This window comes from Lissotriton helveticus, chromosome 1_1, assembly GCF_964261635.1.
Source record: "Lissotriton helveticus chromosome 1_1, aLisHel1.1, whole genome shotgun sequence".
NCBI classification, from domain to species: domain Eukaryota; kingdom Metazoa; phylum Chordata; class Amphibia; order Caudata; family Salamandridae; genus Lissotriton; species Lissotriton helveticus.
In genome coordinates, this window is record NC_136057.1 from 108313381 (window position 1) to 108601738 (window position 288358).

Here is a 288358-nt window from a genome sequence, read left to right on the forward strand (position 1 = left end):
AACTCGCGCCTGAGTCAAGCCAGAGTCCTGCCCGTCTGCGCCCGTCAGCGTCCCGGAGGCGGTTCGGGCGGCGGGCGGGGCTCTGCTCTCCTAGCATGTGTAAACCCGGCGCACTTTTTGTGCGGTATACATCTGAGGAGTTGTGCTCTCTGAATTATCGGGAGAGCCGTTGTTGCTCTGTCTTTCCGGCTCGCCATAGGGGTAAGTCTTGTTGCCCGGGCTGTGGCTGGCGCCCTAATCGGGCATTGTCATCTGTCCCTATTAGTAACAAAGTGGGCGCAGAGTATGCCTGTATGCTGCTAAATACCAGATCGGCGTGCTGTCATGCGCAAGACATCTTTGAGCTCCTCGAGACAGAGAAGCCTCTCTGTTTATTGTTGACCGAGACATGGTGGGGAGAATCCTCGAACCCCGATGTGGCGATGGCAATTCCGCCGGAGTACAACATCCTCAGGAAGGACAGGGTCAAGGGTAGGGGCGGAGGTGTCGCACTGGTGGTGAAGAAGGGTACGGTTTGCACCGTCTTGCAGACGGAGGATATCCGTGGCTCGGAATCGCTTGCTTTTTCAATCATGCTAGCGCCGCACCAATCAGTGAAGGGACTCCTGGTCTACCGACCACCAGGCCCGCCCGGAACGTTCTTTGCTGATCTCGATTCGGTGTTGCTGGGACTGGTCCTGAGAGCAGAACATTGTATAGTAGCGGGGGATTTTAACATCCGGATGGATGATCCGTCTGACCCCGCTGCTATAAAGCTTTCCGAGACCATGACTCCGCTGGGTTTTACCCCCTATTTGAAGGGGCCGACTCATGTTAAGGGGCATACGTTGGACCAGGTCTTTTCCACTTCACCTTTGGTGGTGAAAGAGATTCTCCCGGTCTTGTGGTCGGATCACTGCCTCGCCAAATAATTTATCAGTGGCACTGTCAGGCCGTCCATCCCTGTCCCTCAGCAACGGGTATGTGCTGCTAGAGCTTTTAATAGAGTGACCCCTGAGATGTTGGCTCAGGCCGCTTTGGACCACCCCTGTCCTCTTGCCGGTGAGCTGGAGAGAGACTTGGAGTCCCTGCAGGAATGGCTTGTGGATAGGCTTAATGACCTGGCCCTGGTGCTGCCTCCCCGCTTAACATCAAAGCGGGCCTCGGCCCCTTGGTTTACTGCTGCACTGTGGGCTACGCGGCAGCAGTGCAAGGTAGCCGAAAGGGCCTGGCGGGCACACTATGACAGCGTGGACAGGTCTGCCTACAAGGCTGTGGTGAACGCCTACCATTGGGATATCCGCCTCGCAAAGAAAACCTACCTCGCGGGTAGAATTGAAGCAGCCTCTAACTCTAGTAAGGAGATCTTTACTATTGTTAGAGAATTCATTTCTCCTCGGACCTTTACGTCGGACGAGGTGCCCTTAGAGTCCTGGGCGGCGGATCTTGCCTGTTTTTTTACGGGCAAGATAAAACTTATACAGGACTCTTTTCCATCGGGAGCACCTGAGGAAACATCGCTTACTTCCGAGGCTGCCTGTCCCCTCCCGTCTGGCAGGGCGCCATCTTGGCCGATTTTCCATCCTTGCCTGCCTCTGCCTCCCTAGCGCTTATGGGCAATTTAAAATCTGGGTCTCCACTTGACCCCTGCCCAGCTAAGCTTTTGGGCAAGTTGGCGGAGGTGGTCAACCCACTGGCGAACCCTCTTCTCAATCTTTCGTTGAGTCAGGGAGTGGTTCCGCCAGTGTGGAAGCAGGCAATGGTTATCCCGCTGCTTAAAAAACCGGGGCTTGACCCGAAGGTCCCAGCCAATCATAGACCGATTTCGCTGTTGCCGGCCCTCGTTAAAATCTTGGAGAAGCACGTTCAGTCGGTGCTCTCCAATTTCCTGGAGTCTCATGAGATCTTACACGACTCCCAGTCTGGCTTCCGTACAAATCGTAGCACCGAAACAGCGCTCCTTGAGGTTTCTGAAACCATCAAAGGAGTGTTGGATACCGGGGGTAAAGTCATGCTGGTGTTGTTGGACTTGTCGGCGGCTTTTGACACCGTCCCCCATGATGGCCTTCTCGCAAGACTCTATGAGATTGGCCTGCGGGGGACGGTGCTCAAATGGTTTTCATCTTTTCTTGCCGGCCGCCGGCAAACGATCTGGACTCCGCCTGACACCGCTGTGATGCCGCCATTGGGAGTCGGGGTCCCTCAGGGCTCTATTTTGAGCCCGACCCTCTTTAACATCTTTATGACCCCCTTGGCGGCGGTCGCGGAGTCTTTCGGTGTCCGGATCGTGTCGTATGCCGACGACACCCAGCTCCTCTTCTCTTGCGAGAGAGGGGCTGACTTTGACGGGGAGAGTATCCGGAATTGCCTTGGGGCGGTGTTCTCATGGTTCCAACTGAACAGCCTCAAGTGCAATTCCGACAAGTCCGAGGTACTCTTCTTCGGGTGCGATACGGAGCCTAGCTGGCAGGCCTGGTGGCCCATCGATATGTTCCCTCCGTCCGGCTCTTCCCCTATGGCTAAGAACTTGGGGGTTAAGATGGACAGGGGACTGTCGATGAAAGCCCAGATCTTTGGGGTGACCGGCACCTGCTTCAGTCTTTTAAAAATGCTGCGGAGGTTCCTGCCTCTTTTGTCGGAGGTATCAAAACAACAGTGGTCCTAGACTTATTAATTATACAGGTTAACTTAAATCAATAATTTCAACAATTTTTGGTAGAGCAACCACAGTCCATCTGCTCTATCGTACTAGAAAAAACTTTTTTTGTACCACACAAAAAACCTAAACCACCAATCAGAGATTACTTTTAATTTATTAACTCATTCATCATATTTCTGAATATTTTTTGAGTTTTTTCAGTTCATATTATACACAATTACTTCATTTCATTTCAAAAATTGATAAAAACACATAGAGGTTGCCCGAGAAAAAGGTTAGTGCGAAAGAGGTGCTCAAGAGTGTGGACGCAAGTGAACGGAAAAGAAAACAAAATTAAAGAGTGTAGAAACAACTATTCACATTATTTACAAAGCAATAACAAACTTTCTGCTCAGTCATATTTGAACCCTGGCCAACTGGTTTGAAGTTTTTTTAGAGGGTTTTTTTAAATTAGACGTATGTCTGAAAATTATTTGGCACTATATACAATTCTTAAGTTGGTCCAAGGGTAATGAGGGGTAATGTCGACGTTTCGACTCGTCTTATGCCCAACCGGTGATTTGAACCTTGGGATTGCGAGTCTTCATCAGGACTGGAGAATGTACGTGGGCAACCAAGGGATAATAGTGACCCCTTCAATAGGATGAAAGACAAAGGACGTGGTCCTGAATTCCAACTTTCCTATCAATACTTCTTATTATGTGGATTCCATTGTTACCACATCTCGATGAGGTTTCAAAGTTTCATGCAGGCACCATGGTAAAAATTACCTTAGAAAATTGGGGTAATTCGCACTTTCTAGAAAGCTCCAGTCGTTAAGTCAGGTAGCTTATCAGCGCATAGGCGTGCCTATTCCTCGGTTCGAGATTCTGTCTGCCAGTGATTGCAGCCGGTCAAACCTCGCCTGCTCCGTGGCCCATCCTATTGAAGGTTCAAATCACCGGTTGGGCATAAGACGAGTCGAAACGTCGACATTACCCCTCATTACCCTTGGACCAACTTAAGAATTGTATATAGTGCCAAATAATTTTCAGACATACGTCTAATTTAAAAAAACCCTCTAAAAAAACTTCAAACCAGTTGGCCAGGGTTCAAATATGACTGAGCAGAAAGTTTGTTATTGCTTTGTAAATAATGTGAATAGTTGTATCTACACTCTTTAATTTTGTTTTCTTTTCCGTTCACTTGCGTCCACACTCTTGAGCACCTCTTTCGCACTAACCTTTTTCTCGGGCAACCTCTATGTGTTTTTATCAATTTTTGAAATGAAATGAAGTAATTGTGTATAATATGAACTGAAAAAACTCAAAAAATATTCAGAAATATGATGAATGAGTTAATAAATTAAAAGTAATCTCTGATTGGTGGTTTAGGTTTTTTGTGTGGTACAAAAAAAGTTTTTTCTAGTACGATAGAGCAGATGGACTGTGGTTGCTCTACCAAAAATTGTTGAAATTATTGATTTAAGTTAACCTGTATAATTAATAGGTCTAGGACCACTGTTGTTTTGATACCGGTAAATGCCCAGGTCCATACCTTATGGGTTACCCCATTTTCTTAATGGTTTTCTTTTGTCGGAGGAGCATAGGAGGCTGACAGTGCAGGCCCTGATAGGCTCCAGGTTGGATTACGCCAACATTCTCTACCTGGGCCTACCAGAGTACCTGCTGCAGCGGCTTCAAGTTGCGCAGAACGCGGCGGCCAGGGCCATTTTTGGTCTGAACAGACGCACCAGCGCCTCCGGGCTAATGCGGACTTTGCACTGGTTACCGATCCGTAAACGGATCGCTTTTAAGGCCATGATATTGGCCTATAAGCCACTCCACGCAGTGGGAGCAAAGCATCTCCAAAAGAGATTGGTCTTTTACCAGCCGGGCCGCTCTCTGCGGTCTGAATCTTTGCTTCTGGCGGCTGTCCCTCGTATCAAGAGAGCCCGTTTGGGCGGCCGCTCTTTCAGTCTGCTGGCCCCACAGATGTGGAATTCGCTTCCACTTCTACTTCGGGGAGCTACCACTCTTCTGGATTTTAGGAGAGGTCTTAAAACTTGGTTGTTTACCCAGTAGGCCTCCCTAGCAGTCCCTCTTTGTCTCTGTGTGTGTTGTGTTTTCTTTTTAACTGTGTTATGTTACTCTGAATTAGTTCCCCTTACCCAAAGTGCCGGGACACTCTTTTTGAGTATCCGTTGCGCTATACAAAAGTATAAATAACATAACATAACATAACATAACATAACATAACATTTATACCTGTGTTGATATTCTTTGTTCCTATTAGATACCAAGTACTGGGACCACTCTATCTATGTACTAAATCCCTTGTGTGGCACACTGCTTTCAAGTACTCAACATTCTGTGGTATTTGTATGGATTATTAACAAGAGTAGTGCCAGGATACAGACATATTTTTAGGTTTCCTAAACAAATCGGGTATGGATTGGGTAGAAACAACTGAATTATATTCCCAAAACAGGAGTGAAGCCCAGATCTCAGTATTATAGGTAGCACTTCTCTCTTCATTAAAACAGAAGGAGAGGTAGTACAATCTCAAGCATAGTGGCGAGAATAGTCCCCTATGATTACACCTGCGCCAGACTCCCTGCTGAAAGCAGTCATGCTATTGAGATTTGACCACTCTATTGCCAAATAAACTAGGCTCCTTGCTGACATCACAAATTATCTTTATAGTTTAGGGAAAGAATCACATTTAAGATCTCCTATACAATCAGCAGTCAAATACAATGAATTCAAATACATATGTTGTTTTATTACATATCTAAAAACATACATTTCGTATTCATATGTAAAATCTAGTCATCATTGTGTACAATTCATAGCCTCATGATTGTTCTTAATGTATCATAATTTAGTTCATGTTAATGTTAAAGTAAATTGAGTTTGATCCTGGTACACACCACTGTAGTGTGGTTTTTAAAGGCTCTTGGATGTCCATACATGGGTGGTGTTTGGATGTTTGGTTATGTATCATTAATACAGATTTATAAAGTATTGGGTTTCAAATTTCTTATTCCACTAATGACCATAGAAACCACTTGTTCCTAAATATAATTTGTTCAGCTTAGAACTTGTTGCTGATAACGTGTAAGGAAAGTGAGTTTGACCCTGGAGCAAACCCCTGTAATGTGTTGTGTATAAGGATGGGTGTGCTGAAAAAGCAGTCTTGTTCCTGTTCCTGACTGGCAGTGTGGTGGTGTGGTGATGATGATGATGATGATGATGGTCGGCAGCAGGTAGAACATCATGGACTCAGTACTTTGTTAAAATGAACTTGGTGGAAAGCATTAGTTTCTACTATCTTTGGCTACTGAAGATGTATCCTTTCTTCTGCTGTGATTATTATATCGGTGAACTCCTTCCTCTAGGCAAGGCTGGGCTATGAGAACACTGTTTACTTGGCAGCTCCAGCAACACAAAAGCACATTACAGATGATTCAGAATGCTACGGTCTATCTTATTTGTGGTCGGAGGACGTCCCAACAGCATCACAAAGTTTCACTGCTTGCTCACGAGGCAGCACATACTTTCTATGTCCATTCATTCCCTGGCAGTTTATAAAACAAGAGTTTCTTTTTACTTGTAAAACAAACCTGAATATCATTTGTGTCAAAAATCTGTATCTTTTGTGTTCCTTTACTTCTGAATCCGGATTTTTTTTCCAGGGCCAAGGTTCAAGAAATGTAAAGCAGGGAGTCGATAGTTCTGGACTCTAAGAGTTGGAATTCTTTACTGCTCAAGATTCTTTACTTAACTGTCAAGCTTTCGGAAACGTATTAAGAACTAAACTTTTCGTCAGTTCTCTCCGATCAATACTTTCGCCATCATGAAAGGATTTTGTCCTTTCACTAGTTAGGAGTTGGTTGCTTGATTTTCTGTAAATAAGAAACGTCTAAAATATATTTATATACAATTAATAAGACCGTGAATCATTTACATAGTCAGTGGTGATCCAGCTTGATATTGGACACCTCTGGGGAAGTGCTACTATGGTGGGTGCATTAACAGATGCATCTGAAGAGTGAATTAGCATAATTCCTCCTGCATCTGGGCTTCAGAGGTAAATGTTGTGCGCTGCAAGCATTAACTCTCAGAGTTACAGACCACAATTTCCTACTTTGACTTTTTGTGCCATTGGACGTTGTTCTCTAGCAGCTGTCATTGAACCAGTTATTGCACAAAATGACCAAACACCATAATCAGCTAGAAATATTGTCCAGTCTGTGCTTGTTAAACTTATTTAAGTGTGTTGTGTTTATAGGTTTTATCACTAATCCCTGTAGTTAGCTTAAAATCCTTCCCACAACACTTCCAAATCAACTACAATGGTATGGTGTCTCTCGTTTGTGTTTATGTAGTGCACTTGAAAGGCCTTTCCCCAAGTGGGTTCACTGAAGCTTTCTTAATGTTGAAGGGGCATTAAAAGTACTTCCTCATTTACTGTAGTGGTAGGGTTTTCACCTGTGTGTGTACGCTGATGGTTCCTTAATGCTGAGTAACAACTAAAACTACTTCCACATTCACTGCAGTGGTAGGGGTTTATCACCTGTGTTGTGTGTTCGTTGATGTCTTTGAATTTCTGATTATTGACTAAAGCACTTAACACACTGCACTTCAACATTTTTTCCCCTGTGTGTGTTCGCTGAGTATTCCTTAATTTTGAGGAACAACTAAAACTATTTCCACATTCATTGCAATCCTATGTTTTTTCTCCAGTGTGTGTTCGAACATGTTTTTGTAGGTCTGATGACCCACTAAAGTTATTTACACATTCACTGCACTGGAATGGCTTTTTCCCTGTGTGTGTTCGTTGACTCCTGAATTTAAGGAATCACTAAAACTACTTCCACAATCATTGCAATAGTATGGTTTATCCCCAGTGTGTGTTTCTTTATGTTTTTGTAGGTCCAATAACCGACTGAAGCTCTTCACACATTCACTTCAATGCTATGGTTTTTCTCCTGTGTGTGTTCGCTGATGTCTTTGAAGACATGATAACACACTGAATCTCTTCACACATTTGTTGCAATGGTATGGTTTTTCTCCAGTGTGTGTTCGCTGATGTGTTTGGAGGTGTGATAACCGACTGAAGCTCTTCACACATTCACTGCACTGTAATGGCTTTTCCCCTGTGTGTGTTTGCTGATGACTCCTGAGATTTGAGGAATCAGTAAAACTACTTCCACAAATATTACAATAATATGGTTTTTCCCCAGTATGTGTTCGCTGATGTCGTTGTAGATGTGATAACTGACTGAAGCTCTTCCCACATTCAGTGCAATGGTATGGTTTTACCCCAGTGTGTGTTCGCTGATGAATTCTGAGAGTTGAGGAATCACTAAAACTACTTCCACAATCATTGCAACAGTATGGTTTTTCCCCAGTATGTGTTCGCTGATGTACTTGTAGGTGTGATAACTGACTGAAGCTCTTCACACATTCAGTGCAATTGTATAGTTTTTCCCCAGTATGTGTTCGTTGATGTGCTTGGAGTTGTGATAACACTCTAAAGCTCTTCACACATTCATTGCAGTGGTATGGTTTTTCCCCAGTATGTGTTCGCTGATGTGTTTTTAGACTTGATAACTGACTGAAGCTCTTCACACATTCACTGCAATGGTATGGTTTTTCTCCTGTGTGTGTTCGCTGATGAACTTGGAGTTGTGATAACTGACTGAAGCTCTTCACACATTCACTGCAATGGTATGGTTTTTCTCCTGTGTGTGTTCGCTGATGTATTTTGAGGTGTGGTAACAGACTGAAGCTCTTCACACATTCACTGCAATGGTATGGTTTTTCTCCTGTATGTGTTCGCTGGTGCCTTTTAAGAATTGATAACTGACTGAAGCTCTTCACACATTCATTGCAATGGTGTTGTTTTACCTCCATGTGTGTTCGCTGATGATCTTTTAGGAGTACTAACGGACTAAAGTGCTTCACACAATCATGGCAACTGCACGTTGCTTCTCCTGTGTGTGTTTGCTGATGGCTCTTTAGTACTGATGACAAACTAAAGCTCTTGCTGCTTGTGTATGAGTTCTCTTTCTTGGTTAGTGTCTCTGGGTCTGGTTTATAATTATCTGCATCCCATGACTGCGTTTCCTGAGGAGCTAACATGGTTGATAAAGCACTTGTGTTATTCTCACATTCCCTGTATGTGTGTGGTATTTTGGATGGTTGATTTCAGATTTGAAATGAAATACAAGACTCACCAACTACATATATTACAATTGTGGGAAGTAAAGCTTCTTTGTAGGTGGTAATGTCTTTAGATTGCGGAATGGTTTTGCATGTTTATGAGTGAAGATTAGTCTTCCTTCTGGTTGAAGCAAATTGGGAAAGTCTGTTGTAGATCAGAGACCCTCTCTTTCCTTTACCCTTCAGTTGTATGGCTCCACTCCCTTGTGATTTTCTCTTGCTCCTGTGGTTTGGCAGAAAGCGTTTACAATACACCTAGCATGCTGAATGGTGGTCTGCCATCATTACATGAAGACGAGCAATGCTGTATCCACCTCATACCGAACACATGATCAGAGCTTGTGTTGGACGACTGTTTATACAGGAAGTGGTTTGTCAGTGTTGTTGCCTTCATTTTCCAGAGGTCATTTCTTATCCTGTTGCAAGGAGGTGCACAGCTCAGACTCTTGCATCCATTGAAATGCTCTGGACTGCCTCTTCCAGGATCTATCAGTTTATCTTCAGGTTCCTCAGTCTTTGACTATGCAAATCTTTTCCTGAATATTGGAGCTCATTTTTTCTAACCGCTTTTTTTAGATTTGCACGATAACTGTCATTATTCACGCTCATATGTGCATTCAAGGCTGGTTTCCTATTGGATGTAAAGAGATTTAAAATCACTAAATGGAAATGTAAGATAATGTTAATACACAATATTTAACTAGTTGTAAAATACATCTCGTCATGACCATTTATGAACGTTACCAAGAGATATTTCACCATACACAGATATTTAACTAAATGTTCTATTGAACATGTTACATTCTACTTAATTCAGAAAAGGAGGTGATTTTCCAGTGTTCACAGAGTAACTTAGTAAAGAAAGAGCACACAAGGAGTGCCCACTTGCTAGAGGTACAGCTTAACGAAGACGCACATGGCTAAGATTTCATTTAAACAAGAACGGATTGTGTAAATAGAGATGGATCAGGTTGTGCTGCTGTCACTTCAGTTTCAGTAACCCTTTCAAGACTACATGACAAAGAAAACTCTTCAGGAAGTATATAATTAATGTAACGCTCTGTTAGGAATCAACAGCCTTGACTTGTGTGATTGATGTGGTCTGACACTTTATTGTGGCCCCTTATCTTCTGAGCCTGTACTTTATAGACCTTCCCTAATGGGAATAAGGAGGAGCAGCGAACTACCGTCGTTGCTTGGCTTACTCCTTCGTGACCACGCCCCCTCTCCACTTCCTGGTTCCTGCTCGTGTGCTTTGCTGGCGTCTTGAGGACTCTCTGTTGGGGTTCTTGAGGATTGACGCTATTATTTTGGTTGCTGCCCCTTGTCCCCTTGATTTCCTGCTCTTGGAGTGGTGTGTGTTTGCCTGCCGGTCCTCGGCATTTCTTCGCCGCTTCAAGAACCGGTGAACGCGACGCCCCTACCAACGCTCACGCATTTTGCGGGCGTCGGCAGTTCACTGCGTTCATTCTCTTCTGTCTTGGTGGCTGCATTACCTCCTTTTCTTGTACCATTCTTTTGGGTCATTCCTATTGAGAGTGAGCGCTCCGCCCTGTCATACTAGGGGCCGGGTGTCTCACCTCCTGAGTGGGTACTGCTCCGCGGTACTTGCCCCCTGTGCAGCCGGTCGGTGCCCCTCACTCCTTTTCAGTATTTGTTTGGTTGTGTTTGGTGTATGGTTGTACTGCTCCGCTGCACTTGCCCCCCCTTCATGCAGCCGGTCGGTTCACCTCACCTTCCTTTATGATATTTGTTTGCGTCTGAGGTGTGTTGAGTTCTTCGTGAGTTCTTTTGGCCCCCTCCCTGTTACCTGAACTCATCGATGAAGCTCGCCCGACCTACAGTTGGGGTAAGATCCATCATTAATCACACATGTCAATGTTTCTCTATGTTTAGACAGAATAACAGTTGGGAGTGTTACTGTTTATAACTTGCTTTTGTTTCCTAGCCTGGACCATCCCCTGAGACGCCTTCTGTTATTCGTTACCCCTCGTATGAGGAGAGTGGTGGACACTCCTTGGGTAAATTCCCTCATACTTTTAGGAGACAGTAGACAGGAGTGTTTTATTATCTTATATCGCATTCTTGCTTCTGTGTCCTGGAGGTGGAGGGATTCCTCTTCGCTCCTGTGGAAGTTGGCCCTTCTCCTAACACGCTCTAGGACGTATATAATAAAGGTAACGCTCCAGGAAGTATATAATAAAGGTAACGCTCCAGGAAGTATATAATAAAGGTAACGCTCCAGGAAGTATATAATAAAGGTAACGCTCCAGGAAGTATATAAGAATGGTAAAGCTCCAGGAAGTATATAATAAAGGTAATGCTTCAGGAAGTATATAAGTAAGGTAACGCTTAGGCCCCATAGGGCGTGTGGCCCTAGCGAAAATGATTATGGTTCCCAGACTGCACCTTTGTTTATCTCCTGGTGATATCGCCTCGCTCCTTCTTTCGAGAATTAGATGCACTGCTCACTACTTTGATATGGGCAGGCAGGCACAGAGTAGCCTTACTAACCCTCTACTTACCCATAACACAAAGGGGTTTGGGGGCCCACTCCTTTGAGGCATATTTCCTGGCAGCGCAACTTCAATGGTTGTCCCATTGGACAGCAGAACGACACGTGGAGGAAACATACACTAATGAGGGTCGGATGCCACTCCCGGCCACCCAGAGACTGTTGATGCAAGGTACCAAGCCTTCACGTACGCACCCCCTACATGTGTCGATAGCCCGCAAATGCATGATGCGCATACACCGTATGTCAAAAGGTCAACCCCTCTACTCCCCGCTGCTCCCATTAGTAGGATTCCTGCTACGGGAGAACTATGATACCTCAGAAGCCCTCCGGATATGGACAGAACGAGAGGTGACTGAGATGGACTCCCTGTTTGAAGATGGGCAGCTGAAAACATATGTCCAAATGATGGACAACTACCATCTCCCTCCGGGACAATTCCTGGTACATAGGCGACTAGTAGACAGCGCCCGTCAATGTTGGGACCTCACGGAGGGAGAACTGCCGACACACCAGGTAATACATACAATCCTACGTTTGGGGGTGGGCAGACACTTGGTCACGTGGCATTACAAGGCGATAAGGGAACTGATCACAACCCCTTTGCAAGCCTTGCGTCAGAAATGGGAGTATGAGATAGGGTGAGTGCTTAATGATAACAGAATGGGAAAAAGCTCTAGAATACCAGAAAAAGGTTTCAAGAAACGCACGCTTCAAAAACATTCAATTCAACATTTTACATCGCGCATACTTAACACTGCATCGACTTCACCAATTTTACCCGTATACACATTTCACCTGCCCCAGATGCCAAACACCCGAGGTGAACCTCAAACACATGTTCTGAGACTGTCCCATAATTCAATCATTTTGGGGTAGGGTCCATCAGGTGTTGGGGGCGATGGTCCACCTCACGAATGTTGACACATGGGAGGCATGTGCCCTGGGGGTCTTCCGCAGGCGGAGACAGAAAAGGTGCAGTGCAGGTTTACGTCAGTCTTGCTCCTGGCAAAACGGGTCATAGCCATGCATTGGAGGGCACCGGCAGGACCCCCGGAAGCAGCCTGGATAGGTGTCGCTTACAAATGGGGGGCAGCGGAAGAAGAAACGCTAAGAGATGAGGAAGTGAGGGGGATTTGCAAACATCCCATCTCCACGGAATGGGCACAACTCATGTTCAAATTTACACAAGAAACAATGCTAGACACCTCCCCCGGAGCTACACGATCTCAATCTCAAACCCCACTCCTGTCCCGATAGCGAAAGAAATGCCAGCATACTATAACCTTGGGAGATGAAGGGCCGACCGTATACTAAAATTTCACCAGCCTGGAACCCTGACCCGTGGTGAAAGAAGTAGCTTCCTTAGGACGTCACGCTCCCTGATCTACTGATGCCACAGATACTTTATAAACGAAATGCAACCAACCACGTGATAGATGATTACCACAATACAGAGTGTAGGTTCCCCGACCCACTTCCATTCCCCTCTCCCTTTAGTTAACTGTTCTAAATTTACCCCCCGACACCCCAAGCATTGGTTCATAAGTATTGGGAACACACGCAGGGGCATTTACTGCAGAGGTGTACAGGGATAGAGTGGGGGACTAATTCGTCTTTCGCGCCCTCGCGAAAACCCACACATACAGGCACTAGACATTGGTCATCCTATTATCACACATACTAGTCCACTGGAGATGTAATAACCATGTAATTATGTTGTCTCCTGCTAGAGCTATATGTTATAAGATAGAATGGATGTTCTGCAATACATTCATATAGACTTGCAGCCTGTTTACTCCTGTCATCATGTATTAATGCAAATGTATAACAATGTACCATGAAAAGAAAACTCCCAAAGAAAGAAATCTTAACAAAAAAAAGGTAACGCTTCAGGAAGTATATAACAAATGTAGCTTCATTCATACTCTTCTTGACAGTACTTTCCAGTTTACACTGGAGCAGCTGAAGTTCCAACTCCTGTCTTTACTTTCCTGTTTGTTAAGTTATCTTTGCCACATTCCTAGGGATAGTTCAAGCATTTGTTGGAAGATTGCACCATTTATTATAGAGATTTCATTACAACCAGTAATATACCTGCAATATCTCTTCTGCCAATACGTGTCTGCTTTTTGTCTTTTTCGACATTACCAGGGTATCTGACTTGATGTCTTCCGTTTGATGCCAGTATGCTTCTCAGTCGGTGGATGGAGCATTGGCAGAGTGGGACAAGAGTGGGACAAGATGACCATTGCTTTCATGTGAGTGAAGCATTTACACTGTTGGGAATTTCTTAAAATCAGCTTTACCTTACTCTCTGTTCATCACCTTCCATCTCCCTTATGTCTGCGTACTTGCTCAGCAGGGTTCATTGACAGCTAAAGCAGAGGAGTGACTCGATGACCACAGCAGACATCAGGTAATGATTTGATAGAAAATCGCCATGGTTGGCAGAAGAATCAAAAGAAGCTCGCCCGGGACATAAACACAGAGGAAGGCGAACATGTAGGTACATACTTCATTTTGAGTCATTTTCAGGCTTTTAATGGGCTGGGAATTGGTGTGCAATGTATCTTAATCCTGCGGCTGTTCAAGGCACTGGCTGCAAGGGTGTTACCACTTTGACCCTTTACAAGAGGGGAGCAGAGCCTTCCAAAGCACAACACCTGAAGGCTGCCTGCCCTGAGGGGAAGGTGAGGGTCCACATGTCAGACAATATCATCAAGGGACATAAAAGGATCCTAAGAAACACAGTGGCAGAAAGGCAAAATCGTCAGCCCAGATGGAGAAGAGCTGGGTCCTCCACTGTTTCCGGAAAAGTAAGTGATATTGAATCTTTCTAAGATTAGGAGGCATCGAATTCCATCGGGTCGGAGCTAAGACATGGATGGAGAAACCACCCATTCTGGCTCTGCTGTAACGAAGGATTTGGGCCAGGTTTAGATTGGTGGAGCGTAGTGTTCTGGAGGGCATGTAAAATTGCATCCAGACAGCTAGGCTGGGTACTCCTTGGATCTCTGTTTTTTTTAGTTACGTTTTAAACAGTTGTCATGCATCCATTTGGTCAACGCCGATACACAGTTTTTAGATTTGACACAAAAGCCAGTCAACTCTGCCAACAGGGAAATAATTAGCTGAGTGTCATCAGCATACGACACTAGTGAGATATTCCAAAATATTTCACTACCTCCTCCAGAAGCCTGATGTGACTATTAAAAAGGGTAGGACTGAGCTCTGAACCATGAATGATGCCAGGAGCTAGTCCTCTTTGTGATAAGGCGAAAGGGGGACGGGGGTATAACTTTAAAAGACCACTACTTTAAAAAGAAGGTAAATCAGGCCAGACCTTTGCCCTGTACCCCTAGGTCAGCGAGGCGAGTTAATATTATTGCATGTGAGACAGTGTCGAAGGCTGCACTTAAATCTAGGCGTATCAGAGCCCTGGATTTGCCAGCATCTGCAGTACTGCAAAGGGATTCAGTAACTGTTAAAAGAGCAATTTTGATGCTGTATGATCTAAATCCATTTTGGGAACTATCTAATATTTTATATTGTTCAAATATTTTGGTTAGCAGATTGTTTACATGTTTCTCCCTATCACTGGACAGAAACGACAGAAGAGAAATGTGTTGATAGTTTTCTGTCTGAGTGGCATTTAGCGAAGGCTTTTTTAGAAGATGGATAACCTTGGTATGTTTTCATGATATTGATACTTCTTCAGTGCTCAGCAAGAGTTTGGCTAATTCTAGAAATATGGGTGTGAGGCTTTTTAAATATAAGCAGGTTTAAATGGGTCATCGGGAGATCCAGATTTCACTTGAAGCATTAAGGTGGAAATAGAATCTGTGTCAAGTAGAGCCAATTGGTCCTAGGGAGCCCATTGTGAGTAGTAGGTCCCTGTGTCAAGAGAGACAGGTTTGACTGTTTTCTCACCCCTGTTAAAGTAAAGATAAAGATCATTGACCAAGCTTGCTGCAGTGACTGTTAGAAGCTTCCACTAATCCAGGAGTGACGGTGGGTTTAATCAGGTTGTTCACAATAGAGAAGATTTCCTTTGAAAGCTTGCTGCTGTTTTTGCTGCAAATAATTCAACACAGGCTGTTTTAACAAGTTTCTAGTAGCATTTAATCGCTCTCAAGTATTGCATTCATGCTGCAGCATCATAGGATTTGTGCCAAGCGCAATCTAGTTCTTTGATTTGTTTCTTTTATGGGCAATGCCTCATTGAACCAAGGAACTGGAGGGCCGTTTCTTACTTTTATAGAGCTTGGCAGGAATAAAATGATCCAAGGCAGAATTGAGCCATGCTTTTGTGGAAGTCTCCGCCCGTTCTACATTAGAGTCTAATAGAGGCACACTCCTTTCGATAAACCTTGAAAAGGCAGATGGGTCCACTTTATGGCACTACTTTCTCAGTGTGGGGTCATCGGTAATGCTTTTTTCAACGCTAGGTGTATCAATAGTCATGGGCATCAAATAATGGTTTGACCAGGTAAATGGAATAGAGGGAGCAGTTTGAAGGGTGGCCAGGTTAGAAAAAACAGGGTCCAGCAAATGGACGGCCTCATAGCTGAATGTTTTACTAACTGAGCTAATTGGAAAGTGGCCAGGTAATTAGTAAAGTCCTGGATTTATTTATTATTGATTAGATCAAGATGAGGTTTAAGGTTTAAGGTTTAAGGTTTGTTTATTGTACAGTTAATAAAAACTCACAATTTTAAAACGTACAAATATTAAAAGTCAGTATCTTCATTAAAACAAGTAAGGTGCAATAGTTCAAGTATTTAATAGTGTAAAAGTCTCAGCTTAGGTTGCATAAGAATCAATGGGGTTTTCGTGGCCTTGATGCTTCCAAATTTCAAAACCATGATAGCCAGGGGTGTTTACTTTGTTATTGTTTATCTTTTGTTTGAGTTAGCCCTCTGGATTTTTCGTTTAGTCTTGTGGCCACTATATCAACGTATTTTGTTGTTCTGCAGTTTAGCTGAGTTTCTTCGGGATTAAAACAGAGCATCACGGCCTGCCTGCAGCTCGTTATGCCCTTCTGGTTCCATAGAGCCCGAAACAAAGAGTGCCTTATGTCCCAGAGATTTGTGCAGATGCAGATAATGTGTGTAAGGTCCTCTTTCCCAGAAAGACAGAGGCGGCATTGATTTGCGGGGTTTTCTCTTATCCATGGTGCCAAGTGCGGGGCTATAGGAATTTTGCCCATGCGCATGTTGAAGAACTTATTTTTTGTCTTCTGTTTGAGGCCTGTCGTTAGGTACTCTTGTGGTTTTAGTGCACTGTAACCATTCAACACGACCCATCCGTGAGCTCTCATGGCAAGGGTGGCTTTGTCCTCAATTGATGAGATCATCTTGGTGACTTTCGACACCACTTTTTTGAAGGTGCCAGGGTCAGTTGCCGACTCCCATAGGTCTGCAAGTCCTAAGACCTTCAATGATTCCATTAAGTAGGTCTCCAATGGTTAGTTCGGTCCAGAGGTGGGCGTTTAAGGATCCGTGGTCGGCATCTCTAATTTTCCGCCAGCTTTTTAGGTATGCGCCTCTTCTCTCCACCGCTTGTTTCTGCAGGCCGAATTCGAGACGGATTTGTGCAGGTGATGAGTTGGTGGGCAGATGAAATATTGCCCTATATGCTCGACTGATGGTTTTGTCTAGTGTTATTGCATCTTTGCCTCGCATGGACTCGCTTCCGTAGGTAAGCATGGGCTGTAAGCGAGCTCTTAATACCTGTAGAAGAGGGCCCAGTGACCGGTCGGGGAGTGCTTTCTGCAGAGGCTTTATCTATAGGTGGAATGTCGTGCCCTTTCGACAGATGACCTCTAGTTGTTGTTTGAAGGAACCATTACCGTCTATTGTGACGCCTAGATATTTGTAAGAGGCTACCTGGTCTAGCCTCTGTCCGTCCAGGAACCATGTGGGTTTCCGTTTTTTATGATAGTTTATTGTCATTACTTTTGTTTATTTAAGTTAATTGTTAGTGAGTTGGTGTTTGAAAATGCATTGGTTTTGTCAAGGAGATGTTGGAGACCGACGGGGGACCGACTGATGAGGACTAGGTCGTCTGCATAGAGGAGGTTTGAGAGCGTGATGTTACCTAGTCTTGGGGCATGAGATTTAACTGTCTCCAGTTCGCCAGGGAGGTCTGCGAGAAAGAGGTTGAACATCATGGGGGCTAGGACGCAGCCCTGTTTCAGACCTTTACTGGTCTTGATTTGCCTCGAGAGGTGCGTGCCAGAGCCCAGTTTGATCCTGACCCAGGTGTCGGTGTATAGCATTACCAGCTGCTGTAAGAGTGGGCCTGGTATTCCCCATCTGTCCAACTTCCGCCAGAGTGTGTGCCGATCTACGTGATCGAACGCAGCGCTGTAGTCAATGAAGCACGTAAAGAGGGAGCTCTTGGAAGCTTTTGCTGCGTCGGACAAAAGAGTTAGCGCCATATTTGTCGAAGTGCCCTGGCCTCTGCGGAATCCGGTTTGGGTTGCTGGGATGATGTTATTTGCTGTTGCCCAGGATGTTAATTCCTCCAAGATGAGGCCTGCGTAATATTTTGCCTCTGTATCGATTAAGGCTATAAGTTGGTAGCTACTTGGGTCGTTCCTGGCTCCCTTTTTGTAAATCGGGCTTATTATCGAGCCTCTCCAGGATGTTGGTGTATTTACTGTTTCTCTTATTGCGTGGAATACTGGTGTTAGGATGTTACTCCAGAAGGCAGGGTCTTGCTTATATAGTATCGGCGGTATCACGTTAGGACCGGGAGCCCCCTCAAGTTTGCCCTTTAGGATTAGTTTTCTTAACCTTTCTGGTGTGTTCAGGAATGAATTTTCTTCACGAGATACGGTTCGGTCGAATGTTGGTAATAGACATTTAGCCTCAGTTGAGGTTCGGTCCTCGGTTGGTTCCCACCTGCGGGCTTGGTTCTCTTCGTGGTTAAATGTGCCGAAATTGTCGGAGCTTTGGCACGCTGCGTCTGACCTGTCTCCCCCTTTTGACTCGACCGTTGCTGGGTCAGCTGTATTGAAGTGAGCTGATAAATAGGTAGCCCAGTCAGATTCGGATATGTTGGAGTTGATGCCTTTGTGACCTGGTTGTTGGAGGCTGTGAATGATCTTCCAAAAGCCGGAGCTGTTCTTCTGTTAGGAGTTGTGAAGGATTTTTATCCAGAGATCCTCGTTCAGTTGCCTTTTTCTTTCCCAGGTCTTCTTTTTTAGCAATGCTTTTAACTTGCGGAGATTCTTTTGGGTGTCCTCGATGTTAGGGTGTTTTCGGAGTTGTTTAAGAGTCTTTTTTATCTCTCGCTTTATGTTTTTTGTCTCTGCAGTTGTTATTTTGCCGTGTGAGATCCTGGTGGTGTTGTTGCCTTTTTGAATTTTTATCTCTGTTGCGTGTTTGGCTCCTAATTTTGCTACGAAGTCTACCCAGGCGTCGAGTGGGTTGTTGTTTGAGCTGGATGTCTGGTGTATAATTATTTTAGCGCTATTTAAACGTTTCTCAGGCTCGGTGGGCTTACATCTTATTCTTCTGTAGTTGGTAGTGTGTTCTGTGGCGATGTATCTTCTTGCAGCTGCTTCGTTCACACGGGTCAGTCCAAGATTGGTTTCTAGCGGCAGATGGTCACTTTGGGTGCTTTCTCCTATCTTGAACGAGCTTATTTTCTCATACAGTGGAAGTGACACAAGCATGAAGTCAAGGTGTGAGGAAGTACTTGATGAGAAATGTGTCGGTACTGGAGGGATGTCCTCTATGAGTCGTCCGTTAAGCACTCTTAGGTTTAGTTGCTCAAGTTCTTTTACTAACTGGATTGAGGTTTTGGTGTGTTTGTTTCGGGGGGGATAGATTGGCTTGGGATTTTCCAGATGGTATCCATTTCCTTTGTCATTTCATCCGTGGTTTTATCTCCAAAGAGGTTGAGGTTGAAATCTCCTGCCACAAGTATGTTCTCCATATCCCCATCGACCATGAGCCTCGTCAATTCTTTGACAAGTTCCCTTGACCCAGATTTCTTGTGCTTCGGATGAATATATGTGTTTATGACATGTAGCTGTTGAGTGACCTGTTCGTTTTTGACTGTAAATGATATGAACTGTATTTCGTTTGGTGGGGCGATGTGTACTCTTTTTACTTCTGTTGTGCCAATGGTAGTTATTGAGGTAAGTATTGCCAGTCCGCCTGAGCTTCGCCCATATTGAGAACCTCTGGTTGCCGGATGAGTCAGAGTTGTGTAACCTTGTAAAGGAATGTCGTTTAGTTCCCATGTTTCCTGGAGGAGGATCAGGTCGAAACTATTTAAGTAAATTAATGTGTCTGGGTCCTCCAGTTTGTCTGAAAGGCCATTAATGTTCCAACTTAGATCAAGATGAAGATTCAAGTCTCCAGTTATGCTCAAGTTGGACAATTGACGTGAGTGCAAGGTAGAGCACTCTATTAGAGATTCCCTGAGGATGCATCGGAGCAGGGTCGGGTCACTGACTACAGTCCCCAGGCTCCACTGCACGTCGCATCCCTCTTCCTGCTCCCAGCGGTCCTTAAAGGCAGCAGCAAGGTCCCGGTGTGGGGGAAGCATCGGAGCAGAGCCGGGGCACAGACTACAGCCCCCAGGCTCTACCGCACGAAGCATCACTCTACCGGCACCCACAGATGGTTAAAGGCAGCAGTGTGGCACCTCTGCTCGGGACTTGCCCGGTTCAAGGGCCGGCCCATCCATGCCCTTCTACACTCCCCCGTTACAGGCCCACCATGGGCAAGAAAAGGCTGAGCGCAACAGAGGAGGTTACCTCTTTAGATACCTTTCTGGCCAAGGCAACATTGGCATTAGAAAAATAAATCGTACTTACAGAAAAAAGACTTTCGTTAGGGGCAGGGCAGTCATCTAATCTAGTTGTTTCTCCAACTAAGAGGGGTGTAACAAAACTATATGGTGGGGTTTCTCTTTCAGAATTGCCGGCAGTCTCTGTACCAACCCCAGAACATTCATAGCCTGCCTCTACATTTAGTGGGAAACCAAATGACGCTACCTCCGTAAATGGGAAATGAAAAAGAGGTTATGAGATACTGCCCATCAAGTGTCCAGCCAAGAAGATCAGAAAGGTCGCATTGCCAGCGAGTTCCACATGTATGAATGGCCAGCAACATTGAGAGACTACATTTCCCTTATATTGGAGTGAACTTCTGATAACTTTAGACAACTTTTGCAACTGATCTGTGCCCGTTAAGATTCTATAGATCGCACCTAAGGTGATCCCCTCTAATGTCTGTAAAACTCTTAAAAACTATAATTGTGGAAGTTATAATTTGTGTTTTAATTGAGAAAACATGATCCTTTGTCATGAGTTAGCTAAATTGCCCTCTACTTATATTGGTCATCCTTGTGCTGAAAATCAGTTGGCCCCCAGCAAGGATCCTTTAAGTCCAGACCATGTAGATTTGGTCCCTAGGTGTTGCCCACCACAGGTGACCATACAAGATTCTATGGGTAAGGGGCAATCACACGACTTATCAAGACCACAGGTTAACCTGTTCAGTGCTCATGACGGCCTGGAGCCGTCATGATGCACAGTGGGCCTGTGCTCATGATGGCTCCAGGTCGTCATGGCACCCACCCATGGGGGAAGCGCTGGTGCTCCCTCGTGGGATGCCGATCTGGGTATTTTCACTGGGGAAGGCAGGGGAAGCCCTTCCACTGCCTCCCCCTGCCCCCCCCCCCTTCACATCATCAATGACGTCAGCGCGCGAGGGGCGCTGATGTCATTGGAGGTTTCCCTTTCTACCCAACGCGCTGGAAGCCATTTGCTTCCAGCACGTCGGGGAACAAAGAGATACGTTTTTCCTCTGGGGAGGGGGGATTTTAGCAAAAGAAGAATCGAGGAAAGGAAAGGGTTTTCCTTTCCCCTGATGCCTCTTTTTTGCATTCCTGCTGCACCATCGTGCGATCGATGCAGCAGGAATGCCCACTAGGCCCCAGAGATTTTTGTTTTTAAAGGGACAAGTCTTTACTGTTTGGGGGAGTTTGGGGTCGCTCCCCTTTTTGGGGTAATGTTGTATGGCTTTTTTGCCATGTGTTTGAAATAAATGGCCCACTGGATCACCAGGGAATATTTGTGGGGAGTGGCCCCTTGGGCAAGGGTCACTCCCCTTTGGGGGCATTGTTTGCGGCTGTGTCTGCCCCCCAGGGGGGCAGATTTTCTTTTTTTAATTGGGCCCACTAGACCACCAGGGATTTATTTGTGGGGAGTGGACCCTTGGGCAAGGGTCGCTCCCCTTTGGGGGCATTGTTTGTGGCTGTGTTTGGTGGGCAGATCTCAACATTTTTTTTTAAACTGGGCCCATTAGACCACCAGGGATTTGTTTGTGGAGAGCGGCGCCTTGGGCAAGGGTTGCTCCCCTTTGGAGAGCATTTATTTGGCCGTTTCTGCCACCCTGAGGGACAGATCGGCTGATTTGTTTTTTTGTAGGGCCACCAGGGTTATTTTTTAATGTCGGGGAGCGGCCCCTTGGACAAGGGTCGCTCCACTTTATGGGAGGATGATTGTGGCCATTTCTGCCCTCCTTTTGGTGAGAAAAACATTTTTGACGTATTTACTCCAAATGAGTATAATTTTTTTATTTTTAAATTATTTTTATTATTTTTTATTGCATTTAAATTCGCATCCATATGAACAATAAATATCTACATCAGACGTTAGGTTGTACATATCACCTATTACGGCATACACAACAGAAGTATCACAACTTAGAAATTTTATAATACAGCAATTGACGTTACTCTCATATCTCCCCTCCCACTGCCAACTTCCTTTAGTCATATTTACAATCCATCCCATGCCGCCCTTTCTATATTTACGGGCTTGCTTCGGGAGTTGAGTCAGTTTGTGGAGGCTCACAGATATTCCCCCGGAATTCATTCCACGGTCCCCATATTCTAGACCATTTTTTTGGGACATCCTCTATGGGAGTAAACCGCCCTTTCAGACACCATTGCGACATCCATGTGTCTTTCCCATTGTTGTTGCGTAGGTACCACCCCAGAGCCCTAGTTCCTGGCTATATTCCGTTTTGCGATCGTTATCCCCGGCGTGGCTCAGTTCTGTAGTGCCAAACTTAAATCCGTAGGTTGCCAGACATTTAGGAGGCACCCTCTGGGATCTAGCGGGGCCACTGCCCCCCTACCTCCGAGATTTCATACATCACCTGTTCCCAGTAGATTTGTAAATATGGACATTCCCATATTATATGATAAAATGTTCCAGTATGTCCACACCCTTCCAAGCATAGTGGATCAGGTGCGTGCCCAAGTTTGTGTAATGTAGTGCGTGGATAATATACCCTGTGTAGCACTTTAAGTTGTATGAGTTTTAACTTAGATGGAATCGCTGCCTCTGGGGCCGACGCTAGCGCGTCCACCCAGTCTGACTCCTCCATGTCTTCTAATTCTGCCTGCCACCTCTCCCTCAGCACTGTCAAGGGGTCTGGTTGATTATTAACCAGTTTACGGTAGGTCAGGGAGATGGCCTTTTTGTCCATATAGTCCGTGAGGAGTCTATCTTCTAAGGGCGACGTCTCTGCTATTTGGGCATCTGGGTGGATAGCGCTCTTGAGCGCGTGTCTAATTTGGACATATCAATAGAATTCCGTATCCGCTATCCCGTATTTTTCCCTTAGTGTTGCAAAGGGAAGGACCTCCCCCTTTACACACAGATCTCCTATTGTAGTGATACCAATGAGGTCCCATTGCTTGAATTCCGTAGTGTTAGTCAAGGTGCCCAAACGTCAGGTCTCCCAGAGGGGGGTGGCCTGTGTTAGTACCCCCTCCCAACCCAGTGCCTTTTGCGCTGTGTGCCATATTTTGATCGTGTGTGCAGTCGGTCCAGTCAGTATGTTTCGTCTCTTATTGGTGTAGAGGGCTTTCATTAGATGATCTGCGGGTAGTAGGCACCTATCCATTCTGAATGCCGGTTCATCCTGCGCGACGTGCAGCCATTGGCTTATCACCACTAGTTGTGAGGTCCAATAGTATAATTTAACATTTGGTAATGCTATTCCACCATCGTACCAGCTACGTACTAATTTGTGTTGTGCTATGCAGGCCGGTTTTCCGTCCCACAGCAGTGTGGAGACCTCTGCTTCGATTGCTTTAAAATATGAGGGGGGGACTGGGAATGGGGTATTCTGAAGGGCGTAGAGGAACCGAGCCAGCGCTAGCATTTTGAAGAGTGCTGCCCTCCCCAGTAAGGTCAACGGAAGAGATCTCCAATGTTTGACATCCACCCTGAATTTTGCCAGTGGCCTCATTAGGTTTTCCTCTATAAAGATTGTTTCCCGCGGTGAAGCATATATTCCTAAATATTTGAATTCTCTGGTCGTGATTTGTAACTGACATCCTTGTGGGAGCCAGGGACTGGGGCCATGCAGCACGTAGAGGAGTGATTTTATCCAGTTGATAGTATACCCGGACACTTTCCCGTATGCTGTACAAATGCCATTGTGGCGTCTAATGAGAGGATGGCCGCATCTTCATGGATCTCTGGTGTACGAGCCAGTACTTCATGCAAGAGTCTTAAATTAAGAGAGGTATTACGTCTCAGCATGAATCTTGACTGATCAGGGTGAATCAACTTCTTTAGGTGTGGCTGCAGTCAGAGTGCCAATGCTTTGGCCAGTATCTTGGCTTCCGCGTTTATTAGGGATATTGGGCGGCAGGAGGAGCTCGTCATTGCAGGTTTACCTGGTTTGTGTATCGCCACAATCGTGGCCAGGCTTTGGTCTCTGGGCAAGATCCCCTGCTCTTGGCTCTCATTATACATATTAAGTAGATGGGGTGCGACCATTCCCGCTACTTTTTTGTATAGTTCTACCAGCAAACCATTAAGCCCCATTGCTTTCCCGGTGTGAAGCGCTGCCAGCGCCACCCCTAATTCCTCGGCCGTAAAGCCTGCTTCTAGATCCTGCATGGCCTCTGGTGGTAGGGTAGGCATTTTTATATCACCGAGGAACTGTACGTTTTCTTCCACTGTGGCTGTAGCGTGTGGTGTATAAATCTATTCATAATATGTTGCCAGCCCCTCCACTATGAGCTGGAGATCTGTCGTTATAGTGCTGTCTTCTAACGTCAGTTGGGCAATCCATCTGCTCTCCTTCTCCCTCCTTTCCAACCATGCAAGCATTCTCCCAGTCTTATTCCCCAATTCATACAGCCTATGTAGGGTATCAGAGTGTCTTGTTTTTGCAATTTTCCAAGCATAGGCCCTAAACTCTTGGGTTGTTAACATCAGGGTTTGTGTTGTGGTATCGTTAGGATTTGCGGCATGTGCCACCTCAGCCTTCTGTACTTCTTCTAAGGTGTCTAGATTCTTCCTGTATTCTCGTTTGTGTTTGGTAATAACCGATATGGCTTGACCCCTAATTACTGACTTGTACGCCTCCCATAAAATGCTGGGCGATTCTACTGACTGTGTTCTCTGTAAAGTATTGTTCAGTGGATTTCACAAGGGCCTTTGCAATTTTAGGGTTCTTAAAGTAGCCCGAGTAGAGTGGGAAAAGTCTTTTCCTGCCGGGGTTTTGTGCGGTGTATGTGAATTGTACTGGTGAGTGATCCGAGATGCCTCTTGGTAAGTGTCGAAAAACAAAAATAGAATGCCAGTGCTGATATAAGCAATTTAGACAAACGATGTGCTAACCTGAACCTGAACAGAAAATTCAAGGACGGGAATTGCTAATTAATAGCTTTTTATTTGCAATATTTTTTAGAAAGATAAGTTTATATTTTTTTCAAATGATATAAGAAAGGCCTATTTACAAAGAAAGGACAAGTACAATTTAGAAAAAACAAAATATTTGTCTTCAATCATTCGCTATTACACCCATATCACAGGCATTCAACACACTTTCACACCATTCAGGAGAATGCGAATGATTGAAGACAAATATTTTGTTTTTTCTAAATTGTACTTGTCCTTTCTTTGTAAATAGGCCTTTCTTATATCATTTGAAAAAAATATAAACTTATCTTTCTAAAAAATATTGCAAATAAAAAGCTATTAATTAGCAATTCCCGTCCTTGAATTTTCTGTTCAGGTTCAGGTTAGCACATCGTTTGTCTAAATTGCTTATATCAGCACTGGCATTCTATTTTTGTTTTTCGATAATTTGGCTCAGCCTTGCTGATCAGAGCCCACCCGTAGTTGTTTCCTAGTCTTGGTAAGTGTATTACCCAAATGAGTATTATTGTCATGCATGAATGAATTTTTTTGTAAGTGGTGTCATAATGGCAGCATATTTAGTTAGTGTTTTGAACATGAAATTCTTTGCGATGTGTTTTGCATTGTCTTATGTGTAATTTTCTTTTCTCTTTCTTTTTTAGTGGGATATTGTTGATCCATACTGTGTCTGTGCAGAATAGGTGGTGGTGAGTTTAGCTACTTCTGGCAAGTGAGTGGTATCGTTTTGCAGTATATAGGTCTTTCTGATAGACACATTGTATTACTTATTTTACAAAGTGTTTGTTGTTGTTGACTTGTTTGACAAGTTACCTTTATTAGTAAGCATTATGACTAGCCGTACAATGACTGCTCAGCAGGTGGTTGGTATGCTTCTCGAATCTTCCTCTGAGCAGGATTATAAGACTGACAGTACGTCTGAAGGAGAGGAGGGAGGGGAAGATTCAGGCAGTGGGTTTTCTCTCCACATGGAATCATCGGATGATGAAGGTACTCTCAGTGTGGATGAAGCTACTCTTGGGTGTGGATGAAGCTACTCCCGGTGCGGATAAGGCACCTATTTTAGAGGAGGATACTGCTGTGCCGATGGTGCAAGAGGCATCTGGATTGCAGCCTGCGGCTGCTAGGCTTCCTACTGGAAGGGCTGGACTCTGGGCTGATCCAAACATGGTGCAGCCGGTGTTGCCTGCCTTTAGTGGTGATGCAGGGTGTAGAGTGGATTGTGAACATTTTTTGCCTATTCAGTTTTTTCAGTTGTTTATAAATGATGTATTTTTTGGGTGAGATTGTTGAGCAGACTAATTTGTATGCTGAACAGTTTTTGAGGGGGAACAGTGACAAACTGAGGCTCCACTCTAGAGCTACCCGGCGGACTCTCACAAATCTGTAAGAGATGAAGAAGTTTTTGGGTTTGACTTTATTGATGGGTTTGACAAGGAAGCCGTCCATGGCTTCATATTGGTCAACCAGTCCCTGGATGGCAAAGGCCATATTTCCTGAAGTTATGACTTGTGATCAGTATTTACTTTTGCTTCAGATGCTGCATTTTGTTGATATTGCTTTGGCGTTGCCACTGATCACCATGACTGTGGCCGTCTTTTTAAGATTCAGCCTGTTCTTGTTCACTTTGTAGATAGACGTTCAGTGATCTATACTCAAGGGAAAGAAATATCTATTGATGAGTCTTTTGTCCTGTTCAAGGGCTGTTTGGTTTTAAGGCAGTACATTCCTAGCAAGAGGGCACGCTATGGAATTAAGCTGCATATGTTGTCTGAAAGTAGGACAGGATATTTTTTTAATTTCCGTGTGTACACTGGTAGGGATTCCACTATTGACCCCTCTAGATGTCTGTCCACTTTTGGAGTTTCAGAGAAAATTATGTGGGATCTTGCTAGAGGACTGTTTAACAGAGGCCACCATTTGTACCTTGATAACGTCTACACTGCTGTGCAATAGTTTAAGGAATTGTTCAACGTGGACACTGTTGCTTGTGGCACAATCCGCTCTAAGCATAAAGGTTACCCAAAAGAGCTTGTTTGCAAAAAACTTCAGAGGGGACAGTGCAGTTCCTTGCGTAGTGATGAACTACTAGCTGTGAAATTTGTGGACAGGAGGGATGTGTACATGCTGACTACCATCCACGATGAGAGTACTTCACCTGTGCCTCTTTGGGGTCAGATTGCTGAAGTGTGCAAACCTGTATGCATTTTAGACTACAATAAGCACATGGGTGGTGTTGATAGAGTAGATCAGAGGTTGGAACCTTACACTGCTATTCATAAGGCTTACGTTTAGTCTAAGAAGTTGGCCATTCATCTCTTCAATTTAGCAACTTTCAATGCATTTGTTATGTTCAACGAGTGTTCTCCTGCGTCAAAGTCGACTTTTGTACTGTTTCAGCAGTCTGTGATAGGCAGCCTTGTTGTTGTGGAACAGGCAAGTATTCTAGAGTTGGAGTGGTGGAGGATGTGGCTCGATCTTCTCATCTTGATCGTGAACACAGCTAAAAGACTAGCTGACGAACTACTGGTACGCATCCGAGCTGCAGAGAGTGCACTGAAAAGCTCAATCCCTAATCCTGGTTTCAAAAATAAGCTAGCCGAACTGAACAAGGAGTTAGCTGAACATAAGGATTATCTTATGAAACAAAAAATAACCAAGTTGCAGAAGGATATCCAACGTTTCTCGAAGGAGAAGGTGTATCCTTACCTAAAATCAGATTATGTCCCACCAGGAACGGGCTATCTCTCAGACTCTAGTACTACTTCCTCAAGAAGAGGCTCCAACAGTGATAGTAATTCGAGTGGGGAAGATTGGCAGCCTAACCGAAACAGAGGGAGAAGAGCAAATAGGCGTGGACAATACAATTTTCCACAAGCTCCCTACCAGGGACCGCCTTTTTGGCAGTACCCTCCATTCCCACAACCAATGCCACAGTTTGGCCCCCAATACCAGCCGCAGTTTGTCCCACAAGAAAACAACAAGCCTTTTTTAGACAGAGGTTGGGGCAGAGGGCGCGGACGAAAAAGAGGCTACGGGCCAGACAAGAGAGTGCAATGGGAGGACACTCCAGCACAAGGGATGGATACCAGGAGCAAAACGAGCAGGAAGTACGTTTGGTAGTTAATATGTCCACACGCCAACTTACAACTGGGTCTCGGATTTGTTCCGACACCGAAAATTTACAATTTCCAACAGATCTGTGAAGTACAACAGTTCTTCAGGAAAATCAGACTCAAGGCATTCTTTGATGGCAAACCCAGAGAAACTTCAGATGACTCTGGCCTCCATAATGCATCAACATTTACACCACATAGTGGGATGGTGCCTAACGAGGTTCTGACCTACGAACAAGCAGTACTAAAAGACATCTGAGCACTTAGTGGGCTCCACAACCACACCAACATCTCCAAAGCGGACATGGGGATCTTGAAATCCCTGGCCGGTGACACCTCTATCACTATAAAACAGGCTGACAAAGGGGGAGCAACAGTCCTCATGAATACAACGGACTATGACACTGAGTGTCTAAGACAACTGGGTGATAGACGATATTACACACCCCTCCCCGCCAACCCGACCACATGTCTAAAATGTACAATCAGTGGATTGGTTGAATCCACTGAATGCCACGGATGGATCAGCAAGAAAGAAGCTGACTTTCTGGTGAAAAAAGACCCGAGGGTACCTTATTTCTATATTTCACCCAAAATCCACAAGGGAGTAACACCTGTCCCTGGACGACCCATAGTATCGGGCATTGACTCTGTCCTTGAACCCCTTTCGCAGTTTTGCGATCATTTTCTCCAACCCTTGGTGAGAAAAATCCCCTCGTGCATTCAGGACACGACCGACATGTTACGCCTGCTACATGATTTTGATGACAGCGCCAAAATGTACTTCCTCATTACCCTAGATGTGGAGTCCCTCTACACAAACATCCCACAGAGGGCCACACTAGAGGTCATTGAGGAAGTTCTGAACACAGGTCCTTGGGAATCACCAACGCCTTCCGCATTCATCATGGAATGTGCAACCCAAGCCCTAACTGAGAACTACTTTGAATTCAAAGGGCAATACTACCACCAAACACAGGTGACATCGATGGGCAGCACATTTGCCCCTAGTGTAGCCTGTTTGTATATCGCTGACTTCGAGGCAAGACACATCACCGGGCAGACCAACCCATACTATTCTAACATTAAATTATGGAAACGTTTCATAGATGACATCCTGATCTTTTGGGTTGGCAACAGGGAATCCTATAATGAATTCTTTGGTTGGATCAACACTCTTAACCCTTACCTTAAATTCACCATGACGGCATCAGCCTCCCAGATTGCGTTTCTAGACCTGACAATCTTGGCTGTAGGAGGCAAACTAAGCACTACCATGTTCAGAAAGAACACAGACCGTAACAGTCTCCTACACTTCACCAGCCACCACCCCAAAGCACTCCAAGTTAACTTGCCTTTTGGGCAATTTCTTAGGAACAGGAGAAATTGTAGCGAGACACAGCTGTAAGTCAGAATCCAAGATACTCTCTAGGAACTTAGCAGACAGGGGCTACCCCACCAGGGTAATTGCCCAGGCTAGGAAACGTGCCATGAACAACCACAGAGATAGCCTTATGGAATGCAGAGCCAAAGATCCAGTTGATAACCAACCTATGACTTGTGTTAGTACATTCACACCAGCTTCAAATGAAGTGAAAAAAATCTTGAAACGACATTGGCAAATATTGAACACAGGAATGCTTGAATTAGGACCTCCCCGGTTTGCGTTCAAAAGATCTAAGAACGTTAAAGACATCCTTGTCAAAACTAGACCTAAAATAAAACCTGCCCTTTGTCAAATCACTTTTTGGCAACTACCTGCAGTTGTGGGACACTACCCTTGCGTCTCATGTAGTGAGTGTCCTTACACAAGTGTATATAAAACCATTGCACTAACCGATTCCTTCAGCTGGGAGCTCAGGTGCCACAAGAATTGCAACAGCACTAACTGCATCTACCTGCTAATCTGCCCATGTGCATTATACTATGTGGGAATGACGACACGCACCAAAAAGACACGCATTTCTGAACACCGCAGTAATTTCCGGTGTAAAAATACCAAGATGTGTAAACATTACTTTGAGAAAAACCACACTGCTGATTCCCTCAAGTGGTTAGTCTTGGAAGCAAACCCTAAGGCGTCCAAACAGAGTCTGTTCTACAAAGAGCAAAGGTGGATACATCGCTTATCAACAGACAGCATGGGCCTCAACGAGGACATACCGTGGAGTAACCTCTAAACTCTACTAGGACTCTACTAGCTAAATACTACATGCAAAATATCAATTTTTGCTACAGACAGGTACGTAGTTTGCAATACGCTTGTACCCTGCCATGTAGCCCAGTTACTGTACACTACCCTTCATTGAGGGTTCTAGTGCATGTTACTGAACTATACATAGACCACTAATTAATGGGCTTCTAGTGTGTTCTACACAAAGTATACCCGGAGCAATCTAACCTACTTGAATTATGTCCCTGTTTGGGTATTAATTTGACTAAGCGCCACACACTGTCATGGCCGCCGTATAATACAGAACAGTTACTACGGACCCCGAAATTTTAGGAGGGGTCGCTAAGTTTTCCAATAGCATATACCTCCATTGGCAACCTCTGACTTATTAGCTCAAGTAGGGCTCTCATTACTGACATGTAGGAGATAATCTGAACACCTACTTGCAGCGTAATGAGTACTGTTGTGGACTGACAACACCACTCTGTAATGGCCGCTGTGGTTTCCATTACTGTCATATGACTTTTTTAGCATTGGTCCCATAATCACCTGACCAATCTACCACACCTTAAAAACATGGCCGCCAGGTTAGCATTCACCTACCGGACCTGGCAGCGCGGAGTAGGTGCTGAAGGCTTGTTACACTGACGACTAACTGTGAGTACTAAGCGCGAGAAAAACCCCTGGGTTCACCCTTACCTGTTTTAACCTAAGCTCCAACCAGCACCACCTTTTTAAAGTCCTGATTATGTAGCACGCTGATTAACTCATGGATTCTTACCAACCTATTCAACGGGTGGAATTTTAGTACCTAACCCGCGACACTCCTGAAGCACACAGGGACTAAAAGCGGATCCATGAGTATACATGAATTTAGTCAACACGCGCCCTCCGCAAACAGTTGAGGGGTAAATTTGACATTGAGCATAAGTAAAAGGGGTGCATACTAGCGCTTATAACCTGCGCAACACCGGATAACCCACAGGGCTTAGTAGCCTACGAACATATCTACCATTAAATAAACATAGGGGAGCAGGGATGGTCCTTATGACATAGCAACATTCCTAGTTAAGTACATCTTATATACTTAGCCTTTAAATTGTTTACGCGCAATTCTCCAACAAAGTAAACTGAGTGCTACTTCAATCTATTGTGCATTAACCTAGACTACACCTTAAGAGTACTACTTAGTGGGGAACCTTCAACACTATACTCATCTATTGAATAAACTAAGTAGTTTTAACTTGTTATGCACACTGATACATGCATGTTATACTAGCAAAGATCCTTAGACAATCTACCCAACGTAATACCACAGCTAGCATGATTTCCCATGTTCCTTCTTATACTCAGCCAAGAGACTGGAAGTCTATATCCGATGTAAAGATTGCCAGGTACTGTTGTTGCCTAGATTCTCTAACCATTAGGTGAGTGTTCGAGCTACAGCCACCTTTGAATAACTGCTGCTACTGCTTTTTAATTGAGGTTTTATAGAATGTGAGCTTGACTGAACCACCACACAGGCACGCTCACTGCGCTGTTTCATATTGGTTTTAGTTCACATGCGATTAGCGCTACACTTGGAATGTACAAGGTCACCCTGGTCAAGAGTTTCATACCTGTTGCATTGCTTTTTTTTCTCCCCATCCAGGTAGATGATGCGCAACACAGGTATAGACATTGTACTACACTCACTTTAGTTGTTTAAATAGTCACGGAACATTAGATCCTAGAACAGATCTCACCAACGTAGACAGTAATTCAAAAGAAAATATTTTTCTTGATATTCTGGGTCCTGAAGAATTGCCAGTCAATAGACACAGGCAAGAAACATGTCGACCAACCAGAGCACATACTAACCCTAGACTCGAGACAGGAAACATAATATTCCAACGAGTACTGGTTAGTTTTTCTTTTTTAATTAGAGCAGGGTACCCCCAGAATAAACCTGATCCTGGTACTCCTAGCCCTATTTTAAACTCACAGACCAAGTCTACGTTATTCTGGCCCCACACCCCCACTTCATCATACGGCAGTTGGATAAAAGATCTCCGCCAAAGTGCCCCTATTTGAGGTGTCGCCCGTTGGGTATTGCACCGCCGACCCAACGAGGAGCAAGCCCAGATGATGAAGCATGACACCCGCAAGGGTGTGTGAGGGCATTGCATCCAACACTATGGATGCCCAACTGTAGTTCCCATTGAGATTCTACAACATCCTCACATACCTGCATGACTAGTACATTTATTTTTGTTCTGAGGAACAGCTCAGCCTTTTTGTATCACATCGATTGAAAGATCTCCATTTTCCTGATCACATTCCTCCCACACCCTCAAAAGACTTTCCCACTAGGAGATGTAGAGTCTGTTGTTGAAGAGGTACGCGGAAGGAGACTCGTATGTACTGCCCGAGTGCCCTTCTTGTTTTAGAACGTACCACACGCAAAATATTTATTGGGAGCATCCATGAGTGGTAAAGTGAAGTGCCTGGTCTGTATTGCTTAAAAATGTTTGTTCTGTTTCAAGGGTGGCATTAGTGCAATGTATTTAGTTTCAGATTTTGTGTTAGTAGATTTGTATCTATTTGCGATGTTTTTTTTCTTTCATTTTTGTATAAATGTGATGGCTGTGTGTGTAGGCTGGCGCTTGGCTGGTGGTGAGCGTGGACTGGCGCTTGGCTGGCGGTGTGCGTGGACTGGCGCTTGGCTGGCGGTGTGCGTGGTCTGGTGCTTGGCTGGTGGTGTGCATGGATTGGCGCTTTGCTGACGTGCGTGGATTGGCGCTTGGCTGGCGTTGTCCTTGGACTGGCGCTTGGCTGGCGATGTGCGTGGACTGGCGCTTGGCTGGCGGTGTGCGTGCACTGGCGCTTGGCTGGTGGTGTGCATGGACAGGCGCTTGGCTAACTGGGTGCGTGGCCTGGTGCTTGGCTGGCGGTGTGCATGGACTGGTGCTTGGCTGGCGGTGTGCGTGGACTGGCACTCGGCTGGCGATGTGCAAGTAGTGACTTGCTGCTGGTCACTACACACACTGCTAGCCGAGCGCCACTCCAAGCAATACATCAGCTTGTGTGTGTCAGGAATGTGGGCGTGTGAAAGTGATGGGCCTTTGGATGGCGCTGTCTGCTGGTGTGAGTGTTGTAATGTGATGGGCCCCAGGCTGGCGGGGTGAATGTTTTGTATGTGTCACACGTATGAAAGGTGTATGAATGGCCTGTAAAGGGGTTGGTGCCTTGAGTGGCTTTACAGCTCACAAGCCACAAGTCAATGGTTCAGTTTTTTGCCCTTTCAATTATTAACAGTGCATTTCATTTTTGTGAAATCTCTTGTTAAAAATATTGTATATACTGAACCATCACTCGCCCTCGAGCCAAATCCAACCAGTATGTGTGTGTGCTTGAGGAATAGATGGCTATGCAGTAATCTTTGTCTTTTTAGTCTCTCTGCCAAGGTGTACGTTCCATCTAAGAATAACCTACCAACTGTAGGTATTGTCATCAAATGTTCCTTCCAATATCGTGCCAAAATGTTCACGCTGCATAAATAAACAACAAATTATCTCAAAACTACCTGGTTTTGCAAGGGGGGGTCACATGGGTTTTTGGCCCCGTATTCGGCGGCCATCAAGGAAAACCTTACCAAACCTGCACATTCCTGAAAACTAGACACCCGGGGCATTCCAGGGAGGTATGGCTTGTGTGGATCCCCCAACGTTTCCTTACCCAGAATCCCCTGCAAACCTCAAATTTAGTTGAAACAAATACTTTTTTCATACATTTTTGTGTTGGAAAGTTGTGGCATCACTGGGCTGACACAAATTTCCTACCACCCAGCGTTACCCCGGGTAATCGCCAGCCAAGCGCCAGTCCAGGGGCAGCTACTTCTTACCTGTCACGCCGTGAGGGGAACGGCTCTGCAGTCACCGGCCATGCCGTGAGGGGAACGGCTCTGCAGTCACCGGCCACGCCATGAGGGGAACGGCTTTGTAGTCACCGGCCGGACTACCTCAGCCTGAGGGAGGCGCGCAGCAATCATGCCACCAGCGCGCCCGGAGGCGCTTAAGTAGACGGAGCGCCTTGAGCTCCTGGGGGCAGCTACTTATTACCTGTCACACCGTGAGGGGAACAGCTCTGCAGTCACCGGCCACGCCGTGAGGGGAACGGCTCTGCAGTCACCGGCCTCGCCGTGAGGGGAATGGCTCTGTAGTCACCGGTCGGACTACCTCTCCCAGCAGCCTGAGGGAGGCGCGCAGCAATCACGCCACCAGCGCGCCCGGATGCGCTTAAGTAGATGGAACGCCTCTCGCACCGCGAGTCGCGCGCGGGAGCAACGCGGGAGAAGCCCGGGACAAGGGCGGGGCAGTCTGTGGCAGTCCGGGGCAGACCGAGGCTGGGCTGGGCCACAGACTTTGGCACAAGATACCGAGGACTACCCCCACTCTATTCACCAAAGACACAGTGAGACTTTACAATATTTTTGGGTTCTGTTTTACGGTTGTGAAAAGTTGTGAGAAGTTGGCCTGATAGGTGATGTTTCCAATTCTGGAACCACCTGTTATCAGACCAAACAATCCCTTATGGTGTCTGGTTGTAAGTCAACCTTATTAGACAAGCTATCCTAGGGGTAGCATGGACTAAGCAGCCTAAAGGCTTAACTTAAGAGGTCGTGTTAAGCGAGCTGTTTTACCACATACAATCCTGTAATATCAAATTAAAGGACACCACACAAGTATATATTATAAAAATATATGTATTTATTACTAAAGGGGCACAAGCGTTAAATCAAAAGCACAGTTTAAACATACAAAGTTGCACAATTATGGATGAGGGCGGGGGGCACTCAAACCATATACTAAACAAGTGGTATAAGAGATACCAATCGAACAGTGGTTAGGGCTAGGGCCTAGGGAATTGCTGGGAGCAGTCAGGACAAGCAGTGCTGAAGTCGGGAAAAGCCCGCGGGATTCGGGTGCAGTGCAGAAAGCGCACGCATGCACCAATGTTAACCAATGGGGCGTAAAAGTTGTAAAGTTAAAGTTTAAGGACACTTCCGCTGAACCTAGAGGAACAAAACTTAAGACACAGACCCTAGAGATGTGTACCAGTGTGGGAACACCGGCGGAGCAAAGTTACCTCACCCACAGGAAGCGGGTGCACAGGGTCGAAGTTGAGTCGGGTTTCGTCACAAAGGCTCTTGGTGCTTGAAGCTGAAAGGGCTGCAGGCGGGGTGAAAGAGAAGTGTCCGGTGGAGTCCAAGGGTGGACTCAAGTCGAAAAGTACCTGAAAGCAGAGGGGACAGAGTCTGGGTCACTCAGCAGTGACCAGGGTGGAACCAGGACGGAACCAGGCAATGTCGGGCGCAATCAGGTGGTCGTCGAGGAGCTTCTCTCCGCTGTCACGTGGGCTCTGGGGCATCTACGACGTCCAGGAGCGGGTCACGATCTGTCCCACGCAGGCTCTCGCCGTCGGCGCTGTCGGCTTCAAGATTGGAGCAAACAACACTTGGCAAAAGCAATCCACGGGAACCGGGAGATTGCTTCTCACTCGAACCAGGAGGGTCAGAGTGGGGGCTCCTTTTCAGGGGAGCTGGTGCAAATCTGGGGCAACCAGAATCGCAGGTCGAATTTCAAGTTTCATCGGCACAGGGGCCACAAGCCGGCTGGCAAGTGACCGGGCCAACGCGTTGAGCCAAAAGAAGCAGAAGGGCCCCACGCAGCACTCGTCGAGTGTGGAGGGCTGAACTTCGGTGCAAGTGTGGCTCAGGGTTGGGGCTTCTCAAACCCCGGTGCACAGCTTCGAGGGTCACTCGTGGGCTGCACGGTCAGCGTCTCGTGGTCTTTCCAAGATGGCGTGCCCCACGCTTCCGGTCGCCTCCACGGGTCTCAGCTCTGCAGGGACTGTGGATCGGGCTGTTGGAAGGCAGGCAAGCTTGATCTCGTCGATCTCTGTCGCTCGAGTTCCCGCGGGAACTGCGACAAAGCAGACGTCGATGGCTGGATGGTGCCTGTTTGCACAGGGTGGTCACTCCTTGACCACAAGGGAGATTCTTCGGGCTTCTACGTCGAGTAGGATGTCGAAGGGTCCAGAGTTTCGTTTCTTATGTTTCATCAGGATAATCTGAAGTGTCTTGGCACTGCTCCCACTCTTATTCGAATCTGGGGGGCTGGATTACCTGCTATGTCCCCTCCTATGGGTGGGACCCAGGAAGGGGGTGGATACACCCCTTTCCTTTGATCCAGGCCGCCCTGGCACGAGGGCTGGAGTGCCCCAGAACCGGTTTGGCCGGATTATGCAAGGGGCAGCCTTGTGCGCCCCAAGCAGTGTCTGGTTTCTTTCAAACCTCCCTGCTACAATCCACTATCTCCTGTCTGGAGGGTGGTAACACCCCCCTGCGACAGGAAACCCTTTGTCCAGGCCCCATTTGGCTGAGTTTCGGTCAGCTACAGGGGGTCAGACTCTTGTCTGTGGCAGAGGCATCCATTTTGTGGATCTAAGGCCTTTTTAGAAATTAACCGCATTTAAGTAAAGTAACATGTCTTACCCCTCTAGAGGGGTGGAATGCTATCCCCGTCGCCAGAACTGGCGAGGAGATAGTATTCCAAATCGTATGACACCTTACACGACATGTTTTGATAAAGCCAAACCAGAACTGGCGAGGGGATAGTATTCCAAATCGTAGGACACCTTACACGACATGTTTTGATAAAGCCAAACCAAAGTTGCTATATAACCGCGAGGATTATAAGGCACTTAAGAGTATATGGTATGGCCTTATCCTGAAACAGCTTAGGGAGTGGTTCCCGACGGCTGCAGACAGGCTCAGCTCATGCTAGAGCTCCATCTCACATTAAACCACGCACTCTGCCTCCAGGATTGATGAGGCTTTCCATAGGAGTGGCTCACAGGTTTATATGTGTCCAGATATAGGTTTAGATATAGGTATACCATATCTAAGTAAGGGGTGAGTACACCACCTTACCCCAGCTGAGTGATCAGCCAGTTGTGTCAATTTAAGAACCAGCCAGGGGTGGCAAAAGATATGCTGCAGCCCCTGGTAGGCCTTGGTGGCCCCTATGCCCAGGGCACCTATAGTGCATTATACAGGGGCTGACAAGGAGTCCATTTCCAATTGTGGTATGTGCCTATAGCACATGTATTATTAATTTAGTGAGAGAACAGCAGGCTGGGGGTCTGATCAGCAGGCCCACAGCCTCAGTAGTCGAAAACCAGTGAAGCAAAAAGCAAAAATTTGGGGTGACCATAGGATAGCAGACCCTACTCTCCTACACAAGTATAAAGACAAGTATCCTTAAAGTGATAGTTGAGGGTGTAGTACACACTGTGTAATATATGTGAATCAATCCCGGTCCCCTTTACAGTAGTTAGTAGCATGTCGACCCAAATCGTTCCATCTGTTCTTGGCACCATGGATAACTACTTAGTCAAGGTGGTTAAGAAAATTAATACTGAAAGACGACAGTCCCTAGGTCTAAGCTGTGACCCTTTACCATCCATTACGTGCTCTTCTCCGGTCGTACTGGGACAGGGCGACTGTAGTAACCTTCAAAAGGCCTCTGATAGGGAAACGCCCGAACATGTTGAGTTGGAGGATTCAATAGACATTTTGGTACAGCATCCCCCAACCCCTGCACCCAGAGTGGTAAGAGCATGCAGAAAAACACAGTCGAAAAGTATGGGCACCCGTTCTATAAGGAAAAAAGCAGTCACACCCATTACACCCATTAAAAATCCAGAAAAGGAAGATGATGCATCAGTGGGAGCCAGCACTGTTAAATTGGATGACGAACAGCTCAACAAATTAGCTGGCCTCATTGATTCAAAGATTAAGGGCATTATAAAACCTTTAGTGGCAAAACTTGATCGGATGTCCGCTGAGATAAAAATATTAGGTGGACTCCTGGATAAGTATATGGATGTATCAGGTGGTGCTACAGTCTCTGCCAAGGAAAGCAGTGTAAGCTTGGTTACACCTCCTGTGTGTGTTGCTAGTCCCGCAGAGATATTGGTTCCCTCAGTGACATCTCAAAGTATAGCACCAAATATTTCTATTCCGGTGTCAAAAGTGACTGGAGCCACCATGGGTGAGAAACAGGGCCCTCGGGTGCCAGCAGGGAGATTAAGCCCACATACACAGCCCCTTAAGAAGAGACAGATATCATTAAACTTACCAGCGGAGGCTTGCCCCCATACGATAATTCTTGCCAATGTCCCGAAAATTAACGATGGCCAAAACGAACACTGGACCTCATTGAGAAATAAAATTTGGGCGAAAACGAGTGACTAGGGAGCCAAAAAGCCAATTTTGCCCCAGTCGTTGCAGTTAATGCCCCTAATGCACCGACAACGGTAGGAGCTCAAGGAGCTCAAGGCCCCCGGGATTCTTTTTTAAAGTTAGTGACCTGGAATGTGGCTGGCCTCAAAAATAAAATAGATGACCCAGCATGGAGAGAGTTTATCAGTATGAGCGACATTATAGGGCTACAGAAAACTTGGGACACGGGTAACATTCTGAGTTTGGATGGTTACTCGTGTTACTCCACCCCTGCGGTCCAATCTAATATGGGGAGGGCAAAGGGTGGTTTGGTCACCCTAATTTCGGCCACGATTCCTGGTGCCCACACCCAATTAGATACTGGCTCACGAAATATCTTGGCAGTACAAATTTCTTTGAGTGGGGTGGGAACTATTTTAATCGTTAACTTTTATAATTCTTTTGCTATAGTCACCGCGACCGATCATTTGGCCATATTAAATTTGTTTCTGACAGAATATAAGGAGGTCAATAAAACTCAATGTTTCCTCAGAGTTATGGGAGATTTTAACATTCATGGATGTCCGGATGAGTGTCTGTCTTTAGACCTATTAGGCCCTGTAGAACAGGAAGACACTCATTTTGAACATTCTGTACAGGGTGGCCTCTTAGAGACAATCCTGGCAGACAATGGTCTGATGCTCCCAACACTGTTGGATAAGGAGATACCCACATTTAAGGGGAATGGCTGTCATTCAGTTATTAACTATATCTTCATTAGTTTAACACTGGGGGATAGGATATTTGGATATTCGCCTGTGTGGTCACACTTTAGTGACCATAACCCAGTAGTCCTGAGTCTTTCGGATCTGATCATAAAGTCTCCGACAGTTCAAAACAGAACGGACAAATCAGATATTTGTGCGACAGATCAGGCCCGTAGACTTAGATGGAGTAGAGTCATACCAGGAGACTTTTATACCAACCTAACAACCACAGTAGGATTTGAGCTGGACACTTGTTTGAACCTGGAGGCAGGGAACGAGGAGGTTTTAGAGGCTTACTCAATAATTTGTACCTAGGTCTCAGCAGATCTTAGATATACAGGGAAAGTTAAGGTCCCTGCTGAGCTGGGGTGGTTCGACCATAACTGTTCATTAGCTAATCAAAAATTAAAAGCCGCCCTGAACTGTAAACCAGTGAATAGGGCTACGGTGGCCTTATTAAGGAAAAGATATAACAATGCCCTGGACACAAGACGGCGGGAGATCAGGGAAGCAGCCTGGGAAGACCTAACCTCAGTAGACGTGCTCAGGAATAGTGCTAAATGCTGGGCCGTCATTAACAAACCCTTTTTCCAGGACCCCTGTAATGGCCAATTAGACTGTGGTATCATTTTAAGTCAGTCTATGAAGGGGAATATCTTGGGGAGGGGATCATACCTACCCCTATTTTAGATCCCTATACTTTAAAGGTCACAGAGCCAGAGGTGGCAGACGCGATCAGGAAGATGACCAGTAACAAGGCTCCGGGTCCCGATGGCGTGCCTGACGACCTATTTAAATCAGAATGTCAAGACTTGGTCTAGAGTTTTAGCTAATGTTTTTAATAGGGTCTGTATGGCAGCATTCCGGACACCTGGTCAAAATCTGTCATTGTACCCATTTTTAAGAAAGGAAATAGGGGGGACCCCAGTTGTTACCGCCCTATTTCCCTCATTGACGCTGCAGTGAAGGTGCTAGGGTGAGTGGTCCTTGGTAAATTAACATCTTGGCTGGAGGACACAGACACCCTCTCATGCCTACAATATGGGTTCAGGAAAGGTCGAGGCACTTTAGACCAGTGCCTCAACCTTTATCTGTTAATAGGGAAATACACCATTGCTAAAAGGGGTACTTTGCATTTAGCATTTATGGACCTTTCCTCGGCCTTTGACCGAGTGAATAGGTCCACACTTTGGGGTTTGCTCCTTAAGTTAGGTGTTGATAAAAACATTGTGTATTTTCTTGCCGACTTACACAGGGACCTCACAGCCACAGTTAGGTATGATCGTTTGGGTAACAGTACGGGCAAGATTGCGATCATTAATGGTGTTAGGCAGGGTTGTATCCTGGCCCCCTTACTCTTTACTCTTTACATTAATGACCTAGGAGCTGTTTTAACTGAGGCGTGTAAAGATATACCAAGGGCCAGCAAATTTTCTATTCCGGCATTACTTTATGCCGATGACGCCGCATTAATAGCACATACAGCTGTGGGGTTGCAATGTCTTTTAAATTCATTTGCTAATTTTAGGAAGGCGCTGAATCTAAGTGTAAATTTTCCTAAATCGCATGTAATGATTGTGGGTAGTAAACCCAAAAGAATTAAGACTATGAACTGTGAAGGCAATGTTTTATCTAGGTTTACAAGATTTTCCTACCTGGGGGTAATCTTTGATGATAATTCTACCTGGTTGCCCCAGTTGGTTGCCAAACGAAACGCCTTCGCCAGGTCTATCTTGGCTGTCCTGGACTTCGCTCGTAAACTGGGTGTGAAGCCTATAGAGGCGGTGTTGAAAATTGATGACGCCAAATGCACTGCAATAGCCATGTATGGAGCTGACCTTTGGGGGTTAAAAAATGTAAAGGCCTTGCAGGTGGCTGAGGACAAGTTTTTGAAATCTATGTTATGCGTTCCCCAGTCTACACCTGGATATATTGTTCACCAAGAGTGTGGGGTTGAATATCTGGAAGACCGCATAGCTTTAGCGCCGCTATTGAAATAGATTTCTATATGGCTGAACCCTGAATTAGTATTGAATCATGAAATTCTGAGGGATTGTTTAACCCTGGAGTATGGTCACTCCATCCCCTGGTTGAATTACATCAAAAAATTGGCAACTAAATTGGGTCGACCGGAATTGTTTGATTCCCCAAATAAGCTGCTGAAGGGGGACTTGAAATGGGTTAAAGATACATACAAACAGTTGGCATTTTTGGCTAGAGAAGAAAAAGAATTATGTAAACCAACTGTAAGGGCTCATCAAATGTTAATAACCACCAGAGTTATAGAACCCTACTTGAGAATCGTCAATAACATGCATCACCGATTCTTACTGACTAAATTTAGATTGAACAAATTCCACCTTCTCCTCACAGAACGCTCAGGATGGACTAAGGAGTCGAAATTGGAGATTTGTTCTTGTGACGGTTTCTCAATCAAAGACACTATGCACTTTATCTTTTTTTGTAAGCATTTGCGCCCTATCCGTAAAAAGTTCATTATTCCCCTCAGACGAGTTAGGCACCGTTTTTATCAGGAAACCCGGGGGAACGCGGGGTGAGTGGAAATTTGTGAATCCATGCCTATTCCAAAACTTTCCACCACAGAAATGTGAGGACATTTTTTTTTTTTACAATTTTTTAGGTTTGCAAGGGATTCTGGGTTACAGAACCTGGTGGGAGGCAGTCAAGTCACCCCTTCCTGGTTTCCTCTGGGTGTCTATTTTTCACAAATGTATAGGTTTGCTAGGTGTCCCTCGATGCCGGCAGAGCTAGGGTTCAAAAGCTACAGCTAGGCCCTTTGCAAAAAAAAGGGTCATTTTTCATTGTAAAAATGTGGTTCGTTCACGTTGCGTTTTAGCCCTTTCCTGTCATGGGCACTATGCCTACCCACAGTGAGGTACCATTTTTTTCGGGGAGACTTAGGGTGATTTCGATTTGCAAAGCAATTGTTTTTACTTATTGACTTTCAATGCATTTCTACCTTTCAAATGAAAGACAATGTGTAAAAAAGAAGTCATTTTGGAAAATGACCGATAATTCTCATGCTAGTATGAGTGTTCCCAATTTCGGAAATGTGCATATATATACTGTTTCTAAACTCTATATTTTGTTCCCATTGCAGAAATACATAGGTGTCTTTCATACCAATTTTTCCATGTATACATTTTCCCAGAGTAATTGCTATACATAATAGCATACATAATAAAAAACCATTGCAAGTCGCTGCTCAATTTTTGGGTTTGTCAGGTTCTTGGTGAATCTACAAGTCCTATATACCCCCACAACCAGTGAGGTCCCGCGGATGTAACGGTATGTTGCTTTGAAAGAGCTGTCATAATTAGAAGAAGTTACAGGTGAAAACGTTGAAACAAAAGGCTGTTTTTTCAACTAATTTTCAATTTTTCCTACATTTAACTGTTAGTTTCTATAGAGAAACCTTAAAGGATCTAGACAAATGACCCCTTGCTGAATTCAGAACTTTGTCTACTTTTTAAAAAGCTTTCCAGGATCCATTATTGCTTTCATACCCATACCCATTTCTACTATTAACTGGAAGGAGGTTGAAAGCACAAAAAATAGCAAAAATAGGCTATGTCCCAGAAAAATGCCAAAACTGTGTAAAAAGTGTTTCTTTTCTGACAAAGGTCAGTCATTCCCTAAAAGCTGGGAAAATGCTGATTTCAGACCCACAAACCTTTTTTTGATAACATTTGCAGGGAAAACCCCAAACACTTTCATTTGCAGCACTTTGTTCCCATTTCCCCCCCTAAAAAAGAAATTGCTATATTTTGGCTAATTTCGGGTCCCGTCCTGGGGAATCCAAAAACCCTGGTTACCTTTAGAATCCTTGTTTGTTACTCCTTAGCACACGTTTTGATATTGTATGATATTGTTAAATACAAGTGTTTCCACAATACAGTTCATACACCAGCAAAATAAATGTCTTAATCCTTTTGTTCAGGGTTTGTCGCTGTTTATTGAAGGAGACGTCACAGCCAACACGTGTTTCGTCGTGCTGTATCTCGTTCTGCGTGAGGGAATATGGAAGCAAGATGTAAATCCTGTTTGGAACATCTAGTACCACATACGTACTATTTTTAAAGATTTTGTAACTTTACTCACGCTGCATCTTGATGCAGCGTGAGTAAAGTTACAAAATCTTTAAAAATAGTACGTATGTGGTACTAGATGTTCCAAACAGGATTTACATCTTGCTTCCATATTCCCTCACGCAGAACGAGATACAGCAACGGAGAATAGGTACAAGAATGCATGGTTCCTAGATAAGCATGAACCCACGTTAAACTTCACAAAATAATCACAACCAAAAGAATCTTGCATGTCACCCCCAAGATAATGATAATGACACCATCACCGGTCTCTCCATACCTTGTAATGGGCTCATACTTTCTATGATGTTAAGAAAAAACACACTGTAAACGAATCTTTATCAATACCAGTAAGCATGTACCAAATGTGGTAACTAATAATGTCACAGTACGAGCATGCTTACAAAAAATGTAAATGGAATATTGCACTACCACCTAATCTTAAAAACCATCTAATGTTATGTATAAAAACTGATCAAATGTTATGATCTAAAGTAATGTGCTACAACATTACCATTTTCTTTAAACAGCCTTGAAAAAGTCGGGGGTTACATTCCCCAGTACGATGAAACACGTGTTGGCTGTGACGTCTCCTTCAATAAACAGCGACAAACCCTGAACAAAAGGATTAAGACATTTATTTTGCTGGTGTATGAACTGTATTGTGGAAACACTTGTATTTAACAATATCATACAATATCAAAACGTGTGCTAAGGAGTAACAAACATTTTGTGGCATCGCCTAACTAGAAGAGGGAAAGTGGCTCTCTTCTCCTTGTAGCACCGTGAAAAAATCGGCATCCAATTACTTGTATACAAGAAAAGTGCACATCTCCCTGTGGCGCCGTTAACCTAGTATAAATTACCACTATTCTAGTAGCCAAACGTACCTTTAGAATCCCCATGCTGTTGGAAGAAAAGGACACAAATTTGGCTTGCATACCTTATGTGGTCAAAATGTTACAGGGGCCTAAGTGCAAACTACCCCAAATAGCCCAAAAAAGGCTCAGCACAGGCCTAGCAGCGAAGGGGTTAAGGTAAATCCCCCGTCTACTCTGGCCCATAGCAGACCAAATCAGCAATACATGGACTTCCCTCCTGCAGCTTGTCACTATGTTCAAATTTTAGTCAATGTGTCTTTACCACGTCCCAATGTTAGAAAATCTTCACTTCAGATGTTGCCCAAGGCAAAGACACTGGATGACTCAAAACTCTAATAAAGGTCATCTCATCCAAAATCATTTGATAATGGCCAGAAGAATGAAGTGAATTCGGTCTGATGTAAAAACAACCAATAATGGCTTTGAGAGGAGACAAGATGGTGGACTGATGAAGTCTCTGTGAACCAGCACACGGAGAGGCTCCCGAGACTTAACCCCCCACCCCTTCCTGCTTAATTAATGTGACACGCTTTGCTTTGGTGCGGAGAATATCTAAAAACTGATACTGAATGGTGGAGAAGGGAGGAGAAGAAGGAGAGAGGAAAGAACAAACACTCAGTATATTCACGCCTACATCTTCTGCTAAAGCCCGACGACTATCTCGTCTACAAGTGCCGAATACAGGCGATCGTGAGGATTGGACTCAGGTGCTCGCCGTCCACATACATGGCTGTGTGGCTTGCAGCTCGGTGGTAATGTATTCATCTTGCTTTCATTCTGGATCTGCTCCTCGTTCACCGAATGCTGCTTCATTTGGGAGAGTGGCGCCAACAAAGAATCCGGCCAGAGGGACTCAGGCAGCAAACAGATTGCCGGTGCCGGTGAGTTCAGCAGCGAGCTCAGGGAGTTCACCGGAGCCTTTGGGGGGAGATCAGGCAATAGGGAAGGCTGATTCTGCAAGAGCGGATTCTAACAAACAAACTGCAAGACTTGGTAAGCCAGTGCTGCGCTACCTGCAGTCGCGAAAAATCTGCAGAATTGTTTGAGATCGATACAGAATCTAATAATGGTAATGGTAACAAGCTGGTTGAAATTATTACCAATGCTATTAGTGAGCAACAAAGTATCGCCGAGCCCGCCCACCCAGGGTTCAATGGTAGTGAATCAATTTGCAACACCAGTCTCATAACCTGGTGCAGACTCCAGATAGTGGTAAAGTGGGCACTATGGGGGGAAGAACTGCTGAGATACCAGAGGTACCAGAGACTGATTGGATTGAGATAGAGGCTGGTGACATGGAAAATCTGGATAACTCAAGAAATCTTGGAAATAACGAGTTACCTAATGGGGAGTTGGAGTCAGGGGGGCAATCTGCTACCCTGGTAAATGGCGCAAAATTAGCAAAATGACATATCGTCGGGGGGAATATACCCCTGTTATCTCATCTGCTGAACATATATCAATGAATACTTTTGATTCTGTATTGATCCGCAATAATAGTATGTCGGCTAACTTTACGACGACCCAAGATGAGGAACAGAAGAGACAGAGTCCCTCTGACTTACAAATGGGACAGCGACCTCAAATAGGTACCAGACAAAAACCACTGGCACTCCTGGCAACTCCTAGAAAAAACATTTGCAATGCAATAGGTCTCGCATTAGGAAAGTTTGAGCTATTGGTCTTGTAAATGACAATTTTTTTATTCATGTGTTGGTTTTGAAAATAGCAAAATGAATAGCTTTGCCATTTACAATGCCAGTAGTTATAACTTTCGCAAATGCGACATCTATAGCATTTGTAATGCAATATGTGTTGTATTTACGTGACTGAGATGTATTGCTATTACAAATAACAATGGCTTTTAATTGTTTTCAATAATCAATACATAAATAAAAGTTATTGTAATTTATAATGGCAATAGCTTAAACTTTTGTAAATAACTTTTGTGAAGATTACGTTCAGTGTATTTTATTGTGACGAAAATCCAAGAACATAAGTGAAATATTAACATCTTTTTGTGACATTTGTAATAAAGCTTGAAACATTGAGAGAACATATTTAAATCAGTTGCTGTTGAATGGTTGTACAGATTGATGCTGTGGTGGTGCTGAGTGATGTTGTGGTGGCGACGAGTGATGTGGTGCCGACGAGTGATGCTGTTGTGGCGTTCAGTGATGCTGTGGTAGCGCATAGTGATGTTGTGGTGCCCCTGAGTGAGGTTGTGGTGCCCCTGAGTGAAGCTGTGGTGGTGCTGAGGGATGCTGTGGTGATGCGATAGATAGAGTGAGTGCGATAGATAGATAGATAGATAGAGTGAGTGCGATAGATAGATAGATAGAGTGAGGGCGATAGATAGATACAGTGAGGGCGATAGATAGAGGGAGAAAGATAGATAGAGTGAGGATGATAGATAGATAGATAGAGTGAGGATGATAGATAGATAGATAGAGTGAGGGAGATAGATAGATAGAGTGAGGGAGATAGATAGATAGATAGATAGATAGATAGATAGATAGATAGATAGATAGATAGATAGATAGATAGATAGATAGATAGATAGATAGATAGATAGATAGATAGATAGATAGATAGATAGATAGATAGAACTGAGGGCGATAGATAGATAGACTGAGGGAGATAGATAGATAGATAGATAGATAGATAGATAGATAGATAGATAGATAGATAGATAGATAGATAGATAGATAGATAGATAGATAGATAGATAGATAGATAGATAGATAGATAGATAGATAGATAGATAGATAGATAGATAGATAGATAGATAGACTGAGGGCGATAGATAGATAGATAGACTGAGGGCGATAGATAGCTAGAGTGAGGGAGAAAGATAGATAGAGTGAGGACAAAGATAGATAGAGTGAAGGCGATAGATAGATAGAAACATAGATAGATAGATAGATAGATAGAGTGAGGGCAATAGATAGATAGATAGATAGATAGATAGATAGATAGATAGATAGTGATAGATAGATAGATAGATAGATAGATAGATAGATAGATAGATAGATAGATAGATAGATAGATAGATAGATAGATAGATAGATAGATAGAGGGTGATAGATAGATAGATAGATAGATAGATAGAGGGTGATAGATAGATAGATAGATAGATAGATAGATAGATAGATAGATAGATAGATAGATAGATAGATAGATAGATAGATAGATAGATAGATAGATAGATAGATAGATAGATAGATAGATAGATAGACTGAGGGCGATAGATAGATAGACAGATAGACTAAGGGCGATAGATACATAGATAGCTAGATAGACTGAGGGCGATAGATATAAATAGATAGAGTGAGGGAGATAGATAGAGTGAGGGCGATAGAGAGAAAGATAGATTTAGTGCGATAGATAGAAAGATAGATAGATGATTGTGTGTGTGGTTGTGGTTGTATGTGTGTTTGTGTGGTTGAGTGTGGTTGAGTGTGGTTGTGTGTGTGGTTGTGGTTGTGCGCTTGTGGTTATGGTTGTGTGGTTGTGTGTGTGTGGTTGTGTGTGTTTGTAGTTGTGTGTGTGTGGTTGTGTGTGTGTGTGTAGTTGTGTGTGTGTGTGTAGTTGTGTGTATGTGTAGTTGTGTGTGTTGTGTGTGTGTGTGTGTGTGGGTTGTGTGTGGGGGGGCTGTGTGTGTGGGGGGTTGTGTGTGTGGGGATTTGTGTGTGTGTGGGGCTGTGTGTGTGGGAGGTTGTGTGTGGGGGGTTGTGTGTGGGGGGTTGTGTGTGGGGGGTGTTGTGTGTGGGGGGTTGTGGGTGTGGGGGTTGTATGTGTGGGGTGTGTCTGTGTGTGTGGGGTTGTATGTGTGGGGTGTGTGTGGGGGGGTTGTGTGTGTGGGGTGTGTGTGTGGGGGGGGTTGTGTGTGTGGGGGGGTTCTGTGTGTGGGGGGTTGTGTGTGTGGGTGTGTGTGTGGGGTGTGTGGGGATGTGTTTGTGTGGGGTGTGCATGTGTGTGTGGGGTGAGTCTGTGTGTGGGAGTGTGTGTGGGTGTGTGTGTGTGGGGTTGTGTGTGTGGGGGTGTGGGGTGTGTGTGGCAGCTGTTACAGCCTCCAGGACAAATATTAAGGTACTAAAATCATTTATGTATATTGCAGCCACACCATGTTGCTCATAAATAGCCTCCCCTTGCTCCACCTACGGCGCAGAAACAATGCAACTAAAATGTGCTACCAAAGCATCAGCAGGGATGGCTCTCTACTGATGGGGTAGCATCATCTCTAAAATATAAGTTATCATTCACTTTCCAAAAGGTAGCACCATCATTTACTTTACATGTAAACAATAGTGTTGCTCTTTCGTAATCTTATTCCTCCTTTGTTTGAGAAAGGTCTCTATACATCGGCACGCAAGATTTTACTTCTTTATTTCTTTATTAAGGGACATTTTTAATAAAGTGTGTGCTTTAGTACAATTAGTATCAAACTTGCCACATGGTTTTGGATTCCCTTATTTCACTGCATCCCTAATTCCCTTTTTGATGATATTGAAATTTTCTAATAAACCACTTTTGATTTCCCCACCTGCTCATCTGGACATGTTAAAAACAAAAAAACTAAACTGTATAATGCCTTTAATCAGCCTCTCCAGATCTATAGAATTCCATCTAAGAACAATATCGTTACTTGAGTCAACATTCAAATTTCCTAAATGAACCTCTAGGCCATTCTCCTCAAAGGCATACTAAGTTATAAAAGTAATACTTAGGACATTATGGTCACTGCAAAAAATTGACATACGTTTTTAAGTTACAAAGGCGCTCATATCACTAATAATCAGCACGCAATCGATGATAGAACTATTCCGTCTACCTGAAAAGGTACATTCAAGAAGAGCAGGCTGAGCAGTGCACTCGTTAGCGAAGACAAAGTTGCCTTTGAATATTAAACTGTTAAATGCCCACTCCAAATGGGCTGATCAGTCTTCAAAAGCTTCTAGGAGCAAAAACCGACTTAGGACAGGTACATTATAATCTATTAATTGCTAGAGTAGTTGGGGGCATATTTAAAGAATAAGTCAGTTGCCGCCCTTTTTACAGGTCACCTTTGGTTTAAAAATGGTCTGTTAGTACCTTGCAACCAGGTCCAGTACTCCATAAATGCGGGACATGGATGGTGTGTTTATGTCTAGCTTATATTTAAGCTAAGCGTAAAGCACATGTGCATGACTTACAGAGCAGGAACCCATACTGATTTCTTCTATACAGAAGATAAGAAGGAGGCGCACAGGGACCTAACCATACAGCAAAGTGAAGTACAATTCCTGAGTCCTTTGTAGATGGTAAGTGGAAGAATAGAAGACAAAGGGCCCGTCTGAAGTGTAAGGAGGGGCCCGGCCCAATTTCTAATCCAGTCTTTCCCAGAGATGATATCCCCAACAATTTAAGAGGTAGAAGAGGGAGGAGGTCTCTCACTCTTTGCACTGACATGAAGATTCCAGCCCCACCTCACCTTCCTCATGACACTAGAAATCAGTGTGGCTTGGTCCAGGGAAAAAATTAGGAAATTAAAGAAACTAGTCCCAGAGTTGAACCTATGGATTTGCAAACGTGCTGCAAGAGAATATAAAAATGGGGCAGAAACTGTAAAAGGATTTTCCGTTGTTGCAATTGTAGCCCACTAAACAGCGATTGACCTTGGACAACCAAGAAACTTTCTGCCAGTTATAGAAATGCATGAAGCGAGGAGAGGTAGGAACCCATATGCTATGTACATATATTTAAAAAAGTGAAAGGTTTCCATTTAAGGCTTTAGTTTATGTTGGGAGGCAAAACACAATAATTATGTTCCCCTTTTAAAACTAAGCCGCATCTTATTCAGACTTGTTTGGATTTCTTCTAAGATAAACGTTACCATCTTTAAATGCTGGGGGCGGCCTAAATGGATCTAAAAGCACCAAGCTGAGATCTGCTAAAGAAACCCCACATACCTCCATCAACACGCTGAAACTCAATCAGATCGTTGAATATATCCTACTCCAGACATGGATCCCTTGCTCACTTTGCCATCGGTTTCAAGTTAGTCCGGCTGATGAGGGGTGTTACACCGAAAGGTTGTTTCCAGTCCAGGGAAAACCTGGCTTGGCAGTTTGGGCTGGACTGTTCCGATGAGGCACAGGGTCAACACTGATTTGCATTTAGCTGTGTCTGAACTGGGGTGGCGAAGTGAGCTAAAGAACAATGATGGATTCAACCCAAATCTGTGACTAGGGGTGAGTGTCTGAAAAGTTTCAGCACCCCCTCCATCATCTACTGTGTTTGATTTATATCCTAAATAATACAAGTGGCAGCAGAATACTTGGCATATCGGTCGGGAGTGGCAGTCCAACAGACATCCAGGATTGTCGCGCGTCCAACGAGGATTTAAACCAATTTAGGATGGTCCCGACAACCGAGACGACCTCTCTGAAGCCTTAACAAGTTAACATTGAAAAAAAATGGGTGTTTGCCCCCAACTTAAAATACATAAAATATAGTTGGCTGAGATAACATGCTTCTTCGCTCTGTCGACTCGCTTTTCGACTGGATTTATTTAACGCAAAGTAACAGTCTGTATACGATATAGAACAGCTTTCTTTTTTACCGCTAAATGCATGAATAGCCTTTTCTACATAAAGATGTCCAGATTGTTTATGTTTGTTTTTAGACGCGCATTCCACAGATGTTGGCAGCGTCCCAACCCTGAAAGCCTCCATATCTACTTCTTCAGTAAATTTCATAAGTGGTTGAGAAAATCAAAAATAGAAAAATTTACGTTAACGAGAAGACACTCGTAGGGAGGCACGGAGACTGAGGTGGGGTATCCAAGAAGCGATGCGACGAAGCAGGACACAGGGCCTGCCGTACACACGCCAATAATCTATCACTAATCAATTCATGGAATCAGGCAGAGTTTCCAAACATTGTACTTACCTCCCGTACGATCTACCGACGGAGGATTTGAAACACCAGATCACCCTAGCCTTCCATCGACTCTCCGGCCCTTCATAAGCTGAAGACAGCATGGGCCAATTGGAAACCTGGTTTGTACTGACTGACAAGCAAGAGAAACATACCGACGAAGAGTTGGTGGTTTGACCGCCCTCCACAGCCGTCAATTGGTTAAACAAAGAATAGACCGCACAACGGAAAAGATTAGTCATTTACCTTGGAAGTGATGCACCGCTCGAGTTCTTTAGAATATTATTAGCACTTATGCTTAGACTTTTTTATAAAACAACTTATGAGGATGCAGGCGATATTGTAGACATGCAAACTCCACTCGACAGGGCCACCAGCTCAATAGATATCACTTTTCTCAGAAAGTTCTTCTTGGTCGTTTAGTTTTGACACCAGTTGTCCCGTCTTTGGGGGTCACACGCTCTTTTAACTCAAGATTGGGTATTGATCGCTATGTGTAAAGTTTAATTTTCAACAAACGCTAACTGCAGACCGTGAAGAGTTCCCTTTGTCGGCATTGCGTGGTGGGGGAGCGGGGAGCGGCATTGGGTGTCGGGGGCGGGGGAGCGGCTTGGGAGCAGATTCCTTTGAAGTCTGATGCAGAGGCTCAGACAAATGGTGTGGGTGCGATGTGGCTGTCGAGGTGCACGCGCTTGGCTCACATGAACTGTACCTAATCCGCAGTTTGGGTAGACTTTTGAAAAGCCATACTATAATCTCGCGACCTAAAGAAGAACTCTAAATCTAAAGTTATGAAGGATGTAAGGTAGTTGCAAAATGTATCAAATACAGGGTTGGGTAAGAAGAAAATAATACAAACTAAAGATTTATCAGGTAATAGCCACATGCGGAGATGGGTACAATCTAAAGGGGGAATCAAGACAGTGATATGTAGATTGACGGATGTTGGCTTAACAGATGACGCTCTCAGCGCTGTTAAGGCTGCAGGTTGCTAGGTACCCGAGTCAGAATTGACTAAAGTAATAATACCCTAAAGATCACGAGATGTAAGCTATAATGGATCGTGTCTGGTATCTGGACCCTCTCCACCACCTCATATGTCATACATGGTGGAAGATCTTCAGAACAAGGGGAGTCAGGATAATGAAGCTTCAATATTGTCGTCGATTTTACAAGTTCTGAAAGATCAAAGGGAAGGGACATGAGAGCTTTTTGCCCAAGTCAGAGCAGATAATCATAGTATTCAACAAACTACAGCAGAGAGTCGTCTGTACAGAAGAAGCTACTACCTAAGCAGCAAGTTCAGTATGGCAGCATGCGGACAAACTCACAAATATGCAACTCAAACTAGAAGATTTAGAAAATAGTCAGAGGAGACAAAATCTAAAAATGTTTGGAATCCCTGAAGGTCGAGAAGGATCAGACCCCAGAGCCTTCATAGTTCAGGTCTTGCAGAAGGCTTTTCCAGATCTTGGAGACTGGGACTGGGAATGCCAGATACAAAAGGCCCATAGACTTCCGCTGGCACAGCGTCGGCAAGATAATCGCTACCCAAGACCGTTTTTGATTTACTTTGGGACCTTTCTGCTACAACAAGTAGTTTCTTTAAAAGCTGGCCCAAGATCACCGGTAGCTGTGGAGTCTTTTTCTATTTTTCTTTTGCTCAGATTTTTGGAAGTCAACAATGGACAGGAGATGGCAACTTAGGCAGCTAATCGAGCCTTTAAAGGCTACAGGGGCTCAAGTATTTTTGCAAGAACCTGCTCGTCTGAAGGTCATGGGGGGGGGCAGATATCTTCTTTTCTTTCCGAATCAGAAGCAAAGGACACATTGTATAAATGGCAGAAAGGTGGGGCTGTTTAAACATAAAGATAAAGTCTGGGGGCTTCGGGGATTGTCTGGTAGGAAGATTGGAGGAGTAGAGTTGGTCTTACTATTTTTCTTTCTTTTTCCGTTTCCTATTTTTTCATATTATTGTTTTCAATGTATTAGATCTAAACTACTCCTTTTTAGGTTTCGCCTGGCGTCCACTGCGCAGCAGAAATCTTTTGTTTAGCAGTACGGGGCTTTGTCCCGCCTCTCTCTTCCATTGGCTAGCTCCATAAATGGAGGCTAGCCATTGGAAGAGAGATGGTCATTCTTTCTGGGAGCAGATTCGTGGGCGTTCCGGTAATTTTTTCTCTCTCCGCCCCTTTTAGAACGTCATGAAGACGTGGGCCACTGTGGACGTGTACTTTTTTTTTTTTTTTAACATGGATGTTTTTCCTCATTGCTAAGATCGTCCTGGTCCCGTATGGTTGTATCCCTCTGTCCGTCCCCCCTCCCGCTGTCCGTGTCTTTGTTCCACCCCCCCACCCCCGCACTGTCCGTGTCTCTGTTTACAAGTGATCAGAGGTTGCAGGGAGCTCCAAGCGGTGACCGAGCAGGGGCTGCGTTGGAGCTGCGGGCATCTTTTCCCGGTGAAGGCAGTTTTCTTGTTGGAGCCATGCACGCTGGGCTGAGGTCGCTTGGGTTTTGCGCCGGTATACATTTGTCGCGACAGTATGATTTTATTTATTAAATACTCATTTCGTTACCCCGAGTCACTCGTAAATATCGATAGATGAGGCGTAATGGGAACTACAGAGAACGTCGCCATAGTCTGTTCTCAGTGTCCACCATGGGAGGGAGCTTCATACGTAGGGATCCCCGGAAGTATTGGCACGGCGTTCTGAACTCGCAGTGATAGCGTTTCAGCGCAGTATTAAGCCGATTTAGAGGTAATCCTTGATGCACGTAGAAAGTGCGTATCCGATACTTTAGACCGAATCTCCGTCTTTTAATGAGATATTTATGCGGGCGTCTTTCTTTGCAGACCGTTTGCCGAGGATTATTCACCGCAAACTTCTAAACATTCATTTAGTCCATACTGACGGCCCGACTACTCTGCCTCGTTTTGTGTAAATTACCCAGCGAGTTATATTCCCTGGCCCCACGGCCATGCATGCCAGGCCATTTTTCAGATGCTTTATAATAACTTTGGTAGAAACAGCTTTGGCAGTGCTACAATGTATAAGATTAAGCATTGTCGTATAGAGGTGTTGAAAATGACATGGTTTAGCGGTTTGTTGATATAAGTCCCTGAAAGTGATGGAATTGAAACACATTACATTATTTGATTATCCCTGTACAGAGACGTGGATTAGATATTTTACCGTGATTCAGCATGGCCGAGGCTCACACAATGCCACGTATGCCGCTCTTATAGATTACCAGCCTCTGTCCATTGCAGAGTCTTTATTCTCCTATCACGAAGCCCGTCCCCGCTCTCGCGGCACGGTAAGCATCTAAATAACTAGCCCAGAAAACAGCTTACTCACCATCACAGTTACTCCCCATGCTTGAAGCTGCTCCACGAGGCTGGCTGTTTCTGCGGCCTCAATAACAAGAAAAAACGTTTTTTAATTAACTGCATTTGTAACACGTTGCCAGGACTTCAACCCCGCTTCTATTTTTGGGCAGTTGTAAATAACGCGAAAGTAGGTATTGGAGTGCTTTACATGAGCACCAACTACATTACACAAGTACATTAGGTAATGTTATTCTTTCTGTGCTGTGGCATTTCTGAAGTAGCCTCCAAACCTGGGCCTGTGGTGTTCCTGGATACAAAGCACAGTGGTATGCAGTAGTGTACGAGGTTGTTATTCCTCCACTATAGTTGTACGCCGTCTTCTTCCCAGTTCAGTGGTATTTGTCCCTCGCAGTTACAATTGCAGCCTCTCTCGTGTAGTCAGGACATAATGTTTCTACTTCTGAGGTTTCATTTAGCTATTTAAGGTATTCTAGGAGTTGTTTCCGTTTGAGTGGCAGGCCGGATACCAATGGTTTGTTCAGAATAGCCAAGCACTGGAAACATGGCTGTGCTTGCTTCCCTGCCCCCTGGCTGTGCTTGCTTCCCTGCCCCCTCGCTGTGCTTGCTTCCCTGCCCCCTCGCTGTGCTTGCACTCCTGAGTGTGTGTGTGGCTCTGGGTGGGTGTGTGTGTCTCTGGGTGGGTGTTTGTGGCTCTGGGTTTGTGGCTCTAGGTGGGTGTGTGTGGCTCTGGGTGGGTGTGTATGGCTCTGGGTGTGTGTGTGTGTGTGGCTTTGGGTGTGTGTGTGTGTGTGGCTCTGGGTGTGTGTGTGGCTCTGGGTGTGTGTGTGTGTGTGTGGCTCTGGGTGTGTGTGTGTGTGTGTGTGTGGCTCTGGGTGTGTGTGTGTGTGTGGCTCTGGGTGTGTGTGTGTGTGTGTGTGGCTCTGGGTGTGTGTGTGTGTGGCTCTGGGTGTGTGTGTGTGTGTGGCTCTGGGTGTGTGTGTGTGGCTGGCTCTGGGTGTGTGTGGCTGGCTCTGGGTGTGTGTGGCTGGCTCTGGGTGTGTGTGTGTGGCTCTGGGTGTGTGTGTGTGGTAGTAATTGCTGTCTGCTGAGCTCGTCCATAGGGTACAATAGGTCTCACATTTGCGAGAGATTAAGCTAATGGCAATGTAAATGACAATGCCATTTATTTATCTGTTTTCTAAACCAACACATAAATACAAATTTTGTCATTTACAATGCCAATAGCTCTAACTTTTCCAAAGGCGAAACCATTGCATTGTAAATGCTTGTTTTTCTTTGTATACCTTTTCTCCTTTCTTTCTCTCCTCCTTTCTCTGCAATCTATGGTGGGGTTGGGCTCGTCTCTGCAGCTACTGTGGGGTCTGGGTTCCTGTTAGCTGCCACTCCAGCGGCAGCTTGAGCACCTTGCACCCACCCCCCCTATATGCGGGAGGGGGGTGGGTGCAAGGGTTAGGGCGTAGGGGTAGGAAGGGGGGGACCATGAGAGGTGGCAAGAAAAGGAAAAAGTCAACATGAGGGTAATGAGAAATGAATCGAAAAAAACTAGGATGGTTTTAAGTTGCGCTAAGCTAACTGAATTAAATAACAGAAAAGGCAGCAGGAAACAATTAGGACTCACCTACGCAGCACGCATGAAATGCAAAGGCAAAAAGACCTTTTGGGATCGCTTTGGCTTTTCAGCCAAACACGTGCACACGTTCCATTGCCTTCAATGGCAACGCGTGCACGTGTGGAGATTCACTTGCGGGAGCGCACGCTGCCATATAGTAGCAATTATCGCTCCTGCAAGTGAATCACGCAGGCCATCCCCTCTCCCACCTGCTGCCACGCGAGCGCTTTTTAAAATTTATTTTAGAGTTCCAACATTTGGGGTTGCCTTACTTGAACTAGCGACGCCACTGGGTAAACATGGATTGCGCAGCGAAGATTTTGCCAGAACCAAAGGCCAAAAGCAGGGCAAGGAAGGCAACAGTTGGGGTTGCCTTCCTTGCACTAGCGACGCCACTGGTTGAACATGGATTTCGCCGCAAAGATTTTGCCAGAACCAAAGGCCAAAAGCAGCACTCTTTTGTTGCGAAACCTAACTTTAAATGTGACATTCCTCTGAAAGCATTGCACTACGACAGACCGTGTGACGTCATTGACGTTGTTTATTTAGGGTGTCTCCTTCAGATTACTTCAGTTAAAAGCAAGCTACAGCGTCTCCTGTGAGCCTCTCGCTACACAGGACTGCACATTCCTTTCTGGCGCGAGTCTACCCCTTTGGACCCCTACTTCCGTAGTTTGCCTTGAAGGTCATTTCCTTACAACTGGGAGACAAACAACTTGGATGTTTGTATAGTGGAAGAAAACTGCACTTACTTGCATTTTTACACTTAGCATCAATCCGAATTCCTGCATGCGCAGGTAAGTCTCTTATTGCGCGGGGTGACCGGCGGGTCTCCGGATCATGACTGATCGCTCTCTGTCCACCCTGGTGTGTGCCTGTCCCACCCTGTCAGCGGTGGGGGAGGGCAGAATGAGCAGGGGCCTCTGAGGTTCCTTGCACTGAAAGGGAAGCACTGGGAGGATTTCCTGTCCGGCCTCCGGAGCGGGGAGTGGAAGAGGCAGAGGCAGGCTCTACCAGAGTCACACGTAGCGGGCTGCGCGCCTCAGCTGCTGCCAGTCAGCTGCATGGTGCGAGCCCGGGGCACGCAGCCCTCCCTTCGCTGCGAGGCAGGCCGCGGGGCGGCTGCTCCTCCACAGCCACGGAGCCCCGGCTGCCTCTCCCCGGGCGCAGCGCTCCGTCCTTCCTCTGCAGTCCGCGGTGGCTACTCCAGCCTCTCACGTGTGGGAGCCGGAAGGGACGTGGGATTGCGCTCATTGTTGTAGCAGGGGTTTCACGGGCCCCAGTGCAAGCAAAGTAAATGGGCACCTGACCCTACTCACAGCGAGACTGATGGACGGCAGCAATGATTTGGGTACACTGAGCCTCTTTCACCCTGGGACCAGGTGCCACTGCACCTGCCGTACTGATGACACCTACTCCCCTGGTTCTGCATCCCTATCGAAAGATATGGCTTGAGCGCTTTTCAAAGTGCAATTTGGTGGGAATACGATATATGGAAATACTGAGTGGAAAAGTTGTGACTCCCCAAAGGTTATTTCCAATTTTATTTGTCCATATTCCTCTCAACCTGCTGGTGCTTTGAAAACGACACCATTGAAGTTAAGCATGGGGGACATTAATTGTGTTTTTCTAGCAGGATGGTCACTCAAGGTACATGGATGGATGTGACCTGATGGGAGAGCAAGGGTGACCTCAGAGTGGGTGACGTAATCCTAATGAGGGCGATTGGAGAAATGTTCACCCATTCAACCCGCTGTGTAGGTACTGCACATGCTTGTACAGCACACACTCATGCACTTCCAACCTTGCCCTCGCCACAGTCCCTCGCATCCGGAAAACCACCGCTGGTGGCAGATCCTTCTCCTACTTCGCCACCAAGACCTGGAACACTCTCCCTAGAAGCCTACGACAGACCCAGGACCTGCTGGCCTTCAGAAGACTTCTCAAGACCTGGCTTTTCGATCAGTAGCAGCCTTCCCCCCCCCGCCTCCCCCTCCCCCCATCTCCAGCGCCTTGAGACCCTCACGGGTAGGTAGCGCGCTTTACAAATGGAATGAGTGATTGATTGATTGATTCTTCACAGAGCTCTTTTCAGGCTGAAAGCTACGTTCATCCCTGCAACTGCAAAGATATTTTCACTAGCTGGATACCCCTTGCGGTAATGTTGCTGCATTCAGCACAGCAGTGTTAATTGAAACTCGGAAATGTTGTCCCGCACTAGACGTGGCTATGGAATATATCAAGAGGCAACTACTGACTCCAGCTCCAGCCAGCTGCTTGTAAATCAGCCAGAAGGCACTGCTTTCCCCAGAATTTTAATCAGGACTCTGAATAAAATCAGGATCCTTCAATGTCTGTACACATTTATCCAAAGCTCAGTATTTATGAAATAAATGCATGGGTTACTAATTTTCGTGTAAGGAGCAGAGCACAGTTTTACTTCTGAAAGTGCACTAATCTTTCTGAAAACATATTATTTCATAAATAACACTTTAGAAGGCATCCGTAATTAGGTTATGGGGACATTGGTCTCGGCTAGCACTATCTCACAGGATCTCAGTAGTATAAGCAAGGCTGTACACGCCTGTAATCTGCAATTGCAACAATACCGAACAATATGTCTATTATATTATACGCCGGAAAGAATAGCGAAGTGGTCATCTAATAACTCGTAAGTGATCGAACAAAATGTCCAAGAGGCGATCTATAGGCGGCTGACATAAAACACATTTTTCACATTCCCAGAATTTACAATATTCTGGCAGAAGGTCGCTCAAGTATTGTCTCTGAAGTTGGGGATGGGAATATATCTCGCAACAATGGATATAATGATGGACGGACAGAATATGGGATCTAAACGCGAAAACTTATTAACTATCTTATTGGTCTCTGCAAGATTGACAATTGCTCGGGTTTGGATCTCACCAAAACCTCCTTCAGTCATGGATTGGTGGCTGTTGGTTAGAGAGACATATGATATGGAATTAGCGTTGGCCAAATTGAGGGGAGCTCGCTCTGTATACAAACTTAATGCAATCTGGGGTTCGCTGTTCTAAGGTCTAAGCAATAATGTTTGAAACACATGTAACGTTTGATTTGCTCTCATCCTCATGTATGAAATTAATTATTTCTGTAATTATTCTTTCTGAGGTGTATATGTTTTGAATATGTTGGTTTATTTATTTATTTATTTTTTCCTCATGTTTACAAATAAAATAAAAAATGTAAACAAAAAAACCAACCAATAATGCCTGGTTATTTTAAACTTTGATAATGAATGGCTACTATGAGACCTATTAGGGAGTTTACTGGTTGCCCCTACACTCCATTCTCTGATTTATGCTGTCTCGTTGGGCTTTTTTTACGGGTCCGCACCAGTACATAGTTCCAACGTACTCACTCAGGGCCTTTCTTTAGTGAGAACTGGTCATAAGCCTGCACAGGTGGCTTTTGTTGGCCTTGTTCTATGAAATAGGTACTCATTGTTGGAAGGTAAGGAGGCATGTGATTGACCGATCTCTCCACTAAATCATTTCCCTCCTCAGTCTGTTCTTTATAACGATTATCCGCTCGACAGATCGTCAACGTCCCCCGCCGCATCCACATCACTCCCCACCTGAGAGGCCTACCCTGGCTCCCTGTCGACAAGAGGATCACCTTCAAGCTCCAAACCCACGCACACAAAGCACTCCACAACGCCGGGCCAGCCTACCTGAACAGCAGACTCAGCTTCTACACCCCCACCCGCCAGCTACGCTCCGCCAGCCGCGTACTCGCCGCTGTCCTACGCTTCCAATGAACGACCTCCGGCGGCAGATCCTTCTCCTACCTCGCCGCCAAGACCTGGAACACACTCCCTACCCACATGACAGACCCAAAATCTACTCGCCTTCAGAAGACTCCTCAAGACCTGGCTCTTTGAGCAGTAGCAGCACCCCCCATCCCCTCAGCGCCTTGGGACCCTCACGGGTAAGTAGCGCGCTCTACAAGTACTCTGATTGATTGATTGATTATCAAACGGTTTCTGGTTTGGTACCCGTGGAGAGGGTTCAGTTGGTCGTTTTAGGTTAACTAAGCAGTATTACATCCTTACCAATTGACCCTACAACATCCTTCTCACCAGTACCGACAGCAATTCGGTCGTAGGAGTCCCAAAGTGATATAAAGTTTCCCTCTAGGAATAAAGCGGGTTATGAAAACAAAAAGGATAATCAAAATTGGCATAAAGTGTTTACGAATTCCGATATTGGTTTTCAGGAAAATTGAACAAAGCAGTCTGGCTAAGTAAATGGCTACAGCTCCTTTGTTATGGCAGCATTTCCATCAGCAGCAGGTAGATCTAAGGGGGCGGCTTACTCAGAATTATAGCAAACACGATCACCCTAGGTAAGGTGACCTTTATCAATCACTAGCCCCATTTTCATGTTATCTTGGCTGAAGGTTCTGGGAAAATTGATTTGTTACGGATTCATTTTTATAATAATAATTTTAAGAATCCTACACAGGTGACAGATGAGTTGGCAGGAATATTGGAATCTCTGTTAACATATCACACACGTTGAATTCATTTAATTTGAGCTGGGGATTTTCATGTGTACTGTAGCCCCAATTCGGACCAACGTATTTGTGGGGTAACTGACACTAATGATTCGTTGCTAGTCCATTTTATGCATCATAACTACAGAAACATTTCAAACAGTTTTTCCATTACCTTGGGACCTAGTTATAATAAACCTGTGTCATCCCATGACTGGTCAACCCCTTCCCACCTTTCAAAGTACATGAGTTACCTCGACATCTGATTTTACAATTATTCAGACTAATTTTAAGAGATGTATTAAGTCCTCCATAGCTGAGTTGACAGAGTTCAGTGATCATGCTTTCCTTCTTTTTTGTTTTGTTTTTTTGGCCTCTTTCTGCTAAGTCAAACTCTATATTTGCCCCAAAACTGATGCGGAGTAGGGAAAATGGATCTACTCCTAAATGGGAGAAAATTAACCCTATTTCCTTCCTCCCAAAGGTTGTAAAGGAGGTGTTACCTGACATTGAATCCTGCTTAGACACCAACACTGATAGTCATCAAGTAGTAATAGCATTTAGTAAAATTTTAACATCTATAAATTCTAATCTTTTACATCCAGCTACAAGGAGCATTCCATCGACGATAAGGGGGTTTGAGACAAATTGTTCAAAGGCCTCCAAAGATCTTCGCACTGCTCTTAAAACAAGTCCCACAAAGATTTGATAAGGAAACTACGAGCGGACCAAAAGACAGCTAGGGCGGTAAGAAAAAAAGGAGTTAAGGGATGAAGCATGGGTACATTTGTGGAAGGCTTCGAGGAGTAAAGATAGCAAGCCATTTTGGAGGTTGGTAAATGCCCCTTTTCTGCAGTCTCAGGGCGGCTCCTCTCTTGACATTCATATGGATCAATCGACCTGGGTGTCTCACTTCCAGAGCATTTTTTTGTTTCAAAAATTTTTTATTGGCATGTATAAGGAAGAGCAAAAAAAAAAAAAAAGGAAACACAGCATAATATTTAGTGCAACAATATGCAGACATTGCAAGGCAACGCAGAAGGAATATGAGCGAGAGTTTGTGGGCCTCATATGTTGCCAATCAGTGGTAGCTTAGAGGGCCGAGGTAACCAGGTGACATCACCTTACATATTCCTATCTATCCTCTAGGATATGTAATACGAAGGCTAGATCGCGTCACAGGTAGAGGAGGCGGACTAGCTATTATATACAAAAATCAATTTGAATGTCATTCCACTAATAACCCCCTACCAGACTGCGAAAGTATCCATTTTATCTTAAGTATTTCCCACATCAGGACCTTCTCAGGGATTCTTATATACCGACCACCAGGTGCTCTAGGAAATTTTTGTAAAGATTTCACCAACACAGTTGTCAATTTAGCTAGTTCTCTTCCCAACCTAACCCTTCTAAGGGATTTTAATCTCCATTTCGACGACACCGTATCTCCATCCAGAGTCAAACTAATAGAAGGACTGGATATGCTCCAATTTACCCAATTAGTTAAAGGCCCTACTCACTGTAAAGGCCATTTATTGGATCCAATTTTTTCAAATATCTCTGATCTTCTGGTCAGCGATCCTATTCCAATACCCTGACCTGATCACATTTTAATACCTTTTTCCTGGATAATACAGGCTGGAACTGCTCAGACCAAAAAAACTAGCAAGTTGGGGCGCATCTGGTCGAAATGCCCTTAGAATCATGTGTGACTATCTTGGAAAATGCGACCCCCAATCTAGAAACTGATCAAGTCATCGCAAATGAAAACCTAGTAAATTGGCTTGAGTCATCACTTGACAAGGTCTTACCAAAAAAACTGATTCATAATAAACCGAGATCTAACCTAAATACCTGGTATACGCCTACACTCAGGGAGCTTAGACAATTTATTTATTTATTTGACAAAAAGCTTGAAAGAATGTGGAGGAAACATTCCTCCGCAATTAATAAAAACAAATATCGAGAGGCTATATAGATTTACAAAATAGAAATAAAGGCAGCCAAAGCTCTCTATGAGGAAAAAATCACGCTGTCGACAAATCGTCCACGTGAAATTTTCCAGATTGTAAAGGGCTCTCATCACCCCCCTACGATTCCCATCACCGTTGTAGACACACCCAAATGGTGTAATGCTATGGCAGAATTCTTTTATAATAAAATTCATACGATTTATAATTCCTTTCCTCAAGTGTTGGCCCCACATAACATACCAGTACTTGAAGAGACAGGCCAAGATGGAGATCGACTATTGGTGGTTATTCCCCCTTTAAGTCTTTCCTCTCTTCAAGGACTTCTCAGTCAGCTTAAATCTGGAGCACCGTCAGATGCAGCTCCCCCAAATATCTCAAAATCTGATTACCAAGACGGTATCCCTGGTTGTTTTAAATTTGATAAATACTTCTTTAGCAACTGGAACAGTGCCTTCTCAATGGAAGCAGGCCATGGTGAGAGCACTTTAAAAAAAACACAATATGGACCCTGATGTTTTGGCCAACTATCGCCCTATTTCATTATTACCACATAAACCTGACTTTATCCTCCTTCCTTGAAGACAATTCTCGCCTGCACCCATCACAGAATGGATTTAGACCACAACACGGTACAGAAACTGCACTTCTAATAGCATTGGAAGAACTTAGGAAAGTCTTGGATGGAGGGGGCTGCGCTGCACTCATTCTGTTAGATCTCAACGCAGCCTTCAACATGGTGAACCACCAATTGTTGGTTCAAAGATTGAGAAGGACTGAAGTGGCAGGAACAGCATTACAATGGCTGCAATCCTACCTAGAGGACAGATCCTTAGCCGTCTTTGAAGAAGGAACTATCTCCAAGAGAATGCCACTTAGATGTGGGGTTCCTCGGGGCTAGTCACCGAGCCCCACTCTATTTAATATCTATATGAGTTCTCTAGCAGATACAGTTACACCTTTTGGCATCCAGATTATCACCTACAGTGATGATACCCAGCTTGTGGTTGCGCTTAATCAAAAAGAGAATACAGGCTCGGATTTGGCATTATGCCTGAAAAAGGTGTCAAGTTTCAAAAAATGGGGTAATCCTGTGTCCCTCAGAACCTGGGTAAGTATAAGAATAAACAACTGGTTCTGTCGGGTAGAAAAATGCTACTTTATGATGCTCATAGTGCACTTATACGAGTGAATCAGTTTGCAACCTATGGAATACGCCTGTGGAAAAGGAACCACACAATTTAATGGAAAAGAAACAGGAGATAATTGCTTTGGACTGTTTCTTTTATCAAAATTAATTCATTCTTAGATAATTACAATTACAATGAACAAAAGCTGTCGCCACGAAATAAACATTAAGTGATTTTGTACAATTCAAATTGTGTGGTTCCTTTTCCACAGGTGTGTTCCATAGGATGCAAACTGATTCACTTGTATAAATGCACTATGAGCATCATAAAGTAGCATTTTTCTACCCGACAGAACCAGTTGTTTATACTTTGGAAAAGGTGTCAAGCTGGATGAACGATTCTTACTTGAAGTTAAACGGAGCTAAGACTGAGGTCATGCTCCTGGGTAACTTCACTTCACTGACTATAGGATCCTTCTGGCCTAGTTGCTTGGAGACCCTTCCCGCGCCAAAGGAACACATCAAGAGTCTAGGTGTATGGCTTGACTCCAAGTTAGATCTCAAAGAGCAAGCAAGCAAGTAAGGTGGCAGCTTGTTGCTTTGGAATCTTAAGAATGATTAGATCCTGCCTGTGCTTCCTTTTTCAGCTAAAAAGATATTAGTCCAAGCTTTGATTTTGTCACGCTTGAACTATGCTAATGCCTTAGATCTAGGAAGCCCAGCCAAAACTATCAAGAAACTACAGATAGTTCAATATTGTGCTGCACGCCTGCTCCTTAACACCCCCAAACACCTTTCAGCTAAACATGCATTATCATCACTACACTGGCTACCCATCCAAGAAAGAGTCCAATTCAAAGCTCTATGTATCATGCACAAAGGTCTCTCAGGCAAATGCTCCCTGTTAGACCTGGCATCATTGGTGTGAGTCTCCCTTCCATTTTTACTGACTGCCTCCTCTGTTTTTTATATGTTTTTTGCTGGTTATATGCTTTGGGCACTGTGCCACTGCTATTCAGTGCCACAGTGCTCCCTATGTTAAATTGCTGTACTGATTATAGACTATATGATTGGGTTATTTGATTTACTTGTCAGACCCTAGTACAGTGCACCATGTGTGCCCAGGGCTTGTAAATCAAATGCTGCTGGTGGGCTTGCAGCACTAGTTGTGCCACCCTCAGAAGGAGCTTGTAAAGTGTGTCTCTGGCCTGCCATTGCAAGGCCTGTGTGCAGTCTGTGACTGCCATGTCGATTTGGCAAGAGCACCCACTTGCCAGTGCCTAAACCTTCCCTTTTCTTCATATCAGACACCCCTAAGGTAGGCCCAAGGTCAGGGTGCATTGTAAGTATGAGGTAGGACATGTCCTAGTGTTTGTGGCATCTCCTAATAGGGAATTACAGCCATTTTCATTGTTCACTATTGCAAGGCTACCTGTTCTCCATAGGCCAGAATGGGCAGTTCGATTATTACATCTTATAATCCGAACTGACTCAGGGAACATGGTAGAAATTCGAATTTAGTATGCCTGAACTCAGAATGATAAAATATATCTTTTAGTAAAGTTGGTTTGGACTTTCTGTGTTTGAAAATACCACTTTTAGAAAGTAGGTATTTTCTTGTCTAACTATCCAAAGCCTGCCTCTGACTCTGTTGTGTATTCCGTGTCTGGAGCTTTTGAGTGACAGGGCTGGGGGATTTCAAGAGACACAAAGTGCTCAAGAACTGGTTTGGACTAGGCAGACGCCTCTCTGCCTTCAGAGAACAGAGAGAAAAGTAGTATAAATATTGGGACTCAGACCCAAGAATTTTAGATCACCCTCTGCCAGTGTGCTGTTTGCTGGGTTAGCCTTCAGTGGTTTCTTTATTGCCAAGGGAAAAGAGAAAAAACTTTTTAAGGACTTTCATCATCTTACAAAATATTCTCTAAGGGCTTGAATTTGTGCTTGCCCCCTGCTGAAGTCTCAGGGACAAAGGACTTCATCTCCAGCTCCCCTCAGAGTTTCCTTGCTGGGAATTCTGCTTGCCAAAGCCTGCGTGTTGCTGGGAGCTGGAAGCATCGAGAAGAAGTGTGACGCCGCCGCAGCTGAAATAGTCACATCGCCAGAGAAGCGTGCCCCCGCCGCATCTCCCAGGAAGCGTGTCTTCGTCAAAGCTGTCTGCTGTCGCATCACCGGAGAAGCATGACGCCATCAAGAGAGTCGCCATCGCATCGCCGGAGAAGCGTTTAGCAGGGCCTGTCGCGGCTCAAAAGTACAGAGTTGTCGCAAGGCTACCAGGGCGTGAACGCATCATCATCGCATCAAGGGCGCCATCTTCTCGCATCACACCAGGAATATTGCATCGAGGCACCATCTTGCGCATCGCAACCGGACCGCAAGCTGAGAACCTACGCATCATCCCCACACCGGTAAGGATCCCGACACATCCCCTACTCTGCGCAAGCATTGAGGCGTGACGCATCATCTCCCCTGGAGCACGGAACCGACGCATCTCCCTTTGCGAGCCTTTTGTTCATTTTGCGTTACGCATCCAGGTACTTTGTTGAGAACTTTGTCACATTTTTCATCAACTTGAACTAAGCAACTTTTATCATCTTTAAGTCAACTTTAAGTGCAGTATCGTGGATTTTTGTCATTTGTGGTCTTGTGTTAAGTCTATATAAAGAATACTTATTTTTATAAAACCTGTGTTGTGTCCATCTGTAGTGTTTTCACTGTATTACTGTGTATATTCACAAATGCTTAACACACTGCCTCTGATATAAGTCTGTCTGCTCATGCCAAGCTACCAAGGGGGTGAGCAGGGCTTATCTAGGAGTGTAATCCCCTTGTCCTGACTTAGAAGCAAGGGTCCCTATTTGGTCAAAGGTGTACACCATTGCCAACTAGAAACCCCCAGTTCTAACACCCCCACAATATCAGAAGCATTATTCACCCTTATCGTCCAAAGAGATCTCTTAGGTCAGATAATAAACTACTGGCGGTAATTCCAAAAATAAAAAGAACTCGAAGCGGAGGACGTCGCTTCTCATTCAATGCTGCTAAACAATGGAACCACCTACCCACCAATATCTGCCTAGAACCTAACTATCTGACTTTTAGAAAGCAACTTAAAACGTATATATTCCCCTAAAACTGTCTATAGTTGGAACTGCAACGCTATTAGTGCTGGGATGCTCCCGAGTACCCATGAGCTCTATAAATCCCTTTCCATTCCATTCCTATGTGCATAAACACATTTATAAAGGAGGACGGTTGGAACCTGGAACCTCTCAACTATTTTACTAGAGCTGAGATTGGTAACCCAAAAATACATTGATCCCTCACTTTGGTTCACTTACACCGTTCGGTGATTGGAATTAAATCCCAGATCCGTAGCTATAAAGTTTGTTCAAGTATTGGTACCACTAAACAGCACATTACACCAATAACTCTTGAAGACTCATATTCACGTCTCAATTAAATCACATTTTTAGCTCCTAACATATATTTCAACTTTTGGCAATCTATAAATAAAGTTCATTACATTTCTTTTCCTGGCCATCTTCTGGCACTCTCATTCCCTCCCGTTCAAATGTCTTTCTTTCATATTTCGTCCAATATCTATTAATTACTTTACTCCACCCTTTGTGGTTTTTCTCACTGTATCACTCTTATTTCTCTTCTCTGGCCTCTTCTTGCTTTTTCTGCTCGCTCACCTTGTTCGCCCCTTCCTACTGAAGTGACAAGCAGAGCAGAATGACTTCAAGAGTCTCTTGGAATCTTTCATGTAGGCTTCATATCATCGCACAATCCTCATCAGCACACCGTTGAGAGAGTGCAGCAACCTCTTGCACCATTGTCATCCAAGTAGCCCTGGGTGCTTGTGGGCACTCACACATTTGGAAGTCGTGCTGTAGTTTCACTCAAACCTGCCTAATTCTTCCAAACTGTGGGGAAGTACTAGAACTTCACATGTGGCTTTGCTCAGACATCTGCAGTGTGCCGAGTAGTACCTGACTATTCTGCACAGAGCAGACCCTCTCACAGCAAGTGGTCCTAAAGATTTCTGTACAGAGAGGAGAGGCCAAGAAGAGTAACTGACAGTCCCACCAACATCTGCTAAGACAGAAACACTTCAAAAAGACACACTTTAGATGCGCCTCAAAGACACAGCAGGGGTAAGTGAGCCTCTCACAACCATCGTGCAACCTAAGAGGTGTGAATACAGCCGGGGGTGTACATACCTCACACCATCATCAGGGGGTGCAGTGGGCAGGTGTACTGAGCTCACACCATCATCAGGGGGGAGGGGGACAGGTGTACTGACCTCACACCATCATCAGGGCGTACAGGGGGAATGTGTACTGCCCTCACACCATCAGGGGTGCAGGGGGAAGGTGTACTGCCCTCACACCATCATCGGGGGCGCAGGGGGCAGCTGAACTGACCTCACACCATCATCAGGGGGTGCAGGGGGCAGGTGTACTGACACACCATCATCAGTGGGCGCAGGGGGCAGGTGTACTGACCTCACACCATCATCAGGGGGAGGGGGACAGGTGTACTGACCTCACACCATCGTCAGGGGGAGGGGGACAGGTGTCCTCACCTCACACCATCATCAGGGGTGCAGCCTGGGATTACTGACCTCACACCATCATCAGGGGATGCAGGGGGCAGGTGTACTGACCTCACACCATCATTGGGGGTGCACCCTGCAGGTGTACTGGCCTCACACCATCATCAGGGGGTGCAGCCTGCAGGTGTACTGACCTCACACCATCATCAGGGGGTGCAGGGGGAAGGTGTACTGACCTCACACCATTATCAGGCGGCACAGGGGGCAGGTGTACTGACCTCACACCATCATTGGGGGGTGCAGCCTGCAGGTATACTGGCCTCACACCATCATCAGGGGAGTGCAGGGGGCAGATGTACTGACCTCACACCATCATCAGGGGGTTCAGCCTGGGGGTGTACTGACCTCACGCCATCATCAGGGGGGAGGGGGCAGGTGTACTGACCTCACATCATCATCAGGAGTGCAGGGGGCAGGTGTACTGACCTCACACCATCATCAGGATGCAGGGGGCAGGTATACTGACCTCACACCATCATCGGGGGTACAGGGGGCAGGTGTACTGACCTCACATTATCATCAGGGGGCACAGCCTGCAGGTGTACTGACCTCACAACATCATCAGGGGATGCAGCCTGCAGGTGTATGTGTAATGTTTAATTGTGAGACGACATGGCCCACTGTTATATATGAATCCCTTCATTTAGCCATGGCTCTTTAAAGAACATTGCATTATGATATTTAAACACCCATATTAACAGTGTTTAGATCCAAGCTACGTGTGCCAGAATGCTATGTATCCTTGCTGAAATTCAGGACTTGAGGTGTACTGTACAAGAGGGTCACTTTGTGACCTTGTTATAATACATCAAAGATTTAGTGTGGCCTCAGTGTGTGGTCTTAACTCCTTTATATCCAGAATGGGAAACAACCTTTACAACGCAACCATTACATCGCACTACACTTACTACGCAGGCATTGCATCGCAACATCCTTTACAACGCAGGCATTACAACGCATGACACTACATCACAATTCACTTTCTTAAACGCCAGCCTTGTTCGAGCTTCGTGCCGACTCCATGCCTGCCAGAGATTCAGTCTCTCAAGACCGATCACTACGGAATCGGCCCCCTGGACCCCTTGGACCTCCTCCTTCCCACGTGAATGAGCGTCCTGTTCCGCATTCCTCGCCGAATCCATGCATGACGACTCCACGATCGAATTTCAGCTGATCGCTCGCAGATACCGCCTCTACCGCCACCCCACAGACGTCCCAGACTATGGCGATTTATGACCCGGTGCCACAGATCCAGCACTGCCTTCGAACCCAACCCAGTCCTGATGATGACCCTAATTCATGTGGATCGAAACGCCATCGACACACCAGCGCAGCCATAGGCGCTTTACACAGAGTGGTTCACGAACAGTAAAATTGCATTTAAGTCAAAACGAACTCTTCTAACAATCCGGAACCATACTGTGCCAATTATTCACTGTATATATTTCTGCACCTGTCACCTTGCGCCGCCCACGCTGTTCACATTGTCCCCTGAGTCGCTACTTCGGTCTTCACTCACAAACCACGAGCACCATGTGCAATTTGGGTTGCCACAATTGCTTTTTATTTATGTAGTACAATGCTGTTACAACTGTTATTTACTTTTCCTTTCCAAATTTACTGTTTATATAAATGATGCCATGAGCACATGCTATAATCAAATAGAGTTTGAGTTTAAGTTTAAAATATTTGTAGAGCGCGCGTTCACCTAGCGGTTTCATGGCGCTATAGAGTACTGGACCCAAGAGGACAGGAAGATCGAGGGGAAACAGAGAAGGCAGTTTTGAGGAAATGGCTTGGACGTTTTTAGCGCCTTACGGAAGAGTGTATATTGGGTGGAAGATCTGAGGTGAGCGGGGAGAGAGTTCCAGAAGGCAGGGGCAATTGTAGAGAATTTCGTACCTCCCCACTTTTTGCGCTTAAAACTGGGAACTATCAACAGTTGTTGGGAAGATGAGCACAGTTCCCTGGCAGGGGCGTAGGCTTTGATTTCCGAAGAGATGAAAGCAGGGGCTATACCAGCCCGGGCCTGGAAAGTAATGAAGCCCATCTTGAACTGAGCTCGTTCTCGGATAGGGAGCCAGTGTAAGGACTTGAGGAGAGGAGTGACGTGGTGGAATTTGGCCAAGTTGTAAACAAGGCGGGCAGCCTGGTTTTGGACCAGCTGTAATCGTCGCATACTATAAGCGGGCATGCCACAATAAAGGGCATTGCCATAGTCTAGGCGAGAGATTACCATCGCCAGGACTATAAGTTTGAGGGCAGAGACAGAAATAAACCGAGAGACTTTGCGGATAGTGCGGAGTGAGAGAAACGAAGAGGACACCACTAGACTAACTTGGGAATGCAGAGTGAGTTGGTCATTCAACTCAACCCCAAGAGTTTTCACAGAGGACGATGGAGAAGGGGGGGGGACCTAGGGAGGGGGCCAAGAAGAGGGAGGTCCAGGGACTGGAGCAGCCACCTGTCAGAACCAGCTCCGTTTTGTCTGGGTTTAACTTCAGGTGGTTGTAATTCATCCAGTCCCGGATGAAGGTCATGACAGACTGGAAGTTGGACACGGACTCAGTGGATGGGGATAAGGAAAAAATAAGCTGAAGGTCATCCGCATAATTATAGACGGCGACCTCCATTTGTTGAAGGGCGAAAATAAGAGGGGCAACGTACAAATTAAATAAAAGAGGGGAGAGGGAGGAGCCCTGGGGAACCCCGCATTGTACTTCGCGGAAGTCCGCCGATAAGTCGCCCAAGCGCACAGCCTGGGTGCGGTCCCTCAGGAAGGAGGACAGCCAGACCAAGGCCGAGCCTCCAATCCCCGCCGCCCTGACACGGGAAAGTAAGATAGAATGGTCAACCGTGTCAAAGGCGGCGGAGAGATCGAGGAGGACCAGGGCCTGGGGGTCGTTAGTGTCCATGCCCTCTCTGAGGTTGTCGAGGACCGACAGCACCACGGACTCCGTGGAGTGTGCGGGGCGGAAACCAGCCTGGCGGGGGGCTAACACCCTGTTCTCCTCCACAAAGGTACTGAGTGCTCTGGTCACATGAAGCTCCAGTACCTTCCCCAGAAAGGGAAGTAATGAGATGGGGCGGTAATTGACAAGAGCGGAAGGGTCGGCACCAGGTTTTTTAAGAATAGGAACGATGATGGCCGACTTGAGGGGTGGGATAACAATACCCTGGGACAGTGAGCTATTGAGAAATTTAAGAGGGGGCTGCACACAAGTCGAGTAGATCTGCTTCAGGATGTGGGCAGTGCAGGGGTCCAAAGGGGAGCCTGATTTGACCATAGGCAGGAGGGAAAGAAAGGACGCTTCTGTCAGAAGGGGAAAGGAGTTAAGGCGTGCTCCGAATGACGGACACTGGGGGGGCGACAAACGAGGAAGGGGGGGAGGGATGTTTGCTTTGATGTTGGAGATTTTGTCCAGAAAAAAGGTGTTGAGGGAGTCACATAAGTCCTGGAAAGGCGAAGGTTTGAGGGTAGCTCTGTCAGAATGGGCGAGTTTGTGCACGATGGAGAAGATTTCTTTCGGCTGATTTTTGGCAGCCAGAATTTTTGAAGACAAGTAAGCATTCTTAGTCGCCAAGATAGATTTTTTTGTACACAGACAGGAGGGTGATGTACTGATTTTTAAGATTGGGACAATAATCTCGCCTCCAGGTCCGTTCCGCACGAATAGAGTCTCCTTGTGGATAATGTTGTATGCATATCCTTATTAATTGCCTATGAATAATACCTGTTGGGATACTCCTTATTATTACACTTCACCCCAATCCCAACACGGTTGACGGGTTTATGCTCCTGTTCCTTGATACAAGGAGGAAACAAAAGCATAATTTTACAGAACAATATTAGTTTCTTCTCTCAGAATGCATGTCTTTATTAAGCACCTTTGTCCACAGTTCTGTACGTTGAACCCTTTGATATCCGGATTTTGTTCCCTAAAGTGAGGTGGTTGTTTTATTCATAACTAGCATAAGAAGCTGACTTCTAGTTCGTTGATATACTAATGATTTGAGGGGCCCGGGCAACACATATTTGGGGCTCCCTATTTGGAATACACTTGAATTTATTAACGCTTTTAGGGTCATTGAAGTCCGTGTGATGCCCCAAAAATATTTAATCGTGTTAAGCCTTCAGAACCCGGGGGCGGCAAAAGCATCTAAAGCCCAAGCTGACTAGAGTCCACCAGCCAAGTACTATCAAAGAAGCTTGAACAAACATTGATAAAGATATTTCTTTTTGCGATTGAGTCTATATTTTTTCTTGCAAAAAGGTTTTATGTGGCTGTCCAGTCAGCGTCTTACTCCTATTGCAGGAAATCCTGTTATTGGTTAAGTGTTCTACGTTTAGTGGACTAGTGCATAATATTACAATAAAAAAGACTTATACATGAAAGTGTAGCTTTAGTTGCGGAATATTTGTAATTATAAATAAATCCCCTTTCACCATGGGCATTCCTGCTGCAGCATAGAAATTCAAAGCACCAATCTGAGGATTTTCGCAATCGCATTTGTAAACATTGAATAACTTTCTCTTTATTTCTCTTCCCCTGCCTTGTCCATCTCAACTTCTATATATGTGTAAACCTACAGCTAAATCTGAGCCGCTTTCAGTGGCGGGCCTTGGAGGGGTCGCAAACCCCAAATCTCAACAACAATCGTTTCGCCGGTATCCCTCAAACGATGCCAGGGCCACAAGTATTCCTTTTCAGTGTGTTTTTATTTTAAGCCAAGTCACTCGGCGCGTTTCGGAGGCAACCTCCTGGTTCACGAGTACGAGTGCAATGCAAATCACAGTGTTTATACAATATCATGTGACACACCTCTACATAATAAACAGTGACAACAGATTCAAGGTGTTTGAACGTCCTTGGAGCTGGAAAAACAGACTTGTTTAGTCAATGTTGGGAGATACATCGTGAGACATTACATTAAAATCATCATGCAGTATGTAAATTAAACATTAGGGGCCAGATGTGGGTCGGCAAATACCGGCCGTTACCGACCGATATTTGCTAATGGAGATGTAGGGGCCTTAACATAAACAGAATCGGTATATTTACCGATTCGGTAAATTTACCTATTCTGTAAAATACCGAATCGGTAAAGTTACCGAATCGGTAAATACAGATGTAGGTGGCACTGAAAACCGTGCCACAGGTCATTACCGATTCGTTATTTACCATGTAATACTATTGCATGGTAAATAACGAATTCTAGTGTAAATGCATAGGTGGCATTACAGGGGTATGGTTTCGACAGCGTGACTGCTCTCAGAAGGGAGCCTGGCATAGCTGGCATTACAGGGGTCCAGTCTCGACAGCGTGACTGCTCTCAGAAGGGAGCCTGGCTTAGGTGGCATTACAGGGGTCTGGCCTCGACAGCATGACTGCTCTCAGAAGGGAGCCTGGCATGGGTGGCATTACAGGGTCTGGTCTCAACAGCGTGACGGCTCTCAGAAGGAAGCCTGGCATAGGTGGCATTACAGGGGTCTGGTCTCGACAGCGTGACTGCTCTCAGACGGGAGCCTGGCATAGGTGGCATTACAGGGGTCTGGTCTTGACAGCGTGACTGTTCTCAGAAGGGAGCCTGGCATAGGTGGCATTACAGTGGTCTGGTCTCGACACCGTGACTGCTCTCAGAAGGGAGCCTGGCATAGGTGGCATTACAGGGGTCTGGTCTCAACAGCGTGACTGCTCTCAGCAGGGAGCCTGGCATAGGTGGCATTACAAGGGTCCAGTCTCGACAGCGTGACAGCTCCGAGAAGGGAGCCTGGCATAGGTGTCATTACAGGGGTCCAGTCTCAACAGCGTGACTGCTCTCAGAAGGGAGCCTGGCATAGCTGGCATTACAGGGGTCCAGTCTCGACAGCGTGACTGCTCTCAGAAGGGAGCCTGGCTTAGGTGGCATTACAGGAGTCTGGTCTCGACAGCTTGACTGCTCTCAGAAGGGAGCCTGACATAGGTGGCATTACATGGTGTTAGAAAGGCGATCCCGGGGGAGGCAGAAGATGTCTGACCGACCACCCCTAGGTCCACCTCTCCGTCGAGAAGTAGACGAGCGTTATCGAGAGGCCTCCTGGGGGAGGGTCCTCTCCTAGGATCGTACAGCAGAGCAACCACAACACTACAAACGGACACCACACAAGAGGTTAAGTTCTTAAGCTTTATCAGGAATAAAGGTTGCTGGTTCTCAGCGGTATGTGCAGGCAGATCGAGGGATCTGTAGAGTCTCGTAAAAGGGACAGGGTAGCGGGACAGTCTCAATATGGGTGCAGGAAGGGATACCCTGCGCACAGCTCTCAATCCTCGAGCCGGGGGTTCCGAGAGGTCGAGCCACGGCAGCGCCAGCAGGACTCGACAGGTGGTCTTTACCAGAGAGGAGGCCGTGGCAGCGCCAGCAGGCCTCGAGGTGGTTTCGGCGAAGATGGGCCGCGGCAGAGCCAGCAGGCTCTCAAGATGGTTCAGCAAAGGTGGGCCGCGGCACCCCCAGCAGGCTCTCAAGATGGTTCAGCCGCGGCAGTGCCAGCAGGCTCTCAAGATGGTTCAGCCGCGGCAGCGCCAGCAGGCTCTCAAGATGGTTCAGCCGCGGCAGCGCCAATAGGCTCTCAAGATGGTTTAGCAAAGGTGGGCCGCGGCAGCGCCAGCAGGCTCTCAGGGTATCTTCAGGTTACAGGGCAATGAGTTCTTCTGGTGTCGGCCGTGACAGCGTCAGCAGGGCTTTTCAGTCCAGGATACAACTGGCGTCCTACTCCGGGGCTGGCCCAGATATAGGCCTGGGGTCCTTTGATGTCCGGACCCTCGCGCCTGGGGGCCAGAGGGGCCGGGATGATGGTCTCCAGACACCCAGCAGGGGGATGGAGCCAGCGCCCAGGGAGTCCGGGGGGCGATCGATACCAGGCGTCCGGGGACGGCTGGAGGGTCATCGAAACTCCTCTTCCTCCGGGATCTGTCGAGTGGCCACTCGACCACCTGGGTGGATCTTGGTGCCTCGATGTCGGGGCTTCGCTGGGGCCTGGGCCGGGGCCGAGGCCACGTGTTCGTGATGTGGTGGGCCCAAGATGGAGTCGGGAGCGGCCTCGTGCTTAGGTCGCGATGGGCCCAAGATGGAGCCAGGCCGGTAGTGGGGGTCCGGGATGGTGACCGGACCAGCAGTGTTGGGGCGTGCAGTGTCGGGCAAAAGGGGCAGCCCGAGGCTTGGTGGAGGGCCGATGTCGTTCGGGGCCCGCCATGCGGGAGGGGTAGGACCACGCCATGAGGCCGGGTCCAACACGCGTCCCCCCCAGCTGAAGGCAGGGGAGAGTCACCCATCTTCTTGGGGGTTCTCCTCGCCGAGGCGGAAGAATCGGGACAGGCCGTCAGCATTGGCGTGGTCGTTGCCGGGGCGATGCTCCACAGTGAAGTCCATCCCCTGCAGGGAGATGGACCATCGCATCAGTTTCGGGTTTTCTCCCCGCATCTGCATCAACCTCCGCAGGGGCCGGTGGTCGGTCTGGACCCGGAAGTGGGTGCCGAAGAGGTAGGGCCGGAGCTTCTTTAGGGCCCACACGACGGCGAAGGCTTCCCTCTCGATGGTGCTCCACCGTTGTTCTCTGGCCAGCAGCCGCCGGCTGATGAAGGCAACGGGAAGGTCGGCTCCCTCTGGGTTTACTTGGGAGAGGACTGCCCCAATGCCGTGCTCCGAGGTGTCGGTTTGGACCACAAACTCTCGGCTGTAGTCGGGAGCTTGGAGCACAGGGGCGGTGCACATAGCGGTCTTTAGGGTGTCGAAGGCTACCTGGCACTCGGGGGTCCAGCGCACCTTTTGGGGTAGTCTCTTGGAGGTTAGTTCTGTGAGGGGCCCCACAATGCTTCCATAGTCCTTTATGAAGCGCCGATAATATCCTGTGAGGCCCAGGAAGGCTCGGACGGCTGTTTAGGTGACCGGGGGCTCCCAGGCCCGGATGGCGTCAATCTTTGGCTGGAGGGGAGCCACCTGGCCGCTCCCCACTTGGTGTCCCAGATAGGTCACTGACCCTTGGCCTATCTGGCACTTGCTGGCCTTTATTGTCAGTCCGGCCCGTCGGAGGGCCGACAGGACCTCCCAGAGGTGGGTCAGGTGCTCATCCCAGTGGAGGCTGTACACCGCAATGTCGTCTAGATAGGCGGCGCTGAACTCCTCTAGTCCGGCCAGCACCCGATTCACGAGTCTCTGGAAGGTCGCCGGGGCGTTTTTCATGCCGAAGGGCATCACCTTGAAATGGTAGTGGCCATCAGGGGTCGAGAAGGCCGATCGCTCTTATGCTCCAGGGGTGAGGCCGATCTGCCAATACCCGGCCGTGAGGTCGAAGGTGCTGAGATACTTTGCGGCCCCCAGGCGATCGATCAGTTCATCCGCCCGGGGGATGGGATGTGCGTCGGTCCTGGTGACTGCATTCAGCCCCCAGTAGTCAACACAGAACCGGAGCTCCGGGGGTGTGCCGGGGGCGGCGGCTTTCTGGACCAGGACAACGGGACTGGCCCAGGGACTGTCGGAGGGTTCGACTACCCCCAGAGCTAGCATCTTGGCCACCTCGGATTGAATGCAGGCCCGAACTCGGTCGGGCACTCGAAAAGCTCGGTGTCGTACAGGTGGGCTGTCCCTAGTGTCTACATCGTGTACACACCACCGGGTGACTCCGGGAGTGAGGGAGAAGAGGTCAGCAAATTGTCCCAGCAGCTTCCGGCAGTCCTGGTGCTGTTCTGGGGTCAGGGTAGAGGAGAGCGTGACCCCTTCGACGGAGCCGTCCTTCTCAGTGGTGCTCAGGAGATCTGGTAGAGGTTCGGAGTCGTCTTCAGCTCCGTCATCGGTAGCTAGCAGTAGGCTCAGTTCGGTGCGGGCAAAGTGAGGCTTGAGCCGGTTGGCGTGCAGAACCCGGAGGGGGTTCCGGGGGCACTCCATGTCCACCAAGTAAGTGACGGGGCTCTTGCGCTCCACCACCTTGAAGGGCCCCGTCCATTTGTCCTAGAGGGCATAAGGTTCAACCGGGGACATGACCCAGACCTGTTGGCCCGGCTCGAATTCGATGGACGAGGCGTTCTGGTCATACCAGCGTTTTATCTCCTCCTGACTAGCCTCCAGGTTGGCCTTGGCAAGGTCCCGGAACTTCCGAGTCTGGTTGCGGAGTGTCAGGAGGTACTGGTAGACATCGGGTGCAGCACCTCGGACAGCCGTTTCCCAGCCTTCCTTGAACAGGCTGAGGGGGCCTCGGACCGGGTGCCCATACAATAGTTCAAAGGGGCTGAACCCCAGGGACTTCTGGGTTACCTCGCGATATGCAAACAGGAGGCAGGGCAGCAGACCATCCCATTTGCGTCGTAGCGGCTCCTCTAGGCCCTTGATCATTCCCTTCAGTGTTCGGTTAAACCGCTCCACAAGTCCATTTCCTTGGGGGTGATACAGGGTGGTGAACTTATAGGTGACCCCGCACTGTTGCCACAGGGACCGCATATATTTAGATATAAAGTTGGTGCCCCGATCACTCACGACTTCTCGGGGGAAGCCGACTCTGGAGAAGATCCCCATTAGGGCCCGGCCTACTACTGGGGCCGTGATGGTTCGGAGGGGGATGGTTTCAGGATAGCGGGTGGCATGGTCCACTAGAACGAGGATGAATCGGTGCCCTTGAGAGGTGCGGGGGTCCAAGGGCCCCACGATGTCGATCCCTACTCGCTCGAAGGGGGTGGTGACCACGGGAAAAGGCTGGAGTGGAGCTTTGACTTTTCCCCCGCTCTTCCCGCTGGCTTGGCAAGTCGGACAGGATCGGCAGTGATTATGCACATCATTGCGCATTTTCGGCCAGTAGAAATGGGTCACCAGGCGGCTGTAAGTTTTGTCCTGCCCCAGGTGCCCGGCGAGGGGTACGTCATGTGCCAAGTTCAAGAGGAAGTCTCTGAATCGGAAGGGAACGACCAGCACCCGGCTGGCCCCTAGTTCGGCAATCTTCTGCTCGCTGTAGAGAAGGTCGTGGTCCCAATAGACCCAGTGGGACCCCGAGGGCTCTCCAGCGGCTTGAGTGGCGGCTTGTTGTCGGATTCCCTCGAGGGAGGGACAGGTTTTTTGTTCCTGCCGGAATTGTTCGCGGGTGGGGCCACCTTCTTGGCGCCATTGAGCTAGTTCTGGAAGGTGGCCGAGCTCGGTGAGGTCTTCATGGCTGGGCCCCTGGGGGCCGGGTTCAGGGTCGGCGTCCTCGGGGACGGCGGGCAGTGGAGGTGCGGGCCACTCTGGTTCCTCTGCCGGGGCCTCCTCCGTTGGGGCGGCGGCTCGGGCAGACATGGAGCGGGTGGTCGCACAGACCCACTCTGGAAGGCCTAGCATCCCCAGATGCTCTCTCAGCTCGACGCCAGCCCAGGGGGAACTTTCCAGGTCGTTCCCGAGGAGGCATTCCACGGGGGCATCATCCTGGACGGTCACCTTCAGCATACCCGACACCCCTCCCCACTCGAAGGGGATACGGGCCATCTGGCATAAACTCTCGGAGTTGTCCGCCGACCGCACCGGGCACAGGACATTGGGGAGAATTTGTTCCGGGGTCACCAAGTGGCAGCGGACCGCCGTCACGCTGGCTCCAGTGTCACAGAGGACTTCAGCCCGGCGTCCATTGATGGTGACCCATTGGCGGTATTTCTGTGTGTTGCCTGGGATCGGGTCTCGGGGGATCATGTCTCGATCACCCAGGCATGCCAAGATCATAGCGGCGGGCTCCCACTCGGCCTGCTCGGGGTCGTTGTCTTTTTCCTCGCCTCCTTCTGTACCCAGGACGGCGGCCGCGATCTGGCGGTTCGGGGGGCCGGTGGTGCCGGGTCGCTGGATCATCGGGCAGAGGGGGTCATTCGCATAATGACCCTGTCGCTGGCATCGGTGGCACGTAACGTTCGGGCGGGGCCCCGGTCTTGCTGGGGGAACCCCCCTTCGGCCCAGGGCTGGCGAAATGGAGGTAGGGGAGGACCCCGTGGGGGCGTCTCGGCCCCTGTTCTGGCCTCCTCCGCCGCCTCGTGGTCGGTGGTTCCCCAGGGATCCCCGGCCGTAGTCTCCCATCGGGCTCTGTGGGACTCGGGTGCTCACCCATCTATCCGCCTCGACAGCGAGTTTTCGTGGCTCAGTCAGTTTGCTGTCGAGGAGGTGCTGCCGGAGTTCGATGAAGCAGTTGTTGGAAAGATGTTCCCATATAATGAGGTCGACCAACTGCTGGTAGGTGGTGACCTGGCTGCCTTTGATCCACCCCTCGAAGGCTCTGCTGTAAAAGTTCACGTACTCCACCCAAGTGGTACCGGGGATTTTTTTACAGTCTCGGAATCGCTGACGGTACATTTCGTGGGTGAGTCCGTAGCGAATGAGGAGGGCGGTTTTCATGTGTTCATAGGAGGTCATCTCGGCATCGGGAAGCGCTAGCAGAGCGTCCCTCCCTTCGTTGACGAACTTCCCCCACAGGCCGGCGCCCCAGTCCTTGAGGGGTACTTGATGGACGGTCATGGCTACTTCGTAAGCTTTGAACCACTGTTGGATGTCGTCGTTCTTGTAGTATTCTTTGACGACATCCTTGGGTATGTGCACCTTCGTGTCCACCGGCGGGGGCGAGGTCTTGCCCCTGGAGGTGCTGGTCTCGTTTGTCTTGGCCTTGATTTCTAGTTCCTTTAAGCCGCGCTCATGCTCGAGCATGAGTCTCTTTTCCTCGAGGTCTCTTTGTCTTCGTTTCTCCTCTAGGTCTCCTTCTAGCCGTAGTTGCTCGAGTGCCATTTTCCGGTCCGCCAGCTACAGTTCTCCATCCAGCCGGAGTCGGGCGAGCTCTAGTTCGTGGAGTCGGTTCCTCTCTCGTTCTCGGGCGTCTTCGTGGGGGCTCGTGCCTGGATTGGCGGGTCTCTCCCCTACTGGGGTCGTGTCGGTCTCCGGGCTTCCGTTCGGGCCCGGGTTGTCCTCATTCTGGGGTGGCGTGTCACCGGCGTCCACCCATGCTTGTAGGGCCGATTTAAAGTCTTCCTTGGTGCTTAGGCCAGTGGTAGCGATGCCCAGGTCTTTGCAGAATTGTTTTAATTCCTTGTGACTGTAGTCTTCCATTTTTTCTTTCTGGAACTCCGTAGTCGGTCTCGTTTCTTGCGTAGTCATGGTCGCGGTGTGTTTTTCTCGGTAGTGAGTGAATCACTCTCTATACGATCTGCGTCGGCTCGGATCCCGTCGCTTGCCACCACTGTTAGAAAGGCGATCCAGGGGGAGGCAGAAGATGTCTGACTGACCACCCCTAGGTCCACCTCTCCGTCGAGAAGTAGCCGAGCGTTATCGAGAGGCCTCCTGGGGGAGGGTCCTCTCCTAGGATCATACAGCAGAGCAACCACAACACTACAAACGGACACCACACAAGAGGTTAAGTTCTTAAGCTTTATCAGGAATAAAGGTTGCTGGTTCTCAGCGGTATGTACAGGCAGATCGAGGGATCTGTAGAGTCTCGTAAAAGGGACAGGGTAGCGGGACAGTCTCAATATGGGTGCAGGAAGGGATACCCTGCGCACAGCTCTCAATCCTCGAGCCGGGGGTTCCGAGAGGTCGAGCCGCGGCAGCGCCAGCAGGACTCGACAGGCAGTCTTTACCGGAGAGGAGGCCGCGGCAGCGCCAGCAGGCCTCGAGGTGATTTCGGCGAAGATGGGCCACGGCAGCGCCAGCAGGCTCTCAAGATGGTTCAGCAAAGGTGGGCCGCGGCAGCGCCAGCAGACTCTCAAGATGGTTCAGCCGCGGTAGTGCCAGCAGGCCCTCAAGATGGTTCAGCCGCGGCAGCGCCAGCAGGCTCTCAAGATGGTTCAGTCGCGGCAGCGCCAGCAGGCTCTCAAGATGGTTTAGCAAAGGTGGGCCGCGGCAGCGCCAGCAGGCTCTCAGGGTATCTTCAGGTTACAGGGCAATGAGTTCTTGTGGTGTCGGCCGTGACAGCGTCAGCAGGGCTTTCCAGTCCAGGGTACAACTGGCATCCTACTCCGGGGCTGGCCCAGATATAGGCCTCGGGTCCTTTGATGTCCGGACCCTCGCGCCTGGGGGCCAGAGGGGCCGGGATGATGGTGTCCAGACACCCAGCAGGGGGGTGGAGCCAGCGCCCAGGGAGGCCGGGGGGCGATTGATACCAGGTGTCCGGGGACGGCTGGAGGGTCATCGAAACTCCTCTTCCTCCGGGATCTGTTGAGTGGCCACTCGACCACCTGGGTGGATCTTGGTGCCTCGATGTCGGGGCTTCGCTGGGGCCTGGGCCGGGGCCGAGGCCACGTGTTCGTGACGTGGTGGGCCCAAGATGGAGTCGGGCGCGGCCTCGTGCTTAGGTCGCGATGGGCCCAAGATGGAGCCAGGCCGGTAATGGGGGTCCGGGATGGTGACCGGACCGGCAGTGTTGGGGCGTGCAGTGTCGGGCAAAAGGGGCTGCCCGAGGCTTGGTGGAGGGCCGATGTCGTTCGGGGCCCGCCATGCGGGAGGGGTAGGACCACGCCATGAGGCCGGGTCCAACACATGGGTACGGTCTCAACAGCGTGTCTGCTCTCAGCAGGGAGGCTGGCATAGGTGGCATTACAGGGGTATGGTTTCGCCAGCATGACTGCTCTCAGAAGGGAGCCTGGCATAGCTGGCATTACAGGGGTCCAGTCTCGACAGCGTGACTGCTCTCAGAAGGGAGCCTGGCTTAGGTGGCATTACAGGGGTCTGGCCTCGACAGCATGACTGCTCTCAGAAGGGAGACTGGCATAGGTGGCATTACAGGGGTATGGTTTCGACAGCGTGACTGCTCTCAGAAGGGAGCCTGGCATAGGTGGCATTACAGGGGTCCAGTCTCAACAGCGTGACTGCTCTCAGAAGGGAGCCTGGCATAGGGGGCATTACAGGGTCTGGTCTCAACAGCGTGACTGCTCTCAGAAGGGAGCCTGGCATAGGTGGCATTACAGGGGTCCAGTCTCAACAGCGTGACTGCTCTCAGAAGGGAGCCTGGCATAGCTGGCATTACAGGGGTCCAGTCTCGACAGCGTGACTGCTCTCAGAAGGGAGCCTGGCTTAGGTGGCATTACTGGAGTCTGGTCTCGACAGCTTGACTGCTCTCAGAAGGGAGCCTGACATAGGTGGCATTACATGGGTACGGTCTCGACAGCGTGACTGCTCTCAGCAGGGAGGCTGGCATAAGTGGCATTACAGGGGTATGGTTTCGACAGCGTGACTGCTCTCAGAAGGGAGACTGGCATAGGTGGCATTACAGGGGTATGGTTTTGTGGAAAAGTAAATTTTGCCATGTTGTATGTGCCTACGTGTTCCCCATCTTATGTAATATGTGCATGATCGATATGCATGTATTCCCCTCTGATCGATTAAAGATGCAATTACAGTTGTGTCCATCTCTAGTATGCCAGTTTCCAGTCTTCGTGAAAACAACGAATATTAGGCCTATGTAAACCTACGTTGCCACGTTTCACAGTGTGCACGTTAATTTATTGAATTGTCCCCGTTTCTAGGCCTCAAAAGGGCCCGGACTCAGATTCAGCTCCTGTCTCCTGAACCCTCTCCGAGGAGCGATGCAGCCCCCACCTGCATCCCTGACCCTTTGCTTACTTCTTGCCACGCAGTGCCCGGTCCGGACTGGCTCTGCCTCCCAGTCTGCCAAGAATATGTTATGCTTCTAGTTATCAGTTCAGCCCTCCTTCTCTGCATTCCTAAGCTACTGAATCGCGTCAATAGTTTCCGTCATGGTCTAGCCTTTATGTCTCCATGTAAGAGAAATACTGTATTAATATTCATGGAATATTCCCCGCACACGCACTACATGTAGAATTATGCATGCACCAGTCTTAGTGTCTGTTAGCCTTTGCCCTGATAACTTTTGGATTCTATCAACATGTACTCTAAACACCAGATACTAGATATGCCTGGGTACATGTCGCTCTGACACTCCAGACTTTAGTCTCCTCTTCTAGCGCAGAAGTCATAGCCCCAGTTCTCCCTGGTAACACGTCATTGCCAGTTTGCGCGCACCACTAGGTTAGAGGTCCCAGCTGCTCAGGTAGCCCCCTCCATGTTTCCGCCCCTTTTATGACATATTCTGTTACATTTGCATCACATGTCTATGTATACGCCCTGTACACGCCTTCTTGTTACATCATTTTACCCTTATCTTTCGCGACTGTTACGAACCACGCCTACTGCTACGCCTACTGTATTGAATGTAATGTATTTGTTTAAGTATATATACTGTACTCGCATATTACAAATTAGCCTATTCCTGTCCCCGGCAGCTGCCATCCTATTCCCGTACAGGCTGTCCTGTTCCTGTCCTTTATGTCTGATTAAAGCCTGTAGACTCCAGCTACCTCGAATCTTGACTCTTATTTATTGAGCTACCTGTTTATTGATTATTCTGAAAAATAGATCCGGTAATAAATTATTTATTTACCACATAATGGCGCCCGAATAGGGACTTGCCCTTTCCCCACGCGCCGGAGAAGCCACGCAGGCCCCCTGATCCTCTGCAGCCGTGACGGAACCATACCGTGCACGTGCAGATATTTCTGCTTCAAGTATCCCTCAGGCCCACGGAGGAGACGGAGGTTGCGGTCCAGCGTCCAGACGAGGCGGTGGAGGAACGCGGCGAGTCCCGACCAGAGCCCAAGCCGAGAGTCCAAGGTCCGAGGTATCCAGAGGCCCACCTGTAACTGAAGTCCGAAGTTCGTCCGTCCGTCGTCGTAGCAGTCCATTCCAGTCCGAGGCCTTCCGTTCTTGCTGCCCGGTGAGTACCGTTGCTGGGGTAGTATCTAGACAGAGTCAAATTAATTTGTCTCTGGTCCGTGGGTTTGGGTACACAGATCCAACACGAAGTGTTCACCTAGGTGGACGCGGGTCCTGATGTGTCTCTTTATGGGACCGGTAAGTTTCGTACTGTTTTAGCAGTGCATCTAGTCATTCTAGTACGTTTCTGTTCCAGTAAGTTCTGTTCTCGAGAAAATTCATGTATTTTGTCCGAACTGTTATTATAAATGTTATTCCATGTGTTTTCAATGTCGTGGTATGAGTGATTCGTTTTACAGTTATTACTGTGTTTTTCGTGTATTGTATTGTGTCCAGACTCCAGCCTAAATTATGCCTCTGTTCTCAAGGTTACGTCAGTTAAGAACTAGAAAAGGTCTGCTAGAGGAAGCAGTTCCTGTCCCGCCTAGGGACAGTCCAGGTCATTTTATGTATCATAAGCATGGCATAAGTGCCATATTATATCTAGACTTATGGGTGGAGTACACCAAGGAATTAGAAGAGAAATATAGATGGCCCGTATCAGGTACGTGGGATGCCGAGTGCATCATGCGAGTAGAAGAAGCATTATGGAAAAAAAAAGCCAGACAGTCCCAGAAAGATGCCATCGAGTTATGGCGCAAAGAATCTCATAAAAGAACCGAAAAAGAAATCAGAAAATCAGAATTAAGTAGGGAATCCTCAGAAAGAGCCCAAGAAAGGGAATTAATCGAAGTAGGTGAACGAGTTAAAGCCGAACAGTCAGACAGACAGAGAAATGCCCTCATTAAGGGTATGTATCCTCTTCTTGCCGAGGGCTTGCCGAAAGCAACCCCGGAAGCACCATGTAATTTTCCGCCGCCATTAGTTCCGATTAAGCTACGTCACAAACCGACCGCAGCTGATATTTTTCTCTCGTCCTATTTGGATGACACAGTCCCAGAATATGCAAATACAGTTCCGCCAGCTCCCGTAAATAATGTGATTCCTGTTCCTCCAGCCATGGGGGCACCCGTTGCAGCACCTGTTACGGTACCCCCGGTCCAGCCCACAGTACAAGTACCCGCTACATCAGTCACTCTACCAGCACGTACAGTACACACCGACGATTCTAGTCCAGGGGCCACGGGGGGAAGCCCTCCTGGAACCCCGCCGCAACACAGACGTGTGACATTACTCGAGCTACATGAACGTGCGTCACAGCGTACGCCCAAACCCCAGTCCGTTGCAGATATCAAGCGAGCTCTTACCGAATGCCGTTATGATCCAGTCCCAGGCGATAATGATATGGTCATATATTCATTGCGTGTAAGACGGGTAACCGAGTATTTGGACACCCTACCGAATATGAAGGAAGATCTAGACAGAATATATTGTTTCATCCGTACAGGAGTGGATCCAGAAAGTATTGGCGAAGCCATGTCTCAAAGGAAAGCTGAGACTCAGCTCATGCTTTTAAAGTTTCTAATTAATTGTTTAATAAGGGAACAAGATTATCCAGATAAAGATCCGACCGAAATGAAAGTCCTGACAAGGTGGAGTGATCATATAGCCGAGGGAAGACACAAGACACTAGGTAGTATAGAGAGTATGTATAAGAAAATTCGTAAGGAAATAATAAGGTTACACGAGAAACGCAAAGCAGCACAAGTAAGCGAGAAAGAAGACGACTCTCCTACCGAAGAGGTAGACGACGAGAATCCCACCAGAATAGCGTATGTAGGTAGAACTAGACTTCCCGACCGACATTCACGCCTAGAACACAAGAAAGTTTTTCCTTCTCCAGCACCAGAACAAGGTTCTCTTGAGCAAGTATTTCAAGCTACCGATCGCATTCTGAAATCACGAATCGGTTATAGTGAACTTAGTACCATGCATGAACAAGAACTAGCCCGATCAGCAGTCCGATGGACTACTGATTCTACCACTTTTCCAGATGAAATAGTGGCACAAATGTTTCTGAAACTGCCCCCAGCCGACCAGCGACTGGTGGGTATGTATATGATCCAGCACCTCATTACACTGTATGAGGGACAACATTCTGATCCAGGTCCGCTACATGATGTTCTGAACGAGTTACTCCAGCATAGATGGAGAGGTCTAGGTACCGATTTAATTAGTGTCATTCTAGAACAGCGCCACAAATACAGAACGTTTCTGAATCCGCATTTTGTTCATGTCTCACCCCCAGAAAGTAAATCATTTTTCATAGATAGACAGCATCCGTTACGAGAAGTACATCCAGTTAGAGGAACGGGTGGTGGACTAGAACGGGTATTTGTTTACACCCCTATCACAAAGATGGAACTCTTAGAGATGAAAAAGTTAATTCCCTGTCACGACAAGGATCCAGCAGGGTTCCATCGAGAATTAAAAGACATGCTCCGTATGGGAGAATACACGTATCCAGATATCATTAAAATGCTAAAGGTCCTGTTGCCCGCAGGGGTATATGAAAAACTCAAGGAAAAAGAATGGGAGGTGGGAGAGAAAAAGATTGATTGGACAGCTCTAGAAACTGAAGATACTTCACGAGTACCAGGTACCGGTCTTGGGGGTAAAGTTAAAGAATTGCCCGAGTTATTGATACAGGTTTTGCCAAGGTTACTAGCCACGAAAAAGGAAGATTGGGATGCAATCTCAGCATGCAAACAGAAACAGGATGAAGACACTAGTGATTTTTATTCTAGATTTGAAAAATGTTTTATTATTAACAGTGGTTTGAAGACGAGTAGCGAGTCGTACCCTCATCTTTTTGTTACTAAACTAGTCGAGAATTCAAGTCCACAAGTTAAAAATCGAGTATTGAAAGTCGAAAGTACCTGGCAAGCTAATACCCCGTCACAAATGCTCCAGATGCTCCAGTACCACCAGAACAGAATCAGGGAAGAGCAGGAACACGAAAGGAGACTTATGAAAGACACGAAAATGAAAGTATTAGTTGCACAATCTGTTCCACAAGACAGTCAGAAGAGGGGTCCGAATCAAGCCAGTCATCCTGCAGCTCCCGTTAAAGGGACATGCAATTACTGTAAACAGCCAGGTCATTTTATAAACGAGTGTGCAGTTCTGAAACACAACATAGCTACTGGTAAGACTAAAGAAAGACCACGTCCGCCTAGACAAGAACAAGTTTCACAGATTTCTCAGCCACCACAGAATGCACAACAGACAGTTCCAGCACCGCAGCCTATCGCTGCAACACAGCATGTTACACAGCAGATGTACCAGTATGCCCAGACAGAGTATCCAGAGTATCAACAGTATTCATGAAACAGCCTAGAGAGGGAGGTAGGCTTGCCTCTCATCGAGATACCTGTAGATCAAGAGGGTCCCTATGTACACAGTCAAGTATTAGGGAAAGACAGAAAGTTTTTGATTGATACAGGGGCAAGTAGGACTACTATCAGTCATGACGAGGTTCCAGGGGCTCCGCTCTCAGGCTCTAAAAATGTTTCCCTTGGATTTTCAGGAAAGCCTATTGTTAACGAGATTTCAAAACCAGTTTCTCTAGAAGTTGGTCCATTGTCCCGAACTACTGATTTGTTACTTACGAAGTCATGTCCAGAAAATTTGTTGGGCATTAAAACACTGAAAGAATTAGGTGCAGTAATTTGCTGCCCCCCAGTAGGAGTCCGATTGTTTTTGCGTGACTTTAAAGGTCACTATGTATTACGTGATTTTGATCCAAGACTATTGAATGTACCGCAGCATTTATGGGCGCAAGGTCCAACTGATGTAGGATGTATGCACATCACACCCCATCGTGTGACTCTCAAACAAGGTATAGTTTTGCCACGAATCAGACAGTACAGATTGCCACCTGAGGCTGTAGCAGCCTTATCCAAAATTATTGACGAGCTTATTGCTCAAGGAGTGGTTGTAGAAACTGACTCCAATGTATGTAATTCTCCTATCATTCCAGTCCTGAAACGTACTGATCCAAATGCACCTCCAGTATATCGATTAGTGATTGACCTTCGAGAGCTTAATAAATGTATCATACCACAGTACCCAGTAGTCCCAGATATTTCATCCCTACTTACAGCCATTGATTCTGAAGCTACATTTTTTACTGTTATCGACCTCAAGAATGCATTTTCAGTGTCCCCATTCATCCAGACAGCCAGTACCTTTTTGGTTTTAGTTTAAATGGAAGGAGCTATAAATTTACACGAGCTCCTCAAGGTTTCACAGAAAGTCCTAGTATTTACAGTCAAGCACTTAAAAGACAACTAGACAATATTCACATGCCAACTGACACTGCCCTGCTCCAGTATGTCGATGATCTACTGATCACAGCCCGTTCTGAACGTGACTGCGAGCGTGCGTCACTTACCGTCCTGTATTTCCTGGCCGAGCAGGGGCACAAGGTGTCCCCTTCGAAGCTTCAGTTCTGTGTCCAGCAAGTGATCTACTTAGGCCACTTACTGTCCAAGTGGGGTAGGCAGTTGACACCAGACCGTATCCAGTTAATAGCGAGTCTTCCACAGCCCAAGACACAGAAGGAGGTACGAGCTTTTATTGGCCTCACTTCTTATTGCAGACAATGGATTCCTCAGTATGCATTTCTAGCCAAGCCACTGATACAGTTAACGACACAGGAGGCAGCCGTATCGACTGTCCTCCCTTGGACCCAGGAACATACACTTGTTTTCAATGAATTAAAGAAAGCCTTATGCCAAGCACCTGTTCTAGCTACACCGAACTACAGTAAGCCTTTTACACTTTTTGTCACAGAACGTGATGGTACTGCATTATCTGTTCTCACACAAGATCAAGCAGGACAGTACAAACCCTGTGCTTATTTTTCGAGCACATTAGATCCAGTAGCCCAGGCTCTGCCTGCGTGCCTCAAGTCAGTTGCAGCCACAGCTCTAGCTATCAGACAAAGTGATTCCATAGTGTTAGGACACTCCCTGACAGTACAAGTTCCACACTCCGTGGAAGTTCTTTTAAACCGAACACAGACTCAGCACTTGACAATAGCACGTTTAACAGGTTATGAACTGACACTGTTCCAGCCACACATAGAAATCAGACGCTGCAACATTCTAAATCCTGCTACACTGTTACCGTCAGTTACTTCAAATCCTGCCACACATGACTGTGTGGAAGTTGTTAACACTATGACCAAGCCAAGACAAGACCTGACAGACATTGCATTACCTAATCCCGACCTGACACTTTATGTGGATGGTTCATGTATGAGAACAAGTACAGGAGAACTAGTAGCCGCGTATGCAGTAACTACTGAAACTGAAGTTATAGAAACACCCCGTATTGACACCCTGTCTGCTCAAGCAGCAGAGCTAGTGGCTCTGACCCAAGCCTGCATACGTGCTAAGAACCTGAAAGTAAATATATATACAGATTCACGTTACGCATTCGGAGTTGTACACGACTTCGGAGTGCTCTGGCAGGAGAGAGGTTTCATGACTTCTCATGGAACCAAGATTCAGCATGGTCTCCTCATTCAAGCTCTGTTAGATGCAATATATTTACCGACAGCTATCGCTATCATGAAGTGCAAGGCACATACGAAAGTTACTGACATCATTTCCCAAGGTAACGATCTAGCAGATCGAACAGCCAAGCTTACAGCTCAGACTCCAGACATTCCAGTTAACACGACACAGACACTCACTCCAGATCCGACTACTTGTATGACAGTTAAGGACCCTACACAAGATGTCATAGACATACAGTTACATGCTACTCCCGAGGAAATCAAGAAATGGTCCGAACAAGGAGGGGTCGAGACAGATCAAGGATGGGGGACGAAGGGAAAAGCCACATGGTTTCTCCCCGACTCTATGGTTCAAGTCATTATTAATACCGCACATAGTCCAGCACATCTAGGAGAAAAAGCTATGTTAGACAGTATTCAGAACCTTTGGTTCAACAAGCACTTACGAGCTGCAGCCAAGCAGAAAGTCCGTACTTGTATGATATGTTGCCAGTTTAATCCAGGTAAAAGTGTCCCGGTGGAACAAGGTGGATTCCAACCCCCTGACTACCCTTTTGAAGTCCTCCAGATGGATTATATTCAGATGGAGCGATGTCGAGGTTTCAAGTATGTTCTCGTAGTTGTATGCGCTTTGTCCAGGTGGACAGAAGCATATCCAGTTCCAGATTACACAGCCGCGACCACTGCCAGGCAGTTGGTTCGTGAATTCTTTCCCCGCTATGGACTCCCTAGGGTCGTATATTCTGATAACGGCCAGCCATTCTCATCTGAACTTATGAAACATGTTTCCCTTCTGTTAGGGTACCAGTGGAAGTTCCATTGTGTGCGCCATCCTGAAGCAGCCGGTCTCGTAGAGAGACATAATCAGACCCTGAAAATTCGCATTGCCAAGATATGTAAAGAGAAAGGTGTAGACTGGCTAGTTGCCCTGCCAGTTGCTCTATTTTATATGCGGATGGTTGCACATTCCAGATCAGGTCTGTCCCCGTATGAGGTCGTATTCGGCCGCCCCCCAAACATGTGGGGTACACCTAGACCCCGCAGTATTACAGATGTTTCCAGTAATATGCTGACAGATTACCTAGCTTCCTTGATGTCTGCCCTACACTCTTGTCGTTCACAGGTTGCCGCCGCATTTCCAGACAACACCGAGGTGAAACCACATGAAGTCATTCCAGGAACCCTCGTGTTGGTCCGGAATTTTGATCGTTCAAGTCCGCTGGAACCCCGTTGGAAGGAGCCTCGCCTAGTCTTATTAACTACAAGGACAGCAGTGAAGTTGGAGGGCAGGAAAGGATGGGTCCACCTGTCCCACGTCAAAAAATTCCATGGACTTCGTGAAAAATCTTTTGCTAAGGACTGTTCCATTACTAAAGACTGCCTAAAAACAGACTCTGAACTTGATTCCGAACTTAAAGTTCCCCAGTTAGAGAAAACTCCGCAACAGGAGTATAAGCTAAAACTCCGGTCTAGTAAAATAAGTCAGCCAGTTTAATTGTCTAACTCCCTCTCGGGTGAAACGGTTAGACAGGTCCCTGACATGTATGAGATAGACCCCCATAGTGAGAGAGTTAGTCAAAACTCTATACGATGTATCGTTTTTCTAAGTTTTATATTGTTTTTAAGTCTTATGGTTACCTGCACAAGTTATGCTTTACATTTATGTTTTCCAAGTTCTCGTGTAAATAAGTTTTCTAATGCTACAGTAGAGCACACATTTAGTGATCTGCCTCCTCACGAGTTATCCTATCGTCTTGCTATGAGAAATAACACATTTATTAGAATGTTACATTATTCACACCAGACCAGCAATGCTACTAATTGTTGGGTGTGTGGTCGACTCCCCCCTTTCCAGACACCGAAGGGAGTTCTGCCACTCTTTCCTTATCTATTTTCACATAATGGTTCGTGTGGAGCATGGTCCACTTTAACGTCATCCTCCAATGATATGTCTTTTCTGAATAGAACATGTTTTCCAGACAAGCAAGGTCTCTCCCATAGAACAGGGTTAGATCTAGAAAATGAAGTATATGATTTAGGTAATTATTCTTCGAATTTTATGATCCTGAATGTTCAGTCTGATACTACTCCAGATTTACCTGCTATTTCAGTACTACCAGTCAAAGGCGAATTATGTGTCAGAAAGAATGGTTCCGCACATGTAGGACATAGTGATTGTACTACTACTGTCAAGTATAGTGACAGTGGGAAATCTATTTTCAAAGCCTCACGTCATTCTTATTTTGTTTGTGGTCAGACCGCATATGTTCGTCTGCCCCTCGATTGGGAGGGAACATGTTACATTGCCTTCCTACTGCCACCAGTTTTTCTAGCCCCATCTGATTATCACAGAAACACACATCTAGTACACGTCAGACCTAGAAGGGAGATCGAGTCCCCAATTGTCGATCAAACTGAAACTACTCTAGAACAGTATCAAGACTTTAATAAAGGTTTCTTCTTCTTTATAGGGCCTGTCCAGAATAGTAAGTTAATACGTAGGTTAACCAGAACCCTTGAAGCAGTAGTGAATGAGACTACTTCTGCTCTAGGTAACTTAACTGAAGAGCAATCTGCTATGAGATTTGTTGTGCTCCAAAATCGTCTCGTTCTTGACGTCATACTGGCCGGTAGAGGAGGAGCATGTAGAGTCATCGGATCTAGTTGCTGCATTTTCATTCCTAATAACGCGCCGTCTGTTTATTCAGCTATAACCAGACTTCATAAAATTGCCCATCAGTTACACCAGAATCCAGGCACCTGGACATGGTCCGGTTGGCTCTGGAGTATTATATCTGCCTGGGGATGGAAAGTATTGTCATTCCTAGGTATTGCAGTAATGATCATATTCAGTTGCTGCCTCTGTATACAATGTGGCCCTGCGATTTGCGGCATTTGTGCTACCTCTTGTATTCCTAGTCCTAAGTCCCGTTCCAAGACAATTCGAGACGAGCAAATGATGCTATATGAAATGATAGATGGTATCATGAATATTGATGTTTCCAGATGGAAACGTAGGGCACAAGGAGGGAATGTGGAAAAGTAAATTTTGCCATGTTGTATGTGCCTACGTGTTCCCCATCTTATGTTATATGTGCATGATCGATATGCATGTATTCCCCTCTGATCGATTAAAGATGCAATTACAGTTGTGTCCATCTCTAGTATGCCAGTTTCCAGTCTTCGTGAAAACAACGAATATTAGGCCTATGTAAACCTACGTTGCCACGTTTCACAGTGTGCACGTTAATTTATTGAATTGTCCCCGTTTCTAGGCCTCAAAAGGGCCCGGACTCAGATTCAGCTCCTGTCTCCTGAACCCTCTCCGAGGAGCGATGCAGCCCCCACCTGCATCCCTGACCCTTTGCTTACTTCTTGCCACGCAGTGCCCGGCCCGGCCTGGCTCTGCCTCCCAGTCTGCCAAGAATATGTTATGCTTCTAGTTATCAGTTCAGCCCTCCTTCTCTGCATTCCTAAGCTACTGAATCGCGTCAATAGTTTCCGTCATGGTCTAGCCTTTATGTCTCCATGTAAGAGAAATACTGTATTAATATTCATGGAATATTCCCCGCACACGCACTACATGTAGAATTATGCATGCACCAGTCTTAGTGTCTGTTAGCCTTTGCCCTGATAACTTTTGGATTCTATCAACATGTACTCTAAACACCAGATACTAGATATGCCTGGGTACATGTCGCTCTGACACTCCAGACTTTAGTCTCCTCTTCTAGCGCAGAAGTCATAGCCCCAGTTCTCCCTGGTAACACGTCATTGCCAGTTTGCGCGCACCACTAGGTTAGAGGTCCCAGCTGCTCAGGTAGCCCCCGCCATGTTTCCGCCCCTTTTATGACATATTCTGTTACATTTGCATCACATGTCTATGTATACGCCCTGTACACGCCTTCTTGTTACATCATTTTACCCTTATCTTTCGCGACTGTTACGAACCACGCCTACTGCTACGCCTACTGTATTGAATGTAATGTATTTGTTTAAGTATATATACTGTACTCGCATATTAAAAATTAGCCTATTCCTGTCCCCGGCAGCTGCCATCCTATTCCCGTACAGGCTGTCCTGTTCCTGTCCTTTATGTCTGATTAAAGCCTGTAGACTCCAGCTACCTCGAATCTTGACTCTTATTTATTGAGCTACCTGTTTATTGATTATTCTGAAAAATAGATCCGGTAATAAATTATTTATTTACCACAGTTTCGACAGCGTGACTGCTCTCAGAAGGGAGCCTGGCATAGGTGGCATTACAGAAGTCTGGCCTCGACAGCGTCACTGCTCTCAGTAGGGCTCGTCTTTCGATGTTTACAGGAAGGTCAAGAGGTTCTTTGCTTGAGATGGTGGCCGCTCTCCTTCTGTGATGATAGAGAAAGAAGTGCTACTAGTAATCATGAGATCTGGGCTTTGCTTCTGTTTTGGGAATTGAATTCAGTCGTTTTTATCCGAGCAATACCTCATTTATTTAGGAAAGCTAAAAATATGCCAGTGTCCTGGCACTCTTGTTAATAATCCTTATAAATGCCACAGAATGTTGAGTGCCTGAATGTGTTCTGCCACAAGAAGAATGTAAACACACATTATTCAAATTCAAAAGTGATTTAAAATTTTTCAAGGTTCTTATATAGCGCTACTTCATTTATTGGGTGTTAGTGCGTGTTAGATCTAAGCCAGCAGTACCTGTGGTGGGTGTAGAATGAAGGAGACCAGTCTAAAGAGCTTCTCATAATGCTAAAATATGTTCTTGTTCAGAGAGGACCTGGCACTTCGGGCTACTTCTTGGCACGAAGGTGTTCTGAACAGAATCCAGCAGTGTATTCGCTCCCACTCACCGCAGAGTGATCTGTTAGAGACAAGGAATTCCATCAGCGTGGAGTAAACCTTTAGTACCCCGCTGAATCCCACCGGAGAGCCTTCTCGTTGCGTAACCTACATTGGCTCCCAATAAGGAATAGGGTTCTTTTTAAAGCACTCTGTTACTGCTTTAAGGCTCGCTCCCTTCAGGGTCCTCAGTGCCTACAGAGGATGGTGAAACCATATGTGCCCAAGGGAAATCTGAGATCAGCAGCAGCCAAGCAGGCCATTGTGCCGAGATTAAACGAGTTAGAGCAGGAGGCAGTTCATTTGGCTTTTTCGCTCCCACTACATGGAACAACCCTTCCATGGAAATTTAGCTAATAACACCTGAAGTCCTTTAGGAAGAGCTTGAAATCTTGGCTTTTGGCCTAAAATAATCCTTTTATCAGCTTAAGTTCTAATTTTCTTGCTACATGTCAGGACCTTAGCGCTGGGACACTCCAGTGGAGGAGCCATGCTCTTCATACTTTTAAAATTTTAAATTTAATTGAAGAATGAGCTGCAATAATTAGGCATATAAAAGAAAGCAATGTAACCAGTATTACTGACATGGTGGAAAGAATAAACTGCATTTCTGGATATTCCTGACTATCACTAATGCTATTCTGGGCATAGTGGGGGTACACTCGGCCAGATCTGGAGGGTTAGCCTGAGCCCCCAAGCCTGGATAAGTGGACCGAGAATCGTCCCTGAAGTGGAATTGGCAATCTCCCTCTGCAGGATGGAAGATTAGCATCAGCAGAGCTGCGCGTCGAACACACGATTAGTTCAGGACAGTCGTGACTAGAGTGCTCCTCTGACCCACAAAGGTGGAACACAGTTTATATAACAAAAGTCTCACTGGTTAGATACACAGCTCTGTTGCAATGCCATATCTAGATATTAGAAGCTGTCTCCAAGCAGGCAACGCAACCACAGCATATCCTGTTCTTAGCCTTGAAAATGTGCAGATTAACGAATATAAACAACATGTACAGCGTCTTCTCAGAATGTAGACATGTCAAATAATATTACTAAAATGAAGAACCAAAGTGGGCCCAAAGACAGACTTCTAAATAAAAGTATGCCCAAAAATATAAACCATATAAAAATTGGTCACATTCACAATCCAAGCAATATAAAAATATGACAAATAAAATGTGCTAAAGTAAAAACAATTTATAAAAACAGGGGCCAAATTGAAATTGAAAGGAGGCTCCCAAGATGTTATTCATATTCTCTGTGTCCATGGAATCTAAGATGGACTTTGCATCCGCAGACAATATTGACACAACAGTGTTCTCAAGCAGTTCCAAGGATCAGATGTGGTCCACACCCACGGCCGATGCTGAAGGCGTGTCGGCCTTCAGTGCACCTGCATCAGAAGGGCCGGGATCCAAAAACTCAGGAGCCAAAGCAACCACATCCAAGGGGAAGGAAGGTTCATAGAAAGCACCCTGAAGTAATGGCAAATCCATGATGGGTGTTACTCCGAAAATGGGTCGTTATCGGATGCATCAACAGATCTATGTCCATAGACAGCACCAATTGCATTGCAAGGCTAAGAGAATAAAGTGAAACAATGTACTCCATGTACATAGAGTGATAACTCCTAGAGAACAGATGCATGTCCTGTAGGTCAGGTGGCTAAAGCAACAAGCGCAGGGGAGAAAGTAGCTCTGGATATAAGAGGACCTTTCAAACTCTAGGAAGTCGTATCAGGGATGCCGTAGTAATGCTTGATCATTTTCATGTTGGTCTGATGTTAAATTTGTGCCTCATGTGCAAACAAAAGAGATAATATAACTTTTGGAGGAGTTGTTTGTCAGACAGGGGATTCCATCTGTGATTCTAACAGATAATGGGGTACAATTTGTATCTTTGTAGACGAAAATGTTTTTTAATAGACTTGAGGTGAGACACACAGGGCGTCAGTATATATTGTGGTTGAGAGATGGAACATGATAGCGAAAGAGAGCACACATCATTATGTGAAGGTGGGTATTGGAAAAATCGGCCAGGAAATTGATGTGGCCAAATCGTGCTACTCCAAATATAAACACAGGCGAGGCACCATATAAGTTAATGAGGGGAAGAGAATTTTGTTTTGAACTAAAGCAAGTTTGGATGTTTTCTCAAGAGAGGTTGAATGAGAAGAGGAGCAATGTGTGTTCAAGTGATAGAGGGAGAAAAGGGAAAAAAAAAAATTTCAAGTAAATGATTGGGTACGTGTGAAGTTAGGAAAAAGAGTCAAAACCCAATGTTGAACGGTTCCCTACTGTTACGAGTGGCTAGAGTGGGTTCCAGCGTGGTTGACTTATCAGTTGGAAATATCTGGAATAAGGGTACGGCTGTCAGGGTTCCTGATGTTTTATTAGAAAATGTATGTGTTTTATATAGCGCGGACTTTACCAGAAGGTGTCAGAGCGCTTCACAGTAGGAACAGTAATGACACATGAGGAGAAAATTACAAGTGAACAAATTACAAAAGCAAACGTTAAGTTACATGAGGCAAAAGTGACAATTGTGAGCAAACAAAATACAAGAGGTAGCAAACGGTACATTACAGGAGAAAAAAGTGACATGTGTGCAAGTTACAAAAGCGTACAAAGTACCAGTAGAGGTATAAAACTGCAATAAATGGCAGACACTCAAACACAAGAACAAACGTTGCGTAGGTAATTGTGGAACTTGTGCAAGTATCTAAAGCAAACAAAATGTAAGAGGTAGCAAACCGTGTGTTACAAGAGAAAAGTGACGTGTGCTTGTTACAAAAGAGTACCCAACACAGGTAGAAAGATAATACTGCAATACATGGCAGACTCTCAAACCACAAGAACACACTGGGAAGGCACTTCCATAGTCATAGAGAATAGAATTTCCTATACTGGAAGGTCTTCCTTCAGATAATAGAGAGGGCGTGAATTAAATTTGGAAGTGTCTTTGAAGGAGGAGAACTTTGAGGTCAGTTTTAAAGGCCTGGGAGGAGGTGGTGGTCCGGAGCTGAGGCGGAGGTGAGTTCCAGATTCTACCGCGTTGCCTGAAAAGGATTAGGCCATCGATCTTTCCTTCGTGAGTGCATGTTTCTCTGAGGTAAACATCGATATGGCACAACCATCTTCTTCCCTTTCACTCGATGTCGAGGCAGATGAACAGTATGACGATGATTTAGATGACGATCAACTTCATTTAGAGTTAATTTGCCTCAAACGATTGCTCCGCTTGGCCTTGTGGGTGTGAGTCGAACATTGCTTCTGGAAGGTTCTGGCGGCCATTTTATCTTCTTACATTAATGCACTTCCTTTATCCTTTGCTTTGCAAACTGTCACAAAATGGTTCTCCTTCCCACAACCTTTACATATCTGTCCAATGGTGGGACATTTACCTTCATGTGGAAACGAAAATCGACATCTAAAACATAACTTCTTTTTAAGTGTAGACATCACTTTGTGTCCTTCTGACTCTTTTCACGCTCATGACTGACTGAGTTGGAGAACCTCAAGCCTCCATATCAGCAGCTTGTCGCTCAGCCCACTCTTCAGCTCTGGCAGCCATCAACACTCGCTCCAGACCAAGAGTTTCTCTCAGCATTTATCATCTCAATTAATTTGTCAAGCATCCATTAATAACCCTAAGACATGTAGCATCTTCATCATTTAATTTATTGAACTTACAGTGTTTTATGAGCTTCTCGAGTCTTTCCTCAAAGTCATCAATGGTTTCACCAACTCTTTGTTGCTCTTTACTGAAAATATATCTTTTCTAGTCAACATTTTTGTACTGGATTCAATGTTTATCTAATCTGACGGTATGTGATTTCTTCATCAGTTTCTGGCATTTCCTTTATAACTTCTTTCACACCAACACCAGCAAGATATTTTGTAATACTTGATATTGTTTTTGTTATCAGTCTCTCCAAGTGCATCAATGAAATCATTAAATGTCTCTAACCAAGCAGTCCATCTATCAAAAATATTTTTCTTTTTGGCGTTATCGAAAGGTGGTGATGGTTTGAGGAATGCAGCATCGTTATAAACCAGTGTGGAACCTACTGACACCGCTGGTGGATTACTAAAACACGGTGTGGATAACTCATCAGTGAGACCTTGCAACGTGCTGGCCTCTAAATCATCTTTAATTATGGTGGGAAACCGACTTTCTTTGCAGCTACCTGAGAAATGTCACTATTTCAAAAGGCGCTCTTGGATCTTTATTTCTATGAGACTTATGAAGTTGTTCTGAGCCTCTCTCCGCACATTTGTGGGCACCCAATTCAGGTATGGATGGCTTCATAAGCATAACCCCGTGCACTCTTCCCTGAGCCATTCACGGCTTGCTGTGGTATGGTGACTGTCTTTAAAGAATTCGGTATATCAATTCTTTCCTTTGGAACATCAGTTTGTATTTCTTCCATCTGGTTAAACCTGTCTTCAGCGTTGTACAATGTAGAATTCTATCTTGCGTGGCACCTTTAGGTATAGCTAGAGCTGCACTTTGACTCTACATGCATGAAGCTTTGATTTTGTATTTCAACAGTGACACATGTGGCATGCACAAGCAGTCTGCATGGCCCACGGCAAACTTTATGAGACAGCACGGTCTTTCTTTGGGTTACTTATCCCATCCCCCTTTGCCAGTTGTTGCCTCTACCCAGTGCTGGGTACCTGCCAATGACTACCCCACACAGAGAGCTTAGTATTAGATGTTAGAGACCACAAATACAACATTCGAAACCAAGCTTTCATTGCGTTCTGCTCTACCACTGACATCACAGCTCTACGGAGTATGGTCGGAATCAAAAGTGTTTCATCATAAAACTTGCAAGACTCTACACTATTTGGTGCTAATACATGGCGTAAACCTTGAGAGAGATAGACATACTAAAGTGTAAGACTAACCTTAGGAATCCAACTCAAAAAGAGCCATATTTTTAAATCAGTCCTGAACCATTTCAGAAGAGGTCAGGTGTGTGATCTGTGAGGCTCCATTCTGAATTCTGAAGCAGATGTAATCTTGCAATATTACAACTGGGGTGGTCAAGGTGTGGCGTCGCGGCCAGGGCGACTGACGCTGGAATCTGGGGATCACGGTTCAATTTCCAGCGCAGATTAGCCCAGCACCATGTGACTCTGGGCAATAGCTTGCTTAATCTTAATCTTCCCGCCGGCCCCCAGCGCCTAGAGACCCTTACGGGTGATTGTCGCGCTTTACAAATTTGGATTATTATTATTATTATGAAATGCTATCTGAGTAATCCACTCTCGCGCCGATGACAGCGGCCGAGATAGTTCACATCGCATCAACCGAAAACACATGGTTGTAGTTTCTTGATGATATGTAAAACAAAAACACATTTTGAGAGCACAGCGTTAACCTTTGGCCTTAGAGAAAGCTGCTGATCAATTACTGTATCTAAGCTCTTTGCTCTTGGCTTGGGAACCAGTAATGGTCACATTTTATCGGGCCAGTAAAAATTGGACCAAGATGCGCAATTATAAGTAAAAAACACTACTTTGGTTTCTCCGTGTGAGGACTGTGGTGTATTATATGGTATGGCTGTGTGGCCTTATCATGTAATACAATCACAAAACTGTCTGGGGTCCAATCAGGTTTGTTTGTGAAACCTTTAGCTCAACCCTGGGTAGCTGTGACTTCAAGCAGCAAGGCACAAACAAACAAACTTGTGTAAAGCATTTAGAAGCTATAAAACAATGGAATAAGAATGTTACTCAATGCAAATAAAAATACACCAATTCATACAAATGTATTACATTTTAATGAATATTTAGATACCAAGATGAGCAAAATCCACCTGGAGGTTCCAGAGATAACTTTGGCCTTTAGGGTCCGTCTCTTGCGGTGTCTATGGGGAGCCAGCGGCAAATTAATGAATGTGGCTACTGACTTGCTGGAATGGGCTACTTCTGCTTTAATGGCCTTGGTGTTGCTTCCAGAGGGTCAGTCAGCTGGACACTTCTTTGCTCTGGGACTCAGGAGTGAATTTTCCAGGAGCCACAGGCACAGTCCTCCCATTGCTAGCCCAAGTTGCGGCATGTGCAGTCCAGCATATAATGCAGTCTCTTCTGACAGGCTCAGAGGTCAGCAGCACAGTCCTTCTTCAGTCCTGGTTTCATTTCCAGAATGAACAGAGGTTCAGGTTGCCATATTTATGCCAGGAAACTGCCCTGGGGGGATGCTGCAGTTACTAGTCAAACCCTCCTGCCTCGTGACGACTTTCAGCTATTTGTGGCATCAAACAATCCCGCACTGCACTATTCTGCCCACTCCCATGATGTCTGAACGCCTCCCTGAATGTCAGGAGCATGGTAGCCCTCCTTAGAGGTGTAGCTACCTGTGGTCTACACATCCACAGGAAACTGGTTTGGGTACTGGTCTTTCCTGTCTGTTCCTGCTGCCAGCTCGTCTACCTGAACAAAGGGGAAGGCTCTCCAGATTGTGATTACCATTTGCCCACCAGAGGTGGCTTTGCCTTTGAATCACACATTTTGAGCCAGAATCCCTTCAAGGAGAGGTGAAACCTCCCTCTGTAGCAGGCTGCCATTGTTCGTAGACTGGGGCTCGTTCACACCTCTCCCGAGGAGGGCAGAAAGCTGCCTGTGGCCCAGTAAGACCACTGTGCCAGCTCGGCACAGAGGGGAGAATTCTCTAAAGCGACAATAAATCTGGCCTGGGCATCAAGTCGGGTTCAATGCCACAATTAATTTGATACTTTGAAATACCGATCTTAGTAGTCCTGTTCAGGAGTTAGCAGGACCGTGAGTCAGCAGGCAACTCTATGTGAGCCAATAGGGATATTAACTTTTCACAAAAATAATGCCAATTTGGATGTTTTGCTGTTAGGCCTCATAAACGTACATACTCTGCTTAATAATATATAGCTCCGTTCTTTAGGGCTCTATAAGCATTCCATTGAGGAGACTTACATATATTGTTAAGGGAAGTGGGGGCATTGTTATTAGTTGAAATGCAAAGTCAGGTTAACAGTTTAAAGCTGCTCTTGCAGGCTGCAGTGGCAGGCTGGGAGCCATGTTGTACTTTGTCAAACACAGGGTGGCACAACCAGGGTTGCATCCCCGAGGGCGTGTGCACCGGAAACAATGCCCATATATTGTAATAAGCTGGGCCCAGAAGACGTTCCCATGACAACCCAGTCACCTCTCTTGGTGCAGCCAAGACTACAATAGGATTAAACAAATACACGCTGGCTGCACTCAAGCCTCAATGAAAGCCCCTTGAGAAATGCTAAAAAGGTGTGACAAATGTACTTTAGTGCAGGAAAGTGGTGAGATGCACTACAATGCATATATGCCAATAGACTTGATTCAGGTGAGAGACTACCGATTTTTGAAGCCAAAAATGGCTTTATTTTAGCTGTCTCCCACCTGAAATTGCATTTTCTACAGTAGAAGTCAATGGGGAATTTTCATTCTCCCGATTTTTTATTTTAAATCTCCCATGTCCCTGTCATGAAATGTTGGCATGTATTGCAATGTGTTACACTAACCCCTGGTGCGTGGCACTTGGTACGGCTGATACTTGACAATGCCTCCTCCCAGGTGGAACATCATGAAAACTCTTGCACCTAAATTCAAAACGAAAGTGAAAAATAGAATCAACAAAGAACAGCTTTCACCTAGTGTAAATACAGAAAGGCAGACTCTCTGATCTCCAGATGATACGTGGAAAAAGCCATCAGCACCCACTCCCTGTAACGTACAACAGCCGAGGAAAAAGAAACACCAGTAAAATTAAATACAGAAACTGTATCCCTCAAGATTAAATAAAAGCACCTAAAAGTGATTGGATTAAGCAAACTCCTCCTTTACTCAAGCATGTCCCTAAATTGCGGATTTGTAAAGTGTGATTTATCACCCCTAAGGGTATCCAGGCGCTGGGGCCGTCGGGGAGATTAAGTGAGCTGTTGCCCAGAGTTACATGATGCTGAGCTGCGGCCAATGCTGGGGCTCGAGCAGTGAGCCCTGTGCGCTGGAGTCAGCTGTTCTGGCCGCTGCACCACATCCTGGGCTCCTCTCCCTCCACGTGGGATGGATCTTGGTTGCCCGCAGCTCTCAGACTCCCCCCACACTCACAGACCACAAATGAAACCTCAGCAACATCCTGGACTTCTCACTTTCAATGAACCACCAAATCAACGCTGTTTCATCCTCCTGCTTCCACACGCTCCGCCTCCTTCATAACCTCTTCAAGTGGATCCCCAATGAGTCCAGGAAAATGGTCACCGATGCGCTCGTCAGCAGCAAACTAGACTACGCCAATGCATTCTATGCCAGCACCACCCAGAAACTCCCAACAAAACTGCAGACCTCCCAGAACACCTCCGCCAGACTCATCCTGAACATCCCATGTTGTAAGCACATCACCGGCCCCTGAGAGTCCTTCACTGGCTACCTGTCAATAAAATAATCACCTTCAAGCTTCTCATGCATGCCTACAGAGCCCTTCACACCAGTCATGCATACCTCAACCGCCGCTGCTCCTTCTACGCTCCCACTAGACATCTCCGCTCTGCCCAAGTGGACCTGGCAACTATCCCACGGATCCGCAAGACCACGGCTGGAGGAAGATCGTTCTCCTACCTCGCTGCGAAGACCTGGAGCTCTCTGCCTCTGCTCATCAGGCAATCACTATCGCTGCAACAATTCAGGAATGACTTCAAGACCTGGCTCTTCCACTGAACCGCAGGTCGACCCCCCACCTCCACACTCAGCGCCTTGAGACCCTCACGGGTGAGTAGTTGCGCTTTATAAGATTACTGATTGATTGATTGATTGATTGATTTATTGATTGATATCATACCTGGGCAAAGCTGTGATAGAGAACAGCCAAACACCGAGGGAAGGTATGCTGAGCGATCCATCTCAAGAAACTCGATTCACAGGGTTTCTATGTACTGCTTGTGCTACGTTTTAGCATAGAGCCTGGACGTAGATCTAGGGTGGTAGGATGAAAGAACTTCCTTACCATATTAGAAAAGATTATATTATTTTCCTGACCATGTCATGCACTACTACATTTATTTTCGCCTTCTGTCTGGTTACCGTTCATAATTTATGCTCTACACCTAGGTTTTATAACACCATATTTTAAAGCATATCCCATGCTTCTTATTGCAATTTTGAGTGTTATTCACTTATGAAAGAGGGTTCGGAGTTTCACTTTGTCCCTGAATCATCTAGTGGGAATGATAACGACCGGAAAACACTTCCTGCACTGCACGGTGGGCGGTGTATGAACACAGTTCAATGTGGTTTCCAATTTGTACTGGTGCCCTGAACTGAGTCCGTGCCCAGGGAGTTTAAAATTCAACCCGACAAACATCAGGGACCACACTGAACTTGTGGAGGTGTAGCATGAGTGTCCCCACTATTGAAAGACTCTCCAGTGTGCCATGACCCACCCAGAGAGCCGCAGCCTGCATGCATCTGTAGCCGTGGTCTCCCATGGATTGCTCTGGCCACCTGAGGCCGGGGCCGGTCGGCAGTGGTAGAGGGGGAGATTTATTTATTTATTTATTTATTTTCTGACACTTATAGAGCGCGAACAATTACCCTTGGGTGTCTCGGCGCTAGACTGCAGTTATGTCATTCCTTAGAGGTGAGGATGCGGTAGGTGTACTGTATTATTGGTTGAATAACCACGTCTTCAGATTTTTCCTAAACTGTAAGAGCGATGGACTGGCTTTGATGTGGTATGGTAGGGTGTTCCAGATTTTGGGGGCCGCAACTAGGAAGCGGCGGTCACCCCATGTCACTGTTCTGCTACGTGGGACCACTAATTGGTTAAGTGATGAAGATCGTAGCTTTCTGGCAGGACTGTAAGGTATTAGGTGGTCTTTTAGGAAGCGAGGCCCCTGATCCTGCATTACCTTGTAGACTATGCACATAGCTTAAAACTTTATCCTGTTTTGAATAGACAACCAATGATAGGACCTCAGAGTATCTGAGATGGGTGCGAATTTTGGTTTTTTGGACAGCAGGCGTGCGGCCGCATTTTGTACCGTCTGCAACTTTTTTGTGACTCTGGATTGTGCATTCAGAAAGAGTCCGTTGCAGTAATCTAGTGAACTTAAAACCAATGACGTGACCAGGGTCTTGGCGGCTGTGTCAGGCAGAAAAGGCAAGATTTTCCTGATTATTCTGAGTTTAAAATGGGCCGTGGACGCTACCTTATTGGCATGAGCCATAAAGTTAAGCTGGTTGTCGAAGGTAACTCCTAGGTTTCTCACCTTGGGGGTTGGGCAGGGTGGGGTGCCAAATGCTGATGGCCACCAAATAGTGGGCCACGGTGGCGAGAGATTGCCAAAAATGACAACCTCCGTTTTCTCGGAGTTGAGCTTCAGGCAGTTTCCTGCCATCCACTCACCGATAGCTGTCATGCCTCTTTGGAACCTTTCTGCCACCTCCTGTCCGTCACCCTTAATGGCCAACACCAACTGTGTGTCGTCTGCGTATGAGGTTAGGCTCATCCCATGTGCTTTGATGACACTAGCAAGGTCCGACACATAGATGTTAAAAAGTGTCGGACTAAGGGATGAGCCTTGAGGAACCCCACACGGCAACGACAATTTGGCAGATTGGAATGGTCCAAGAGTGACCGCCTGAGTTCTATTAGCCATGAAGGAGGCAAGCAGGTTTCTCGCAGTGGAGTGGATTCCCATTTTTTTGACACGGTCGACCAAGGTCTTATGGTCAACCGTGTCGAATGCTGCCGAGAGGTCCAAGAGTACCAGCAAAGCTGTCCCTCCTTGGTCCCGGATGAGTCTAATATCATCCGCTGCTTTGATGAGAGCAGTTTCGGTTCCATGATATTTACGGAACCCAAACTGGGTATCATCAAGCAGATTGTTTCTCTCTATATATTCCGACAGCTGCTGGTTCATGGCTTTCTCTGTCAGTTTGGCCAAAAAAGGAAGACTTGCTATAGGCCGGTAATTTTTCAGGTCATTCCTGTCAAGATTTGGTTTTTTAAGCAAAGGCTTAATCAATGTGTTTTTTAAAGAGTCTGGATAGGTCCCAGAGCTCAATATTATGTTGCAAACGTGAGTGATAATGGGATTAATTGTATCTGAAACCATGGCTAACACCGAAGTGGGGCAGGGGTCCAATGAAGAGCCTGATTTAATGGACCTCAGTATGGTTTTAGTTTGATCAGTCGTTAAAGGTTTAAAACTCGTCATGGTATTACTCAGAACTATCTGCAAGAAAGGAGCAGCAGTAGTATTAGGTTCCAAGGTGAAAGCTTGATATGTATTGTTCACCTTTGTGAAGAAGAACTCAGACAGGGCATCACATAGTAATTGTGATGGGGGGGGTTTAAGTCTGGTGTGTTACCCGATAGGGTTTTAGCTAAGTTATACAGCTGTTTGCTGGAATTTTTAGCATGTTCTATATGCAGAGAGAAGAAGTGCTTCTTTGCTGTCGTGATCATAGTTTTATAAGTGGCTAGCGCTTCTTTATATTTATTCTTACTTTCACTGTCGTAAGTTCGTCGCCAGTACCTTTCCCTGTTTCTCGTTAATTGTTTCTGTATTTTTAGCTCTTCTGTGTACCATTGAGCAGTTGGCGTACTTCTGTTTCTTGAGTGGGACTTAGTGGGTGCCAGTTGAGACGTGGCCTCACTCAGCCATTCATAAAATTGAGAAGTAGAAGTACAGGGATCATTAGATAGTTCAGGTTTGGTATTATTTAAAAGTATATTTAGGTTGTTGTAATTTATGTCCTTCCACGCCTTGAAAGTGCCTGGCTTGGGATGGGAAGTATTCTTCCTAAACGGATCTTTAATGGTCAGCCTACTGAAAATGGCCGAGTGGTCGGTCCATGTCATGGGAAGGATTTCGGTCACCTGAAGGTCTTCCACGTTCGTGAACATGCCATCTAGCGTATGTCCTGCCTGATGGGTTGGGGCCGTGACCAATTGCTTAAGACCTATAATTTCTAAGTCTGATGTGAGGGTGATAGTATCTCTATCATTATTTTGTTCAAGATAAAAATTAAAATCGCCCATTACAGTAATGGACTCATCTGTGGCTATTGATTCTATTAAGATGCTTAAGTTTGTTAGGAAAGCTGCTCTAGCCCCAGGAGGTCGATAGAGGAGAACTCCCTTAAAACTAAAAGACGGTGTGAATTTTATATTAAAATGTAGAGCTTCGCAAGACATGGCAGGGATAGGGGATGTGCGGACCTTAAATTGGTCTTTCACTATGATAGCCAGGCCACCACCTCTGTTTTTCTCTCTATCCTGCCTATAAACATTATAGCCAGGTGGGACTGCCGTGACCAAGTCGGGTGCAGATGCCTCGTCCATCCACGTTTCCGTAATATACAGGGCATCTAATTTGTAGTCGATGATGAGATCGGCTATCTCTTGGCAGTGTTTGCCCAGAGAGCGCGCATTGATTAGGGCCATGGTGATGTACTTCTCCTTAACCTGCTTAGAGACCTGAGTGTGGGAGATGCCGTTATTAAAGGGGACGACGATATCACAATGAGAGCACTTTGTATTGGTGCCCGTGGGAGTATGTGTCAGGTCAAATTTGGTGCAACGAGAGGTATGGGTTGGGCAAAGGCTCAGCAGAGTACTCCGTTTGTACAGGATGGGCCGAGCAGGGGTCGTGGCCCTGGGCCCGGTCCCGGCGCGGACGGGCGCAGACGGGCGCGCCGCCGGCGCGCCCGCTGCACCCGCCCGCTGCGCGGACGGATGGGTCTGCTGCTTTTATCCATTACAGAGCAAGGTGGGAGGAGGGTGGGAGGAGCGATCACCTGGGCAGGCAGCCTTGCCCTACCCAAGATGGCGGCCAAAGTGGCTGTACTCGATCTCAGCGCCTAAATACAGCAGCGCTGAGAGGGGAGATCCAAAAAGGTCTTGGGCGAAGCAATCTCGCTCCAAGAAGGTACTTAACAATTTAAAATCGGCCAGTTAAAATTTCTACAAGTTTTAAAAACACGGGTTATTTGTCATTCAATAACTCACGTTTTACAGTAGTGTGCACAAGGAAGTGCAGAGCTCCCCCGGCTTCCGCCTCAAGGGTTGAAAAAATGCAGTATCCAGAAGGGTGGAGGGAGGAGTCCTTAAATATCCTGGGAGGGCGGGAGGAGCGATCACCTGGGCAGGCAGCCTTGCCCTACCCAAGATGGCGGCCAAAGTGGCTGTACTCGATCTCAGCGCCTAAATACAGCAGCGCTGAGAGGGGAGATCCAAAAAGGTCTTGGGCGAAGCAATCTCGCTCCAAGAAGGTACTTAACAATTTAAAATCGGCCAGTTAAAATTTCTACAAGTTTTAAAAACACGGGTTATTTGTCATTCAATAACTCACGTTTTACAGTAGTGTGCACAAGGAAGTGCAGAGCTCCCCCGGCTTCCGCCTCAAGGGTTGAAAAAAAGCAGTATATCACAGAGATGGGCCTGGAGAGAAGCTGGTCTAGATAACACTGGTCAGGCACCCCCAGAATGAGATGCCCATTAAGAGACGGGCATGGGCAAGAGGCGCAAGCCCTCTGGTCGATCTGCAGGCTGCGGGCCTGGGATACATGCCATGCAGCACCTCCCCAGCCACCACAACAGGGTGCACCATTCTCCCATCACCCTCCGGGGCTACTATTTGAAACAGAGGACCCTGATCATTGGAACAGGCACGGAAGGCTGGGCACGATGCTTTCCCATAGCATAGCTGATGAACACAAATTGTTGCTGTCTTTCTCAGTGCAGACTAACACATTGGGATGCGTTGAGAACACCTTAAGCGAGCCTGATGCCCTGAGCCGGCGGGACCAAAGAGGATATGGAGCATTCAGAACGACGTGAAGGGTCCCACTTGTGATGAACTTCCCCCGTACTAGAAGCCAGGAGTAATCCAATCACCACACCAGTACGGAAAATTGGACTCCTTCATCGCATTGGTGAGCAACAGAGGGGGAAGAGCGAGACGTCAAAGGGGAGATTCCTTACACCTATCTGGCAGCAGTGATTGGTGGGGCGGACATGTCTGACTGATTAGAGGGTTGAAGAGCGGGGCACCAGAGGGGAGATTCCTTATGCCTACCCCGCAGGAGTGGCTACTATAGCGGACGCGTCCTACTGAATAGAGGGTTGCGCACTGGGCCCTCACAGCACTTCAGACGCGGACCACTCTCAACTCGCTCCTGCACAAAGATGGTCAAAAAAACGACAGCCTAAGGGGGACATGGACAGTGGGGGGAAGGAACCTTTCCATCTTCTCATTGAACAAGAGACACTACAGACCACTGCCCCACAGAGTTCACAAGCCCAGGGAGAGCACTTTGACAAACATTTGCAAACAATCAAAGATGTGAAGGCTACACTCAGACATACACTGGACACTCTGGGAATAGAGGTGGGGCTTGTGGTTCTGAAAAATCTGGATTCATATTATAGTATTGGACTCGAGAATAAAAACTTCGTCGAAATAGGACGAATTTGGTATCAAAAGACCGAGAATGACGAGTACATCAAGTACATGTATTTTCGGCATATTCGAGTGACAATTTCACCTCGAAATCGTCATTTACCTTCTGAACCCTTAGTTGCATGTTGCCCTCTACATAGGCCTTAATCCAGTCGAATTTGATTCCACAAGGACACATACTCCTTAATCGACTTCTTCCTGACCCCAGTACAAGTTAGAACCATTGCCCCAGGCCGAGCTCGTTAGGTCAGTTCCCTCCCAGTGGCCAAGCAAGATAATATCTAGGCCCAACCGGCCATAAAGCCATTTCAGCACGCACACCTGCCATATCTCGCTCACATCTTTCTTCACTCCTTTTTCTCTCTTATTTTATGGTGGGGAGGTGACCATTTTTATTAGGGGTCCAGCGATATCTGATGAAATGTTGGGCCTTGCCGGATGATTTGTTACGGGCAGCACGACGTGAAATATGTACATTTCATCATGACTCTGCTTTCTTTTTGTAATCAGTAACCATAAATGAAATACCACGCACCCAAGGAATGTTTCGCCAAAGGGTAAATATTGTGTATAAGAAGAGAAGCCTAACTTTGTGAAAGTGTGCAGTCTCCTGAATATACTTGTATCGTACTTCTAGGACCCTGTCACCTTGGTTGCAGCCAATAAACGAATCTTTGACTTCACCTGGAAGACTCTGAAGTTTCTGTGGGTCTGACTCAGGAGAACCCGAGGTCTTTGGTGTGTTGATCCCCTGGCACCGCTGGGTTACCGGTTCGGTACCGGTTCCTAAAAACCCAGTACCTCATTTGGCGCCCAGCGTTGGGGCGATTCCAGTGGTACCAATCAGCCTGAAGATCGTGAGGAGCTTCGTGTGAAAATTCCGGAGGAGGGCCCACCACCTCATCGACCCCTGCATGTCGACGTGGTCCGAAGGTCTTTACTGCGAGGTTCCCCGCTTCTCGACGGCTACAAGGACTGCTGCCCTGGCTATCGCCCTGATGTTGGACCCTTGAAATTTTCGGTAGAGCGAAACGCTGAGACGAGTCTTCTGGTGAAGCCATCGATAATTTTCAGTTAAGTATAAGTGGAGCGTCTCCTAGTCCTTAGTTGGACTTACTTTGTGATATCTTAGAGATACATAAAGGTTTTTATTGGTTCTTGCAAGCACCATAACCGAAGGACTCGTGTTTTCACGAGCAATATCGTAATCGATAACTCCTTTGAAGTTTTGGAACTAGACTAGAGAAGAAGGATGCCTAGTCTTAGACTCGGAAATTTGTTTTGTCTTGGTAGTAATAATAGGGACTCCCGATTGGAGGACTCATGTCCGGTTCCTCCAGTTGGAACTCCGACTTACGAGCTGTACGCTAAACATGGGGTAGGCCCCATCGTTTACAACGAGGTATGGATTAAATACACTAGGAAAGACGGTGTTTTGAAATGGCCCCAATATGGTAGCTTTGATTCTGAAATCTTAGACAACCTTGAAGTTAAACTCTTCAAAAAGAAAGCCCGGCCGGCGATGTGTGACTCTTTCCGCATATGGCGCAAAGAAGCCAAACAAAAAGAAATTAAATTAGCTAAGAAAAATAAGAGAGAAGAGGGACTTTCAGTAATGCAAGCTGCCGTACAGTTTAAAGATAATGAGGAAGAGCAGATAAATGAACAATTGCACAGGCAACGTAAAATGGCAATAGATAAGTGCTATCCAGTTTTGCCGTCTCTTCAGCAAGGGACAGCAAAAGAGCGTGAAAAAGACCAATTAATGTCGCAATTGTTAACTTCACCACCGCCCTATGCGCAGAATGCTACAGCACCCCCGCAACCTTTAGTTGCACAAGCTGCGCCTCTGGCTCTTCCACAGCACCCACCAGCTGTTCTTCAGCTGGCTCCTACTTCTTCGGTGCAGCCTCCTCCAGGCCCACCGACCACTTCTGTTGCCCCTGTGTTTTCTACGATCTTGCCTACTGTACTTTCTACAAATGCCCCTTCTATGATTTTGCCTAGTACCACATCTATTATTCCTCATACCTCTTCTGCCATCTCTGCACCCGCTTTACCTCACCCCGTTCTTTCATCTGTTTGTTCTTCCGTTTCACCTTCCTTTCGGCAGAAAATGGCCAGTACTGTTACTAATCTTCTTTTACCACTTTTCGGGTCGCCTGCTACGACCCCTAACATAGGAAGAAGACAGTTGCGAAGTCAATTGCCCGATTATCAGGAGAGAGATTCCCTGAATAGTTTAGCTCGGAAATGGGTCTTGGACACTGCAAAATATGATTTACAGTCTGTCATGGAAGTTTTCCATCAATGGGAAACAGCGACACAGAGATATGTGTTCGAACAGATGTGTGTTTTTCTTTGCGAGGATTTAGAAGACCATGATCAGGATTGCCTCCCACAAGAGATGTGTTGTATAAGGTTTAAGTTTAGTCTGGGTATGATTGTAGGTCCCGATGTAGAAGAAGCAATTGAAATGCTATTATCACATCGAAGTAAGGGAAGTAGTTCTGGGTCACCATCAGAATCTAGTGCATCTAGTAGGAAAAAGGCACGACAATACCCTATGAGAGAAGTTCCCCCACAATGGAGAGAGGGTGACGCGACAGCTGTCCCACCTGTCCTGCCCCACTTCCACCGAGTATGGGTACATGTTCCATGGAAGCGAGCAGAAGTTTTAGCACTCAAACAAACACTACCAGACCCGCGTAAAAATCCTGCAGGCTACTATAAAGAATTGTCGCAAACTGCTGGATCATGTATTATGAATTTAGCCGATATCGATATGTTATTCGGGAACGTCGTTCCACAGCCTTTATGGGGAAAAATTCGTCATGAAGATCATGACCAGGAATTAGGTGACACGTGGGCTAATATTACTGTTGCAGACGCACGACAAGTTGGTGGTGCCAAGCCTGAGCCCCTGATAGCGGAACTACCTGGTAGGATAGTAGTTACATGAAGACAATAATGCCTGCGATACGTGTAAATTGGGATAAGTTATCTGCATGCAAGCAAAAGAAAGAAGAAACTGTGTCAGATTTCTTCACCAGATTTGAAGAAACATTCATTGACCACAGCGGTCAAGATATGACCACAGAAGGTGGCCAGAGATTGTTTGTCGATAAATTTGTGCACAATCTGCTTCCAGACTTGTGTAGAAAATTGAAAGATTCAGAAAGCTCTTGGGCAGTCTCATCTTCAGCCCAGATATTAGCTACCGCACAGTACTACGAGAATAGAGACAAGGATGAGAAAGATAAAGTAGAGAAGAAAACTAGAGAACTCAAAACGAAGGTTTTGCTACAGCAAGCCTATCCTCCACGTGGTGGTGGTAATAAAAATAATAATGGTCCGAATCACTACCGGAACACTTTTCAGCAGCCTCAGAGAAACTTGCAGAGATTCGATTACAATCAAAACCGCGTAGGTCCCAATCAGTGTTTATACTGCAAACAAGAAGGTCATTACAAATATGACTGTCCTGCCCTGCCACAACGAACAAACGAATTTTCTGGTGTAAGAGGTCGTGGTAGTCAGCAAGCGCCTAGAGGTAGAGGGCGTGGAAACACCCCTCAGGACGCACGTCCCCTTCCACCACAAAACTCTATGAACAGGTTTGACCAGCAAAATAACGTATCTGACAGGACAGCTCAATACTACGTCGATGAGTATTACACAGAAAATGAGCAGTGGGAGAATAACGATTGCTAGGACAGCCTTAGACGAAGAGAGGGAGTTGTTTCAGTTCCAGTAGATCAGAGTGGACCTTACGTTGAGGTGATTACATCGGGTGTGTCAGAACCTTTTCTGTTGGATACTGGTGCTACAAAGAGTTCTATTATGCACTCCAAACTCCCTGGCGCACCTTTGTCTGGCGAAATGAACGTTTCCGTAGGTTTTTCTGGCGCCCCGGTTAGAAATCCGATTTCTGACCCTTTATCTCTTTCTGTTGGTCCTTGTGAATTCGAAGCACCCCTTATTTTGACAACAGGTTGTGGTGAAAATTTGCTAGGATTAGATTTGCTAAAAAGATTGTATGCGACTTTGTACTGTTCTCCCTCAGGAGTACAACTGACTTTGGGAAAGAAAGTGGTTTCTCCCATGTATTTGTCGAGAAATACGCTTCCAACAGAATTGGTACCTCTTCCGGATATTCTTTGGGCTACTGGTCCAAATGATGTAGGTCTTTTAGAAATTCCACCATATGTTGTAACATTGAAGCCGAATGTCAAAATGCCACGAATTCCCCAATACAGAATATCCAATGAGGGCGAAAAAGCTTTGCTAGCGATTGTTTACGAGTTAATTGAGAAAGACGTAATTGAAGAAACACGAGGCAATGTTTGCAATAGTCCTGTTCTGCCTGTTTTAAAACGAACTGACCCTTCTTGTGGAGAAGCGTGGCTCAGTGGTTAGAGGCGGCAGACCCGGAAGCTGAGATCAGCCGTGGACCAGGGTTCGTTTCCCCACCTCGGCAGGTCTCGGGCTCAAAAATTCCACGCACTCGACAATTCTTGCTCCGGTGCCTACTCGACTCACGGGGTCACACTCTGCGACTCTGGGCAATAGCTTGCTTAATCTCCACTACGGCCCCTCGCGGCGGGATGCCTGGCTTTCACCTTGTGAATACCCTGCCGGGGTATCTCACAGGGGAATACCAGGACGGGTTCCCTAAGCAAGCGCCTTGAGACCCCTGGGTGATTAGTGCGCTATATAAATCGAAATACATTTACATTTACATTTACATTCTCAGCCACCTGTGTATAGATTTGTGATTGATCTTAGGGAAGTAAATAAGATAGTGGTGCCACAATTCCCAGTTGTCCCCGACATTACAACATTATTGACTATGATTCCAGCATCCGCATCCTGGTTTTCGGTGATTGACCTGAAGAATGCTTTCTTCAGTATCCCTATTGCTGAGGAAAGCAGGGATATTTTTTCCTTTAGTTTAGGTGGTCGCAGTTTCCGCTTTAAACGCGCTCCTCAAGGCTACTGTGAGGGCCCCTCAATATACAGTCAAGCTCTGAAAAGTCAGCTTGACGCAATGGTTCTGCCCAAAGGTGCCACTCTCGTACAGTACGTGGACGATTTGCTCATAGCCGCGGATACTGAGAAAATATGTAAAATGGCCACATTGGCACTACTGCGTCATCTATGTGATCTACATCACAAGGTGTCACTTTCCAAGCTCCAATATTGCCGACAAGAAGTGACCTACTTAGGTCATCTCTTATCGAAGGAGGGAAGGAAACTGACCCCAGAAAGAATTCAGGCAATAGCGAAATTAAATGTGCCAAGAACGCAGAGAGAAGTACGCGCTTTCTTGGGCATTACATCGTACTGTAGACAGTGGATTCCAAATTTTTCGTTATTAGCCAAACCCTTATTGGCACTAACGTGTACAAATACACCCAATCCCATTCCTTGGTCTAATGAGTGTCAGAAAAGTTTTCTCGAATTACGCACAGCATTATGTTCGGCCCCTGTGTTAGGTAACCCCAACTACAGTAAGCCTTTCACATTATATGTCCACGAGAAGGAGGGCTGTGCATTGTCTGTGCTGACTCAGTTATACGGAGATAGACAACGTCCATGCGCCTATTTTTCGTCAACTTTGGATCCGGTAGCACGAGCATTGCCAAGTTGTCTAAGGGCCACAGCAGCAGCAGCTGTTTCTATTCGACAGTCTGCAGGTCTAGTAATGAATAATACACTAATCGTGATGGTTCCGCATGCAGTAGACACATTGTTAAATAGGACTAAGACACAGCACTTAACTAGTGCTCGACTGTCCAGTTATGAATTGACGCTACTAGCAAGCCATGTGCACATCAAAAGATGCAGTACTCTGAACATAGCCACATTGTTACCAATTGCTGAGGAATCGGATGTTTCAGAACAGCACGATTGTTTCCTCAGAACGGAGGAGGAAACCAAAGGGAGAGTTGATCTATTCGATACTCCTCTCGCTGAATGTGATGGTACATTATGGGTGGATGGGTCATGCTTTAAACTCCCAAATGGTAACGTGACTACAGCATATGCTGTCACAACTCTGCACACAATCGTTGAAACTGCGCGAATACCACATGGTTCGGCTCAAGCCGCCGAACTCGTGGCGTTAACAAGAGCATGTGTGTTATCGAAAGGAATGAAAGTGACTGTCTATACCGACAGTCAGTATGCTTTTGGAGTGGCTCATAGTTTTGGTCGATTATGGAGAGAGCGTGGGTTCCTGACTTCGCATGGAGCTAAAATTCAGCATGGTCAGTTGGTGAATGAGCTTCTTGAATCACTGACGTTGCCCCTGAAAGTAGCAGTTGTAAAATGTAGTGCACACAAGAAAGTGATCGATGATGTTGGTCGTGGAAATGCATTTGCTGATGAAACTGCTAAAGAAACGGCAAAGAATGTGATGAGCCGAATGTATGTTGCGAGCCCAGAAAGATGGACTGGTGATGTTGGAATATGTGAAGACACAATAGAAAGTGTGAAGTCCATCCAAGCTGAGGCCACGGAGAAAGAGTTAAGCATGTGGAAAGAAAGTACAGGGAGAATGGATGCAAATGGTTGTTGGATTGAATCTACAGAGCAACAAAGATGGATGTTACCCGATGCATATGTGCCTGCAGTGGTTACAATGGCTCATGGGATGGCCCATATCAGCGCGAAAGGGATTTGCGAGTTGTTGGCCCCAGTGTGGAAGAATTCAGGGATTCCCAAGTGTGCAGAGAATGTTGTCAAGAATTGCATGGTATGTCTGAAACACAATCCTGGTAGGGGAACCCCAACTCCAGCTGGTCATTTCGCACCTCCTACGTATCCGTTCGAGGTTTTGCAGCTAGATTTCATACACATGGAGAGGTGCAACAACTTAAAATATGTGCTCGTGGTTGTTTGCGCCTTCTCAAGGTGGGTAGAAGCCTATCCCCTAAGGGACAATACTGCCTTGTCCACAGCGAAAGCCCTTGTGAAAGAGTTCTTCCCCAGATTCGGAATGCCTAGAATGGTCTGGTCGGACAACGGAAGTGAATTTGTGGGTTGTGTGATGAAACGAGTGTGTGAAGGGCTAGGCATTAGTCAGAAGTTCCACGCTGCAAATCACCCCCAATCAGCTGGATTAGTGGAATGTTACAATGGCACGCTTAAACTTAAATTGGCCAAAATCCAAGCGAGCACGGGTCTTAAATGGCCCGACGCTCTACCCTTAGCACTCCTATCCACCAGAATGACTGTGCATTCGCGAATGAAACTCAGCCCCTATGAAATAATCTTTGGTCGGCCAGCCAACATATGGGGAGTGCCTAGGCCCACGAAGTTTAGCGAGCTGCAACACCCCATTTTGCTCGACTATCTGTATGAATTGACGGCTAAATTGCGTGTTTTATATCAACAGGTCCACAACACCTTGCCTCCGGTTTCCGAGACACCGGGTCACTCCATTGACCCTGGCTCCTGGGTTCTGGTCAAGAATTTCCAGAGGACAAGAAACGACCAGCCCAGATGGACCGGACCGCACCTCGTCCTCCTGTCTACAAGGTCGACTGTTAAAGTGGAGGGAAAGGCCAATTGGGTCCACGGGATCCACTGTAAGAGAATACCTTTCCCTCTGCCACATGACCAATGGGTCCGGACAGGAGGCACTGACTCAAAGCGTACAACTGATGAACGTGTCAAAGAAGTTAAACGTGATTGTGACAGTAAGGACATTTTTCAAGAAACTACGCCGCCATCAGAACAAATGAACTCTGTGGAACCTGAGCTACTATTTCCGGACCAGACAGCACCCGGAAAAAGACGCTATAATTTCCGACCGAGAAAAACAGACTAAAGTAAAAGTGATTTATTTTTTTGATCCGAGAGAAAAACCTGTGGACTAATAAAATAATAAGTTTTTCCTTCCAAAATGCTATTTTGAAAATGCAGATTCTCCCATCTAGGTAACTTGCTTATTTTTGTTTTTTTTCGAACCGCCATCCGGGTTCCGCTGCTAGGGTCGCGGTTGATTAAAGACTTTTGGGTGCAGCTGACAACAATAGGCTGCTGGTTCCAGTTGGTCGAAGGGAGCCACCCTAGACTGACGGAAGCATCCTTTAGCAGAAACAACCTACCGCCGCGGGCAGCACCTTAGAGAGGATGGAGTTTCCTGATGTGGAGAGAGCTGCCAAACAAATGAACTTTAAGCAGAGACTTTTGAAAGCAATGAGAAAGAAAATTTTTATAATAATGTGTATTTTTATGCTATTTAGCGTAATGGTGTTTTTGATAAGCTATGTTTTATTCTCTTCTCATATGACATTCACGCCTACTACATCGCCCATACCTCCCCCTACTGTTTCCTCTCATTCTTTCCACTCTTTGCCTGACCACGAATCAAATAGGAGATTAGAGTTCATTAATAACTCCTTCGTTACACCAACACCAACTTGTAATGAACACAACCAACTGTTGGGTGTGTGGTCTCATGCCCCACACCACGGACAGAGGTATCCCCTATTTGGTCCTGCCATTTAGTCGCAATGGGTCAGTATGGGCATATAGGACAATGTTCATATATGCACGAGAAATCCAACCCCTACGTTCTGTAAAAGACAACCTCAAGACTAGCGCCCTAGTGAAGGGTATAGTTGACATGATCAAGGAAGTGACTTCTTACGAAGATACCCCAGATGATGAGATACTTGCATATGTAGGTTGGAATGTGACCGGATATGGCGCTACATTGAGTGAGAAACAGCAAGCCAAGAGATCGTCCCCTATCTGGATCGTACCCCATCAAGGTCACCTGTGTCTGCAAGGTATTGGTAGGAATACCAGAGCTCAGCTAGGGAAGAGTGTCTGCACAGAAACGTATGTTTTTGGATCTCAGACTTCCCCTGCCTTCTTAGCCGCAAAGGGTACTTATTTCATCTGCCACGATAGAGCCTATACATGGTTGCCCCCTGACTTCTCGGGCTCATGTTTTGTTTCATTCCTGTTACCCCCCACCTACACAGCAGCGGCGGATTACCATCGGACAAGGGTAGTTAGAGGTGTTTTGAGTAAAGAAGACACTGCGGGTCAAGAATTTGGTGACTTTGCAATGGGTATTCTGCCGTTCTGGGGAGCCATGGTTAACAGCAGAAACATAAGGCAATTGACAAGGGTAGTTGAATCCACCGTGATTGAAACTGCCGGTGCCCTTAGTAACCTGACTGCTGAGCTCCAGTCGGATCGACTGATGACCCTTCAGAACTGGGTCGCTTTGGATGTAATACTTGCGGACCGGGGTGGAGTATGCAAATTGATCCAGTCCAGTTGTTGCATTTTTATTCCAGATAATGCTCCAACAGTGTACAGGGCCATCTCCAAACTACATAAGATTTCCGAATCTATCCATGTGGACAAAGGAGATTGGTCATTAATGGGATGGTTCTGGGGGCTGATATCTGCCTGGGGATGGAAAATTCTGATGGTCATTGGGATGGTCTTAGCCATTCTTTTCCTGTTCTGTCTATGCATACAGTGTGCTCCTGCAATATGTGGCCTCTGTGTTACATCATGTGTAAGGAAGCCTGTGTCAAGACATGAGCTCAGCACTAGAATGATGTTGCAGCAACACCTCGATGACTTTAGGAATATAGATCTGGACTCAGATTGACATGAGGATAGATTAATTGCCTATGTAAGGGCAAAAGGAGGGTCTGTGGTTCTGAAAAATCTGGATTCATATTATAGTATTGGACTCGAGAATAAAAACTTCGTCGAAATAGGACGAATTTGGTATCAAAAGACCGAGAATGACGAGTACATCAAGTACATGTATTTTCGGCATATTCGAGTGACAATTTCACCTCGAAATCGTCATTTACCTTCTGAACCCTTAGTTGCATGTTGCCCTCTACATAGGCCTTAATCCAGTCGAATTTGATTCCACAAGGACACATACTCCTTAATCGACTTCTTCCTGACCCCAGTACAAGTTAGAACCATTGCCCCAGGCCGAGCTCGTTAGGTCAGTTCCCTCCCAGTGGCCAAGCAAGATAATATCTAGGCCCAACCGGCCATAAAGCCATTTCAGCACGCACACCTGCCATATCTCGCTCACATCTTTCTTCACTCCTTTTTCTCTCTTATTTTATGGTGGGGAGGTGACCATTTTTATTAGGGGTCCAGCGATATCTGATGAAATGTTGGGCCTTGCCGGATGATTTGTTACGGGCAGCACGACGTGAAATATGTACATGTCATCATGACTCTGCTTTCTTTTTGTAATCAGTAACCATAAATGAAATACCACGCACCCAAGGAATGTTTCGCCAAAGGGTAAATATTATGTATAAGAAGAGAAGCCTAACTTTGTGAAAGTGTGCAGTCTCCTGAATATACTTGTATCGTACTTCTAGGACCCTGTCACCTTGGTTGCAGCCAATAAACGAATCTTTGACTTCACCTGGAAGACTCTGAAGTTTCTGTGGGTCTGACTCAGGAGAACCCGAGGTCTTTGGTGTGTTGATCCCCTGGCACCGCTGGGTTACCGGTTCGGTACCGGTTCCTAAAAACCCAGTACCTCAGGCTGTGTAGGTCAACCTTACAGTCAGGCTGGAGACGTATGAGTGTGTCTTGGTAGGAATGTGCCCTACACTGACCGAGATGCAGTCACACTTCAAGGCCCTGCAGGTGAAGGTTGCAAAGCTGTGAGACAGGGTGGAAGATGCAGAGAGTCACGCAGAAACAACATAAGATTGGTGGGACTCCCAGAGGGGGCCGAGCCGCCTAACATGGAGCTCTTCTTAGAACAATGGCTCTTTGACACAGTACTTAGCAGTAAGAGATTGACCTTCTACACAAAGGAAAGGGTGCCTAGGGTCCAAGGTAGAGCCTAGTCCCCGGACTCCCACCCGCGGCCAGTAGTAGCTCGACTCTTCAACTACCGGGATCGCAACCACATCCTACAAGTGGCGAGTACCAATTGCCCCTGAAAAATTGATAATAGCACAGGGAATATATATCCGGACTATACGTCTGAAGAGGAATGCTTCTGGGGTTCCGTCACGTCACGCAAGCAGAAGCTGCTTTAACTGGGGCTAAAATACTCGCTAATTTTCCCAGACAAACTGCAAGTAGTGGATGCAGATGCCGCACTAATCTTCGAAACACCGTGGATGCCTGGGAATGGATGAAACCAAAAGGGGTGCCCCAGGTCCAAAGCTGTACCCTCCCAAAACAACACTGGCACAACCCCTGTTAGAAGAGAGGGCTGCGTATGTCTTCCTATAGCAAGCCTACAAATGGGCAAGCAGCACGCAAACAAGCCAGGGTCATGGTGGAACTGGAATCTTGCAGCAGCCCCACCCCATCACCCACCCTTCGGGGGGAGCCTTGCTGCATGGAGAGTTGGCCCTCGCCTTGGAGAACATTCTAGCAGAACTGTGAACGGGCCCTGCTCTTGCCCTGATGACATTGGACAAGGTGATATGACCCCAGAACACCACTAGGACCCTGCGTTGACAGCCTTAGACTGAACATAGTGAAGGAAAGCACAGGTGCTCTTGATGTGCAGAAGGGAGGGTGAGAAATGGGGTTACATGATGGCTTGAACTTCGATAGAACTAACGCTCTACAAAGCCAGTGTCTGTGTTGTCATCAAGGTGGCCATCCATGGTAGATGCGAGGATCTTGTGCTGGGTAAGCGCTGTGCTGCAGCGGTTCCAATGGCGTCCTCTGCTGTTGGCTCAGCAGATCTGTGGGGTGTCTGCAAGGGAGAGGGAAGCTGATCGAAGCTGTCTGGAGGGTTAGTGGAAGGTCAGGCATTTGTTGTGCTGGTCCTTCGTTGTGCAAGGCCATGTAGGCATGACTCATCATCTTGAACTGGCATCTCTTCTGAATCGGGAGCCAGTGTCGTTTCTTGAGATGGGGTGTGACTTGGATCCTTCTGGGAGGTTGAGTACGAGTCTTGCCACTGAGTTCTGTATTGTCTGGAGTCTCGTCTAGAGGCGTGCAGTGATTCTTATGCAGATTGTTTTCCAGTGTCCAGTCTGCTGGTGATGAGGGCTTGCATGATGGTCCTTCTGGTGTTTGCCGGGAGCCATCTGAAGATCTTGTGGAGCCTGCAAAGGGTGTGAGAGCAGGCGGATGAGACTGCATTGACTTGTTTCTTTATGGATAGCTTGCTATCCAGAATGATGCAGAGGTTATGGGCATGGTATATTGATGCGGGGGGTATGCTGTGCTCCATGGGACACCATGGGTCATTCCACGGTGAGGTGTTGTTCCCAAAAATGAGGACATCCATCTTGTCTGTGTTGAGTTTGAGACAGGTGTACTTCATCCAAGCCCTTGATACAAGCCCTGGCAATTCCGAGTATATGGGGTGGGGATTCATTCTGCCCATGACACCCCCCTAGATAGATCCTTCCCCCCACCACAACACAAGAATGCAATCAGATTGACCTACGCATTGTGGACTGGCTTATGCTTACCCAGAAGTGAAACATCCGGTGACAAATGAATCCTCATACACAAGAATACTCGTTGTTCTCACCAGTACACTAACTGCACACCAGAATCGGCTTGCTCCTATGCAATCCCTCTGTGGATTTCTTGGTCTTGTGACCTGAATGTCTAGGCCACACACTTTTGGACCACAACTACTTCAAAATGATGACTCAGTGAGGCAGATGACATGCACCAGTACCTACTAGGCGGCTGTATGCCCAGGCCCCACAGGACAGAGTCTTCTGTGATACTGAAGGTACACATATCGCCATCTTTGAGGTGAAGGAAAGAACTGCCTCTAAAACAGTGATAGAGTGGATATCTTTAAGGGTCTCACATAAGGCCTGTGCATCAAGATGTAGCACGGTGTAAAACATGCCTTGCAAGCCCAGAACCTCTCCCATGAACAAACAATATGAACAGCGGAAATATATCTGGGGTAGCTGCTGGGGTAGCTGCATGAAACTAGAACACAATCAACCCTCTGCGAAAGGAGTAAAGAGAGGCGGTGGTCAGACTAAGAACACTACACTATCAGATTCTAGCATGGCTATTAAGGCCGTTGACTTCAAAGACAACCGGAAACTCCAGTAGATTCCCGGTGGTAGAGATATTGAATGTGCAAGGAGATAAAAACCAGGCTTTCCTGTAGTACCACACATCTGTCTCAGGGCCGAGGAGGGAGTGCGAGCATCCCAATTAGATGAGTATTTGAATAGACTGTCGATCCCCAGACTTAACCCCCTTCAGGGACATACACCAGATAAAACCCTGACCACTGAGGAAATTGGCTTCATGATTGACTATATCACGTGCAACAAAACTCCTGGGATGTACGGGTTCCCATTACTTCACCTACAGAGCAACCCTCGCTCCAAAGCTACTCCAATGTACCAACAGGGGCGGCAGGAGGGCACATTGCCGGGATCCCTATGTGAGGCTATGATATTGGTCCTGCCTAAGCCCAACAGGGACCCACTGGAGCTACGCTCCTACTGGCCACGGTACACCAACCACAAGATTTGCAGGAAGGTCCTTGCAAACAGGTTGCTCCCCTGCCTCTCTACATTGGCACCAAGGCCAGAATGATTTCGTACCTGGAAGAAAAATATGTCTTAACCTATGACGCCTCTCCGGCTGATGGAAAAGAATCTTCATGAATTGCCTCCATACACAGCACTCTCACTAGATATAGAGAAGGCCTTCGACACCCTGGAGTAGTTTTACTTAACGAAAGTGCTGATGTGCATGAAACTAGGCCCAGAAATATTACACTGGATAAATCTCCTCTACACCAACCCGCTGGCCCGCATCCGGACAGGCAGAGATCTCAGTTTCTTTTGAAGCATGCAGCAAAGATACCCGCTGTCAATTACTTTCGCCCTAGCCATGGACTTGTTCGCTGCCCTGTTTCGTTCACAGGACCCAGCAATCAGTATACCGAGTGAGCCAAATTGAGAGGACATATCACTGTATGCTGATGATGCATTTGTGTACCTTGGGGTCGTGCATTCGTATCTACCACAGGTGATGGATGTTCTCGACAATTTTGGTAGGGCTTCTAGACTGAGGCTAAATTGGACCAAATCCAGCTTATATCCCATGCGCAAACTAACAACTTAGAACAGGAAGTGCTGCCCCAATTAGCACTGGGGTGGCACCCTCACATCTTCAGGTATTAATCGATAAACTTACCACACCGACAACGAACGTATACAAGGCAACTTAGGTGATGTCCAATATTTGCAGCTGCCTGTAGTTTTGTGCCTCCCTGCCACTATCAACCCATGGGTAGAGTGACAGTTGCAAAAATGCTGTTCATACATTTATACTGCTTCTCGACCCCTCTAGTTTACCTGCCTCGGCACTTCTTCAGGAAATTCGACTCTGTTTCTGTTTTTATGGACTTAATCTGGGGAGCGGGCCACAAGAAAGTCGTGCTTCGCAAACTTTACTCTACCTTGGAACAGGATGGGGAGATGTAAATTTAAAAGACTAATAAAGAACTACAAACTACTGTGTGACTTGGAAGACGATTATTTCCCAATACAGCCCTTGTTTGTGATCTCATTACCGTTTTCACATTATCACAGCACTAGAAGAAATGAGAGCCTGGGGTGTTTGATCACAGAAACTCATTTACATACAAAGGGGGGTGAAAGCCTGTTCACAATGCACAGCACAACATGTTTATGTAGCAGGTAAAGGGATTCAGGTAACAGTGTGTGTGTTGTATGGCAGGAGCGAGCAGTCTTAGTTGCTGAGACATGAATCTCTGAAGGGTGGATTATTAGCTTTTTCAACTGTTTGAGAGAGGGTGGCAGTCTCAAATTATGGGGGCACAGATACCAATAGCTTCACTCATAATCTTTGCTTTTTGCATCTACAGTTGGCACAGATGTCACCTAAGAGAGTAACCTTAGTGTGCTTTCTGGAGTCAGCCTGCTTTGCTTTTCCCAAACTTTGGTCAGCAAAAGTAAATGTCTCTTCTACTAAAGTGTTCTTAGCTCACTTTTGGTACCGTGGCTTGAATGGCCTAAGGCGCGCTCGAAGGTAAAGCAAAACAGTGGAAGTCACAAATTTCAATACAGTTTATTAAAAATAGACAAGGAACTTAAAGATTCAAACCAAGTTTAGATCAAAAAGAATACTTAATAATTATTCAGAAGCAAAATCTAAAGGAGGGCTGTGATTTAAGGATTATTAATTAGCAAAAACAGCTGTCAAAACCAAACAAAAAGGAAAATGAATTTAAAAAAAAGCAGATCCACTGAATCAATAAGGAAGTCACCTACAAAATTGTAGCTGACTTCGGTAGCTATGCTCGAGAGGACAAAGATAAGTTTAGTCTCTGGTGATGATTAACACTGGAATTTGATGCGAGGTTTTTGGCTGAATCAGTCTCAGAAGGTGACGAGCTGCACAGAAGTGGCTTGAAGTGTAAAATTCCCACAGAGTAGAGTTGGGTCATCAAGTTGAACCTGAATCCACGGCCATCAAAATGTGGGAAACTTCAAGCAGTTACAACAGCTGCAAAGTCTTTGGAGCTTCCAAGTTATGGAGATGGTTCAAGGTTGATGATAAGAGCAAAAGCATGGAACGGGGCACGCCTGAGGCATGGTTAAGGGGATAGCAGGTTCCATTTGAAACAAAAAGAAGATGGAAAGAGGCCACTCGTGTGGATCTTTGTAATACGAGGCCATGTCCCATTGGAACAGAAGTTATTAGGACTATTTAGGGCAGAGCCAAGAATGGTTTGCATATGGCTGGCCTTGTCTGTAGTTACACAAAGACTAGAGAATGATGTGGCGGGATGTTGCCGAGATTAACTACCAGTCCATCCATCACCTTTAGTTTTTCTCAATGATCAGCCCTACGTGGCACAGAACAGATGTTGGTCCCATAGAGACCTACGCCAAAGGGACTCCTGCTGCAGCCCCCTGGTGAGGCTCATTAAGGCTGGAAACACTTCGAGGTTACATGCATTCCTGATCCTAGCAGCGTGGCCTCAAAGTTCAGGATCGCATGGCCTTTGTGGGTCAGAGCCACTGCTTATAAACACTCAGGGAGCAAAATACGCTGAATGGAATGAGGCCCCAAATAGTTACAAAGGAATGAGGTTAATTCAAGCACTTCCATCACTCGCTGTGCGCTTTTCTCCATAGACAGTTTGAAGGACAATCAATAGATTGATGTCTTTGTGGCTGCTTCATGTAAATGTTTTGCGATGCTGAAAGCTCCTCCTCAGGGTTGACAGTGAGCAACTTTTATTCTCCCACATTGTCTCTCTTATGTGGAAAAGTTACATTTACAACTGAAGTTTTTGTCACATTGAGAGCACGGGTCATTTTCTTTCTCATTGTGGGTTCTCTCATGTTGAATGAAACTGAATCCGACAGCAAATAAATGGGACCCCCTTTAAAATATTCTTTTGGCCAGGGAAGAGAGAGGACAGTATCAACAATAACAAGAAAGATTCCCCTATGGCCTTAAATCTTCATATTTGACATTGTTCAAAATACATTCATAGTGGAAACAAAACTTCCAAATCAACACAGATACTATAATTTTATATCATTTTCCTTATTTTATTTATTTTTTCAAAAGGCTTATTTTCTGCTTTTTTGTTAAATATTTTCATCAGGTCATAAATATACTTTTGGTTTTATCAACACTTTAAAAAATTTTTTTTCCATTATTCATATGTCTGAGATCAGACAAATTGTTTACATAGACCCTGATAACCACACACCCAACAGCAAACACTCTAACTCATACATACCATATCACATATTCAACTCAACATACAATACAACCACTCATTTCTGCGATTGAGGTAGTCCGGATGGTACAAGTGACTTAATACGCCAGGTCAACGGGTTTCGGTGGGTTAATACCACCTTCCGCAGGACCAACAGATTTTATCTTCTTATACTTGTGGATACAGGGTATCTTATATATCAGGAGACTATCAGTGGACCAAATCTCAGACGTAGTTCGAAGTCTGCACCGCTGGATGAAAGATCATCCAGAGTGGATGATTCCATAGACGCGCTGAATGGGCGTGAGTACACATTAACAATTGCCAAATTGAAGGCGTTGGGCCATTTAAGGAGAACACATTGTATGTCCTCTGAAAAAGTAGGTACTATCTCTGCATTACAGCCAATATGACTGGCCACCCAGACCGCTAGTCCACCCGAAGGCCTCCCTTTACCATTCCACTTAGCGTTAATGTAGAAGGTTGCACAGCCTGCTCTAAGGAAGGGTTCCCTGGCCCAAGTCTCCTGAAAGAGACAGATGTCACAGCTGCCTACTAGGGAAACCCAATCATTTGTATCTAATTTTTTGGCAATACCTGCCACATTCCAGGAGAGGACCTTCATGATTCCTACGGGAGTCTTGGGTACCGTCCCCCCGGTCCTCTCAGCGGCGGTACCTAGTGGTGGTAGTTCGGACCTGTGCAGTAGTATTCCCAGATCAAGTGGAGCTTCAGATATTAGATTAGGACCAGATGGACTCGGAAATAAATTATCTAGTTGGCCCCGGGAACTGCTGGTAGTTAAACTCTCCCAAGGTGCTGCATAGAGGTCTCGAATGATGTTGTCAATTGCATCTCTCCCTGTCCCCAACCCAGCGGGTTCAGAAACTACACCTAGAGTGTCCCCAATAGATGCGCCATTCTGGAGTCAGTCAACCTGATCAAGGCAACTGTATCTGTTGGGGTGTGCATAGTTTCCATGGACAGGGATATCATAGCAGGTGGGCCTATACCTTGACCCATGAACAGCAAATCCCACCCTGGTCCAGCCGTCGTCCCTCCTCAAAGCCGCATCTCGTACATTGGGATAGAAGAACGACAGGGGGACCAGTTCTATAGATGTATTCCCTGGACTCCCAAGCCAATTGCAAATAGACGTAGCAACCTGGGAACTCCTAAAGCTTACAATTATACAATCTCCCACATTTTCTTAACAGTGTACCCAACCCATGAGACCCTTCTGACCATGAGTACTTCTCCTCTTAAATTGGTAACTTAATAGACAATTTCAAAATTACTGCTGGAAGAAGTTAAAACGCTAATACATGATCATATGCTCCTAATTACAACGATAAGGTCATACCGATGTATCTTAATATAAGGAAAACTACTAGCATTTTGCAAAATTTGATCTACAAGCATTGCACAGCTCTCATGTGAGACAAGGGCACACTGATCAACTTTGTTTTTAACTGCGGTGCAGACTTCGAACTACGTCTGAGATTTGGTCCACTGATAGTCTCCTGATATATAAGATACCCTGTATCCACAAGTATAAGAAGATAAAATCTTTTGGTCCTGAGGAAGGTGGTATTAACCCACTGAAACGCGTTGACCTGGCGTATTAAGTCACTTGTACCATCCGGACTACCTCAATCGCAGAAATGAGTGGTTGTATTGTATGTTGAGTTGAATATGTGATGTGGTATGTATGAGTTAGAGTGTTTGCTGTTGGGTGTGTGGTTATCAGGGTCTATGTAAACAATTTGTCTGATCTCAGACATATGAATAATGGAGAATTTTTTTTTTTTTAAAGTGTTGATAAAACCAAAAGTATATTTATGACCTCATGAAAATATTTAACAAAAAAGCAGAAAACAAGCCTTTTGAAAAAATAAATAAATAAGCAAAGTTATATAAAATTATAGTATCTGTGTTGATTTGGAAGTTTTGTTTCCACTATGAATGTATTTTGAATAATGTCAAATATGAAGATTTAAGGCCATTGGGGAATCTCTCTTGTTATTGAATGAAACTGAATCTCCAGCAGACGCTCCCCTGGCATTTAGAACAATGACAAGGTTTTTTACAGGTAAGTTCTCCCAAATTGAGTGAGACCAGATTTCCAACTGAAACTTTTCCAGCATTCAGAGAGCTAATAAGGTTTTTTCCCGGTGTGGGTTCTTTCATGTACAGTAAGGTTGGATTTCTGACTGAAGCTTTTCAAGCACTCAGAGCACTGATAAGGTTTATGCCCAGTGTGAGTTCTTTCATGTCTAGTGAGAGTGTTTTTCAGTCTGAAGCTTTTCCAGCATTCAGAGCACTGATAGGGTTTGAGCCCAGTATGGATTCTCTCATGTCGAGTTAAACTGGATTCGTCACAGAAACTTTTCTGGCATTCAGGGCACTGATAAGTTTTTTGTCCAGTGTGGGTTCTTTCATGAGCAATTAAACCGGATCTATGCCTGAAGTTTTTTTGGCACTCAGAGCACTGATACAGTTTGAGCCCAGTGTGGATCCTTTCATGTACAGTAAGGTTGGATTTCCGATTGAAGCTTTTCCAGAATTCAGAGCACTGATAAGGTTTTTGTCCAGTGTGAGTTGTCTTGTGTTCAATTAATCTGCATCTCTGACTGAATCCTTTCCGGCATTCAGAGCACTGATACGGTTTCTGCCCAGTGTGAGTTCTCTCATGTTGAGTGAGAGTTATTTTACGACTGAAGCTTTTCTGGCATTCAGAGCACTGATACGGTTTGAGCCCAGTATGGATTCTCTGATGTAGAGTTAAACTGGATTTCTGAAAGAAACTTTTTTGACATTCAGAACAGTGATACGGTTTGAGCCCAGTATGGATTGTCTGATGTAGATTTAAACCGGATTTCTGCTAGAAACTTTTTTGGCATTCAGAACACTGATACGGTTTATACCCAGTGTGGGTCCTTTTATGTACAGTAAGGTTGCCTTTCTGACTGAAGCTTTTACAGCATTCAGAGCACTGATAAGGTTTTTGTCCAGTGTGAGTTGCCTGATGTTGAATCAGACTGGCAATAAAACTGAAGCTTTTATGGCACGTGGAGCACTGATATGGTTTTTGACCAGTGTGGGTTCTTTCATGTACAGAAAGGCTCGATTTCTGACTGAAGCTTTTCCAGCATTCAGAGCACTGATAAGGTTTTTGTCCAGTGTGAGTTCTTTCATGTAAAGTGAGATTGGATTTGCTACTGAAGCTTTTGCAGCATTCAGGGCACTGATTCGGTTTATTCTCAGTGTGAGTTATCTCATGTTGAGTGAGAGTTATTTTCCGACTGAAGCTTTTAAAGCATTCAGGGCACTGATAGGGTTTATGCACAGTGTGGGTTCTTTCATGTATCGTAAGGTTGGATTTGTGATTATAGCCTTTCTGGCATTCAGGACACTGATAGGGTTTTCGTCCAGCGCTAGTTTTCTCATGTTTAGTGAGGTGGGATTGATAACTAAAGCTGTTCTCACATTCATTGCTCTTATTTGAGTTGTTTGTTTCTCCAAGTTGAGTTTGTTCCTGGATACATGTCATCTTAAGGCTGACTCTGACTTCTGATTGTGTACTTGTTTGTGTTACAACTCAGCATTAACTTCTAAAATACATTTCAGATGCTCTTCTTAAAAAATGTATTTAACTAATGATAGTTTTTACCTGGAGATCATTTTCCTACCTTTAAAGGCACCGATCTCACTTGTCTTATTAACTTTCACTGAGGGGCCCCTTGTATTGATTAAGAGGCCCTTCATGGATTCATTTTCTCCAAGCTATGCCCGGGTGAATTTTCTCTTGTTTAATTAGTCCCATTTAGTGATTCTAGTTTATCACATTTGATTTAGGAGTTTTAAAAGTACTGATAAGGTCTTTGGGCTTTAGTGTTTGCCTGGTAGCTATGTTTGTTCATACAAGTAATGACAGATGATTAGGGCATGCCAGGGTGGTTTATGAATTATCAATAGCGTAACACTGGCCCCTTTTATACTTTCTGAGCCAGTATATGCTTTTTTGCTCAGTGGCTAAGACAGGTACATGATCTACTTTGGAGGTACAGGACACTTTAAAACCACTCGGATCAACTCAAGAGACAGAGTTGGTGGGGAAAATCTTCCTATATTGGAAATGATAATCCAGCATCTTTGGTGAATCGACATCTGAGAAAGCGTATTTACAATGACTTCCTTTTAAACAATCTTTTCTTTCCTCGCTTGTAAACCGAGGATATTAGTCTTTTTGACGGTTCTGTCACATCACAACACGTCTACTGATGCTGATCTGTTGGGGAGGGTTTGGGTCTCCAAAGCATTTCTCATAAACCATCAAACAGAATTTACAGAACTGAGTTTTTGCAAGTGAACTGCATGGGGATCAATTGTGGCCAATGTTCTCCTTAATCTCAGTTACTGACACTTGGTAAACATTTGATTTATGGTCATTTTACTTTAGGGATATGACAACTTTCACATTCACCAGTTTCTTAAGCTCCAACATCCTCACCATTCCTGGCACAAAGAATGTGTTTCTTCTCTTGAGCTTGAGAATGTTTTAACTTTCCTTGAAATAATCCTTTTTGTTGTGTTTCTCTAAATTTAAACCTTCTTTTTTCTGTTCATGCTTCAGTCACCTGTAGAAATGGAGTCAGAGATTGTAAATGAACACACAAAAAAATATGTGTGCCCTTATACTTTGGCCAAAGAAAGTATTGACAAAAAGTAGCTAGGAAATCAGTTGAGTAGCATTTCTGATAGTGCTGAAACAGCTCTGGGACACTGTGTAGATCGGGAGCTTCGGATCACTTGAACTCAAGGATGTGGAAGCAAACGTAATTAATATTTAAGAAAGAAACACAAGTTGCACATATATTGTGACACAGATTCTCAGAAGCAGCCAACACTATCAATTTATCATTTCTGTGGCAAAGACTGGCATCAAATGAGATATTTGTAATACTTTTAATGAATTATCAGATGTTATTTACTCCCCTGCCCATCTAGACTGTTCATCTATTCCTTTTTCCAGTGATCTAGGAACAAAGGAATTGGCCTTGCTGCACTCAGTGCTTTAAATGCCACCATAGACTAACACTGTGTCCAGTTAGCTCGGTGGCATTCACCATTCAAATTGTGCGGATGATAAGGACTTACTTTGTGGTCCAGAACTCATCATGCTCCTTCGACAGGACCAGGGCACTGCAACACCTGAAAAAGAGAAAAAAAACAGCACAACAGTAAAGGAAATGAAAAAGGGTCTAGATATGGAAAACACAAAACAGAAGAAAGAGAAAAAGGGCTATCTTCCACTCTCACCACATGTTCCAGCATAGGAAACTGTGCAGCAGATGCTTGTGAACGCAAAAGTTACTTCTAAACACAGTGCCCCCAAGGTCAGCACCAGGTGCGGCTCCACCAGTTGCACCACCCTAAAGCAAGCCTTGTGTGCATGTCTGTCCACACACATATACTGTGCCTTTTGCTTGTAGTAGATAAGACAGAAAAGAGTAGTTTAGGAGGACATGAAGAGATGGAAGTCAGATCCAGATAGAAAAGATGCCGAAAGAACAGAGGGGGAGAGTATCACGTGGTGTAGAAGAGGAGACAAATGTGCCAAGAGTTAAGGAACTGCTGGGCAAAACTGACCTAAAAAGGAACTGGACCTGCACTACACCCCCAACATTTCCAGGAGGAATGTGGCTCCATCATATTATTATCAGAAGTTTTATAACAACAAGAATAGTATACAGAGGGAGTCAAATGTTGAAGCTGAAGAGACAAAAACAAAACAGAGATCAAGAAAGGGAATAGAGAAAGAAGAAACAGGGGAAAAGGAAACTTAGAGTTATTGGAATCCTTACCTGAAAGTTATATTATATTTTGTTCCTCCGAGGGTGGCAGCCACGCTGCACTGCCTGCTCATCCCAGAATACCTTGAAAGGAAGTAAAGAAATAGCTTTGCTTCAGACAATCACACTTCATCACATTTTACAAATAACCGTCCTGAACTTACAAAACAAAAGAATCTCTTGTTTTCTGGAGGCCATTGTCAAGCAACTCTGGTTATGAATAAATACCTTTTTTTGGTTCAAGAAACACGATGCTCTGCTGGAAAAGGTCTCTGTGAATATAGAGTGCACCCACAGTCTCAGAGAAGAAACCCTAACAACCCAGTCCACGTTTTCATAACCCCCACCTTTCCATTTCCAGCCCATGAAACTTGCAAATTAGAACAATCTGGTTCACAAAAGGCATGTTAAAGTCCTTGTACATAATTCTGCCCACCGTTCATAGATAATTCAACCAGACTCTTAGATTTTTCCAAACCATGTTCTCTGAGCAACTGCAATTCAAGCTCAAGCTGATGCAGAGTTCAAATGCTGAACAATGGAAGCAACAAGGCATCAATGTGTTGGCGCTTTGAATATATAAATTATTTAAAGGTGTGATGCGGAGGGTCAGTGTCTTGTGAGCCCTATAGGACGGCAACCCAAGAACTAGACTTTGGAATAAATCCTTCACAAGACAAAGCTTGGAACATTGGAATGTTGAGGTCCATTGAAGACAACGGAGCAGCAGCAGCCTCTAAAACCTGATATAGGCCAGCTGCTCTCAACATTACAATGTCCTAATACACAGCCTCTGCCTCTCCGAAAATTATGGATTGGGCAAGAGAAGGCAGAAGATAGAGCCTGTAGCAGGGCACAAAAGAGCCTCCCCCTTCCTCCTCCCGTAGCTCGCAGTGTCACTGGCGTCTCAGAAGGAGGGGGAGTTCTGCTCATCTACTGCATCTCCCCGGCTCACCTGAATCATGAAAAGCAGTTTAGTCGAGCCCAGGGAGAGCCAGGGGCTGACTTCAGCCTCCTTTCACAGCTATTACTGTGAATGTTCAACAATTAACCACTGTGGTCCTGCATGCGGCTGTTAACTGTTCAACATTCACAGCAACAGCTGTGAAACAAAGGTTTCGAGTACCGGAGGTGTTTCAATCCCCTCGGTCTCTGGGACACCGTTGTTTTATTAATTAACACATTCTGCCCTCATGGGGCAAACAGTGTAATGACCTTATAGTCAGCCGTCGCTGGCAATACTGCCCAATAAAGGACCGCTCCCTTAGTAAAGGCCCTTGCCTTTGGAGCTACAACAAGCTTCAAAGCTATATTAAAGGTTTCAAATAATTACTGAAGTCATAAACATGGTTACTCAGTCAGAGAAATAATTATCATAATATTTGCAGGAGAATCACATAAAGGTAACCTCTAAAGTACATCAAAAGCCAGAATCAGAAATAACTCTAACTGTAAAGTCAATTGACAGACCACCACAACAAATGTGTGCTACGAAATAAGAAAACTTTTTCTATAATAGCTAATAGCAAACTGACATAGAATCTGCCTAGTTAAAAATCAAGGAAAAGTTCTTAAGTACAAAATCAGTAAGAGGACTGACATGTAGTCTGACTTTAGGAAAAGTGTAAAATAAAACAATTCCAGCAAATATCCCAAAACAATACATTTTATAAGTTTTTAGACAGAGAGAACACATTATTGACATGGTTCATGATGTGGTAAAAATGACAGCAATCAATGAATATTCATGAAAAAATAGCACAACAAAATGTAATTTAATAAACCACACCTACAAAATGAATAATGAATTGTGACTCTTCCCCTAAAAGCCACAAGTCATTTTACAAGGTTAATCCCTAACATAATAACGGGCTCTTAATCACAGTTTAAGTTTGTGGCCATTCATCATTGACCCAATTTGTACGGGAACATTTGCTGACAGCTTATTAGTTGGTTATTAGAAATGCCTACAACTTGGACTCCTTTCCCAAGAGGGGTGGGTTGGGAGCTGCCGTCAGTCTGACTGTGGAACAGGTAGCACATTTATTTATTTATTTATTTATTTTTTGTTCAATAATTTTATTAAATTTTAAAAGGCAAATAAATAATTAAGCATATTATAAAGTGATACAATTGGTGAATTTCAAGAATAACAATATATCATGTAGTAAGCACAGAAAGTACATAATAACATATGAAAATATGAGGAATTATGTCAATGAACAAAAATGGCCAACAAGTGTAACACTATGATAAAAGAAAAAGAATATGTGTAGAGAGAAAAGAAACAAGAAAAGAGAGAAAGAAGATTAGAAGGAAAAGAAGGGGGAAAGGAAAGGAGAGGGAAGGAAAGAGAAGAAAGGAAGGATCTAATGTGGTGCAACAAAAATATGACAATACAATACTTAACTAGACGATACAAAGGGATATTGATCAACCAATCCTTTCGAAGCCAAATCCATATATGAATCCAGAGAACTCCAGACATTACTAGATATAGTAGGGGAAAGATGAGCTTCATCCACCGAAGTATGTGCACTTCTTAAAAAAGAGACCCATTCCCACCATGTATGGTATGATATGGAAGAAAAAGACTTCCATTCTATAAGAATCACCTTAACAGCTACTGTCAATAAAAGATCCAACAATTGTAGCTCTAAGGTATCCAGTGGTAGAGGCACTCGGGAAGCCAAAGGGCCCAACACAACCATGGGAAAGGCAAGCTGGAATTGGGATTGAAAGATTAACATAAGATGTTTATGTATTGAATTCCAGTAGGGCTGTAAGAGGGAACACTCATAGAACATGTGTGAAAAATCACCAGCAGTCAAACCACAACTCCAGCAAAGATCATTTATCCTTTAGGTTTAGGGAATGTAAACGTACAGGAGTCCAATGCAGAAGATTGATTGAGAAAAATTTAGATTGAATTAAAGAAGGGGCAATTTTATTGCGTAGCGAAAGTTTCCCAATCAACCGCCAAGTCTCTGGAGAGATATGTTTAATGAGTTCCTGATCAAAATGACACAACCACTTTTGTTGGGTAACAGTAGGTAAATCAGAAGGAGTGGAAGACAGAAATTTATAAATTTTTGAAGCGACGTGCCCAGATCTAAGCCATAAATTAAACAGTGTAATAGTAGGCGAATTGGGCTCCAAACGTAATTTAGCAAGAGCAACCTTTATTTTGAGAAAAGTATAACAGTTTAAGTTAGTGAGAGAGTATTGTTGGGCTAAGGAGGAAAAGGGTAAAGGATCATTGTTAGAGTCATATAGATGACTGTTGGACCCTGCCTCGTGGCGTGGTCCTACCCCTCCCGCATGGCGGGCCCCGGACGACATCGGCCCTCCATCGACCTGCTGTCGACCCCCCTGACACGAACCTTCACGGAACCTCGACGAGAGCAGCCCCCCTGGCAACCTACGGCTCTCCCCCTTCCTCGTACCCCGGCGGACCCTGCTCGCCAACCCTGCCGGTCCGGCGACCATGCCAGGCCACCATTTCTGGCCCGACTCCATCTTGGGCCCATCACGTCCCGAGCACATGGCCGCGGCCGCCCTGGCCTCGGCCCCAGCCAAGCCCCGACATCGAGGCACCAAGATCCTCCCAGGTGGTAAAGTGGCCACTTGGCGGATCCCGGAGGAGGGGAGTTTTGATGGCCCTCCAGCCGTCCCCGGATGCCTGGTATCGATCGCCCTCCAGCCTCCCTGGGCGCTGGCTCCACCCCCCTGCTGGGTGCCTGGACACATTCATTCCGGCCCCTCTGACCCCCAGGTGCGAGGGTCCGGACATCAAAGGCCTCCAGTCCTATATCTGGGCCAGCCCTGGATTAGGACTCCAGTTGTATCTTGGAGTCGAAGCCCTGCTGACCTCGTCGCGGCTGATCCTGATCCGAACTCTTGCCCTGGAACCTTCGAGGCCCTGCTGACGCTGTCGCGGCCTGACCAAAGCTGAACCATCTTCGAGGCCCTGCTGACGCTGTCGCGGCCTGACCACGCTGAACCACCTTCGAGGCCCTGCTGACGCTGTCGCGACCTGATCAAAGCTGAACCATCTTCGAGGCCCTGCTGACGCTGTCGCGGCCTGACCACGCTGAACCACCTTCGTGGCCCTGCTGACGCTGTCGCGGCCTGACCAAACTGAACCATCTTCGAGGCCCTGCTGACGCTGTCGCGGCCTGACCAAGCTGAACCATCTTCGAGGCCCTGCTGACGCTGTCGCGGCCTGACCGAGCTGAACTATCATCGAGGCCCTGCTGACGCTGTCGCGGCCTGACCCCTGGAACTATCAACGCACCAGTTGGTGCCAAGACTGTCCCGCTACCCCCTAACCCCGAAACCAAGACTTTACGGATCCCTCGATCCTTGCCTGCTAAACCTGCCAAGAACTTGCCTTAATTGCTTATATAAAGATTCTTGTGAATATTCCTCCTGTGTGGTGTCCATCTGTAAGTAGTGTGATTGCTCAGCTGTTATGATTGTAGGAGAGGAGCCTCGCCAAGGAGGCCTCCCTACGGCGCTCGGCCTATTCCATACAGAGAGGTGGGTCTCGGGGCGGACAGTCAGACACCTTCTGTCTCCCCTGGGGTCGCCTTTCCAAGAAGGAGTGGAAGACAGAAATTTATAAATTTTTGAAGCGACGTGCCCAGATCTAAGCCATAAATTAAACAGTGTAATAGTAGGCGAATTGGGCTCCAAACGTAATTTAGCAAGAGCAACCTTTATTTTGAGAAAATTATAACAGTTTAAGTTAGTGAGAGAGTATTGTTGGGCTAAGGAGGAAAAGGGTAAAGGATCATTGTAAGAGTCATATAGATGACGAACTAGCGTAATCCCCTTAGATGCCCAATAAGTTATCAAAGTGGGTTCAAGAACGAGCTTAATTCTAGGATTACGCCACAATGAAGACCATCTCGATTTATGAATCGGGGAAGCCACTTTCTTGTCAATAGCTCTAACTGCTGCAATGGTATCCAAGATGATTGTACGGGAAAACGGAATAGATAAGGTGGACGTAGTTAAAAAGGAAGAAGTTGGCAAAGGAAAAGAAAGATCCTGCTCAATCACCAACCAAGAAGGCGCATGACCAGGGGCAGAGGAAAACCATAGAGCACCTTGAGAAGCTAAAAAAGCAACTTGGTATTTCTCCCAATTAGGACAATTACAGCCACCCATATCATAAGGTTTCCTAAAAAATGTATACGCAAGTCTAGCTCGCTTATCATTCCATAAAAATTTAGACGTGAGGGAGTCAATCTCATGAAAAAAGAAGACAATTTTACAGGGAGCATGGATGAAACAAAATTTATAATAGGAGTAATCATCATTTTTAAGGTTTGAAGATGACCCCACCAGGAAATATGCTTAGGGGACCAGGTGTCCAAAAGATGACGTACTTTAATTAAAGTTTGAGCCTCGTTGTAAGCCACCGTATCATAAAGAGTGCTACAAAACCAAATCCCCAAATATTTAAGATGTTTAGATTGCCATTTAAAACCAGCTGTACCCATATGTGCAGGGAAACAATATGCATTTAGAGGGAACATTTCTGTCTTATCTCTATTAAAGGTATATCCAGAGACACTAGAAAAAAGAGAAATAGTTTCTGTAATAGCGGGAATGGCTGACACAATATCATCTGAAAAAATGAGAACATCATCTACATAAGCAGCTGTCTTTATGCAATGCGATCCGAAAGTAAACCCTTTAATATCTGGGTGGAGATCAATTAGTTGGAGAAACGGATCAATAGATAATAAAAACAAAAGTGGAGACAATGGACAACCTTGTTGAGTACCTTGACACAAACTAAAAGCCCCATTGACCCTAATATTTGCTCTAGGCTGGGAATATAAAGACATAACCATGTTAACAAAGGATTCACCAAGATTATGTGCACGGAAAACAGCATGTAAAAAGGGCCAGGAGACCTTATCAAAAGTCTTCTCTGCGTCGAAGGCCAACGCAGCTGCTGGAAGAGTAGATCGCTTGGCTTTACCCAAGATATGGCAAAAGGTACGGATATTATCTCTGGCAAGTCTACCTTTGATAAAGCCCGTCTGCGATGGGTGAACCAAAGTAGGGATATAAGATTCCAACCTCTTAGCGAGTATCTTTGCAAAAATCTTAGCTTCCATGTTGAGTAAAGAAATATTTTTTACATAAAGTCAACGAAACCATTGACCAAACAGTATTGCTGATTGACCGCCGTGTCTCATATGAGCTAGACCAAGCACGGCGCTCATCAATGGGTATTTTGGCACAGGCTCGAACCCCAAACGTGGTACCTCTAAATAAGTCAACCACGGACATAAATGTCGAAATCCATGCATTACCAAATACTGTTGACCTGTCAGTAACCTCACAACTGTCTAATTCACAATCTTCTGATGATCTCGAACTGACCCCCGATATATTCGCAAGCTTACAACCAACAAACGCCGACTTAACACAGTCTGAACTTAAAGGCATTAGGGAAGGAGCTATTCCTAAAAAACAGAACCACTCACAATTACGTTCTCATAGCTCAGAACACATATCTGTCACAAATCTGGATACTGTCCTATCCTCAAGTCAACAAACTCAACAGAACATCGATGTTGCAGAACCCTCTAAGATTATTCTTTCCGACGTCCTTATAGTTGAAGACAACGTGAGCAGTCTCAGCACCAAACCGAATCGTCGAGAAAAATCGATTCCTTGCATTGGAAAAAGCACGAGTCACTCCAACATAGATGCATTTCTGTTAAACAAAATTTCGGAAATAATAAAACATCAACTACCACCCCTGCAAAAAAGCCTTGAAATAATTGAAAAACAAGTGGCCATATTGATCGCCTCCGCCAAAACAACTAGCAACCAAAGGAAAAACGATCTTCCCGTCTCTCTAGGCGCCGCCACCAACCAAGGAGAAAGAACTGCGACTAACCTATCAATACAACCAGCCAGTAAACCAACCTCTATTAATACTATTAATATCCCAACGAAGCCGGTGAAGGATTCTGAAAACAAATCAACTAATCAGATCAACTCCGCGAAAACAAAACCTGACCAAAACAACACAAAACCCAGTTTTACCACTCAAAACCAATCTACCACAGATTCCATTTCAACAAATGCTAACCAGATAAAAATCCCTTCTATCCCACCCACCACAAACACTCCTAGACTTGATCAAATACAGTCTCAACACAGTAAACCCGGTCGACCTAACAAGAGATGGCCTAAGGTAGTAAATCTCCCCCCGGAAGCAGCACCCTTTGTAGCCATATTAACGGGCGTTCCTGAACTAAGCAGAGACACGGAGGAACCCACCTGGTCCCTGCTCAACAAAGCACGATACTGGTTAAACATCAACAGGCCCAACCACTCTAATAATAACACCAGAATAACCACGGTAAGAAGGGTTTCCTGGATAGGCCAGCAACCAAAAACAACCTCCGGGGACTGCATAATTGTAAATTTCGAAAACCCACGTGCAGTCGACCACATTTGCTCCTGGGACACCGCAGAAAACAACGAAGGAATAAACGTTAAACGCCTATCGTTTTTCTACCCCCGTCAAAACCATCGCTGTGAGGACCCCAGCTGGCCATCAAATTGGTCCTGGAGTCAACCCGAGCAAGGCCCAAGAAACTGGCATCAGGCTAACAGGGGACAACGAAATACTCAAAGGTCCTACCCTTAGGGGGATTGGGGAAATGATTACAGAGAACGAGGTGATTGGAATAACTTTGGCAGAAGACCATATCAACCAACGTACAACGACCCATGGTCGGGAATTCCGACCTTTAACCATTTTAGTTGTCTAGACATGGTCGACTGACCATTATCACAGTCTTACATGCCAAGTCAAATAAATAAAACCAGCACGTTACCACTCTCTTCACCCGGTATCTCTAAACCACATGTTTCAGGAAAGGCTCAAAGCCCATTACAACGAAGAACAAAAGACACCATCCTAAAACCCAAAACTCCAAACGGAGGCCGCCAGTTTGAAATCAGACAACATCACGTCAATCCGGCTACAGCTCTGCAGATACCGTCACCACTTTCCTTAACAAACCGACAGCCTGAAACGGCCCAGAGGGTAGACGAACCAAATTCAATGGCCTATGAGCCATCCCCTCCACCTACGATTCTTCCCAACGTCAACACAACCAAGGCCGAGAGGAACCTGTTATTTTGGAATGTGGCGGGCCTCGCAACCAAGTACAAAGAGAAAGTCTTCTTGGATCTGGCCCAGACAAACGATCTAATATGTCTTCAGGAGACATGGCTGAATGATCCAGTCCACCTGGCAAGCTATTAAATCACACTCTGGGAGAAGCAAAGGGGGTTTAACAACATACATCTCGAATCTTTGGCCCTGCCAGGAAACAACGTCCATAGCTCTCCATCAGAACTATCAAGTAATCAATATCAAAGCAACTAATCAAATTGTCTATACCATAATAAACTTTTACAATAACATGAGCTTGGCGGACCTACTTAAATCACTAAGCGAAATCATTGAAATAACAAACAAGCAAAAAATTAAATACGCTAAAGTCACACACTCAATAATCTGGGGTGGAGACTTCAACTTACACATCTGCGATAAAAGTAACGCACCCACTTGTGGGATCACCGACGACCAGGATAACCCCCTAATTCATTTCCAGCACACGGAGGAAGGAACCAACATGCAAGCCACCATGTTTGAGCTGGACCTGGGGTTTGCAAATATGATAATGTCACCGACAATCCCATTCACGTCAACTTTTCATGGCAGAGGCGCCCAAACTTTGATCGATTATATCCTGGTTTCCACCAATAACGCAGAATGCATAAAGCACTTTGAAGTGATTAATAATGTACTCAGCGACCACTATCCCCTTAGATTGGAGAAGTGTGGCTCACTGGTTAGAGGAGGCAGACCTGGAAGCAGAGGTCAGCCCGGGACCAGGGTTCAATTCCCGGCTCGGCGGGGTCTTGAGTCCTAAAATGTCCATGGACTCGACAATTCTCGCTCCGGTGCCTACTCGATTCACGGGTTCACACTCTGCGACTCTGGGCAATAGCTTGCTTAATCTCCACAACGGCCCCTCGCGGTGGGATGCCTGGCTTTCACCTTGCGGGTACCCTGCCGGGGTTATCTCACAGGGGAATACCAGGACGGGTTCCCTAAGCAAGCGCTTAGAAACCGCTTGGTGATTTGCGCTATATAAATTCCTGTACATTAACATATTTAGAACCTGTTCGCCATAAGAAGCCAGCAAAAGACAATTCTGCTCTACTCCATCAAGAAAACCTCACGCTTAACAGGCTGAACGGCTTCACCTTAAAGTGGGGTACCCTAGACCAAGAACTGACCACCAAAAGAATAGTTGAAAAATGCAGGACACTTATCGATAACTGCTTAAACCCTTCTGCCACTGCGAATGAAATCCTAAGCGACTACGGCAATATAGTGAAGACCATAGGAAATGAATTAACCAAACCTAGAAAACAAAACAACGCATCAAGTAAAGGATGGTTTAATACCAAATGTACAAAAGCCTATTCTAATCTAAAGAAAGCCCTAACAAAGAAAGAATGAAACAGGGAAGAGATAGCCAATTTGAGAAAATCATACGCGCAAGCACTAAAACAACGAAAAAAAGAGATACAACTCAACCTCTGGACCCAGCTTTTAGATAGCAGCTTGCAAAAAGATCACCTAGCATTCTGGAGAATAGTCAAAACTCCATTCTTAGCTGGGAACAACGAGGGCCCATCCTTAGACATTGCAATAAGCGCAGAGGATTGGGTGTCGCATTTTTCTGGGGTCTTTGGAGCGACAAAAACTGAGGATCTAACTTCTCAACCCATCCTTCCACCGGTGAAATATCCCTTAGACATACACTTCACCATCAAGGAGACACAGAAAGCTATTAAACTGGCTAAAAATGGTAAAGCGCCAGGCCCAGATTCCGTTCCAATGGATCTTTATAAATTTCTTCCTGACCTTTGGTCTCCGCTGCTAACAAAAGTACTGAATGCTGCTAAAGAAATTAATCTCCCTAACTCCTGGTCAACATCAATCCTGGTCCCTATTTATAAGAAAGGCAATAGAGACAGCCCTTCCTGCTACCGACCCATTTCGCTCCTGGACTCAGTGGGAAAGATGGCAGGAAGGATACTCCTTGATCGTCTCCAGGAGTGGTCCAAGGAACAAGGACTCCTCTCAGACCTTCAATACGGGTTTAGGTCAGGCATGAGCACCGTAGACCAAGTTTTGAACTTAACCCTACTGGTCGAAAAATACACAGCTGTAAAAAAAAACAGCCTCCACATGGTCTACGTTGACCTTACGGCAGCGTTTGACTGTGTGGCACATACAAAACTTTGGCTAATAATGCTGGAAATGGGGATCGACCCTGCAATAGTGGACTTTTTACGTGAGTTATACTCTGATGGCACAGGCAAGGTAAGATACGGGCTGGAAGGACAACTCACGGACTGTTTCCCAATACAGAAGGGGGTCAGGCAGGGCTGTGTACTGGCCCCCTTTCTATTCACGTTGTACACAAACGGCCTAGAGGCAGCAATGCTACAGGGAACAAAAGACTTTCCAACAGCAGGTCGGCGACCAATACCGGCACTGTTATACGCCGACGATGCGGTGATCCTCGCCCGAACTCCAATACAGTTACAAAGAGCTCTAAATAATTACTGCACTTTCATGACCAATCTCAACCTGAAAGTTAACATAAAGAAAACCTTTGTGATGCACGCCGGTAGCAAGGGGAAAAGAGTGAAAACAATCTTTGCGGACAATCTACCGCTTGAAACAACAAAAACCTATGCATATCTTGGCATCACAATCGACGAGGAGTTCAAATGGAAAGACGCAATTAACTCCCGTAAGCTATCGCTCTTACGAACGGTGGGCGCTCTAAAAGCCTTCTCCCTTCGCCTAGGAAAAAAAACCCTGGCAGAGATGTTAAAGATCTATAACGCGAAATGCATTAGCACGGCGATCTTCGGAGCAGGAGTCTGGGGAACAGCAAACGCTGAACAAATTCAAAAAATCGAAAACGCTTTTCAAATTTTTATTAGCAGTCCCTAAAAGCACGACCACCTTCGGGTGCCACCTAGAACTTGGAGCGGAACATATTTCCGATCTTATCAAGATTCAACCCATAATGTTATGGCGCAGAATATGGGCTAGGGATGAATGCACACTTACCAGAGAAATCATCGAGGATTGCATGAACCTAGAGCATATGGAAAAGATAAAGTGGCTACACTATGTAAAAACTTTCCTCACAGATATCGGCCTTCCGAGGTTTTTTAACGATCCACAGTCAGTAACAGACATAGCAAAAAAAGAGCTAAAAAAGATTTGTCTGTCTCACCTAAACCAACTAAGACTGATGACAGAAATAGGTAAGCCATCAGTACAACACTGCCTCATGATACAAACTGTACCATCCATTCAATCATATTTGCAGTACGACCTGACTCAATTTGAAAAGCTACTGCTCACCCGCTTCAGGTTCAATCTTTTCCACATCATGGTTTCATTTCCCACTCAGAACAATTGGTCACATAATACTACAGCGTGCCCCTGCGACCTTAATTCTCCTCAGTCCACTATCCACGTTCTTTTCTTCTGTACTTTTTATTCACCATTCCGTAAGAGATGGATTTTACCAATTCTAAAAGCAATGAACATTAGAAGATGTCGTCCAGCATTTCTGGCACTGCAGTTCTTGGAGAATCCCCTAGTCGCTAAATCTGTGGCTCACTATCTTAGAATGTGCCTCAAACACCGCATGAATTTATGAGTAATCTGAGTACCTGTCCTAACACGGTCCCTAGCGAATACACTGTACAGCACAAGAGTCCTCAATTACATCAATTCATTAACTTTTAACTTCTTCATTTTAACTTTGGTGTTTTTTACTGTGTAAATTTGTACTTTTGTGGCTTTCACACTGAAAACCGAATAAAGATATTTTGAATTTGAATTTGAGTAAAGAAATAGGGCGAAAATTCTTAGGATCTAAGTGATCCTTACCTTCCTTCCCTTCCTTTGGGATCACCACAATAGTTGCATCTGCTGCAGTGCCCGAGACCGAACCTTCTCGAATAAAAGCATCAAAAACAGCCTTAAGGCGAGGAACCACCGAAGGAAGAAACGTTTTATAAAACATAATGGGGAATCCATCCGGACCCGGGGCTTTACCTGATCGCGTGGCCTTAATGGCATGGATAATTTCCTGAGACGTAATCGATCCCCCCAATTTCTCACCATTCTCCGCTGAGACCGCCTGAAGAGGGATTGTACTCAAAAATTCTTGGCATTTCTCAAAAGACGACTGATTAGTGGGGGTATAAAGATTACTATAGAAGTCACGAAAAACTTCAAGGATTTCCTTAGACTGACATTTTTTAACACCAGACCTATCAGTGATAGAAGAGATTTGAGAGGTCTTGAAGCAAGACTCCTGAAATTTTTACGTCGCTACTAAGATTTTACCAGCACGGTTTTTCAATAATAATCGTTTGGATTTCTGGGCTTGAACCCCAATGTGAGCTCTCTTGGTAACGATAGTATTATACGAATATTTTAAGTTTTTAATGGTTTGCAGTAAGTATTTATCTTTAGAACGTCGAAAAAGAAGCTCATGTTGTTTAATACTATCAGCCAGATCTGTAAGTTCCTTTTTGATATCAGCATTCCTTATTGCCATTATTTTGATAACGTGCCCTCTAAGTGTACTTTTAAAGGCATCCCACAAAACTATTGGTGAACTAACAGAGCCTTCATTATCAGAAAAGAAATTTTCAATTTCGTCATGTAGTGCCAAAACTTGAGTCATCGTGCAAAACCTCTGTATTCAGTTTCCAAGAGCGAGGATGTGTTTTGGGAGCAAGAGTTTAGAGAGAAAAAGAAACAGCCGCATGATCTGAAACAAGAATAGGATGGATATGTGGAGAAGATGAGGATTGTAGAAGAGACGAGTGAACCAAAAGATAATCAATATGAGAAAAGCTAGAATGAGGAGAGGAGAAGAACAAAAAACACTGCCTGTAGGATTATGAAGATGCTAAATATCTTGAAGAGAAGCAGAGGAGCACATATTTAACAATTGTTTGTGAGCTCTGGAAGAACGGAAGGGGAAACCAGAATTCCTATCCAACAAGGGGTCCACTCGTAAATTAAAATCACCTCCCACAATTAGATTTCCTTTATGAGGAGTATGTGCTAACGTTTTATTGATCTCCCGCCAAACAGAAGGATCATCGCTGTTTGGAGCATAGATATTTAAGACATGAAGATCGACAACACCATCAGTAAGTCTAGATAACAGCCAACGACCCTCAGAATCATGCTCTGCAGAGACCACAGAGCGACCAGAATTTTTAGAAATGAGTGTTATCACACCATTCTTTTTCCCCAGGGCATCAGAGCACACCACATCAAGGACCCACTCTTTCCTCAGCAAAAGAGCCTCTTTATAAGAGACTTTAGTTTCCTGAGGATAAAGATTTACAGTAATACAGAATTTTAGCCCTCTTCAGTGGAGGAGTGTGGCTCACTGATTAGAGCGGCAGACCCTGATACAGAGGTCTGGCCCGGGACCAGGGTTCAATTCCCGACGCGGCAGGGTCCTGAGCCCAAAATGTCCACGGACTCGATAATTCTCGCCTCGGTGCCTATTCTAATCATGGGGTCCCACGCTGCAACTCTGGGCAATAGTTGCTTAATCTCCACTACGGCGGCCCACCCGCTGCGGGATGCCTGGCTTTCACCCTGGGGATACCCAGTAGGGGTTATCTCACAGGGAAAAAGCCAGGACGGGTTCCCAAGGCAAGCGCCTTGATGCCTTCGGGTGATACGTGCGCTACATAAATCGCAATACATTTACATTTATATTCACCGGATGATTCAGCCCCTTAACATTAAGGGAGACAACATTCAACCCAGACATAATCCTACATCAACAATGAAATCCGAGCAACAATGATGAAAGAAGAAGCAAAACGAAAACCAAGGCAACCAACCAAGGACCATAATAAATAGCACAAAAAAGGAGCACCAACAAAAGATAGATCCAGGAAGAGTAAGAGAAAGAGAGAAAGGAAAGAGTAGAAGAAAAGAAAAGGAAAGAGAAAAACAAAAGAGGGAATAGAAAGAAATAGAAAGAAAAAAGGAAAGAGACCCACCAGGGGAGGTCTATGGAGGACCAAATTCATACCGGGGGACATAGAGGGTGAAGCAAGGGGATCGCCAGGAAAAAACATAGTAATGAAGCCAACGATCCCATATTAAAAATATTACGGATAAAGGCGTAAAAAGTAATAAGAAAAACAGGTGCCAATGAGCATTATAATTCATATTTAAGAGAGAACTAAAAGCGAGAGCATAAGCTAATCAAACAGGCCATAACAGCTAATAAGAGGTCTCAGTCAGCTAGATATAAGAAACATTAATCAATATATACAATATAATAATCATGAAAAAATACTAACAGTAAATAGCAATGAATATGGTTCATAACAAGGAGTAAAAACTACAGCTAAATATGCAGTATATGAGGAAGAACTGTATACTAAACAAACAGATTAAGTATTAAAAATTGATTGTTACGAGCAGAAAAAATGCAGAGACGTAAACAGCAATAGCTCAGGTCTAAAATATACCTAGATATATCTTAGTACAAGAACAAAAATAGAAAAAACAATTAAAGAGCATTAATAATCAAGAAAAATAAAAAAACATAACAACAGGCATTGAGACGAAATAAGTGATAGATGTGAATAGATAAGAGACAAGACTAAAAATAACACAACTAATAAATCAGGGAGACCAATAAACAGCATAACCAGGGTAACCAAACATAAACAAACAGAAAGAACAAAACAAGTGTGCACAAAAGAAAGGGAGAGAAAAATTACAAAATAGATCAAAACAGAACATCAAATGAATAAAAAATAGGAAGAAATAATGAACACATAAAAAGAAACATCCAAGTAAGAAAACAAAACAGCTACAGAAAAACAACCACCAGGAACCCTAATAGTAAAAAGGGATAAACAAACATACTGAAATGCTACATCAAGCAAAACATGAAGTAACTACCGTGAATAGTGATAGACAATAACAGAAAAAAACGAAGTATGAGGAAACAACGGAAGATACGTCCATATATAGAAATAAGAAGAGAAGGAGAAGAGGCATCACTGAGAATCAGAAATAATAAGCAAGATATCTAAAATAAAGTATGTAGGACAAAAGAACCAAGAGACATAAATACACAGTGGAAAGATATGAACTCCACTGTAGTAAACAACATGTGGACTAGAACACTAGGGAAACCATCTTATAAGCAATAAGAGCAAAAATCTATCATGTATATTTGAAATCTATTACACAAGCTAAGCATAAAGAGAGAAAGATAACATTTCATAAGGACAACTAGAAATCAAGGACCCGAAGGACCAGGAGTAGGAGAAGAATCCATCTGAGACTCAGACTGATTATCCAGAAATGAGGAGAGATCAAAAGGTTCATCAAAGATTCTCGACCGGCCCTTAAAGGTAATACAACATTTCGAAGGTCCTGCAAAGGAAAAAGGGATATTCATCTCTGAAAGACGTTTCCTTAGGTTAAGAAACCCTTTCCTTCGAATTACAGTGTCTCTTGCAAAGTCTTGTGAAATAGCAATCCGGCGTCCTTCCCAAGTTACCGCCTTGACCTTCCTCATGTGGGCCAAAATTTGCTCCGAGTGCTGAAGACGCAGCAGTTTAAAAATTACCGCCCTTGGATGTGAGGAGGACTTGGGTCTAAAAGTAGGTACACGATGAGCCCTTTCAATTTCAAAATCCTTCTGGAAAGAAATTTTAAGAGTAGATTGAAGCCATTGGTATAGAAAGTCTATCATCGAGGAGGCCGTTTTTTCCGCATCCTCAGGGAGACCAAAAATCCGTAGATTACTTCGACGGTTGCGATCCTCTTGTTCCGTAAGATCTCTCTGCAACGCCGCCATTGAGCGCTCCATCTGCTGAAGAGACTTAGAATGCTGTTGCGCAGTGTCTTCTGCACCACTAATACGTGTCTCCGCATTCGGAACACGGATAGATAGTGCTTTAAGATCATTTCTGATAGCCGCTACTTTAACTTGTAGCAAATCAGTATTTGTCTTGGTAGCTTGCCCAATGTCATGCACAGAATTTAAACGTGACAAAATGGTGTCCAATGTGGTACCAGTATCCTTCTGAGATGACTCCGGGGTAGGAGAAACTTGTTTAGACCTCTTCAAAGCACCTTTAGAGTCTTTAGCAGTAGAAGGTGGACCCATGTTGTAAGCCATAAGACATGCCACAAGAGAACTCTACCAACTATATATGTGTGTCTGTGTGGTCCACCACCGATCTAACACCTCCCTATACCTTCCAACTGTGAAGAAAAAAGGGGAGGGGAGGTTGACAGTGCCTCACGGAAGCAACACCAAGGGGAGGATCTGACAGACTGGTACTCGCCTGATTCCTCACTTCTCATCATCAGCTACTGTCAACCCAAAAGAAAAAGAGGGATAAAGATAGTGCAATCAAACCAAAAAACCATTATGTGTTACACGTGTTACATAACCCATTGTGGTGTGCCAATACCCCTACCAAAATGAGATACAGACATACCACCTTTAAAAAGAGCTGAGCAAACTTGGCAACTACAACTTTATTCTGTGCTGTTGGCTCACTCTATTAAAAATAGACCGACATGTTTCATCACCGTTCTTTACTTTACCGGTGATTTCTTCAGGGTTTTGGGTCAGCATATAAATTGCACGTTATGAATTCTCCCCTTATTGTACCAGATGGCCTCCACTGTTGTGCCTACCCCGCCCCCGTGGAAGAATGTATGACTGTTGGACGCCCCTACACCTTTAGTGGGTGCCGTCAACCGCCTGTAGGTCGGTATCGTTACCGCTCGCTGATATGGTTTCTGCTCACCCTGCAGAAATATTTTAAACCCGCGGATGGGTCTCAGCGGGCGGATCTCCCTCTAAATCCTTTGTCGCCACTCCACAAGTGGGGGGTAGTAGATACAATCCCCCATGGCCCCCTGTGTTCCCGGGGTGGTGCTCTCTCGGTGGCTGGACCGCCACCTAAAATCGAAGCTCCAGCTTGTATCCCACAGTTGAGAGGCACACGAATAGACAACAAGGAGCTCCAAGCTTAAACTCCTTTATTAAAAGGTATGAAGGACACCAGCCAGCCGATCTCTTTCACAGCCGGTCCGCCGCTGCCTGACGCGTTTCGAATGTCTAATTCTTCCTCAGAGGCTCACAGTGAAAACTGAAAAGACACAGTCCGGTCCCCGCCTCTTAAGTACATGTGCGGTGAGCAGAGACCATATCAGCGGGCGGTAACGATACCGACCTACAGGCGGTTGACGGCACCCACTAAAGGTTTAGGGGCGTCCAACAGTCATACATTCTTCCACGGGGGCCGGGTAGGCACAACAGTGGAGGGCACCTGGTACAATAAGGGGAGAATTCATAACATGCAATTTATATGCTGACCCAAAACCCTGAAGAAATCACCTGTAAAGTAAAGAACGGTGATGAAACATGTCGGTCTATTTTTAATAGAGTGAGCCAACAGCACAGAATAAAGTTGTAGTTGCCAAGTTTGCTCAGCTCTTTTTAAAGGTGGTATGTCTGTTTCTCATTTTGGTAGGGGTATTGGCACACCACAATGGGTTATGTAACACATGTAACACATAATGTTTTTTTTGGTTTGATTGCACTATCTTTATTCCCCTTTTTCTTTTGGGTTGACAGTAGCTGATGATGAGAAGTGAGGAATCAGGCGAGTACCAGTCTGTCAGGTCCTCCCCTTGGTGTTGCTTCCGTGAGGCACTGTCAACCTCCCCTCCCCTTTTTTCTTCACAGTTGGAAGGTATAGGGAGGTGTTAGATCGGTGGTGGACCACACAGACAAACATATATAGTTGGTAGAGTTGGTTTAGCCAGTGACAATGTTTAGCACACTCAGACAGAAGGTGTAAGTATATCCTCTGTTTGACCGAACCAAACAAACTGGTTTTTTAACCACAGAGCATAAAAGGGGCAGGCCACTGTTGACGATTGGGGTTTGAGTGGGGGGCGGCCTGTTCCCTATTCCCCCTGAGGCTCCTGAGAGTAGAGAGATGCCACAAGAGAAGTCTGATAATATTACCACACAAAAAATAATCGTGTGCGAAAAAAAAAAAAATCAATAGTAGCGCACACGGACCCAATAAAATCAGGAAGTAGCCTGTAAAAAGAAGACACTGTCAATAGTGATAGTAGTAGAGCACAAAATCGCGGTCATCGACAAAGAGTGAGGATAAAGTCATATGAAATGATGAGGGAGCGCTGAAAAAACGTTAAAAAAACTGTCAGAACAGCCCTCACTGAAGAATGAAACAAGTAAAGTAGTTCAACAACCATGCTTGGGCCAGAGACGTCGAGGAAAGAATGAGGAAAGGCAAAAAATATCAGCCATGATGATATAAAGACTTAAGTGTCTCAAAACACTGCTTGTGAGACAAATTGGAGCCTCCCTGAGCATGGTAAACGAGAAAAATAATAAAAAGCTCCATAATCTAGCATGACATGCAGGTGACAGTGTCTTGTTGCAAACCTGTGAGGAGAAAACGCAAGTGGCTCCACCAAAAACAAAATGGTGGCCGCTCGTGAAAAAGCAGGTTCCTGCAGGTTCCGCCAGTAGAGAAACGCTCCAAACCGTTCACGGCATATTCCGGTAGCTGAAATGCTGAGTTTCAGGAGGAAGGCACTGTCAACAGGGATCCTAAATCGTCCCGACGGCCGTCGATGCCCCGGAGCTACTCGCAGACCGCAATCTCGTCGCGGCGCGCAAGCCACGCCCCCACTCTAGCACATTTATTTTTTTAAGAACAAATTTTATTTGATAGATTGCACATATAATGCGACACCCCGCATTTCGGGAGAGGCCGCCAATCGGTACAAGGCATCATTGTCATAGCAATCTTTACCTCATTTTATTAGGCAACAATATCAAACTGAACATTGTTGAAGTCCCTCCTCCCACCTCACCCGCCTCCCAACCCCCCTCCCCCGGAACCACCCCCTTGGTCACACACCTCATCGCACTTATTCAGCACATGGTATCTCAGGCCAGCAATGTATATATGTCCGCAATTTAGGCTCAGCACACATTCCCCACCATATCCTCTTGCTCTACCGGAGGTTCCAGCCACAAGCCCCTGTAGCCGGCCCACCTCTTCCAAATCCGTGTTTACGCGGGCAGCCTCGGGCCACATAAATTGGCTGCTCCAATCCCATGCAAAAGTCCAACCCCTTCTTCCACACAGAAACAGAAGGAGCTCGGGGATCCTTCAAAGCTTGTGCAACATCCCTCTTGGCAAGGGTCAAGCCCAAGACCAAGAGGTGTCTCGTGTACCTGTTCCCCCAACCCCCTCCATCACATGTAGCAAACCCAGTCGTGCCGTGCGTGGGAGTTCCCACCCCAGAACCTCGGCCAGACAGCCCCACACCCCACTCCAGAAGCTAGCCAAAGAGGTGCAATCCCACCCCATGTGAAGCAGTGCCCCCACCTCCCCTCCACATCTCAGACAGTTCGGGCTTGCAATGAGACCCGTCTTCCACAATTTCTCCCTAGTGTAGTAAATTCTGTGAAGATATTTAAATTGAATCAGTCGCAATCTCATCGCTATCGCCGCACCTCTAGGGGCCTACAGTGCCTCCCGCCAATCCTCCTCCTCTAGTGCTCCAACATCCCCTTCCCACGACTCCCTGAGCTTCTGCAATGTTGAGGAACAGTGTGTGGTGAGAGTCTGATAGATACGTGATATCTTTTTTTCACCCAAGTCTCCCATGAAGACCTTGGCCTCCACGGAGCTAAACTCTGGGAGGGAATCCAGACCCACCAGGCTCGGTGTAATGGCGTGACGAAACTGGAAATATTGGAAAAATTGGGACCGGGGCATACCGTATTCCGTTTGAAGGTCCTGAAAAGATTTACGGGTAGTACCCGACATGACATCCCCTAGTCTCAAAATCCCTATATTGTCCCATCCCCTGAATCCCTGAAGGGACTCCAGAGCCGGAAGTCGTCCATTCTGCCACAAAGGGGTTTCCGCAGTCAGTTTGCCCCACCATCCCATGCGACGCAATGCCCGTCTCCAAATCTGAAAGACTTGTTGAGTTGCCGGCGGCAGCCTCCTGCGAAGGTGTGCCGCATATAGTATCTGATGCAGAGAGTTGGTACCCATCAGATGGCGTTCCAGGGCGTAAGCTGGATCGCTCCTGTCCCCGTCCCACCATTCATTTAAAGCAAGGAGATGAGAGGCCTGATGATACGAAAGGACATCCGTGGACGCGAGACCCCCACAGTACGTTGAGAGAAAACACGTCCGCAGCGCCACCCGCACCACACCTTCCTCCCAAAGGAATTGCCCCAACGCAGAATTTACTTGACGAAACCACTGGGGAGGTATAGGATATGGATGATTTTGTAGTCGGAAGAGTAATCGGGGGAGTACCACCATTTTAAAAATGGCTGATCTGCCGTAGATAGTGAGAGGCATACAGGACCAAGTCTTCATGTCGGTCCGGACCCGATCCCAGACTGGTACCAAGTTGCGTTCCCATGAGACAGCAGGAGCCCCTGAGAGAAACACTCCCAGATATTTGATACCTCCAACCTCCACCTGCAGCACCGAGGCCCAGTCTCCCACTCCGGCCCGATCTCCCAGCACCCACAACGTCGATTTACGGGGGTTTAGGTACAGGCCAGAGGTTTCACCAAAGATTTGCATTATCTCCAAAATACGGGGCCCGACCTATTAAGGTTGGTCAGAAAGTACAGGACGTCATCTGCGTATAAAGCTATCCTGTCAGATGGACCCAACTCCCACTCAAAGCCGCTAAGTTGTGCGTCCATGCGTACCCAGGCCGCCAACGGCTCCATTGCCAAAACAAACAGATAGGGCGAGAGGGGACAGCCCTGCCTGGTTCCCCGCTCGATTGCGAATTTAGTAGAAATTGCACCCGCTATCCTTACAGAGGCCGTCAGATCTGTGTAAAGTAGATGCAGGTATGACAGGAAACGAGGCCCCAAATTTAGCCTTGGCAGTAGCGCAAAAAAATATACCCAACGTAGGTAGTCGAAGACCCTATCGATGTCGGCTAGGAGAAGAGCCGCCTGTACCTCACGTTCCTGGACTGCCGCCACTGCCACATGCGACATACGAATGTTATGCCTAGTGGCCCTCCATCAGGATTCAAGCAAGCCGGGCCGAAGAGGCTGAAATGCCAGAAACCGGTCCCCGGTAGCTTGTCTCCTTTCTGGTGAAGAATTGGCTTGGTAGTTTGGTCTGCCCTGTTCCCATGATGCACTGGGCCAGGGACAGACTAATTTGCATATAGCCAGGTTCTGAGCTGGGATGGGGCAGTGAGATAAATAACGGTGATGGATCAAGCCCTGATCTTTGGACTGGGTAAGAGTGGTCTGCTTAATTCAGACACTCTGTTCATCACCACCCCCTTTTCTGTATCGTTTTTGGCCACTATAGGTGTGGCAGGGTATACTCAGACATGAGTCCCTTTCTCACTGCTCCATCAGGATTCAAGCAAGCCGGGCCGAAGAGGCTGAAATGCCAGAAACCGGTCCCCGGTAGCTTGTCTCCTTTCTGGTGAAGAATTGGCTTGGTAGTTTGGTCTGCCCTGTTCCCATGATGCACTGGGCCAGGGACAGACTAATTTGCATATAGCCAGGTTCTGAGCTGGGATGGGGCAGTGAGATAAATAACGGTGATGGATCAAGCCCTGATCTTTGGACTGGGTAAGAGTGGTCTGCTTAATTCAGACACTCTGTTCATCACCACCCCCTTTTCTGTATCGTTTTTGGCCACTATAGGTGTGGCAGGGTATACTCAGACATGAGTCCCTTTCTCACTGCTCCATCAGGATTCAAGCAGGCCGGGCCGAAGAGGCTGAAATGCCAGAAACCGGTCCCCGGTAGCTTGTCTCCTTTCTGGTGAAGAATTGGCTTGGTAGTTTGGTCTGCCCTGTTCCCATGATGCACTGGGCCAGGGACAGACTAATTTGCATATAGCCAGGTTCTGAGCTGGGATGGGGCAGTGAGATAAATAACGGTGATGGATCAAGCCCTGATCTTTGGACTGGGTAAGAGTGGTCTGCTTAATTCAGACACTCTGTTCATCACCACCCCCTTTTCTGTATCGTTTTTGGCCACTATAGGTGTGGCAGGGTATACTCAGACATGAGTCCCTTTCTCACTGCTCCATCAGGATTCAAGCAAGCCGGGCCGAAGAGGCTGAAATGCCAGAAGCCGGTCCCCGGTAGCTTGTCTCCTTTCTGGTGAAGAATTGGCTTGGTAGTTTGGTCTGCCCTGTTCCCATGATGCACTGGGCCAGGGACAGACTAATTTGCATATAGCCAGGTTCTGAGCTGGGATGGGGCAGTGAGATAAATAACGGTGATGGATCAAGCCCTGATCTTTGGACTGGGTAAGAGTGGTCTGCTTAATTCAGACACTCTGTTCATCACCACCCCCTTTTCTGTATCGTTTTTGGCCACTATAGGTGTGGCAGGGTATACTCAGACATGAGTCCCTTTCTCACTGCTCCATCAGGATTCAAGCAAGCCGGGCCGAAGAGGCTGAAATGCCAGAAACCGGTCCCCGGTAGCTTGTCTCCTTTCTGGTGAAGAATTGGCTTGGTAGTTTGGTCTGCCCTGTTCCCATGATGCACTGGGCCAGGGACAGACTAATTTGCATATAGCCTGGTTCTGAGCTGGGATGGGGCAGTGAGATAAATAACGGTGATGGATCAAGCCCTGATCTTTGGACTGGGTAAGAGTGGTCTGCTTAATTCAGACACTCTGTTCATCACCACCCCCTTTTCTGTATCGTTTTTGGCCACTATAGGTGTGGCAGGGTATACTCAGACATGAGTCCCTTTCTCACTGCTCCATCAGGATTCAAGCAAGCCGGGCCGAAGAGGCTGAAATGCCAGAAACCGGTCCCCGGTAGCTTGTCTCCTTTCTGGTGAAGAATTGGCTTGGTAGTTTGGTCTGCCCTGTTCCCATGATGCACTGGGCCAGGGACAGACTAATTTGCATATAGCCAGGTTCTGAGCTGGGATGGGGCAGTGAGATAAATAACGGTGATGGATCAAGCCCTGATCTTTGGACTGGGTAAGAGTGGTCTGCTTAATTCAGACACTCTGTTCATCACCACCCCCTTTTCTGTATCGTTTTTGGCCACTATAGGTGTGGCAGGGTATACTCAGACATGAGTCCCTTTCTCACTGCTCCATCAGGATTCAAGCAAGCCGGGCCGAAGAGGCTGAAATGCCAGAAACCGGTCCCCGGTAGCTTGTCTCCTTTCTGGTGAAGAATTGGCTTGGTAGTTTGGTCTGCCCTGTTCCCATGATGCACTGGGCCAGGGACAGACTAATTTGCATATAGCCTGGTTCTGAGCTGGGATGGGGCAGTGAGATAAATAACGGTGATGGATCAAGCCCTGATCTTTGGACTGGGTAAGAGTGGTCTGCTTAATTCAGACACTCTGTTCATCACCACCCCCTTTTCTGTATCGTTAGTGGCCCTATGGGGCATGAACCCGGCCTGGTCAGGGTGTACAAGGCCCGCAATATGGGGCAAAAGACGATTGGCCAACGCCTTGGCCAAAATTTTGCCTCAACATTTAATAAAGAGATCGGCCTATAAGAAGCATGTTGGTCCGGCGGCCTGCCCGGTATCTGAAACACCACTATTTCGGCATGTCTCCAATCTGCGGGTAGGCGGCCACGGTCCCGTGCCTCCTCCAGTGCCGCCCTGTAATGTACACCCAACTGAGTGTGGTAAGGTAGCACATTTATTGATTAAAAGAGATACTAGATTCCCATTTACTTCTTCTACAAAAGGGCCACTCTGGGTGACCTCTAGGACTGCACCAAGCATGCAATCCTTCTCCCGTCTCAGGCACCGCCATTGTGTCTGATTCACTCTAGTAGAAACTCCTAGTGTAGATGCAAGTTGTGGAAAATCCTTATTAATCAAAAAAGGATTTTGTTGAAGTCTTAAATTTGTTGAGAATTTGGCATTCACTGGGCTGTGGGACCATCGGGACTGAAGGCATGTTCCAATATATCTGCCTTTGATTCTGCATTCTTGGCACGGAGGCCAATTGAGCTGGGACCATTGGCTGTGACATCCCATTCTGTGCCATCTGATTCATGTTCCAGTTTCCGAGGTTCCTGCAAACATCACAAGGAGCATCTTTTATTCTGCACATTAGTGTTTGAGGTATTTAAATTGCCACTGTCAGTAAAACCTATACCCTAAGCAGGGTACACTGGCCGCAACGGGCTTCAGTGTTTACACGGGAGGCTGGAAGAGTGGTGGATTGTTCAATGCTGGGAAACGTGTTTGTTACCTGGGGGGGGTTTTGCTGTGGTGCTGCTATATCGCACCCCGGCAACAAAAGAGGCAGGGATCTGGGCCGCCAAAATTGTCAGCCCTGGTTTGGGTTCCCAGAGGAACAACATTTCCTCCTTGCACATACTGAACATCATTACTATACACACCAACGCTGTGCATATCCAAATTCACACCAGCAACAAACCCGGAATCAAAACGAGAATACAATCCGTGAGAACCAATTTCGTCACCTGTTTGGAAACATTTTGTCTGAGCCATCATTATTTTTATTTTGATCTTCTGCTTAGTAATAAAATTGTCACTACAGAACTTTGGTTACAACAAAATCTCATCTAGAATGTTGGTCTGCAGCCCCTCACATTTTGCTGGTTATATGCACTACCTTGGAATGCAATGCTAAAAGATGCACCCTCTTTTACCCGGTCTTCGACTTTGCAATATTGTCTGTAAATCTGCATTAATCTCTTGTAATATAATAAAATATTTTGAGGTGCTTCACTCTGTGGCTCTTCAATTGGCCTGTTTACAAGCAACTTACAATCATTCCACAAATCTCTTGGGGCAACAATTAACGAACTTAAACTCAGCTCTCGACCACCCCGCCTGGACGAACAGGCCTCATCTCCACTGCATCCCTCCTGGAGAGGCCCAACCTTCTTTGAACCACCCAAGAACAGGACAGGCCTCACCTCCTCTACACCCTCCTGGACAGGCCTCTCCTCCTCTCCACCCCTGGACAGGCCTCTCCTCCTCTGCACCCCTAGACAGGCCTCACCTCCTCTGCACCCCTGGACAGGCCTCACCTCCTCTGTACCCCTGGACAGGCCTCTCTGCCTCTGCGCCCCCGGACAGGCCTATCCTCCTCTGCACCCCTGGACAGGCCTCGCTTCCTCTGTACTTCCCTCCAAACAGGCCTCACCCCCTCTACATCCCATGGACAGTGCTCACCTCCTCTGCACCTGCTGGACAGGCCCCACCTTCTTTGTGTCTCCCCCTGGAAAGGCTTCCCCTTTACTAACGTCACCCCCGAAAGGACAGGTCTCACCTCCTCTGCCCCTACCCCTCTCCACAGGTCTCACCTCCTCTGCCCCTCACCCCCTCTCCACATGTCTCACCTCCTCTGTACCACCTGGACAGGTCTCACCTCGGCTGCACCCCCCTGGACAGAACAGACCTCACCTCCTCTGCACCCCTGGACAGGCCTCACCCCCTCTACATCTCATGGACAGTCTGTAGTATAGTTCCTATATTCCCAATAGGCTCTGTGCATTGTTAGTATATCCTGTAGTTTAGACGTAGGACTGAGGTCGACTAGGTCTCTACTGGATATACTAAACTTAACTGTGTGTGTCAGCTAGCTCAGAGGTCACTAAAAACTTTCTTGAATGCACAAGAAGGGATTAGTTTCTGACAACCGCATAAACATGACAACTTTGTTTCCCCAAGATAAAACGTATCTTCAGAGTCGTGGAAAGAATAGATAGTTATTTCACTCAGTCAATCGTGCATGCTTCGTTTCACCAGAAGTGCAGAGAAATAGAGAGATGGGCGTTTTCAATAAAAGTATTTATTGAACAGTCTTCTTTCTCCTGCAGAAGAAATGAACTGCTACAATGGCAATACTGGTTGCAAAGTACAGGGCGTATAGTACGAAGAGTATTATAAAATAATACTGTAAAAGCATGATATGGTTTCTAAGCCATAAAATAGATAAAAATATATACATTAATAAATAATGACTAAAGTACTCAACTGGTGCTTCTAAAATATGCCTGCCCCGGTGTACCTAACCTAGGTCTAGTACAATGGAAGAAGTAAGTGAGGTGTAGCTTAAGTTTAGTATTCTTTGCCAAGAATCTACTCCAAGAATTCTCTAAGGGTCTAATCAGCTCCGTACCTTTAGAATGATGGAGGTCTGGTATCTCTCTCTCAGGACTCGATTTCCCAGCAACCCGCAAGGGTAGCCTGGAAACACTGGAGCTGGATTTCTCAGCTGGAGAAAGGACAGCGTCTCTCAGTGCGTCAGCTGAAGGGTCGACTTCCTTCGTCACTTGCTGCAGCAGGGCGTTGGGCAAGTAGATAGTCGATCTGCTCCAAACCACCGTGTGTTTGCCTAGGCAAGTGTGGGCATTCTTATACCTTGAAGGTGCCGAGGTTGGACATAATAACACCATTAGAGACTTCATTCTCTGAAAACTCCATGAGTTCTTGGATAAATCAATATTCAAGCAGGGGGAAGTCCCTGACTGCTGAAGGCGGGGTTTTCCAAGAAATCGTTATAGATTTTCGGAACTAGTGGAAGTAGCCATGCCGTATTTGGACTGCATAGGCTAAGTCTAAATATGGTTATGATTTCTATGCCTATATAAGTATAGGGTGAATTATACCTATATATGGGCATGAATGGGGAAAATTACACTAGGGTCCTAAAATGATCCACAACACCCACTCCACGTATTATGTCTAACATTACTAAATTAGTAAGCATCTCAAACAAAAGTTAAAGCATGTGTTTAAAATCGCACCAAAAATACAAAAAAAATGCATTTGAAAAGGGTTGTATACATAAAAAATGGCCATAACGCCGTCTCCCTGTCTGTCTTACTTTTTGGAAACAATACTTGCATACAAAAAGTGACCCTGGCCGAAACACTAACTAGATAGGGTTTTCCTGGCATCATGCCACAACAGCTGTGATCATTGAGCATAACGTAGCTGCCATTAGAAAGCTGCCTAAAAATTGGGTCTATTACCGCTGCTGAAGTACCGTGCAAGTGGCAAGAAACCCATGGCATTAGCGCGCTCTACAAATTTCATTTAATAATAATAATAATAATAATAAAAAGAAAGGTTTTTTAAGGAACCTTCGCAGGCTCCATGTAAATTAATACCTTCACATAGAAGTGTACCGCTTAGTGAGTTTTTACCATTTTTTGTACTAAGAAATACTTCTTCCGCCCACTCCAACAACTGTGAGTATACAGCAAATTCCAGGTTGACTTAATGTATCCCTTACCCATTGTTAACTACAGAGAGAGCTTTCTCTAAATTAATATGATTAATTTCTCGTATTTTTTCTGCAGTTTCTATTTGCTTTATTTTCCAAACTTCATTGTAAGCAGCATATATACCTGCGTGTATGAAACGTTTTTGACGTTGTTCACGAGGCCCAAGTAAGAAGTCTTGCAAATCAACGCCTTCTTTAAGTAAAGTCAAGTGTTGTTTATTTTCAGGAAGTGTAGATTTCTGTAGCCATTCAAGGCAGAGTTTTCCTACACTGTATGTGGTTACTATCCCTGGATGCTGCCTCTGGGAATATCTTGGATCCGGCCTATTCACTGTGAACTCTTGTGTTTTTTTCAGGAATCTATTTTGACAGTTATTAGTGTCTGTTGGCCAGATTAACCATGTTTTCCAATCAGGATTAGTTCTGTTGTGTTGTAAATTCTGTTTCACGTCTACCTCCTCATCTGTAGTGCTGTTACTATCAGGTGTGGCTTTAGGTATGGACGGTTTGTTTAAATCTTTTATCTTAGCTAGGCCAAGACATGATGTTTGTTGAACAGTGTCATTTAGAAATATTATTTGTTCTGGAATAATGCAGGCTCTGAACAAGGCTTCTAAACCTTACACCTGCCATTCTTTTGTGCCCAGACAGTTTTTGTCTCAATGTTGTCTTTCCAAAAGGTAAACCCTAATGTTGACATCGGAGCATAAAAGTTCGCAGAATAAATTTGTTTAGTATTGGGCAACATATTTTTTAGTCCTGTCTTATTCATATTTTTAAAATAAAAAGTTTCTGGATTTGTGATATTAAAACCTGAGAAGTACGTAAACTTGTCATAAAATGCTTTTGAGCTGCCCTTTGGCAGTGTAGGACAATGTTCCCATTGATTGTAAGTCAAAAACATTTCTAGGTTGTGCAGATTTGTGCAAATAATGGTGACCATAATGATTATAACAATACAGTTCTTCATAACTTGACGAACCTTCTAAGTGTTCATGCTTTTGAAATTTTGCTGACATTTGTAAATCTGACATCATATTATTAACAGTTTCAAAGTCCCAATCATCAGAAAAACTGCTTGGTGAAACAAAATCACTTAAAGAAACTGGTGTGGAATCTTTAACAGTTCCACCGGGCCATAAATGTCAAAATCAGTTGTATCCCATGCTATACCACCTGGTACAGGAACGGCTGTGATGTTCACTGATGACAGGTCTCTTCGCTCACGATGGGACGATTTGTGAGGTTTAAGGAGCAAGTTGATGTTCTCACTTGCTGTGTCCATTGTACTATATTTTCCATCTATCATTTTCCCCAAACTTAAAACAAGGATAAGCCATAGCAGGAGAAAAAGTACACCTAACACAATCCAAAATTCAACCCATAGTGAAATCAGATATGTTTTCTCAAGCTGATAAAAGTGTTCAGTTATTTTCTCTTTAAAAGTTCTTTTTACTGGCTTTGTGTCTGGTTTACTGGGATCCTCAGAAAAGTTATTGAATTTGATAAATAGCCAGAGGCAGTTCTGTCAATTGTTGGGTTTGCATACAGATTCTATATCAATGTAGACTGGACTTTCTTGACGAACTGATATTTGGGTATCAAGAGGTACACGTTCCATGGCTTTGTTGCATAGTCCTTCTTTTCTTACTGCAGGTTTATCAAAGGTGATAGGTCTTTCAGTTTGAACCTCTTGGATAGTAGCCACATTTGGTCGTCTGCTACTTCTTGGGAGTCCACTGGGCCTACTACTTATTATCGGCCACATGATGTGGTTTTACCAGGTCGATGGATACCGTTCTGTTCTCCCTTTTTCCAGCAAGCGGCGGTAGTTGATCTTGTTCCAAGGATTGCTAAAACAGGTACTGGTTTTCTGTAAGAAGGCCCAAATTCCTTCTTCACCACGATTTTTTCCCTGACTAGATCCCCAATCTTTGGAATCCAGACAGGTCTTGCTGGGACAGGTGGTTTTTCTTCAGTGGTCGTTGGGCTCTGTGTTGTGTTACTCAGACTTTTCCTTGTTTCGTTTAAGTCCTGTAAAACAGCCAAACGGTCTTTGATATCAAAGGGTTTCTGTTCCACCACTGAAGTTTGACAGTCAAGATCCTGAATGATCATTCTAGTACCAAATAATAATTCGTAAGGAGTGATTCCACCCAGAGAACTTCTTGGCAGATTATTAAGACTACGTTGGACATTTATTAGATGTTTGACCCACCCATCACCCGAACCTAATACCCTAGCTGTTATAGATTGCTTTATGTCACGTTTTTTTCTTTCCACTACCGCATTTCCCTCAGGATGGAATGGACTTGAGTAACGCAATACAACGCCCAAGCTGGCCATGGCCTCCTTGTAAGCCCTAGAGCTGAATGCAGGACCCTGGTCAGAATGTAGTGTGCCGATTGCGTATGTGCCAATAAAGACTTGCAAATCTTTTATAACAGTTCTGGCGTCAGCCGAGCGCTCGGGCCATATCCAAATGAATCTTGTGCAGGAATCCACTGCGACCATGATATATTTATAGTTGCCAACCCTTTGTAAGGGACCACAGTGCTCCAGGTAAACACACGCTAATGGTTTATCTGAAATCAGAAGGGGCGTCTGCGCAGGTCGTTTCACTGTAGGAACTTTCATTTCTTGGCATATTTCACATTCTAGAACATAGTTTCTAATCTGTTTCCTCATGTGCGGCCACCAATATCTTTGTTTTAATAATGATACTGTTGCGGAAACTCCTGCGTGTGCAGAGGCGAGCCCTTCGTGTGCTGCTAAGATCAGTCCTAACCTATGTTCCATGTTTGGGATTGCCCTATTCCCCACTCCAGGGATTCGAGCAAAAGGAACATTATTTGCATCAGTTATATATGAGTACTTTACTGGAAAGCCTTTTGGGAGTGTTTTACCACTGTCTTGTACTGAGGCGGTGACAGCTTGCATTATTTTGCTGTCTATTTTAATTTTTGAACAAGTGATTGCAGCTACGGAAGCCGTTTGCACAGCTGCCTTCGCGGCCTCATTAGCCAATTAATTCCCTGCAACGTGAATGCCATCACGTTGATGACTCAGTGTATGTATCACGTGAGTCTTTTATAGTTCTTTCTGTAGTAGAACTACTTGTTCCCAAAGCATTTTATGCTTTATTGTGCCACCTTTTGCATCTTTGAAACCGTTTTGAACCCAGTTCTGCAAATATTAATTGTAAGATTGAACGCAGTAATACGAATCGCACACTATGAGTGTGGGGAATTCGCGATCGGTATTTTCAAGCGCCATCTTGAAAGCCTGTAGTTTAGCTCGCTGAGCTGTACAGTCTCAGAGTGATTGAGTTTTAGTGACCATTGGTCTAAATTTACCTTTGCGCCAGTGACCTTTAACAATCGCACACGCAGCACTATAGGCTTGTTTACCCCCAATTGCGGGTTGAGCTGATCCGTCTGTATAAATTATACATCCGTAATGTTCTAGATGCAGAATCTCAATAGGCAGAGGACATTCTTGTTTGTATTGTAGAAATTCTTGTGTTTTCAAATAGGGGTCAAAAACGTATTCAACGTCTGATGCAGCAAGAGAATTAACCCATTGTATCCATCTCGGATGTAAAGCCTTGGCATTTGGAATGCTCACTTTTGTCACTGCCTCTAAGGCAGGTACAGGTGTAACAATCATTATGCGTTTACCCTGTGCAAGAGCTCTCTCTTTTGCTACTGCAGTTTGAACCGCTGTCTGAATCTTTTCTTTTGAAGTGAATTTCATTTCAGCTTGTGTGTACAAGTGTGATTTGTAAGCTATTGGTACCTTTTCACCTTTGTTAAAGGTTAGGTATGTGAATCTGCATCTCCCTGGGATGATTCGGATCACAAGGGCGCACGTTGTCACGGGTCTGTAACTGTGTTTTTGCTAACATGTCTGTTTGCACTGAACGCAAAATCTCTGTGTGTTTTTGTGTCCAATTAGTAGCTTTAAATCAGGGTTGATAAGTTCGTAGAGAGGTTTAACCCTCTCTGCGTAATTTAGAACATAAGTTCTTCCAAAATTCAGGAAACCTAGAATTGACTAAGTTTTTCAGTGTTTTTGAGGGTTGGAGCAGCGCATATTTTTCTAAAAAGTTTGCTGCCAGGCTTTTGCCTTCACTTGATAACTCGTATCTAACAATAGGACGTTGAGAAGGGCAATTTGTGATTTCTTAAAATTTAATTTGTACCCTTCAGAAGCAAACCCAAGTATTATGGTGTTCACTCTTTTCAAGTGCCTGTCCAAGTCATCATCTGTAAGACAGATGTCATCGATATAAGATAATGCCTCATCATCGTACATTTGTAGTAACTCTGTTACTCTGGCTGAAAATAACCCTGGACTATTCTTGAATCCCTGGGGAATTTGGCAAAATTGTCCCTGTGTCCCCATTATTGAGAAAGCGGTCAAATACCTGCTTTCAGGTGCAATGTTTTGACAGAAGAAACCAATCGAAATAGGTAATGTCGTTATATACTTCTTACGCACAATGTTATTCATTAGTGAAGCACTGTGTGCATTTTGTACTGCAAAAGTCTTGCAACAAGAGTTTACATGTTTGTAGTCCAAAACTAGACGATATGAATTGTCTGGTTTAGAGACAGGAAACAAAGGATTGTTCATAGATGAGGTGCATGTTTCAATCACCCCTTGGTATTCAAGTTGATTTAAAATCTCTCTGACCTGTTTTTTAGCTTCCTGTTTTACATGATATTGCCTTTGCATTGTTGGTTGGTTTTTCAACTGGATTTTATGGTGAGGAGAATCCTCATCCCATCATCCGTGATTTTTGTATAATGCTGGGGCCTGGGCTACAGCCCATTTCCTGGCATAGGTGTATTTTTTATGAATTGGAATGTGATTTGAGAAGGCTGGCATAATTATCTCTTTGCCATGTGGGCACTCCCTGACACATTCAGGTGGCCAGTCTCGTTCAGCTAGAAGAATGTCATAACCCTTAGATAGTTTCTCACAAAAGAGTGCTTTAATTTTCCTGTGTATGTCCCCCTCCATCCGGAGCGTTACTTCATATAACTTATGGGGTACACTAACTGTGGTGTCTGCAGTTTCAACTTGAATGTATTCATTCAGATCCACTGTCTCCAGATGATCCTTCAGGATCTTGCGAGCTATGGTGACCTCTGCTGCGCTGTCCAGCATTGTCTGGGCCTACTCCCGGTTCTTGAGTTGTGTCCTCAAGATCCTCGGCATGTCTGATCTTTACACTTGCTACCTTCTTTTTGGTGAATTGAGTTTTCTTATTTTTAGGAAAGTGGTGTTCGTCTTTGGACTTTACGCGTTATTCCTTTTGTTCTGATTGTCCTCTTCTTTCGTATTTCTGTGAGGAAGTCTGAAAGGTACGAGAGGAACGTGTATCATTATCTTGATATCTATTAGGTTTTCTCAAATGATCCCTATTTCTGTGGTTATATCTTTTTTCAGAGTGTTTTCCCACTTCTTTTTAGGAGTAGTGAGATTATTTTTAATAAAAACTTTTTCCGGATTTTCAGTTAGTTGGGGTTTTACTGGTTTCCCACTCAAACTATCTCTACTTAGTTCTTCATAGGATTTTTCAATAATTCTTGCAAGCTCATATGGTTGCTCAGTAATATCTGTTTCCTTTAGTTGTTGGCGGATTGCCACGGATGCTGCTTCACCTTTAATGTAGGATAATAGTATAGCCGAGACCTGTTTGAAATCTTTTAGTAACTTCATACCAAGATTTAAAGCAGGTTCTCGTCCTTATTCGTTTTGAATCTGTGTTAGAACGTCTGGTACCACCGCCATAGACGGAACACCATGTGTTTTTGTATAGATTGAAGCAAATACTGTACCCCAAGTGTCACAGTACTCCACGTGTGGTGCAATCCCCATAGGTAAACAGATTGTTATAATCCGGTGTTTCTCACGAGGTGTACTATCAGGGAATACTGCGTCTATTTGAGTAATTTTCTGGGCTAACCAGAATGGAATGTGTTCCCGTTTTGCGGGCAATTTACCAATGACAGACTGTATAGTCTGTGGTGTAATTTTGTTTGTGTTCCCCTGATGGGGGATGTGCTGTGGAATTCTTACAGCTGGTTGGACAGTTAAAGTCCGCATGACATATTGAACCAGTTGTCTATGGATTTTGATTAACTGTTTTAGCTGAGCTAATAATTCTGGACCTGTCATTTGTTCAATGGCAGGATGTGGTGTATAGCTGGCTAGTACCGGCCATGTGGCTCCTGGTCTACCTAGTGGACCGAGCCTGGTAATGTGATTTTGATGTTGTAGGGCACCTTTAAACCAGAGCTGATGCTCTTGGTAAGTTAGTGGAATTTCAACGTCCTCGAAAGGAACGTATTCCTCCGGAGATTCCTCCACTTTGTAGTAGTGGAACTAACGTGTTACTGGATTTGCTTGTGGAAAAACAATCCATGAATAGAATACCTCTGTCTTGCGATATTCATGTGCCTCTATGACAAAGATTACCACCTCTCGGTGATACTCCATTTTCAACGAGTTTTATAGTAATTGTTTTCCTTATATTTGCCGGGTTGATTACAGCATCCGGGTTACTTTGGAGACTTGTGTCGTCTAAAACGGCCTGAGCTACTGCTGCAGCTCTTTCCCTTTCGTCTTCACTTTCCGTCATTTTGTTGACTGGAAGTTTGCAGAGCAAGTTTCAGGAAACAAAGATAAGGTGCACAATATTTTTGGAACACTGTATCCTTCAACGTTGAAGAAACCAAAAACTAATACATAGGATTTTCGTCCTACTCAGTTTAAGGCAGATATTTTATCCTTTAACCCACTCCAGACGTCTATTGGAGTATTTTACGGGAAAAAGGGGTCTGTGTGAAAAGCACGACTGAGTTACTCTAGTATCTACTGTTAAATTAGTGCCTTACCAAACGTTGGGCACCATGTAGTGTAGTTCCTATATTCCCAATAGGCTCTGCGCATTGGTATAGTATATCCTGTAGTTTAGACGTAGGACTGAGGTCGACTAGGTCTCTACTGGATATACTAAACTTAATTGTGTGTGCCAGCTAGCTCAGAGGTCACTAGAAACTTTCTCGAATTCACAAGAAGGGATTAGTTTCTGACAACCGCATAAACATGACAACTTTGTTTCCCCAAGATAAAACGTATCTTCAGAGTTGTGGAAACAATAGATAGTTATTTCACACAGTCAATTGTGCATGCTTCGTTTCACCAGAGGTGCAGAGAAATAGAGAGACGGGTGTTTTCAATAAAAGTATTTATTGAGCAGTCTTCTTTCTCATGCAGAAGAAATGAACTGCTACAATCGTAGTACTGGTTGCAAAGTACAGTGCGTATAGTACGAAGAGTATTATAAAATAATACTGTAAAAGCATGATATGGTTTCTAAGCCATAAAATAGATAAAAATACATACATTAATAAATAATGACTAAAAGTACTCAACTGGTGCTTCTAAAATACGCCTACCCCGGTGTACCTAACCTAGGTCTAGTACAAGGGAAGAAGTAAGTGAGGTGAATCTTAAGTTTAGCATTCTGTGCCAAGAATCTAATCCAAGAATTCTCTAAGGGTCTAATCAGTTCCGTACCTTGGTTTTAGAATGATGTATGTCTGGTATCTCTCTCTCAGGACTCGATTTCCCAGCAACCCGCAAGGGTAGCCTGGAAACACTGGAGCTGGATTTCTCAGCTGGAGAAAGGACATAATCTCTCAGTGCTTCAGCTGGAGGGTCGGCTTCCTTCTGCAGCAGGGCGTCGGGCAAGTAGATAGTCTATCTGCTCCAAACCACTGTTTGTTTGCCTAGGCAAGTGTGAGCATACTTATACCTTGAATGTGCCGAGTTTGACATAAGGTTGGACATAATAACGTCATTAGAGACTTAATTCTCTGAAAAATCCATGAGTTCTTGGATAAATCAATATTCAAGCAGGGGGAAGTCCCTGACTGCTGAAGGTGGGTTTTTCCAAGAAATCGTTGTAGATTTTCAGAACTAGTGGAAGTAGCATGCCGTATTTGGACTGCATAGGAAGGCTAAGTCTAAATATGGGTATGATTTCTATGCCTATATAAGGATAGGGTGAATTATACCTATATATGGGCATGAATCGTGAATATTACACCAGGTCCTAAAATGATCCACAACAAGTCCTCACCTCCTCTGCACCTGCTGGACAGGCCCCACCTTCTTTATGCCTCCCCCTGGACAAGCTTCACCTCTTCTAACCTCCCCCCGACAGGACAGGTCTCACCTCCTCTGCCCCTACCCCCTCTCCACAGGTCGCACCTCCTCTGCCCCTCACCCCCTCTCCACAGGTCTCACCTTCTCTGTACCCCCTGGACAGGCCTCTCCTCCACTGCAACCTTGGACAGGCCTCACTCCTCCTCTGCACCCCTGGACAGGCCTCACCTCCTCTGCATCCCTGGACAGGCCTCGCCTCCTCTGCACCCTGGACAGGCCTCGCTCCTCCTATGCACCCCTTGAAAGGCCTCACCTTCTCTGCACTCCCTGGACAGGCCTTCCCTGCTCTGCACCACCCTGGACAGGCATCACCACTGCTGCACCTCCCAACCCCTTGCCCGACATGTCTCATCTCCTCTGGACCCATGTGGATAGATCTCACCTACTCTGCCCCCCTCTGAAAATGGCCTCCTCGCCTCTGCATCCCACTGGACAGGCCTCACCTCTTTAGCACACCCGGCCCCCTTCATATAGGCCTCACCTCCTCTGCACCCCCTCTGGACAGGCCCCACATCGTCTGCACCACCCAGTAAAGGATAAGTCTCACCTCCTATGCACCCAATGGACAGGCCTCACCTATAATGCAGCTCCCTGGACAGTCCTCACCTCCTCTGCACCCACTACACTGGCATCACCTCCTCTGTACCACGCTGGACAGGCCTCACCTTCTCTATACCTCCCTGGACAGGTCTCACCTCCTCTGCACCCCTTGGACATTCCTAACCTCCTCTGCACCCCACTAGACAGGCCTCACTTCCTCTGCACCCCCCTGGACAGGCCTCACCTATTCTGCACCCCCCAGCTCTGGACATGCCTCACCTCCTCTGCACTACATTGGGCAGGCATCACCTGCAGCCCCCCTTCCCTGACATGCTGTTATATAGTCCCAAAGTACATGTGATTGAAAACCCTGAGGTAGAGAAGGAAGAGGAAAATAATTGTATTTTTCAGATTGAGGAAGGAAACTTGGAGGAAAAAACGCAGTATCATACATGTGAGATTAGTCTTGATGGGGAAAAATTCAAGGTATATGCAGACTCATGTTCCCCTTTTACTCTAGTGAAAAAGAACATTTTAACGAGAAGTTTTCTAAGCATAACATCAAGTTGGAAAATACTGATATAAGTCCATCTGGGTACAATAGAGAACCTTTACCCTTAGAAGCGATGGCGAGAATGAGAATTTCATTTAAAAATAGACACACAGTGGGAAAGGTTTATATAACCAAGCAGGGATCAAGTCTTCTTGGGTGGAAACATCAGAAAGAATTAGGAATTACCTGGACCCCAATAATCATGACCAAGTTTTACTTATTGATCCCCCTGAAGTCGGAACCAATCTCACTAAAGAATTTTCAGATGTTTTTAATGAAAATTTGGCATTGGTAAAAACTTACATGCATACAATTGTTCTAAAAGGAGGTGCTGTCCCAGTAGTTCACAAAACACGTTCTATTTCTTTACTTATGAGAGAACCTTTAAGATTGGAAATTGAAAAATTGGTCAACCAAGGTGTAATGCAAGAAATAGAGAGCTCTGCTTGGTTGGCACACATAGTCATCACAACCAAGGATAGTGGTCAGTGTATTAGACTATGTGTGGACTTAAGGGCCTTAAATGCTAACATTTTATCAATCAATCAATCAGAGTACTTGTAAAGCGCGCTACTTACCCGTGAGGGTCTCAAGGTGCTGAGGGGAGGGGGGTTGTGCTGCTACTGTTCGAAGAGCCAGGTTTTGAGGAGTCTTCTGAAGGAGAGTAGGTCTTGGGTCTGCCGTATGTCGGTAGGGAGGGTGTTCCAGGTCTTTGCGGCGAGGTGGGAGAAGGATCTGTCGCCGGATGTCATACGTTGGATGCGGGGGACAGCGGAGAGGGTGAGGCTGGGGGAGCGGAGCTGGTGGGTGGGGGTGTGAAAGCTGAGTCTGCTGTTCAGGTAGGCGGGTCCGGCGTTGTGGCATGCTTTGTGTGCATGGGTGAGGAGCTTGAAGGTGATCCTCTTGTCGATGGGGAGCCAGTGTAGGTTTCTCAGGTGGGGGGGTGATGTGGCTGTTTCAGGGGCGTTGACGATCAGTCGGGCGGAGGTGTTTTGGATGAAGGTGCAGGTGAAGCTGCAGGTGCGCCAGGAGAAGGGTCCGTGGGTCAGTTTTGGGGCGGCCAGGAAGCAGGTGTGTTTTCGGCCGGCGTTGAGTGCGTGGAGGGTGCTGGCGTCATAGTGTATTCTGGTGTCGTGGCGTTCGCAGGGCCACAGGTTCTGGCGCTTGGCGCGGTCCAGGCGCGGACGGGCGCAGACTGGCTTGCCTCTGGCGCGCCAGCGGCGTGGCCGAGCAGTGGCTGCAATTTCAGGCGGGGAGGGAGGGAGGAGCAGCTGGGAGGTGGGAGCGGGGTGGCGAATGGGAATCGAGGGGGGCGGGGCCGCACGGGAGCAGTGGCAGGGTACGGGCAGAGGGGGTAAACAGAAGAGGGGGGAACGGGCCAAGGCGGGGGCAATGGAACCCTACAGAGGTGCAACAAAAGAAAGTACAGACACAAAAATACAGGAAGCAAAGTGTTACAAATGCAAGGCAGACAGCGGGGAGGAACTCACGGCAGAGCGGCAGTGGCAGCAAAGGAGGCGCAGACAATCAGGTGGAGCTGTGCGGCAGCGGGGCAGTGACCTGGCCTGCAAGCAGGGTCAGGGGTCACTCCTGCTGTCGCGCAGCGGCTGCCATTTAAGGCGGGGAGGGAGGAGCAGCTGGGAGGTCGGAGCGGGGTGGCGAGTGGGAATCGAGGGGGCGGGGCCACACGGGAGCAGCGGCGGGGAGCGGGCAAAGGGGGTAAACAGAAGGGAGGAGGGGGGAGGTGGTAGGGGGAGCGGGCTGAGGCGGGGGCAATGGAACCCTACAGATGCGCAACAAAAGAAAGTACAGGCACAAAAATACAGGAAGCAAAGTATTACAAATGCAAGGCAGACAGCGGGGAGGAACTCACGGCGGAGCGGCAGTGGCAGCAAAGGAGGCGTAGACACTCAGGTGGAGCTGTGCGGCAGCGGGGGAGTGACCTGGCCTGCAAGCAGGGTCAGGGGTTCCTCCTGCTGTCGCGCAGCGGTCGCCGTTTAAGGCGGGGAGGAAGGGAGGAGCAGCTGGGAGGTGGGAGGAGGTGGCGAATGGTAATCGAGGCGGGAGGGCCGCAGGGGAGCAGTGGCAGGGTATAGGCAGAGGGGGTAAACAGAAGAGGGGGGAACGGGCCAAGGCGGGGGCAATGGAACCCTACAGAGGTGCAACAAAAGAAAGTACAGACAGAAAAATACAGGAAGCAAAGTATTACAAATGCAAGGCAGACAGCGGGGATGAACTCACGGCAGAGCGGAAGTGGCAGCAAAGGAGGCGCAGACACTCAAGTGGAGTTGTGCGGCAGTGGGGAAGTGACCTGGCCTGCAATCAGGGTCAGGGGTCACTACTGCTGTCATGGAGAGGCCGCCATTTAAGGCAGGGAGGGAGGGAGGAGCAGCTGAGAGGTGGGAGCGGGGTGGCGAATGGGAATCGAGGCGGGCGGGGCCGCAGGGGAGCAGCGGCGGGGAAGGGGCAGAGGGGGTAAACAGAAGAGGGGAGGGGGGAGGGGGGAACGGGCTGAGGCGGGGGCAACGGAACCCTACAAAGACGCAACAATAGAATGTACAGGCACAAACATACAGGAAGCAAAGTATTACAAATGCAAGGCAGACATCGGGGATGAACTCACGGCGGAGAGTCAGCATCAGCAAAGGAGGCGCAGACATCAGGTGGAGCTGTGCGGCAGCGGGGGAGTGACCTGGCCTGTAAGCAGGCCAGGTCACTCCCCCGACAGACAGACATCATTTACCGAGGATCAATAAAATGCTGAGCACTACACAAGGACCAACATTTTTGTTCTTGATCTTGGGTATGGTCCTCAAAAGACTGAGAGAGGTAGGGTTCACTACAGAAGAAAGCAAATGTAAACTAGGTCTTACATTTGTGGACTATCTAGGTCACACAATCTCTGAGGAGGGCATAAAACCTAAGATAGATCTTGTTGAAGCTGTGAGAAGAGCACCTACCCCCAACGTGTAAAGCGGTAATTCAGTCTTTCCTAGGTTTGGCTGAATATATGGGCAAGTATATTAGAAATTTTGCAATGCTATCTCAACCTCACAGAGACCTCGTAAAAAAAGACACAGCGTTCATTTGTTCATTTGGAGCCAAGAACAAAATGAAGCTTTAGAGAGCATAAAGGAATCCATCATTTCTGCCTTGTTCATTGGGAACTTCAATGTGGATGAAGACACCGTTATTTCCACAGATGCAAGTGGTAAAGGCATTGGAGCAACACTATCACAGAGGATTGACAAGAAGGTGAATGTAGTGGCTTTTGCCTCTAGAACACTGACAGGGGCTGAATCAACTTATTCTACAGTAGAAAAAGAGGCGTTGGCTTTTTTTGGGGCAATAAAACACTTCAGTTTCTATGTATGGGGCCTACCATTTGAAGTATATACGGATCACAAACCCCTATTGTCTTTGTTCAATGAAAAGGATATGGAGAACATGACCCCCCACATTGCAAAATGGGCATTCGGGCTACAAGGATTCAATTTCAAAATGGTGTATATTCCTGGCCAACAGAATAAAGTAGCGGATTTTCTATCAAGGGCACCAGTTGAAAAGGAAAATGTTGAATCCACAGGTAACAAAGGGATGCTGGAGGGAAGGCTTCCAGCTGTAACAAAAGACCAGTGGGACTTTCAAATGGAGCATGATGAGATCATCAGCAAAGTGAAATCATATGTAATCAATGGTTGGCCTAACAAATGTAAAGAACTTCCAGGGGAAATACAACCATTTTGGAACAAGAGAAGACCTATCGATTGAGGGGAAGTTTCTTCTCAAGTCAGGGAAAATAGTTCCTCCGAATGGACTGAGATTCCAAAAAATAGATCTTACACATGAAGGGCATTTGGGGAGGAGTCTCTGCAAGGCAAGATTAAGGTCTGAATATTGGTTCCCTGGAATGGATCAGTTAATGGAAGAAAAAGTGAAAGACTGTTATGCATGTGGAATGAGTGATAAATCCAGAACAACCACGTGCACCCCTCTCATTCCAGTTGAGATCCCTAAGTCTCCTTGGGACTAACTAGGTTTTGACATCACTGGTCCTATACATGCAGAGGGACCTCAGGATTGGTACCTATCAGAGCTTATTGATTATTATTCAAACTGGATTACTTACATATTTGTGAACAACATCAACACAAAGTCCCTAATTGTTGAGTGACGTATTCTCTAAGTAGGGCATTCCCTCTACCACAGTCACGGACAATGGCGTCCAGTTGGTGTCGGAGGAAATGAAGGACTTTCTTTTTTTTTAAAATATTTCTTTTTATTGAAACTTTTAACAACATAAACAAGAAAAAATAACAAGGCAATACAATCAATCGAATGGTGAAGCGTCCTGCGGGGGGAAGGCATAAGATCATAATACAAACATTGACAATACAGGATGGGAGGAAAGAGGGACATAACAAGTCCGGAGACAATCCAGGCAACACAATAGGAGGAATGTCGGGTCAAGGGGAAGGAGGGTCCGCCACTAAGTGTGTGAAGGGAGGTGTACAGATGTCTCCCCGATAGGAGTTCCATCGACCCCAAATCTTGCCCCACTTGCGGGGCCTGCCACGTGCTACATACACCGTCTTCTCTCTGAACATGCACCAGTCCATATTTTCCTTCCAGGCCAAGACTGTGGGCGGCCTCTGAGAGCCCCACAACTGGGCAATATCCCTCTTTGCGAACATATTGCCACAGGTCACCCACTGAGTCTGGGCCAAATCATAGTCATTGGGTTCCCAAACATTCAGCAAACATCGTCTAGCTTCAGGCAACAACGCAACACCCGTGACCTCTTCCATCACTGCATGCACTCGATTCCAGAAACGAACAACCACCGGGCACTCCCAGAGTATATGGAAAAAAGTGCCCAAGAGGCCGCAACCACGCCTGCACAGCCCGTCCGAAGCATAACCCATGCTGACCAATTGTGGACCGGTAACATAGATCCTATGAATAATCTTAAACTGTACAAACCGGAGGCGGGCCGGAATTGCAACCTCTTTCTGCGAGGATATGGCCGACTGCTAATCCTCGTCATCTAACTCCAAGCCATCACCGGTCCAAGCTTCCCTGAGGCGCTGTAAAAGGTTGGTCCCATTGTTTATCAACTTCTTGTAAATAAGCGAAATCGTACTGTCGGGAACGTGTCCATCAAGCACACGATCCTCAAGCGGCGAAGCTTCCAGGACTGTAGTGCCCGGAGGAAAAACCCCCATCAACGCGTGTCGGATCTGAGCATATCTAAAAAACTCCTTGTCACTCAAGTCATACTCCAGTCTCAATTCCTCAAATGTTTTAACCCGATCCCTAGTCCATACATCGTTCACCCTGCTTATACCAATAACGTCCCATCTATCAAAACCTTTCGTCTTCCACAGGGAGCCTAGCATCTCGGAAGCATAAAGAGGGGTTGCGCGTGTGAGTCTATCCTTCCATCCCATTGCATCGTTGGCACGATGCCATACCTGCACAGCTATTTTGGTAGGGCCAGTAAGCGTCCTCCCAGCGGATTTCGTATAAAGCGCCCTGTTGTAGTCTCCACCAGGCAGCAACCATCTGTCCATTTCGAACGCGGGATTCGACGCGGGGTCGTACATGCCATGGTTAATCGCCCCCAGCTGGGAGGCCCAATAGTAGCGGTTAATATCCGGGAGAGCTATTCCACCGTCATACCAAGGAAGTGTTAGCTTGGGAAAGCTATGCGGGACCGCCCTCCCCATATCAGTTGTCTCTGCAAGCTTTCCACCTCCTGAAAGTAACTGGGCTGGATGGTATCAAAAGTATTCTGGAGGGCATAGAGAAATCGGGGCAGTGACATCATCTTGAATAAAGCCGCCCGTCCGAGCGGGGACAACGGAAGTCTACGCCATGCCTCAACATCAGACCGCAGGCGCCGAAGCGGGGGTAGCTGGTTACGTTCAAAGCAAACCACAGGATCCAAGGTGATAAACACCCTCAAGTATTTGAAACCCGCGTGTACCACCTGTATTGGGCACCCACGCGGCAAGAGAGGAGAATCTCCCAAGAGAACGTACATGCAGGACTTGGACCAATTGATTACAAGGCCAGAGTTTTTACCGAAGGAAGTCAATACATCGAATAGCACTATTAGCGACTTCCGAGGAGACGTGAGGTATAGCAGGATGTCATCAGCATAGAGCGACACTCTGTCCTCGAAGTCGGGGGTCCAACGTATACCCTTCATTGACGGTTCCCACCTCAGCCAAGCCGCCAAGGGTTCCAAAGCAAGGGCAAAAAGAAGCGGGGACAACGGGCACCCCTGGCGAGTACCCCTCCTGAGAGAAAACGAGCCAGAGACACGACCATTGACGACCACCTGAGCCAAGGGGTCATGATATAGTAACTTCACCCAACTGATGAAAACAGGGCCAAAACCAAACTTGGCGAGGGCAGCCCAAAGATATGGCCATTCCAGCGTATCAAACGCCATTGTGGCGTCCAAAGAGGCCAAAATGGCCGATTCACGCAGTGAGGACGCTCTCGCAAGGGCGCCATGCAGACGCCGAAGGTTAAGTGCCGTATTACGGTGGGGAATGAACCCGGACTGATCCGGATGGATCAGGTCGCAGACAACAGTTATCAAGCGATTCGCAAGCACTCTTGCGAGGATCTTAGGCTCGGCGTTCAAGAGCGAGATGGGCCTGTACGACGCGCAGCAATCCCGTGGCTTCCCCTCCTTGTGGATCACAACGATAGAAGCAAGTCGTTGATCATAATGGAGGGTACCAGCTTCTAGCGATTCTAAAAACATAGAGCGAAGATGCGGTGCTATTTTATCTGGACGTAGCTTATAAAGTTCGATGGGAAGTCTATTCGGACCCGTGGCTTTCCCGGATCTCACAGAGCGAACCGCGACCTCCTCGATGGAGAGTGTCGCGTCCATCAGCTCCCTATCCAGATCCGACAAGCAGGGCAAAGCAATATCCCTAAGAAGCAGATGCGAGTCCTGTTCCGGTCTATCCGATACTGGGGAGTAAACGGTTTGAAAATACTCAGAAAAACACTCCACAATCTCAACTGGGTCAGTCACTCTCACACCATCCGCCTTCTCAATCAAAGGAACCACACGACTAGCCCTCTCCCTCCTGTCCAACCAAGCAATCAACTTTCCGGCCTTGTCACCCACGTCATACAAACGGCCTTGCTGCTCCCTACTCATCACCTTAGCGGCATCAGTGACCAATGCTCTATAGTCAGTTTGTTTGAGGCTGAGAAGGTGCAACCTGTCCTGAGTAACATCAGACTCCAGGTCTCTTTCTATGTCTGATATCTCAGTTTCAAGTCGGACCACTGCCTCGCACTTGCGCTTCTTAGCGTTATTAATTAACGATAAGGCGTGACCATGGATGACGGTCTTATAGGCTTCCCATAGCGAGACAGACGATGATACAGACCCCACATTATCCACAAAATAATGGTTGAGTGATTTGATCAGTTCCGTTCGGATCTTAGGGTCACGGAGATACCAAGGGTTTATCGGGGCTACCCGGCCCTCAGTTCCCGGCCCAGCTTCCATTACAAGCCATAAGGGGGAGTGATCTGAAATACCCCTAGCCAAGTGTCTGATTTCTTTAACCAACGGGGCCTGTGTTGCGGGCATAAGGATATAGTCTAATCTCGAGAGGCTGCCGTGTGCACCAGAGTGAAAGGTGTATTGCAATTGTCCAGGGTGGAGCAGCCTCCAGCAGTCTATCAATCCCAGATTGTCAATAAAGCCAAGACTGGGACCTCCCAAGATCTCTAGGCGGGTAGCGATCACTATGTCCGGAGACCACTGAGTTGAAATCGCCGCCCACCACAAGAATGCCTTCTGGGAGCCCCAGTATCACCCTCCCAGATCAGCAAAGGTCGTAGCCTGAAGGCCAGGTGGGACATAAACGGAGAGCAGAGAGATGACTTTCCCCTCCCACCGTCCAGTAATGGTGGCGTAACGCCCCCTGTCGTCAAGAATGACAGCGTCGATCTCGAGGGGGAGGAAGACCCTAACCAGGATACCCGCCCCCCCTAGAGCCAGTGGTGAAGCCACAGTGCGCAAGGAGATGGTAGCCCCTTCGATTCATAGCATGACATGTATTGCCTATCAAGTGTGTCTCTTGCAACAACACAATATCAGGGGAGAGACGTCTCAAGAGTTGGAACACCACACCAACCCCAACCCGTTAACATTCCAACATAGCAATTTTAGCCCCCTACCCCCCATCCCGAACATGGTCGCAGCATCCACCCCACATTAGTCGCAACAGCCAAGTCCAAAAGTCCATCAATATAGTGCCTTGAAATGAACCAAACAGGAACAAATTCCCCCCCTCCTTCCCCCAGTGTACCCCAGAAACAATACCCCCACCCTGCACCCCTGCGTTAGACTCAAAGGCCCCCCCAACTTGCAGTGTGCCTGTCACCCTAGCAAATAACTAATCTATGAAAAGAAACCCCCGAGGAGGAAGAGACCCACGTCCTCCGCCACCCCTGGAAAGCCAGCTCAATTAAAGCGAATTAAAGGATCCGCAAACCACAGCTGAAAGGTCTATATGAAGTCCAGCGAACCGAGCCCCATTACTATTCCTGCTCCATCGGGCCACCTCCGGCGCCACCAGAGTGTTCAGGATGTTCCTGCCCCCTGGGCAGCGTGTCGATCTAGTCACTTGCAGCCTCAGGGTGATCAAAGAAGATCTGAAGTCTGGGTAGAAACTCACCGTCGTATTCTCAAATTTCGTCGGGCCACCCAATCGCGACGCCTACAGGATAGCGTCCCGTTCGCGGAAATTGAATATCCTGGCTATTATGGGCCGCGGGGTAGCACCCAGCTTAGGTTTACCACCCGGCACTCTGTGCGCCCGCTCCACCACAAAGAATGTACTCAGGCCTTTGGGTGCCAGATGGTTGACGATGAGGTCAACATTTAAGTTATCGGAATTCTCAGGGACACCCACAATACGGACATTGTTCCGCCTAGCACGACTTTCAAAATCCTCCAAACGGCGGGAGAAGAAATCATTAGAGGACCGTAAATTACGGACCTCCGTCTGTAGGTCGGAGACATCCGTCGTGAGGCTAGAAGTCTTCAAGTCTAGGGATTTAACTTTTTCATTCGTTTTAGCTAAATCCGCCCTGATCAAGTTGACATCAATCGCCACTGTGTCCAGTTTTTGAGCCAGGGTTTCATACTGCACAACGATTGAGGTGTTCATACTCGCAATGGCGCCCATAACATCGTGCAGAGTCAGGTCGTCGTCCACCGTAGAATCATCTCCCTTGTCCATCGGATGCTTGCCCGTTCCACCGGGGGATCCCTTAGGATGGGTGTATCGATCCATGACATTAGATTGTATGGAGCCCCCACGGTGAACAGTCTTGGTCTTTCGCTTTTCAACCTCGGGCTTGCCGGCCACCTTGAAAGCTATGTCCCTGAGGGGACCCTGAGATCTGGTGAAAATGGCTACGTCAGAATCACTCACAGATGCTCATCTAAAGGACAGTGTGTCTCACATCACACACCAAGCGATGATGTACGGTCCCGGCCCTGGGGTAGGAGCACGAAGTAAAGCAGTCCCCAGGCAGCAGAGTAAAATCAGCGGCGTAGAAGGATCCGGACCAAAAACGAAACCGAAAGCCACATCCAGGGTCGAGAGTCTGATCAGGGGCAGCCGCTGTTGTTCAATTACCGCCCAGGCAGATACCAATTCGAGCCCGGGGCAGATCCGTGGAGCAGGCCAGGAAAGTTCAGATTGTCATAAAATCGGTTCCCTTAGACCAAATCAATTTTTGAAAGCAGCTGGCAGATCAGCCGGGTTGTATCTTCAATGATCCGTCGTCAGAACCAGGATTATAGTCAGGATAAGTGCCGGAGGTGGCGAAGGTCCGGGAGCCCTGTGCTCACGCGACCATCCCGGTTTCGCGCGAAGCTCCTCTCATGAAGGACTTTCTTAAGGACATGTCAATACCCCACATATGCACACCATTGTATTGTCCAAAGGTTAATGGAAAGGTTGAGAGGGCTAATCGAATAATAAAAGAGTGCTTTCAACTGGCAGTCATGTCCGGTAAACCCATTGAACCAGCTATCAGAGATACGCTATGGTCCTACCATACTACACCAAGTCTCACCACAGGTCATACTCCCTTTGAACTGTTGAGGGGGAGGAAAGCGGGCTCAAAGTTGTCCCCAACTGGCTGTGCCCTAAAGATAAGGTGTGGGTCAATCCAGGAGAGTTCAGGATGGTGTTGAATCCAGACAAAAGAAGTACAAGGAGTGGTACGACAGGAAATGGGGTGTAAAGGACAGGTCTCTCAGACGGGGCAAAATGTTTACATCAGGAAACCTGAGGGCCTGCGTGGTAAAGGCGACAAATATTATGCTCCAGAGAAAATAAGAGAGATTAAAAGAATGTTTATCATTTTGGAAGATGGGAAAAAATGGAGTATGCATTGTGTCGCCATAGGCCAGAATGAGGTAGAACATAGGGTGGCCAGCAGACCTCTTGCCCAGAATACTCGGTCTGATGAGGTCCAGGCGAGAAGAGGAATAAGGCAAAGAAACTCTCCAGGTTGGCACAAAGAATACAGAAAGGTGTGAAGGATGACATACTTATTGTAACATTCTGTGTTTGTTAGGTCTTCTGCACAAGACCAAATATTGGAACTTTGTTGCCTGTTTAGCCCTTTTCCCTTTCCTCCACCTTCTTATCCTCATCCATCTTCCTTTCTCCCGTCTACTTTTCCACTCTTCTTGTTCTCTACCTCCCACTTGGCTTCCTCTCTTCCCTTCAGGGAGGAAGATGTGTTATATCTTGTCCCCTTGGTACTTTCCCCCACCCCTCCTCCCGCTCACCTTTGGTTCTACTTAGAATGTTCCGATTGGAGGCAGCCTTGGAATGCTGATGAGGCTGCGCTTGACTAGGAGCGGCAGGCACCAGCAAGCTGAGGGTGCAGGTTCTATTGATCTTAAATAAAGAAGTTCCACTTATCTTCTTCGTGGAGTTTTACGTCACAGGCCTCATCCCTATGCACCCCCCTGGACAGGACAGGTTTCATCTCCTTTGTGCCCATGCTGAACAGGCCTCACCTCCTCTGCATACTGAACAACAAGCCTCACCTCTTCTGCACCCTCAGAACAGGTGTCGCCTCCTCTGCACCCCGTGGACAGGCCTCACCTACTCTATATCACCCTGGACAGACTTCACCTCTTCTGCACCTCACGGACAGGCCTCACCTCTTCTACACCCCACTGGACAGGCATAAACTCCTCTGCAACCCCAGCAGGCCTCCCCTCTACCGCACCCCCAGCTCAGGACAGGCCCCAACTCCTCTGTAATCTACTGGACAGGCCTCACCTCCTCTGCAGCTCTCTGGACAGAACAGCTCTCACCTCTGCACTCCCTCGGACAGGCCTCACCTCCCCTGCACACCCCTGGACAGGACTTATCTTCCCTGCACCCACCTTGACAGGCCTCACCTCCACTTCACCCCTGGACAGGCCTCACCTCCTCTGCACCCCTAAACAGGCCTTACCTCCTCTGCATCCCTGGAAAGGCCTCACCTCCTTAGCACCTCTCCCAGACAGGCCTCACCTCTTCTACACACCCCTGGACAAGCCTCACCAGCTCTACAACTCCCTGACAGGCCTCAACTCCTCTGCACCCCCCTGGACAGGCCTCCTTTGTAACTCACTGGACATGAGAGGCCTCACCTCCTCTGCACACCTCCCACCAGAAAAGCATCACCTCCTCTGCACCCCCTCGGTACAGGCTCCACATCGTCTGCACCCCCAGCAAAAGACAGACCTCACCTCCTCTACACCCCCTCAGGACAGACCTCATCTTCTCTGCACCCCCAACACCTGACAGGCCTCATCTTCTCTGTAATTTAAAGTTTAAGGACACTTGGAAGTTGACTCAGAACAAACCCTATTTGACTTAGATGGTTCTACTTAGAATGTTCCGATTGGAGGCAGCCTTGGAATGCTGATGAGCCAACACCCGTGGGAGCACTGGAGTACTTGTGTTACCTAACCCAGGAAAGCCGGGACCATAGGTGCCAAATGGTGTCGGGTCGCGTTGTCGTTTTCAATAGCGAGTTGCTGCAAAGTGCTGCTGCCGAGAAGAGGAGAAGTGTCTGAAGAGATCCAATCCGGGCACCGACCCTGCAACACTCGACATCCTTTGTGGGACAGCTCGAATCCAGCTCCTGTTTGTCGTCGACGCCTCCTGGTACCCGTGGCTGAAGAGTCAAGCTTCCCCTCATCTCATCTAAAGCACCCTACATCGGTGGGCATTCGACTATCATGCCCCTGGTCACTGGCAAGTGACCCACACCCTACCCCTCTGCTTTCAGGTTCTTCTCATCTTCGATCCGGGCTTGGATCTCTTCGGATACTTCTCCTCTTCCCGGCAGCAGCACTTTGCAGCAACTCGCCATTGAAAATAACGACGTGACCCAACACCATTTGGCACCTATGCTCCCGGCTTTCCTGGGTTAGGTAACTCGAGTACTCCGGTGCTCCCATGAGTGTCGGCCCTAGAACCATCTAAGTCCAAAAGGGTTTGTTCCTAGTCAACTTCTAAGTGTCCTTAAACTTTAAATTTCCAACGGCGACTTTACCCATAGAAGCTAAAGGCGCTTACGGCTGTGTTCCCACACTGCACGCGTTCCCCGTGGGTTCCCTGTGTCACTACCTTGGGTGGTTCCAAAGGGGCCCAGCGATTCTACAGGCTCTAGGCCTTGTGTCCAGTCAAGTCGTGGTTCTTATACCACTATTTTAGTATATGGTTTGGTCCCCCCCAGGGGCCTATCGTAAACTGTGCTATTTACTGTGAGTATTTGACTTGTAACTTGTGCACTTCGAATTGTAAGCTCCTAAAGAGACTAAGGGGTGTGTTTTAGAATAAATACATATATTATATATATATATATATATATATATATATATATATATATATATATATTCACTGAAAAAACCATAGGTTATAGACCATATATAGTTAGGAATTAGCATTTACAAAACCTTGAAAATTCACTGAAAAAACCATAGGTTAAAGACCATATATAGTTAGGAATTAGCATTTAAAAAACCTTATTTTACTCACACAAAACCATTGAAATTCCATATATAGTTAGTTGCACTAGTTGCACTAACTATATATCGCGCACCCGCAATCCACTGCTGATCATGTCACATATTACATCATTCATGACATGGTCAGTGACATCACTGATGACATCACTGATGACATCTCAAATGACATCACTGATGACATCTCACTTGACATCAATGATCACATCACTGATGATATCATTCATGTGATAATACAATGCATCTCCTCACACTCTAATATAACCTCCGTTACACCCAGTGTTAAATAGAGAGTATCATTTTTGAAACCATTGACACACCAATACTAGTTACTACATACGCACTCACTGATTCCTATGTCTACACACACATTCACTCATACAATCATTCATACATACAATCACTCATCTTTACAACACTATCATATGCACTCATACACCTATACAGACACTCACACTCTGCCACTCATCCATGGAGTTACTCACACACCTAGTCAGTCCTGAAAAGAATCAATCACACTTCCATTTTCTCATCTATACAGTTAAACACAGAACACCTTACATTTTTGAAACATATACTAACACATAGTTACTCTCTTATAGAATCACTGATACAAGTACACATTGATCTGCACAGAGTCACACACCTCCCAGCCAGCCATACACACACTCAGTCTCCCATACAAATACTTGTGCAACCAATCAATAACCCATATAGCTACTTATATAGCTACTGATCAACACGTGCAGCAGCTTGCACAACAACAGACATACTGATGCACACTTTTAGACAGTTTAGTCACTAACCCGTGCATTCAGTAAGACGCATTTAATCACTCACTCATACAGTCAATCACGCACCTACTAAAACCTTCATTCAGACACTTATACATCCACTCATTCTTCAATATGTAAAACATATTTAAACTTTACAGAAACACATAATCACTGGATGTTGTCATCAGTGATGTCATCAGTGATGTCACTGACCATGTCATGAATGATGTAATATGTGACATGATCAGCAGTGGATTGCGGGTGCGCGATATATAGTTAGTGCAACTAACTATATATGGAATTTCAATGGTTTTGTGTGAGTAAAATAAGGTTTTTTAAATGCTAATTCCTAACTATATATGGTCTATAACCTATGGTTTTTTCAGTGAATTTTCAAGGTTTTGTAAATGCTAATTCCTAACTATATATGGTCTATAACCTATGGTTTTTTCAGTGAATTTCAATGGTTTTTTAATAGTAAATATCATAAGCTGTCGAATGTCAAGTACGTGGTAAGTGAAAACATTTTTGTGTTTATGCACACTGATCTGCTTTGAATGGTGCCCCCCCCCCTCATTTCTATTAGGAGTACTCTCTCTTTGCAGATAGTGAAAGGTAGTTAACGCAGGCCTTTGCCCCCGTTGTAATCCGTCGTGCCTGCTTCTCTCTCCATTTGATTGATTGTTATCCAAGTATTTACTGTTTTAGAATTAGTTCTCTTTGGTTCATTCTCTATTTACAAACAAACACAGAGTCGCAATACTCTGTTTAGTCTTTGCAGATAACGAAAAATCGTGTAAAAAAAAAGAAAAGGAATCGAGCAAAATCAGTAGGCCACTAATGGGATCTCTTTTTGACCTCGCTAAAATAGAAACATTAGGAACAACCCCTCATGACAAATACAAAACTAGTGAGATGAACTGAACTCCACACAATGATGGCTGCAAAACAGCTCGGCTCCGCCACCCACCCCGCCCAAAATAACGATAAAGAGCGGCTGCCATGATTGGTTGCGGAATGGCCACAACGGAGCTACGAAATGGTGGTGCTCTCATGCTAACCCCAGCTTCAGTCTGAAACATCCAGAAACACTGTAGACTACCAATTCGATCAGTTCCGGTAGCGCCCCAATGTAACCCGGTAGAGAAGAACTAGCCCTCCCCTCTTTGACTGATGGTTCTTGTTGCCTGTCCCTTCTGTTGTCATTTAACAGAACTATTTAGCCTGCTGAAAGGGGTTGTGTTTCGACCGCTGGTTGGTGGAGACATTTTGACTATATTCTGGACCTGCGTTGTCGCGTAATGCGTCATAGACGCGCCGCGTTAGCGCATCCGGAAGTCATCCGGGGCGCGCAGCGCGTAACGTAAGCATAACAAGTCATGTGACTTGTTAATAAAACTTTTCATTGGTTCATTTTACTTTTCTTATTCTAATGATGAAAGCCTTGGTCATATCACCTAAAAATTACGCTTTTAATTACTTCCGAACATTATTTTTTCTTAAATATATGTTATAATGTTCCAGACTAATGTACTTTCCCGGAAATTTTACAACTGTCCTGCAAGTAAAATATATTCTTTTTTCGAGAAAAAGAGCGTTTCTTCGTCCCATGACGGAGCCGTTGAGCAAAAGAGGGTCGACCTGCTGTCTTAGTCGCCGATACGCCTGAATATGAGATTCTTAGCGATCACTTTATGTTGCAGGAATAGAAAACACAACAGCCCTTGACCATTTATCTTTACTGCGTTCCTTCGTATTATACCTTTTACCCTTCATGTAATTGGTCTGCTTTATTTCACTTGCCTTTTAATGATTCTAAAACAGTGACTATTATTAAAAACTTTACCAATGTATATACTACTACCATGTTTTCTTTTAAAAACCTTTATTGTGAAAATTTCATTATACAAATACGAGCCTATAACCACGTGGGCCTGCCACGGAGCAAACTGTAATCGTATATGATGAATAGACATTTACACTGTAGAGGAACGTAACGGGCGGGCCATTAGGTTGCAAGAACTAAGGTGTCTAACAGTTACAGAATCGGTGGACGTACATTTTATAATTAAAATACGACAGGGCCAGTTACAATAAAATTATCTAGATATACATTTGCGGGCAAGTACCATGGGTGACGTTAATTCGAACTTTCAACAGTACAGTAATCAATAACACATCAGAACTTAATATCAATAGGGATGTCGAAATATTCAATCAATTCTCGTCCCCGCCCGCCATGTGCTTCAAAACTGCATACGTATCTCGTGATTTCAAGGTTCTGCAACCAGTACACAACAAGGAGTTACGAGTCCCATTTATTCCGGCGCCATTTTGGGCGAGGACGGGCAGGTCCAGGATATAGTCAAAATGTCTCTACCAACCATCGACTATGATGATGTTCATATGCTGTATTTATTAGAGTAACACTCATCTGTCCACATGAAATTAATTTACCACAATCTAAACATGTCATTTTAATCTTTCCAAAGTTCTTCTAAATATTTGGGACCGTTTCCCTTGCCTCTGAAGCTCTCAGTGCCACTTCTTTGATGAATGTACTGGCAGGTCAGGGGTTCTCCTCCAAATCTCTCTTTTATGCAGCACTATAATTAATTGGTGCCACCTCTCCATATGACGATGCATGGTATAGTTACCACAACTATATTTTTTTCGGTTCCTCTGGAGAGTTCATCGTGGCAGATGAAGCGTGTAACGTACCGGGCATTTACCTTTTTTTGCATGTACAGGAAAGGAAAAAAAAATCGAGCGTCCAAGTTCTAAGGTGTCCCAGGGCCATTTTAGTGGACCAGGCCCAAATCCAAAGAACAGGCCGCCATTTTGAGAGTCCTCTTGCAGCCGCCTGTCGCTGTAGCATCAAGAGCAGCCGAAACTCAGCTGAATGGCAACTGAAACGGTAAATGGGCGCCCCACTACATTTCAGCATTGTAGGATGACCACACCAGTACAGCAACTTGCTAGACATCACCTCGGTGCCATCCGGATCTCGGCGCCCCACTGCAGATGAAGTGCCTCTCAACTATGAAACCACCACGGTGACATCCGGATCTTGGCGCGTTGTGCTGCCTTCGGCCTATTCGCACATCGGTCCGCTACTGACGCCATCTCACAGGCTAATGGGATGACCCACGCCGAGTTTCAGCATTGTAGGATGACCACACCAACTTGCTAGACATCACCTCGGTGCCATCCGAATCTTGGCATCTCAACGCCTAGTGGTATCTTCCATACAGAAAATATTGTTACGCTGCCTTTGGCCCCATTCGCACATCAGTCCGCAACTTAGACATCACCTCGGTGCCATCCGGATCTTGGCATCTCAGCGCCTTGTGGTGTCAGTCAGAAAATATTGTTGCGCTGCCTTTGGCCCCATTCGCACATCAGTCCGCTACTGACACCATCTCACAGGCCAATAGGGCGCCCCACGCCGACTTTTACCATTGTACGATGGCCACACCAGTGGCACAACTTGCTAGACATCACCTCGGTGCCATCCGAATCTTGGCATCTCAACGCCTAGTGGTATCTTCCATACAGAAAATCTTGTTACGCTACCTTTGGCCCCATTCGCACATCGGTCCGTAACTTAGACATCACCTCGGTGCCATCCGGATCTTGGCATCTCAGCGCCTTGTGGTGTATTCTCTTCAGAAAATATTGTTGAGCTGCCTTTGGCCCCATTCGCACATCGGTCCGCAACTTAGACATCACCTCGGTGCCATCCGGATCTTGGCATCTCAGCGCCTTGTGGTGTCTTCTACTCCGAAAATATTGTAGAAAATATTGTTGCGCTGCCTTTGGCCCCATTCACACATCAGTCCGCTACTGACACCATCTCACAGGCCAACAGGGCGCCCCACGCCGACTTTTACCATTGTACGATGGCCACACCAGTGCCACAACTTGCTAGACACCACCTCGGTGCCATCCGGATCTTGGCATCTCAGCGCCTTGTGGTGTCTTCAAATCAGAAAATATTGTTGCGCTGCCTTTGGCCCCATTCGCACATCGGTCCGCTACTGACGCCATCTCACAGGCCAACGGGGCGCCCCACGCCGACTTTCAACATTGTAGGATGGCCACAGAAGTGCGACAACTTACTAGACACCACCTCGGTGCCATCCGGATCTTGGCGCGTTGTGCTGCCTTCGGCCTATTCGCACATCGGTCCGCTACTGACGCAAACTCACAGGCCAACGGGGCGCCCCACGCCGACTTTCAGCATTGTAGGATGGCCACACCAGTGCGGCAACTTGCTACAAACCACCTCGGTGCCATCCGGATCTTGGAATCTCAGCGCCTAGTGGTGTCTTCTATTCCGAAAATATTGTTGCGCTGCCTTCGGCCCCATTCACACATCGGTCCGCTACTGACGCCATCTCACAGTCCAACGGGGCGCCCCACGCCGACTTTCAGCATTGTAGGATGGCCACACCAGTGCGGCAACTTACTAGACACCACCTCGGTGCCATCCGGATCTTGGCGCGTTGTGCTGCCTTCGGCCTATTCGCACATCGGTCCGCTACTGACGCAAACTCACAGGCCAACGGGGCGCCCCACGCCGACTTTCAGCATTGTTGGATGGCCACACCAGTGCGGCAACTTACTAGACACCACCTCGGTGCCATCCGGATCTTGGCGCGTTGTGCTGCCTTCGGCCTATTCGCACATCGGTCCGCTACTGACGCAAACTCACAGGCCAACGGGGCGCCCCACGCCGACTTTCAGCATTGTAGGATGGCCACACCAGTGCTGCAACTTGCTGGACACCACCTCGGTGCCATCCGGATCTTGGCGCGTTGTGTTGCCTTCGGCCTATTCGCACATCGGTCCGCTACTGACGCCGCCTCACGTGCCAACGTATTTTCTCCGCATTTTACACCCTATGCCGCATAACAGGTCATGTGACTTGTTTATAAAACTTTTCATTGGTTCATTTTACTTTTGGTTTCCTAATGATGGAAGGCTTGATCATGTGACCTAAAAACAACACTTTTCATTGGATGAAAACTTTTTTTTTTTCCCAAACGATGAAAGCCCCACCTTGTTTCTGGATGTTTCAGACTGAAGCTGGCGTCAGCATGAGAGCACCACCATCTCGTAGCTCAGTCGTGGTCATTCCGCGAGCAATCATGGCAGCCGCTCCCCACCAGAAGCCTGCAGGAGTCGGAGCCCCCAAAACTTTTGATGAATTCTCAAGGCGGAGGGGACGCTTTCGAGAATGGGGTCCAAGACCTAGCAGACAAGCGTCCGATTTCCAAGGTGTCCCAGGGCCATTTCAGTGGACCAGGCCCAAAAAGGAAACAGCCTGCCGCCATTTTGAGAGTCCTGTGACAGCCGCCTATCGCTGCACCGCAAGAGTGGGCGCAACTCAGCTGAATTGCGGCTTTTGACACAGTGGACCAAAAACGGACGGAATGGCAACTGAAACGGTAAAGGGGCGCCCCACTACAACAGATGACACTCCACCTGGAGAGGCCCGTTCACGCCGCCTCCCCCGGAGCGCCCCACGCCGTTATTCGGAGCAGCATTGTAGGATACCAAAACCAGTGCGGCAACTTACTGGACATCACCTTGGTGCCATCGTTCTGCTGCCTTGGAACTATTCGCGCAACAGTTTGCTACTGATGACCCACCCCCCGCGACGCCCCATGCCGTTATTTGCTGGGTGGCAACTTACTAGACATCACTTTCGTGTCATCTAGATTTCAGCGCGTTCTGCTGCCTTGGAACTATTCGCACAACAGTTTGCTACTGATGACCCACCCCCCGCGACGCCCCACGCCGGAAATCTGGACGTTGTGCTGCGTTGGGACTATTCGCACAGCCGACCGCTACTTCGTTGTTTTTCCCTAAAAATGTTTATATGTTATTACTATTTTTGTTTTCTTGTATATATTTATAAATTATTAAAGTTTTATAATCTTACTACTTTGTCGGAGTGCTATATATTTTTAATGTGACACATAATTGTAAAAACTTTGATGTACAAAGAGTCATCCCTGGAATCTTCCGCTTCAGGCTCGGTCCCCTCCCCAATCACAATACAGGATGGTTTTCAGATAATAGCAACGCTTCTGCTGTGACGGATCTCATCGAGTGTGGGCCTTGATCTACTATAACTCCTTTGAAGAGGGGTGATTCTTCACAGCTGTGGCCATAAACTACATCTGCAGGGCTAGCTGATACCCTAGGACCAGCCTGGACAATCGGACACAGAGGAAAAGGAGTGTCAGAGGGTGTGGTAGTGAATAGGGCGAAAGGGAGGTGTCGGGCGGGCACAGGGTGTGATTCTCAGGGAAGAGCAGCGCAGATGGGGGGAGGTTTATTACCCATGCATAAGACAGAGAGCGGGGGTGACCACTGCCTGGGGGAGATGCTTGCGAGGGTGGGGAGCCATGCTAAGGATCGACAGCGTGCACAGAGTGGGTCTGGTCAAGGCATCTAAAATGGCTGCCGTGCACGACAAAAGTGTGGCATTTGAAAAAAGACAAGATGGCGCAGACAATGTTTTTCAACACTTCCTGATTTCCTTCGAATCGAACGTTAACAGACGTTGGGGCATATTACCAAAGTTAAGCGATATTTATCCCTAACGATGCTTAGCAACGATTTTTTTACCGTCAGAAATTATCGCAGATAAACCTTGCTATTATCAAGGTTTATCGGAAATACGATAAAAAACGACCGCAATGCATTAATATCGCTGAAAACTCAGCGATATTCATGCATTACCGAGCTAATGCTCTTAGCCATGTTATCCACCTCCCATTGGATAACATGGCTAAGAACTGCTCAGGGCAGGTGGTAGCTTTTGGAGATATTCGCGCTTATCTCGAATATTTCCAAAAGTTGATAATAGGAGATAGCGATGTTAGCGACTGTTTCCAGTCGCTAACATCTTGACATGCCCACTTTGCATGTCATTAGTGATAAATATCACTCACATGCAAAGTGGGGCCCAAGATGGTCGCTATATTCTACTAGCCGTCGCTAACTGGTGTTAGCAACAGCTAGGTAATACACATATAATTTTATCTCCGCGAAGCGGAGCGCTGTTACAGATATATATCTTGTTTCTGAACGTTAATTTCTCAAAATGCACTGAAGCACATATATTGAGACCTAGCAAAGGCACATCGGGCTACCAGTCCCTACAATTTTGCCAAGTTTCGTGCAAATCCATTCAGCTGTTCGATCCTACCGAGAGACAAGATGGCGGCCGCTACGGACTGTTTGGAATGTTTACAGACACCGGAGAGCCAATCAGCTTCGCTTCGCAAAGCTCCGTAACGCGAAAAGTACGCGAAGCGGTGCGCTGTTACAGATATATATCTTTTTTTGAACGTTAATTTCTCAAAATCCACTGGAGCACATATATTGAGATCTAGCAAAGGCACATCGGGCTACCAGTCCCTACAATTTTGCCAAGTTTCGTGCAAATCCATTCAGCTGTTCGATTATTATTATTTTTATTTTTTTTTGCCCCGCGGGGCCCTTTTAAAACCTCCACATCAAACCTAGGGGGTGAGCGACAATGTACTATGCCCCCTTATGGTCATTTGCCCCTTCGCTTTGGCCTCCTCTTGTCTCTCGATCCTACCGAGAGACAAGATGGCGGCCGCTACGGACTGTTTGGAATGTTGACAGACGCCGGAGAACCAATCAGCTTCGCTTCACAAAGCTCCGTTGCGCGTAAAGTACGCGTCCTGGGACGCTGCCAGGTCCGCTGTTACAGATATATATCTTTTTTTAAACGTTAATTTCTCAAAATCCACTGGAGCACATATATTGAGACCTACAAAAGGCACATCGGGCTACCAGTCCCTACAATTTTGCCAAGTTTCGTGCAAATCCATTCAGCCGTTCGGGCTAAAAGTGAGGCCAACCGCCCTATGGAAAACTCAATGTTAAAAACACGTTTTGGGACCCCCCTTTTTTCTCGGCCCCCCCTTGACGAACCCCCCCCAAATTTTTAAGGGCTGCTCAGAAACAAAATGTGCCATTTTCCTGAAAATTTCAGCCAATTCCGTCCACAAACGCCAAAGTTATTAGACATAGAATTTTCAAAAATCCCATAGAGAAAAAATCCTAACTATATATACCTACTGGCGACCGCCAGTAGGTAATATATATATATATATATATATATATATATATATATATATATATATATATATATATATCCACCAAATCGGCTCCGTTTCGCAACCCTCTGGCGCTCTTTCCATCGGTGCGGACTCCTAAGCAGAGCCCCGCTTTTGTAATATATCGTCCAACTCCTTTATGAAAAGGAAATGAGTCCGCACTCTCGGAAGTACTTTCCCAGTTTCTTTTATTTTCCAATCGTCATACTCCAAAAATACACCAGCACGAAACCAACGCGTTTCACAACAAACAGTTGCTTGATCACGGTCAATTGACCGTGATCAAGCAACTGTTTGTTGTGAAGCGCGTTGGTTTCGTGCTGGTGTATTTTTGGAGTATGATGATTGGAAAATAAAAGAAACTGGGAAAGTACTTCCGAGAGTGCGGACTCATTTCCTTTTCATAAAGGAGTTGGACGAGATATATATATATATATATATATATATATATATATATATATATATATATATACCTGGTGTGGTTCTCATTTGGTCATTCAAGAGATTATAGACTGCTAAAACAGGCTGCTTCATAATCCTTCAAGACTTAGCCTGAAGGCTGCTCTCCATAGTTACCACTAGGACAGCTTTCAATAAAGGTTGTCTTTAATCTATCATCAATAAGGGTTGTTTGGACTGGTGCAAGGAGCCCACTATAACTAGTGGACAGCATATACCAGGCCAACTTCCCACACTCACCTCCTCTGCCCTCTGGACAGGCCTCACCTCCTCTGCACCCCTCTCTTCCTCTGCACCCCGGACAGGCCTCCTCTCCTCTGCACCCCTGGACAGGCCTTACCTCCTCTGCACCCCTGGACAGGCCTCTTCTCCTCTGCACACCTGGACAGGCCTCTCCTCCTCTGCATCCCTGGACAGACCTCTCCTCCTCTGCACCCCTGGAAAGGCATCACCTCCTCTGCCCCCTGGACAGGCGTCAGCTCCTCTGCACCCCTGGACAGGCCTCGCCTTCTCTGCACCTCTTACAGACCTCTCCTCCTCTGCACCCCTGGACAGTCCTCACCTCCTCTGCCCCCTGGACAGGCGTCAGCTCCTCTGCACCCCTGGACATGCCTCTCCTCCTCTGCACCCCCTGGACAGGCCTCACCTCCTCTTGCCCCGGACATGCCTCACCTCCTCTGCCCCTGGACAGGCTTCACCTTGTAGTGTATTTCCTATATTCCCAATAGGCTCTGCACATTGGAATAACAAACGATAGTTTAGACGTAGGACTGAGGTCGACTAGGTCTCCACTGAATATGTTAGACTTAATTATGAATGCCAGCTTGCTCAGAGGTCACTAGAAACTTTCTCGAGTGAACAGGAAGGAGTTAACTTTCCTGAATAGACAAGAAGGGATTAGTTTCTGACAACCGCATAAACATGACAACTTTGCTCCCCCCAGAATAAGGAGTATATCTCCAGAGTCGCGGAAAACAATAGACAGCTATTTCAATCAGTCAATCGTGCATGCTTAGTTTCACCAGGAGAGCAGAGAAATAGAGAGACGGGCGTTTTCAATAAAAGTTGTTATTTATTGAGCAGTCTTCTTTCTCATGCAAGAGAAGTGAATTTCCACAATTGCAATACTTGTCATAAAGTAAAGTGCGTACGGTAAAAGGAGTATTATGAAATAATACTGTAAAAGCATGTATATGGTTTCTGAGCCATATGATACTTAAAATGGATAAAATACATACAATGAATACATGCTCAACTGGTGTTTCTAAAATACGCCTTCCCCGGTGTACCTAACCTAAGCTTAGTACGTGGGAAGGAGTGAGTAAGTAATTTGCAATTTAAGTTAAGATAGTTTTTGCCAAGAATCTGAATCAAGAATTCTCTACGGATCTAATCAGCTCCGTACCTTGGTTATAGAATGAAGGAGGTCTTGTATCTCAGGACTCGATCTCCCAGCAACCCGCAAGGGTGACTGGAAACAGGAGCTGGATTTCTCGGCAGGAGAAAAGACAGCGTCTCTCTCAGTGCGTCAATGGGAGGGTCGCCTTCCTTCGGCTCTCGTTACATCTGGGCTTCGGGTAAGAAGATAGCTGATCTGCTCCAAACCACTGTATGTTTGCTTAAGGCAAACGCTGGTATATTTATACCTGGAAGGTGCCGAGTATCAGAATTACCCCCTGATATTCAAGTTGATCTAGGATCTCCCTGACTTGCTTTTTACCTTCTTGCTTAACAGGATACTGCCTATGTGCAGTAGGTTGATTTTTTAACTGAATTTTATGGTGAGGAGAATCCTCATCCCATCCTACATGATTTTTATCTAATGCAGGAGCTTGGGCTACTGCCCGTTTTCTAGCATATGTGTATTTTTTATGAATTGGAATGTGATTTGAGAAGGCAGGCATAATCATTTCTTCGCCATGTGGGCACTCCCTGACAAACTCTGGTGGCCAGTCTTTTTCTGCTAGAAGGATATCATAGCCTTTAGATAGGTTATCCCAAAAGAGACCCCTTATTTTCCTAGTTTTGTCCCCTTCTATACGTAGTGTTATTTTGTATAATTTATGGGGCACGCTAACTCTGGTGTCTGCAGTTTCCACCTGAATGTATTTATTCGTGTCCACTGTCTCCAGAAGATTCATCAGGATCTTGCGAGCTATTGTCACTTCTGCTGCGCTATCTATCATTGTCTGGGCCCATTCTCCGTTTTTCAGTTGTGTCCTCAAAATCCTCGGCATGTTTTATTTTAATACTAGCTACCTTCTTTTTTGGAAATTGTAATTTTTTACTTTGATGAGCAGGTTCCTTGTCTTTGGACTTGACGTGCTCTTCTTTGTGTTCTGACCGTCCTCTTGTTTCCGATTTCTGTGAGGAAGTCTGAAAAGATCGAGAGGGACGTGTATCAATATCTTTATATCTATCAGGTTTTCTCAAATTATCCCTATTTCTAAGGTTGTATCTTTTTACAGAGGGTCCCTGTGTGGAGACTTGCCTCCTCGTTCTGGAGATCTATCTCTCCGCTTAGGAGACCTTCCTCTAGACTGAACGTGTTCTCTTCTGGGAGTGGTTTGTTTATTACCCTCCCACCTCTTTTTTGGAGTATTGAGATTATTCTCAATAAAGGTTTTTTCAGGATTTTCAGTTAGTTGTGGTTTTAGTGGTTTTGGACCCAAACTATCTCTACCTAGTTCTTCATAGGATTTTTCAATTATTCTGGCAAGTCCAAAAGGTTATTCTGCTATATCTGTTTCTTTCAATTTTTGGTGGATCGCCACAGATACTGCTTCTCCTTTTATGTTGGCTAGTAGTATAGTCGAGACTTGCTTAAAGTCTTTCAGTAATTTCATACCTAGAGTTAAAGCAGGTTCTGGACCGTATTCATTTTAAATCTGTCTTAGTACATCTGGTATAACCGCCATGGACGGAACACCATGTGTTTTTGTGTATATCGAAGCAAAGACTGTGCCCCAAGTGTCACAGACCTCCACATGTGGTGCGATCCCCATTGGAAGACAGATAGTCAGAATTCTGAGTTTCTCATTAGGAGTAGTATCAGGAAATACTGCCTCTATTTGAGTGATTTTTTGAGCTAACTAGAACAGAATTTGTTCCCGTTTTGCGGGTATTTTGCCAATGACTGATTGTATAGTCTGTGGTGTGATTTTATTTGTGTTCCCCTGGTGAGGGGTGTGTTGTGGAATTCTTATTGCTGGTTGGACTGTTAAAGTCCGCATGACATATTGGACCAATTGTCTATGTATTTTAATTAGTTGCTTTAGTTGAACTAAAAGTTCTCCGCTTGACATTTTTTCAATGTCGGGATGTGGTGTGTAGCCGGCTAGAACTGGCCATGTGGCTCCTGGTCTACCTACTGGACCGAGCCTGGTGAAGTAATTTTGATGTTTAGGGGCGCCATTAAACCAGAGCTGGTGCTCTTGGTATGTTAGTGGAATTTCAACGTCCTCGAAAGGGATGTATTCCGTTGGAGATTCATCTGTTTTGTAATAGTGAAACTCATGTGTCACATCATGTGCTGCTGGAAAATGTATACAGGAATAGAATACCTCTGTCTGCCGATATTCATGGGCCTCTACCACAAATATGACTGTACCACCTCTTGGTGATACTCCACTTTCTATTAGTTTGTAAGTTACACTCTTCCTTACATTGACTGGTATTATTATAGCCTCCGGGTCATTTTCCTGGAGACTTGTGTCTTCCGCTAAAAGTTGAGTTGCCAAACATCTCTTTCTTCATCACCTTCCGGCATTCTACTGACAGAAAGTTTTTTGTTGCAGAGCAAGTTTCAAGGAAACAAAATTAGGTGCACAATATTTTGGAACACTGCATCCTTCAACATTGACTAAACCAAAAACTAATACATAGGAATCTCTTCCTACTAAGTAACCGCATAAACATGATAACTTTCCTCCCCCCAGATGAAGGAGTATATCTCCAGAGTCGCTGAAAACAATAGACAGCTATTTCACTCAGTCAATCGTGCATGCTTAGTTTCACCAGGAGTGCAGAGAAATAGAGAGACGGGTGTTTTCAATAAAAGTTGTTATTTATTGAGCAGTCTTCTTTCTCATGCAAGAGAAGTGAATTGCCACAATTGCAATACTTGTCATAAAGTAAAGTGCGTACAGTAAAAGGAGTATTATTAAATAATACTGTAAAAGCATTTATATGGTTTCTGAGCCATATGATGCTTAAAATGGATAAAATACATACAATGATAAAAGTTGACTCAACGTGCTCAACTGGTGTTTCTAAAATACGCATACCCCGGTGTACCTAACCTAAGCCTAGTACGTGGGAAGGAGTAAGTAAGTTGCAATTTAAGTTAAGATAGTTTTTGCCAAGAATCTGAATTAAGAATTCTCTAAGGATCTAATCAGCTCCGTACCTTGATTATAGAATGAAGGTGGTCTTGTATCTCTTTCTCAGGACTCGATCTCCCAGCAACCCGCAAGGGTGACTGGAAACACTGGAGCTGGATTTCTCGGCAGGAGAAAAGACAGCGTCTCTCTCAGTGCGTCAATGGGAGGGTCGGCTTCCTTCGGCTCTCGTTACAGCTGGGCTTCGGGTAAGTAGATAGCCGATCTGCTCCAAACCACCGTGTGCTTCTTAAGACAAACGCTGGTATATTTATACCTGGAAGGTGCCGAGTTTGACGTAAGGTTGGACATAAGACGTCACTAAGAATTTACAGTTCTTTCTGGACCCCAGGAGTTCTTGGACAAAACAAAACAAAAATAGGGGGAATTCCCGGGCTGCTGGAGGCTTGGTTTGTTTAAAGAACGCCTTGTACTTTCTAGGTGTCTATGGGAGTAGCCTTGCCGTATTTGGACTGCATTGGCTATGACTAAATATGGATATGATTCTCATGCCTTTATAAGGTTATGATTTGTTATAACGACATAAGGGCATGAATCGGGAATATTTAAATAGGGTCCTAGATATGTTCATAACAACCTCCTCTGCATCCCTGGACAGGTCTCTCCTCCTCTGCACCCCTGGATAGGCCTCTCCTCCTCTGCACCCCTGGACAGGCCTCTCCTCCTCTGCACCCCTGGACAATTTCGTTGGACACTACCGCATGGGCAGGCTGTGAGGTGCTTTATTTTAGCATCCGCTGTACTATTGAAGACTCTGCCTTGTGGGGAGTCATTGCCGCCGGGACGACTGCTGCATCTTCTGCTTTCTGCTATCTTCTGCTTTCCCGGACCTCGCAGCACCCGCTCCGCAGGTGCCGCTTCGCATATCAGGACAGAGGCGACCGGACGCCTCGAAGGAGCTGTGGACTGTGGGATCTTGGTGGAGGCACGCAACAGGGCTGCGAGCGTTGCAGGGACTCCATCTCCCAGGAGTCCCTGCCTGACCTACAGCCATCTTCTGGTCCGCTCTCCCTGTTGCTCCGCCCACAGCCCACCTGAGGGAACTTAAACTGCCAGCCTGTTCCTACATCGTGGGTGTACTATTGAAGACTCTGCCTTGTGGGGAGTCATTGCCGCCGGGACGACGGCTGCATCTTCTGCTTTCCCGGACCTCGCAGCACCCGCTCCGCGGGTGCTGCTTTGCATATCAGGACAGAGGAAACCGGACGCCTCGAAGGAGCTGTGGACTGTGGGATCTTGGTGGAGGCACGCAACAGGGCTGCGAGCGTTGCAGGGACTCCATCTCCCAGGAGTCCCTGCCTGACCTACAGCCATCTTTTGGTCCGCTCTCCCTGTTGCTCCGCCTACAGCCTGTAACCGCCCCTATTTCTTGGTTGTTGTGCCCCGCTGCGCGGGAGCACGCGGGAGCGTCGCCGGGCGAAGACCGGGCCAAGAGCGGGCCCGTTTGTGGCCGTTCGTGACCAGGAGTGACCGGACTGGGCCACCCCTCTAACTTTTGCTGAATAATCTCCGCATCTGTTCCTGGTATATATGACTTTGCGGGAATCTCGGAGTAAATCGTCGCTCACAGGCGGCCCTATATCTGGAGGTATGGACAAATTTCTTATAAGGGCTAATTCAATTATTGACAAGGAAATTAACCTCCTGGAAAAGCGTTTGTCAAGTGAATTAATGACCATTAAGCAATCCTCTCTTGGGATACTCGCCCACGCCAAATCACCCATCGGATCACTCGCACCTGCAACCAGTTTGGTTGAAGTTCATCCTCCACCCCCTGTAGCTGACCATCAGATCCCCCTGGACCCTGCTATTGCTGTGCACGATATTTTATCAGATATCAATCTAATACCTGATGCGAATCATGTTTCTATTGACTCTACAGATTCCGTATCTGATGACATTTTTAACACCAGTACTTCATTTCAGGGGGTTAATATAGGGGCTACGGCTAAAAGGAAAAGACCACACTCTAGGGAACCTGCTAGAAATGTTAAATCTGCTAAGTTTAATCATGATTCTATACCACCTTCTATGCTTCCTCCGTTAGTATCTTCTTCTTTTAATGGGGTATCCATTGAAAGCTTGGCTACTTTGTTTAAATCAATTCTGTTTCCACTTGAGGCAAAAAGTGAAAAGATAGAACTTAGGTTGTCTAACATCGAGAAAACCTCTGCCTCAGTGCTAGCGATTGTTAATAAACTGAATACCTCATATACCCCTTTGGTTCCCCTGCCCATTCCTGCTCCTGTACCTGTTAAGCCAGCCCCCCTCCAACCAATAACCCCGAAGGGACCCCCCTTGTATCCCAGAATTTACCCCAGTGTAATAGTGCTCTGCCACCGCTACCATCAGTAGCCCCACCCTGTGATATTCGCCCTTCTGGACCTATGATTAACGGATCCAATGGCTCCCCTATTAAAATATCTGGAGCCCGTAGACCCCGTCTACCTGATCTCCCTCCGGAAGCAAACCGCTATATGGTGGTCTTGGCTGGTGCTCCCGCCCTGGAACCCGGCGAACCAGAATCCTTTAGCTCCTTGAAAAGTAGAGTCGTAAAATGGCTCAATTGGAATAGACCCCTCCCGCCCCACCTCCACAACGAGATTATTATGGTAAGGAGGGTACCCTGGGTAGGTAAGACGGTTAAATCCATTAATGGGGATTGTATTAGGGTTAGCTTTAGAGACACGAGAACCGTATCCTTTATCTGTGCCGGCTACAATAGATCCCTGGATTCAACTATCCAGACCCTTCCAGTGTCGTTCTTTTTTCCTCCCACTCTTGGTACACACGGTAGAGATGGGCCTGACTGGTCTAGGGTTGAACGAAGGGGAAGACCCAGGAACTATGGAAAGAAACCTACCACTCTGTCCCAGTATATTCCCCAGTATAACCCCTATTTTGATTTTAATCGGTACAGCTGTCTAGATGGCCTGGAGGGAGTGGACTGACTACAATCAGTCTGCGTTTTTACATCCTCTCAATTGGCTTTGGGTAATGATCTAGCAGAAAATGTTGATATGGTCAGCGAACCTACTGTAGGTTTGCTGCCCAATGAACCACCTAAAACACTGTCAAGTGTACCTGTTCCCAATGCTGCGAGAATGGTTCCCTCCCTGCTGCCTGACGCTTTGGGCGCATCGGAGGAACAGTCAACAACTAGGGTTCCCCTTAACAACTGTACCCCTATCGAGCTGGCAGTGGATTTCTGCAAACAGGGCCATCGTTTGGCAAGCTGGAACATTGCTGGTTGGCGACAGAGGATGTCGGCTCTGGGGTGGAAGGAGTTTATCTCCGGATTTGACATCCTCTGTTTCCAAGAAACATGGTCCACTTCCGACATCCATTTAGATGGTTTTACTTCTTACAACTGTCCTGCACAAGATTCCACTGTGGGAAGGGCAAAGGGTACTCTACTGATTCTACTCTCCGTAAGCCTCCCAGCTCTTGTGATGTCCCACTCTCATGTGGGCTCACACACCCAATTACTCAGACTGGAATACCCTGGGGGCCGAAACATTCTGTTGATTAATCATTACAATAACCTTTTTGATCCTAAGAGTACCCTTTTTGTAGTTGAGATTGAGTCAGCTATACTCAAAATTTGTAATGACACACGTAAGTCCTATGATATCATCTGGGGGGTGATTTTAATATAAAAACCTGTCCCTACTCAAATGCTGATGCTTGCGGATTCGATGGGGACAATGGGGAAAATTTGGCCCATTTTATCCATACGCCCTACGATGATTCCCTTAATACCCTCATGCTAAAACATGACTTGGTTATCCATCAACCTGCCCCGGACTTTGAGGGCAATATTGTCCCAACTTTTACCGGGAGAAATTGTACCTCTGTTATTGACTACTTGCTAATAACAACACAGTTGGTACCCTTATGTTCAGTCCCAATCACTGTAGACAATGGAATCAGTGACCATAATGCAATTACTCTGTCCACCCTTGTTTGGGGCCCCAAGACCCATTATACGGGAAGGATAGTGGATGAGATCCTACCCTGCCGACAAAATGGTATCCGGATCAAGTGGGCTGGAAATAATTGTAACCAACTTTTAAAGAAAATTGTGAAAACTGGCCAAGCGGAGATTCTCCGCTGTCTTCAGGTTGATGCTCCCCCAAGTCGTATTATTATCGACTTTGAAAATGTGGGTAATATAATTTCACGCTCTCTTACTATTACTAAGGGCATTACCAAGCGGGCTAAACAGGGCTGGTTTGATAAAGCATGTACGTTTGCACTGCAAAATCTAAAGAGGGCCTTAACCCACCACCCAAGAGACAGAGAAGCAGTAATTCTATTAAGGGCCACCTATAGATGTGAGCTCAAACGCAGGAAACAAGAACTAAGAGAACAAGCATGGGAAGATTTAACCAAAGATGCAGCTCTACGGGATTGTAAACTATTCTGGAGCACCATTAATAGCCCCTTCCTCCAGAAAGAGGATTTCCCAGTACTGACCGCCCAAGTAAGCGAGGACAGTTGGGTTCAATACTTTACAGGGATTTTTGATCCCTCCAGCAGGGCACTGGATAACACTGGCGTAAACTCCTTTAACCCCTTTAACTCTAATGTGTGTCTGGGGATTACCATCTCCGAAGTCGACCTGGCAATACAAAGTAGTAAAGGAGGAAAAGCCCCTGGACCGGACGGGGTCCCGGTCGATCTGTACAAATCGGATTTGACTTTGTGGAGCCCCCTATTAACACAAGTGTTCAATGCCGCTGTTAATGACACCACCCCCTCTACGTGGAGTGAATCTGTTATCTTACCCATTTACAAGAAGGGAGATAGAGGAGAGGCCAAGAACTACCGCCCTATCTCCCTTCTGGACTCCTCGCTTAAAATCATGAGCAGGGTTTTGCTACTTCGACTCGAGGAATGGGCCGACACCAACAAGATCCTTGCAGATTCACAATACGGGTTCAGGAAGGGTCTTGGTACCATCGAGCAGGGTATTAATCTTAACCTTATAATTGGGAAATATACTAAAGCCAAGAAGGGTTCCCTGTTCCTCTGTTTTGCTGATCTCTCCAGCGCCTTCGATTTGGTGGACCACCGTTTGCTGTGGTCTACCCTAATCGGAATGGGTGCACAGGCAGCGATAATCCATTTTCTGGCTAGACTGTATAACAACTTATCAGCCCAGATTCGCTTCGGTCAGGAGGGAGAGTGTACCAAGAAAATCAGAGTAAGATCTGGCATTAGACAGGGTTGTGTCCTGGCCCCTTTGCTTTTTTCATTGTTTATTAATTCTATGGAGTCAGAACTGAAAAAAATACAAGCTGACGCCCCGCTAGTGGAGGGACACCCTACTCCGGTGCTGCTCTATGCAGATGACACTGTTTTACTCTCGAGAACTCCACTAGGCCTCCAGAAATTAATGAACTGTTTTTATGACTTTATACAGGGGAAGAAACTTAAAATCAATAATTCTAAAACCTACATCATGGCTTGCGGTAAAAAAGTGAATAATCTTAAATCATTTTATTTTAGAGATAACCGTTGTGAGAAGTTGGCCTGATAGGTGATGTTTCCAATTCTGGAACCACCTGTTATCAGACCAAACAATCCCTTATGGTGTCTGGTTGTAAGTCAACCTTGTTAGACAAGCTATCCTAGGGGTAGCATGGACTAAGCAGCCTAAAGGCTTAACTTAAGAGGTCGTGTTAAGCGAGCTGTTTCACCACATACAATCCTGTAATATCAAACAAAAGGACACCACACAAGTATATATTATAAAAATATATGTATTTATTACTAAAAACAATCCCCAGTATTCTTTATGAATAAAGGGGCACAAGCGTTAAATCAAAAGCACAGTATAAACATACAAAGTTGCACAAATATGGATGAGGGCGAGGGGCCACTCAGACCATATACTAAACAAGTGGTATAAGAGATACCAATCGAACAGTGGTTAGGCCTAGGGCCTAGGGAATCGCTGGGAGCAGTCGGGACAAGCAATGCTGAAGTCGGGAGAGGCCCACGGGATTCGGGTTCAGTGCGGAAAGCGCACGCATGCACCAATGTTAACCAATGGTGCGTAAAAGTTGTAAAGTTAAAGTTTAAGGACACTTCCGCTGAACCTAGAGGAACAAAACTTAAGACACAGACCCTAGAGATGTGTACCAGTGTGGGAACACCGGCGGAGCAAAGTTACCTCACCCACAGGAAGCGGGTGCACAGGGTCGAAGTTGAGTCGGGTTTCGTCACGCAGGCTCTTGGTGCTTGAAGCTGAAAGGGCTGCAGGCGGGGTGAAAGAGAAGTGTCCGGTGGAGTCCAAGGGTGGACTCAAGTCGAAAAGTACCTGAAAGCAGAGGGGACAGAGTCTGGGTCACTCAGCAGTGACCAGGGTGGAACCAGGACAGAACCAGGCAATGTCGGGCGCAATCAGGTGGTCGTCGAGGAGCTTCTCTCCGCTGTCACGTGGGCTCTGGGGCATCTGCGACGTCCAGGAGCGGGTCACGGTCTGTCCCACGAGGGCTCTCACCGTCGGCGCAGTCGGCTTCAAGTTTGGAGCAAACAACACTTGGCAAGAGCAATCCACGCGGAACCGAGAGATTGCTTCTCACTCGAACCAGGAGGGTCAGAGTGGGGGCTCCTTTTCAGGGGAGCTGGTGCAGATCTGGAGCAACCAGATTTGCAGGTCGAATTTCAAAGTTCGTCGGCACAGGGGCCACTAGCCGGCTGGCAAGTGACCGGGCCAACGCGTTGAGCCAAAAGAAGCAGAAGGGCCCCACGCAGCACTCGTCGAGTGTGGAGGGCTGAACTTCGGTGCAAGTGTGGCTCAGGGTTGGGGCTTCTCAAACCCCGGTGTACAGCTTCGAGGGTCACTCGTGGGCTGCACGGTCAGCGTCTCGTGGTCTTTTCAAGATGGCGTGCCCCACGCTTCCGGTCGCCTCCACGGGTCTCAGCTCTGCAGGGACTGTGGATCGGGCTGTTGGAAGGCAGGCAAGCTTGATCTCGTCGATCTCTGTCGCTCGAGTTCCGGCGGGAACTGCGACAAAGCAGACGTCGATGGCTGGATGGTGCCTGTTTGCACAGGGTGGTCACTCCTTGACCACAAGGGAGATTCTTCGGGCTTCTACGTCGAGTAGGATGTCGAAGGGTCCAGAGTTTCGTTTCTTATGTTTCATCAGGATAATCTGAAGTGCATTGGCACTGCTCCCAGTCTTATACTAATTTTGGGGGCTGGATTACCTGCTAGGTCCCCTCCTATGGGTGGGACCCAGGAAGTGGGTGGATACACCCCCTTCCTTTGATCCAGGCCGCCCTGGCACGAGGGCTGGAGTGCCCCAGAACCGGTTTGGCCGGATTATGCAAGGGGCAGCCTTGTGCGCCCCAAGCAGTGTCTGGTTTCTTTCAAACCTCCCTGCTACAATCCACTATCTCCTGTCTGGAGGGTGGTAACACCCCCCTGCGACAGGAAACCCATTGTCCAGGCCCCATTTGGCTGAGTTTCGGTCAGCTTCAGGGGGTCAGACTCTTGTCTGTGGCAGAGGCATCCATTTTGTGGATCTAAGGTCCTTTTAGAAATTAACCGCATTTAAGTAAAGTAACATGTCTTACCCCTCTAGAGGGGTGGAATGCTATCCCCGTCGCCAGAACTGGCGAGGGGATAGTATTCCAAATCGTATGACACCTTACACGACATGTTTTGATAAAGCCAAACCAGAGTTGCTATATAACCGCGAGGATTATAAGGCACTTAAGAGTATATGGTATGGCATTATCCTGAAACAGCTTAGGGAGTTGTTCCCGACAGCTGCAGACAGGCTCAGCTCATGCTAGAGCTCCATCTCACATTAAACCACGCACTCTGCCTCCAGGATTGATGAGGCCTTCCATAGGAGTGGCTCACAGGTTTATATGTGTCCAGATATAGGTTTAGATCTAGGTATACTATATCTAAGTAAGGGGTGATTACACCACCTTACCCCAGCTGAGTGATCAGCCAGTTGTGTCAATTTAAGAACCAGCCAGGGGTGGCAAAAGATATGCTGCAGCCCCTGGTAGGCCTTGGTGGCCCCTATGCCCTGGGCACCTATAGTGCATTATACAGGGGCTGACAAGGAGTCCATTTCCAATTGTGGTATGTACCTAGGGTACATGGAATCCATTTTACAGAGAGAGCAGATGGCCTGGGGCCCTGATTAGCAGGGAACCAGGTCAACTAAGTCAAAAAACCAGCTAAACACAGGCAAAAAATCTGGGGTAACCATAGTCAGGTAGCCACCTTCCTACAACCGTATTGAGGTGGTGAATAACTTTTGTTATCTGGGCATTACTTTTAATAACGGTGGATCATGGGTCCCCGAACATGTTAATGTTAAATCCAGGCTGGGCAAAGCATCCCTAAGTGTATTTCGTTTTGCTGCTAAACTTGGAAGCCGCCGCATACCAGATATGTTGAATGTTTACCGTCACAGGTGTGCTTCTATTGCCCTCTATGGCTCGGGGGTTTGGGGCCATTCGCCTCACAAAGATGTGCAAACTCAGGAAAATGTATTTCTTAAGAGACTTTTATGCCTCCCATCCTCGGCCTCCACGGAATTGACCCATAAAGAACTAGGGCTGGACCATATAACCGACCTGATTGGACTGAGACCCCTGTTGGTTTGGCGATCCATCTGGCTAAAAGATGAGACCGTCTTTACCAGGCGTATAATACAAGACTGTCTACACCTGGATAATGCCCTCCGGATTCCGTGGCTAAAATACATCATCTCAACCTTCAAAGAACTATTTGACATGGATGTTTTTAAAGACCCTAAATGTGTTGTGGATATTCCAAAGTCGAAGGTTAAAGGTGTCTTCCTGAGTCACAAACGTAATACCCGCAGAAATCAATCTATTGATTACTCTACACATGCCTTTTATTTCTCCAACCTGGATGAAGGGGCTGGGCTCCCTATGTACTTGAGAGTAATTACTAGACAATCTCATCAATATGTTTTAACTAGATTGAGATTAGGCATTGTGCACAACCTGGTTGCATACCCAAGTGTAAACATCCACTCTGTTACCCCCTGCCCGTGTGACGGAATCACGAAGCAAAGCACGTTGCACTTTATGCTGATATGCCCTTTGTACAAATCTCTACGAGTTTTATACCTTAAACCGTTGTTTAAAAAAACATTCTTTGTTAACTACCGCTAATGCCATGAGATTTTTATTTACCCTTGCTACCCCGGACATCTGTTTTTTTATTGCAACTTATATTCTTAAATCAGTCGGGGCTAGAAAAAGTATGGTTTTTTAATGTTGGTTCACATCTGTGCTGCTAGTCCACTGTTCCCCTTTCTCTATTTTTAATGTGACTCTATATGATCTTGTATACTTTTATGTTGTTGTTGAAAAGCTTTATTTCGATAAACACTTGTATCTTAAAAGCATTACAAATAGTGGAAAACTGCAGATAAACAATACAAATGTCTCACTAGTTAAGAACAATTACAAATGCCATTTTATGCATAAAATAAATTAGTTAAAACTAGATTAAATTGAAATAGACAGTCTGTTTCTGCGAAGTATCCACGACCATTTAAAAAATTTAGAAATACCACAAACTATAGGAGGAGATGTGTCTGTCAACAAGATACGTAGCGCCACCAAAAGTTCGCGTGTCCCAAGGCGTTTAAATAGAGGTTTGAGCCAGCACCTCCTTGGACGGATATAGTCTGGGCACTCAAAAAGAATATGGGCCACCGTCTCAGGCCTTGTAGGGCAGAAAGCACAAAAGGGCTAAATCTGCACTGGCGATATCCATCGGGATATGAGGTCCCCAATCGGGAGAGTGCCTAATCTGAATTTGATGTAAAGAGCCCTATCAACTGGCATGGTGATCAAATCCAGGTAGGGTTCGTAGGCCACCACGTCCTTGATTCTAAGAAATGCTGCGGTCGAATTGCAGTGACGTGGGTTACCAATAAGTTGGGAGGAGACCCAGTCCCAATACAGTTTTTTCAGGATAACCTTGGGTGGGGCAGATTTTGTGGTCCAACAGTCTCCCAAGCCCAGCTCCCCCAAAAGGTTTTTCATCTCCCTCAGCCACTTGATCTTGTGCCAGCCACCCATTTCCATCACCTCAGACAGCCCGTCAGCATAAGATTTTAGCTCTGGCACCCTCCACAAACGAGCCCATAGTAGCAACGGCCGGAGACGAGCCTGGTCCTTGATTGGCTTACAGCCCACGTCTAAACAAACCGGGACTGTGGGAGTACTCAAGGGGAGAGCAAGTAAGTCTTCAGAAATTTGCTCTCTGACTTGGATAGGGACTCCAGACTAGTAAAGCCCCATAACTCCGCCCCATAAAGTGCGGAGGTGACTCCTTTTGCTTTATAAATGTCTATTGCAGGTGCTACAGACTCTTTAGATGAGGCATGATACTCCTTTAGCAACGCACCCCCTACCCTTTTGTGGCTGAGGACCATCTTGTTGATGTGTGACGTCCAGCTCATAGTGTCACACAGGCGTATTCCCAGGTAATCAAATTCGGAAACTTTCTCAAGCGGGATAGAGTTCAAAACTGGAGGGCGTCCTAGTTTCCGTGGTGGATGCATGACCAGATATTTTGTTTTGTCCACATTAATCACCAATCCCCTTGCCAAACAGAAGTCCTGGAATCGGGTCAAAAGCTTCTGGAGACCCCGTGGAGTCTTGGAGATGAGGAGGGTATCATCCGCAAACAATAATGTGAGGATCCGTATGCCCCCCAGGGAAGGTGCATCAGCAGGATCTTGAAGCAGATACTCTACCACACCATTTACATACAGGGAGAATAGGGTGAGAGCCAGCACACAACCCTGGCGGACGCCCCTACACACCGGGATCCTTTCGGTCGTTTCCCCACTCTGGCCCCACCGCACCTGGGCAAAGTTGTCAGTGTGAAGTTTTATCAGAAGCGACAGAATGTAGGGAGGGATCCCAAGGCCCTGGAGAACCCTCCAAAGTTCCTCCCTTGGTACCAGGTCGAAGGCAGTCTTCAGGTCGATGAAGGCCAAGTAGAGACTGCCCGTACCCCGTTCCACCAAATTCCAGTGCAGAAGCATAAGTCTGAAGACTTGTTCTATAGTGCCCGTTCCTGAGCGGAATCCTGCCTGGAAGTCAGATAGGATATAGTTTTCATCCACCCAGTGGAGGATCCTCCCTAAAATCGCCTTCCCCGCCACTTTTTGTGTTGAGTCAATCAGACTTATTGGTCTGTAATTCCCTGGGTTCTCCCGACATCCCTTTTTGAATATGGGGACCACCTCCGCCCCCTTCCAAGATTCTGGGACAGGTCCGCCTTCCATGATGGCATTCAGAAGGGTGGACATCAGGGTGGCCCATTCGGTCGGGTATGCTCTAAGTAAGTCCCCCGGAAGCCCATCAGGGCCGGCTGCTTTCAAGGGTACCAAGGACTTTATTACATTTGCTACCTCCCGGACGGTGAAAGGGTCAGTAATTCCATTCCAAGCTAGGGAGGAGGGAACAAAAGGTTCATTAAGGGGCCCTTCTACCGGGGAGTATAAAGCCCCAAAATGATTGGACCAGGTCTGGGACGGGATGGTACAACTCCTCAATGTGTCATCGGGTCAACTCCTAGAACCCACCAGATTCCAGAAGCCCCTGGCATCTTTTCCTTTGCTGGCGGCTAGTAGGTCCTCCCAGAACTTATCCTCCCATTCTTTTTTTGCTATTTGAAGACTCTGGGAGTAGAGCTTCCGGGCCTCCCTAATCCTAGTTCGGGATTTTGACTTAACTACACCCACCAACATTTTCTTCCTTACCCTGCAGTTGTGGGTATACCATCCCTGTCGTCTTAAAGGCCTTGTTTTAGCCCCCATATGTCTCGTTGGTAGAATAAACAAATTGCTTATGGCCTTAGTCAGGACGCAGAATTTCCCTGACACCCCCACCGGGCCTCCCTCTGGGTTATCCAAATCACATTGGGCTGCAGTCAGGAGTAGCGTTATTGCCTCGACCTTCTCGAAAGAGAGCTTAAGCTTTGGCCACTTCAACCGCCTGCCGCAGTGTGAAACAGTTGAGTCCCCAGAGATGGCAGTGACAATAGGCAATGGACCCCCTCTATTAACTGACCACCAGGGAGTCCGGGTCAGCGAGAGCAAGTTGTGATCGCTCTCTACGGACGGAATGATTACCATGTCCCTCACCGAGGTCCATAGGCACATGTCGAGCAAGATGTAGTCGATTCTCGACATGTGATTGGGCCTGTTGTAAGTGTGGACACCCGCCTTGTTTGATCGTGACCTCCCATTGAGCCTCAGATCAAACTCCACACTAAGGGTGTTGATCTGAAGCGCCACTTCAGTCCACCTCTTAATCGGGGTTAGTTCTAAGGCTGGGATCCCTCTTCTCTGGTCCTCCTCCTCCAGATCCAAAGTGTCGTCCGAGCCCAATGGCTCGAACGTACAATTTAGATCGCCTGCAACTAAGGTACATGACTTATAGGGAGTTGTCCTCAACAAGCCCTCCAAGTGGGCAATTGTGGGCGACTGTCTACCTCCCTTTGTACCCCATGCATAGATGTTAAAAATATTCAGAATGGGACGACCCCGGACATCTTTTAGAATGATATTAAGGAGGTCGGGGCTGTTGGTCTGGTGGACCTCTACCCTACAGTTTAGTGAAGCATACTTTTATGATGTTTTTATGAATCATCGAATAAAGTTTATAAACGTGAGCGCATCCGCTTTTCAGCCCACTTTACCTTGGGAGCCTCCCTGATCTATAGGCCCCCTGGTCCTGCGGGTCCATTTCTCCAGACCTGTGGTGTCGCTATTGTTTCTAGGGCGCTAAGGTTTTCCCACTATATGGTTCTGTGGGACTTTAATATCCATTTGGATCAACCTGATACCAGGGAGGTGATTGACCTGCTGGATATATTACAACCAGCTCAACTCAGTCAGCATGTCAGCCTTCCTACTCATCAGGCCGGCCATATATTGGACCCGATTTGTTCCAATTTCCCCATCTCCATAAAAGATCCTTGCCCGGTGTCCTGGTCTGATCATTTTATATCCAATTTTCTTGGATGGTATCTAGCGCAGAGACAGAGGTGCGCTCCTACCAGAAGCCAGCTTTTGGGAAAATTGATCCTCTGGAATTCAAACAAGCTCTGGATTTCTCTAGGCCTGTCTTGTCAGGTGAATTGGAGGAGTGTAAGTCGGGGTTTTCTGGTTGGGTAGCGAAGGCGGCTGATTCTGTAGCCTCTCTTCGGCCCGTCAGACCTGCCAGAGATGCGCCCTCGAAACCCTGGTTCAACTTGACTCTTAAAGCTGCTAAACATGATTGCAAGATTTTGGAGCGAGCTTGGCTCAGGAGTGGTTACTGTCCCATAGCCAAGAGGAAGCTTAGAGCAATGCAAAAAATTGACTACAATGCTATTGCCTTGGCTAAAGGGCAATTCTTTGCAGCTTGCATTGATTCTGCCAGGAATAACGCTAAAGAAATATTTGCCATAGCGGAGAGTTTTACGTCACCTCTGGCTCAAGCGAGTGTGACTCCATCTTCTCTCGCCTGGGTAACACGCTCTCTAGCTGTTTCAGAGATAAAATTCAGGCCATCCAGGCTACATTTCTTTCTGGTAATGGTTGCTGTGAGGGTCCTTTGGTGGTGCAACCTGCTGCTTCCACTTGCTCTCCATCAGCATTTAGAGCAGTCGACCCCCTGGAATCTCTTAAAATCCTCAGGGGGCTCAAGTCCAGTTCTCCTTCAGACTCTTATCCACCAGGCTTTTGGCAGCAGGTGCAGAGAGTGTACATACTAAGGTGAACTTCATCGTCAATCTGTCTCTTCAGACAGCGGCTGTTCGTCCAGGGTGGAAGCAGGCAAAGATTTTGCAGCTTCTTAAAAAAGCTTCTCTGGATCCCTTTAAACCGGGTAACTATCGGCCTACCTCCCTCCTTCCGGCTATTGCCAATGTCTGTGAAAAGGTGGTCAATAAACAACTTACAGAATATGTGGAGACTGAGGCACTTCTGCAACCTGCTCAATCAGGGTTTCGAGCCTCTCACAGCACTGAGCCAGTTTTAGTAGAGGTGGCTGAGGCTATCCGGGAGTGCCTCGGCACCGGCGGGAGGGCAGCACTAATCTTGCTGGACCTCTCAGCGGCGTTTGACACGGTCCCACATGCTCTTTTCTTGGCCTGACTAGCAGAGATTGGTGTGTCAGGAGCTGTTTGGGGTTGGCTTAGGTCTTTACTGGAGGAGCGGGTTGAGCAGATTTGGCTCCCTCCTTTCTCCTCCTCCCCTCAGCTGGTTACTTCTGGAGTCCCGCAGGTCTCCTCCCTTAGCCCTCTCTTCTTTAACATTTATGTTACACCATTGCTATATCTGGCAGAGGAGCTTGGGGCTAAGGTGATGGCCTATGCGGACGATATTCAGTTGTTGTTTACCTGGGACAAAACATCAGATTCCGTCTCAGTGGCGCAACAGTGCCTAGTTTCCATCTTTAAATGGCTGGCGGATGCACAGATCAAGTGCAATAAACAAAAGTCTGAGATTCTACTCTATGGGAGAATCACACCCAGACAGGGACAACCATACACCAAACAGGGAGAAACAAACACCAGACAGGGATATCCAAACCCCAGACAGGGACAACCACACACCAGACAGGGACATCTACATACCAGACAGGGACATCTACATACCAGACAGGGACAACCACACACCAGACAGGGACAACCACACACCAGACAGGGACAACCACACACCAGACAGGGACAGCCACACAGCAAACAGGGAGGGACAGCCACACACCAGACAGGGACAACCACACAGCAGACAGGTACAACTACACAGCAGACAGGGACAGCCACGTACCAGACAGGGACAACCACACACCAGACAGGGACAATCTCACCCCAGACAGGGACAACCACACACCAGACAGGGACATCCACATACCAGACAGGGACAACCACACACCAGACAGGGACAGCCACACAGCAAACAGGGACAGCCACACACCAGACAGGGACAACCACACACCAGACAGGGACAGCCACACACCAGACAGGGAGAAACAAACACCAGACAGGGACAACCACACCCCAGACAGGGACAACCACACACCAGACAGGCCCATCTACATACTAGACAGGGACAACCACACACCAGACAAGGAGAAACAAACACCAGACAGGGACAACCACACCCCAGACAGGGACAACAACACACCAGACAGGCCCATCTACGTAGTAGACAGGGACAACCACACACCAGACAGGGACAACCACACACCAGACAGGGAGAACCAAACACCAGACAGGGACAACCACACCCCAGACAGGTACAACCACACAGCAGACAGGGACCTCCACATACCAGACAGGGACAACCAGACACCAGACAGGGACAACCACACCCCAGAGAGGGACATCTACATACCAGACAGGGACAACCACACACCAGACAGGGACATCTACATACCAGACAGGGACAACCACACACCAGACAGGCACAACCACACACCAGACAGGCACAACCACACCCCAGACAGGCACAACCACACCCCAGACAGGCACAATCACACCCCAAACAGGGACAAGCACACACCAGACAGGGACATCTACATACCAGACAGGGTAACCACACACCAGACAGGGACAACCACACACCAGACAGGGAGAAACAAACATGAGACAGGGACAGCCACACCCCAGACAGGGACAACCACACACCAGACAGGGACATCCATATACCAGACAGGGACAGCCACACACCAGACAGGGACAGCCACACACCAGACAGGGACAGCCACACACCAGACAGGGACAATAACACACCAGACAGGGACAATAATACACCAGACATGGACAACCACATACCAGGCAGGAATAACCAGGCAGGGACAACCAGACAAGGACAACCACACACCAGACAGGGACAACCACACACCAGACATGGACAGCCACACACCCGGCAGGGAGAATAATATCCCAGACGGGGACAACCAAACACCACACAGGGACAGCCACACACCAGACAGGGACAGCCACACACCAGCCAGGGACAACCACACACCAGACAGGGCCAATTATACACCAGGCAGGGACAACGACACACCAGACAGGGACAACAATACACCAGACAGGGTCAACCGCATAACTGACAGTGACAACCATCCACCAGACAGAGGCAACGACGCACCAGAAATGGACAACAAAACACCAGAAAGGGACAACCACACACCAGACAGGGACAACCACACACCAGACAGACAACCAAACACTCAACAGGGACAACCACACACCAGAAAGGGACAACCACACACCAGAAAGGGACAACCACACACCAGACAGGGACAACCACACACCAGACAGGGACAACCACACACCAGACAGGGACAACCACACATCAGACAGACAACCACACACACCAGACAGGGAAAATCACACACCAGACAGGGACAACCACACACCAGACAGGGACACACCAGACAGGGACAACCACAGACCAGACAGAGACAACCACACACCAGACAGGGACAACCACACACCAGACAGGGACAACCACTCACACACCAGACAGGGACAACCACACCAAACAGGAACAACCACACTCCAGATAGGGACAACCACATGCCAGTCAGGGACAACCATACATCAGACATGAACAACCACACACCAGTCAGGGACAACTACATAGCAATGCAGAGCAGACAAATGCACACTCAGTAGCAAACGTGATGGTGTGTGTCCAGTTCACACTGCCTTAGAACACCTTTAACATACAGAAGCCTGTGTTTGAATTAACTCTCACGCAGCCTGCAAATTCCACTGTTCATTTGTTTCCAGGGACACACAGGCACTCTTGGGCACACACAGGTACAACACCCACAGGCACTCAAAGGCACTTACATGCAAACATGCACACATAGAGGCACACACAGGCACTCATAGGCACACAGAGACATACACAGGCGCTCACATGCATGCACAGGCACACACAGGCACTCATAGGTACACACAGGTATACACAAGCACGCATAGGCACACACAGCCACACATAGGCACACTCAGGCACTCATAGCCACACAGGCATGCCAGCCACACAGAGGCACACCAACTATTCACTCATAGGCTCACCCAGGCATACCAAGGCACATACTGGCACTAATAGGTACACACATGGGTACACTGATACACAGAGGCACACATATGCACACTCAGGCACTAATAGGCACATACAGGCACACAGAGTCACTTAGTCACTCACAGGGACACATAGCCATACCCAGCCATACAAGGACTCACACAGGCACACCGAGGCCCACATAGGCACTCAAAGACACACATATGCACACACAGGCAGTCATAGGCACAAAGGGACACACAGGAAGACACGGGCACGCCCAGTAACACATAAATACAAACACTCTTAGGCACACAGAGGCCCACACAGGTGTTAGGTACTCGTAGGGAAACACAGGCCCTCTGTCAGGACCGCTGGTCACCCTGTACATGAGGTCGGATCAGCTTGTTCCCTAACGAACTCCTGCTGGCCAAAAAGAAGGAGGAAATCAAAGAAGAACCCTGCTTGGTCCGAATTGTGGCAGATACGGAACTCTAAGATGGCCGCCGCGGTCTTGGCGAGTAGCGGTCTAGTGTTTAGTGAAACACCGGTGCGAGATTGTGGTGAGGCACGCACTCCTTAGCGAGTGCGCACTTCACTAAAGTCCAAACCAAGGAAGGTTCTGCGTTCCGTAGCTCATAGTTGGTAGAGTAGTAACATTTTACATAACGGCAACATTTTAGTGAAATACCTTTCGTGACAGCGCTTGACGAATTCAAGTGTGAAGAGTCGGAGAGTTCATGAGGAAAAAACTTCAGTTGGCTTCATCTCGTCGAGCCGCGACTCATCTGGTCCAGTGTTCTCACCTCAGCTATGGCGGCATTTCCAGAGAAAAGAAAACCAATAGACAAAAGAAGAAAAGCACGTTTAAGCTAAGTTACAGTTTGATAAAAGTTTACAAAATAAAGACTGTGAATGAAACAGGAATAGAGTTTATTTTTTCTCTTAATGAACTTACCTTGTTTATCGGAATAATTCTTCAGTGGCATTGTGGATACACTGTTCTTGACAGAATCTGAGGAAAGAAAAAGAATTACGTTGTTTTGCTATTTTCAGTAATAAGAAGAAATGGATTAAAAAAAGAATTAAAACAGTTAGTTCAAATCCTAAACTTAAAAAAAAAACTCTTAGTGGAATAAATAGAAGACTTCAATTAAACATAAAACTGATGTAGAGTTTTCAGACCAAGGGAAATATCAAGAAATACATCAGAAAAAAGAAGAGGGGCTGGTTAACAAGAGGACTAGGGTTTCCTTAGGTATCTTCAGCAAGTTGGTCACCTGTTGATTGACAGAAGAGCCAGATAGAAAACCCGAAGGTCCAGAACCAGTCTCTTCTATTGTTCTTTATTATTTTATCTATTCCCCCTTCCCCCTTTGGGGTTAATTAGAGTCATGATGTAATTCTGTCTCGGAGGAAATCTGGAAAGGGAGTTGGGAGCTAGCACCTTCTGTTCCCGTGCAAGTAATTGAAGACCAGCTGCTGGTTAGCCAGTTAGAACCCTGACACCCTCATAGTCATGCACAGTTACATCTCGTCAGGCACAGCCACTCACAGCCATTTATAGGACCACACAGTTCCATATAGGCACACATAGGCACTCATAGGCACATACAGGCACTCACAGGCACTGAAAGACACACATACAGGCACTCACAGGCACATACAGGCACTCACAGGCACACACAGGCACTCACAGGCACACACAGGCACACACATATGAATGCACAGGCATTCACAGACACGAACAGGTACTGGTGGACACACAGGCACACACAGTCACTCACATGCACTTAAAAGCACCCAAAAGCACAAATGGGCACACACAGGCATTTATTTGACCACACCGTCCCACATAGGCATACATTGGTACTCATAGGCACATACAGGCACTCACAGGCACTGAAAGGCACACATAAGCACACACAGGCACACTGATGCACTCACAGGCACACACATATGAAAGACACACATACAGGCACTCACAGGCACATACAGGCACTCACAGGCACACACAGGCACTCACATGCACACACATATGAATGCACAGGCATACACAGACACAAGCAGGCACTGGTAGACACACACAGGCAGCACACACAGTCACTCACATGCACTCAAAGGCATCCAAAAGCACAAATGGGCACACACAGGCATCCATAGGAACACACAGTCCCTTATAGACACACATAAGCACTCATGGGCATACAGAAGCCCTGATAGCTACACACAGCCACTCATAGAAACATACAGCCACTCACAGGAATACACAGGCAGTCATGGGCACGCACAGGCACTCATGGGCATGCACAGGCATTCATAGGCACATGCAGACACTCATAGGCACAAACAAGCACTCATGGGCACATACAGACACTCATAGACACAAACATGCACTCACATGCACAAACAAGCACTCATACGCACAAACAAACACTCACAGGCACAAACAAACACTCACAGGCACAAACAAGCACTCATACGCACAAACAAGCACTCATAGGCACATACAAGCACTCATACGCACAAACAAGCACTCATACGCACAAACAAGCACTCACAGGCACAAACAAGCACTCACAGGCACAAACAAGCACTCACAGGCACAAACAAGCACTCATAGGCACAAACAAGCACTCATAGGCACAAACAAACACTCATAGGCACAAACAAACACTCATACGCACAAACAAGCACTCACAGGCACAAACAAGCACTCATAGGCACAAACAAGCACTCATAGGCACAAACAAGCACTCATAGGCACTGTTGGACTTTGGCCCTTAGGGCAGGTTCACCCCTAGACTTTTTGCTTTAAATGGTGACCTGGCAATGGTGATTTTTGGGTTCTGCGCACTTTCACTGTGTCCCAGTGGAAAGTGCGCGCGCACTTTGAGTGCATGTGCTGAGCTAGGCCTGCCCGCCCATAGGAATGCATGGGGAATGTTTGTGTCCCTGATAGTTCCTGATGCGTGGGGTGTACAGGCTCGAGTTTGGTATGTGTGAACTCATGGGAGTGAATGCTGTGCAACGGTATGTGCGGCTTGTATGTGTCTAGTGGGGAAGTGTCATTCCTAGACATGGCTGTACGTGTGCTGTGAGGGTGCTGGCGTGTGATTGGCTGGAGCTGGCTGGCATGCCAGGCTCCAGGAAGTCTGGATGGGTCTGCCCGGTGGTGAGTGTGAGATTAGCATGAGTGTTGTGTGGGAGGAGTGTACCTGTGTCCTGGATGGGCTGGGTTTTCCCCACACAATGCTGGCTCCGCCCCCCTGTGGTGCGTCTAATGACCCAAGCCCTGCCAGTGAATAGAGAGGGTGGTTGAGGTAAACAGAGTACTCAAGAACCAGCTGCGACTGGTTCTGCCCCCACCCTGCACCTTCAGACAAAGGAATGTACTGTATAAAAATGGGGCTGTGTCCCCACAGAATTTGTTCTTTTCCAGGATCCTGAGGGGGCTGTTGCTGCTGCTGCTGGGCCAGAGGACCGCCACTTGGACTGTCTCCCTGCCTGGAGACCCAGTGTGCTGGCTCTGGGCCCAGCCTTGCCCCCTGCCTGCTCTGAGGTACTTTTGCTGGACTTGTGTTTCCCCTGAAGCGCCTGGAAGCGCTTTATTTTGTCTGCCAGCGCTGGAAGCGCTTTATTTTCCCATATAGCGCTGGGAGCGCTGTGTTAATTACCTTTAGCGCTTGGGAGCGCTTTGCCTGCCAGATCGAGTGCCCACCTCGATTGGAGTATTTATTTAAGAAAGCCGGTGCCCACCCGGCATTGCCCCGGTGATTTGCTGCTGTTTTTAAACTCGAGGGAGCCCTCGGTTTATTGAGCCCCCGCCTAGAAGTGCCGGAGACGGGCCGCCGCGCTGCCCGCAACGACCCGGAAGTGCTCCTGCCGGCCGGCCAATCTGAGCGCGGCCCGACAGAAGTCCCGCCCCCACAGCCGCGACCCGGAAGTCAGGCAGGCCGGGGGCAGGACAGAGAAGCAACCGGAAGCGGACGGGAGGCCACCCCGCGCTCCGGTGAGTAGAGAGAAGCCGGGAGCAGCCACAGCGTCCTGCCCGGGGCTCCCAAGTGTAGGGAGAGCCCCGGACCTTCCGCCAGCCCAGGAGAGAGAGAGGGGAGAAGTCTGCTGCGAGCCCCGAGGAGCGGGAGCTCTCGTGAAGCAGCCGCCTGCCAGACCGGTGAGTGGGACTCTGAGTGAGGCGGTTGGGGGGTGTGTCGGGCACGCTTTCGGTGCCGCCCCCGTGACCTGGGCCCCCTTCTCCCTTCCCGCGAGGAATTGTTGGTGAGCCCCGAGAGGCTCAGGGGCCCAAATGCCATTTTGAGTCCCCCGGGAGGGACTCCAACGCTAGTGCCGGGCCCAGAGAGGCTCGTGTGGGCATTGTTGGTTTGGAGCGCTGCGAGGCTCCCCAGAGGGCCGCCCCTGCCACAGTTGTTCTTAGAGCCCAGTGAGGCTCTGGAGGGCCACAGTCATTTCTTAGGGCCCGGAGAGAGGCTCCAGGCGCCAAAGTTGTGTTGAAGAGCCCAGAGAGGCTCAGGGGGACATTTTGTTTCTGCAGAGCCTCTGAGGCTCCCACATCGTGTTCGCCCCACCAGTGTTTTGAGAGCCCAGCGAGGTTCCCACATTGGCCCCATCGTTGTTCTTGAGCCCTGGCAGGCTCAAACATTGTTGCGCCAGTTGCCCAGCACTTTGTGGGCAACTGCTACGTAGGCCCCTGGACACTGGACACAGGGCGTCCTAGCCCCAACAAGGCCAGTTGGCCTAGGGACAGTCATAGGTGGTGACTTGTGAGTTTGGCGCAATTGATATTGTTTTTACACCTCTGAATGTATTGTTGATGCATCATGTGTTTTCCCTCCTTACACCTCTGAATGAATGTTATGCATTGCATCATGTGTTATGTTCTTACACCCCTACAGGTATTGTGATGTGTAGGTGGTTGTTTTCTCCCTAGTACAGGTGGTGCTAGTGAGGTCCTGGTTACCAGTGATTACTGGTTGTGTGATATTTTGTGCTAAAGTAATTTTACATTCAAAGTGCTATTTCTGAAAGTGTTACTTCTGATTCCTGACAGTGGTCCAGGTGGCCCTGTCTTGTACATATCCCCTGTAAATTCTGCCCGTGCCTCTGGCACATTGTAAAGTGTGTGTTTTATCTAATGTGTTTTGGTGTAATACAAAGGCTATTTTTATATAACCTTGTGTGGAGTTTCCTTTGTGGTGGGTCCTGGGTGTTGTTGCTGGGGTGCGTGTGCAAATACTTAACTTACATCGCCTCCAAGTTTAGCCTTGCTGCTCGCGCCACGTTACCTAGAGGGTGAGCAGGGGTTATCTTGGCGTGTAACTCCCTTGCCCTGACTTGGGAGTGGTGGTCTCTGACTGACTTTGGCGAAAGCCCTGGCCAGCCAGGGATCCCATTTCCAACATTGGCGGCAAGCGGTGAGGATAAGGATTTGTGTTTGCCTTGTACCTTAGTAGCAGCTGGCTGCACCACAAAACTCTGCATTTTAGATGACCACATTTTAGGGGATTGTATTTTTTTTGAAGTTTCATATTTTCTTCTCCTGAAGGTATCATTGTGCAATTGTGTCAGTACATTTGTCCCCCGCCCTGCGCCCAGAGTCGGTACCTGTGTCACTTGTGGTCAGGTTGAGGAATCAGGGGTGGTAGAAACTGCCTTACCAGTCCGAGGGGAGGGTTGGGTGTGGATGAATGGTGTGTGGCACTAGGCAAGTGAATAGGAGTTCTCTAGGGTAGAGAGCTTGCTGAGACCTTGTGAATTGTATACTCCTGTGTTAGCTCAGACCCCTCGGTTCCCTGTGTGATCTTGTCTCTAGAACGTCCTGCCAAGATGGAGCTTGTCTTTGATTTTAGTGATCTAGATACCTACAGTACGTGGGAGCTGGTAAGGTTCTGTGACGAGAGAGACATAGGGAGGGGTGAGTCAAACTGGTACGACCTTAGGGACCGCCTGGTCAGATGGCAAGAGGGTCAATGGGATCGTGAGCGCAGTGAGGAAAGGGTCTGGGCCCCACACCAGGAGGGTGGTGGGTCTGTGGGGAGCCCTGAAGATTCAGAAGAGGAGGAAGAAGATGACAGCACAGGGACGCCAGCAGATAGTGAGGACCCCATAGATAGGGAGTCCCTTGCTGGTTCCAGCGTAGGAGGCAGAGCCTCATCCCTTTCCCCAGAGGAGCTGGAAGATAGGAGGAGAGAAAGGGAGCACCAGCTGGCTTTAGAAAAGCTCAGGTTGGAGCATGCCCAGGCTATGGCGCAGCTGGAGCTTAGGAAGCAACAGCTAGAGACCGAGAGGGTCTTAGCGCAGGAAAGGATAGAGGAGGCTGAGAGGGCCTCCACCAGAGGCAAAGTAGCTCTGGAGGATAGACTATCCCCTGCGCGCAGTTTTAATTTTCTGGATTCCCCAGGGAGGGCTGAGTCCAGTGGTGGCAGCTATTTAGGCTTCAGTGCAGGAAGTCCCCCACCCCGTGCCCAACGTATGGTCCCTTGTTCCCAAGAGGAGGAGTTAAGGTTGAAGTTCAGGGGCAGTAGGAAACCGCCTCAACAGAAGTGGGTTTTTTTTGTGGATGACTGTTCTGATGCAATGTGGGATTGGCTGGCGGCTAGCTTGGATGATGAGAGAGACGGAGTACTGAATATGTTTCTCAAGGAGCAGTTGCTCAGTGTTGTTTGTCCAGAGTTGCGCCAGCACCTGTTGAAGTCTAAATCCCTTAGTCCTTGGGCGCTTGCTGAGGAAGCAGAGCGTTGGGAGAGTGATAAAGGTTCTCTAGAGTCATTAGGGAGTGACTCCAAAAGTAGTGGTTCAGGTATCTTCCAGCCCAGCGTGGTGGAAGAGGCTCAGTGTAGCCCAGCTAGGTCCCAGGATAGCGAGGAGGGTGTAGGGGCTCACTGCCTGGCTCAGTGGAGCAGGAGTGAGGGGGAGACCGAGGTTCCCCAGACACCCGAAGCCCTGCCTCAGGACTTGGATGGTTTCTGTAGGGAACACCAGGTTGGGGACCTAGGCTGTCCTGTTAGTCCATTTGAGGAGGATCTCCTAGTGAGTAGAGGACCTGGAGCGTCTGTAAACAGAGCTCCTGTGGTTTTAGAGGCTGGCAGTACCGCTCCGGTAGGGAGGGTACAGGAGTCCAGCGTGAGGAGTGATTGGGGGATGAGTTTCCCAGTGGATGCACCAGTGGACCAGGGACTAGCCAGTTGGGCTAGATCTTCTTGGGGGGACCCGGGTGGCGCCACTTCTGGTCTGGGGGATCGTCACGCACTGTCAGGTGGACAGGGGACGGGAGATCTGCGCCAGACAGACAGTCACACAACATATGTCTCATTTGTTAGCCTCAGGGGGATGGAGTGTAAGTCCCCAGAAGTCCTGGAGTGCCAGGCAATTGTTCCACCGAAGGTTTTAAACCAGAGGTTGGAAGGCCAGGTTCAGGATCAGCCTGACCTGAAGGGTAGGATGACTGTAACCAGTGTCCTGACCGGTTCTTCTTCCAGAGGAACTTCTCCAGGTGGGAGAGGGCAGACCTCTGGAAGGGGGTGCAGAGGGTGGGAGAGCCCACCTCTGACCCTGGTGCAACCTGAGGGGTTAAACCCTGGGTTGGAGTGGCGTTGTAAGGGTACCCCTCGCAGAGGGAGGAGGAACCCTAGAAGAAGAGGTAGGGGGAGGAGAGCCTTCCCTGAGACTCCTGGTCCACCTGAGGGTGTAGACCCTAGGCTGGAGAACCAGTGGCAGTCTAGTCCTGTCTTGCAGACAGGAAGAGTGGAAAATGGCCGCTATGTGCCAGGGGTTACTACCCCCCGCTCTGCGAATTGGCAAGGACCAGTGGCACCTGGGGGGCCCAGGGCCTGGTCCTGGCCGCGGACAACTTGGGAGTACCAGTGGGGTAGCCCAGTTGGTCCAGACAGTGTGTTGAGAAGGAATCCCATGGGTTCACCGTGGCGTAGAACAGGAGGGTATCCCTGCAGTTGCGGGCCCGCGTCCGTGTTCTATCGCCCCAAGCAGGGAAGTCCATCACGGTGGTGATTGGTCTACCCTGCGTTTTGGCTGGAAGGGGGTTGTGTTGGACTTTGGCCCTTAGGGCAGGTTCACCCCTAGACTTTTTGCTTTAAATGGTGACCTGGCAATGGTGATTTTTGGGTTCTGCGCACTTTCACTGTGTCCCAGTGGAAAGTGCGCGCGCACTTTGAGTGCATGTGCTGAGCTAGGCCTGTCCGCCCATAGGAATGCATGGGGAATGTATGTGTCCCTGGTAGTTCCTGATGCGTGGGGTGTACAGGCTCGAGTTTAGTATGTGTGAACTCGTGGGAGTGAATGCTGCGCAACGGTATGTGCGGCTTGTATGTGTCTAGTGGGGAAGTGTCATTCCTAGACATGGCTGTACGTGTGCTGTGAGGGTGCTGGCGTGTGATTGGCTGGAGCTGGCTGGCATGCCAGGCTCCAGGAAGTCTGGATGGGTCTGCCCGGTGGTGAGTGTGAGATTAGCATGAGTGATGTGTGGGAGGAGTGTACCTGTGTCCTGGATGGGCTGGGTTTTCCCCACACAATGCTGGCTCCGCCCCCCTGTGGTGCGTCTAATGACCCAAGCCCTGCCAGTGAATAGAGAGGGTGGTTGAGGTAAACAGAGTACTCAAGAACCAGCTGCGACTGGTTCTGCCCCCACCCTGCACCTTCAGACAAAGGAATGTACTGTATAAAAATGGGGCTGTGTCCCCACAGAAGTTGTTCTTTTCCAGGATCCTGAGGGGGCTGTTGCTGCTGGGCCAGAGGACCGCCACTTGGACTGTCTCCCTGCCTGGAGACCCAGTGTGCTGGCTCTGGGCCCAGCCTTGCCCCCTGCCTGCTCTGAGGTACTTTTGCTGGACTTGTGTTTCCCCTGAAGTGCCTGGAAGCACTTTATTTTGTCTGCCAGCGCTGGAAGCGCTTTATTTTCCCATATAGCGCTGGGAGCGCTGTGTTAATTACCTTTAGCGCTTGGGAGCGCTTTGCCTGCCAGATCGAGTGCCCACCTCGATTGGAGTATTTATTTAAGAAAGCCGGTGCCCACCCGGCATTGCCCCGGTGATTTGCTGCTGTTTTTAAACTCGAGGGAGCCCTCGGTTTATTGAGCCCCCGCCTAGAAGTGCCGGAGACGGGCCGCCGCGCTGCCCGCAACGACCCGGAAGTGCTCCTGCCGGCCGGCCAATCCGAGCGCGGCCCGACCGAAGTCCCGCCCCCACAGCCGCGACCCGGAAGTCAGGCAGGCCGGGGGCAGGACAGAGAAGCAACCGGAAGCGGACGGGAGGCCACCCCGCGCTCCGGTGAGTAGAGAGAAGCCGGGAGCAGCCACAGCGTCCTGCCCGGGGCTCCCAAGTGTAGGGAGAGCCCTGGACCTTCCGCCAGCCCAGGAGAGAGAGAGGGGAGAAGTCTGCTGCGAGCCCCGAGGAGCGGGAGCTCTCGTGAAGCAGCCGCCTGCCAGACCGGTGAGTGGGGCTCTGAGTGAGGCGGTTGGGGGGTGTGTCGGGCACGCTTTCGGTGCCGCCCCCGTGACCTGGGCCCCCTTCTCCCTTCCTGCGAGGAATTGTTGGTGAGCCCTGAGAGGCTCAGGGGCCCAAATGCCATTTCGAGTCCCCCGGGAGGGACTCCAACGCTAGTGACGGGCCCAGAGAGGCTCGTGTGGGCATTGTTGGTTTGGAGCGCTGCGAGGCTCCCCAGAGGGCCGCCCCTGCCACAGTTGTTCTTAGAGCCCAGTGAGGCTCTGGAGGGCCACAGTCATTTCTTAGGGCCCGGAGAGAGGCTCCAGGCGCCAAAGTTGTGTTGAAGAGCCCAGAGAGGCTCAGGGGGACATTTTGTTTCTGCAGAGCCTGTGAGGCTCCCACATCGTGTTCGCCCCACCAGTGTTTTGAGAGCCCAGCGAGGTTTCCACATTGGCCCCATTGTTGTTCTTGAGCCCTGGCAGGCTCAAACATTGTTGCGCCAGTTGCCCAGCACTTTGTGGGCAACTGCTACGTAGGCCCCTGGACACTGGACACAGGGCGTCCTAGCCCCAACAAGGCCAGTTGTCCTAGGGACAGTCACAGGTGGTGACTTGTGAGTTTGGCGCAATTGATATTGTTTTTACACCTCTGAATGTATTGTTGATGCATCATGTGTTTTCCCTCCTTACACCTCTGAATGAATGTTATGCATTGCATCATGTGTTATGTTCTTACACCCCTACAGGTATTGTGATGTGTAGGTGGTTGTTTTATCCCTAGTACAGGTGGTGCTAGTGAGGTCCTGGTTACCAGTGATTACTGGTTGTGTGATATTTTGTGCTAAAGTAATTTTACATTCAAAGTGCTATTTCTGAAAGTGTTACTTCTGATTCCTGACAGTGGTCCAGGTGGCCCTGTCTTGTACATATCCCCTGTAAATTCTGCCCGTGCCTCTGGCACATTGTAAAGTGTGTGTTTTATCTAATGTGTTTTGGTGTAATACAAAGGCTATTTTTATATAACCTTGTGTGGAGTTTCCTTTGTGGTGGGTCCTGGGTGTTGTTGCTGGGGTGCGTGCGCAAGTACTTAACTTACATCGCCTCCAAGTTTAGCCTTGCTGCTCGTGCCACGTTACCTAGAGGGTGAGCAGGGGTTATCTTGGTGTGTAACTCCCTTGCCCTGACTTGGGAGTGGTGGTCTCTGACTGACTTTGGCGAAAGCCCTGGCCAGCCAGGGATCCCATTTCCAACAGGCACAAACAAGCACTCATAGGCACAAACAAGCACTCATAGGCACAAACAAGCACTCATAGGCACAAACAAGCACTCATATGCACTGCTGTTCAAAGACACAAGGACGGAACGGAAACATCAATAAAAAGCCGGGAAACACATTCTTGGTAAAAGGAAATATGAAATGAAACCAGAACAGTGTTGTATAAAAGAATATAAAGAGCAGAAGATTAACGGCTTTCACATTGCACCATTCCTGAGTTACCTATAATTATGCGGTGACATTGTATTATGAATATGTGGATAAATGAACTGAAATGCAAGAGAGTGCCTTTGGGAGTCAGTGGGAGGGGGCAGAGTGAGGAGGAGTCGAGCTAAGAGGGGGGGGACCCACAAAAGCAAATGTTTCCATCATAACGCACACACTGCAGCAAGAGGAAGATGAGCGAAGATGAAGAGCAGTAGCCACCCAACAACGGAGCCATATAATGAAATAAATATCACAGAAAACATTTCAGAAGTGAGACGTCACTCAGGCTCTCGGTGCACGCGTCAGATGCATTGACACAGGTGTGAGATGTGCACTTTACGATTGTAATAAAGGAAGGATGCAGAGAACCTGCAGTGACTGCCGCGATCCAAGGAGGAAGAGAGGCAGAGGACAAGGGAAAGAAGCACCTGGATACCCTCACGAGTGACAAGAAGCGCTCTATGAATCCACAAATCTACAGATTGATTGAAAGAAGCTGCCGGGACCAGCATCAGCCACCAGAGGACAAGGGAAAGAAGCACCTGGATACCCTCACGGGTGACAAGAAGCGCTCTATGAATCTACAAATCGATTGATTGAAAGAAGCTGCCGGGACCAGCATCAGCCGCCAGAGGACAAGGGAACAAGCAAACTCCAACCGACTCGTCGCAGCATTCACCACCCGAATGAAGGCCTGGGTCCTGTCTGGACAGTCCTGCACTATAGCGCTGCGGTGCCGCCCTCGAGGCACATATGTGCTTTACACACAACCAGAACATGAGATGGAGCCGGCTGCAAGAAGAGAATAATTCAGTGAGCAAGAGAAAGAAAGAGCCCTGAGAGATAAAGAGAGTAGTGAGAGACAGGGCAGGATACAGACAGAGAACCTGAGAGAGGGAGAGAGAGAGAGAGAGGGAGCGAGAAGTGAAAGAGGGATAGATAGAGGGGGCGAGAGAGGGAGAGAGATGGGGGAGAAAGAGGGAGGGTGGGAGAGAGAGAGAGAGATGGGGAGAGAAAGAGAGAGAGAGAGAGAGAGATAGAGGAGAGAAAGAGGGAGGGAGAGATAGAAGGGGAGAGGGAGGGAGAGAGAGAGAGAGAGAGGGGAGGGGGCAGGAGGGAGACAGAGACCCTGAGAGGGCTCACCGAGGCCCAGAAGCACCCGCTGCGCCCACCGAAGGACTCACCGAGGCCCAGAAGCACCAGCTGCGCCCACCGAAGGACTCACCGCAGCTGCGCCCCAAAGGACTCACCGAGGCCCAAAAGCAGCAGCTGCGCCCCAAAGGACTCACCGAGGCCCAAAAGCACCAGCTGCGCCCACCGAAGGACTCACCGAGGCCCAAAAGCACCAGCTGCGCCCACCGAAGGACTCACCGAGCCCCAAAAGCACCTGCTGCGCCCACCGAAGGACTCACCGAGCCCCAAAAGCACCTGCTGCGCCCAACGAAGGACTCACCGAGGCCCAAAAGCACCTGCTGCGCCCAACGAAGGACTCACCGAGGCCCAAAAGCACCAGCTGCAGCCACCGAAGGACTCACCGAGGCCCAAAAGCACCAGCTGCGCCCACCGAAGGACTCACCGAGGCCCAGAAGCAGCAGCTGCGCCCACGGAAGGACTCACCGAGGCCCAGAAGCAGCAGCTGCGCCCACCGAAGGACTCACCGAGGCCCAGAAGCAGCAGCTGCGCCCACCGAAGGACTCACCGAGGCCCAGAAGCAGCAGCTGCGCCCACGGAAGGACTCACCGAGGCCCAGAAGCAGCAGCTGCGCCCACCGAAGGACTCATTGCTGCACCCCTTCTCGCCGCTGGAGCAAGCTGGCAACAGCAGGCTGGAGATTCTGTGTCAAGGCTGCCTGCAGCCACAAGGGGCCGAGGGCACGGCGTCGCAAGGCACGACGACACCACAAACCCCTTTGTTAGAGCTCAGTGACCGCGATCCTGCCCCTGTGAGTCGCTCCCTTCAAGTCGCCATCGCGGGGTCTCCGTCCCACTGGAGCTGCAATACCCCACCCCCTCCCCCCCCTCTCCCCCCTTTGCCGCAGCACCCCCCTCCCCAGCAGGTGCACTTACCACTCACAATCACGGAAGGGCGAGAGGTGTCAGGGGGTCCCACAGTGGTTTATCCTCAGGTCCAGGCCCTCAGAATATTAGGCCCAGGAGGGCCCGGACCGAGCGGGCTTCAGGGCAGGATGGACGGGCGGGGGGCTGGCGACCACCACCTCCCCAGGGCGCTGGACTGTAGGGGGTGTGAGGGGTGGGAGGGGTGTGTGGGGTGTGAGGGCTGGCAGAACCGTCCTGGTGTCAGGGGTCACACCTTGGTGTATCCTCAGCTCCAGGCCCTCAGAATATTAGGCCCAGGAGGGCCCGGACCGAGCGGGCTTCAGAGCAGGAGGGACGGGGCGGGGGGCTGGCGACCACCAACACCTACCCTGTGGGGTGTGAGGGGTGGGTGGAGGCCCCTAAGACTGAGAGCTCCGAGGGGCTCCACATGGGCTCGGATGAATCTCCCCCGCACACTCCACAGGCCAGGCAACCGACCCCCGGGACAGCCTTAATGAGAATGGCACCGGGTGCAGAGCCTCTCTGCCCCCCCCCCCCGCCCCCCCACACCCACACCCAACCCACGGAACACCTGCTAGAGGAGGGCGGGCGCCCCATACCACCGACCCCCGCAGTCTCCCCCGCACACTCCACATACCAGGCAACCGACCCCCGGGCACTGCGAATCTAATGGCCAGATGAAACCGCAGACAGTCTTAACGAGCCTGGCACCAGCTGCAGAGCCCCCCCCCCCCCCCCCCGACACCCAACCCACGGACCACCTGCTAGAGGAGGGTGGGCGACCCAAACCACCAACCCCCGCAGCCGATCCGCAAACCCACAAAATGACAGACCCCCCCCCCCCCCAATGCACGTGCGACAGAAACAACCGCAATATGCCCTACACAACAGCTCCCCCCGCCACCCCCACACTGCAACCACCGACTCAAGGCCCCCCCCCCCCATCAGCAGGCGCTGCGGCTGCTGCTGTCAGTCTTGGCGCTATGCGCCCCCACCCCGTCTGAGTTTATCAGTGAGACACGTGGCCGCCCTAGAGAGGAGCTTGCGCCTCGAGGTTGAGGCATGGCAGAGAGCGCTGCACAAGAGGGGGGGTCAGTGACTCACCCGAGCCCTCCTCGGTCCGTGCCCCCTCTCCCGGCTCTTGGGAGCGCCCTCTGTGCCAGGTTAGCGGCAGCTTCACGGCGCTAGAGTGCGGAGCGCCTGGACACACGGCGGTGAGACCGGAGTGAAGGAGGTGGGGGAGGGGGTGGGGAGGATCTCAGTCACCTGAGACCTCCTCGGTCAGTGCCCCCTCTCCCGGGGGTCCTCTCTCTTGCCCCTCAGTAGATGCGGGTCAGTAAATACAAGCTCATTCAAGGCGCTAGTGTGCAGAGCGCCCGAGCTGGAGTGGAGGGGACGGGGGTTTGTGGTCACTCACCAGTGCCGGACGGCCAGCGCCCCCTCTCCCGGGGGTCCTCTCAGTAGATCCGGGTCTGCGAATAGAAGCTGCTTCAAGGCGCTAGAGTGCAGGGCCTCTGGACACCAGGGCGGCGGAGGCCGGAGTGAAGGGGGGGGGGGGGGGTCGCAAGGCTGCTCACCCAGGACAGGAGGGCTGAGGGGAGGAGGAGGAGGAGGGGCTCTGCTGTCAGCCCTTGAGGGGCCCGGACAGGTGTGGACACTGAAACGGCCAATCACAGAGCGGGGAGTGCTATTCCCCCCCCCCCCCCCCAAGAGAGACGGCCCCGCCTCTCCCCATTCACAGCAGACTGAGCACAGCCACACACACTGTATTTATTTATTTTCTGCGTTTTTCTCTCGCGCGGACTTTACTTGAAGGCTTCAGAGCGCTTCACAATAGGAACAGAACTGATACATGAGAATATTACAGGTGAACAAATTACAAAGCAGAAATTACATTACATGAGGCAAAAGTGACAATTGTGAGCAAACAAAATACAAGAGGTAGCAAACAGTGCATTACAGGAGGAAAAAGTGACGTGTGTGCAGGTTACAAAAGTGTACAAAGTACAAATAGAGGTATAATTCTGCAATAATGGAGGACACTCAAGCACAAGAACACACGTTACGTAGGCAATGGTGGCACTTGTGCAAGTATCTAAAGCAAACAAAATGTGAGAGGAGCAAACAGTGCGTTACAAGAGATAAGTGACGTGTGCATGTAACAAAAGAGTACCAGACACAGGTACAAGGATAATACTGCAATACATGGCAAACACTCCAACCACACGAACACACTGGGAAGGCACTTCCATAGTCATGGAGAATAGAGTTTCAGTGATGGGAGGTCTTCCTTCAGATATTAGCGTGGGCGTGAATTACTTTTGGAGGTGTCTCTGGAGGAGGAGAACTTTGAGGCCCCTTTTGAAGGCCTGGGAGGAGGCGGTGGTCCGGAACTGCGCTGCCTGAAAAGGATTGGGCCATCGTTCTTTCCTTCTTGGGTGTGGGAGGTTCAAGCAGGAGATTTTCTGCATTTCGTGATGGTCTGGAGCCTCCAGAGAGTTTCAGTTTATTCGCCAGGTAGCGAGGAGAGGAGGAGTGCAAGGCTTTGTGGGTAATGCAGGCAGTCTTGTAGATAGCTCTAGCCTCGAAGGGAAGCCAGCGAAGGGTGGATAACAACGGTGTGATGTGGTCGCTTCTTTTGGCCCCATAAATGAAACGAGCTGCTGAATGGAGAACAGATTTAAGGGGGGACAAGTGGGATTTGGGGAGGCCAGTAAGAAGAGAATTGCAGTAGTCCATTCTGGAGAGGACCAGCGATTGCACCAGGGTTTTAAGGTCCTGCTCCGGGAAGAAGCGACAAATTCCCCAAAGAAGGCGCAGTTGGTATCGAGCAGACTTTGCAATGGAATTGATGTGGGAGATTAGTTTGAGTTTTTTGTCGAGTATGACACCAAGGGATTTTGCGCTATCGACAATGATGGGTTTAGTGTTGAGTAGATTCAGCTGATCCATCCATGATTGAACCGGGGGAGGAGAGAGTGAGGAGGAGAGGAGGAGGAATTCAGTTTTGGAGGGATTCAGAATCAGTTGATGAGTTGACATCCAGTTTTGAATGGAGTCGAGAGTGGAGCTTAGGATGGCGAGATCATGAGTGGAGGCAACCTTGAGGTAGATTTGAGTGTCGTCTGCATAGCGATGATAGTAGATCCCGGATTTACGTAGGAGATTTCCCAGTGGTTCTAAATAGAGATTGAACAAGTGGGTACAAGTATAGAGCCTTGAGGAACACCTTGACCTACCGCCACAGGAGATGAAAGGCTGTTCGCTTTTTTGATCATTTGGGATCTATCTGAGAGGAAGGAGGCAAACCATTTAAGCACAGTGCCCTCCAAGCCCATTCTCTGTTGAAGAGTGTTGAGGAGGGTGTTGTGATTGACAGTGTCAAAGGCTGCAGAAAGGTCAAGGAGAATTAGAAGACAGGACGTGGCGACCATCTTTTAGTTTCAAATGCCATCCACAGCCCTTGTTGAATAAATATATACCCGATTCATTAACCGACTTAAGCGCATTAGACCGGACAACCGCTCTCCTTAATTCGGTGCATCACTCACCGCATGTGAAAAGTAATATCAACAATATGTCCATAATTCCATAAATATTGCCATACATATATAAACAGTAGACATATAACAAACAATCGGACATCTTTACATTTGAGGCATTTCAGGCCTGATTCTGTGACAATGCAAGTTACGTCCTTAATTTACAATTTTTTCTTCAATAACAACCTGAATGCCTTTGTGACGGATGTATGACATTACAACGCATGCTTTTACCACGCATGCCTTTACGACGCTGTTTTTACAATGCATGCCTTTACAACGCATAGTGCTTTGCGGAGCTGGATAGTGAATAGTTTAATTTACTATTCCAACTCCAGTCCCCGTGGATAGTAGGGAAGGTGTTGGATAGTAAATTAAACCTATTCCCTATCCTAGAGCGCCCTCCAGCGCAATGCATTGTAATGGTTTGTGTTGTAAAAGTTGCGTCGTAAAGGCACTGCGTGGTAAAAGTTGCCTTGTAAAGGATGTTTCCCCTTTGTGACTAATCCATAGAAGATCCCTTCTATGTGTTTAGGCATGAAATTCATAACAGCTCCTTTAGACATCCTGCTCCGTACTCATAACTATAGAAACCCCACCTCTGGTCGTATTTCATGTTATACATTCACATTTATAACATAAATGGTTCCAAATGATGTTATAAGGTATATGAATTAGGTCGTCATATGTTCCTGCTAGTATGATATGACCTTTATTAGTCTTGCTTGATGTTTTGCAGCATAGGTAGATATTGAGCGCTATATTAGACGCTTCATATTCTCTATCTACTGCTCATCACGAGAAACAGTATTAGCAAATACAGATATGTTGTGATACATAAATCTAACCCAATTCATGACAGTAATTCAAAAAGTTCTTTGTGTTTATTCCCTGTTCTACTGCTCGTAGGGAAATGATCCATTTACTTTCAATCTGTCGCAGTTTGGAAATCCTGTTACCACCTCTTTGGCCCAGCTGTGCCACATCTAACCCATGAAACCCTATATTTATGATCTCTTTGTTTGCATGTATGGTGTTCAAATGTACTGCAAGAGGGTATTGTGTGCTGTTAATGCAGATTGCTCGTATGTGTTCTTGTATTCTTTCTTTTAAGGGCCTTATAGTGCTGTCAATATAGATTTTATTACAAATGCATTTCATGCAATAAACTACATATGTAGTATTGCAGTTAATGAAGTGATTAACTGTGTGTTATCGCACTATTATATTTGAATTTGGTAGTTTTATTCATGGCAAAATAGCACACACTGCACATTCCTCATTTGTAAAATCCCTTGGGGGCAGTAGGTAACCATGTACTCGTTCTCTTAGGTGGAATATAACTCAGACATAGTTCTTGTCTAAGTGTTTTGCCCTTCCTAAAAGTCATTGAGGGTTTGGTGCCTATCTTCTCGCGTAGACTTCCATCCTCTAATAACAGATGCCAGTGTTTGTTTCAGATTCTATATAAACCTGTACTGATCGAAGTATATGGTGGGATAAATCTGATTTTTGTAGAATCTGACACCTTTTTACTGCATCTGTGTTTGAGAAGTGTGTTTCTGTCCTTCTTGTTGATCTTTGACCGAGCCGTGTCAATTACATATTTGCCATATACCCTGGCCATGAATCTTTTTTACCCTGTAACAGTTCTTCATTTAGTCTGGTTTCGTCAATACAGTTTCTTTTTGTTCTCACCATTTCCCCCAAAGGAAATGAATTAATCTGTGAGATAGGATGTGAGCTCTCTGCATGTACTAAGGCATTATAAGTAGTTGGTTTTCTATAAGGAACTGAAAGTAGTTTACCTTTGACCACCACAATAGTGATGTCTAGAAAATCTATGCTAGAAGTACTTTGTTCCTTTGTAAAGCTTAAATTGAAAGGATTGTCATTCATATATGCAAAGAGCTGGTCTAATTCATCAATGGTGCTTGACCAGAACATAAGGATATCATCAATGTATCTACCTAGATACAAGATGTTGTTCAGACGGTTTACTGGGACTCTGCACCATATGTGTGCTAGTTCAAAGTACCCCATATAAAAGATGGCCAGCGATGGGGAAAATTTTGTCCCCATGGCCACCCCTCTAATTTGGCGGAAACAAATACCACTGTGCAGAAAGATGTTATTGTTAAGAACCAGTTCTATCATTGCCAACAACATCAGACGTTTCTATAGGTCTTGTATCCAGAAAATGTCGTACTGCGTCTAGACAAATTTTGTCTGGAATACTTGTGTACAATGCACAAACGTCCAAGTGATGCCCAACGACCCAATCCACATTTCCAATTTATTCAGGACATCACCAGTAGCCTGGATAAACAAAGGCAAGTTTTTAACCAGCGGTTGAAGCAACAGACCTATATATTCAGAGATTTTTTCAGTGGGAGACCCAACACCAGATATGATGGGTCTCCCCGGAGGAAAATCTCCACCCTTGTGTACTTTGGGTAAGCAATAGATGCATGGATAAGTAGGCTCATCATTGTAGAGATATTTAATCTCCAAATCCGAAAATTAGGCACTGATCATTCCAACACTTTAGTTGACTATATATCAAATCTTTAGTTTCTTTCATGGGATTACCACTAAATTGCATGTATGTCGTCACATCACTGAGCTGTCTGTCTATTTCTGAGGTATAGTCCTGATGATTGATCAGGACTATATTTCCACCCTTGTCAGCCTCTCGGATGACAAGGGACTGCTTCTTAAGATTGCCCACAGCATTTCTATCTTCTACCGTGATGTTCTGTCTATAAAATGTACTTTTAGTATGGAATGTGTCCTCCAATTTATAGAGATCAGACATGGCATTTTGTTGGAATTTATCGATGTTATTTCCTCCCTGCAATTGTGGAGTGAATCTAGATTTCACTTTGAATCCGCTATTGATTTTTGAATAAGTGTCTAACTCCAAGAGCCACATGCATCATTGTAGGAATTTGCGATTCCTAAATTGCGAAAATTAAGGAATCGCAATTTAGGAATCGCAAATTCCTATGCATTAAGAATTCGCAAAAGTTTTTGCTATTACTTAATTTTCCTTATTTGCGATTCCTTAATTGCGAATCGCAAATAAGGAATCGATTTACATTGATTCCTATGGGCCTAGAGGCCCATAGGAATCAATGGGAAGGCATTCTCATTTTGCAAATTCGCAATTAAGGAATCGCAAAATGAGAATGCAATTTCAAGGGTGCAGGGGGGGGTCCAAATGTCACATAAGTACATTTTACTCGCACACATGTCCCAAGGGCATGTGTGTGTGTAAAATATAAGTTTCAAAAATGCATTTTTTTGCATTTTTGAATTTTTTTGCAAATTACCATGAAGGTACATGGTAATTTTCCTCTTCCAAATTGCGAATTCGCAAATTAAAAAAAATCATGCATAGCATTTAAGAAATCGCAACATTTGCGAATTCTTAAATGCTATTGCAATTTGAGAAATCGCAAAAAATTGCGATTTCTTAAATTGCAAAAAATGAAAAAAAAGATGCATCCCAAAAAATGTTTTTGTATTCGCAAACGGCCGAATTTTGCGATTCGCACCGTTTGCAAATGCAAAACAGCTTGATGCATGTGGCCCCAAATGTGTAGCCACTGTTTGTAATGTTGGATTGTCCTCCTGGTCATCTAAACTAAGTAGTAATTGTACATCCTTGATTTCTCTAATGGATGGCATAGACTCACTCTGGTCAGATGGAAAACATATGTTTGTGGTATTGGGCCTATCTGAAAAATATTTGTGCAATTTAATGTTCCTGACAAATTTAAAGCAACTGATATGAAACAATGAGAAATCCGATTTAGAACTAGGACAGAAGCCAAGTCCCTTGCTTAGTATTTTTATTTCTGTATTCGACCATACATGTTCAGAGAGATTTACAATATTGATATCATTACATGGTTCAGTATCATGGGGGTATTCTACATCTTTTGATTGTGTGCCCCCCATTTGTTGTTACCCCTACTTTCTCTTTTGGATCTTGTTCTTAATTTACCCCTCGGCGTTCTTTTCTATTCATATCTTTTTTGAAAGCTTGCTTGTTGCCTTTCCTGAACCTGTGCAGTTCTTAAACAAACGGGTCAGGCCCCATACCTCCTGCACCACTAAGGGCTTTTAATGATCTTCCACTTGTCACATTGCTGTTACTAGACACATCCGACATACTTGTTAATTCTGCTGACTACGATGTACATTCGGAACCTCTTGGCTCATGCATGGCTTTATATTATCACATTTTATAGCACAGGTATATACCCTGCCTTTGCGATAATCTCGCTCATCCCATTTGATCTTTTTGGATTTCTTTTCCCGTAAATACATTTGATGTTTCTACAATTCCTCTTTAAGAATGGCCCAATTGCGTTCTGTAACATCTGGGAGATTAGGATCTTGTATCTCTTTCTCCAGATTGGCAATTTCTAAGAGAAGCATCTCTCGTTTTAATTCAGTGTCTCTTATTAGGATATCCACCTTACCCATAGAAGAATGAAGTAAAAGTTTCTCCCACTCCTTAAGGTGCCCCTTATCCAAATCCTCAAAGGAGGAAAAAATCAGCATGCGTAGGCCTCTAGGGACTTGTTCCTTATCTATGTACTTCCGTGATACGGTGGCATCCCACCATCGCTACAGTTCTTGTTTTTTTACCCTTTCCAATCATACAAATTTCTGTGATAAACCCTTCTTTCGCCAATATCTTGGGATATGTCATGCTTTTTCCGGGGTTTGCACTAATCAGATCTTCTAACAAGGCATCTCTGTTGTCATGAAAGGTGGCCTAAAAGCATATTGTATCAGTATATCTGTGTACAATTTATCTCACACAAAGACGCATCAATTATATGGTCTCTAATATTTCATTACTTCATGAACTTTTCACTATCTATTCTATACCAATTGACAGAACTTAATTATCAAACTTGTTGATTCAAAGGTACTTGAGTGCTGGATCAGCAAATAATTACATACAGTATATTAAGCAAAGTGGATATGCCTTGATAAAGTTAGATCTTTCTTCACTGTGTGGATAAAGAGTTTGGCGCCCTAGGTGGATGAGCGTTGGACACTAAGAATGCACTCAATATTTGCTTCATCATTATTTGTCAAGCTGATATATTAAGGAGACACAGTGATGTGCAGGTCGATGAAGGCATATCCACTTTGCTTTATATACACTGACCAGTGACACTGAGGTTCCTGCATGCAGACGCTCCAGCTAGCAGTGGTCTAACATCCATTGCGGGGTGTCCAACTCGAGACGAGAATGGGGTGCCACATTTTCTTATTCTAAGGTAATGATGTTGACTAAATCCTAGAGTAACTCTTGGCATAACACCTACTTAGATGCATTGTACATTTAGGTATATCTAGTTAGTGAAGTATTGTAGGAGTATGCAGATTGATCATGTGTTTTATATCTATGTATGTATTCATGATTATTGCTACATGGTAGAGCTTTACCATTTCTTTACTTTCATAGTACTGCTAATGATATAACTCTACGGGGGCGAGGCCAAGCAGCAGGGTCAACAGGACGTGACCTTTGACTCCCGACTGGCCAGCCTCATAAATCCTGTTAAAATCCTTTCTGCAGAGCTTGAACCGAGCCCTTGGATCGGCCCGGGACGCTGCAGGCAGGGGGAACACCGGGTAGTAAAGCGGAACTGGTTTGAGGCCTGGAAACGGCCATCGCAGTGTTGGGCCCGTGAGACTCCCGGGCCAGAACTACGCAAGGCCGGGGATGCGGCCTCAGCTGCTCTGAGGGAGACCCAGTGATGGTGACTGCCGCGAACCCGGCGGACTAATCTGGGCACCTGGCTGCTGCACGGGAGGCGCCGGTTGTCATCGGGGGCCTCCCACGGGGGACCGACCCTTCGCATAACATCTGGCCCCCACGAGTGGATGCAGGGCCGTGTCGGGTGCCGCGGGGAGCCTGGAGATGGCGGTGGTGCCTCTGTGGCCTAGAGCAGGCTCTCCGATCGTCAAGTGCTCCGGTGATTCCCTCCGGGGGTGCGGTGGAGTGCAAGCGGTGGCGGCACCCTAGCAAGAGGTGGGAAGCCTAGTGGTCGGGAGCCAGAGTGGTGCCTGCGCGAGGCCGGGGATGCGGCCTGCATCGGCGCGAGTGTGACCCACGCCCTGGGCCTGTCGCATGCTTGGCAGACCGGCTTGGACATTTCATCATTGCCGGGGGAGCACCCATAATCATCTGGGGCCTGTCGCGTGGGCTGGGCCTCTGCCTTGCCTCTACGCGTGGGAGGTGGCTTGCGTGGTGCCCGGTCTGGAGGCAGCCCGAACAATAGACAGACACCAGGGCCCATATGTATGAGAGGCTGGGGATGCGGTATGGATGATTGGAAGAGAGGCACGTGGTACCGGGCTGGCACATGCCGGTGGCAACTCCTGTGACTTTACTGGATGTGGAGGTGGTACCTACTGCTGGCTCCTGATTTGATTTGAGGCACCGTGGACTGTGGTGTGGGACTGGGCGCACAGCGGAGGCACGCCTGACAGTCAGGATCAGCGATACTGGCTCCCGGAGGAGGGCTACGCCCGTGGTCTAGCGCTCCCGGTGGGACTGCCACGTGTGCCGGGGGAGGGCGGTGAACTATGGCGGAGGCCTCACAAAGACTGTGTTCTCCCTTATTCTGTGCTGCCCTAGACGGAGGGGAGCATAGGCGGCATATTGTGGTCGGACCGTGCTCTTCCTTTGAGGGACTCCTGCGGTGCCTCCTCTGGCTTGCCGGCAAGCAGTAATATTGTGTGCAGTGGACCTGAGACGCTGAACCTTGCGGTTCCCAGAGTAACCCCCAAGAGGACAGCAAGATGGGCAAGGACAGGCTGGCCCGCACATCTCAACTCAACACCATTACGCAATACACCACACAGCGCCTCCCCTCGCAGCGGATTACGCATCAGACGGGTTTGGATGGGGAGAGTGAGGCTGCTGATGAGCCCTCCTGGGCGGAGCTCCCAGCAGGAAATACAGGGGTCACGCACCACCCTGGAGAAGCAGATAGAGATGGTCTCTATCGATGTGAACCTGTTGCGGGCAGACCTGAGGAAAGTAGCTGATAAGGTCTCCACTGCGGAGGGGGATATCGTCCAGTTGCAGGGTGAGGTAGCTTCCCTGAAGAAAACGGTTTAGCAGCTCACGACCACGACAGTAGAACTGGAGCGCAGAGCGGAGGAGGTAGAGGGGGGCACGCCGCAGCAACATCAGGGTCCATGCTCTGAAGGGGGCAATGCGGAACGATTCCTGGAGAACTGGATACGCACAAAACTCTGCCCAGGGGCTTGTCTGAGGTCTTCGAGATAGAGCGAGCGCACAGGGCGCTGGTCCCGCCGCCGCGGCTGGGCGCTCCCTCGAGGGCCCTTATTGCTAAAATCCTGAATTATCAGGATAGAGACTGTATACTGAAAGCGGCCAGAGAAATGACATACCTCACCTTTGAAAATGCTAAGGTTTCTATCTACCCGGACTACACCCTCTAGGTACAGGAACAGAGGAAATCCTTCCTCGCTGTTAAGCAGAAACTCCGGGACCTCAACATGCAGTACATGTTACTCTACCCTGCCTAGCTCAAGGTCCTATTCCAGGGAAATGTGCATTTCTTTGATGCCCCAGAGGAGGTGTGGGGGTGGCTCGAGATCAGGGGAGATGCCCTCCAGCAGGGTGAATGCGAGGGAGCCCGAGGTGCTTGGGGGTCCAGGCTGCCGAGCAGGCACGGCAACAGGCACGGGAGTCGATTGGCAGATGCCACCCAAGGAGAGAGACAGCGAATTACGGTTGGGGATGATGGCACCCTCCGCCTGGAGTCATCGGAGACTGCTTACCCTTCCGTTCTCTCTGTGGCAGCTCCTCAGGATGGGGAATTGGTGCTGGAAACCCTACAGCGAACTACAGACACTGTTCCTGAGACTGTCAGGGGCTCTCTTACTGTCTCCTCGGTCCGGCCTTGAGGATGGTATCCTTCCTTTATTTCCTTGCTCATACTGTTGTGGTGGGGGGGACAGCCTGCCACTTAAACACTGGGTATTGCTACCCTTGAGGGGTTCTGGCTAATCACTCCGGCATATGTAGCTAGCGGGGGGGATAATGCATAGAGAGGTGGGATGCTGTGGCCCGAGTCGGGGAGGGTTCGCTGCCAGTGCATTGACCCTGGGGTTCTAGGCACCTTCCCCTAGGATTTCTGAGGCATCGAGATACGCAATGTGGCGACTTCTTTGGGATGGGGGCTGGCCTGGTGGGAGGGACTTAATGGCTCCTCAGACGCTTAATCAGTTGGCTCGAGATTCTGCATAAATGACTGGGGGCGGCTGGCATATGTCGGGCGCTGAACTTGGGGAAGGGGGGTTGTCTTCTCCACCAGCTGGGTAGGTTGGCATGGTTGGGCTCATGGGTTGGCTGTGCACGTCCTGGCACCAGCACGGGAAGGGCTTTTCTGCAAGTTTTGTTGTTGTCAGTAAATTGCTCGTGGGTGGGGGGAAAGTTTGTGGGGGGTTGTTGTTTTTTCCAGGCATTGTCTGTACTGCATTTTGGGCACGGGGTGGCTGCGTGGGACGTGGACTACGGCATGATGGGTTATTTCGCCTTACATGGGGCATAAATTCCTGAGTTGTAATGTGAGAGGGCTGGGTACGTGCACCAAGAGATATAGGATTCTGTCCTCCCTTTGCAGGCACAAGGTTTCGATAGCGTGCCTCCAGGAAACTCACCTCACGGATGACGGGGCTCAAAAACTGGGGGGAAAATGGCGGGGACAGGTTTTCCACCCTTCCTTTTCTACATATGCCAGGGGGGTCCTAGTGTGGGTAGCCCTGGAGTCCCGTTTGCTGTCCAGTTTGTGGAGGCTGACATCCATGGGAGGTACCTGCTCCTTAGAGCTAAGCTAGATGGCAGGGATGTCGCCATACTGAACTCCTACGCCCCGAATACTGATGACCCAGCCTTCTTTCAGTCCCTGCAGGAGGCGCTGGTCCCGGAACTGGAGGTACCGTTGCTTTGGTTTGTGGACTTTAATTGCGTAATTGACAGGTTCCTACCCTGTGCAGGCACGAAGCCACGAATGATAGCGAAACTCCGGGAGGTCATGGGAAATATAGGAGCTCAAGATATCTGGTGCCAGAGGCACCCGACTCAAAAAGTATACACCTGCTTTTCCCCCACTCACAACACACATAGTCGTTTGGACAGGGTCTTAATTGCAAACCCAGAGGCCACCATGTCACTTGAGGTTACCCATAAGGCACAATTCCTTTCTGAACACTCCCCTGTGGCATGTGAGGTGACTTGGGGGCCCCGGTGTGTCGGCCCTGGCGTGTCGTCCCTGGACCTGGAGGTTACCGACGGAATTCTTGAGGACTAGGTAGTTAAGCACCACATAGATACTGCTATTGCTGACTACGTGGACCTTAACTGGGGGGGGGGAGATCTCTCACTGGCCACGAAATGGGACGCCCTAAAAGCCGTGGTGAAGGGGCGAGCATGAATCTAACCTATGGGGTCCAGAAGCAGCTCCATCGAGAGGTGAAGGAGGTGGAAAGCCGCCTCTTAGACCTGCAGACCTCTGAGACCCATGGCACTATAATGAGCGCGGGGGAGCATGACGCCCGGACACCAATCCACAATAATCTGGTTAGGCTCGATAAATATACCCTCACACAATATAGGTAGCGTCTTCATAGGGAGGGGGATAAATCGAGTCGACTCTTGGCCTGTTTTCTTCGACGGGAGAGGGCCCCGGAGAGAATTGTGGCCCTGCACGGCCTACGGGGGGCTTGGTCCACTCAGAAGTGGGACTGCTGCGGGTCCTTCGGTCACATCTCCAGCGGGTGTTCGCTACGGACCCCGTTGTTATTGAGACGTCTTATCTCCCTTTCCTTCGGGAATTGGCCCTGCAGTCTCTCCCTAAGCTGGTGCAGGAGGACCTCGAGGAAGCTCTAACACTGGGTGAGGTGCACGCCGAAGGCCAAGTCCCCGGGGTGTGACGGATTCCCTCCTGAGTTTTATTAGGCCTTTGAGGGTACACTCCTCAAACTCCTACTGCAGGTTTATCTTGACGCGTTTGAGAGTGGGACTCTTTCACCAAGCATGACGCTGGGGGAAATATGCATGATCCTGAAGCCGGGGGGGGGGGATGCCCACGAGCCTTCCTCGTATTGCCCGATCACGATGATCAATACGGATGTTAAAATCTTGTGTACGCTTCTAGCCAAGCGCTTAGCGCTGTACACCAAAACGGAGGTCATCATTATTGGAGGTAATGAGACCAATTGGACTAAAGAATGGTGGCCCACCTGCCTGGGTCCCCTGCCCCCTCCTAGTCGGGAGGCAAAGAATCTAGGAGTCTGGGTGGACAATAAGCTATCTTTTGATAGCCATATAAAGAGAACTGTAGGCAAGTGCTTCGGAGTGATGAAGACACTCAACCGCACTCTGGACTTGTTGCCTCTCAACTCCAGACGGACTATGACGCAGGCACTTATAACTTCCCGGATTGATTACGGGAATGTTTTACTCTTGGGCACTTCAGAGAAAAATATAAAAAAATTACAGGTCCTACAAAACTCGGCCGCGCGCCTAGTATTAAGACTGCCCCGTAGAGCCCCTTCACGACCCTCGTTGGCAACTCTCCATTGGCTGCCGATCAAGAAGAGGATCATTTTTAAAGCTCTGCTATGGTGTCACAAGATCATCCATAATAAGGCACCTGCCTATATGTCGGACCTGGCTTCTTTATACGAACCCAACAGAACCCTCAGATCCCAAGGGACAGGTCTGCTCACAATTACACGTCCTAAAAAGGCCAGAATGGGCGGCAGATCCTTCCGCACGATGGCAGCGAAGCACTGGAACCTCCTGCCTTTGGACACCAGATTGGAGGGCAATGAGACCTCCTTTAGGAAGAAACTGAAGACTTGCCTCTTTAATCTGTGATAGGCTCCTCTCTCCTCAATTCTCACTCTCTCCACAGCGCGGGGACACGCCGGGAGGCGTCACCAGGCGCTTTACAAGCTCTTTTAAACTAAACTAAACATGACTCACCTGGTCCATGAGAACCAGTGCGGTTTCATACCGGGACGTAATATGGCTATGAATCTGCGGAGGCTGAATCACATTCTACACGAGGTGCAGGGTCGGGAAGAGCAGATGGCATTGGTATCCATTGACCTCACCAAAGAGTTCGACACGGTCGATTGGGGTTATCTTCTTGAGGTCCTCCGTACCATGGGGCTAGGCCCCAATTTCTGTAGCTGGATTTGCATCTTGTGTATGGCCCCTCGCGCCAGGGTGAAACTGGGGGGCGCGTAATCTGAGATATGTTGGCTGGCACGGGGTACTCGCCAGGGCTGTCTTAGAGGTGTCAGGGCTATGGCTCAACTGCCATAAGTCCCTGATCTTTCCACTGGCGTGGTTGGATTCGGTGCCCCTGGGAGACCTACCAGACCTCGGGCTGCGCTAGGAACGTGAGGGACTCCGTTATCTTGGTATACGGGTGGCCCCGATGGACACGCAGGCGTTAGTCCAGAATGTCGATCGTATAATCGCGTCCTTACAGCAGTCAGTGTCTTTCTGGAATTCTTTACCACTCTCGTTAATGAGAAGACTGGCCGTCGCCAAGATGGTGATGCTCCCTAGGACGTTGTATGTCCTTCAGAATTTACTGTGTCCGCTCCCACCACGAGTCTTCCCCACTCTCAATACGCTTCTCACGTCCTTGCTTTGGGCGTGCTGACGCAGTAGAGTGGCTCTTCATACCATTGTTTGCAGCTACGAGGAGGAGGGCCTTGACGCCCCGCGCTTTGATCTATATTATTATGCGGCCCAGTTACAACATGCAGCCTGTTGGTTTACAGACGCTGACAACTGGGAGACGCGCCTCCTCTTTGGTAGGGTACATATCCAGGCGCTGCAGGTGGCCCTGATGCAAGATAGGGAGGCAGACACATCCCTTCCTTATGTTATGCGACATACAGCCGCTATATGGCTGTGGTTTGTTGAGAGAATCTTATGGAGAGCACACTTTCACAGGGAGCTCCCGATTTGGATATTGGCCCCCTTCATCGATATGGAGCAATATATGTCCTTTCATTCCTGGAGTGAGGGTGGCTGCGAAGTTCTGGCTGACCTTTACCCTAATAAGTCCTTCATTACCTATGAGCAGGCTGAGGAGACGTTTGGCATTGGACAAGGGTAGTAGCTACACTTCGAGAGACTCCAGAGGGTGGCGAAGGTCACCTGGTCCCAGTACCCTGATGCTCCACCACTGACCCACACCCTGGACATCCTTCTTTCCTGCGGCAAGGGGCGTAAGCTGATTTCACTTCTCTATAAGACCATGAAACAGGATTCAACCGGCCCCGGTGCCACTGTCCCAGGCAGCCTGGGAGGCAGATCTCGGCGCTCCGCTAGACCAGTGACAGTGGATGCACATAGGTTCCCTCGAGCGCAAGGTCTCATGCAACGCAAGGTTTAAACTCACAAACTTCAACTTTTTACACTGCACCTACCTAACCCCAGTGTCTCTGAAGCGTATCTCAGAGGATAGGGGAGACGGATGCCCTCAATCAATCAATCAATCAAGACATTTATAGAGCGCACTACTCACCCGTAGGGTCTCAAGGCGCTAGGAGGGGGGGGTGCCGTTACTGCTCGAACAGCCAGGTCTTGAGCTTCCTCCTGAAGGAGAGGTGGTCTTGGGTCAGGCGCAGGTCGGTTGGGAGTGAGTTCCAGGTCTTGGCGGCCAGGTAGGAGAAGGACCTTCCTCCTGTTGTCGCTCTTCGGATGCGGGGGACGGCGGCGAGGACGTGGCTGGTTGATCTGAGGTGGCGCTTGGGAGCGTAGAAGTTGATTCGGTTGTTGAGGTAGCTCGGGCCTTGGTCGTGTAGGGCTTTGTGTGCGTGGGTGAGGAGACAGAAGGTGATTCTTTTGTTGACGGGGAGCCAGTGCAGGTCTCTCAGATGTCCGGAGATGTGGCTCTTTCGTGGGATGTCGAGTATGAGTCTGGCTGAGGCGTTCTGGATCCGCTGGAGTCTCTTCAGGAGCTTGGCGGTGGTTCCGGCGTAGAGGGCGTTGCCGTAGTCCAGTCGGCTAGTGATGAGGGCCTGGGTGACAGTCTTCCTGGTCTCGGTGGGGATCCACCAGAAGATCTTCCGTAGCATGCGCAGGGTGTTGAAGCATGACGAGGAGACGGCGTTGACTTGTCTGGTCATGGAGAGGGAGGAGTCCAGGATGAAGCCCAGGTTGCGTGCATGGTCTGTCGGTTTGGGTGCGGTGCCCAGGGCGGGGGGCCACCAGGAGTCGTCCCAGGCGGAGGGCGAGGAGCCCAGGATGAGGACCTCCGTCTTGTCTGAGTTCAGTTTCAGGCGGCTGGTCGTCATCCACTCGGCTACATCTCTCATCCCTTCGTGCAGGTTGGCTCTGGCGGCGGCGGGGTCGTTGGTCAGGGAGAGGATCAGCTGGGTGTCGTCGGCGTAGGAGATTATGTTGAGGTTGTGTTGGCGTGCGATGGCCGCGAGGGGGCTCATGTAGACGTTGAAGAGGGTGGGACTCAACGAGGATCCTTGAGGGACGCCGCAGATGACTTCGGTGGCCTCTGACTTGTACGGTGGTAGGCGGACTCTCTGTGTTCTTCCGTCGAGGAAGGAGGTGATCCATTCCAGTGCCTTCTCCTGGATTCCGATGTTGCCGAGGCGCTGCACTAGGGTGCGGTGGCAGACAATGTCGAATGCCGCGGAGAGGTCCAGGAGGATGAGGGCCGCTGTTTCTCCGTTGTCCATCAGGGCTCGGATGTCATCGGTGGCAGCGATGAGGGCGGTCTCGGTGCTGTGGTTGGCTCGGAAGCCAGACTGTGAGGGGTCGAGGGATCCATTCGTCTCGAGGAAGGCGGCCAGCTGTTTGTTGACGGTCTTTTCGATGACTTTGGCCGGGAACGGGAAGAGCGAGATGGGACGGTAATTCTTGAGTTCGGTGGGGTCCGCTGTAGGTTTCTTGAGTAGAGCGCTGAGTTCGGCGTGCTTCCAGCTCTCAGGGAAGGTGGCGGTGTCGAAGGAGGTGTTGATGATGTCCCGCAGGTGGGGTGCGATGACAACGTCGGCCTTGTTGAAGACGTGGTGAGGGCAGGGGTCGGTCGGAGATCCGGAGTGGACGGAGTTCATAGTGCGGACGGTGTCTTCGGTGCTGATCGGAGTCCAGGCGCGGAGGGTGGTGGTGGGTGGCGTTGCTGCGGTTGTGGCGTGCGACGGTTGGATGCTGAAGCTGTTGTGTATGTCCGCGATCTTGTTGTGGAAGTAGGAGGCGAGGGAGTTGCAGAGGTCTTGCGATGGGGTGATGTCGTTGTTTCCGGCGTTGGGGTTGGAGAGCTCTTTCACGATGTTGAAGAGTTCCTTGCAGTTGTGTGCGTTGTTGTCCAGCCGGTCCTTGTATGCATTTTTCTTGGTGGCGCGGATCAGTTGGTGGTGTTTCCGGGTGGCGAGCTTGAGGGTGGTCATGTTGTCCATTGTTGGTTCCCTTCTCCATACTTTCTCGAGGGCTCGCCAGTTCTTCTTGGAGCTCTTGAGTTCGTCGGTGAACCATGGGGCTTTTCTGCTGCCGGGTCTGCTGGGCGGGGTCCTCAGAGGGGCGAGTTCGTCCGTGCAGTTGCTGATCCACTTCGTGAGGTTGTCGGCGCCCTGGCTGGGGTTCGCTGAGCCGGCAGGAGGGTGCTGAATCAGGGAGGCGGTGAGCTGGTCGGCTGTGATCTTGTTCCAGCTTCTTCGGGCAACCTGTTGCTGGTGGTGGTGGATCGTCGTTCTTTTGAAGGTGAAGTGGACGCAGCTGTGGTCCGTCCAGTGGAGTCCTGTTGCATGGCTGAGGGCGATGTCTTTGCTGGATGAGAAGACGGCGTCGAGTGTGTGTCCGGCGAGGTGGGTGGGGATGGACACCAGCTGCTTGAGTCCGAGGTTGGCGAGGTTGTCGAGCAGGGTGATGGTGTTACGGTCGCTGTTGTTCTCCAGCTGGAAGTTGAGGTCCCCCAGGAAGATGTAGTCGGCGGAGGGGAGGGCATGCGGGCTGATGAAGTCGGCGATGTCCTCGCTGAATCGTGTGCGTGGTCCCGGGGGTCGGTAGATCAGGGTGCCTCTGAGGGTGGTCTTCGGGTCGGTGTGGATCTGGAAGTGCAGGTGTTCGGCGGTGGTTAGGGTGTCGTCGGTGTTGGTCGTGATGCGGATGGTGTCCCTGTGGATGATGGCGATGCCTCCTCCCATCTGGTTGGCGGTGCGGTCCCTCCGGGTGATCTTGTAGCCCTCTGGGATGGCGATGGCGATGTCGGGCGCTGAGGAGGCGTTCATCCAGGTCTCCGTGAGGAAGGCGATGTCAGGGGCTGTGGTGTCGAGGAGGTTCCAGAGTTCGATGGCGTGTCTGTGGACGGAGCGGGTGTTGAGCAGGATGCACTTGAGGTGGTTGCTGCTGGTGTTCGGCTTGGCGGGTGCTGGTGCAGGGTAGGTCCGGATGCAGGTGAACTTGCAGGCGTGGCAGCTGAAGGGTCCGTGGGTGTGCTTCGGGGTGGCTCGGTGACATCCCGGGATGCCGCCGGTGTTGAGTGCGATGAGTTCGGCGGCGTTGTAGGTTCGTCGGGTCGGCTTCCGTCGGTGGGGGCCAGGGGTCCTGGCCCTGGGCACGGTCCAGGGGCGGACGGGCGCAGACGGGCTTACCTTTGGCGCGCCTTCGGCGCACAATCGGCGCGCCCGCTGCGCGTGACCGCTGCGCGTTCGCACGGTCGCCATATATGGCGAAGTGCGAGGGGGGCGGAGCAGCTGGGAGGCGGGAGCGGGGAGGGTACAGAAGGAAAAAGGGGCGGGGTTAGCGGTGGTGGCGGGAAGCGGGGAGGGAAAGACGATGGGAACTACAAGCAGGAAACAGAAGCAGGTTTACAAAACTTATAAACAATTACAACAATTACAACAATGAACAAACCAGGGGCACAGGGCAAGAAGCGGCGCCCAGGAGCCTGCAGGACAGGCGAGCACGGACCACGCTGCTCACAGGCAAGGGGCGTGGTCCGCGGCGGCAGCCGGGCAGCGAGGCAGTCAGGCGAGGGAGGCACACGCAGCAGCTGGTGGCCGTGCGGCGCGGGGGTGTCCTAGACTAGGTCACACTCACCTGCGTCGCACGGTCGCCATATATGGCCAAGTGCGAGGGGGGCGGAGCAGCTGGGAGGCGGGAGCGGGGAGGGTACAGAAGGAAAAAGGGGCGGGGTTAGCGGTGGTGGCGGGAAGCGGGGAGGGAAAGACGATGGGAACTACAAGCAGGAAACAGAAGCAGGTTTACAAAACTTATAAACAATTACAACAATGAACAAACCAGGGGCACAGGGCAAGAAGCGGCGCCCAGGAGCCTGCAGGACAGGCGAGCACGGACCACGCTGCTCACAGGCAGGGGGCGTGGTCCGTGGCGGCAGCCGGGCAGCGAGGCAGTCAGGCGGGGGAGGCACACGCAACAGCTGGTGGTGGTGCGGGGGTGTCCTAGACTAGGTCACACTCACCTGCGTCGCACGGTCGCCATATATGGCCAAGTGCGAGGGGGGGGCGGAGCAGCTGGGAGGCGGGAGCGGGGAGGGTACAGAAGGAAAAAGGGGCGGGGTTAGCGGTGGTGGCGGGAAGCGGGGAGGGAAAGACGATGGGAACTACAAGCAGGAAACAGAAGCAGGTTTACAAAACTTATAAACAATTACAACAATTACAACAATGAACAAACCAGGGGCACAGGGCAAGAAGCGGCGCCCAGGAGCCTGCAGGACAGGCGAGCACGGACCACGCTGCTCACAGGCAGGGGGCGTGGTCCGCGGCGGCAGCTGGGCAGCGAGGCAGTCAGGCGGGGGAGGCACACGCAGCAGCTGGTGGCCGTGCGGCGCGGGGGTGTCCTAGACTAGGTCACACTCACCTGCGTCGCACGGTCGCCATATATGGCCAAGTGCGAGGGGGGGCGGAGCAGCTGGGAGGCGGGAGCGGGGAGGGTACAGAAGGAAAAAGGGGCGGGGTTAGCGGTGGTGGCGGGAAGCGGGGAGGGAAAGACGATGGGAACTACAAGCAGGAAACAGAAGCAGGTTTACAAAACTTATAAACAATTACAACAATTACAACAATGAACAAACCAGGGGCACAGGGCAAGAAGCGGCGCCCAGGAGCCTGCAGGACAGGCGAGCACGGACCACGCTGCTCACAGGCAGGGGGCGTGGTCCGCGGCGGCAGCCGGGCAGCGAGGCAGTCAGGCGGGGGAGGCACACGCAGCAGCTGGTGGCCGTGCGGCGCGGGGGTGTCCTAGATCTATGCCCTAGATATAATGCTGAGAAGGCGGGCTTCCTGCACTTAGCCTGGAACTGCCCTTTGGTTCGGCGATTCTTGGTGGGGGTGGTGGAGCGAATAGTCGCAGCCACAGGCCTTAGGATGTCACTCGAGCCCCTGCATTGTCTGCTTGCACTGGTCCGGAATCCCAAGAAAAAGAAATTTCCTATAAACTCATGCAATTAATGTTGGTGCTAGCAAGACGCAGGGTAGCGATCACTTGGATGGGGCAGAGGGCCTCGGAGGTCTCCACCTGGCTTAGAGATGTGCGGGAGTGGTCCCTGGCTGAGGAAACTCACATGCAATTCACTCGGAGGGATGAGAAGCTGCAGGACGACTTAATGGCCTGGCGCGTTATGTGTGCGTCGGGATAGCAAAAGAGGAGCTCTGCTCATATGACACAACTGACAGTGGGAGTGGTGGGTGGGGCACGCCCTTTGGGTTTGGATCTGATTGGGAGCAGGGGGGTGGATCTCAGTGATATTCATCATCTGTATCAGCAATGTGCCTGGTTTCTTCTCATGACACTATTATTATATGCTTTTGTATCCCTTCCCCATATGTCAGTTCCCTCTCTGTTGCCGCCTGTCGCCCTAAGTGCCGCTAATGAGGTCGTCGATCTGCGTACATACACTGAATAGATGCCAGTTGTGTGTTATTGTTTTTAAGATGTATAAACTGAAAAATAAAGTTTAATTTTTTTTTATATATCTCTACTACTGTTTAACGGTTGTTACAGCTCATATATTCTACACGAGAAAAACAACTGTTTAATAAATTCTTAATGAAACGCTCAGACTGTTTATTCTGTGTATCTCTGAGACAGACTAAGTGAACACGAGTGACTGAGCGAAAAGTAATATATCGTTTCCATGATTCAGAGGGATCAGGGTTGTCATGCTCTGAGGTTGCCAGAAACTATTCTCTCCCTGATAAGAGGAGACTATAGTGGCACTGTGAGCTAGCTAATACAAATAAGGCTAAGATACCCAGTGGGGGTGTACAGAATCAGTCTGCCACCAGACCCACAGCTTATGTTATCCAAATGCGCATATCCTCTATAGGACATATAGGATCTAAACGACAGTCTCAATGTCTGCTAACAACAAGTACTTAAAAAGGGTGAATCATTAATGTTTACATTTTAACAATTCGCATTAAGGCAGTTCTCGTCAGCACGAGCATTGCCCAACTGAGTTGGCAAAAGAGACTGAGCAAACTCTTCAAGAAGCTTTTTATGAAGTTGAGGTTTCACAGTTGCACAAATACAATTCCCCCTTTCTCTCACTGTCAGCTAAGGGCACCCAGAGCAACCCCCCTCCCCTTTACCTGAGCTGTCCTTGTTTTCAGGTCTGCCAAGGTAGTTTGTGTGCTTCTTGTCTTTAATAGCTGTTTTTGCTGCATTCTATGGGCTTTGACAGCAGTTTAACAAGCATTTGCATAGCCAATAGGTCTCGCCTTTGAGACTTTATAAGTGTTTAGCCATGCAATAGTTGAGGTTGTTGCACCAAGGATATTGTGCTGCGTAACTAAATACTTATAAGGTCCCAAAAGCGAGACCATGACCCAGCAAGTCAACGCTGTCTCCTCCTTCTTCAACACCCTGCGCATGCTCCACAAGATCTACAGATGGATCCCCATCGAAACAAGAAGGATGGTCACCCAAGCCCTCGTCAGCAGAAGGCTGGACTACGGCAATGCCCTCTATGCGGGAACCACGGCCAAACTCCAGAAAAGACTCCAACACATATAAAACGCCTCCGCACACGCCTCACCCTCGGAAACCCTCGCCAAAGCCACATCACCGCCCACCTCAGAGACCTGGACTGGCTCTCGGTCTACAAGAGGTTACCTTCGAGCTCCTCACCCACGCTCACAAAGCACTCCACAATGCTGGACCAACATAACTTAACGAACGCCCCACCTTCTACACCGCGAACCGCCAGCTTTGCTCCGCTGACCTCGCCTCCGTCCCATGCATCCACCAAACGAACACCGGCGGCAGATCATTCTCCCACCTTACAGCCAAGACATGGAACACCCTCCCCAACCACATGCTTCAGACCCAAGACCGACTGACTTTCAGGAGACCCCTCAAGACCTGGCTGTTCGATCAGTAGCTGCAACATCCCCCCCCCTTCCAGCGCATTGAGACCCTCACGGGTGAGTAGCGAGCTTTACAAATGTTTTGAGTGAATAAAATGAGATTCAGTTCAGCCCTGCTCCAGCTTACCATTTCTGTACTTAGCTCCTCATCAAATAAAGTAAAATGACAACAGACCGCGAGTAAAATGCGAATGTAAAAAGAAAGCATGGAATTCTTGAATGTGAGCCATTCTTTTAATCAAAGGCAAATACGGGGACCAGGTGGCTGTTTTGAACGAAATCATTAGCAGTCTCTGCGAAATTGAACCAGATAGGAGTTTGTTCTGAGCCAGTGACCATGAAAAATGTCAGGCACTCAGCTCCTATATCCGGTGGCTTCATCTCAGCAAACAAAATTAAAGGTCCGTTGGGGAAGGAAGGAAACACGTTAGGACAGGGAACCATTCTCATTATCATTTTACAAAAAAAGTGCCTCACACATCAAGGCTTTTGTTATTAAAAAACAATCTACAATTCCATTGGTGTTTATTATTTATGGTCCTCTTATGTCAGACAGCAGACAAAAAGTGCATAATTTAATCGCTCCAATCCCGGTGAGTGTCAAGTGCTGAGATGAACACAGAAAAAAGAAAAAAAAAAGTAACACGCACAAAAAACACAGGACACTGAAAACTGGAAGGTTCAACACAAAATGATCCTGGATTGGATGTAGTGATTATATTCTGGTGTTGTCAGAGCTGGTCAGGAGGCTTCCCAGAGACAAAAACACCCCCAGAGGGCTGCGAATACCGAGACAAGAGTTCGCATCTTACAGACCGCCAGGAGAAGAGATGCAGAGTTAAAACCCCTAAATCCCGACTTTGTAGAACAAGCATATATTGCACATGACTTCCCTTTCCCTAACCGAACACTAGCTGTATGCTCTGAAATACAGCGGTGGTTCACCAGGGGGGGCGTACAGACTCCCTTATTACAGCCTCACAACAGCTGCACTCCACCATATGGGCGCTGCCGAAGCACTAGCCTTAAGTGTTTGGAAAGAAAATACAGCGCCTTGTCTCGGAGTGCTCGTACACCACTCTGTGTACATGCCATGGCAATCTCCCCTGCTTTAGGTATTTGTATTTCAGATGCTCTCTAGCGGCCTGGGTGTTTCATCGCTTTACAAAACCCAAAAGAAAATCTGTATTAACTCCCTATATGTAAGACAGTGAGTCCACCGTCACTGAGCTCTTGATCTAGACCCAGGGTAAGGAAATAACCCAAAAACTCTCTATGGACCACCAAAGGCCACCTTACCATCTGCAATATACAGTTGACCACCTTCGTGCAAAGAGCGCTATATATCCAGGCCCCCTCACACAAGACCATAAACACAAAGTCCAGTACAAAGTCCCCGCACAAGTACACGCTCAGCAGTGCCAAAATAAAACCACTGGTCAGTGTGTCCACGCACAGAGCGCTATATGCGGCAGCAGTTACAAGGCTATAGCCCCGGGACTTGCAGGTCTGACGGTTGGTGATGACTACGGCCTCCTTGATGTCCCCAAACACCTCAAAGTACTTCCGGAGTGAGGCATCGGTAGTGTGGTAGGGGAGGCCACCAACAAAGATCTTTGTCATGGTGGTATCCTTCTGCAGCGTGTGAATGGCGGCGGGGGGGACTGTGCAATGGCAAGAGCTGCAGCAGCATAAGACAGGGACTGTAAGCACCAGTGGGTGGCGGCGCTGTGCAGGTGAAGAGAGTGGGAGCCGGAAGCAGTCTTCAGGCAGCACGGGTCCACATACGCCTGATGCGCGCCCTACACCGCTGACCCGATGTCTGTGACGGTGGCGGGCGAGTGCAGGCACGTGAAATAAACAAGTGGGAGGGGTGGAGGGAGTGCATCGAGAGCAGGGACTGGGACAGGCAGGTTGGCGATCTGAAAGGCGCTGTCCGTGACAGCGATGGGTAAGTGCAGGCCCACGCAATAAACAAGTGGGAGGTGTGGGGGGGAGAGTGCACAGGATGGAAGTGACACCCTTGGAATGCTTCGTAACGCGCGCCGGCGAAATAAATGTGTGCGGGGTTGAGGGAGTGTACAGGCAAATGTAAGCAAGCGTGGCCATGTTAATTACAAACATATGGCCCCAGCGCGCCGCTGCTCACTCCGGCAATGTGGATGCCCCCACATGCACGAGTGTGTGGAAAAGTGCGGACCGATTTTGAAAGGTCATCTCCTAGGCAGCGCATGTGCGCTGCCTAGGCGAGACCTAAAAAAGGAAAATAGGGGGGCATAGGCATGAAAGGAAAGCAAAGCAGGGACTGAGGGAGCAGGAGCTAAGTCTGAACAGGCCTCTTGCGAAAAACACCAGGCAGGGTCCAATATGGAAGGCAACAATGTGTTCTACAAGGGAAATCGGGGTGCTCTAGACAGGATGGGCTGTTAATTGCCTGACACTGCTAGGGAGTATGCAGAATCGGCTAGGAAGCATCACAATCAGATAAAAATACATTTCTAATAACACATGCTAAAGCTTAAGCTGAATATTTAGAGGACAGAGACACAACCAGGCTTCCTCCGATTGGAGCAGTTAGCTTATTGACTAAAATGAAGATCTTTACTAAGGTGCATGAGCCATCCACGAACCATGTTCTTTGCTTCCTTTCGCTGCACAGAACGACTTTACATGCATTCTGAAATTCATTAACCCGTTCAAGTGCAGGTCTTGCTTTTCTGTACACTTTTAAGATGTGCCCTAGGGAAATGCTGAATGTAAGCCATGGCCAATCTGGCTGGAGTCCAGGGGTCTCAGAGACAGTGCCAGAGGTAGATTCTCAGCAGGCCAGGGTTCGCAGCTGCGACTTCTGGCGACCCCTTAAATGACGTACATGCGCTTGCGTTGTGCTTGTAAAATCTTTTGCATTTTAAAAAAATCTTAAAATGGGCCCATTACATACTATTAGCTGGCTCACACGTCACTTTTCTTAATTTGATTTGATTTGGCAATTTATAAAGCACAAAGAAATGCCCGAAGGCGTCAAGACTCTAATGCGTTTAGTCTACTGGAGGGCAAGAGCATCATCCCTGGGCTAAAGGGATATTACAAGGTAACAGCCAGGTCTTCAGGGCCTTGCAGAAAGGATAATGGGTTTCCAGGCGGAAGGAGATGGACTGAGGAAGAGTATTGCAAAGCTTAGATGCAGCCGTAGCAAAAGCTCTCCCTCCCCATCTTGCTCCAGAAGTCTAGGAATAATCAACAGATTATTTCCATCAGAACGCAGCTGTCTAGAATGATCATACTGTTCAAAGAGATGCTTAACTCCCTCAGGGCCTGAATTGTGAAGTGCCTTGTGGACAATGCATAAGGCCTTGAAGGCAATTCGTTTCGTGGCCGGAAGCCAATGCAGTTTCCGAATAGCAGCAGAGACTGAATGATATTTAGGAAGATCAAAAACGAGTCTTGCTGCAGCATTCTGGACAAGCGGCAACTTGTCAATGGCTGTCTTACTAATGTCCAGAGAGAGCACGTTGCAGTGATCCATCCTGGACATAATCAGTGCCAGCGCCGCTTGTTTACATGCAGGAAAAGAAAGAAACTGAAACATCTTCCTAAGGGATTGACCAGAAGATTAAAGATCAGATTGTTATCAACCAGGACGCAATGATTCTTTGCAAAGTCAACAGCGCTGGGATGTTGCCCCAGCATTTCTGGCCACCAAGAATGGGTCCAAATAGATTGTTGGCTACCAATGATCAAATCCTCGGTCCCCATTCAGTCGAAGGCAGTCAGAGGTACTTACCATTGGCTGTCTCCCACATGGCTCCCAAATCACTCATTCCCTTGCTTCCTATTGGTCAGCACCTCCTCCTCGACCCCATCTTCCATCTGGCCTTCGTGTTTTCGTTGCGCCGTGGACCCTGATAAAAGTACTGCTACTGGTGGCCAGTGTCCTTTCACTGCAGACACTCTCTCTTAACTTTTCAACATACACTCTTATTGTTGAGTGCATGTCTCAGCAGTCCATCTTCTTCACCCCCACGTGCTGCTGTTTTTTTTTTTTAACCCTCTGCCCGTCTTTCGCTCAAACGTTAAGTGTCCCACTGCAGATATATGGGTGTTCAGTCCCTGTGGGAGCACAAACTGCCTGTCGGCATATGCATGAATTGGATGTTTGCTTATCACGCACAATGGTCTTACTGCTTACACCAAAAGAATGGTAACAATAAGATTAGAACGACATGCGTATTCTAAGCCATGTATCTGTATGGACATACCGGGCAATTGAAGATCAATTGGTTGCTTACTTTCTCTGAGAGGTAAAGACATTTTCTTTATTTTTAGACAAAGCAGCACTGGCAGGACTGTGCTACTCTGTTCTCCGAGCCCTGCTATCTGTACCACATCCAAGTGGTTACATCCAGTGCCTTTGTTTTGGATGGCTTACAATGATACCTCTTGTAGGAGAGTAGGGTCTGCTTCCTATTTTCACTCCCACTTTTTGCTGTGATTTTCTGGTTTTTAGACTTTAGTGTGACTGTGGGCTGCTCATCAGACCCACAGACCAGCTGTTCTCTCTCTAAATTGATACCATGTACTTTAGGTACATACCTGATTGGGTATTGGGTCACCTTTGTGAGCCCCTGTATAGTGTACCATAGGTACCCAGGGCATAGGTGCATCCAAGGCCTACCAGGGGCTGCAGCATGTATTATGCCACCCCTGGATGGCCATCCAAACTGACACCACAGGCTGATCACTCAGCTTGGGTAAGGTGGTGTAATCACCCCTTACTTAGATATAATATATCTAAATCTACCTTATAAATAGACACATATGCACCTCTAAGTCACTCCTATGGTAGGCCTCGAAAATCCTGGAGGCAGAGTGCTTGGTTTTATGTGAGAGGGTGCTCTAGCAAGAGCTGAGCTCTTCTACAGATTTCGGAACCATGTCCTCATAGCTGTTCTATGATATAGCCATACCATAATGCTCGCGGTTAATGCTAACATTGGTTTGGCTTTATAAAAACATGTCGTGTAAGGTGTCAAACACTTTGAAATACTACCCCCCCCCCGCCAGTTCTGGCGGCGGGGGCAGCGTTCCACCCTTCTAGAGGGAGAAGACATGTAGTTACTGCTTTACCGGGTTACAGTTAAACAGAGCCTCAGCATCACAAAATAGATGCTGCTGCCACAGACACAAGTCTGACCTCCTGCAGCTGGGCGAAGCTCTGACAAGGGAGCCCTGGACAATAGGTTTCAAGATGCTTTTCCAGACACTGCCTGGGGCACACAAGGTGCTCCATGCATAGCCAGGTTCAATCTAGTTGCTGGGGCACTCCAGCCCCGCTCTGGCACGAAACTGGACAAAGAGAAAGGGGTGTAACCATCCCCTTCTCAGGGTCCACCCACAGGAGGGACCTAGCAGGTAATCCAGCCCCTAAGATTAGTATAAAGATAGGAGCTGTGTCTAGAGACTTTAGATTATCCTGGACTACAACTCTGAAACTGAACTCTTGGACCTTCGATGTTCTATACCGACTAGAAGACTGAAGACATATCCCTTGTGGTCAAGGAGTGACCACCCTGTGCAAACAGGCACCACCAGTAACTTGCCGGTTTGCTTTGTCAACGCTCCCGAAAGAACCCGAAGACTTAGCGACTCAGGAACTGGACTTCCAGACTTCTCTGACCCACATCCACAGCAAAGCGGAGACCCTTGTCGGACACGAGAGACGTGGGACCGGACACCCTGGACTACCTGCACTTTGCTAACAGTGCAACGACCGAGGCACCCTCGAAGTTGTGCATAGGGGTTTGAGAAGCCCCAGACCCGAGCGCCATTTTCACCGAAGCTCAGCCCTCCACACTCCACGAGTGCCGCGTGGGGCCTGCTCTTGCATTTCAGCTCGACGCGTCTTCCCGGTTGCTAGCCCGTTGGCTAGTTAGCCCCCTGAAGACTTTTCTTTGAAACTACACCGCTTGCCTGGTTGCTCCAGACTTGCTCCAGCTTCCCTGCAAAGGAGAAGCTCCCCAGACCTTGTTGGTCTGAACTGAAGCCAATCTTCCCTTCCTGCGTGGATTGTGTTTGCCAAGGCTTGTTGGGTCCAATCCGGATACCGACAGCGCAGTCAACTAGATCCTTTGTGGGACAGCTCGAATCCAGATCATGGTCGTCGTCGACACCTCCTGGTCCTCGTGGCTGCAGAGACAAGCTTCACCTCGTCACCTGAAACACTCAACATCGCCTGGTTCCTTCCTGGTCACTGGCTGGTGACCCAGACTCTGTCCCCTCTGCTTTCAGGTTCTTCTCCTCTTCGATCCACTCTCGGATCCACCCGGACACTTTTCTCCTGGTCGCCTGCAGCACTTCTATGCAGCTCTCCGACACGAAAAGACACCTATGCACCCGGCTTCCCTGGGTGAGGTAACTCAAGTACTCCGGTACTCCCGTGGGTGTTGACTCTCGAAGTGTCCTAGTTTAAAAGGGTTTTACCGTAGTCCAACCGGAAGTGTCCTCAATCAACTACTTTGTAACTTTTATGTTCCCATTATAACTCTATGGTAACTCGCGACTGTGTTCCCACACTGCACGCGTCTCCCGTGGGTCTCCTACTTCCTAACCTTTGGTTCTGTAGTGTAGCCCCAGCGATTCCCTAGGCCCTAGGCCTATTCACTATTCCTGAAGTGGTCCTTATACCACTTACTTAGTATATGGTTCGTGAGGCCCTAGGACAGAATTGTATTTGTGCAACTTATAGTACCCTTAATGAGTAACTTGTAACGTATCTCGAACTCTGACCTCATAAAGAGTGCAGAGGGGTTGTGTTAGTAATAAATACATATATATTTGATATATACCTTGTGTGGTGTCCTTTCATTTGGTATTCAAGGGATTATATATGGTAAAACAGCTGGCTTCACATGCTCTCTGAAGTTTTAGCCTAAGACTGCTGGTCCATGCTACCACTAGGATAGCTTTCTATAAGGTTGACTTTACAACCACCATCAATAAGGGTCGTTTAGACTGGTGCAAGATGTCCACTAGAATAGTGGACATCATATGCCAGGCTAACTTCTCACACCTCTACAATATACATGTTTATACTGATAGGTTATGAAATCATTCACCGAATTGTACTGAAACGATGAATACATCAATTTTGCTGCTTATCTTTAAGGCATCTTTTGATCTTGCAAGTTGCCCACCAATGTTGTGTCTGTTTATAAACAATGGCCATCCCGACTCTGAGGGACTAAGAGTCCCACAACAAGGTCACATCAAGCTGGCAAAGTAAGAGGAGAGGTGGCTCCTATGAGCTCTGAAACCCAGCACCCTCTTTTTTCCGCTTAAGTGAAGGTGGCCGGGAGAAGCATGTTGTCCATATTCTTACATTTGGGCTAACATGTCCTTTTTTTCCCCGCCATTTTTAAGTTTTCCACGTTTTCGTTCCAGTTCCTAAGCAATGCTTGTTCGGAGTTGGCATCTGTGAAAAGGACCCGATTATCAACTTAAATATATTGTTATTGCTATTCATGAAGGCTGAACTTATAATGGGGCATTTAGATAGATTTGTAATCCATGTGTTAGGTGAAACAATATTATTAGAACAGTTCTTTAAGCACAAATGCAGGGCGTGAGAGCTGCAACGCACTCAAGAACAAGTATCCCCAGAATGCAAATTAAGGAAAAGGCATAATATGGGATTTTCGTACAGTGGTAGCATTGTTTTGTTAAGAGTACACATTTCACTAATTAAATGGAAATAAGGGAAACTTTGTATTGCACTTTGTTGCACCCGTGTTCTTTGGTTATTTGTTGGTTTATTTCCCACATTGTATTTGTCCTTCTCCTCCCACCACCCACGACAGCTCGAGAACTTTTCTGGGGCACACAGATGTTTGAAACTGCTACCAATCATCTCCTTACCTCCTATCACAAGCCGGGGCCTTAGCCCATCTCGAAGGGGTGTTATAGCTCATCCGTGATCAGATATCGGCAGTGAGTCATCCAATCACAGGTGCCGCGTGCACTAGAGCTGCGCGTGACTTACCAAAATAAACCAGTGGAGGTAGTACCTTCTCACCCCCAGCACCTTCCGGGCAGGAGGGGGAATAAGAAGAGGTGGAAGAGGTGTGGCGCCGCGGCTAGGGTGACTGACTCCGGAATCTGGGGATCACGGTTCGATCCCCGGCACCGGCGGAAGATTAGCCAAGCACCATGTGACTCTGGGCAATAGCTTGCTTAATCTGCCCGATGGCCCCCAGCACCTATAGACCCTAACAGGTGATTGTGCGCTTTACAAAATGTGGATTATAAGGAGCTGTTTGCACTCTTCTGCTTCACAGACAGACAAACAGATGTCCCTCTGCATCCCATTTGGTTGAAGAGTTTTCCCTGGGCCTGTCATCAGAGTGACCATTAAGGGTTTTCACTCTTAAACTCTCTTGTTAGTTTAAGTTCTGCTTTGTTATGTAGTTGTCACTGCAGTAAAAAGAGTCTCTCTCCTCCATGCTGGCGTCTTTCTCTTGTTCGCCCCCTTCTCTTACAGTGTTGAAAAGGCTGAAGGGCTAGGAACCATCTTAGTTATCAAGGGTTTCTACCCTTGTTATGAGCCATCCATTCAAGAGGAGCATGGTATATATATATATATAAATATATATATATATATATATATATATTCAATACAAATGCCCCAAGCATTTTGAAGGGCGACTCGACCTCGCTCCAGCCATCCAGCAGTATCATGCATTTCTCGCCATAAACATCCCTTGCATTTAAATGAGCCGACGCGTTTCAGGGCACAGCGGCCCCTTCTTCCTGGGCAACTCAAAAAACATGTCTGAAGCTTGCAAGGTTCGTTCTCCGGTTTTAATTAGCAGCACATGTCCTCTCTGCAGCCCCTCCCAATTAGTGCCACCGCAGTGCTTTCTAGGACATGTAGGCACTGCATTGCAAGATAAATGTGCTTTGAGTAAGTTCAGTCACTGTTTTCCAATTTTGAGTACATTAAACATTCATAACCTTTAGTAGGTAAAGGGAAAATTCATGGCCAGTTTCATTACGCATATCGGAGCGAGGTGCCTTTGGAGTTGACAAGTTCAGCTCTCCGCCTCTCACTTCACTCGAGATGGTGCCTCTTCCACGCAGGGACCGGCCGTGTGATTAAATTCAATACAAATGCCCCAAGCATTTTGAAGGGCGACTCGACCTCGCTCCAGCCATATCATGCATTTCTCCTCATAAACATCCCTTGCATTTAAATGAGCCGACGCGTTTCAGGGCACAGCGGCCCCTTCTTCCTGGGCAACTCAAAAAACATGTCTGAAGCTTGCAAGGTTCGTTCTCCGGTTTTAATTAGCAGCACATGTCCTCTCGGCAGCCCCTCCCAATTAGTGCCACCGCAGTGCTTTCTAGGACATGTAGGCACCGCATTGCAAGATAAATGTGCTTTGAGTAAGTTCAGTCACTGTTTTTCAATTTTGAGTACATTAAACATGACCTAAAAGCGCACGGGCACAGCATCAAATCGCCAGTTAGTTAAAGTCTGTTTAAGCCCCTATAGTCTCGCTCCCGCTCAATGCGCATGCGCATTGACAGGTCGCGAGACCTAAAAAACGTGAACACTGCATACATGATTTGAAACACTTGGAGGTATGTGGTCCACCAAACAAGCCTAACAGACCTTCTCTATTTTATAAAACATAGTTCCTCACTAGGGGGTGTGGCATACAAGGCACTATAGGACCTGTTCCCACCATCATTATAATATGAGTTCCCCTTTTGTGTTTTATGGAATTGTAACAATGCTGCTTGTATTATTTTTATTCATATCCCTGCTTATGCTCGCAAAAATACTGCATCTTAGAGCACGTTGTTAAAATAAACTTTTTAAACTTTACTGTGTCTCTTTTTTACCCGTGTTGTGGACTGGTATGAGAATAACAAAAAAAAGAGTGTTCTTGATTCTTGAGAGTAACCTAAGTCGCATGTTCTGGGTTGTCTAATCATTGGTTACTTTGCTGTAGGACGAAGAGCTAACGTGACACTAATGCTATTCGGTTAGGGTTTCTAGGAGTGAGAAGGATAGTGGAGGGATAGAAGGGGAAGAAAGGTTTGCATTCATTTAGCGCCTTTTACCCCTGATGGGTGTTGAAGCGCTTTTCTGGCGACTGGCACGCTATTCTGGAACTCATAAAGGATTAGTGTTGAAAATTAGTATAGTGAAATATGAAGTAATTTGAGTGGTGCATACATTATTCAGTTATTTGGATAGAGGAGGGTAGGTGGGGGGATAGAAGAGGGAAAGAGGTTTTAATTTATATAGCGCTTGCTACCCCTAATGGGGTTTTAAAGCGCTTTTTTGGCGAGTAGCACACTACTCTGGAACCCATAAGGATTAGCATTGAATTAGTATGGTGAAACATGAAATTAATTTGAGTGGTGGATATGTCAGTCATTTATTTGGATAGAGAAGGGTAGGCAGCGGGATAGAAGAGGGAAAGAGGTTTGTATTTATATAGCGCTTGCTACCCCTGATGGGGTTTTGAAGTGCTTTTTTGGTGAGTAGGATGCTACTCCGGAACCCATAAGGATTAGTGTTGAATTAGTATGGTGAAACAGCAAATTAATTTGAGTGGTGGCTATGTTAGTCAGTTATTTGGATTGAGAAGGGTTGGGGAGGAGTAGAAAAGGAAAAAAAGGTTTGCATTAATATAACGTTTCTAACCCTGATGGGGTGTTGAAACGCTTCATTGGCAAGTAGCACGCTACTCAGGAACCCATAAAGGATTAGTGATGAATTAGTATAGTGGAATATGGAATTTGAGAAGTGAACATGTTAGTCTGTTATTTTGATTGACAAGGATAGTGGTGGGATAGTCAAGGATTTCTTTTTTAGGTCATAGCAGTAGGAGGGGGTTTTTGGAGGGGAAGAGTCAGTGGGAAGAGTTTAGAAAGGTTTGCTTTGGGAATCGGTATAGTAAAAGATGTCAGATGATGCAGGGAGGGGTAGAGTAGGAGAGAGTCTAGAAAGGGTTATTTTGGGGATCATAGTAGTGGTATGGGGTTTGGGATAAATGAGAGAGTGGATGTAGGGGATATATTGATAGCAGTATAGGTTGAGAGATAGGGTAGCGCATTGGAAATAGTAGTCGAGATGAGACAGATAGTTGGGCTAGAAGATATATTGAGAGAGGTATATGCTGAGAAATAGGGTAGTGCATTGGAAATACTTAATTAGAAGAAAGTGATAAATGTATAGATCCATAAGTAAATTGAAAGTATATAGATGCATAAAGGAGGTAAGTATATGTAGATTAAAGATATTGATAGAGGTACAGGATGAGAAATAGGGTCGTGCATTGGATATGCTTTTTCAGGAGAAAAGTAAATATCACACAGATCCAAGAACATGGAAGGTACATAGATGCACAATGGAAGCAAGTACATGTAGACCAAAGGTGATTTTTACATTTCTTTATTAACAACATAATTATTGTACATGTTCATACAAAGCAATACAACGATAGGTACATATCTATGGTGAAATAAATGCTTATTTACAGTGAAATATGCTGTAAATGCCTTTTTGTGTATGGTGCTTTTGTGGGGAAGAGCCAATTCTTGAGTAGTTTTCTGAAGATACGGTGGTTGTCAGTAGATCTTATGTTGGGGGTAAAGAGTTCCATTGTTTGGCTGCTTGAACAGAGAAGGATGTGCCACCTATGGTTTTTACTGGTATCATAAGATTTTGAGGCAAGATGCCCCTTTAGAGCGGAGGTTCCTTTGTTGAATGTGTTTGGTGATTTTATTCCTAATGAAGAGCGGTCCCATTCCATGTAGTGCTTTGTGGGTGATGCAAAGTAGCATGAATGTGGATATTCTGGCAACCGGTAACCAATGCAGGGTTTTCAGGCCAGGTCAGATGTGGTCTCCCGGTTTGATATGCAGGAGTAGTCTGGCAGCCGAGTTCTGAATCCGTTGTAGTCTTTTCATGGTCGTTAAATGTGATCCGTGGTAGAGGCTATTGGAGTAATCGAGTTTGGACAGAACAAGGGTGATCGTAGCTTGGACCTTGTGTGGAAATCCCAAATGAGGGAACATTTGTTGCAGTGTTGTTATAGTGACAAAGCTTGATCTTGCTAGTTTGTCCACTTGGGTATTATTTGATAGCTTGGAGTCCATGGTCATTCCGAGGTTTCTAACTTCCTTCGATACTTTAGGCAGTGATCCCAGTTCAACAGGTCAGGCGGCAAGCGGGTCATAATGTTTCTGTTAGAACTGGGATTTCTGGTTAGCTAAGGCTTACGCCAAAGCAAGGCAGAAACCACCATTCTAGTCAGGGCAAGGGAGTCACACGCCAAGATAACCCCTGCTCCCCCCCTTGGTAGCTTGGCACGAGCAGACAGGCTTATCCCGGAGGCAATGTGTAAAGCATTTGCGAACGCACACAACAACAACAACATCCTGACGAAGCAGACATTTCCATGATACCAAATATATATGATTTCAGGCCTATAGTCTTCTTTGAACTCCTAAAGAAAGACATAAACAGAAATCCACAAAATGGTCGCACGCTCCATTCTGTGTGTCAGTCAGCTGCAACGTGCAAGCAACGCAAGGCTTCCGAGAACAAACCTGCCAGCTTCCAGCTCGCCATTGCAATACGCCACATTTTCATTAAATCATGTCGACATGACCTGCAGGCTTACGTGCCAAGTCCACGTACACCAGAGACACAGATTTCACCTTTAGGGGAAAACCCAAATCTGCTCTTGTAGATGACACGTGGGCAGTAACATTAGGGTATAGGCACACCTCGAGCCTTAAAAGGGTATCACACCACATGTGCACTTCACTGATTGGTCCAGCAGGTCATAGCCTGATCCAGATTACATATGCTATGATGCCCATCCTGTGGGGGCTTATACCTATAAAATGTCTCTGCACTGTCATACCAATTGGGCACTCAGTGAGCTTTGCTGAGGTCTCCGTGCGGCACGTATATTGCATTGTGATTGCTTTCTAATTGGGTTCTCAATAAATCTTGCAAACTAAAGTGCTGAGAGCGAATTGTTTATTTCAGTGTTGTCAGTGACCTTTTTATTTTCACAGTAAATACTGAGCTTCTACATTTGGTAGAGAGAATGCGGTCTCAATACGACTGACTGGCCACATCGGCGGAGCGGACACTGGTGATCGGACCCTTTGGCACCCTTCTGAGGGCGGGGATTTGAGGTGATAACGTTCTGTTTATTTATCTCTCCCCGGTCTCTGGTTTGCTAGAGGGGTCGGATCCAGTAGACGGTCTCTTTGTTGCCTCTCTGTCGTCTTTGGTGTATCCCACGGTTTTCACTCTCAGCACGCTTGGGTTGTTTCTTTCTACCTCTTCTGCCTTTCTTGTTCTTGGTTTTCTATGTCTGGGCCGGTGTGCCTGTGTCCTGGGGACATTTACACAGCCTGTCCAGACTCCATGTCTTTCGTGATCCCTTTTCTGATCACCTTCTTCGTTCTGCTGCTACTGGCTATGGTTGTATATTTTTGTTTTTGTCATCACTCTACTCAGGAGGTAACTCCTGTTTAAATATTTCTCTACCTTCCTGCACTATTGACTTTTCTTCGTTTCTGTGCCCCCGGCGTGTGTTCACCTCTGTCATTGCTGCCTGAGGTCCGCTGCCTGTTCTCACGTACATTTTTTTCATTCTAAGGGTCTGGCATTGGTCTCCTGCGCCCGGTGGCTGGTGACGGCAAGCCTCTGAAGCACTCCTGGCCGGCAGTAGCTCTTTGGTGATTTCGGTATCAGAAGGCATTTGGCCTGCCATTGAGGGCGAAGTTCTGCACCCTTTCCCCGCCGCAGAGAGTCACCGGCCGCTGGGACTGCGGGCCACCCTCGCCAGCCCATCCACGTTGCTTGCAGCGGACGTCGGTATGCTCTGACGGACTGGACGGAGCCCGGTGAGTGCACTTGGGGGGGGACTCTTCATCCTCCAGTATTGGGTTGTAGCAGTTGGCCCTTCATTGTTGAGCTGTGGCAGTTTTGGCTCCCCTGTGGGTGGTAGCAGGTAGCACGCCGTTTTAGGGCGTGGCGGTTTTTGCTCCCCAGATTGGCACATAGTGTGTGTGCCTGTTAGGTATCGCGATACAAGTGGCCTGGTTGGCTACCAGATTTTGGTTCTACTGTGTATTTGTGGGTAGTGGATTTATTTGTTCTGATGAGCTCTGACTTGGGTCCAGCACCATCGCCCGTGCGCCGCTGGCCTAATATTTGGGCATTTATGAGGAACGCTCGAGGCGCTCCTGGCTCTTTGGCTAACGCCCGTCGCCCTGCCTGGGTTCCGCCTCCACCCTCCCCCTGGAGACGTCCCGCTAGGCACCAAAGTGGTTCTAGGTTCGTGCCTCGGGATATTTCTCGGCACGAAGAGGGGGGTGTGATGCTTGGTACACCAGTATTTCTGTTTTCAATAATTTTAGGGTTCATTGCATTCTTTTATTGTGTCCTTGTGATGTGTTTGGCTTATTTAGTGGCCAAATACTGTTAGGTACGTGGGGTGTTTTTCACTTGGTGCCAGGTTCTAGATTTCCTTGGCCAGCCTAGTCATCTATTCTGGGTATTAGAACGTTACCTGACAGAGATCTGATAAAAGACCTTTACATCACACACCCATTAACCAACTTTGCCAAATAGGCACCCCCGTCCATTATCCTCTCTGGCCTCTAATAGGGGACTGGCTGTAAAGACCGATTGAAGGGTACTTGCCTAGAACTCCAAAACTAAAAAGGATTTCTAGTATCTCCCTTACTCCTTTGGGACTAAGCACAACAGACTCACACGCATTCTCAGCACACAGGGTTTTTTCTACAGCGCTGCCGCGTAGGATCCCCAGAATTTGTCTTAGATGTTTTATGTGATTGTCTGAACTGCACGAAGCAATTCACCACTATTGCTCTATTGTTGAATGTCAGCACCCTGTGGCACAGGGTCTGTTTTCCTATCTTACTTATTTCACAGGCCATCAAGGCCCTACATACAACCAGGACCTGGCTTCTTTCTTCCTTGTGAAATAGCTTTGGTGAATTGGCACTACATGAACTGTTGGGACGATTGATGTATGGCTTTTCTTGTTGCAATCTTGCAAATACTGTGTGGCTGAAATATATATGAAGCATTTCTGTCAACCCATTGTATCACATGTTACCGTGTTAAGTTAAAGTCCACCCTGCAACCCACCTGTCTGGTATACGTGAACAGTTATTTGTAAAACGTTTAGGACTAGCTGCTACACAGAACACACCACAACCCAACAATGGGTAACAGCAACAGTAAAAAGAATTTAGATACGGCTCAGCCAGCCCCACCCAAGAACACACCTGCATATAATGTGGCCATAAAAAGAGGCTTAAGCTCAATTACGTACACACACAAGTGGCACGATCTCACATCTAAAAACCCGGATCTCCAGTTCCCATGTAATGGCACATATGACATGGCAAAATTGTCATACTTGCGCCAGATGTTAAATTTAAAAGGAAAAAAGATTAGAAGTTTGGAGTGGGAGGCTTTCCATAATTGGGACTCTGTGTTGAGCGAGATGCGTTCAACAAGCGCAGTAAAATCAAAAGTCCACAGTGAACTTATGGAAATTAAAAAGAAAGTATTACAGGCAAAACTGGAGGGGAGATGGAGAAAAGATCAGCTAGACGTAGTAGGTACATTTTCATGCGACCAAGTTAAAGAAAATGAGCAGGAAGAAGGTGAGGCAGGGGTAGACCAAATACTAGAATATATCCTTTTGGGATGCCTGGGTGGTGATTCACCGCCGCATGCACCTGAGCCAGAACCCGCTGAGCTAACTCCCGGGGAACGAGAGGCAGCCATAACCTTTGTACGCAGAGCATTGGAAGATAAGGTTGTGAAACAAGAATTGGAGTCCATCCAAGACCTAGGTAGTCTGAAATTGATGAGAGAAATAGCTGTAAAAGCCGCTTCGGAATACAACGAGAAGAACCACAGTATTCTCAAAGAATGTGTTAAGAAAGAGGTTAAAACACCTAAACTAATAGACAGACCGTGGCAGCAATTATTTGAGGATGAATCACAGGATGATTCATCAGCAAATCACAATGGCACTCCTTAATATGGGATGCATTTACGTATGTCCACCACACAGAACACGACATTTCAATCCTAGAGAAATGCTTAACAGAAACCGAATCAGCTCCAGAGAGCAAGAGACGGGGCAGCCTGGGGGGGATAGTGGGAGGAGCTCCTGCCTCTAACCCTAACTCACCAAAATTAATGCTAAAGAGCGATTCTTTAAATTGTAAAGCACTATTACAGCGGCTGGTGGAGGACTCACTAACAGTGGACTTATTTATACAAACACAGGGTAGAAAGTATTTAGAGAAAACACTGTCCCTCGCACGAGCAGAATTAATGAACAGAGGACCCCAGGCACATTTAGCATATGCAAACCAAGCCAAGACCCAAGCAATCACAGGTAACAGTACCCAACTACCAGCACAATATGATTGGGAAGTAGAGAAGTTCGGATTCACAGACTCAGATTTAATAACATGGGAGGAGTCCAAGCTGCAGGACACGCTTAAATATGCCATAAACAAATTACAACAATGGAAACAGCTAATACACACATGTGCAGTAATTGACGTGGCCCACTCCCTTGCCCACTCCATCACCACAGCTAACATGACAGACTCCTCCACAACAGAAGTCCCATCACTTATCATGCCCCTACGGGAGATACCGCCACCACCTGGCAGTGCGCCAAACGATTTAGCATATGTTTATGTCCCATGGTCAAGGCAGGACATTAGCAGTTTCAGTAGAGAGTTTCCCAGGCTAAGATAAGAACCAGGTAGATGGTATGAAGAGCTTAGCAGAATGTCAGCGTTAGGAGGTTTACTGTGGAGAGACCTTGACACCCTATTTAACATCATCATCCCAAAAGACCTTTGGGAAGAGTGTAAAAGGAAGGTGGGCTGGCCAGATGTTGAGCCAAAAAGGGCAAAGGGTGGGATGCCAGGACCGGAAGTAGAGGAGTTATACAGAAAGGTGGTGGAAAATTTGAAGGAAAAGGTACCTGAAGATAGGGTTGATTGGAGCAAAATCACGAATACTAAACAGGAGAAAGATGAAAGTGTGAATGCATACTTTGACCGCCTCCTGAAAGTATATAGGCAGAACAGTGGATTGAAAAATCCTATGGGAGATGCAATGCCGGCTCTGGTAACTACATTTCTACAAGGCCTTGTACCACCTATCAGAACACACTTGCAAACTTCTTTTGTCTGCTGGCAGCAGGAAAATATAGAAAAAGTGCTCTCAGCGGCTAAATACTGCTCAGATTTCCAGTCTAGTGCACAGGCGGTGGAGACAGAAAAATTAAAGAAAGAGAATGTGAGGCTAATGGTGGCACAAGAACGGTTTTACAGCAATAACAGAGGAAGAGAGAGGATAAGAGGAGGGACAAGAGGCACAGGAAAGCAACAGACAAATAGGGCACCTTCCATACCCCGCAGATCAGCATCCCTGCCACCACAAGGAACAGCATGTTTCTATTGTAAAGGCCCAAACCATTGGAAAGCAGATTGCCCAATATTGAAGAAAAGAAATGAGGACAGTAGGTTCAAACAGAACAGCGGGCAAGAGGGCAGACACCAGCACACCAATTACACTCGGCACACAGGGTACCGAGACAATGCGCAACAGGAAAATGAGCATCAGCAGCAATGGGCAGGAGGGGAAGGATGGACACCAGTAAATAATGACTGGCCTCCACCGCCACCCCAAACATCATTCTAGGGATGCCTGAAAGTGGGAAACTGCGTGATAGCCCCAGCAATAGCAGTAGATCAATCCGGACCATATGTAGAGGGAGAGCTATTAGGCAGGGTTGTTCCATTTCTAATTGACACAGGGGCTCAAAGATCAATGCTGAAGGCACTAACAACGCCCGAGGCTCCACTTTCTAGGACTACCATAACCGCAGTAGGCATGACTGGCCAACCTATCACAGAATACCTTACTGAGCCACTACAGTTTGTAGTAGGCACAATAACAGTGCACCACCAATTTATTATTAGCAGGTTTTGCCCCGTGAATTTGCTGGGGAGAGATCTGTTATGCAAATTGCAATGCACCATACACTGCTCACCAGCAGGGGTCCGTCTGGAGAGCAAGGCAAATGGCCTGATGGTACAAGCCTTCATGAAATGCACAGACCCCAAAATACCACCAGAACTACGCCATTGTGTGCTGCCTGAAGTCTGGGCAACAAGTGCCAATGACGTAGGGCGGGTATTGAACTACCCACCGGTACAGATAAGACTGAAGCCAGGGGCAATTCTCCCAAGAGTGCCGCAATACAAAATATCTAAGGATGGGGAGGAAGGCATCGCACCAGTAATACAAGACCTCCTGAAGCAAGGGATCTTAAGAGAGATTCAATACAGCCAATGCAACACTCCTATACTTCCTATAAAAAAAAAGCCTCCAAGGGCCCGAACGGGGCCCCTGTCTATCGATTCACTCAAGACCTGAGAGAATTGAACAAAATAGTGTTGCCATCTTTCCCAGTGGTCCCAAACCCAGCAACAATATTATCTAATATACCAGCGACCGCCAACACCTTCACAGTCATGGATCTTAGCTCCGCCTTCTTTACCATCCCCTTGCACCCTGACAGCCAACACTTCTTCTCCTTTACTTTCAGACAAAGGAGGTTTTGTTGGACAAGGCTGGTGCAGGGCTATACAGAGTCACCATCCATCTTCACACATGCCTTAAAAACAGATTTAGACTCCTTAGTACTGAAGGAGGGGTCCACACTTATCCAGTATATTGACGATTTGCTATTGGCCTCGCCTTCAAAGGAGGCTTGTGTAAAGGACACCATCGCTGTCCTATGCCACTTAGCACTAAAGGGATACAAAGTATCCCCAAAGAAGTTACAGTTTTGCCTCACCTCTGTGAAGTACTTAGGCCATGAGATAACAGAAGGAACAAGAAAACTTTGCCAGACAGAATATCGACAATAACACATTTTCCCAGACCCCGCACTCAGAAGGAAGTTAGGGCGTTTCTGGGGGTTGCAGGATACTGTCGTCACTGGATACCAAACTTCTCTCTCATTGCAAAACCCCTACAGGCCCTAACACACAAAGACATACCTGATATTGTACCATGGTCACAAGAATGTGAGAAAGCCTTCAATGAGCTGAAAAGAGGATTAGAGGATGCACCAGCATTAGGAATACCAGATTATAGCAAAGAATTTCACTTGTTCTGCCACGAGAAGAGTGCATGTTCAATGGGGGTCTTGGCTCAGAAACATGGAGCTTTCTACCACCCCGTGGCATATTACTCTGCCACGCTAGACCCAGTGGCTTCAGGGCTCCCACCGTGTCTTAAAGCAGTGGCAGCTGCGGCCCTTGCTGTGGAACAATCAGACAACTTAGTATTAGGACACACACTAGTACTACACGTTCCACATGCCGTGGACACCCTTCTGACATCTACCAAGACACAGCACCTGACGAATGCACGCCTCACCAAGTATGAGTTGGTACTCTTGACACCACACATTATTATCAAGAGATGTACCACCTTGAATCCCGCATGCTTGCTCCCAACAGAGCATGAACTGGAGGATTTTGATTCAGATGATTCCTTTCATGATTGTGCCTTGGCAATAGATAGGCATACTAAAATACACCCAGACCTTAAAGATACACCACTCCCAGATGCACAAGGAGATTTGTTTGTAGATGGATCATGCTTAAGGGATGACACAGGAGTACTACAAGCATGCTATGCGGTGGGCACAGCTACTAGATTATTGGAAGGGGGAAGACTGACAGCAGCAAAAAGTGCGCAGGCCGCTGAACTCGTGGCACTTACCAGAGCATGTGCATGGGCTAAAGGTGTGGTAAATAAATAAATAATACCCTATTTTTGACTAGACTTATAGCATAACAGATAGCTCAATAAAATAAGAGTCAAGATTCGAGGTAGTAGGAGTTTCTGCAGGTTTATTACAGCATAAGGACAGGATCAGGACAACCTGCATAGGAACAGAATGACAGGGCCCAGCAGGACAACTGGGGCCCAGCAGGGGAAGAGAGGCCCAGCAGCTGCTGGGGCTAGGTCTGGGATGAGCGCGCTAACATTCAATAACAAAACACAGGCATATATACATAGCGCGAACACATAGCATTACATTGCAGTAGGCGTAGCAGTGGGTGGAGCAGAAGGCGTGACGCGTAGCAGTCGCGAAAGATAACAGTAAAAAGAGGTGTAACTGGGAGTATACATAGACATGTGATGCAAACGTAACAGAATATGTCATGAATGGGCGGAAACATAGGAGGGGGCTACCTAAGGAGCCGGGACCTCTAACCTAATGGTGCGCGAAAACTGGCAATGACGTGTTACTAGGAGAAGCTGGGGGCTACGAACTCTGTGCTAGGAGCAGAGACTAGAGTCTGGAGGGTCGGAGCGACATGTACCTAAACCCTATCTGGTATCTGATGTTTAGGGAACATGTTGATATAAACTAGAAGTCATGAGGGGAAAAGCTAACTTGACTCTAAGACTGGACCATGCATTATTCTACATGTAGTGCACGATGAAGAATATTAAATGACCATTAATACAGTATTTCTCTAACATGGAGACGAGAAGGCTAGACAATGACGGAAACTATTGATGCAGTTCAGTAGCTCAGGAATGCAGAAGAGGAGGACTGAACTGATAGCTGGAATCATAACATACTTTTGGCAGACTCAGAGGCAGAGCCAAGCTGCACCGGGCACTGCGAGGCAGGAAGTAAGTGAAGGGTCGAGGATACAGGTGGGGGCTGTATCGCTCCTCAGCGAGGCTTTCAGGAGACAGGAGCTGAATCTGTGGTCCGGGCCCTGTTGAGGCCTGGAAACGGGGACTTTACAATGAAATAACGTGCATACTGAGAAACGTGGCAACATTACTTTACATAGGCCTGATATTCGTAGTATTCACGAGGACTGGAAAATGACATACCAGAGGTGGACACAACTGTAATTGCGTCATTAATCAGACATGGGGAATAACATATGCATGTTGGTCATGCACACATAACATATGATGGATGAGGCGTAGGGACACAGAACATGGCAAAATTTACTTTTCCACATTCCCTCCTTGTCACTACGTTTCCATCAGGAAACATCAATTTTCATGATACCATCTATCATTTCATACAGTACCATTTGCTCGTCTCGAATTGTCTTGGAACGGGATTTAGAACGGGGCTTGGGACTAGGAATACAAGAGGTAGCACACATGCTGCAAATCGCAGGGCCACATTGTATACAGAGGCAGCAGCTAAATATGATCGCTACTGCTATACCTAGAAAGGACAGGACTTTCCATCCCCATGCGGAAATTATATTCCAGAACCAACCGGACCATGTCCAGGTGCCTGGATCTTGATGTAACAGATGGGCAATTTTATGGAGTCTGGTTATAGCTGAATAAACGGACGGCGCGTTATTTGGAATGAAAATGCAGCAACTAGATCCGATGACTCTACAGGCCCCGCCCCTATCGGCCAGTATGACGTCAAGGACGAGACGATTTTGCAAAACGACAAATCTCATGGCAGATTGTTCCTCGGTTAGGTTACCTAGAGCAGAAGCAGTCTCATTTACTACAGCTTCAAGGGTTCTTGTTAACCTACGGATCAGTTTACTATTCTGGACAGGTCCTACAAAGAAGAAGAAACCTTTATTGAAATCTGTATACTGTTCTAGAGTAGTTTCAGTATAATCGACAATTGGGGACTCCCTTCTATGTCTAATGTGTACTAGATGTGTGTTTCTGTGATAATCAGATGGGGCTAGAAAAACAGGTGGCAGTAGGAAGGCAATGTAACAGATTCCCTCCCAATCGAGGGGCAGACGGACATATGCGGTCTGACCACAAATAAAATAAGAATGACGTGAAGCTTTGAAAATAGATTTCCCACTGTCACTATACTGGATAACAGTAGTACATTCACTATGACCTACATGTACAGAACCATAACTACGGACACATAATTCGCCTTTGACTGGTAGTACTGAAATAGCAGGTAAGTCTGGAGTAGTATCAGACTGAACATTCAGGACCATGAAATTCGACGAATAATTACCTAAATTATATACTTCATTTTCTAGATCTAAACCTGTTCTGTGGGGGAAACCTTGCTTGTCTGGAAAACATGTATTGTTAAGAAAAGACATATCTGTTGAGGATGACGTTAACGTGGACCATGCTCCACATGAACCATTGTGTGAGAATGGATAAGGAAAGAGTGGCAGAACTCCCTTCGGTGTCTGGAAAGGGGGGAGTCGACCACACACCCAACAATTAGTGGCATTGCTGGTCTGGTGTGAATAATGTAACATACGGATAAATGTGTTGTTGCGCATAGCGAGGCGGTAAGAATATTCGTGAGGAGGCAGATCACTAAACGTGTGCTCTACTGTAGCATTAGCAGACATATTAGCATGAGGAACTGGTAAATACAGATAGAACGCATAGCTGGTGCAGGAAATCAAAATGCTGAAGAATAATACGAAACTCAGAAAAACGATACATCTGATTGAACTTTGACTGACTCTCTCACTATGGGGGTCTATTTTATACATGTCAGAAACAGTCTAACCGTTTCACCTAGGGGAGGACTTATACAATCAAACTGACTGACTTATTTTACTAGACCTGAGCTTTAACTTATACTCCTGTTGCGGAGTTTTCTCTAACAAGGGAGGGGTTGTAATAATGTCTTGTGCGGGACAGTCCTTTAAAACAATGTTCTGGCAATCTTTCGAATCCTGGAAATCCTTGGAAATGTTTTTAGAGACTGGTTTCGATCCATTGAAAAGTTTTACATGAGAAAGATGGACCCACCCCTTCCTGCCTTCCAACTTGACGGCAGTTCGGGTGGTCAAGAGGACCTGGCGTGGCTCCTTCCAACGTGGTTCCAGCGGACTTGATCTGTCGAAATTCCGGACCATCACAAGGGAGCCTGGAACGATCTCGTGCGGTGCCACCTCAGTATTGTCTGGAAATGCGGCGGCAACCTGTGAACGACATGAGTTGAGGGCAGACATCAAAGAAGCTAGGTAATCTGTCAGCATATTACATGAAACATCGGTAATACTTCGGGGTCTAGGAGTACCCCACATGTTAGGGGGGCGGCCGAATACGACCTCATACGGGGACAGACCTGATCTGGAATGTGCGACCATGCGCATATAAAACAAAGCGACTGGCAGAGCTATTAACCAGTCCACACCTTTGTCTTTACAGACTTTTGCAATGCGGATTTTCAGAGTCTGATTATGTCTCTCTACGAGACCGGCTGCTTCAGGATGGCGTACACAATGGAACTTCCACTGGTACCCTAACAAAAGGGAAACGTGCTTCATGAGTTCAGATGAGAATGGCTGGCCGTTATCAGAATATACGACTCTAGGGAGTCCATATCTAGGGAAGAATTCACGAACCAACTGTTTGGCAGTGGTCGCGGCTGTGTAATCTGGGACTGGATATGCTTCTGTCCACCTGGACAAAGCGCATACAACTACAAGGACATACTTGAAACCTCGACATCGCTCCATCTGAATATAATCCATCTGGAGGACCTCAAAAGGGTGGTCAGGGGGCTGGAAACCACCTTGTTCCACCGGGACACTTTTACCTGGGTTAAACTGACAACATATCATACAGGTACGGACTTTCTGTTTGGCTGCAGCTCGTAAATGCTTGTTGAACCAAATGTTCTGGATACTGTCTAACATAGCTTTTTCTCCTAAATGTGCTGGACTATGTGCGGTATTGATAATGACTTGAACCATAGAATCGGGGAGAAACCATGTGGCTCTACCCTTTGTTAACCATCCTTGATCTGTCTGGACCCCTCCTTGTTCAGACCATTTCTTGATTTCATCGGGAGTAGCATGTAACTGGATATCTATGACATCTTGTGTAGGGTCCTTAACTGTCATGCATTTAATCGGATCTGGAGTATGTGTCTGATTAACTGGAATGTCTGGAGTCTGTGCTGTAAGCTTGGCTGTGCGGTCTGCTAGATCATTACCTTGGGAAATAATGTCAGTGACTTTCGTATGTGCTTTGCATTTCATGATAGCAATAGATGTCGGTAAATGTATGGCATCTAACAGGGCTTGAATAAGGAGACCATGCTGAATCTTGGTTCCATGAGAAGTCATGAAACCTCTCTCCTGCCAGAGCACTCCGAAGTCGTGTACAACTCCGAATGCGTAACGTGAATCTGTGTAAACATTAACTTTCAGGTTCTTGGCATGTATACAGGCTTGTGTCAGAGCGACTAGCTCTGCTGCTTGAGCGGACAGGGTATCAATACGGTGTGTTTCAATAACTTCAGTGTCAGTAGTCACTGCATATGCAGCGACTAGTTCTCCTGTACTAGTTCTCATACATGAACCATCTACATAAAGTGTCAGGTCGGGATCTGGTAACGGAATGTCTGTCAGGTCTTGTCTTGGCTTTGTCGTAATGTTAACTACTTCCACACAGTCATGTGGGTCTGGATTTGAATTAACTGATGGTAACAGTGTAGCAGGATTCAGAACGTTGCAGCGTCTGATTTCTATGTGTGGCTGGAACAGTGTCAATTCATAACCTGTTAAACGTGCAATTGTCAAGTGCTGAGTTTGTGTTCGGTTTAAAAGAACTTCCACGGAATGTGGGACTTGTACTGTCAGGGAATGTCCTAAAACTATGGAATCACTTTGTCTGATAGCTAGTGCTGTGGCTGCAACTGACTTGAGGCACGCAGGCAACGCCTGGGCGACTGGATCTAATGTGCTCGAAAAATAAGCACAGGGCTTGTATTGTCCTGCTTGATCTTGTGTGAGAACAGATAATGCTGTACCTTCGCGTTCAGTAACGAAAAGTGTAAAAGGCTTACTGTAGTTCGGTGTAGCTAGAACTGGAGCTTGACATAGGGCTTTCTTTAACTCGTTGAAACTAAGTGTATGTTCAGATGTCCAAGGGAGGACAGTCGATACGGCTGCCTCCTGTGTCGTTAACTGTATCAGTGGCTTGGCTAGAAATGCATACTGGGGAATCCATTGTCTACAATAAGAAGTAAGGCCGATAAAGGCACGTACCTCCTTCTGGGTTCTGGGCTGGGGAAGACTCGCTATTAACTGGATACGGTCTGGTGTCAACTGCCTACCCCTCTTGGACAGCAAGTGTCCTAAGTATACCACTTGCTGGACACAGAATTGAAGCTTCGAAGGTGACACCTTGTGCCCCATCTCGGCTAGAAAATACAGAACTGTAAGGGATGCACGCTCGCAATCACGTTCAGAACGGGCTGTGATCAGTAGATCATCGACATACTGGAGCAGGGCAGTGTCAGTTGGCATGTGAATATTGTCTAGCTGTCTCTTGAGTGCTTGACTGTAAATACTAGGGCTTTCTGTGAAACCTTGAGGAGCGCGTGTAAACATATAGCTCCTTCCATTTAAACAAAATCCGAAAAGAAACTGGCTATCTGGATGAATTGGAACACTAAAAAATGCATTCTTGAGGTCTATGACAGTGAAAAACATGGCTTCGGAATCAATGGCTGTTAACAGGGAAGAAATATCTGGGACAACTGGGTACTGAGGAATAATACATTTGTTAAGCTCTCGTAAATCAATCACTAATCGATATACTGGGGGTGCATTTGGATCAGTACGTTTCATGACTGGAATGATCGGAGAATTACATACATTGGAGTCAGTTTCTACAACTACTCCTTGAGCCATGAGCTCGTCAATAATTTTGGATAAGGCTGCTACAGCCTCAGGTGGCAATCTGTACTGTCTGATTCGGGGTAACACTACACCTGGCTTGAGAGTCACACGATGGGGTGTGATTTGCATGTAACCTACATCAGTTGGACCTTGCGCCCATAAGTGCTGCGGAACATTAGACAATCTTGAATCAAAATCTCGTAATACATAGTGACCCTTAAAGTCACGTAGGAACAGACGTATTCCCTCTGGGGAACAACAAATAACTGCACCTAATTCTTTCAGTGTTTTAATGCCTAATAGGTTTTCTGGACATGACTTAGTAAGTAACAGATCAGTAGTGCGGGACAATGGACCTACTTCTAGAGTGACTGGCTTTGATATCTCGTTAACGATGGGTTTTCCTGAAAATCCAAGGGAAACATTTCTTGAGCCTGAGAGCGGAGCCCCTGGAACTTCGGCATGACTAATTGTGGTCCTACTTGCCCCTGTATCGATCAAGAACTTTCTGTCTTTCCCTAATACTTGACTGTGAACATAAGGACCTTCTTGATCTACAGGTATCTCGATGAGAGGCAAGCCTACCTCCCTCTCTAGGCTGTTTCATGAATATGACTGGTACTCGGGATACTCAGACTGTGCATACTGGTACATCTGTGATGTAACGTGCTGTGTTGCAGCAATAGGCTGCGGTGCGGGAACTGTCTGTTGTGCATTCTGTGACTGAGAAGTCTGTGAAACTTGTTCTTGTCTTGGCGGACGTGGTCTTTCTTTAGTCTTACCGGTAGCTATGTTATGTTTCAGAACTGCACACTCGTTTATAAAATGACCTGGCTGTTTACAATAATTGCAGTTCCCTTTAACGGGAGCTGCAGGATGACTGGCTGGATTCGGACCCCTCTTCTGACTGTCTTGAGGAACAGATTGTGCAACTAGCACTTTCATTTTTGTGTCTTTCATACGTTTTCTTTCGTGTTCTTGCTCTTCTCTAATTCTATTCTGGTGATACTGGAGCATCTGGAGCATCTGGGACGGAGTATTTGCTTGCCAGGTGCTTTCGACTTTCAAAACTCGATTTTTAATTTGTGGACTTGAATTCTCGACTAATTTGGTAACGAAAAGATGAGGGTATGACTCACTACTTGTCTTGAGACCACTGTTAATACTGAAACATTTTTCAAATCTAGAATAAAAATCACTAATATCTTCATCTTGTTTCTGTTTACAGGCTGAGATTGCATCCCAGTCTTCTTTTCTCGTTGTTAATAATCTGGGTAAAACTTGAATCAATAATTCTGGTAATTCTTTACATTTATCTCCAAGACCGGTACCTGGTACTCGTGCCTTGTCTTCAGCTTCTAGAGCTGCCCAATCGATCTTTTTCTCTCCCACCTCCCATTCTTTTTCCTTTAACTTTTCATATACCCCTGCGGGTAACAGGACCTTTAACATTTTAATGATATCTGGGTAAGTGTATTCTCCCATACGGAGCATGTCTTTTAATTCTCTATGGAACCCTGCTGGATCTTTGTCATGACAGGGAATTAATTTCTTCATTTCAAGAAGTTCCATCTTTGAAATCGGAGTGTATACAAACACTCGTTGCATTACGCCACCCGCCCCTTGGACTGGGTGGACTTCTCGTAACGGATTCTGTCTGTCTATGTAAAACGATTTACTTTCTGGGGGTGAGACATGAACAAAATGCGGGTTCAGGAACGTTCTATATTTGTGGCGCTGTTCTAGAATGACACTAATTAAATCGGTACCTAGACCTCTCCATCTATACTGGAGTAACTCGTTCAGGATATCATGTAACGGACCTGGATCAGAATGTTGACCCTCATACAGAGTAATGAGGTGCTGGATCATATACATTCCCACCAGTCGTTGCTCGGCTGGGGGCAATTTCAGAAACATTTGTGCCACTATTTCGTCTGGAAAAGTGGTAGAATCAGTAATCCATCGGACTGCTGATCGGGCTAGTTCTTGTTCATGCATGGTACTTAATTCACTGTAACCGACTCGTGATTTCAGAATGTGATCGGTAGCTTGAAATACTTGTTCTAGAGAACCTAGTTCTGGTGCTAGATGAAAAATAGACTTGGGTTCTAGACGTAAATGGCGATCTGGAAATCTGGATTTTCCTACATACGCTATTCTGGCGGGATTCTCGTTCTCCTCTTCAGGATCAGAGATACTTTCTTTCTCGCTTACTTGTGCTGCTTTACGCTGTTCGTGTAACCTTATTATTTCTTTACGAATTTTCTTGTACATACTCTCCATGGCACTGACGGTCTTGTGCTTACCCTCGGCTATATTATCACTCCACCTTGTCAGGATTCTCATTTCGGCGGAATCTTTAGACGGGTAATCTTGTTCTCTTATTAGACAATTGATCAGGAACTTTAATATCATGAGCTGAATCTCGGCTTTCCTTTGAGACATAATCTCGCCAATACTTTCTGGATCATCCCCTGTACGGATGAAACGATATATTCTGTCTAGATCTTCTTTCATATTCGGTAAGGTGACTAGATACTCGGTCACTCTCCTTACACGTAAGGAATATAAAACCATAGTATATTCGCCTGGAACTGGATCATAGACACATTCGTTAAGGGCTTGCCTGATTTCTGTAACAGACTTATTACTTTTAGGAGTACGCTGTGATGCTTGAGCATGTAATTCGAGTGCCGATAAACGCTTGTGTGGCGGCGGGGTTTGAGGAGGACCTCCTCCTGCGGCCCCTAGACTGGAGTCGTCTACTGAGGCTCTACGTCCTGGCAGAGTGGGAAATGGAACTGTAGGCTGGACCGGGGGTACCGTAACAGGTACTCCGGTGTCTGGAGGAGCGGGAAGTGCCTGATTTACAGGGACTGGCGGAGCGCGAACAGGATTTGCATATTCGGGGACTGTGTCGTCCAGATAGGACGAAATAAAAATATCAGCTGCGGTCGGTTTATGACGTAGCTTGGTCGGAACTAATGGTGGCGGGAAATTACTGGATGCCTCTGGGGTCGCTTTTGGCAAGCCCTCGGCAAGAAGAGGATACATACCCTTAATGAGGGCATGCCTCTGTCTGTCTGACTGTTCGGCTTTGACTTGTTCACCTATCTCGATTAATTCTCTTTCTTGGGCTCGCTCTTGGGATTCTCTACTTAACTCTGACTTTCTGACTTCCTTTTCCGTTCTTCTATGCGCTTCCTTACGCCATAACTCGATGGCATCTTTCTGTGACTGTCTGGCTTTCTTTTTCCATAATGCTTCTTCTACTCGCATGATACATTCGGCATCCCATGTACCCGATACGGGCCATCTATACTTTTCTTCTAACTGTTTGGTATACTCTACCCATAAATCTAGATACATTACGGCGCTTATGCCATGTTTCTGATACATAAAATGACCTGGACTGTCCCTAGGTGGGACAGGAACTGCTTCCTCTAACAGACCCTTTCTAGTTTTTAACTGACGTAACTTGGAAAAGAGCGGCATTCTAAACTTGAATCGGAACACAATACAATACACGAAAAACAATAACAATTGGGAAAACAATTCAGGCATACCACGACATTGGAAATACATTAAACAATATCATAACATAACAGTTCGAACAGAATACTACCTGAAAATACTGAAAACAGAAACAGAACAGAATTCTCGAGAACGGAACAGACTAGAGTTACTGGATGCACTGCTGTAACAGTACGGAACATACCGGTCCCATAAAGGGACGCATCAAGACCCGTATCCACCTAGGTGAACACTTCGTTTGTGGGCTTGGGTACCACCAACCCACGGACCAGGAGTCAATTTAGACTGACCCTGTCTAGATACTACCCCAGCAATGGTACTCACCGGGCAGCACGGAACGGAAAGCCTCGGACGGGACTGGACGACGGACGACGAACTTCGGACTTCGGACTTCACTTAGAGGTGGGCCTCCGGATACCTCGGACCTTGGACTCTCGGCTTGGGCTCTGGTCGGGACTCGCCGCGTTCCTCCACCGTCTCGTTTGGATGCTGGACCGCCTCCTCCGTCTCCTCCGTGGGCCTGAGGGATACTTGAAGCAGAAATATCTGCACTTGGCCGGTATGGTTCCGTCACGGCTGCAGAGGGTCAGGGGGTCGGCGTGGCTTCACCGACGCGTGGGGAAAGGGCAAGTCCCTGTTCGGGCGCCATTATGTGGTAAATAAATAAATAATACCCTATTTTTGACTAGACTTATAGCATAACAGATAGCTCAATAAAATAAGAGTCAAGATTCGAGGTAGTAGGAGTTTCTGCAGGTTTATTACAGCATAAGGACAGGATCAGGACAACCTGCATAGGAACAGAATGACAGGGCCCAGCAGGACAACTGGGGCCCAGCAGGGGAAGAGAGGCCCAGCAGCTGCTGGGGCTAGGTCTGGGATGAGCGCGCTAACATTCAATAACAAAACACAGGCATATATACATAGCGCGAACACATAGCATTACATTGCAGTAGGCGTAGCAGTGGGTGGAGCAGAAGGCGTGACGCGTAGCAGTCGCGAAAGATAACAGTAAAAAGAGGTGTAACTGGGAGTATACATAGACATGTGATGCAAACGTAACAGAATATGTCATGAATGGGCGGAAACATAGGAGGGGGCTACCTAAGGAGCCGGGACCTCTAACCTAATGGTGCGCGAAAACTGGCAATGACGTGTTACTAGGAGAAGCTGGGGGCTACGAACTCTGTGCTAGGAGCAGAGACTAGAGTCTGGAGGGTCGGAGCGACATGTACCTAAACCCTATCTGGTATCTGATGTTTAGGGAACATGTTGATATAAACTAGAAGTCATGAGGGGAAAAGCTAACTTGACTCTAAGACTGGACCATGCATTATTCTACATGTAGTGCACGATGAAGAATATTAAATGACCATTAATACAGTATTTCTCTAACATGGAGACGAGAAGGCTAGACAATGACGGAAACTATTGATGCAGTTCAGTAGCTCAGGAATGCAGAAGAGGAGGACTGAACTGATAGCTGGAATCATAACATACTTTTGGCAGACTCAGAGGCAGAGCCAAGCTGCACCGGGCACTGCGAGGCAGGAAGTAAGTGAAGGGTCGAGGATACAGGTGGGGGCTGTATCGCTCCTCAGCGAGGCTTTCAGGAGACAGGAGCTGAATCTGTGGTCCGGGCCCTGTTGAGGCCTGGAAACGGGGACTTTACAATGAAATAACGTGCATACTGAGAAACGTGGCAACATTACTTTACATAGGCCTGATATTCGTAGTATTCACGAGGACTGGAAAATGACATACCAGAGGTGGACACAACTGTAATTGCGTCATTAATCAGACATGGGGAATAACATATGCATATTGGTCATGCACACATAACATATGATGGATGAGGCGTAGGGACACAGAACATGGCAAAATTTACTTTTCCACAAAGGAAAGAAAGTGAATATATACACAGATAGTCAGTACGCCTTTGGGGTGGTCCACGACTTTGGCCAGTTATGGTCAATGAGGGGGTTCCTTACATCAGCAGGCCAGCAGATACAGCATGCACAATTAATTTGTGCCCTTCTCAAAGCGCTGCTATTACCTTTCAAAGTAGCTATAATAAAATGTGCTGCCCACACTTCATCAAAAGACCCCATCTCCAGAGGCAATGCTTTCATTGACCAAGAAGCGAAGAGAATTCTGAGTTGGGGTCCATGGATGAGGTAGAATGGAATGCCGCTCTGGCATCGCCACGGGAGGCGGGTGTGTCGGCCCGATTCAGGCTGATACAGCTCAAAATACTGCACAGGGTATACTACACCAGGTCCTCACTACACAAAATGCATAGGGCAGAAACCCCGTATTGTCTTAGAGAGTGTGGGGAGGAAGGAACATTACTACACACACTTTGGGAATGTCCTCTTATCTCGAATTACTGGCGGCAAATCATGCGCACTATTTCCCAAACCCTTGACACTTCCATACCGCCAGGCCCACGTCTGTGCCTTCTGAATGTGTGGGAGGGGGTTGACCTGCCGCACCGGAGACGGCAGTGGGTCACCATTGGGACTATGGTAGCCAAGCGCGACATTGCGCAGAGGTGGGGTGTGGCGGAAATCCCTACGCTGGCGTTGTGGTGTAGAACGATGGACAAACTGATGATTGTTGAACGTGCAGTTTACAAAATGAGGGCTAACCCGCGCAAGTGGAATGCAATCTGGGTGGCTTGGAATAAGTATAGGGGGGACCTCTGTGAGCCGCTTCCGGAGGATGAGGACGATAGCTCAGACGAGGGTGAAGACCTGGAGGACTAGATTGAAGGGAGTGGGTGGATAGACTGGCGAAGTTAGGGGTCGAGTGCCAGGGATAACAGTTGAGCGGGTGTGGGGAAGGAGAGGGGTGATAGCATAGGAACCTGGTCCTAATCAAGTGACACTGGGATATATGGGAAGATTTGACGTAACTGTCCTTATTGGCTTGAGTCTAAAGTTTGGATTGTTTGTTATAAAAAGCATAAAACAGTAAGACGTCTTACCATCTTTTGATATATCATGATTGCCTTATATGTTTTGTCAAACATTTGCTGCCGGACCGGAAGGATGTCGGCTAAATAGCTGTGTCACAATGTACAACCTTGGCTGACCGAGAACTCATTCCCTCCACTGTGTTGTACAATTACTGTAAGTTTGACAAATGCTAATAAAGTCTTACCAAAAAAAAAAAAAAAAAAAAAGAAGCGAAGAGAATAGCGCTTACAGGTTGCGAGCAAGCTTTGGTACAACTAGTAGACCACAGGACAGACACACAAGAGGATAAGGGTTCTCTGCATTTTGATCCAATACGTATTCAGAGGGATGCAGCTGACAATGAGAAAGAGGAGTGGAAGCAACAGGGATGCACACTAACAAAAGAGGGGCTGTGGGTAGGACCTAATGGCAGGATATGCCTGCCTTCCACCATGCTCCCTTCAATGAGTAGATTGTTCCATGGACCCTCACACGTGGGGCGTGATGGTATGGTCAGGTTATTCTCCCAGTGTTGGTACAACACAAAATTCCGCCAGGCAGCAGAAAGGCTGTGCAAGCAGTGTTCTGTCTGTGCGCAGTACAACACTGGAAAGGGTACCCCGACTGCGCATGGTCACTTCCCACCCCCCCATGGACCATTTGAAAGCCTTCAGCTAGATTTTATAGACATGCCCCCCGCCCAGTCATATAGATTCGTCTTGGTCATCGTTTGTATGTTTAGCAAATGGATAGAGGCCTACCCCACCAAGCATTGTGATGCACAGAGCGTGGCCAAGTGTCTACTTAAGGAGCTATTGCCAAGATTTGGGGTACCTTACCTCCTGGCATCCGATAATGGGCCTGCGTTCATTTCCAACATCATAAAGGGACTGTGCAAGGGATTGGCCATAAAACAAAGGCTCCATTGCACCTATCACCCGCCGGCAGCAGGGGCTGTCGAACGGAAAAATGGAATTCTGAAAAATAAAATTGCGAAGATCTGTGCGTCAACTGACCTCTCATGGGTAGATGCGCTGCCTCTAGCGCTTCTAGCAATGAGATGTACACCAGACAGAGTAACAAAGTTAAGTCCCCATGAAATAGTATTTGGCCGACCCATGCAAATACCAGGCCACATGTCAACAGCCCCCCTGTCAGTAATGGACGACTTATTGTTGTGTTACTGTAAAGAGCTAACCCATGTCTTACGTTACCTTCACTGCCAGGTGCTGACGTCCCTTCCAGAGGCCGCGACACCACCAGCCCATGATCTAAAAGCTGGAGACTGGATTTGGGTCAAGGCCCACACACGGAGGAATTGCTTGCAGCCAAGATGGAAGGGGCCAAGGCAGGTCATCCTCACGACGGCCACAGCTGTGAAGTGTGACGGCATAGCTTCGTGGATCCACGCGTCACACACGAAGAAAGTAACGGACGGAGAACGGATCCCACGGACTCAGGCAGCAGCAGCAGGGCATCGCCAAGAATATAACCTTCGCTCCACCAAACAGCAAGCTGTGGATTAATCATTAAAGAACGGCTGCCTGAATGCTGGTGCTCAGGACAAACAGGCTTCGATCTGTGTCAATACAAGCCTGCGAACAAAGGTCCAGGATACAATTAACTATTTTGTGCCCAGGAAGAGACATAAGTGCAACTCTAACACTATTTGTCCCACAACCCATATTTCTCAGTGAGCTGATAAAATTAGTTTTTAATGAGATTGCCTTTCCCACGGGCCCAGAGCAAGTCCCTGAACAAGAATTAACAGATCTACGTTTTGACATTCTAAATGGTGCCATTTGTGCAATAGAAAGTACGGGTTCCAGCATTTTCCAAAATTTTGAACATTCTCCATTGTGCCGTTTTTGCAACAGAGGTCACTGGTCCTAGACTCATTCGGGACATTAAATACAAGAGAAGAACAGTGGTTAAATGCTTGACTCTAAGGGCCAGCTAGCATAGCGCCAAGAGAAAGAAGAAAAAATGTAGGGCCTATTCACAAGAAGACTGCATAGAACAGGGAAGGGAAAGGTTTGTACAGAATCATGCAGTCCACTGAAAGACACACATGTAACTGGAGAGCAGTAATTCTTGCAATATTGTTACCCATGCCTGCAATAATAATAACAGCAATAATAATAATGTATTCTGCTGAGCTTGAAATCCCACATCTTAATGGAAGAGTGGGGGATGGAACTGAGCCAACAAAAACACCAAGAGACTATGAACAAAATATGACAATGAACATAACTGATGTGGGGGTGGATGTGAATAAAGGGGACCAAGAAGGATTATGGGATACATACGAAGGGAACCAATATATAGAAATGCTGAAACTGTATGTGACAATTTTAAATATATCAGATTGCTATGTTTGCACCCACCTGTCCACAGATGCCACACATAGTTTGAAGTACCATGTGCTGCCGGTATCCAAATATGTAGGCTGTGTCCTATTGCGTGGCATGTTACAAAGTCAACACAACATGTCTGTGTCAGTATCGATAGGAATGACCTCATCTGAAATAGTGACTACTGATCCCAGCGGTAGTAATGGCTATAGCTATAGCAGAAGAACAACAGGCCCCCCGTCAGACCTAAGAGGATCCCTTGTATGAATATGCGGCCAAATAAGGGAGACTTAGAGATGCTAAAAGAATTTGAGAAGACTTCTAGAAGTAACGAATGGAGGGGCAGGGCGGGCTGGGATGACATTGAGGCAGGCAACCTGAGAATACCAAGGTTCAGGGTAGGGGAAGTGTTAGCCCCCTCCTGCATCCTCAAGGATGAAATGGTAACACCAGAAAGAATACCAGCCTTGCCAAAGGGAGCTACAAGAACATGCACTCTTTCAGAACTGCTGTCCAGAGAAAACTGGAAGGAGTGTGTTTCATTTGAGTGCACCTTCGATGAACTCACAAGAGGAAAGCAGGGATTATTTGACTGTGAGGACAGGATAAACAGGATAAAAGGCATACTACCCACCAAGGCAGTTCCCCAGATTTACATGGGAACGAGCAGCTGTAACCACACAACCAGACTAACTCGAGTTAGGAGTCGTGACGAGCCGTCACCAGGTCTGGTAGGTTACAAGGGCCTGTTCTTTGTCTGTGGTCCATGGGCATACTTCTACCTACCTCCAGGGTGGTATGGTAGTTGTTACCTTGCATCCATTATCCCACAAATGACCCACTTCACAAAACTAGTGCCAGCGGAAGAGGAACAGTTGACGCTAGTTAGGGCCAAGAGAACAGCAGCATGGGTAGACCACGTGTTAACAGGTTTTGGGGCAATGATCCCAGTAGTAGGCAATATCTATACCTCAGAAAGGATACATCAGTTATCCAGGATGATTGAGGATCTAGCGGACTCTACCACTGATGCCTTAGGAAATATAACAGAAGAACTCACTTCCATGAGGGCTGTCGTAATTCAGAACAGGATTGCTCTCGATATCATTCTAGCCAAAGAAGGAGGAGTCTGTTCCCTCCTTCGCGAGGCATCTTCCCCAGCATCTTCCCTGGCCCAGAGCCAATGCTGTGTATTCATTCCTGACAACAGTGGGAATATAAATAAAGCAATAAAAAAGATAAAAGATATCAAGGATGAGGCCCATGGAATACACACAGGAGAATTATGGGAAAACAATATGAACTGGTTCACCGGCTGGGGCTCTTGGATACTGGAGGCAGTTATAATAGTGGTAGCAGCCCTCTTGACACTGTGCATCCTGATAAAAATATGCCCATCTTGTTGTGCAGCAATTTCCAGCTCCTGCGCCAACTGCATATTCAGGAAGGGTGATCCACCACACCACACCCATAAGGATGAGGATGAGGATGAGGATGAGGGAAAGGAGATGATGAGGATGGATGACTTCTGATTAACATATGATTTGGTATCAGATTTGGGGATGACGAAGCAGACATTTCCATGATACCAAATATATATGATTTCAGGCCTATAGTCTTCTTTGAACTACTAAAGAAAGACATAAACAGAAATCCACAAAATGGTCGCACGCTCCATTCTGTGTGTCAGTCAGCTGCAACGTGCAAGCAACGCAAGGCTTCCGAGAACAAACCTGCCAGCTTCCAGCTCGCCATTGCAACATGCCACATTTTCAGTAAATCATGTCGACATGACCTGCAGGCCTACGTGCCAAGTCCACGTACACCAGAGACACAGATTTCACCTTTAGGGGAAAACCCAAATCTGCTCTTGTAGATGACACGTGGGCAGTAACATTAGGGTATAGGCACACCTCGAGCCTTAAAAGGGTATCACACCACATGTGCACTTCACTGATTGGTCCAGCAGGTCATAGCCTGGTCATAGCCTGATCCAGATTACATATGCTATGATGCCCATCCTGTGGGGGCTTATACCTATAAAATGTCTCTGCACTGTCATACCAATTGGGCACTCAGTGAGCTTTGCTGAGGTCTCCGTGCGGCACGTATATTGCATTGTGATTGCTTTCTAATTGGGTTCCCAATAAATCTTGCAAACTAAAGTGCTGAGAGCGAATTGTTTATTTCAGTATCGTCATTAACCTTTTTATTAATATATAAAAATAACTTTTGTATTGTCAAAACACATCAGATAGTAATCACACATGTACATTGTGCCAACTGGCACGGGCAATATTCACAAGGGATTCTTTACAGGACAGGGCCACATGGGCCACTGTCAGAACCCTTTTAGAACTAGAAATACTGTTAGAAATAGCACTTTGTAGATCATGGAATAATAATCACTTTAGCACACAACCAGTAACTACTGGTAACAGGTAAGTACCACCTACGCAACCCTAACCACCTTAGGAGAATATTACGCAGGGAACCTGGGCTTCACTAGCACATCTGTACTAGAAAGAACAACCACCTAAGTATCACCATACATTTAGGGGTATAGGCAAGAACACATTACACATGATGCATCACAACATTCAGAGGTGTAGGGAAGGAAAACACATGATGCCTAAAACATTCAGAGGTGCAACACAGGAAAAACACATGATGTATGACCGACACATTCAGAGGTGTAAGAAAACACAATTGCGCAAAACATCACCTTAGGCAATTACTATCAAAAACATAGCAAAATCACATTGCGCAGAAATCACATTAGGGCCTTGCGCACTACCCACATACCAGCCCCCTGGCCAACTGGCCATCCAACAAGGGGACTCAAAAAGCCCTGTGTCCAGAATGTCAGGGCGCGCTGCCAATGCAGCCAATGCAGCACCAGTCAGGGGTGCGCCATCGGCGCAAACCTAAACTTTGCAGCTGCCCACTAATTGCTGGGCAGCTGGGAACAACAACAGGGCCTAAACGTTGCAGCTGGCACTAAGTGCTGTGCAGCTGTAGCAGGCCTGGCACCACTGTGCCATCTCTCTCCCTCTCAAGGACTCTCTCTCTCACATTGCGCCTAAACGGTGCAGCTGCCCACTACTTGTTGGGCAGCTGTGAAGCAGAACTGCGACAGGGCTCTCACTAGCCCTCAGGGACCAAAACTGCGCCAACTGGGAGCCTTCTAGGCTCTGCACATACATATGGGGGGGGGCCCTAGGCTTTTTAATACATATAGGCCAGTCAGAGTCACACAGGCTCTCTAGCCAACTAAAAGTGCCCCCGAACTGGAGCCACGCATAGGCTCTAGACATCCAACATATGCCACGGGGAGCACACTGGCTCATTAAACAATCATGCCCCTCATCAACCAGGCATCGGCACCACTGGCCGTGGGGACCCCCAATGGGGCTCTTGAACAAGCCTCGAGCTCGAATCGTCACTGATAAAACGTGGGGGCGGCCCGCTGCCATCCGGGGCCGCCCCGAATGTCCCCTCTCAATGTGCTAGCGTGGGACCGGCCCACTGCCTTCCGGGGCCGTTCTAAATGCCCCCAACCTACGGGGCTTTAACAAAGCGTCACCACTCGGCCGCCTGGAGCCCCTCCCCAGCCCTCTCTCACTCACCGGGCAAATAAAGCGCTTCCAAGCGCTATAGGAAATTAAAAGCGCTCCCCACCGCTAGAGACACACCAGCCCAGGGACAAAGAGAGGGAGCACCAACAGCTCCTATCCAGGGAAAGTCTTCCAGACATCCAGGGGCAGGGCAGGGCCCAGGGAGGCAAGCCTTCCCCTGGGCCCAAGCAGCAGCATGCCCCTGGCAGGATTCAAGTTAAGAACAAGAACATTTTGTAAGGGGACTCAGCCCCTTTTTATACAGGGAATTCCTTTGTCTAAAGGTGCAGGGTGGGTGAAAAACTAGGCGGAGCTGGTTTGGGAGCCCCCTTGATGAGCTCAGCCACCCCTCCCATTCACTAGTCAGGCTAGGGTCATCAGTCGCACCACAGGGGGCGGAGCCAGCATTGTGTGGGGAAAGCCCAGCCCTATTCAGGACCCAGGTGAACCCCTCACATCAGCATGCTAATCTCAACACTCACCACTGGGCAGACCCATCCAGACTCCTGGAGCCCGGCTTCAGCCAATCACGTGTTCGCACACTCACTACACACGCACACCCATGTCTAGAAGTGGCACTTCCACACTAGTCACATTCATGCCGCATACATCATTACACAGCATTCAATCTCACGAGTTCGCACATACCAAACTCGACCCTGCACTCCCCACACATCAGGAACTACCATGGTCACACATATTCCCCATGCATTCCTATGGGAGGGCAGGTCACTCACCACACATACACAGAGAGCGCACGCATTTTACACTGGACCCCAGTGAAAAAGTGCGCAGAGGCCTACAATCACCAACACCAGGTAACAGAAATGGGCTAGGAAAAAGCAAAAAGTTTCGGGGTGAACGTGCCAAAAGGGCCAGGTCCAACAGTTTCCAATCGCCACATTTGCATATTTCCATTTTGGAAGCATTCAATTTGAGATGGCTCCAAGTCATCCACTGATCCACAGCTCTGAGACAACTGAAAATTGGGGATTTTCCAATGTCTTTGGGGTGTTCCAGTTGGAGTATTTGTGTGTCATCGGCATAGTTATAATAGCACGTGAGGTGAAATTGAATGAACAGTACCGGTAATGACTTCATGTAGATGTTGCAAAGCACAAATGCTGATTGTCCCCAGGTAGGCAAGCGTAGCCTGCCAGTCCTCCTTTACGTGGACGACGCAGTCCTTGGGCGAGGACAACTAGGGGCCTACAACTTCTTCTTAATTCTTCTGCCCTTTTTATGAAGGACTTGAATCTTTCGTTTAATCATTCCAATTCGTTCATTTTTGCAGGTGGGACCTCGTAAAGCTAAGCAGTTCACCTTTCGTCAATACCCAAGACCAATGTTTTCTCCTATTTAGGAGTTGTGTAACGATTCCTTGAGTTGGTGCCCTTTGCTGACTTGCAAGAAAGGGGATATAGTGAAAGCTTTTGCAGCTGTTCTTATCTTTGCCAGCAGAGTGGAAGGGAAGGCAATAGGGGCTCTTTTGAAGATATATGAAGTCAAATATATCTCAAAGGTTAGTTATGGGAGTGAGATAAGCGGTTACATTGGGGTAGGGGCAGTGCAAAGTGCTGAAAACTCTTTCCTGC

At 47.1% G+C, this 288358-nt stretch overlaps 1 protein-coding gene and 1 pseudogene across 4 annotated transcripts; both read right to left on the bottom strand.

Moving 5' to 3' along the window:
• Positions 1-5380: 5380 nt before the first annotated feature.
• LOC144761258 (uncharacterized) lies at positions 5381-227017 on the bottom strand. 4 transcript variants are annotated; one of them, XM_078646836.1, is made up of 8 exons: positions 226910-227017; positions 213457-213513; positions 213190-213309; positions 131673-131744; positions 130966-131019; positions 94439-94601; positions 93957-94116; positions 5381-9478 (listed from the first exon to the last, which is right to left on the bottom strand). In XM_078646836.1, the coding sequence occupies exon 8, from the start codon at positions 8764-8766 to the stop codon at positions 7597-7599; it is 1170 nt and encodes a 389-aa protein (XP_078502962.1). In that variant the 5' UTR covers positions 8767-9478; positions 93957-94116; positions 94439-94601; positions 130966-131019; positions 131673-131744; positions 213190-213309; positions 213457-213513; positions 226910-227017; the 3' UTR covers positions 5381-7596. The 4 variants fall into 4 exon arrangements, with proteins under 4 accessions (XP_078502962.1, XP_078502904.1, XP_078502929.1 ...); XM_078646778.1 differs by lacking the exon at positions 94439-94601; XM_078646803.1 differs by lacking the exons at positions 93957-94116; positions 94439-94601 and adding an exon at positions 130319-130445.
• Positions 127863-129358, bottom strand: LOC144759229 (uncharacterized; annotated as a pseudogene).
• Positions 227018-288358: the final 61341 nt, after the last annotated feature.

Coding starts and splice junctions, on each gene's coding strand:
- LOC144761258 (XM_078646741.1), bottom strand. CDS start 8,766: ATGTTAGCTCCTCAGGAAACGCAGTCATGGGATGCAGATAATTATAAA.